Source organism: Eublepharis macularius, chromosome 16 (genome assembly GCF_028583425.1).
Source record: "Eublepharis macularius isolate TG4126 chromosome 16, MPM_Emac_v1.0, whole genome shotgun sequence".
NCBI lineage: Eukaryota > Metazoa > Chordata > Lepidosauria > Squamata > Eublepharidae > Eublepharis > Eublepharis macularius.
Window position 1 is genome coordinate 22,514,631 of NC_072805.1, and position 269,541 is coordinate 22,784,171.

At 43.5% G+C, this 269,541-nt stretch overlaps 1 protein-coding gene across 5 annotated transcripts; it reads right to left on the bottom strand.

Annotated features, from left to right (window-relative positions):
• Nucleotides 1-542: 542 nt before the first annotated feature.
• On the bottom strand, nucleotides 543-217,175 carry CMIP (c-Maf inducing protein). 5 transcript variants are annotated; one of them, XM_055000397.1, is made up of 21 exons: nucleotides 216,042-217,175; nucleotides 96,951-97,076; nucleotides 85,493-85,543; nucleotides 57,083-57,244; nucleotides 53,524-53,565; nucleotides 43,694-43,756; nucleotides 40,825-40,905; nucleotides 35,166-35,269; nucleotides 33,494-33,598; nucleotides 31,851-32,204; nucleotides 24,482-24,547; nucleotides 20,087-20,113; nucleotides 17,950-17,998; nucleotides 16,518-16,625; nucleotides 15,233-15,349; nucleotides 13,562-13,702; nucleotides 11,957-12,004; nucleotides 9,539-9,685; nucleotides 8,842-8,947; nucleotides 6,513-6,583; nucleotides 543-2,917 (listed from the first exon to the last, which is right to left on the bottom strand). In XM_055000397.1, exons 1-21 carry the CDS (start codon nucleotides 216,336-216,338, stop codon nucleotides 2,864-2,866), a joined length of 2,319 nt encoding a protein of 772 aa, XP_054856372.1. In that variant the 5' UTR covers nucleotides 216,339-217,175; the 3' UTR covers nucleotides 543-2,863. The 5 variants fall into 5 exon arrangements, with proteins under 5 accessions (XP_054856372.1, XP_054856375.1, XP_054856374.1 ...); XM_055000400.1 differs by lacking the exon at nucleotides 216,042-217,175 and adding an exon at nucleotides 179,273-179,291; XM_055000399.1 differs by lacking the exon at nucleotides 216,042-217,175 and adding an exon at nucleotides 164,392-164,528.
• Between the last annotated feature and the right edge of the window lie 52,366 nt (nucleotides 217,176-269,541).

Below are 269,541 nucleotides of genomic sequence, written 5' to 3' on the forward strand. Positions count from 1 at the left end.
TGCTTGACCTCTACCTCATTCTCAACGCAATTAATGAGCAGGGTGAAATTATAACTTGCTTCTTCATCCTTGACGAGACGATGCAATGCAGTGACTAAATTGCTGGACTAAGAAGACACGGGGCTAAAACTGAAGAATACTGGATAAATGTTGGCTGCTCATTTTCTCTCAGCCTAGTCTAACTGGTAGGTTCGTTATGAGGAAAAAATGGAGGAAGGAACCATATATGATACCTTGAGTTTCTTGAAGGAAAGGTGGGTTTATTGCATCATACGAACATTAAATAGGGGTTAAATCCACATTTGGCTTGGAGATACAAATGGCAGGAGGAAGGTTTGAAAACCAAGCTTAGCTTTGCTCACACAGGTTTAAATATGGCTTCCCAAATGGCCTTTCATCTGGACAGTTTACAGGGCTAGCCGGATCTACTTTACTTCAGAATGTGTTGAGAACCTTCAAGACCAATCTATTTCCCAAATACCTAGCAACGCAAAACAGCACAACAGCACTTTCAGAGAAAGAAATCACAATGCATGCCACTAAAAGGTATTCACTTACAGTTTATTTTTTTTTCTCGCCTGAAATTATTTCACATCTCTTTGTACACAGCTACAGAACAGTAGTAGTAAACCGTCGGTAAAAGCAACAGTGCTAAGGATAAAATGTTGGCATTAGTTTCTCTTCTTTTCTTTTCTCTCTTTTTTTCTTTTCTTCCCTCACTGAGTTTTATCGTACAGCTTGGGATGTAAGGCAGAAAAGCAAATGAACAACGACAAAAGAATAATCTGGCACGATTTATGAATTAAGACTTGAACCATTTTTGTTTCCATTTGGAAAAAAAAGGAAGGGAATCAAGAGATAGGGGAGACGCAAAATGTGAACAAGCTATCTAGTGACACTTTTTTTTGTTTTAAAAAAAGTCAACCAGCAAAAGCTTCGCTTCCCATTGTATACGATTAAATATATATTTATATATATATTTATATATATGTATAAAAATTACATTGCTTGGATGTTAAATCTCTGAGGTGTCAAAGAACTGGATAAAACATCTGCTAAACTCAAAAGAAAACACAAAATAAAATTTTTATTTAATTTTTTTTAAAAAAAGCTGCTGTGTTCAAAGAATGCTTATTGTGGGGGAGGATACCGAAAAGCATATTTATAAAAAGAAACCAAGTTTTAAAACCAGTTTCATCATTTTGCTGAGCAAGGGTGGAGGAAGGTAAGGAAAGGGTTAGTGACAGGGCTTTTTTTCAGCGGGAATGCGGTAAACGGAGTTCCGGCACCTCTTGAAAATGGTCACATGGCTGGTGGCCCTGCCCCCTGATCTCCAGACAGAGGGGAGTTGAGATTGCCCTCTCTCTGGAGATCAGGGGGCGGGGCCACCGGCCATGTGACCATTTTCACCAAGGGCAATTTAAACTTTAAATAACTCCCCCCTTGTTCCAGCTGACCCAAAGTGACGTCATTGTGCGGTCCTGAGTTCCACCACTGAGTTCCACCACCTCTTTTCCCCGAAAAAAAGCCCTGGTTAGTGGTCATATTTTCTGGTTGAGCTTAGCGAGATTGATCAGTAAAGAAAATGTGATTAGGCCTTCCAAAAAGAATGTGCCAAATGTATCTAAACTTGAGCAAAAGGCAGGGGAAGGAGGAGGAAAGGAGAGAACATTCACAATGCAGCATGGGAGGGCAAATTTGACTTTGAAATATTGGACATTAACAGAAAAACATCTGAAGAAATCTAACACAAAGTTGATAGCTCAATTTAAGATTCATGGTAAAATTAAGATTTTCACTTATTATATATTTTTAAACACTTAACCCTGAGGTGGTTTCTGTCCACCTCTAATTCTCTAACCCCCAGATAATTTGAGAATGATTGGAAGCGTGCATCTTGGGTAATTTATAATTCATATCCAACTGCCCACCCCCTTTTTCTCTTTTATCTAGACAGAATATATATGTATTTATATGCAAATTTTCTCCCTCTGAACAAAGTTTGAGGCCCTTGTAATTAAGAAATGTAGCAGGGACAGAAAATATGTACTACAGTCCACATTACTAAAAGAAAATTATTTAAGGAGGGCTTTCTGTTTAAAAAAAAACACAAACAATAAGACAGCAAACTAGTTTATACAGTACTATATGCAAAAAAAAATGAAAAAAGAAAAGAATTAACAATTCATAAATAAAAGACAGGTCCCAGACCTGTTATTCGTGAACCATTTTCTTAAATAGGTGCATTATGTAAATCTTATGTACAACAAAATTACTTTGCATAATGACTGCCAGGGACAGAGCAAGAGGTGCAGGTCACACAGGGTTCTTTTTCTTCTCCTGATTTCACTTCACTCCCCCCCCACCCGCCCTTTCTTAAGTGCAGGAAATGATGGAAAAGCACCTAAAGGCTGAGGTCCATCCACAGAAACTGAGAAAAACTGGTGTTTATATTCTTGTAATATTTTTCTTTCCAGATGGCATAAAAAAACACAAAAAGGCAAATGAAAATCCGCACAGGTTCTGTTGGCTCCCCCCGCCCCTCTTCTAATCTTCTCGCAGTTACAGAAGCTTGCTTTTCTGTCTCCCCCCTTTCCTTTCCATTAAAATTACATTGAATTTCATAGTACGAAGCTGAAAAAAGTAGACAGGATCCGGGCATCTTCAAGCCCCCCTCCCACACACAGAAGCCACTTTGCTACCTCACAAACACAGCTCCTAAAATTGAAGTCCTCAGAACTCACTGTTCTCTATAGGTAGAAGCTGAAAGTTTTATTTCTCTGCTTTTTTTTTTGTTTTTGTTTCAAAAATCTTCTTGTCTCATCTCCTTGTTGAAAATCAAAGATACAGCCAGAGGGAAATTTCACCACGCTTCTGTATAACGTACATCCACTTCCTTCAGGTTGGGCAATTTAGCCTGGACAAAAAAAAGAGAAGATACCCGAATAAATAAAAAAACAAACCTGTGAAACGGTGTAACCAGACAAAGGCAAGTCATAGCCAGTTTTTCTCTCAGGTCTTTATAATGCCATGACCTTATGAAAAACTGGTTACTTACAGCTTTGCATTTCAGTGGTGGTTTTATACGAGAAAGAAAGAAGCATACACCACATACCTGAAGAAAAGAATAACGTTTATTTATCTGAAGGCGATCATTAAAAATGTTCTGTTAGCAGCCGTAACGTACATGCTACTCATTAGATCTCTGGCTTTTTCATTTGTGGCTGTTTTTGTATGATGCCATCCAGGTCTCATATATTTTTTTTCAATTTATATATCTCTTTGTGAGTAGTCACTGACTTTATTTATAGTCTGCTGTATATTTGTACATATTTTCTAAACAGAGTACTCATTCATTTTTCATTATTTGTGGACGTTAGGGTTCACCCCCCATTTTTGTGCAGTTTTTCACAGGTTCAAAAAGAAGAAGTCATTTATTTTTAGATAACCACAAAGAACTTGTAGCTGGTGCTTAACCAACTCACATGGCAATTCCAAGTAGGTCTACTCAGAAGCAAGACCCATGCTATTTTATGGGGATTACTTCTTGGAAAATGTCCTTGGGATTTGCAGCCTCAGTGAGCTTACTCCAACACTAGTTTATAGATATAATACATATTCTTGGGTCTTCATTGTTGTTATTATTAGATTCCCCTTTTGTAGATGCATACACACACTCATTTAACACCTAGGGAAAGTCAAGGATGGATTAAGCTCTTTTACCATGCAGCCTGTTCAGACACAGTCCCAGATTAGTGGGACTGGCAAATCCATTAAAGGCTGTAAAGCAAAGGTGGGATGGGGAAAACTGGACCAGGTGATATAGGGATAAAGAATGATGGTACAAATCCCAAAATAGTGGAAAGCGATCAGGGAACCCTCCCAGTTCAGAGTATGCCCCGTCTTTGCATTGATCTTCAGGCTTCCACAATTCTTATCAATACTAAATCAGAAATAGTTTCAGGTGAATAGCCTGAGACTTACTAAAGAGGACATATAGGATTGGCTCCTGCCAGCTTTTTCACTTAATCTTGCCTAATTATGCTCCTTGCTACATACTTTGTAAACCGTTCTGAGTGGGCATTAAGTTGCCCTGAAGGGCGGTATATAAAATCAAATGTTGTTGTTGTTGTTATTACATCCTGGGATCCCCAGCATAGACAGATTTGGTGGACAAATGGGACCCTTTGTCCCTTTTTCACCAGCAGAAAAGCTGGTTGGATCCAACCTGCCCTAAGCGAGAAGCTGTTTTTGGTCTATCATACCTCTTTTGGGATAACAGTGGCAGGAGCTGAAATTGCAAATCTGTTGAAGAATTTGATTAGAAAACTACAGCATAAGGAACTGGATTTTCATCAAGACTTCTGCCCACAACAGATGTCAAACTGGTAACCTGGGAAAATGGAGTGTGTGTGTGTGTGGGGGGGGGGATGCAGTCTCTATGCCAATGCCCAGTTTTGACCAAAGGGGAGAACTGCTCTAGGGCAAGAGGAGCAACAGCCAGAGAACTCATCGCCTGGGAGTTGCAATAGTCAGCATGGTGGACTTGGACAGCCCAGATATGTTGGTATTTGTAATGTAAAATTATTTTGGGAGCCACTTTGGGTCCTCAGCCTTTCTGAACCTTAATTCTGACAACGGGGGTGGGCATAAACCACAAAATGGCGGCCTCAGGAGGCAGAGCCAACCACTAAATGTCAAGGAGTGAGGTTATAATAGCTGTAATAGTAACTCTTCAACATTTCAGGCAGAAGCTCTGCTTAACAGGATGTCTTTTAAAATGAACGTGTTGTTTAAAAACATTTTCTTGCATACACACAGCTTATCTTCAGTCACACAGAGGAGATCCTTGGGCTGCAGTGGCAGCTGTTGCAGAAGCAATGTTTTTAAAAAATCTGCACAGTCAATCAGATCTCTAACGGCCAGTCAGGAACTCTGCTGGAGAAAAGCCCCATCCGATTTCTATAAACACTTGGCAGGGGCCAGGAACGGTGTTGGTGGGTGCCGTGGCACCTATGAGCGTCATGTTGGGGACCCTTGCTCTAGTCTGGGGGCAGGGACACAGGAACCTTCATCTGAATGCTGCAAACTTCTAAAAGGACCGTATACAGAACCAGACCACTGGTTCATTGAGTCTTGTACTGTCAAGCTCTAGGTGGCAGCGGTTCTCCAAGGTCTCCAGTTTTCCCAGCCCTCCGATCCGAGATCCTTTTCCTGGAGGGGATTAAAACTGGGACCTTCTGCAAGCAAAGCCAGCACTCTACAACTTAACTCTGGCCTCACCCCAACTCAAAGGAGTGCGGGCTCAGAGAGAGGCATTAGGTCTGGAAAAGGCTGGCGCCTGCAATCAAGGGCAGACCTGGAAGGACAGGTGGAGCCTGCTGGTTAGTTGCAGGTTTGTGGTGCTTTTTCCTGCCATAGCCAGAGGCACAAAGGAAAAATCTGGCTCATGCTGCTGACCGTGATGGACTTTGGGGGAGTGGCAGAATTTGCATCATGTTGGTTATTTCATTTTAGGAACCAAAACAGGCATGAATTACCTTGCATAGATTAGCCACTGCTTACTACTTATGATATAATTTGTTAAATTTATATGTAGACTTATTTATTGCATTTGTACCCTGTTCTCCCCACACGTAGGCTCAGAGCAGCAGCAACAATCAAACACATTAAAATCCATTCTATACAAATTGCATTAAAACCGTATGTTATATTAGCACATAATATAAAAAATCATACAAATCAGTGCAAGGGGCAACAACTTTTCCTGCGACCCATATGCTGAATAAGTCATCCTTAAGTGGTGGAAGAGATTGCTCTTTCCTATTTTCCACATCTTCTAAGAAGGCGTGATTTAACTAGAAATCAGTTTGTACAGCCATACTGGTCCATGCAAAATCTAAAACAGAGAACGAAATCTTTACGATGCCTTTTATTAGACCCACCAGATAAGCACAAAACACTGTGCAAGTTTTTGAGCTCACCAGAGCTCTTCATCAGGCTAGATGTTATAAAATTTTAAAAGACAGAAGGTAGAATCCTCAGGCCATGATCTTAAGGTGTGACCCTTTGGCCGATGATTGCAAGAGATGAGCTTCTTCATTTTCTTGCTGAGGTATATAGAGAATAGTCTCTGAAATGCTGCATGCATGATTAGGTCATGTATCACACAGCCACTGACAGTGGAAGAATGACAACATGGCCGCTGTGGCATTTTGTAACTTCATTAGCAGAATGAAGCTGTCATCTGCAGAGCTTGGCTTACAAGAAAACAAAGGGACACCTGCACCCCCTACTTTTTATAACATCCCCTAAGATATTTTTTTGTTAAAGAAAAGTATAAGGATGCCCCTTTACTAGGCTCAGGAGATGGAGCTTATGGACTTCATAACAATACCCCCATAATTTGAACACTGGCCTGGGCTGAGGAACATATATGCCCTTGGCAGACAGGATGCTTTCCACGGGAAGGCCCCCCCCCCTCAGCTGTGCCTCCCACAACTGTGGCTTACCTTTAGATCCTCATATGTGTCTGCTGAAAGTTTGGTGCTATTCATATTTAGGCTGCACAGACTTTTCATAGCTGAGAAAAAACCCAAATATTACATTGTTACAGACAGATGCCTACAGTAAAGCTTCTATATAGAGTCAAGCATCCTAACCGTGAATCAGGGCCAATCCATTGTGGTGGCTGGTTTAAATGCCTCACTGATCTGGTCTTGGGAAGTCATTCACTACCCAAATGTTCTCTGCTACCATGAAACTTTTTTTAAAATTGCAATTTGAGATTCTGAGATCATACGGGAAAACAAAAACAAAAAAAAATGGTTGTTGTGGGTTTTCCGGGCTGTATTGCCGTGGTCTTGACATTGTAGTTCCTGATGTTTCGCCAGCAGCTGTGACTGGCATCTTCAGAGGTATAGCACCAAAAGACAGAGATCTCTCAGTGTCACAGTGTGGAAAAGATGTTGGCAGGTAATTTATATCTACTCAGGAAGGTGGGGTTGGGCTGAGTCATCCTGGAAGAGTTTCCCAGGGTATGGAATGTCTTTCGGTGCTACACCTCTGAAGATGCCAGTCACAGCTGCTGGCGAAATGTCAGGAACTACAATGCCAAGACCACAGCAATACAGCCCGGAAAATCCACAACAACCATCGGTCTCCGGCCGTGAAAGCCTCCGACAAAAAACAAAAAAGGTTTGTGTTAGAAATCTGTTGCACAGTGTGAGAACTCCTGGCCTTCAAGTCTTGCCTGCTGCTTTTTCTCTCTCCCTACCAATTACAATGGATGGAAGGCCTCCGTGTGAACCACATGACTGAGCCAACAGATTTGGGTCCCAGTAAGCAAGATTTTGGCCCTGACCCAGGCTAGCCCAATCTCAATGGTTCTTGGAAGCTAAGCAGGTTCAGCCCAGGTTAGTACTTGGATGGGGGACCACCAAGGAAGTCGAGGGTTGCTACACAGAGGCAAGCAACAGCAAACCACCTCTGTTCATCTCCTGCCTTGAAAATCCTACAAGATCGCCGTAAGTTGGCAGCAACTTGACTTTACACACACACACAAATGATTTTGAGACTGAGAATATGAAACCTTTCCGAAACCCCAAGTGTTAGGAATCTTGCCCTGCGTCCTATACTTTGCAAATGGATATTAGTGTAGTGATGATGGGAGACTTCTATCTAATTAACGATGCCATCCTAAGCAGAGGTTACACCCTTCTAAATCAACAGAAGTCACTGGGCTTCCAAGGCTAACTCAGTTCAACGTGGCTTTGTAAGGAAGCGCTGATATAGCACTCCAGATTTTCAGTTGGGTTTTTTTTGGTAAACACTCTTGGTTTTGTAAACCTTAGGGTTGCTGGCAGACACATGACGAAATCAGAAAATTCACGGCATGTTTGGGCCCTGACAGAAGACCAATCGCAGCTTCCAGCAGTTGTGATCCTCCTTCCTAGTCCTACCGATTCATTACAAAGCACGCAACAAACACACGGTGGCTTTGTTTATCCAGAACACGTTCAGGGACTCTGCGCATAAAACTATACATGACCCAAGACTGGATGCAGAAGTCTTTGGTCCTAAAGGCCAGAGGATTCATCTGAGCTGTCTCACATGTCTTTGGTAGTTAAGGGAGGCAATGATGTGAGGAGTTCGGGTGGAAGGGCCAATTGCAGATCACAGCCTTTTGCTCTGGGAGCAGTTCATTTGGAGCATGGACCCTTACGGCAGGTTCATCTCCACAGTCCGCCCCATGGCGTGCATCAAAACAGCTGGTAACCCCCCCCCCACACACACACACCATTTTGTCATTCTCGATTATCGACAGAAGAGCATTTTAAGGGCCAGTCATGGTGAGAATGAGCTGTCTAAAGGGAATGCAAAACAACCCTGAGATCGCCACCTTGTTTCCAACTATCTGTACACAGAATGCAAAGTTTTCCCACGGCTGCTGGAAAGATAATTCTCAGAGTTGTGGGACCGATTGCACAGGAACAGTTGTGTGGGTTGAGGGGCTGGAATGAGGTGGGAAAAGGGAAACAATCGCTTCGCTTCCCTCTTCTACGAGAGCAGGTCTGCTGAGGAGAGGGCAGACTGTGCCCTCTTTCCCTCCTCATTCCAGCCTCCTGACCCACAACGTTTGTTTGTCCACAGGGGTATCACAACCCCAGGAATTGTCTAGAGGGGGAGAAGGGAATGAAGACGAACCCAGGAAAGCTGTGTATCTTCTTTGTGCGGATGGTCGGATACAAGCCACCAAGCCCGAACCCTGGTTAGCTCATTTGCTTCTCCCCCACCCCAACCCCTGGCCCCGTATCAGACCCCCTTTATTTCTTCACTTACAGCTCAGCGCCAACAACCCGGCATCCGTGACGGGGGTTTCACACAAATTGAGCACCTGCAGCATCGTGAGGTGTTCAGAGAGAAGCCGCAACCCTGCATCTCCAAACTGCAAGGGGAGAAAAAATACAATCATTTTTTGATGTGGAACCAGACTGTCATAAAGCACATGAGGACTTGAGTCCAATGGCACCTTAGAGACCAACAAGGTCTCAACAAGATGTCTAAAGAAGGGAGCTCTGACTCTCGAAAGCTTACACTTTGAAAAACATGTTGGTCTCTAAGGGGCCACTGGATTCGAATCCTGCTGTTCTACTGCAGACCAACAGGGCTACCCACCTAAATTATCCTCATAATGCTTTGTATAGAGACGTTTCCTCTGAATACCTCATTTTGGAAATAAAATTACGGGGGAATGGAGCTTTGGCCCTAAAGCCCGGCTTGCCTGCTTCCCAGAGGCAGCTGATTGGCCATCTTTCAAGCAGAACTTTGGTCTGGTGCAACCCAACTTGTATCCTATTTTACAACAGAACACCTGAATTCTAAAAAGCTGAGTGGTGTGTCTGTGTGTCCGGGGAAATCTGTTTTCAACTGCATCTTGAGCAAGCTCCATCTGCTGTCACATTGACTCATCTGGTAATCTAAGAATGGGTTTAATGGGATCTCTTCCTTCTGGGGCTGCTGCTTGTGAGCCACGTACCTGAGTAGACCACAGGTTCAGCTGCCTGAGCGACGGGAGCTTGATGAGGTGCTCGGCACAGGCACTCGTGACGTTGGTGAAGGCCAAGCTGAGGTTCTCCAAGTTCCCAAAGGAGCCAGAGCTTAACAACCGAGCAAGGTCGGCATCCTGGGAGAGAAGGTAGCATGGATCAGGTGTGGAGAATGGCAAGCAAGACTCACGACTGGCAGGAGGCTTGGTCACCTGGTCAATCTTACTACACACACAGTTCCATTCCTACTTCACACTGATGGCTAAATCCTAGGGGGCAGAAAGGCTAGTGTCACATCCAGGGCTTTTTTCCAGCTGGAACACGGTGGAACGGAGTTCCGGAACCTCTTGAAAATGGTCACATGGCTGGTGGCCCCGCCCCCTGATCTCCAGACAGAGGGGAGTTTAGATTGCCCTCCACGCAATCTAAACTCCCCTCTGTCTGGAGATCAGGGGGTGGGGCCACCAGCCATGTGACCATTTTCTCTGAGGGAAACCCACTGAGTTCCACCACCTCTTTTCCCAGAAAAAAAGCCCTGGTCACATCTATCCCAGCATTCCAATGAGGATGGTTAAAAGGGAGGGGAGGAGAATGATGTAAGCCCCTTTGGGTTCCCACTGGGGGAAAGGTGGCATATAAATGAAGAAAGCAAGTATATAAATAAATGGATGTACACACAATCTATATTTTATACAATATATTAGAATATATGTGTATGTGAGGACGGGCCATGGCTCAATGGCAGAGCATCTGCTTGGCACGCAGAAGGTCACAACTGGCATCTCCAGTTAGAAAGGATCAGGTAGCAGGTGATATGGAAGATCCCTTCCTGACACCCTGGAGAGCCACTACCCATCTGAGTCAGCAACACTGACCCTGATGGAGTAAAGGTCTGATTTGCTATAAGGCTTCACGTCCCTCTCTCTGTGTGTGATTTTATTTTATTTACTTCATTGATAGTCCATCTTTCTTGCTGAGACTCAAGGAGGACTACACTATTTCAAACCAAGCAATAAGAACAGCAGAAAACATTTAACCAACAGTGAACAAAACTGGATTACAAAATTAGAAGAAGAGGGTGGTAAGGATACTTAAGAGGAATGTAAAAGAGCTGAAGTGCTAAAACCCACAAATAATGCAATGAACAGTGTAAGATATACAAGGAACAAAGCAATCTGCACAGACTAAATTACTCAGATGTTAAGCAGCCCTATTCTGTTCTAGACACACGCCCCCTTGAACAGTTCCGTTTTACACATTCTGCAGAATAGGAGCTTTCCTGACCTCCTCAGGCAGGCCACTCCACCATGGGGGAGCCATCACCGAGAATGCTTGGCACAGGCAGATGCTGATCTTATCAGCTCTAAGAATGAGTTATGCAAACTAAATTTGCCTGAATTGGCACCATGTATTTATTTTGATGGCACTATTTGGTTTTTTTTACATGGCAGAATGGAAGAAATGAAAAATGCATTGTATTTATTTACTTAGGAGTGTAGGACTTGTGTTTCTACAGAACAGTAAAGGCAACATAAAAATACTAAGAAAAAATACAAAGAAATGTGGTGGAGAATCAGTAGGGCAGTTGACAAACAAGGACAGAAGCCCTCATTCCTAATTACAGGTAGCCCTACATGCATGTTTTTGCAGTTTGCAGTAATTATGAGAACCAAACATTTGTTTATTGGGAAGTCTTACATCCCAGGTGCATTTTCATAGCCGTGGAGCCTTTGCCTTGTACACAATCCCATATGTAAATGAAAAATTATCAGGGCAAGCCAAGAAAATACTTTAACTCAGATCCCAGCCCTATTCAGGAATAATAATCATTTCCCCGTATGTGTGGACAGAAACGCAGTCTCCTCCTTTCTTGGCCGCTCTCTGTCTTCCCTTGCCTCCAGCAAGTATTGCTAGAGAACTCAAATGGGGGACTTTGGCAGCCAGACCCTGGTTGTTTTACACTGTGCTGCACTGAGACAGCTGACCCCGAAGAGGGAACTTCTGGCCCACTCTATTTTTTTGTTTTGTTTAAGTGATACATTGCAGATGACCAGAGGGTGGTACTGCTGCTTAGCAGAAGTTAAGTGACATAAGGGATCAGTCGGGTCAGACCTCTCAACCCGGACATCCTCCAAGTCTGGATCAGTATTTTCATTTTGCGCCTAACAATCCAGGTGTCATCAGGTTTGCTGTAATTGCCTCCTCCCCACTCCGCTGCTCATGAGGCCTGGCTATATTGCTTGTACATTTGCTTGCCAAGTGAACTTTGCCTGCCTCTCCTCGCCAGATTGCCAACCTTTCAGAAAAGTTCTCTGATGACCATTTAGAAGGGTGAGAAACAGTTTTTCCAACATACTTTTGTATCACATCACAATATTTTTTAAAAAAAAGACAGAAGGACAACTCACTGTGGATTTGGATGGCAGTGTTAACCTGGTAGGGCCTCCTTTCCTTTGCTGTAATAGAACACATTATTTAAATTTGTCTGTTAATTGTACTGATAACACCATTTTTTATCACCAGTGTTCTCAAATAGAGATGGGCACGAACTGGAAAAAAAACGAACCATGTAGTTCATGGTTCGTTAAATTTCACAAACCATGAACCACAAACTTTCACGAACCTGCCTTTGGTTCGCGAACTGGTTCATTTGGTTTGTGAAAACATCACACCCAGGTCAGAAAATCATCACTTCCGGGCCAGCAGAAGGTCACTTCCGGGCCAGCAGAAGGTCTGCAGGAAGTCCATCCCCTGTTGCTTAGGAAACTGATTGATTGGCACTAGGCTGTCTGCAGTGTTGAACCAAATGATCCAGCCTGAAGTTCGTGGCGGTTCGTCAGCAATTGGATCTGATGAACCGCTGGTTCGTGAACCACGAACCAGCCTGGTTTGTGCTTAATTTTGGTTCGTATTTCGGTTCATGCCCATCTCTATTCTCAAACTATGTTCAGCTAACATGCTTCAGGAGCAGCCTGCACAGCCGACCCTTACAAGCTTAGGGGTGCGCAACTGTTTGCAGCCATCAGAGCACTGAAGATGGCAAATATGTGAGCAGGAAACACTTGAACAATTTGCACCACTATAATCATGTTCTGCTAGGATAAAAAAGTCATGCCTCTTAATAAGTGTGTGTGTTATGTGCTGTCAAGTCGACTCCAATCTATGGTGATTCAATGAATGAAATACCTCCAAAATATCCTATAATTAACAGACTTGCTCAGGTCTTGCAAACTGGAGAACGTGGCTTCTTCTATTGAGTCAAGCCATCTTGTTTTAGGTCTTCCTCTTTTCCTTCTGCCTTCCACTTTTCCTAGCATTACTGACTTTTCCAGAGAGTCTTGTCTGGCCAAAGGACATTATCTTCAGTTTTGTCTTTTTAGCTTCTAGGGGGAATTCAGGCTTCATGTGATCTAGAATCCTTGTATTTGACTTTTCAAGAGAAACGCAACACACTGTTATGAGTTATGAGGGCGCTTCTGCATGGAGCTCAATTTGAGTTCCAGGGTGTTGAATTCATGCAAAATGCATGACACACATGCACTAGCCTACAATGATCCTCTGCCCATCCAAGGAGCAGGAACAGGAGGGATGGTGGTGACTGCTGTACATACACCCTTAGATGGACAGGATGAGTGATTATTTCCTTGTATCTTCATAATCATCTTTTGGATTTGATGGAGGGGTCACTGATCATAGCCAATCAGAAGCCACTTTGAGCACAGCCTCTGGAGAGGCGGCATAGAAATGTTTCAAATAAATAAATCATCCTTCTTTTGTTGGGGGACCCAGTGGGGCTTTGTCCGGACCTTGCAACAGCACTGAAAAACTGCCTTGTTCAGATGTTCCTAATCAATTGCACCCCAGAACTTTTAGATCTTTTCTTAAAAACTTCCACAGTGTCCCTAGGGTCTGTTTGAATTGCCTCTGACAATGATAATGCTGCCAGCGCACACACGCATACACACACACACACACACACACACACACACACACACATGTGAACAAAGACATACCAGTTCTTTTAACTCCCTCTGCCTGTCACAGAGCTGCTCGTACATTTTTTTCCCCACGTCGGTGCTCTCAAGAGTTGATATGATCTGAAGCTGGGTGTCTTTGTTGTCGATGATGTTGTATTCGAGCATCAGGCAAAGAATCTGTGGGTGGAAAAAGAAAGAGGTTCGCTGCGAGAAAGCTCCTCACGGGTTGTACACTGGGAGACAGACAAGCAATACCTTCGGCCAAGTTTTGGTTTGCTCAAAATATTTCCATTGTTTCATTTGCCAAGTTTTAACACATACCCCTGAGGAACTCAGACATTATCCAGGGGGTTGCCTTGTTTTATTTTTGCAACCTCTCAGCAAGACAGGCTGGGATGAGAGTAGCTGGTCCAAGGAGAACATGGTGGGGTGAGTATGTGAAACCAAGTCTCCCCAAACTGTAACACCTTTCTAGCTCTAAGAGTGTACTCTTAACTCAATCCTGCCTCTGGCTTCTTCAGCCACACTTTATTTACGTACTATGTTATCTGACACTGATAATCATGTGTCCTATAGAGTCTCTCAGTTTGCACTTGCAGCCAAAAAGATAAGATCTGTGGTACTGAATGAGGCTGTTTTGTGACTCCTGGGATAGTTTGGCATACTGTATTGTTTTAATTAATTTTAGTAACCTATACAAACTGTGATAAGGGATTTAATTGTTTATTAGTCAATGTTTGGTGAATTGTGACGGCCTATGGCTATAGACAATAAAGTCTTTTGGCTACTATGTTTATAGTGTGCCTTTCTCACTGAGACCCAGAGCAGATTACACAGCGCGAGTTGATGCAATCAACATGAAGAGCCAGTTTGGTGTAGTGGTTAAAAGTGGCAGGACTCTAATCTGGAGAGCCAGGCTGGAAAGCCAGCTGGGTGACCTTGGGTCAGTCACATCTTCTAGGAGCTCTCTCAGCCCCACCCACCACACAGAGTGTTTGTTGTGGGGATAATAATAGCATACTTTGTAAAATGCTCTGAGTGGGCGTTAAGTTGTCCTGAAGAGTGGGATATAAATCAAATGTTGTTGTTGTTGTTGTTGTTATCCAATAAGCAATGGAGTATGACTACAGAAATCTGAACAAGCATAGCAGCTTAGACATGGCTCTGTGCATTTAATTTTCTCCCTCTTCTCCTACTAGTTTGTTTCATTCAACCAAGCAGAGATAAAGAAGACTTAAAAATTAGACAACTGTCACTTAAAAACTCATTAAAAAGAGAAAGATTAATAATTTTTTTCACTCTACCTCTACAACTCTTAGTATCTTTTGACACTATGAATAGTTGATAGGGTCGGAAAGTTAGCTAGGAGGCCAAATACTATGGAACCTTGGTAATGGTAGCTTTCTGCCGATACTGAGAATTCTTTGTTGCAATACTTAATTTAGTGAGAGAATTAAAATTCTCAGGGTTTGTTTTGTCGGGAGGAAGCAGCCTTTAATGTTTAATTTCCCACTTGGTTGGGGAGAGCGGACTATAAATTTAAGTAAATAAATAAATAAATAATTTCAGGCATGCTTTTAAGGTTTTCATTTGACCTGTACCAAACTTCTGGTTCCTTGTTTTTGGGTGTAAAGGAGGAGGTTTGGTACCTTCCCAGTTGGCACCCTCCATCGTATAAGAAAGTATTAATATTACTTAAGCTATTACCTCAACCATAGTCTGGTTGCCTCTCAAAGCTAGCAGCATGCAAGGTCCCAGTTTGTTTTCCGCCAGAGAAAGCAGGAACTTTTTCGTCTTATAACAAGAGCCCATTAAAATATGGACCTGTAAGAAGGAAAGAGAGGTTCAAGTTAGAGAGGCAGGCTTTTTCAAAATGGTGATGCCCTTCTCTCTCTTTTTAAAATTTTTTTATTCGATTTATACCCCGCCCTCCCCACAGATGGGCTCAGGGCGGCTAACAACATTAAAAAATACATTAAAATCACAAAAACATAAAATCAATATTTTTTTAAAAATCATTAAAATAGTCCAGCAGCAGGCTATTTAAACAAATATTGGGAGTCTGTATACGAGCATTGCAGATGGCCGAGGACAGCCCCAGAAGAAGTGGTGGTCTTAGATGGAAGGAGGACACCCGCTGGCACTCAGCCAAAGGCCCGGCAGAACATCTCCGTTTTACAGGCTCTAAGAGATGCTCTAAGAGATGCTGATGCAGATTCATCAGGAAATCACTGCATCCCAACGAAAAAATCATTCCTGTGACAGAGTTTGATAAATCCAGTGAACAGCTGTTTTAAAAGGCATCCTTTTAACCGTGCCCAGGGACTGCTCCCAGAAAGAAAATCATGAGTGTATCTGGAACACGTGAAGTTCCATTGCCACCTCTGCCCTCAGAAGTTCAGTCTCCTAGGATTACACCTATTTGCTTAGTCCCTTTTCACCAGAGGAGGGAATGAGCCAGCCAGCACAAAACCCGTGGCCCACTCCCAATCTCTCCTTAGATGAACTGAAAGGAATGCATATTCATTTTGCACTCTCTCAAACATGCTCTCTCTTCCTCCTAGTTGCAAGCCCCTCCAAGACAGGACATTCCAATCAGAAGACATTCTCTGGAGCTTGCAGAGAAAAGGGTTAAGGCCATTTGCAAAGGACAAGCGATTGATTTGTTTCAAAAATGCCTGCCAGATGGCCTTGATTCAGACACCTCTAACAGAGATGTGAAACATTTGCTGCCTTCAGACCCTTTTGGGAAATCTGTGCATTACTCTCAGGCAGTCATTTCTTGAGAGGCTTTGAGTGATTCCGCACACGTTGGATAATGCACTTCCAATTCTCTTTATAGATCATTTGGAAGGGATTTTTTTGTGTGCGGAACAAAAAATCCACATCAAACGATTGATAAAGTGCACTGAAAGTGCATTATCCAACGTGTGCGGAATCAGCCTTTGTGGAGTTGAGCAATCACAAACCCTGTCCTATTCCAGGCACATACCATACTGGCAAACAGCTCTCCATCATCGTCGCAAGCCACACCGCCAGGGCTGTAGAGCTGAAACCAGCCATCCTTGCCAGCTCGAACACTCAACAAACATGAATGGACCTGCCAAGCAAAGCAAAGGTGAGGATTTCTTTCCAGAGCAGACCAATTCTCTACATTCTTCTATAGAGAAAAAAAGTCAGTAAACAAGACAGTGGGATAGATCTTGTGAACAAAGAACTTCTTCTACTGGGGGAAGGCTCCTTTCGGCAGAGGAAAGTGCCTCCACTAGTGGATTAAATCAGTTGGAGCCAGTCTGGTGGTTAAGAGCGGCAGGACTCTAATCTGGAGAACTGGGTTTGATTCCCCATTTCTCTGCTTGAAGCCAGCTGGATGACCTTGGGTCAGTCACAGCTCTCTCGGAGCTCTCTCAGCCCTGCCCACCTCACAGGGTGATTGTTGTGGGGATAATAACAACATACTTTGTAAACCGCTCTGAGTGGGTGTTAAGTTGTCCTGAAGGGCGGTATATAAATCAAATGTTATTATTATTATGTTACTATTGGCATCCAACCCAGTACTGTTTACATTGGAGGGGTGACCAATACATATATTTAAAAATGAAATCAGCACTAAAGGTGAATCCATACAGGAGCTTTCCCTTGCTCCCAATATGGTGCATCAAATGGACAAGCGGAAAGAATTCTCTAAATAGGGAGATTAATGTAGCATCAGAAGACACGTGCACTGGTGTGAAGTGGCTGCAATAAGGGTGCAAAACTGGACCTGTGCTCTAGACACTGGAATTTAGCTGAGCTGAGACAGGTCATACATTAGTGAAGGTCACCAACAGGGACCACAGGACAGGTGACAGTTAGAAAGCGGCCCCTGCTATTCAGGGACTCTCCTTCCACACATGCTCTCATCACAATGGTGAAATTTGCTAGGACTGCAGTCACACATTATTGGGTACTACACCATAGCCATCACTTGCACCTGAACTGTCTGACCTACACAGGTAAATCTAGTTTCAAACCATTGTAACAGGGCAACGACAGCGCACTTTTCAAGCACATGTGTGGATGCAGCCTTCGTTATAAGCAGAGCAAAAGCCTCAGTGTTTGTCTTGGCTATTGCAGAAGAGCAAGGGAAGGTGGGGGGAAAAAAAGCATTTGTTTCATACAGGAAATAAAGTCTTGCTGGTTGTGGGTCCTATACATCAACAACAGCTCTCAGACATTCAGCATGGGGTGCCTGCTTATATAGAAGGAATGAGGTCATCTGGAATAAGGTTGCCTAGTTCCCCATGGATTGAGACTGTTGAGGCCAAAATCAAGGTAGCCAAGCAGAGAGGCCTGGGCTGTGCACTGGAGCCACTTAAAGGCCGAGCATTTTGACAAACAACGGCTCTTTTCCTCTTTGATCATCAGGCTGGAAGGAGACTCACTTCTTGTCTTGGATCTTCTGCGAATCTTTGAATGACGTATTTCAGCTCCCTTCAAAGGGCAAAAAGATAAAACAAAAGCAGAGAGAGAGAGAGAAATGACTGAGTATGGGTCAGCTCCAACATTTATACAGCTGTCTCCTTTCATTTTGGTTACACTTAAGAGTGATTGATGACCCCCTTCTCTGGAGAGGCTATAGGGACATAGGGGAGAAAACATTTCTGAGGAAGGAATTGCGAAAGTTTCAAAGGGATGACCAAAGAGCGGGTTTATAGGTCAGGGAAGAGCTTTGGGAGTGCCTCAAACATTCAAGCATTGCAAAGTCACCCCCCTCCCCCAGCTGTTCTGCCAGACCTCCGGATCTTCCCATCTCCAGCGTCAACTCTTCCTAAGGCCAGGCAAGATATACTTCTTTCCTTAAAGCCAGCATAGACATTCACACTACTCACACAGGATAGTTCTGTTTGGGCATGCAGGTACAAGGCTAAATGTCTGAATGCTACCTCCTCCCGTGAGGTAAAAAACTAGGCCAGAACTTTCTCTCTCTCTCTCTTGTTCTCTGATCTGTTACTTTTCCAACAGATGGAGCTATTTAAGCTCAGAGGACCATTCACACATGCCATTTTCCCTCCCAGTCTTCACAAGCATGGTGTCATTCTGAACATGCGGATGACCCTCCATTTCTGTGTGAATTTTGGGTGGATTTAGAATAACTCCTGGCCACTTGTGGTCTCCAAGGCCCCAGGAATCCCGACTTTAAATTATTTGAGAAGATTTAACAACAGGTTTTACTTTTAGGATGACAGATGCATTTAAAGCCTAGCAGGAATTACCCCAATAACTGCCATGGCCCACCTTCTATCAAGACCTTCTGCTTCACCGGGCTTTCCCACAGGGCAACACTTTCCTTCAGAAGCCCCCTAGTTGCTGTCAATTACACCAAACTGGTAATTGACATGCCAATGTACCATTATATCGATACACCAAGTACTGATTTTTTTTAAAGGCTTCAAAAAGTGCCTCTATGACAGGGGGAGAAAATGACTACCACAATGGCAGGGCAAATGGGTACTGTGTGGGGTTGCCAGCCTCCAGGTGGCGGCTGGAGATCTCCTGGAATTAAAACTGATCTCCAGGTGACAGAGATTAGTTCCCCAGGAGAAAATGGTGGCTTTGGAGGCTGGACTATATGGCATTATACCATTCTGAGGTCCCCTCCCCTCCCCAAACCCCACCCACTCCAGGCTCCACCCCCAAAATCTCCAGGAACTTCCCAACCTGGACCTGGCAACCCTAGTACTGTGTGAATAGGAACAGGAAAATCCACAATTCTCTACCCACATGGCTGCCAGTCCAGCTTTGTTGTGATCTTTCCCAAAACATTGCAGTGAAGCAGGTTTGGGAAAGATCAATGAAAAATCGAGAGAAACCCAAGTGGAGCGCAAAAAACCCACAATGCTGAGGTGAAGTGGGGGGGAAACCCTTGAAAGCTACCGACCCAGAGCAAACAGGCACTGTCTGTAAGAAATCAAAATCATTTGATTCCTACAGTTCTGATTCTATTGGACACTGAGAAAAGGAGAGTATCACGGTACCGTACCCAACCAACAAAGAAACTAAGCCGTGATAAACTTACTAGAAAAATATTTAGTATTCCAGTTAAAGGTTTGTTTAACACTTTTCAAGGGGTCTCGAATATAGAAATACCATCAATATGGTTACATAGAGAAGGCAGAACATCTTATAAAAATTCAAAGTCACTTTAACAATGGCAAATACAAAGTGCCATGTGCAAAAGTAAACATCACAAATTTCCTATATAGATAACAAAGTGCTGTGCCTGAAACTGACAACAATATTGTCTAATAAGTAACCATAATACTGTACAAAATCAGTCTAATTATTGACGGTGCAGATAAATACAATGATTCAAATCTTCTGTATAATGATCCAAGGTAACAATTTTGAGTAACGATAACTCTGAATAATAACTGATTCTATAGGAAGCTTTCACAACCTCAGAACTGAGGAGGAGAAAGAACACCGACAGTGAAATGCTTTCATCGTAAGACCTGTTTCTTCATTAGGCCACTAAAATACTTTCAGTAATCATACAATCACAAACAAGTAAACACTTACTTTGTGAACTTCTCGTGTGCAAGAGCCCTGAAATGAAAGACACAAAGGCATTAGCTTTTTTCCGGTCCCCCTTTGTCTTCAAACAATTCTTTCCCAAAATAACAATGAGTATATAGATTCTGTAAACGTTCAGAACAAAAAGCATTGTATGAATCAGATTATATGAAAAGAGTAAAAAAATCCCACATGGTTTATTTACTATAAAGAAAGAGAGAGAGAAGGGGGAGTGCAGAATCATTTTCCAGTGAGTCAAATGAACAGACAAACAAAAAGATGAAAGAAAGAAATCAATTGAAGGGAACTCCCAACACTATCACTCTTTGTACAGAGAGAGAGAATGCTTTCTCTTAAATGTTTTTAGTGGGAAAATGTACTTTTAATCACAAAGGCGGTTATCAAAACTGAGTGTCCACTTGCCAGACATTGAGGCTGTTTCTCAATATTATGTACTGGCTTAAAACTGCACGTATTGGCTTTTAGCTGTTCGTCGGTGGGTTTTTAACTAGTTGGACAGCTCCCCAGGGTTTTGTCTTTGCAGCGTTTGCTGTTTTGTTAGCTGCCTTGAGTTAGCAGAGAGATAAGATGGAGGTACAAATATTTTAAATAAATAAAAAGCTGCCTTTGGGAAGGAATGAACTCTTCTCAATGAAATATCTACATGTACTGCCAATACAGGAATATTGAATGGGGTCCAGGTCTACCTTACATGTTTCTGGAGCCTGAATTATATTTGGGGGGAGGCTTTCCCACCCCCTCCCACTGCCTGCTTTTCAAAGCTGCAATCCTACACACAGTAGCCCAGGAAGAAGAAAGATACAGGCAGAGATGCAGCTGATGGAATGCCCTGGCAATGCTGGAATGTTGTTTGGGTGCTTCGGGGTGATAGAAAACGAGCATTCCTGGGCAGCTGAGAGAGTTGAGTCTACCTTACAAATGCAGATAGGTAATATCAGGTCAGAACTCTGAGGTTTGAGAATGGACTTCCCCTACCTCAGATGGCAGGTGGTGGATTCCAGTTTTGAATATTCCTTCCCGTAAAAAAAAAAATGCATGCAAGAAGAAAACTAGCACACTGCAGGAAGAAACAGTCTAGGCTTTCTCTTTCCTTGTTCTGCTGGTTTTCTACAGGGAGTTTTTTTAACATAGCGGAGGATCCTGAAATGGGATCTTCCACCTGCACTGTGAGGTGGTAGAGTCCAAGCAAGTATAAGGCAATTTTACAAGTTCATATAATGCCAAAGTAGCAACGGCTGGTTGGACAGGACCAGTGAATATCTGCACTATCTGTATGTTTTTGGGCAATAAAATTTCTCCTACCAAAGATGCTGGTTTCCTCCGGAAAACTGAACACATTGAATAATTGGTGTAGCTCTAGCTGAGGTATACTCTATGCTGTGCCAAGATGACAAAATAATATTCCTTAATTTAAGGCATATTCCATTTCCTAGAGGGTATTGCCTTATCAAGAGTTGGCATATAAATTTGCCATTTTCATACAAAATGGATTTTCACTTGGGTGGGTTTGCATCTAACCACAGCTGTAGAAGAAATTTATCATGTTATCAAGAGTGGGCTGTCCAAAGCAGGTCCATGTGACAGATGGAGGCTTGTGAAACAAGGGCTGGAACTGATACGGCTGGGTCATTCTGCGCTAAAAAAATTTAAGACCTTATTGCCAGCAAATGAACGAAAGCTGAAATTAATCTATGGGGAAATTTCTTTCAGCGACAGAAATTGCACACTTGTAAACAGGATTTTTTGGCTCCATCCAAATCCCAGGTGTGTTCATTAATTGCACTACAATTAAGGTACGGTCACATCTAATTCACACTGCACATTAGTACAACCATTAGCGGTCATTCTCGCAGAGGGCATTGCATCATGGTATCGATTTCAAATCTGCCCTGGGGGCCTTTTGCTAGAACAACTCACTCAGGTAAAACCATGCAGGGTGCAGCTCTGCCTCTCCAGCCTTCTTGAAGCTCACGCAGTGGTGAAGCTAGACCTTGCAAGGCACCAAGGGATGTGATAAGCTGACAAATTGGACAATTACAGACTGTAATGTTCACCCTCTGAGATCTGCATTTCATAAACATCGGCGTCATTAATGGGTTTCACAGGGAGGCTATCAACATCTCTTCTGCGGTATCCAAATAGTGCTTATGGAACAAAGCAAGTTTTTGTTATTTCAGTGATGCGCCTTTGCACTGATATACATGCCGGCACAATCACTCGTTCTGTTATGGTATCCTACAAGATAACTAACCCTGTTGACTACTTTCTTTCCTGGGAAGCAATCTCAGACCACTGGGCTAACAATGGTCTGAGATCCATCTCCCTACCTACCCTCTTCACCATGCACAGTAAGTAAGAGACGAAAGGGTGCATTCTGCAGTTAGGATGAAAAAAGAGCTAAGTAGGAAAGAGATCATCCTTCTAGAAGCGCTCTGAGTGCTGCCTTTGAACCAGTAAATCAAACAAAGGTCTTTGGTGAGTCGTGACCCTCCCATGTTATCTCTGTCATTGGTTACTGACGAAGTGCTCCCCAGAGCCAGAGGAGGGGGCAGCAGTGGCCAGGAAGGGGAGGCAAGAGCAGCAAGCTACAGGGCCAAAAGGAGGAGTCAGACTACAGGGCTTTGACCAGGATTGGCTGGTACATCTGACAGTTCACATTTGGAGGCGGGTTCAGGCTACATGTGAAGAATGCTCTCTGAGCTCTACTTATTTATTAAAATATTTATATCCCGCCTTCCCTTATGGCTCACGGCGGTTTCTCCAGCAGCTGAGAATTAATCCTGCCAATACAACCACATATCAGGTCCAGTTTCTTGGGTACACTGGAGTGACACAGAATGTTAAGAACATAACCGGAAAATTCAGTGACTGACGCGGCAGAGCAGCTACGAGAATAAGCAGAGATCCCAAGAGGCTGCCAGTTCGAATCTCGGCTTGGCCATAAACTTGCTAGATGCTTAAGGCTAGCTATTCTTTCGGTGTTTCAGACTCCCATGAGCAATGCTGAAGAAATTAATATTGGGCTACCTTACAAGACTGTGGTAAGGATGAAGAGTGATGAAATACATGACACATTTCCAACACTTAAAGCATTATACAAACTGCGATGACATTTGGACATGAAAATTTCATTTATTAGCCACCTCAAACAGGACTCGGGAGAGACCGATTAAAAATGCCTTAAACAAAGTAACAAATAAATAGATCAACTCCTTAAAGATTACAATAAACGTTTTTATTAAGCAGCATCCATAGGGAATGAGGGATGCTGGATAAACAAATGTGACCTTCCTGGTGCCTTCCGCTCTCTCCACGGTGACCTGCTCAGTGCTGCTGCTGCTTGCCAGCAGGCGTGGCCCAGCCACGGCACCAAGCCAGCTCCGCCCACTTGGCACTCTTGCCTGCTCAGTGCCAGCAGGCTGGGTGTTGTGGCCAGTCCCAAGATGGCGGCCACCATGCCTGGGTCCTGGAGCCTGTTCTACAACTGCATGCTCGGCACTACTGCTGCTGGCTGGTGGGCTCAGCCTGGTCCCGGGCACACTGGTTATCCCAGTTTTCTGGTTAACAGAAGCTTTTGCTGCATATGAAAGCATTTCTCATTAACCTGCACACTAGTTACATCAGCTTAGGTAACTAGATCATTTTGTTCAGAGAGTGAATACAAATATGATTAAAAACACCCTCCGCTCATATTAAAGTGGTCTTTTGTACACAGCCCTAAAGCTGTAGGATTAAGAAAATACAATAGGCACCGTGGTCCAGACATTATGAATTAATATCTAAAATTCTACTCAAGGACAGTCTGAATTGCATGAATTAAAGTGCCAAATGCACCTCTGAAAAATTAACTTGAAGTGGGACCTTAATGACACGTTCTGGATTTTATCGATCACTAGAGGATTGATCCTAAGCGCACTACCTCCCAAGCCAGCCTTATTTGTGGGCTAGTTGCCATGAAGAATAATAGGTGGTCCCAGATGGGTAAGATTATGCCCATCAAAAGACACACACGCCCTGTTCAATGGGACCCGGTGGGTATAGCTGCACCCGCATGGAATGTATGTGGAGGGCTGCTTGCTAGGATGGGGTAATTGTTTGGAAACACAATCCACTAAAATCAATGGCACTTTCTAAACACATTTTGGAGTGTGGTGTTATGTCCCAAGCAAATACAGCCCCTTAAGAAGGGGCTTTCTGTCTCGATGTTTCTGCAAAACCTTCACTGAAAATTCTCTTCCCATAACTGGGAAAAGCCCTTGCATGTTGATGCTGCAGCTTTAAACTGTCTTTAGAACTCTAAGATTAGACTGAGATTTAATGAAAAAAACCCTCTTTTTAAATAGAAAGAGCCCAAGAAACATCTTATAGTCACAAACTTACTCTTTGGGGAACGGGATGGGTTGAAGCAAACTAGCAAGAGCAGGTCTCCAGTCATCGTAGTTTGATCTAAAATGCAAAATAAAATAAAATAAAATAAAATAAAATAAAATAAAATATGCAATTAGTTTATGTATATGGTGCAGAATTCATAGGTTGCTTCTCTACTGTTAAAATTTGCCAGACTCAGACAATCCATTACATATGGTGGATGTAAGAGCATGAAAAGGGAGGGAAAGCAGTATGGAATAGCTGAATCTCATCAGTTCTTGGAAGCTAAGCAGGGTCTGTCCCAGTCAGTACTTGGACGGGAGACCACCGAGGAAGACTGGGGTTGCTCTGTAGAGGAAAGCAATGGCAAACCACCTCTGCTTCTCACTCGCCTTGAAAGCCCCATGATAATGTCATTGTAAGTTATTTGCAACTTAGAATCATAGAATTGGAAGGAACCTTTAGGCTCATCTAGTTCAACCGCCTGCACAGTGCAGGAAATTCAGTTACCTTCCCCGCCACACACACCCAGTGGCCCTTATTGCATGCCCAGACTTGACAGTACACAACAACTTAAGAGCAATAAGTGGCACCTTAACCAGCAAGAAACTCCATTGCTGGTTGCAGGTTTTGGGGACCCTGGGTACAGACTACCAAGGACCCCCCCATGCTCACTACCAGATCCCCCTTCTTGCCCACCCCCACCTGCATGCTGCTACCTGCCTGTGCATCCTACCCCCATCCACTCACAAGCTCCCCCACTGCCTACAGGCCCAGCTGTATACACCACCTGCACGTCCTTTCCCCGATGGTCTTGGGTGGTGGGTGCAGCTGGGAGTGCTGCTGCTGTGACCATCAAGAGCACCACAGCTGTGGGCTCCACCCACATACTCTTCCCCAGCAGTGCTAGCATAGGCAGCTGGGACCATGACGTGGCTCTCACAAGTGGGCAGGCAGACGTGCATGAGTGTGGAACCAGAGGAGATGCATGGGTGGGGAGTCAGCATTAGTGAGCCCCACCAGAAGCCCTGGGTCCCGACAGCTGCCCCACCCCAGCGTATGCTGATGCCAGCCCCATCCTCCTTCCCACCGCAGACCACTGATCTCCATGACAATGCTTCTCTTTTGGAACAGGGGGCCTTAAGGAATGACATGGGGGGGGGGGTGAGTTGAACAGTGGAAAGGAGGAAATCAATGGAAATTCTTGATTTGCTCTGGGTCCAGCCCAACATTTGTTTACGTCTCCGTGCTGACTTAAAAGAAAGAAATTAAACAAAACCCTAGACCAGAATGGAACCAGCAAAAGGAGCCATCAAGAAATCAAACTGTTGTAATATTGTAGCTCTGGCTTAAAATTGAGCCAACATCAGCTCGTTGCCTCTACAACTCAGTCTCTGAATTCCAAACAAACAGAAGAGAAACCATCACAGCATACAGTATACTGCAGATTTATATATATTTTTAAACTTTCTAAAAAGCATTGCTATGTCACTTTTTCACCCAACTCAAGGCTCCGCAAATCGGTCAACATTAAAACTTTTCAAACATTAAAGCAACTTTTGAAATACAAATGTATCTATAAAACATTTAAAATAATTAAATTAAATAGATGAAATACTAATAAGTTTGTCAGGCAGGCCAGTAGTCTAATTCCTGTGTGCAACTTATAACTTGGATCACACAACTAATGTCAACTAACAAAAACAAAGAAGCTACTGAGGCTGAATGATATTCTTCTGAAAGTTCTTAAAAGAACTCAGATATAAATGGGCCTTTAACTCAGCATTTTTTTTGAACCGATAGACTTCAAGTGTAACACCATTTTTTCCCCTCCAGGATCCAGGAAATTACAGACCCTGTCACTTAAACTTCTGCCTCTGGTCTGAATAATGGGCGGAAGTCGTCATTATTAAAGCCAGAATTGCTTCACACTTAGATGAACACGCATTTTCTGAGGAAGAATTTACATGGCTTCCACAGAATAAAGTCTTTGAGGGCCCCAACAAATATGCAGGTGGATGAAGACCCTCACCTAATACTCTTAAGCAAACCTTGATTTTATGTGAGAAGAAGACATATCCTCTGAAGGACCAGCTAGTGTACTAGATTTCAGACTTCCTACTTTCAGGAATCTCTTTTTTATTTTTTATTTTACTTCACATATACTCTGCCTGTCTCCTCAGTAGGGACCAGTGTTTTCCTCTACATTTGAGCCTAACAACCGTGAGAGACAGGTGAGGCTGTGTGAAGATCCCCCTGCAACCTTCCATGGCAGGGTAAGGATTTGAACGTGGGTCTCCCAGATTCTAGTCTGACACTCTTAACTACCACACAATGCTGGCTCTCTTTTTTCTCTTGAACATCACTTTTAGGGATATGCAACTGGGGAAAAAACGGTATGTTTTGGATTCCGAAAGGGCAAAAATATCAGTATTCAGTGTTACCATTTTGGGATTTCATTTTTTCCCGAGATTCTGGAATTATTTGGGTTCAAGAGAATTGGACTAAGGGTCCAATTTTAAAGGCCCCTGAAAAAAGATAACCTAAGGCTTCTACTTCGAGGAGTGTGGACTGAGAGAAAAAATGGCCCTGGAAAAGGGCCTGCCCATACAGAGGAGAGAGGAAAGAAGAAGGACCCAGCCAGATCCATAGCTCTGCTGGGTCCTGCTCCTGGCTCACACTGGCTGGTAATGGCCTTCCCCAGGCTGAGTAAGATTGGCACCAGCCAGGAGCCAACTTCCCTGGGCTGGCCAAGATGCCTCCTTTCCCCCTCCTCCAATTGCCTGGGAAACCTGTTAAAGGGGGGGGGGGGAGAGAAACAGTCCTGGGATCCTTAAAATGCCAGCCCCAAGTATTTCCGGAAATATACACGACTCAGATACCAGTATTCCCAAGAATCCTGAATACTGCTCCAGATATGAGAATATGTTTGGACCAGATCTATCCAAGCGCACATTCCTAATCACTTTGACTGAAAATATCTGTATACTAATCTCAAAAATGAAAGCAGATTGCAGAGGGTTCTGGGACACGTTTTAGTTTATTTTCCACTTTTGGAGGGTGCCAGCCAGGGCTCATTACTGTTCTACATGAACTGAGAGACTGCCACAGATTGCACCCAATACTCATGCTAGGCTGTTCATTGATGGGAAAGACCTTTGGCAACCTTAGTAACCTTAGCATTTGGCCAAGGCCAGTAACCTGTCCAGGAACTCCGCACAAGCTTCTGAAGAGACCCAGCCACTTCAGAACATAGTTTGCAAAAACAGCCATCAGAGAATACGGGGAAAACATGTGGCTCGAGTTTCAATACTTCAGAAACTAAACACAGCTTTCCATTTACACGTGAAACATCAATCAACCGCTAGAAGTGGTCCAATCAAGTTTGGTCTCTCCCCCTCCCCTCGCCACAACTAGTTGATTACGGCTGATAATCAGGGTCTTCTTAAAATCCCCAAGCATGCAAAACATTAATAGCAGCTGCACGTCTTTCGCGGTGCAGTCCCTATCTGTAGAGTTCACAGAATGCTCATGGCAGGCAGGGCACCATGGCTGCTAAACAGGCAAAGGGTATCACAGCTGCCACACACCGCCACCAGCCCCCATGGCAGATGAAGCCCTGAAGTATGTCAGCCTGCCACACTGGGTGACTGCAACAAATTAAATAAGCCCTTATATAAATTCCATTATTTTGCTTTGGACCAATGTCCTCATTGGTCTGTAGACACAAGAGGGACCTTTCCCCCCTTTCCCAAGTGTCATCTTTCGCTCAAGCAAAAAAGCTGCCCTTGGAGGTCACGTACAGCCAAAATAATCCCAAAACATATTAGCAGCCATGGGCAACCCTGATAAACATGACATCAGAGAATGCACTGGGGGGTATTCAGACTATGGGGCTGACCTAGCAGAGAATGCAGAGAAGGCAGGGCCAAGCTGGGGCGGGGACTAGTCAAACTGCAACCCTCCCCCCTAGATTTCTGACTGCTTCTCTCCAGTCCTAAGCAGAGTTACACCCTTTGAAGGCCATTGAAGTCAACGGGCTTAGAAGGGAGTAAAATGCTGCTTAGGATTGCACTGTTAGTGGCTTCGTTATGATTTTTTGTGCCACGCGTATTGATTTGCACACGGACTCAACAGCAGTGCCAGAAGCACAACTCACTAATGCACGTGGAGAACTAGTGGCCACTTCTTTCCAGGAAAGTTCATGGTGGGCTGTTGGGAGCCAGGAACAAAAAGAGCCAAGGTCCCAGCAGCCCCACCAGTGCTGCAAGAGTCGCTCAGCTCATGCCCTTTGAACAGCATCAAGGACCCATGTCTGCTCACCAGCTGGAAGTAACACATGAGCAGCCCAACGTCAGTGCTGGTCTGGGCTGAGTGGTGCTTGCACCACTGGCTCACGGCACTGCAGGGACTGCTCAGCTTGGGTTGAGACTGGGCCATTTCAAGCTTCCCAGTATGCCCTTGAAGAACCCAGTGTGGTTTTGGAGGAATAGGAAAGGTTACACGTTTAAGTACAGTTTCAGGTGGGTAGCCATGTTGGTCTGCTGTAGAAGAGCAAGATTTGAGTCCAGTAGCACCTTAAAGACCAACAAGGTTTCCAGGGTATGAGCTTTTGAGAGTCAAAGCTCCATTCAGAAGGGAGCTTTGACTCTCTCAAGAGCGAATGTGCCTGGAAATCTGGTTAGTCTTTAAGGTGCTACTGGACTCAAATCTTGCATTTAAATATAAAGTTGAGAAACTCCTCTCCCCTCTGGCAAGAAATCCACCCCCTTCCGGTTACAAGGGCTTTGGGCATGATGTGGAACCAAGAAGGGCACAGCTGGGGCCTGAATCCAGCCTCCAAAGCTGTTCTATCTGCCTCCCCTTTTGTTCCCACCATATTCTAACCAAGAGTATGAAAAAATGTTTGTCCATATATGTATTTTTTAAGCCCAAGGTGTGTGGGGGGAGAATGGTCTCAAGTCATAACTGAGAGAAGAAGCCCATAGTTTAATGTGATGCTTCCCTTTGGCTGCAGAAAAAGCACAAGGCCTATGTTTGAAAGTTGTAGAGACCCTCTAAAAACATTAACAGAGTCCTTTGCGTTGCCAATTCATCTCCTTCATTCGACATGGTCATTGATATCCATCATCTGCACAAGCTGTTATCTTAAATTTGGTAATATACCAAATTGTGACAAGGGCCTTACGTTTCCCTCCATGCTTCATTATCAGATCTTTGCTACCAGCAGATTTTCTGAGGAAGGGAATTTACTGAGTATTTTCCTCCAATGGTAAAGAATGCAAAATCTTATAGTATCTTTTAAAAACAAACACAGCTGAAGTTATCAATCCTGTAAGCGGCACATGGAAATCTTCCACGCACACAGGGGGCACAAGGAAGATATTAACCTCTCCTCTTTTCTCCCCAAAGAGGCCCAAAGCTATGTATACCCAACAGTCTCCCCCAACTTCATTTTTATCTTCATAACAACAACTTTGTGAGGAAGGTTACCTTAGGCTTAGAGAGAGAGAGTCTGACTGGCCCCCAGTCATCAAGTAAGCTTCTAACAAACACCACACCAGCATTCGCTCTGAAAGCACAACCATGCAGTAGTGTGCAATAAAGACCTCTGAGGTCAGTGGAGATAAAATAATGACACTAATCAACAACCGTGTTAACTGAAAGGTTAACTTTGCCTCCCCTTATCACTGATCTTTTAGGAGATCAAATCAGCACCCATAGTAAAAACGCCTTTTGACTTCTGTCTTGCAAACATAACCCAGAGAATCTCTTAAGCCCTGCCAAATGGGAAAGTTACTCTGTTTCTTCTCTACCATGTAAATTGTCTTGAGTTTGTCCTTTCCAGCCCAGGATCAAGAAAGGGCAGCTGAATTCAAGGCACTAAAGCCTCGTGTGCTAAATATCTGCATGCCAAGCTGTGGTTAAAGGCTCAGGAGTACAGCTCAGGAGTAAAGTTGGCAACTGTGGGCCAAGCTACAAGTGACGAATGACACTTGAACGGCAAGTGGATTGAGTGGAGAGCAAGTGAACAGGGAGAAATACACTTGCCGTTCAAGTGTCATTCGTCACTTGTAGCTTGGCCCTGAATTTCCACTTCGGAATGACTTCAATAAATGCACTGGGAAATAAGGGTCCTCTTACTGCGTTTTCATTGACTTTAATGGACTACCCAATGAAAAGGCATGGTCCAAGGTTCAATTCTCTTTGCCTTGTATGTAGGCAAAATGTAAACCCAACTGCTTGTGGTCCTGTACTCAGATTACTTCTGAGTAAGTTGAAATGACACACTTCCCAACCATGCTGCATGCTGGCAAGGTGTAATGAGTGAGTGGTGTAGACAGACGCAACAGAGATTCCCATTCAAATCTAGGAATCTAGAAGGTGATTATATTATCAGATATGAAATTCTTCAATGCATTCATAATTGCAGTCACAGTACATTTACCTCTAGTGACTGCCTCCAGAAAAGGGCTGTACGGGGGAACATATCACACAGTCCAAAGGACTGTTTGACAAATGCAGACTCCAAATCCTCCATTCCTGACAGCCACGTTCCCCATTAGGAAAATCAATACATGATCGGCACAGGGAACTGATAGACTTGTTCTGAATTAGCTTATATCACTCACCCTCGCTCACACAAACACAGCTTGCAATCTTAAGAACCCTCTCCTGGGAGTAAGCCTCACTGAATAAAATGGGCCTTACTTTTGAACAGGCTTATTCGTGATTGCTCCCAGAGACAGTGGCTGATTCCGCACATGTTGGATAATGCGCTTTCAATGCACTTTTTCAATTGTTTGAGGTGGATTTTTTGTCCCGCACACGAAAAAAATCCATTCCAAATGATCTACAAAGAGGATTGGAAGTGCATTATCCAACGTGTGCGGAATCACTGTGTGACACCTAACCTCTGCACCCAAGAACTCACGATGTATCCATGCCCCGTTCTCATACTTAAGGGGAGCCATTTCACATTTTCTTTTTGTGCAAGCCCTCCAGGAGCCAGAACACAGCTAAAAGCCCTCACAGTAGAGAATTCTCAATTGGAAGAAGCGGGAGGATGACTGGCAGGCAAGGAGCAGCCTAGAGCCACAGGCAGCGGACCCCCCCCCCCCGGTCTTGTAAAATAAGCTTGCGGGTCAGAAGGCAAACAAAGATGGCCCTTTTTCAGCAGCTGGATGCTATTTCTGGAGTCCCACCACCAGGGCCAGATGCCTGTTTCATACATCAGATGCAATTGTCAGCATGAGATTTATTACTCTGCTATTTGCACATCTTTGCTGGATGCCTGCAGATGTTGGGAGAGGACAAGCCAGACGGAAATTCCGCCCCCCCCCCTTTCCTTAGGCAGAGGCGAAGAAATAGCAACACTCACAGCATCTTGAGTATCTCCACGTAACAACCGAGGACACGATCCGCCTGTGGGCTGAGCTCGATGCTCATGGTACTGCAGGTGGGACTGACCATCAAGCAATCTATCAGGTTGGGCTCACTGTCATTGCCAACGTTGGCTGTCATCTTCTGGTTGGCTGTGTTGTTGCGCTCGACTTCCACATGGATCTCGTTGGATGTGACAATGACGGACTTGAGGCGAGACTCCGTCAAGGTAGCCTCTTGGGACACCAGGTCGGGGCTCGTGTGGAGTAGCCGGAGGGGCAAGTTTGGCTTGCGGTCACAGGGCTGCTGGCAGCCATTCCGAATTTCCTTCAGACTCGGCGAGTTGTCCCGGCTGGTTTTTAAGAAGGATAGCATAAATAATTTTGCTAGCCAGACATAACAGAAAGAGTGGGGAAGGAGGCCAGGTTGTGAAGTTTTACTGCGTTGCAGGGGCTGGGGTATTATCTCTGTTCTTGGGCCTGTTACAATCATATTGTCCTATTTATACAAGGAAAACAAACATATCCAGAAAGAATTTGCACGACAGGCTCCCTTTCATGAAAGACTGCAAATTCTGCAGTAATGAGGATGAATAAAGCTAAAGCTGTACAGCGATGCGCTGACTGTGATGCAATATCATAGAATCATAGAGTTGGAAGGGGCCATACAGACCATCTAGTCCAACCCCCTGCCCAGTGCAGGATCAGCCTAAAGCATCTCTGACAAGTATTTATCCAGCCTCTTCTTGAAAACTGCCAGTGAAGGGGAGCTCATCACCTCCCTGGGCAGCTGATTCCACTTTTGAACTACTCTGACTGTGAAAAAGTTTTTCCTAATAGCCAGCCGGTACCTTTGTGCATGTAATTTAAGCCCATTGCTTCGGGTCCTACCCTCTGCTGCCAAATGCAACAGCTCCTTGCCCTCCTCCAAATGACAGCCTTTCAAATATTTAGAGAGAGCAATCATGTCCCCCCTCAACCTCCTCTTCTCCAAACTAAACATTCCCAAGGCCCTCAGCCTTTCCTCGTAGGGCTCAGTCTCCAGACCCCTGATCATCCTCGTCGCTCTCCTCTGCACCCTCTTGATTTTGTCCACATCATTTTTGAAGTGAGGCCTCTAGTACGCGGCTGGCAATGGTTAACAAACTATTTTTGCTGAAGGAACAGAAGATGGAGGACCAGGGCATCTTCACCTAACTGCCTGCCAAGCTCCCCAGACTCTGTCCCCTATACACATTCTTCTTTCTGGGCTGGTAATGATAGGGGTGGGAAAAGGGATACCGTACATGCATGAGTATTTGGCCTGGGGGCTTCAGTTGTTTATTCCTACAGTAAACCATCCCGAGCTCAGTGCTAAAGTTCATGTATCAGAGGACAAAAATACATGCAAGTGAACGTCGCACACATTTAAAAGGTCACATTCCCCCCATAATATATAGAAGCAGAGTCTCAGCCCTTTTCAAATCGCCTGGGGATTTTTTCAGGGGAAACCAAAGCCATTTAAATGTGCAGTTCCCGCCATGTATATTTGGTTCTTGGGTATCCAAAGTCCCAGCACAACCAGGCACGAATCGATCACAAGCATCCATGCGATCTATTGCACTGTGAAGGGGGGGAGGCGTGTGATGTTCAGAGAACTGACCTGTTAATGAATTCTTCATAGCAAGAATAAATGGCTGCTAAGCAGACCGCAACGAGGTTTGGCAGGACCCTGGGATGCGGGCACTGCCCGGTAGGACCATGCATGCTGGAACGGAAACAAAATGGTAACAGTTTGAGAGTGCAAACAGAGCAAATATCATTGCCGGAAAAGAAAAAAAGAAGAAAAGGAAAACCCTCAGTATCTAGAGGATTCCAAATGCAGCACATAACTAGAGGGTGGTGAGAAGGCTGCAAAGAGGACGTACATTTCATGCATCTATGCAGAGGAAAGTGGTATATATGTTGCATAATAGTATTTTTTTAAAAAGTTAAATCTTAAATTGACCCCCCCCCCATCCTTGTTCTGTTCTAACTAGCTTTGTCTCATCCTTCTGAGATTTCTGGCTCTGCTTGTTCCTCACCAGCCTGGACCAGGCCTATCACCCTTGACGGCCTGTCTTTTGCTTCCTTGCTTCTAACGTACCTGGCCTGCCCTCAGTCTTAATGCCTGACAGATAACCCTATGAAGAAATCCCCCCCCCTCATTCACACATTACATTTTTTAGGTGGACGCCTAAAACAACAATAATGTATGATGTAGTCCTGTGTTGCAAGACATCCAACAGAGTTGCCAGCCAGTGGTTAAATTTACTGATCTAACCAGGAAAACCGCATTCCGGGCAAGCATCAAGAACTTGGGAATGAAAAAGAAAGGGCTTTGACTGCAGAGCTGGCTTAGCAAAGGATATTGCAATGGCTATGCATTTCACACTCTGCCCCCCTTCAGCTTCCAAGCATTATCTCCAGACTCTACCCAAGATGCAACCAGACTGGCCAATTCCTTCCCAGCTCGGCATCACGGCTCCCACACAAGAGGCCAGCATCCTTGAAATTAAAATTTGGCAACCGGAGGTGAAAGTAAGCCGGCACAGAGTACTGGTGAGAAAATGGCCAAAGTGGAACACCCCATCTTCTGCTTTGAGCCCCGCCGTAAATGACGCTACTGGTAAGAAATTCAACAGTGTCTAAGTAGAGTGGCTATCACATGGATGACCCAGGCTAGCCCAATCTTGGAAGCTAAACAAAGTCAGTCCTGTTTAGTGCTTGGATGAGAGACCACCAATGAAGTCCAGTGGTTGTTGTGGATTTTCCAGGCTGTATAGCCATGGTCTTGGCCCAGAAAATCCACAACAACCATCGTTCTCCGGCCGTGAAAGCCTTCGACAGTACATCGAACACCTCTACGGGGAGGAAACATTTCAACAGACCCGGAGATTGGAAACACTTCGGAACAAGAAAGCACATCTACTCTGTTCTTTAACCTTTCTCCTATGCTGCAGGGACACAAGAACCATTCCATCTGCCAAGACCACGGCTATACAGCCCGGAAAATCCACAACAACCATCGTTCTGCAGCAGTGAAAGCCTTCAATAATACAATGAAGTCCAGGGCCGCTAACATAAAGGCAGGCAATGGCAAACCCCCTCTGTTCATCTCTTGCCATGAAAACCCAGCAAGGGCTGCCATGTCAGCTGCAACTTGATGGAATTTCCACCACCGAGTAGAGTCACATCCTTCTTAGTCCAAGGAAATCAAGAGTCTGAGAAGGGTGTGATTTTGCTTAAGACGGCATTGCAGCAGAGACAACGATTGTAACTCAACAAGTACCGACCTGTGAATAAATTTCTTCACCACTTCCATGCCAGCGTTGAGCTCGTTCAAGGCCAGAATGTACTCCTGAGTGAAGAGCCGCAATCGAGGGCACTTTCCAAAATCCTGTCCATTAAAAGAGGAGAGAATTGATTAAAGGCTCAGAACACCAGCAAAACCTTCAGACCATGCAAGGAGGAAAAAAAATGCACCTGGACATATCTGAACCAGATTGGGCATATCTGAACAAGTGCAGTTCCTCTTGTTATCCCTCCCTCCTTCTGCAATGCCGTTCTAGTAATTAAAACAATACACTATCATTCAATTCTTTAGTCCAACAGCACATGTGGTCAAAACCATGTTTTGGACAATTTTTTCTATTTGTTCTCTTCCTTCATGTATGCTGTTCATTTTTAGGCATTTTTCTCTAGAACTGGAGGGGGGGTGCTAGATTTTATCCTCGTATATGTGTCCATTTAAATCCATTTAAGCAATGTTTTATTGATGTACTATGTTTTCATGATCTGTAATGATTAAATCTTCTTTTAAAACAGAAAAGCTACACAAATTAAAGGCCCACATAAATAAATACCCATGTATTATCTGTTAGTGTTTACAATCCACTCCCCATAAATGAAATTTTGATATTTTAAAAGCATGTATTGATATTAAGAATTTAAAAAAGTGGTTATACTATTGTTTTTTACCTCCTGACTGCTCTATGGTACACAACAATAAAATGTATAAATTTTGATAATAACTGAGATGACATTTTATAAATTTGATATGTTTCTGCTTTACAGTAATTATTGAGATATTACATCCATCAAACTGGTAATTGTGAGTATAAAGTACTGTAATCAGCTGTATCTGAATTTATAAATGCACTTATAATGATGTTGAAAAATTATTTTGTATATTTCATATTTGTATTTTACAGTGGTAACTGCTTTGAGAAAGGGGACTCCGGAACGGGAATTTTCTGCTGGCGACCTGTCAGCAGTTACGTTTATTACATTTATTGTATTGGAAATATTCAATTGCATTGCAATATGAAAAAAAAATTCTCTGTAATAATACATGTTAATTACCCAATATGAATGATATACTTGAGAGGTTGGATTGTTGAAATTATTTTCTACGTGTATGAAACAGTTTGGAATAATTATATGCTTTATTGAATAGTCTTTAGAGCCTTTTCATTGATTCTAAATAGCTAATACAGCACTTTTGCTGCATAGTAAGTCGGGCACGGTTATACATATATTGTTGTGGAGTTGTTCCGTGCCTCTCTCTGTTTGTATTTCTTGTTCTATGGTACAGGCATATTGCAAATCAACAAATATCGATTCCAGAACAGAAGGGTTCCAGAAGTTCTCTTTGAATGTGCATATTGCCCCCCTTCATCTTGGGTCTGGCCCGCACGCCAAGCATTTCAGCACACAGAGACTACCTTACACCAGTCTTGAAACTGCTTCTATTCATTCAGTTCCGAGATGAACTGCACATTTTCAGACAGCATCTAAGCACAACTTTTGGGGACTGCACTGGTCTGGGACATGGGCTGAGTGGGAAGCATTGGTGAGAACATCTTTAGAGGCAAAGACAGTAAGTGATGGAAACAGTTTGCTTGAAAAACTAGCTTCTCAATCCCTAAACAGTTTTCCTAGAAGTAAGTCTCTGAGTTTGACAGAATACATTCTAAAGCAACTGCAACTATAACGACAGCTTAAATGTTGTAGGTATTTCCAGGGGTCATTTCGTAGAAAAAGAGCTGGAGGGACTCATTAGCATAACTCATTAGCATATGCCACGCCCCTTGCCATCACCGGAAGTGTGTCATTAGTATAATTGATTTGCATATGCCACACCCCCTGACATCACCTATTCTGGAGGTTTTGGACCCAATCCTGGCCATTCAGGGCCGAAATTGGGCCCAAAATGGCATAAAGGGGCTGAAAATGGCTGAAAAGGGGCCCAAAATGGTCAGGATCAGGCCGCTGATGAGCGGGAGAGTGATCCACCACCCGTCAGAGGCCTGATCCGGGCCATTTCAGCCCCAATCCAGGCCAAAACTGGCCAAAACTGGCCAAGAGTCAGGTGGGTGGGGCCACCTGACATGTGACCTCTTTGGGGAACTGCCGGAACTGCGTTCCTGTGCGTTCCCCCTCGAAATGAGCCCTGGGTATTTCACACCAAATCACCGCATAGAAGACATCAGGGACCTAAAGGCTGATATTCTAAAAAATAACTTACTGATTGATTTTAGCAACTTTTCTGGGTGTTTTAAGACAAGAGACTATACAAATATAAGCCTTGAGAGGGAGGTATCCCAACTGCCGCAGTTCAGTTCTACAAAACATCCAGGCAACAACCCTTGCTTCTTTATGAAATTTCTCAGTCTGTTATCTTACAATTCCTATTTAAGCGCCTTTTGGTTCAACTGCACACAGAAGAAAACGAGATCAGAAAAGTAATCTCAATGTTTTGATTGATGGATGCCTCCACTTACAACAGCCATTAGAATAGCAACTATTTCTATGATATCACACTTGGCAGCAATCCAACCCCATCACAGCTGGCTCTGTTCACAGGCCGTTTCAAATAAAATTGTGATGGATCAAATGACTCCTCTTATGCTAAGCAAGATGGAAGCATCCTTCTTCTGACAGGGATGGAGGAAGACGCCTCATTTATTGGAAGCGAATCATCGTATCCAACCTCTGATTGCTGCAAACACATAATATCTGGCTTTTCATCGGATAACCTAACCATTTTATTCAAGTTTGTAACTAAAGAACAATCCTTTCTTCTAAGTATAATCTGTTTCCAATTTCCCAGTCCAAAACTGAATTATGGTTAACTAATTGGGAATATTCCAGTTGCTGTTCTCCCCCGCCCCCCTGGTTTTTTAGGGCAGTGTAATCTTTCATTCTTTTAAATGAATGAAAGGAATTATGCTTCACAACAGAGTCTTAACAAACACATTTCAGATTCTTGCAGCCGTGTGTGAAATCACGAAGAGCCGCACCAAAAATAGCCAGTGCTCTTGCAAGTTCTGGAATGAAACTAAACTGCACAGTGTGTTGTTTGTCTTGGGTTGTAACTAAAGATAAACTGGACATGTTTTCTATGCTTAGCTTTTACAGATGCAGGGAAAAATCAACATGTCTGCACAACTGTAAACTCATGAAGAATTTAAAGCACCAAATATAAAAATTAAATTGGAGTGGATTTGAGTATTTGACTGCTCCCCAGGGAATGGTTGACTAAATAGACTCTGGTATGTATTTAAAACAATACCTTAGATGTCTGCACTAGAGCCCCTCTCTTGCTGCTTGTTTCCCTTGTTATGCCCATGATTTATTATTTAGATAGTATTTTCAATGTACATGACACAGTACAGAGTAATGCGAACAAAAAAGTCACATAAAATCTAAATTATAACAGCGGAGGAAAATGAAAGAAGAGGCAAGCAAGCTTTAAAAAAATTAAACATAAGAAAATGAGTTCTTGATGGTGATGTCGTTTTTTCACAAAATCAGACCATGGGTCCATAAAGCTCAGTACTGCATATTCTGATCTGTGGCACTTTCCAAGATCTCAAGCAGAGAAAGTCCTTTCCTAACTATGGGCCAGAATACATGATACATGTGACACAAATCGGGTCATGGGCGTCCGACCTGACTTGTAGTTACAGGGATGATTGGGGGGACTTGCCTTTGAAGTGTTCCATTTTTCTGGCTCCAATAGGTTATCCAAGTGCTCTTAAGGTTGAGCTGAAAAGAGCAATGGAACACTTTGAAGGTGAATTCCAACAATCATACATGTGACTACAAGTCAGGCCCAGAACCCATGGCCTGACTCGTATCACATGTATTACGAATTTTGGCCCTAAGATCATTTTAACTGGAAGTGATAGAGTTGCCATGTGGGAGAGTGGGGGGTGGGGACATGCGGGGGTGTTATGAGTATGATGGCAGTAGCTCTAGGAATAACCAGAAACTCTATGGTTTTACCATAGTGTTTCTGGAAATTTGCAGCAGCAAGGGGCAAGGGGAGCTCAGGGCAGGGGATTGGCAGTCCTGAGAGATGCCAGGAATATGAAACTGGGACTTTCTGTACGCAAAGCAAATGCTTTGCCACTGAGCCACAGACATTCCTATACTATAACATATAAGACTACAATTCCATTGGAAGTGTGAACTTTAATCAAATTCTTCCAGGGGCGGTGGTGGGAGTGGGAGGTGGTATTCCTACACTGGTTTTTGCTCCTGTGCACATGTTAAGGAAACACCTCCCATGGTGGCCCAGATATTTCAAAATAACTGACACTGGAGGCGTACCCAGCAAGACCCTGCATGCCACCCATGTTAATATCAAGGAGTTGGTCAAAGCTGCAAAATACAACTGCTGTCTGGCTATGCTTCACAGTTTTCTTAGCCATTGAAAACATTCAAAGAACTTTGCAGTGCATTAGTTTTTTGTAATCCTTACAACAAACCTGTTAGGTCCAGTATTATCATCACCCTATTGCAGATGGGGACTCTCATGAGATCCAAATCAGGGACTTCCTTATCAAGAGCTCTTATTCTAAGAGTCTCTCTACACAAGACATCTTACACAGGGGCGCTCAAGTGACTTATTTTCTGTGTGCTTTTATATTCATTCATTCATTCATTCATTCATTCATTCATTCATTCATTCATTCATTCATTTATTTATTTATTTATTTATAGTCCGCCCTCCCCGTGGACGGGCTCAGGGCAGATTACAACATACAGATAAAAACACATTGATAAAACGGTACATTAAATAATGATAAAAGCCAGATTTAACAGCATAAAAACAAACTCTGCACTATGTTCTGACTCTGGACTATGTCCCAGGTTCACTTCACCCTTCCCTGCCAACTACAAGGGAAGTGAGGGGTGGGGACGTGAGTTGGTGCGAGCTTAGCCACCGTTCCTACATGGGGCAGATGAGTGTACTCTGTACACTAGTGTGCTCTGTCTCCCTAGCAGTGCATGCATATCCACAATGGGAGAACAAGTGTAGGATCTTTCACTTGAGCATCCCTGTGTAATGTGACTTGGGTAGAGAGACTCTAAGGTACCATAACTACATCAGCTCTCAGTGATCTTGGTTCACAAGCAGCTTTTAAAAATGTTTCCAAGGTTATTCTACAGCTTTTTGTTTAAAAAAAAACCCTGCCTCTCTGTGACATGCGCCTAAGGCAGCTTATACCAAATAAGAAGAACACAATTTACAACAAGGCAATCCAACGATCAGATTAAATTAACAACACCAAACACACCAGGTGAACAGAATCAACAGCAACAACAAACCATTTTCGGCTAAGAGGAAAGGCTGGGTATGGACATTTTCATAAACAAACAAACACCCAAGCAGGAAAAATAACCTGAGTTTTTCAATGCGCACTTGTCAACGATAACAGCATGGGAGCTAAGAGAACAGTTCCCAAAGAAGGTGTTCCAAAAAAGAGGGACTGCCACGGAAGGACTCTTGCTTTGTCTCCCATCCTCCTAACCGCTGAAGGTGCTCAGGACACATCTTCAGATGCTTCTCACCTTTCAAATCATCGTCTAGGCGATTTAGGAAAAGAACAATGCCAAAGAGCTCTCTCTATTAGACCTGCAAAGCATAACACTTGGACTCACCATGTTGTGTTTGAGGATTCTTTGCACAACCGGAGTAAAGACTTCTATGACCACCATGGACCGAGGCCGTTCTCTGCAATGCTGCATTCAGAAATCATAAAATGTTACAAAAAGCTTGGGAAGGCAAAGAGCTTGCAAAAAATGAAAAAGGGCCTCAAAAATGAATTTAACATGACATAGGTAAATGTGAGACCAGCAAGACTGGACAAAGGCCTTCCAAATAAATCCAGGGCCATTTCCACAAGGCTTACCTTGTTCCGAAATCATCCGAGAAGATGCTATCGCGCGAAATCACGCAAGAAGACGCTGTTATCGCATGAGAAGATGCAATAACAGCGTCTTCTCGTGAGATTTCGCGCGAGATTTCGCTGTTTTCTGGAACAAGGTAAGCTGTGTGGAAACGGCCCAGGTGTTTAAAAAAAATCAGACAAGTTGGAATATTATGCTTCCAATGTAATGTCAGGGACTGTCATGGTCAAAATCTACCAAAATTTATTATTTATTTACTTTATTTATAACCTGCTTTTCTTCAACCAATGGGGACCCACAGTGGCGTACATCATTCTCCTTTCCTTCATTTTATCCTCACAACAACCCTGTGAGGTAGGTTAGGCTAAGAAGGTGTGACTGGACAACGGTCACTACCCTGCACTTTCACCCTGGAACTGTTTTCACCCTGGCCATTATCCTACTGCTTGTTATGTTAAAGAGCTTTTCTTGGAATTATTTTTATTTAAGGTTATGATTATGTGCACATCTACTCATTCTGCAATTACCAAAATACACTAGTCAGGAAGGATCCAATCAAAAGTAAGCAGTTTTAAATCCTAATGATTTCAATGGCAATATTAACAGTGTGCATAAACTTTTGCTGTGGGAACCAATGGCATTCTAAAGTATTCAGCTTTGGGTAGACACAGCACCCCTTGTCTATAAAGAGTTTGTTTCTAGCATTATCCAATTAGCTTTGCAAACCCTCCCCTTCATTTTTATTCTGCCCTTCCTCCAAGGACTGACATACAAGTATGTATTAGGATAGGGGAAATTCAAGTTCAAATCCCTACTTTGCCATGCAACTTGCTGGGTGACTCCGGGTCAGTTTCTCTTTCCCAAACCTAACCTACCTCACAGGGTCATTGATAACATGAAAGAAGAAAGAAGAGAAAGAGCAAGATGAAAATGTTCTATACGGGAACACAGAGAGGCCAAGAGAATAAATGGCCCGAGATCACTCAGGAAGCTTTACGGCTGGCTGTTAGGGTTGCCAGCTCAAGGTTGGGAAATTCCTGGAGATTTGGAGATGGAGCCTGGAGAGAATGGAGTTTGGGGAGGGGAAGGACCTCAGTAGGATATAATGCCAGAGAGTCCACCTTCCAAAGGTGCCATTTTCTCCAGGGGATCTGAACTCTGTGGCTTGGAGAACACTCATAATTCTAGGAGATTCCTATCCACCACCTGGAGGTTGGCAACCCTACTGGCTGCGGGTTTGAACTGCAGTCTCCATAGTATGATCTGATATTGCTAAATGCTATAGCACACTAACTCTGAATTGTACACAGTCACCTTTGTGTATTTGCAAGGCTGGGTTGTTAGAAAAAAAGGCAAACAAGAATACGCCAGCTGAAGAAAAGTCAAAAGGATCACTGAAGGTAGATTAGCAAAGCAAAACCACAGTCAATATAAATATTTGCACAGCACAATTTCTCAATTTCATATTCTATCATTCGTGAATTGTCGAAAGTTCTATACCTGCCACAAATGTGAGGTTCCAGAAATATGAGGTGCAATAAAATTCTCCAAAAGAAAATAACCTAACTAAAGAAAGGTATGCCCCCCCTGCAAATCTCAGAGCTTCGCTCACCCGTTGTTCAATAATACAATAATAATGTGTTTACAAATGAACATTTCAAAAGCATTAAAAAGAGTAACACACCAATCTTTACATGCTAGTAAAATCTTCAGTAAAACAACTATTATAAAATTGTTCAACTGCAAAATCAATTCATGCACCAGGCTTGGTTTTGTGATTTACCACATTCATGATTTAATAAATGGTATATTGCAATTTTTTTCTGCTTTTGAAATGTGCGTATGTAATTAAATTAGCATAGTATGAGTAATTTGCGAGTCTAATTCTTGATTTATTTGTACAACAAAATCATACCAACAAAATTCTAGCAATGTTCAATTTGAGGCATCAAGGAAAAAAATAACACACTAACAGACTCTGCGTTTGAGAAAATGCAGGGGTGTATGGACTATTTGGTATTTATTTACAAAGTGGGTACAATGCTATGTGCATAACAATGAAAACGTTATTTTCTTTACTTAGAAACATGCAACCCCAATCGTATGCATGCGTACACAGAAGGAAGAGCACAGAGAGTTACAGCTTCAAGTCCTGTCTATATTATACAACTATAACCTAGTTTATAGTTATAGGCTCACATGCTTTTATTGCCACAGTTTCCTCTAAAGAACCTTTGGAATTATAGCCTGATGAAGAGCTCAGTTTGAAGTTCTACCTTCTCACATCTACCTTCTTGCATCTGACGAAGAGAACTGTGATTCCCGAAAGCTTATGCTACAGTAAAGTTGGTTAGTCTTAAAGGTGCTACTGGACTCTTTTCTATTTTTACCTTCTCACAGGAACTACAATACCCAGGTGTTCCCCTGGAAAACTGGCAGTTATCAGTACAATCCTAATCCTATATAGAGTTACATCCTTCCAAACCCACTGACTTCAAAGGATTTAGAAGGCGCAAGTCTTCTTATGATTGCACTGTAAATCAACTTGTACAGAGCGTAGATATGACCTGAGTATAACAAAGTCTTGATATTTTTAAAAAATAAGAACTTTCAGAAATACCTTGCAAAAAAATTCACATAAGTCTGGAGGTGGATGGTTATTTTCCAGCAAAGGAGCAATTGCCTGAAAACAACAAAGGAAAGAAAGTTTATACATTGTTATTTGCCTGTATTGGGACCAAGAAAGAGAACAAAACCAAATATTTTTCTAAGAGAACCCAGTCAGATAAGGTCAGCATCGTTTCTCTAGGCCCAGAACAAACATACAACTCACCCCAATCCCAACACATACATGCATTCTCATGAAGCATACAAGAAAAAATATTTTAATTTTGCAATAGCATGTGTCATGATAATAGGTTTGCCCCAGTAAAGCATACCCATCCCTCCCTCCCCACTGAAGGCTTGAGGATCTTGGTAAGGTGACTGCTCTGCTCCAGTGACGAAAGAAAAGTACGTTTGCTACAAAAAATCTTTTTTCAGCCTCCTGCCCTGTGCTCATTCCCTGGACAATTTCCTCTTCCAGGATCAATTCGGACACCACATTCTCTGTGTGGCACATTATCTGCTTCTTCCTCCAAGAAACTTGTTGGAGGGGGAAAACGTCCATGAAAGGTGGAAGAATAACAAGATGACAAGACAGAGGTAGGGAGTAGAGACGGGCACAAACCAGGAACATGGTGTTTCGTAGCGTTTCACGAACCATGAACTGGCATGAAATTGCACTTATCAGGGGTGTGCCGCTGGTTAGCATTCGCAAAGCGGCTACGTGGTCATCTGCTGATGTTGCTGTAGCCAAGGCTGTCCTCCACTCCTTGTTCTCATAATGGTACACTGGAATGCCTTACTCCAATGATGAGAATGCAACTTTGTATATAGATATATAGATATATATTTTATTGACCGGTTTGTGAATACGTCACTTCCGGGACAGCAGAAGGTCTGCAGAAAGCTCATCCCCCCTGATTGATCGGCGCCATGCTGTCTGCAGTGACAAACCAAAAAACGAACCAAACAAACCACCCTCAAAATCATCACAGATCATCAGAAATGCCCTCTGACGAACTGCTGGTTCACGAACCAAAAAATAGCCTGGTTCGTGATAAACTTTGATTCATATTTCGGTACATGGCCACCTCTAGTAGGGAGTGATTCTCATTTGGAGGACTGTCTAACGCAATCTGGAAGAGAATGCTTATTCAACTACATCATATTGGTAGACGATTGGTGCTCTAAGAATGTAACCTGCTTGCAGGATAAGATGAAAATCCATCTTGTTGAGCATTCTGTGTCCAACAGTGGACAGCCAGATGATGAACAAGACATGAACACGATGGTATTCCCCAATAGTTTGATCCCAGCATCTGGTTCTCAGAATTTATTTATTTATTAAATGTGTAGTCTGCTCTCCCCATGAGCAGGCTCAGAGAGGATCACATCAATTTAAAATACAAAATTCAAAAATAAGCAATTAAAACTTTATAGCATAGTTAAAACGGGTAGCATAGAAGAACAGTTGCAGTTTCACACCCCACACTCAGCATTGCATTTCCTCCTGAACCTAGAGGTTACAATTAACAATTATGGGTAACAGCGGTTGATTGACACAGTCATCTATCTTAAGGCCACCTGAGGGCATGTACTAGGGTCGGTAAACCTCTGCTCTCAGCATGCAGGAATGGGGAGCGGTAGTACCGATCGAAGTTGCAACATCACTTCCAGGTAAAACATTAATCTATCTCACCACCACCACCCAATTTCCGCATGCCACTCATTCAAGTGAGGAACAGGAGACAGTGGTGGGAGACTTCCCGCTATACCAGGTAAGCTGGCAACCCTAGTATGTACACACATATGTATTTTAGTGGTGAGCCTGCTGGGCAAAGACATCCACTATATTGAGGGGGAAGATTTTGTTTTTCCTCAAAAGGCAGGGCATAAATAGCTTAGATTTAAAAAAAAATACATGTCTTATTTTCTCCCCTGGACCAAGTTCATCAGAAGCTCAGATTTGCATAGCGCTGACTGGCGGGACCCTGCGTCAATCGTGAAGTCTCCCTTCCTCCACTGTGAGCAGTTTGACAAGAATTACAAAAGTGTTAATTTTTATTTTTTAACGCTGAGCAAAACATTTGAACACTTAACCTTGTAAGCTGGTGAACCCCCAAAGCAGACAGCCCTCCTAAAACACAAATGAAATGGCATTCAGGATTCCATTTGTGTGTTGGGGGAACAAAAGGCAGAGGGTTCACCCCACAGAGCCTTCCCTCTGTTTGCAAGTATGTCGGCAGAGGTCCAAAGTTAACACTCATCTCTATGGAAGTGAGCTCCAACCCCTTCAGACACATTTAACCTGCTTCTTCATTCTTGTGAATTTAGGGGTTGCCAGATCCAGACCAGGAAATTCCAGGAGATTTTGTGGATGGAGCCTGGAGAAGGTAGGATTTGAGGAGAGGAGGGACCTCAGCGAGGCATCAACTCTGCCTTCCAAAGCAGCCCTTTTTTTCAGGGGAACTGACCTCTGTGGCCTGGAGATCAGCTGTAATACCAGGAGATCTCTAACCACTACCTGGAGGCTAACACACAAAAAGGAGAGGTTCCTCCAAACTAAGCACCCTAACTAGATACGCTAGGGAAGAAAATTAAACAAGTAAAGAATCAGTATTAAATAAGGTCTAGTTCATATTTTGTTGGTGTTTGTATGGCTTATGGCTTCGGCTGGAAAAGCAGTAAACATATTATTATTATTAAATAAGGTCTGCTCGGATGTTTAGTGAAAAAGTGGTCCGTGCATATCAATACAAGCCGCCAAAGTTCTCGAATGAATACATATCTAGTCAATTTCAAAAGTCTAAGTTAATATAACAATCCAACAGGTGCAGACAAATCATTCGAGAACTTGGGCAGCTTGTATTGGTATGTATACATTTATTCATTAAATTTGGCTTATAAATTTTGCACAGAGCACTTTTTCACTAAACATCCGAGTAGATCTTATTTGATACTGTGTCTTTACTTGTTTAATTTACTACCTGGGGGCTGGCAACCCTCCACGAAAGACAGCGCTGGATGAAAGCCCCAGTCTACAGATGCTACAGTCTACACGTGGCCAGATCTACACACCAGGAACCCCAGAGCGCTTGCTCGTCCATGGGCAGACAAGATCTGAAAAATATGGCTAGTCTCAAGTAATTTATCAAATACCACAACATATATTTAGAACCAGACTTTTAAACAGCTATTGGCTCTGTTTTTTTTAATTAATCATCTTATTTTTTAAAATATAACTACAAAGATACCAACAACAATGCAATGGCCTACAGAAGCTGCTTCTCTCAGTCACCTCAGTTACATAATTCTTTCACAAGAATCAATGAACAAGCACCAATCTTGATTAAACATATTTATTATCTGCCTTCCCTTCACACACATGCGCATAGTTCGTTATTTTTGACATTTCTGCCTAGTCCTATGACTTAGCTATTCATCTTGATATTTTATCTTCTTTCCCATATTTTTTTAAAAATGTAATCATGTATTTTTAATCCAAGTAGTAATTACATATGAAGTAAGAACTGCTTCGAAGTAAACAAGTTCAATAAGGTTCCTCAGACTAGTAAGCAAATGACTACCGTAGGCATTAAGGGGGTGGAAAGCCTCGTCAAAATGTTTCTGGGCTAGAAACTTGGCAGACTTTTAAAATTTATATTCCACCTTAACTTCTTTGAGGAACCTCCCTAAATTGCCCAAGAGACTTCTCCTCCAGGCACTGAGCAAACTTGGACTTGCTTAGCTTTAACAAAGTTCAATTATTAAAATATTTATACCCCACTTTCCCCTCATGGCTCAAGATGGCTTACAATTGTAAGATTCAAAACATTTAAAAAACACAATAAAAGCCCATTAACTCCCCTCTCCAAGAAAATGCCTACAGCTAAAACCCCATTAAGAAGTCCTTGCAAATAAAATGGGCATACGGCACCTCCTAAAAACTAAAAGCCTAGGGCTGCCAGGTGTCTGGTTTTCCCCCAGACACTCCGTTTTTTTATTGGACTATCTGGGAGAAATGTGGTTAAAATACTAGACTTATAAACAGCCGGTATTTTTGTGCCTGGGGGAGGAGCAGCCTTCCTGTGCCGCCTCTGCTTCCTTCCCCCTGCTTGAAGCACTTCCAGGGGAGTAGCCAGTAGGCCTAGCCCGCTTCCTCTGCCCCTGCTTCCGCCTCCTCCCTCTGCTTCCAGCCTGCCTGGCTTCTTGCATGCCGGGGAAGCAGCTGGCTGGCCTACTCTTCCAGGCTCCACTGCACTAGAGAAGTGGCTTGCCAGCACGGCCAGCCACCGACGGCAGCGATGATGCCATTTGCGGAAGTGATGTTATTGCACTGGAGTTGGAAGCACATGGGTGAAGGAGAAAGTTGGGTGAGTAGGAATGCCAGGTCCCTCCCTATACCCTCCTGGTGAGAGGGCAGGGGGAACCTGGTACTTACCTCGTGCCAGGGGTGGGCTTTCCCTCTGCATGCATGCTTTGTGTGCGTGCCTTCCAGCGGCTGCATGATGACCTCATCGCACTGGCCATGGGAGTGCTCCCACGCTCTGAGCATGGGAGTGCTCCTGCGGCCTGCCTGAAGATGTCACTTCCTGGAGCTATGTCATTGCGGCCCTTGGGAGTGCGTACTGCGTGTGTTCCTGGGGTGCCTGCCAGTGGCAGGTGACCTCCGGGGACTTGCTACCTCCCACCAATCACTGGCAGATTGGCAAGCAAGGGTGCAAACCCCTGGGAGTTTGTCTGCCACCAGTGGGCACTTTGGAAGCCTATGGGTGAGTGCCGCGGGGAGGGCTTCCATTTTGCAGGGGAGGTCATCTGGCAACCCTAGCTGTGCTCCTCACTTCCTCAGGAGCCCTGTTCCAAAAGGTGGAGCCACTATAGAAAAGGATGCCCACTAAATGTCAAGCCAGCCACCATCGCTGGGAGAATAATAATAAGGAGGCAACCATAACAACACATTTGGCACACAGTCAGGAACGTATGGGGAAAGCTTGCCTTTGAGATATGCAAGTCCTAGGCCGTTCAGAGCTTTAAAGGTCATAACCAGCATCTCAAATTGAACTCAGGAACAAACTGGCAGCCAATGTAGCTGTTTTAAAAGAGACTAGACGCTTTCCTTTTGGCTAGCCCCTAACAAAAGTCGTGCTGCCTCATTTTGAACCTGTTGCCGTTTCTGGGTAATTTTCATGGCTACCCCAACACTGTGCATGTTACAGTATTTGTAAAGGGTGTGCCATGTTTGGGACTTTTTGCAGTAAAAAGACAGCTTGGCTTGTGAAACCATCTGGTCTTTCTGGGCTCTTTTGAGGTCCCCCCCCCCCACTCCAAACAAAACAAAACAAACCTTTTGCTTTCCAATTATTTGATTCATCTCTCTCTGTCCATCACTAGGCAACTCAATGCAGTTACATACCATAACTGCATTAGAGGTTATGGCTGATGCGGTGCATGTAATGAAATCATGTCACTGTGGTCTCCCATTGGAAATTACAATGTAATTCTAGAACAAAGGGTTCTCAGCACAGGGGGAAGGGCCCTGGGACTTTTCTGTCCCTCCGCAAAGGGATTCCTGGTATCTGGTTAAAAATTAGAACTCCTTATGCACAACAGAAGAGCAAGATTCATGTCCAGTAGCTCCTTAAAGATCAACAAGATTTCCACAATACTTTTGAGAGATCCCTGACGAAGGGAGCTTTGACTCAAAAGATTACACCTGGAAATCTTGTAGGTCTTTAAGGTGCTATTTTACTCGAATCTTGCTATTCGAATGCAGACCAACACGGCTACCAGAAATTATGCACAACCGTGGAGACAGTTTGAACTAAATCCTGCTAACACCCAAGTTCCCTCCCTCCAAGGCTCAACCCCTTCAAAGCCCCCCCCCCAATATGCGAGACGTCTTTCAGTTGGCCCAAAGCACAGAAGCTATCCACAATGCATGAAAGAAATTTCCTTCTACTAAGCCAGATGATTGCCCCATGAAGTCTGGAATAGCACTGGTAAGAGAAATTCTCATAATTCCTCTTTAACCAATTTCCCCCCGAAATCCAACCATCCTGGTCTTTCCCTCTTTTTAGGAATCTGGATTCTGTGTCAAATCAATTCTGTTTTGATTAAACAGAAATTCAAAGAGAGGAGGGGCAGGAAGGGAGACTGCAAAACTTCAAAATTTCACTCTGTAGATGCTCAAAGGCAGGCAATGTCTCCCTGAGTTTTCCTGTCCTCCTGCTAGAGCACCACCCTGTGGTCACATAAAACAACCGCAATGGCTGAAGTCACCAAAGGGAGCACTCATTTCTCTTCAAAGAGAAATGAAAGAGAAACTCCTCTTTACAAAAAGGGAAAAGAGAGTAAGAAGCAGCAATGGTTCTCTCTAAAAAAAGTGATGGGGGGGGGAAATCCCCTTCTCATGACAACACTAGCCCAGAGACACAAGGGCTATAACATGGAGCCTTGCACATCCAAAGCATGTTCTCCTCCACAATGCTACAGTCCCCCTTCAAGCGTGCAAAACTCAATGCAAGCTCTCCACCCCTTTCAATACTTCCAAGAGGTGGCTCTAGAACAAATCCTTCTGGACTTAGAATGACTCAGAGCCTAACTTTATGTTACCATTTTCTTGGGGTCGGTTCCAGAGACATGTTCTAGAGTTTCGTGCTTCCCAGGTGGGTTCAGGCTCAAGTCTGACTGGGGCTATGGTGCATGCCAAGCTGGAGCTTAAATCTTCCCTACCCCCAGGAAGAGTTCAACTTCCCTGGATTATCCCCCGTTTTCCAAACACTATTCCTTTCTAGGCAGACTCATCCCTACTTACTCCTATTGCTGAGATTGCTATTGCCATCTTTCCTTTGGTTAACCACTCACAGAAATCACAACCACCATTTCTTTAGAGAGCTTCTGTAGTTCAGCTGTGAATCAGCACTCTGCAGGTTCGAATCCCACTATTGCCATGAGTTCAGTAGGTGGCCTTGGGTAAGCCCCTCCTCTCAGTCCCAGCTCGCCAGCTGTATTGTGGGGATAATAATAAACCTAACTTGTTCACTACTCTGGGTGAAGCACCGATCTGTCTAGAAGAGCAGTATATAAGCACGATTATTATTATTTATTATTATTTCACCATCTTGCCTGCCTCCTCACTCACGTCTACTTTGTTTCAGGACCACAGCAGTTTGTACCTCAGGGTTTTCTGCAGCGAACTCCCAAATAGGGTAATCCTTGTACACTCGCTCTTATTTTTAAATAATATCTCCTCCTCCTCCAGCCCAGCACATTCTAGCTATTGATATTGGGTATTAACGGGGAGCACAAATTAGCAAAGGCATCATTTGGGATTGAAAGGAAATGCAACTGTTGCTTTGGAAATCGATTGCCATGACTACCAGCCCGGCTCTAGTGGACTCCTGAGTGGCAGTTAAGTGCAATTCACACCTGGCGAGAGCTATGCTTCGCTGCTGGGCACTTTTCGCTGGAAGATTCGCCGAGGCACGATATGATCAGGTGACAGCAACATCCTAGATTAGATTACTGAACAAGTCTCCTGGAAATCGCTCGCAGCTGAAATTAAATTAGAATGATGGAGAGGCAATTTTCACCTCTCTGATAAATTGCTGGCACCATTATGATTTTTATATTGGTTCGGAGGAGAGGAGGAATAGTGATTCCCCCCCCCCCTTCATTTAATGAGCTAACCGGAGATCATTAGCTTCTTAGATATGACTTGTACCCAGAGGTGGAGGAGGATGTGAATTCAGAACTGGTGAGTTTAGGTGAGATTCACATCCTCACTGTCTGTGGCCCCAGTCCTGATGACTAAACCCGATTTTGTGCCTGAACTAGTGCTCCCTGCTTCCATGGGGCTGCATGGATCTCCAACGCTACCACCATCTCTTAAGTTAGTATTCCCAGGAAGAAATGAACAAAAGGAGTAGCACTGACATGGTACATTAGGTCCAACCTCACCGTCAAAACCTTGATTTACAGCAAAATTTACAAACAAGACATCCAACTAGACATGGAACTCGTACACACACGTCAGTTTTCTCAATGATATCAGTGTGTGAAGCATGCCTGTCTTGCATAATTGGCAATTTGTCCATGAAGAAAAGTTTTTACAGCCCTAGGCTTTCCAAAGGCATTGTGCAGGGGGTTGGACTAGATGACCCTTGGGTCTCCTTCCAGCTCTATGATTCTATAATTTTGTGCCATTCATCTGTCTTGAGATAGGAACAAAAAAACAATGACAAATTTAGGTCTTAGGATTTGTGGCTGCGATACTATTGAAGGTATCGTTTTTCTGTTTTCTGCACCGCCTTTTACATACTGCACCTGAGAAAGACTCATTCAGTGGACCCAGCGCAAAGTTTCTGCTTGAGTTCTCGCACAAGTGGACATGCAAGAGAAAGACTGAAATAGCCACTTGCACTAAGTCAAATCCCCACTTGCATTTACACCTGCACAAGAATTTGTGCGAGCAATTTATGAGCACCATAATATACAGGGAAGAAAGAGTTAAGCGTTGCCCAAGATCTCATGCAAGCATTAAGTCCATTCACGCGTTAAGTCCATTCATGCTTCCGCTTGCAACATTTCTGAATTCAAGCCAGTGTCTTTGTAATTCATGTTCTCCTGTGTCTAAATCCAGTAAATACCTGCTGATGCGAGTAACTAGGTCATTCACAGCACTGAGTAAGTTCCAATACATGCTCAGAAATTAAGGTGCAAATTGTTGTATGTCAAGATGATACTGGAAGCAAAAATTGGATTGTTCTGGATAAGGATCTGACTATTTCCTTCAATCTTCTTTTTTATGCCTATTGTCTAATGAACGTTGTTAAAAAATGCTTTTGGATACTCTAAAGACTATATTGTTTGTGCTTTATGCTATTGCTTTGGGATAACATAGTTTTAAGCAAATGGAATGAAATGTATGACTTTCATCAAATGAAACAAATCAACCCCTCCAGCTCAATCTCTCCAAATCCTTCATGCACAGTTCACATGTCACAGTGAATGCATATACAGTGTACATTATATGTGCATCAAGTAATTCTCATGTTATGCTCAATGTTATAGCTTAAACCCCTTATTTATCCAGGTACTGGTCACTGGTTTCATTTATAAAGTGAATGCATGCTGGCTCTTTCTTATGAACAGATGTATGCACGTACATGCGCGATGTGAATAGGACTAGTGGTAAAACTAGTATGTGAATAGGACTAGTGGTTAAACTGCAAAAAAGGAAGTCTTTAATAAAAGGCAGTTTGTTATGATATCCAAATCAGGTGCTTTCAATTCCTGAGGTTGAAAGCAAGAAGGAAGCCACAATCGGTTAAAATGTCTTATTCAAATGTCTCAACAAGCTGCAGTTTAGATTCCCGGGTCTGCAATTCCAGTGCTGCACAGAAGGGGAGCGGCAATAGTATGTATAAGCTCCAAATCTTTGTTTCATCCACACTGTAAAAATGTAAGGTTTGTGTGGTATCCAAAGGTAACCATTATGTTAAATGTATGCTCGCAAAAAATCTTAGTGGACAGAGTAGGAGCCTGAGCTTACTACACTATAAAGAACTATCAGTGTTCCCTCCACTCCCAACCTATCAGGGGTTACTCCACCTCCATCTCTTGTACTAAGAAGCATGGGAACAGCATTTGTGTTGGGAAGTAAGAAGTACATCAACCTAGCCCTCAAAAATTACCACTCTTGGGGGGGAACCCTCAGAATTAAACCAATTAAAATATGTAGTACAGGGTAAGCAGAAGAGGAGATAAGCAAAGTAAATGGGAAGATCAAGAGAAAGAAACTGACATGAAGCTGGCTGGCAAAAAAAAATGTTTCTCTATACTTACCACAATAATGTTTTCATGCTCTTGAGTGGTTAAGTTGGTATTCTGGAAAAAAAAAACAAGCAAACAAAATTAGTGCAACAATCCGATTTTTTTAAAATCTAGATAAATGAGTGTTCTTTGCTCCTTTGCAATATGCATTTGTTTATTTATTTCCATCCTTTAGGCCTTGCCTTTCTCCCCAACAGGGACCCCAAGCAGCTTACATTATCCTCCTCGCCGCCACTTTATCTGAAGTAGGCTAGGTTGAGAGTACGTGACTGGCCCAAGGCAACCTGGCAAGTTTCCATGGCAGAGTGGGGATTTGAACCTGGGTCTCCTAGATGCTAGACCGATACTGTAGCCACTATACCACACTGTTTGTCTTACTTGCCTTGTAATTAAGGGCCAAATCAGACATGATGGGGACATATCTGCTAAAGAAGATTTTATGGCTCCCTTGAAAATAAGGGAGTAGGTGAAGTCCATTTTTCTTTCACTGGGGTGGATCGTTCCCCATCTAACCACTCTACCAAGCCATGTTTGAAGCCATCCTCAGAAAATTATGACACTATGATGATGAAATTGACAGCAGTAACTGCACTGGGCTGAAGTGAAGCCCCTGAGATGCTGGCAACAATGGTGTCCAAGTCTCTTCTTGCTCCTGGTTTGTCTGGCAGAGGATAGGCTCCCTCTCCTGTTTTATTTGCTGACACCCCAACACCTCTACAGGTAGATGCTGCAGGTTTTTTGGCACAAAGGTCAGACTGGTTGCCTATGTATGTGTGCCATCAAGTTGCAACCGACTTACGTGACGCCATCAAGGGGTTTTCGAAGCAAGTGAAGAGCAGAGGTAGTTTGCCATTCCCTTCCTCTGCAGACCAACCCCAGTCTTCCCCGGTGGCCTCCTATCCAAGTACCAACTGAAGAGGCATTGCTTAGCTTCTAAGTTCTGATGAGACTGGGCTATACCATGCCATCATCCCACAAATCAAACGTGCCCTCTCCTTAATCTTTAAATTCATTTATTATTTTTAATTTTTTATTACGCTAGAGGCATTGAAAGGACACTGACGTCCTCTCGACATTATTTACAGCACATCAACAGCCCCATGGTGGAAATAAAGAACGGACTCTATTAAATTTAGCTTTAGTCCCCTGCCTGGTCCCTTGCAGATGATTCTATCTAATGTAACCCTACCAGACTGCATGTTTCTACCAATGCGAATGCTTTAATCGTACTTGCCAATTTTGAACTATGCCATTTACTTGGTGGTGGAGACTGCCGTCAAGTCATAGCTAACTTATGGAGACCCTTGGTGGGGTTTTCATGGCAGGAGACTATCAAAAACGTGGTTTGCCATTGCCTGCTTCCACAACCATGGTCTTCACCGGAGGTCTCCCATCCAATTACTAACCTAAGCCAACTCTGTTTAGCTTCCAAGAGCTGACGAGATCAGGCATACCTGGGCTATCCAGGTCAGAGCATGTTATTTACTTAACAGAAAACTTTTCAGATAGAATCAGTTCAGTAATGCTTCCACTTTTCCTCACAGAGGAAGAATTCGATGAGAAGAATTTAAAAACAAAAAAAGTCTGCTGGTAAATGCGCTTTCCCCTGTGTTATTTTTTTTCCTGCATGATGGTTTGGGGCATATGAAATCAAAAGCTTCACCATCAGATGAGGCTACCTTCAGACAAATTGCTTCAAATCCTTTTAACTGGCTCTTGGGAATTGGTTCTGGAAAGTGTCACTCTATTTCATGTCTTTAAAACACTTTAAAACTGTTGTTAGGGTTTTTTTTTACAGCCTCCACATTAGCAGGGTTTATATCTCTGAGTTTCAATGTATGGAGAACATTTGGAGTAGAGAACATTTAAGCTTGGCAGAACCATATTTGGTTGCACCTAACAAATTCTGTGGATCCAAACCTTGGAATAGGTTGCCGATGCCCAAGTGGATTTTGCAACCTATTTCTGCCACGCACAAAAAGGTTCATGTCTCTTTCGCATGTGCTTAGTCCCCAGTTTGCCACACTGCAGACTATCAAGCATGTGACACAAGACAGCTTCCTAATGAGGAGATTTCTCTGGGCTGTACCAGACCCCAGTCTGAGGGTTTTAGAGCAAGGACTTTCCAGTGATGGGCCTACTTCTTGGGAACTACATGGTCCAGTGAGAACTGAAACTGCCCAACACTACACACGTACGATGTATTGTCGAAGGCTTTCACAGCCGGAGAACGATGGTTGTTGTGGGTTTTCCGGGCTGTATTGCCGTGGTCTTGACATTGTAGTTCCTGATGTTTCGCCAGCAGCTGTGGCTGGCATCTTCAGAGGTGTAGCACCAAAAGACAGAGATCTCTCAGTGTCATGTGGAAGCCCTCTTGCCACTGCATGGTACTGGCAACCAGGCAACACTGTGACACTGAGAAATCTCTGTCTTTTGGTGCCACACCTCTGAAGATGCCAGCCACAGCTGCTGGCGAAACGTCAGGAACTACAATGCCAAGACCACGGCAATACAGCCCGGAAAACCCACAACAACTACACACGTACGTTTAGAAGAAAGTGGAAGACTCACTTCTTTCTTACAGAGGCTATTAGCAATTACTGAGTTTTTATAAGTTTTGCCTTGTCGATTGATCTATCACAAAAGTATGTTCTCCGAAGTCCCACTTCAATTAATAAAGCAGGTCCTTAACTTCTTGCAAGGAAATCACCAGGACTTCAATGCACATAAATAGGGCTTGACCACACCATGTATATTTTAAGGTGCCAACTGAAAAAAAAATCCTTTAATGAATATACTTATTTTATAAGTTGCTTGGGAGTTTGTTTAGATATTTATACCTTGCTTTTCTCACCAGTGGGAACCTGGTCTCTTCCAGTTTGATTCTGACAACAAATACCCTGTGATGTAGGTTAGGCTGAAAAGTTCATTCTCAGCCCTCTGCCCCACCCTGACTCATTCATGAAAAGGGTGCAGAGCTTTTCAGAGTCTCCTTGACTGCATGTAACTTTGTGCAGATAATGGCTCACAAAGTCTCACAATCAGGGGCGGCGCTAGGGTTTGTCGCGCTCGCGGCTGGCCGGCCAAGCGCCCCCCCCACGTGCGCACGAGCACGCGCGCACCTGCCTGCGTGATGACGTCATGCGTGACGTCATCACGGGAGCGCACGCGCCACCGCCGGCCCGATCGCTGCGGCGGGCCACCTCTGAGCTCTCCCGCTTGGTTGCCTCCACCGCAGCAGATGCCTGCCCGCGGTGACTGCGCCCGGCCGGGGGCTTGTGCTGGCAGCGGCGGCGGCGCGGGGTGGGAGGAATAGGAGGCTTCTGCTTGGGGGGGGCGCTCTCGCCCCCCTGCGCCTCTTCCAGAGCTCCCTCCGGCACCCCGCGCCTGTGGCCACTGCCTACCTGGCCTCAATAGGCGCGCCGCCCCTGCTCACAATGTTAGTGACCAACAAACAAGGATTCTTGGGTTTGTAAAACAGCTCTAATGGGAATCTATTCCTCCCCAAACAGCAGTTGGCCCCATTGATTAAAGTTTTTAAAAGCAACAAAGAAAATCAAGAAGAACTTACTTCTGAGAGCAATCTGGAGACAATCTCCAGAGGAGCTTGATGGATGGATTCATCCTGTAGAGGAGACGTCAGCGCCATGTCCACCAAAGTTCGAATCTCTTTCAGCACAACCTCCAAGCGGCTTGGGTTACTCAGCACCTTCTTATATTTGTAGATCTTTTTCTAGAAAGAGTTCATAAACAGACACACGGAAGTGCAGATGTTAGATTAAGGAACTGTGAGGAAACTGCAAAAATAAGCAACATTCTACATACTATTAAGCAAAGGAGACTCTACATTTTGATCCTACCCACATCTTACAGCAGAGAGGGGGAAATCTGTTGTGTGTAAACATGAAGAAAATGTGACTTTAAAAAAATTACACTGGCGAAAAAATTACATGGCATCTTCTCTCTTAGACTTCTACGAATCTGTTAAGATATAAATTGATGAAATATGTTTTTAAACCGTTTATTTCCAACGTGTACATCTTGAAGAAATAAGTTGTGGGTTGAGTGGGTTAATAGGTCAAAATCTACAAAAAACAAAGGATTCTGAAATAAAGGGCAACTCCTTTCATAACCAGGCCATCGTCACACGGGCTTTTATTTAGCGCTAAAATGGCGCTATTTCCCGGCAAACACCCACCTTATTCCAACACTGTAGCGATTTTCTCGCTCCTGCTTTGTGCTTGATAGTCGCGCTATTTTGTGCCTCAGTGTGAATGCCTCACATCGATGTATTTCGCCTCGCAACGTCCTATGCCCTCCCTTCAATCCCAGAATCCATTTCTTCCTGCGACTCCCCCTTTTTTATTTTATTATGTCCTTATAACGCCATAACGCCATAACACAATGCAAACTTTCTGCTGAAGTAAAAATGACTCAGTCACCATGGCAGAGTCTTCAGCGAGGGGGATCACGTCAGACAGGGAGTTTTCTGCGGGCAAAGGGCTATTTATATAATTTCAAAGTTGGAAAGACAAAAGGGTCGTAATGTTTTGCTCTAACGGAATGTTTATATGCTGTTATTCCGTTACAGCGGAATTAAACGCCGGAATAATAAAAAAGGGGGGAGGAGCTGCTTCTGCGCGGTTAGAGAGAACAGAACAGAGTGCTTCGGTGTGGACAGCTGGTGGCGCGAAGAGCCGTTAGGTGACCCAAAGAAAGGTTACTGTGTCGATAACAGGTAGGACGCTATATGCTGTAAATTTAACGGAAGAGATGCCCGTGTGACGACGGCCCCAGTTTCAACTGACAAATCATTTAGTTAGCAACTCATCCCTGAAAGACTAGTGGAACACAGTAATGGCATGAACTGTGAGTAAGGACCTCCTATAGGGATACCTTCCATAGTAAAGAAAAAAAACCTCCCATTTTTTTTAAAAAAGAGTCTCAACTATAAATCTGATGGATGGTTTTATGTAAGCCATTATCTGCAGCTCTCCAGCTCACAATCTAAAGTATGGCATTGATACTAAATTGTTCCCCCCCCCTCTTTCAATTTAATATAATGCTACACAGTTCTACTAACGAAACTAATTTGCTTCAGAAACAGTTCTGTCTTTTCCAAAATAGTCTGGATGTTTATTCCAGTATTCAAGAAATAATGTCCATTTTGTTGAAAAAGTTAGCTAAAGGAAGCCTTTACCAGAATGAAGTTTATTCTGTGAGTTTATCCATCAACGCAATATCCAAAGCCTTATTAAGCCATTCTTGAAACTGAGGGTACAGATGAATCCTTCCAATATTTTGCCCAAACAATTTTGGCAGCTAACAACAGTTTTGTTGTTAACAGCCTGATATTAATCTGAATATTTTACATAGACATAACGCATTAAAATTAATTGTAGATCAAACAGCAACCTAACCACTAACTACAAAATTATTCCAGGTATCACTGAGACAATATATGTGACGTATCATTTCCCTTGCATTCTTCAGGAATAGACTGGTTATTGGCTGCCTCATTTTTAAAACAACTAAAATGAAAACTGTGCCAGTGGCTAATGTAATTACAGTTTCTCCTTCCCTACACATGAAGCTACCTGATACCAGTTCAGACCATTGGTCTACCAAGGTCAGCATTGTTTACTTTGGATCTATTCTCAATTATATTGGAGGAGAAATCATTTAAGAGACAGTAAGCCTTGTGAGAATCAGAAAAACCCAACATATTAGCTAAAATAGGGCTTAAACATTTAGATCGGATATTGGCATAAAAAGGACAATAGAAAAGAACATGCAGAATTGCTGTTGGACATTGTTAAGGAGTAGGTTTCGTATCCCAAGTTTCAACCAACATGACATTTAAGATTTTCAGACCATTCTAGAAATCAAGACATGTGTATCAAAATGCAACTTTGTATCTATCATGAAAGAACATGTTTGATGTCTCTGTCACCCATAGTGTTTCCCAACAAGGGTTTCATGGAACACTGATTTCCTCAGGACACAGTTAGAGGCTCAGCAAGAAATTGTGGAATGAATAAATATTTTTTTTGATATTTGGTAAAAAATTTCAAATATCCCTTGAAAATTTTTGAAATATTGCCAAAATCAAGGTTATATAAGCTGACACACATATATAGTGGCCATCGTCACACAGGCCCTTATTTCATTAGTTCTGCACTAGAAATAGTTTCTTCTGTTATTGTTATTAGAACAGACTCTCTCATCTTTTGACGACTGCTTGCGCTTCCAGTCAGTCACATTAAAAGGGAAAAGCGTAATTCGAAGGTCAGTCAAAGTGCCTCCAGAAACGGGGCCCTAAAAATACCGCCCTCTTTTAAAAAAAAGTTCACATATTTGTGCTATATCACTCTTCTATTATACCAATGTTGTGCTGGGCCAACCCAAAAGCCAACCGTGATAGGTAGCAGAGGTTTCCCACCCATGGCAGAAATAGCACTATAGCGCTATAAGGCTGTCGTTTAAAAAAAAATTACTTTGAGGCTTAATTGCGGGTCGCGCTGGGGCTTGTGGGAGTCTAGGGCAGGAGAATCAGTGTTAGGTGAGACAGATGATCGGGGAGAGCGAGCGTTTTGGTGTTGCAAAGCGTTCATAGTCGATCCAGGGCATTCACACGGAAGTGGATAAAGACAACATAAAGAGTCACAAAGCGTGAATTGAGGAGAATGGCAAAATCAAAAGAGAGCCGGAATAAGGTGAGCATTCATCGGGAGATGGCGCTAGTTTGGCGCTAAATTTATGGCCATGTGACGATGGCCACTGGCTCTTTAAAAATAAAAATTTTGACAGTAATTTGACAATAATTAAATTGTGCTGCTCTTCACCAACCTTTTCTGGCTTGTAAATGTTTTCATAGGTGGAGGTTCCTCAGGATTTGAAAAATGAATTTAGAGGTTCCTCCATGTTAAAAAGGTTGGGCTGGAAACACTGACATACATGAATGAGATAAATTTCAGGCTAAGCATAAACAAGTCTTCCTCCAAAACTCTCTTTCTGAAGTGTTCACTGTTTTTTATTTTATCATTTACAGAACAGAGGGCAATCAAGTCTTTATCATGTTCATCTTACATTCTGACAAGATCAGTTTTCCATTGGCTAACGCTCTGTGCTTTCGAGAACCCTCCATGCCTGATCTGTATTTATGTGTCCATTAATCAATTCCTTCTCTATGCAGCATCTTGTTTTATGCTTAATAATAATAATGGACTAAAAAGCACAACAATTTCTCCACCCCAAAAGGTAGCAGAAAGCAAAAGGGGGGGGAGGGCATGAAATTCTGTGCTCTTTAAGGCACAGGTTTTGGTTTTTACACTTGGCATTTTGCAAAACAACCAAGCCGAAAAAAACCCCTGACAGCTGATTTAATTACAGTCTGCCTGTAAATTAAAACTGTATGCCTAACCAGAGAGACAAAAGAGTAGTGTCTCACACATCAGGTGAAGAAGTCTGAATAGAGCATGTCATAAAATATAGTACATAAAGGCTTCCACACACACACACACCCCGCACTTTCAAATACAATTTTAAATTTTATGTTGATGAGGATTTCCAAGCTGATTTGGCTGTCATCGCTTTAGAGGGCATTGGCCAAACACGAGAACATCAAGTGAGCCCCTCCTGTGTCTTGGATAAGCCAGCAATGCATCCCACTATGCAATGTGCTCTGGCTGACCCCCAATCTCCTTCAATGCTACGTTAGTCTTCTGTTGCCTCCCTCACTTCCTGTATGCTTACTGGTGGCCACACCCACCCCATCTGTCAACCATCACTTACTCCTTGGTTCTTCCCATAATCTCTCACGCACCCCATTGGGGTGGGGGGGGATGGTGTCATGCTGGGTCATCTTGTCCAAAGAAACCATTAATCTCCCTGAGGCCACATTAAATCAGCAGCAGCGGACAAATGAAAAGTTACTTGTACATTAACACACCACACACAAATACATACAGCATCGGAATCACACACACACACACACACAAATTAAGCAGGCCTTGCTGCAGAGGCACATATAAGACAGCTCCCTACCCACACAGCTGGGAACAATCCAATATTTAAACACGCTTACATACCAAAGGTTTCAGTAGCCATTAAAGTGGCACCGACATCAAGCCCATTTAACTTTTAATGACCCCCAGATTGATTTGCACCCCAATCTGACCCAAGGGGTTGACCCCTTCTCCCATCATGGATGAAAAGAGGGTAGCCCTCTGTTCATCCAGAATTTCATAATGTCTTTGGAGCTCTGTGGAACTTTGGATAAGGGCAGATATAATAATGACGATGACATCATTAGCATTCGGCCCGTTTGTTTTTTTAAAACCAACCCCCTTAAATTGAGCTAAATTTCTATTGGCAAATCAGAGACTGGAAATGTTACAGTCATATTCGTTGCTGCATCTTGGTTATTTTATCCCTTAGCAAAAGACTAAGTATTTAAAAAAAAACATACATATATTAGTAAACAACAGGTATGTGTAAGGAGTTACTAATACCAGCACCCCATTTTTAGAGACGTTAAGAGCCTTAGTTGCGCTGTGTTTCTCATCCACCCCACAACAGATTCTGTTTGTTCATCTACCGTATGGTCCTCACCGGGTATCCAAGGTGCCTTCCACCCTCTTAGGACCACAGGTACTCCGTTTTGGGATGTCACTGTATATATTCTGTCAGTTGCCATCGCAAATGTATCGTATTACAAGTAGCACTTACAACAAATTCTTCTAACAAGAATTTCTAAAAGAAAAACAATTCTTTGAAAAATTCTAAGGTATAGCCCTTGCAATGAACTGCAACAAACATTAACATAACGCGCCCTTCTCACAAAACTCTTCTAGTATCTCCACAAATGAAAGGAAAGTGGAGGGGAAAGTACAACGCAAGCTGATTTCTCAGCTGTCCGACCGGATCATGAAATAAACAAGGCACCCTCAAAACAGAAACCCGGAGCAGATCACAACAAGCCAGACAAGCAAGCTCAGGCACCAAAACCCTCCCCCAGCATTCATTCTCCGCACCTCCGAATCCATTCGTGAAGCCGACCTCCAGCGCCGATGGTTCTAATCTGACAGCTTGGGAAGAACTGCTAGCACTGGGTGAAAGACGGCAGACCTTTGGAAGCGGCTGCCAAACTCTCCCTTGCAACTTTTCTTTTAAAACAAACAACTAAAAAAGAAAAAAAAGGTGGGGGCTTACTAAACCCACAGCAAATCCTTTTCAGTATTTTTTTCCCCCAGAGAAATGTAAAGCCTTCTATGTGCTGCTGTTCACAGGAGAAGAAACAACGGAAGGGTGGAGAGGAACAAACTCTGCCTGATAGTGAAGGAGGGGGAAAAAAGACCTGGAAGGGCTGGGGCAGATGCCTGGAAGATATTGTTTGAAATGGAAGGGTCAATCTGTCTCCAGGCTCCCACAGTGGAAAAGTCACAAGAAGAGAACGATCAATGTCTCTTTCTCGCTCAGTTTCAGCTCCCCGGGCCACAAGGTGTTTAAATATGCTTGCATAATGCACTGTTATCTTTACAGAATGTTTCAGTAACACAGAATAACGGAGGGAGGGAGGGTGGGATGAGAGAGAGAAGAGAATCTCCAACAGTCCCCCAGAGACTTAAACTCGGGTAATCTTGGATTTGATCCTGGATGCGATGCTGTTTTTCTCAGCGTAATACTTCAAATAGTCAGCAGAATGTAATCACCTTTTTGTGCTGCAGCGGGTAAGTACAGATGGTAACTTAGCAGCGCCAATGTGACCACTTGGGTAAGGTAGTGGTCTCTATTGCCCTGCCAAGGGGCAAGGAGGATTTTTAACACTCCCCTGACTCTATTATTAAAACAAAAAATTACTTCTCTTATTTATACAAATGCTACCAACATACAAGTTGCACACATGCCAAGTCAAGTCCCTACTCCAAGTAGGGCGCAAGCACTATTCTTCTGCACCCAGCAAGGCTTCTCACATGATCCCATCCCACAAATACATCTCACGAGTCACGACAGTATGTTTCTGATCCTTTGCCTGAAGTTTCCTATTGGCTTACAGGCCAAAGCAGGTTCTCCTGCAACCCCGTACCCTGTGAAATTTATACATCTCCCCTCCATAGACTGTAAAGGAATTAAAAAGAGTTGAGTTGGGGAGGAAAACAAGACTGTAGGGTGGGTAACAACGGAAGCAAGAACGCAAAGGCATTTTCCTTTGCAGGTCAATCTGGTGGACCAGCTCACTACATGATTCCATCTCTCCCTACCAGGGGAAGTTACCACTGGGTTGCTCAGCCATCTGTAGTCACACAATCGGAGCAACTGAAGAATGCGAAGAGTACATACTGACAGCAGTTCTATGTCATTTCATCTACAATTGCGAGTACAGAGCCAGGAATGATACTTACCCAAAACATGCTATTCGAAGGCGGGGCGGGAAATCAATGGCTTGCTCGCTTCCAGGAAAGGAACCTTGGTCCAAGCTATTCTAGCATCCTCAGAGGTTGGCTTTGCTGGTTTTACCTGACCCTTAAATCTAGGGACTCTAACTTCATGCTTTTCTGGCTCAAGGAGACAACGCTGGGGCCAGGTGGCATGGTTACGCCCAAAAGCAGAAAACACAGGGATCTCTCAGGATCAAGTCCTCATTTTGACTGTCTCAGAGCCGCCTTTGGATTTCTGGCTAGTTGCCACGTACTTTGCTTAGCAAGCCTCCGGGGAAATCCAAGTAAGCAAGCATTTCCTCTGAAGTACCTGCCTCTCGGTGGTAAGGTTGCTGCCTTAAGATCTACGGGCTGTTCTCGCTTGTCTGGCTTCCAAAGCCTACCTGTTCCCTGAGACCCCTGTTCCCTGAGACCCCTGTCTGTCTGACTCGTCACTTGGTTCAGAATCAGGTGGCTTCCTATGCTTCAGTGAATCAGATCATCCGTCCATCTAGCCTAGTTTGGTTGACTCTAACTGGCCACAGCTCTCAAAAGTTTCAGCCAGAGGTCTTTTCTAGTCATGCTTCTCAAGACCATTTTTAGTTAGAAGTGTCAAGGACTGAACCTGTGGCCATCTCCTTGGTGGGCATATCCTCAGTTCCTGAGGTACATTCCCCTTCCCGCCACAAAAACGGACACTCTGTGTAACCTGAAGTAAAGAACGCTATCATTTTAACAACCAACATTTAACACATGGCAATTGGTTCCAGTTTCCAGAAATCAGAAACTGTGCTTTAAATTAAAGATCATTCTGTAGTCAGCATCATCCCGCAGAAGTTGCTCTAGTCAGCTGATCAATTGTTGTTATGAATTCTATCCTGCCGTTAACTTAGACCTATGTCAGCTAGAAACAGAACTTTCTCTGTGGCTGCCTCTGAGCCTCTTTTTACCACAGGGAACATGGAATTTACTCCACTGGCCTGGGTCTCAAAACACTAAAGCTCAACGTCTCCAACTTTACTCTGCGTAGTTAGTGGCCACGGTGATGAAGTAGGATCTGGGTGACCCAAGTTTGATTCCTCACTCTTCCATGGAAGCTTCCTGGGTGACCTTAAGCTGGTCACATGCTCGCAGTCTATCCTACCTCACATGGTTGTTGTGAGGATAAAATGGAGGGGAGGAGAATTATGTAAGCCGTTTGGGGTCCCCAATGGGGAGAAAGGCGAGGTGTAAATGAAGTAAAATTAAATAAATACTCTCTCACTCCAGCACCCAAAGGATTCCTTTTCACTGTCGACAGAAGGTTGGGAATTAAAAGTTTACTTGATGTATGGTTTATAATCCAGACATGCTGTTTCTGTCCACATTAAGAATCTCCCTCCTACTCCTCAAAAATCTTAGGAATCCCAGTTGTTAAGAGTTATTTAGATTCAGTCAGGCTCTTGGTAAAGAACAAGTAAGGCTTTTATATGTGGATGGAGATACCGATCACATAACACCAAGTTCAGGAAAAAAGAAAATGTTATCTCTAGTTATACGAGCAGTCTTTAGTTACACAGAGAATAATAACTTCTGAGCAAAGGAAAATAAAATAAGCATTAAATAAAATCCTCTCTCCCTTGGTCTAAAACTTACCTCCAATGAAAGTAATTTAGGAAGTAGCCAGAAAAACCTTAGAAGCAGAGATGTACACTTGTACATCCCACTCCCTCCCTCCTTCCTTTCCCCTCTTGGAAAAAAAGCGGGGAAAGCCCAAGAAGGAGCCAGACAGAGGCTGAAGCCATGTTTCTCAGATTTATCCCAATTTTTCTGGGACTCTGGAGCTGAGTTCCCAGGACAGAGCCCAGATTCTCCAATTTGATTCGGGAAAGCTGGATTAGCTGGATGAACAAAAATCTGGCTTTCCCTCCTAATATCAGATAGCACACCCTTACTTAAAAGTTTCTAGCTTTCTCTGCCTTTCTCTGATACCTTGTTACCCTTCCTTCTTTTTGACCACATGTTCTCGTGTGTCATTGTGTGTGACAGGGTTCCCAACACGGCCTTGGCAAATGCTTGATTTGTGGGGCAGTACTTGGAGAGGGCAGAGTTTGGGGACAATGTGATGTCACTTCTGGGCAACAACCTAGGCTACCTCCCCTAGTCTCTATGGTCTTTATTCATAGAGGATCACTATGTGGAGGCCATTTTTTCACCCACTCCTCTGCAGGAAATTGGGTTTGAAGTCAGAAAAATCCCCACCCTGCGAGTAAATGAGAAAACCTCCTTGTAACAAATATTCTCCTATATAGCCAGCATCCTCTCTCCCATCTTTACCTAGTAGAGAATCACTTGGTTTAAAAAAACCTAGATGATTCTTGCTCCCTCCACTAAATACTTTGTATTGCTTTGCCCCTGGCCCCAAAAGCAGGCCTACTTTTTTCCTTTCTAGCTCTATTGGTATCCTGCCATCTTGGTAACCTGGCAGTGCCGTCCTAAACAGAGTTGAACTCTTCTAAGCCCTTTGACTTCAATGGACATAGAAGGGCGCCTAGGACGGCATAGTGAAAGGAAGAAGGAAACTCCTGTTTGGCAACCTTTTGACTAATTAATATTCACCTTTCGAAACTATACATTTTTACATAGATAACTGGGCAGAAGTGTCTTTTCATCCCAGCACCTATCTGGTGGAACAGGCTCCAATTTTGACGATATTTTCAGAGGTGATGTAAGACTGACTTAACCCAGCCTGCTTTTTTGCCGATCGGCAAATTAGGAGGGGTAGAGGCTCAGATGAGTTCCAAGAAGACTTGATATCAGTATTTAAATCATGCTGTTTTATTCTGTTTTCTATTGGTGTTTTTATTATCTTTTTATATAACATTACAACCCATCTTGAATTTTTTGTTAGAAAAAAAAGGGGGCAATTTTTTTTGACATAAATTAAAAGTTCAAAACGGTCAGATAAGTAAGACACGGGCTTTTCTTTTTTAATGATTCACATATCATCGAAACACAGCATACCACGCTTTCGTTGACTTCCAAGCCTATTTTGCCAACTCTGACTTCTGCAAAGACGCATGTCCAAAGCCCTAGAGTATTGAATGACATCAGCAAACCCCTATCATGATCTTTGTGCCGTCGGATGGGACACTGAATGCACACAGATGGAAAAGGAAACTGTTGTCTTGGGATTTTGTGATGTCCCTTGTGAAGTCACTAGACCCACTCCCTGAGGAAACCCAGCCTTGAGTCCTCATTTTTTTCTCCCTTGCTCTTCCTTACAACCATTCTTTCCATTCCTTGCTAGCGTGGCATCTCATGTTCTGCTTCTGCAACCTCAAACAAATTTCACCCATGAAAATCCAATTCGGATCTTGTTCCAGTCTGTAAAATCCGAACCCACCCTCAGTTCCAGTCACGACAGGATTCCTACAGGGACCATCTGTCCCTGTAATGAATCTCTCATTCCTTGCAGACATGCTAATGCTACAGCTGAAGTGTACGATTGGCTTCCCACGGGCTGGGTGTGCCGAAAACTATTGATTTACTTCTGAGTGCTGAGGAAGTCGGCTCCAGAAAAATGAGAAAATGACAAGATTTCAGTAGAGAATTCCTCCTTCGCCCTCTACAGGGCGGGCCTCAACCATGCAAAGTTCACATTCATTTCCTTTAATTTCTCTAGTGAGTGCTAGCAAGGTTCAACCTTCCTAAACCCACACATTCTGAATTTTGCTGCTAAGTCCAGATAGAAGTGTGTTGGTGGTATCTGCCTTGAGGATGTAGGAAAGACATACTACACATTCGTCAAATTTCAATTATTTTTCTTTATGACTTTGTGTTAGGGCTGAGCTGAAATGGGAGAGACCATGACAATTGGCACGTAATATAGAATTTTTCTCCCATTCTGAATGGAGGGCAGGAAGCTCTCACTCTCATTTAGCTGTACAGTGTTGTTATAATATAGCCAAATCTGATTGGCTTCAGTGACACAAGCACACTGGCTCATGGTCCCTGACTTGGCAGAAGGAGAAATTTTTTAAAAAATTGCATCAAAGCAGCTGCCTAAAAGGAATAAAACGTAAATGGTGAAAAAAAAGTGTTTCGGGTTTTTTTTGCAGGAGTCTTTCAGTAAACAATTTGGGTCTTTCAAGATCCCATTTCTGAATATGAAAACATGCTTGCCTATGAAATTTTGTCTATCTGAACGTTTAATGCTCCTGATCAAAATTAACAGGTTATGTGTGTGTGCACACACATGCTAAGACTGCTATCCCTGCTCTGGCAAACGCTGGGAGCTATTTTGGGTAGTGAGTGAGGAGGGTGGAGTTTGGGGGAGGTGATGTCACTTACTCCATGCCCCTCTAGGAATTCTCCCAATGTCTATGGTCTTTACTACAGAGATTAAAGACACAATGTCACTTCCGGGTACATGCTCCATGAATTCCTCCAATCTCTACAGAAAAATTGCGGGGGGGGGGGGGGGTTAGAGCGTCACCATTGATGCATCACCGTTAACACACATCCATTTTTCTCATGCTGCTAAATTAATGAGGGATTAACAGTGGAAGATTGCCCACTGCTGCCACCAAGCCAATGGCAGCCATAGGGCACGCACACACAAATACACAATATCTTACACACAATGGACTTCATCAGCTGACAACAGGGAATAGTGTGTGTGTGTGTGGGGGGGAACAGTGCCATTATTGCACAGGTGTCTACAAATACACCACTTAATTTTGCTTGCAGGGATGCACAAGTGTAAAAAAACCCTCTATGCTAGGGGTTGCCATAAGTCAGCTATGATTTGACAACACTCTCCACCACCAGGCAACATGAACCCCTTCACTCAGAAGTGCTTTTCCTTTGCCCCAGGGCTGTATTATTCATAAGGCTGAGTGGGCCGAAGCCTAGGGGCCCCACAGGGACTAGGGGCCCGTCAATTTTTTTTGATGAGGCACACCTCCACATAAATTACAATTAATTGATTCCCTTATATAACCTCTATTAATAAGATAATTAACTGCTTTTTAATTGAAGTGAAACAAATTGTCTCTTATATTAAAACAATTATCCATAAATTATTTATTTTCAATAAATAATAAAAAATTTATTCACTTCAAAATATTACAGTATGAAACAATTATACCCACAAAATGTGCTTTCCTGAAGAGTTCTACTCAAGCAATAAAAATATTTTAAAATGGTGAATAGAATTCTTCAGGAGACCCTCAAAATGGATACAGGGCTATGTACTGTGGTCTAGTACCTACCGTACCAGGGTCAGGATGTCAGCTGTAGTGGGGTGAAAGACTGAAGTGCCGGAGGGGGCCCCAAATACCTGAAAACCTAGGGGCCCGGCCATGGGTTAATATGGCCCTGCCCACACTTGACATAAAAAAGCTCTTGCTATGATGCTAGAGTCTAACAAAACCTTCAGAGGCTTGACAAAGAAAGGAAATGTATGGAACAGCTTGTTATCTACACTTACAAAAACTGGAGGGCCTGAGAGAAATCATAAGGGGAGAAGATCGATTCTTTGAAACATTCCTTTCCTGCCCAGCATCTGAGCCTGAGCAGGCTGTTTTTTGTACTGATCCCAGCATTTCATGTCTCTTGGAGGATGCTTAATACTCATCAGGGGTCTACCTCTTCCTTGCAGCAAATTTAAGTCATATTTTCCTGCTTATATGAGGAGTTCTTGTGGCTGATATGAGGAGTTCCTGTAGTGGTTAGAATAGCGGGCTAGGATCTGGCAGGTTTGGGAAAGCACATATGACATTGGCGGTTTACCATTTATATTAACAGCTTATATTGAAGGAAGCCATGTTTTTTATTATTTTTATTTTAACTATGAGATCAGACTGGAAGAGAGTCAACACCTTTCACCTCTTCATTCATCACAGAGAAGGGATTTTCTTGCTAATGCTTTGCTTGTAGTTTTTGGGCTGGAATGTGTCTTTTCAGTAGGCTCAGCCCCAAGACATATCTTGCAGTCTCTATACCGACCTTCATGGTTCTACATGCCTAAGGACCAAGCAACATTCTTCTGTCCTTAAGAGAGACTAACGGCGAGTTCAGCTGTACTTAATACCGAAAAACACAATTATACCAAGCCAGACTCATCCCACAAAGGAGACATTTGGATCACAAACCTTGATGCATTCCCTGAAACGTTCCACTCTTGCTTCCATTCCCTTTTGGCAAATATTCCTCTCCTTGGGCCCTGGCGCCAACCTTAACGCATCTGTCCTATGCTTCCTCACATCCCTGGCAGTTCCATATTTTGCTCATTACAGAAAAAAGATTTGATGGGGGTGTTAATTTATTTTTAATGGCACTCTATGTGGAATTCCTTTACTACTGCAGAAAACATCTCCGCCAAAGAACCCACAGAAAAACGATGATGACAAAAATTGCTCAAAGTTTCCTATTGGCAGAATCATAGAAATTTGTAGTAAATTTTTAAAAATTCAAATTACTGATTTTTTTTTTGCTTTGTCATTGATTCAAAATAACAGTATATGGAATAAACAATATAGGAGTGGTTTACGAGTTGCATTTCACTTTGGTAAGCTTAAAAAGTGCTCCGCAACAAATGATAAATAAAAGCAATACAAAGAAATCAATCATTTGTCAAAACCTAAAATCAATATTGATAATTATTTTGATTTGTTGTTCTACTGTGCACTGTGTTTTTTCTTGAGGATACAGCTCTGGCACCAATATTAAACTTTTTACAAATTAGTTCTTATGTTGTGAGCTTTGTTTTGCTTTACAGCAGTAGATATTTTCCCATCCCTTAGGGGAAACTAAGTTTCCATCATCCATTTTTCTGCTGAGAATGAAATGCATTGCAAAGGACTCAAAGCAGCACTGGTAGGAGCATTCACTGCTGGGGAGGGGGAGCTCAATAACCAAGCTTAAGGTTGTCAACTTCCAGGTGTTGGCTGGAGATTAGGGTTGCCAGCCTCCAGGTAGTGGCTGGAGATCTCCTGGGATTACAACTGGTCTCCAGGCCACAGAGATCAGTTCACCTGGAGAAAATGGCTACATTGGGGGATGGAATTTATGGAATTATGCCATGCCAAGGTCCTTTCGCTCCCCAAACCCCACTTTCTCTAGTTTCTCCAGGTTTCATCCCCCAGATCTCCAGGAATTTTCCAACTTGGAGCTGGCAACCCTACTGGAGCTCCATAGGAATCCCAACTGATCTCCAGACTACAAAGATCAGTTCCCCTGGATAAAGTGGCTGCCTTGGAAGGTGGACTGTATGGCATTGTACCTTGCTGAGCTCCCTCCTTTCCCCCAAATCCCACCCTCCAAAACCATCAGGAATTTCCCAACTTGGAAGGGGCAACCCTAAGTGGGCTCGCTGGGCCTACTAGTCACCTCATGCAAACTAAACTTTGTCCTAGCAGGCACACTCAAATGTCACCTGCGGCTGGGTGCTGAAGGCAAAGGCTAGCAGCAGTAGACAAGTTAACTTTTGGGCAGCTAGTCAACCATCTCCAACCATCAGAGTTCTGAGGAAAGCTGCTGGAAAATTACTGTCCTGTAATCAGGGTTCTCAAAACATGAAGCAGGCCTCAGTGCGGAGGTGTGCAATGAGGGGAAGAAGGAGCTCTCTTCCTCCCGAGTCAAATTGAGGTTACATTTTAGCCAGGTTGCCAGATCTTAACTATCAGCCTTTTACCCTCCTTATCAGAGACTGAAGTGGTCAACTTCAGACTGAAGGCTGCAGGGGTGGGTGCAGGGGTGAATGGTGGCACATTTTCTCCATTTAAAAAGTCCATGCCCACAGAAAACTAGCACGTGTGAGGAAGAGGTTGCCTAGCCGTCTCACTGTCATACTAGCTTTCCTTGTGAAGGGAGAGGGGGCCGTATAGAGGCCCTACCCACAGCGTGAAGTACTCCAACTGGTTTTGTGAGCCCTACTTCCGTAGGCATCCTCTATGTCTCCTTCTCACTGCCTTCATACTAGGTGTAATTCTGCCAGCTGAGCCTTGATTTCATTAAGACCCATTTCTTCCCAACACATCTCACCAGGTTTAAGAAGTCTTGCTCTGCTCTTAATAACATGATGTTATGAGGGATCAAAAAACAACAGAATAGGACATCTGCCCTGCACGGGGAGACAGAGCCAAGCTTCAAAAGCTATAGTGTGGTTGTTCTTGGACGTTCTACCCTTACCAATATTCCAAGATTTGGAGGAGGGATTGAGAAGAAATGGGGGAATAGGTTTTCAAGTTAGCTAGCATCCCCAGGCTGGAGGGAGGTCTCCTCATGAGCAATCGCCTGCTTATGAGAAACAGCTGAACTTATGAGCTGTGACAAGGAATGCTGCATATAGCCCTAGACAGAGAGCCATATCAAAAAGCCAATGAAGGTATATCATGGCCCTTTCTGATCAGAGAAAGAAATAGGTGCTTGTGAGGAGCAGCGCATGTGTGTTCTGCGTACCCACTTGACTTTTCCAGAATGAAGAAAAACTAGAGAAGTTTTTTTAAAAAACCAACATGTCCCTAAGGCTGAACTTGCTCTTTGTCTCCTAGAAGATACAGAAAGTATAACAAAGCTGAGCATCAGTGAAGAGGGGTGGTGAAGCAGGGGGAGGAAATATTGACCTTCTCAACCCTACTGCATCCTGGAGGAGGAAATTTGGGGTTGGGGAGTTCTCAATCACCCCCCCCCCCCAAGTCTAAATAAGATTCCAAACTGGTAACACTTGGTAATACTATTGCAGGGTAGAATGATTTACAATACTCTCTTCAGCCACCTCAAATGACAAAACTTATGTGAAAGGTCAAGATCCCGGGAAACGGGTTTGTGTATATACAGGTCAGATAAACAGTCCTGAAGAACTCATATCGTGAAGGAAATCATCACAGTCTGGGGTCTGCCACTAAATGCCATTGTTGGAAGCAGGGCTTTTTTTCTGGGAAAAGAGGTGGCGGAACTCAGTGGGTTGCCCTCGCCAAGGGCAATCTAAACTCCCCTCCGTCTGGAGATCAGGGGGCGGGGCCACCAGCCATGTGACCATTTTCAAGAGGTTCTGGAACTCCGTTCCACCGCGTTCCTGCTGAAAAAAAGCCCTGGTTGTAAGCAAGATCTATATGCTGCCAGGAAATCCATACGCTGTTGTTCAAGCTGTGTGGGATGAATAGCATTGTCCAATTTTAGCCTCACAACAACCTTCAAGGGCAGGCTAGGCTGAAGGACAGCCCAAAGCCACTCTTTAAGTTTCATGGTAGAGGAGGAATTTGAGGCCACCTCTGTTTCCATTACTGGCTATCTGCATGGCGGGAAGTGTAACAACAGGTTGCTTAGCAACTAGCTGTGAGCTCGCTTACTGTTTCCAGGTTATAAAGGGGTGCAAATGCATACACAGGATTCCATCCTAACCAGCCAATATTTTACTGTTCTGCCCAGTATGACCATTTCTAACCAATTAACCAGTGCAGTAGTCTGGAAAAGCCAGGAAACTTTGCCCCTGCTAAGCAAGATCCTTCACTTCCCTGTTTCCACCTGACCCTGATCCATAAACTTTTGAAATAAAAACCCCTCTGCATTCATGCCCTGCTCCCTAGAAACCCCCGGAGTATGAATGCGGCAGAATCTTTTCTTCTTCTTTTCTTTTTAGATTCTACTTCTTGGGCCACATCTGATTCTAATTTATAGGCTGTGGTTTTCAGAATGAGTCACTGATGTTTGTTAGCAGCTTGTTAGGCCTGAGTGCAAGCTCTTGCAAAGAGGGCCTTATCTCCTCGTACTTTGACCTGTTATTCAGAGGAAGGGAGAGCAGGCGGAGATTACACACTCACAAAACATCTCCTGTTGCAGGGGGAACCAGGCCCAATCTGCCTGTTGCCCAGGCAACCGGCCTCCAGCCTCAAGGCTGAAAAAAATATATTTGTCCATGTGTAATAAAAATCTGTAATCTCGCATACTCTGCCCAACCATCCCAACATAAGCAAAAGCTTAGGGTTGACAGCCTCCAGGTAGTGGCTGGAGATCTCCTGGTATTACAACTCGTCTCCAGGCTACAGAGATCAGTTCACCTGGAGAAAATGGCTACTTTGGGGGGTGGGCTCTATGGAATTATGCCATGCCAAGGTTCTTTCCCTCCCCAAACCCCACTTTCTCCAGGTTTCACCCCCCAGATCTCCAGGAATTTCCCAACTTGGAGCTGGCAACCCTACAAAAGCTTGTCCCCCCAAAACCCCAGAGATGTCTCAGACAGATCAGCTTTTTTATATTCCCTCCTAGCTATCTCAAAAACTCAGCACCTCATCAGTCAATTATGAACATTCATCTCCTAAGCGGGGAGGGGGGCACCTTCTCAGATCAGTTTCCAATTTAGCAAGACCGTTTTGCCACTGAGTCACATTCAAAGCAATTACAATGCCAAATCAGATTAAAAGGAATGGCTGTCACTCCTGATCTCTTGGCCTTTTTATTTCCTCCACCTTTCACAGCCACAACTGTTCCTTGTCCCCCCCCCCCCTACACACTTCCTCATCTACTACAGTCTTCCAGAGACGGGAGAAACAAATTAAAAAAAAATCTGTTTACCTACCTATTTTGCTCCCCCTTCTTTGGCAAAACGTGCTATTTTCCTGGGGTTTCAGCCCAGCATCACCATAAATGGCTGTGAAATAGCCTCCTCTCCCCAGCGTACCTGCATCATCAGTGTCGTCAGCAAAAAAAGAGATGTGCCCAGCCTGAGAAACGTGCTTGTTTCAGAAAAGCTGCTGCAAGACCCTCAGGGAGGCTCGGGTACCGAATGCAGATGCGACGCACACGCAGGCGGCTTTAAGAAAGCAAGATGGGGAGGAGGAGGAAGAGGGGAAACAGCTGGCTGCTGGATTACGAGAAACAGAACTTTACAGCGCCGATTCCCTTGTTTTCACAGGGAGGTGTTCCATTTCAGAGCAACAGTTTCTATCCAGAATGAATTCAAATCTCCGCACATCAAATGCAGCACAAAGCTCTCAAAGCAGATCCCTTTTACACAAGAATACCTTCACTTTGAAGTGGCTACAGACAATGAATCATCCTTCTCTTCCCACGATCCCACCCACCTGTCTCTACTATTCCGATTTCCAGAGAAGGATTGCAGATTTCACATCAGCAGTCTATTGTATTAGCATGTTCCCATCCTTCCGAAATGCTGGTAGCAGCATTTTTTAAAAAAGGTTAGGCTGAGAGAACGGTCTAAGGCTGGCCAGCGAGCTTTATAACGCTGTGACTAAGTTATAAACAGTGGGTTGGATTCAGCCTTCTATTCCGCTGGTAAAAAAGGAAGGGGTTCCTTTTAACCATCACATCTGTCTATTCTGGGGATCATCGGACCTAAACATGGGACTACAGTAAAGCAGAGAACTAGACAATGCTGAGTGTAAAAACTGTCTGGATCCAACCTGTCCATTACCTATGGAACTGTATAGTTGTAACCCCTCTGAACCCCTCCCCAGCCCACTCCACAAGCAGTATTTATTTTATTTATTTATATTTCATCCTGACAGTAGCATCCTGAGAGCAAACGGAAGGATTCTACCATTTCAGATTAAATATGAAGAATGCCATTTTAAAAAGCCTGACAAGTCTAAAACTGGCACATTAAGGAAAGAGGTTCTAGATCACACTGTTCCCTAACATATTTATTTTCTGCTTGCAGATCTCCCAGGTGAGCCTGATCTCATCAGATCTCAGAAGCTAAGCAGGGTTGGTCTAGGTTAGGAATTGGAAAGGAGACTTCCAGCAAAGACCAGCATTGCAGAAGCTAGTTTCTTGCCCTGCAAACCCCACCAGGGGTTGCCATAAGTCAGCTATGACTTGAGGGCACTCTCCACCAGTGAATTTGTTTACATCAGGTAACATTAAAAATGGTAGTCTGCTTCTGCAGTCTGAAGTAGTATGATTCTTTTTACCACTTCATTCCCATCTCCTTCTGCTGCATAGGTTATGGCAGGCCCCTTGCTGGAAACACACACAATGTTTTGGGGTGATAAACTGCATAAGCTAATTGTGCCTTGTAATGGAGAAGTCTTATATTGAGATGGGGCACGAACTGGGAAAATAGTGGTTTGTGGTGGTTCGGGGTTCATTGTGTTTCATGAACCACGAACCAGCATGAAATTGCCCAGTTTGTGAACCGGTTTGTTTGGTTCGTGAATATGTCACTTCCGGGGCAGCAAGTCTGCAGAAAGCCCCACCCCCATTGCCTAGGAAACTGACTGATTGGCACCTGGCTGTCTGCAGGGATGAACTGAAAAACGAACCAAACGAACTGCCCTAAAAATTGTCGCGGTTCGTCAGAAATTCTCTCCAACAAAACACCAGTTTGTGAACCAAAAAGCAGCCTGGTTCATGACAAACTTTGGTTCATATTTCAGTTCATGCCCACCTCTAGTCTTATATTATTCTAACAATATCTTATCACAATGTTTAATATTTATAAAGCTTCCCTCCATGTTTCACATATATAATCTGAGGCATTTTTAAAAAATTATTCATTTTAAATTTTTTATCCTATTTAGGGGCCCTCAAGGTGGTGAACAGTTAAAGAGGAATTTTAAAAATCAGCTTTTATAAACAATACATAGATATAAAACAGCAATTAAAATTAAATAAACAGAAAGGAGAGTGAAGAAGAGAAATTAACAAACCAAACCCAGAGTATTCATTGGCTGGCAAAAGACAATGGTTGAAGGGGACAGGCTACTTTTCCTGGGGAGCAAATTTCATAGTTTTGGTGCCATGACGTTATAAACTAGTTTGGCAGATAGAGGCTTAGATATATACCGGCTTGCCTAAGCAAATCTACCACAAAATAAAGTTTGAGGCAGGGATTCCTTTCACCAGGGCTTTTTTTCTGGGAAAAGAGGTAGTGGAACTCAGTGGGTTGCCCTCTTGAAAATGGTCACATGGCTGGTGGCCCTGCCCCCTGATCTCCAGACAGAGGGGAGTTTAGATTGCCCTCCGCGCTGCTGGAGTGGTGCAGAGGGCAATCTAAACTCCCCTCTGTCTGGAGATCAGGGGGCGGGACCACCAGCCATGTGACCATTTTCAAGAGGTTCCGGAACTCCATTCCACTGCGTTCCTGCTGAAAAAAAGCCCTGCCTTTCACTCACAATCCACACAGTTAACCTATAATTAATAGAAATAAAATCTTTGCACATCAGAGACATCCTTATATGCAGAACAAGGCAGGTCGAATTCGCAGTTCTTGAGAACTTACTAAAACAATCTTCCCAGAAGCACCTGTGAACGGGTCCCTAAGTAAAGGAACAGTCTTACAAAATTACAATAGACCTATAATGTGAGTGAGTCGTCACTGTGACCTAGAAACCTGTAACTTCTTAATATGTTATTCATATGTTATTCATCAGCTGATCACCAGAGCTATGCAGAACAACTGCTGCCTAACCGAATGTTGGGATATGGGGATATCTCAGCCAGCAATTCCAACAGAACTCACACGGTTAGTAGCAGCAGCTCTGTTTTCTCGGAACACAAGAAGGGCTTAAGGCATTCAGGACTCAGCTGCACAGCGCACGAACATGAAACGCATCATGCGATTGTGACATCAAATGTTGTAGATGATTGAAGAACCCACAGAAACCACACCCAGAGCTAGTAAAGCCCTAAACCATGCTCAAGGCTCTTTCAGCACTTGGGAGGCCATCAGAGTGCATGGACTGAAGAATACAGAGGGGGAAAACGAGCACACTGTTGCTGTAGGTTATGAAGACTGAACAAGTGTCTTGTTAACAGGCAGTGGCGGGGAATCAAACTTTGCTCTTATGCGGTCAAGATCAGAGTGAGCCATAAGCAGAGAAGGTCACAGACGTCAAGTCTACATTGGGAGATTACCACGAGCTCTAATTAAGACAAGTTTCTTGCCATCGAGCATAATCACAGCTTTTCTGTTATGCTTGTACATTCCCCTTTGGCCCTCCCACCTCCCTGTACACAAGTCTTCCAATTGGCTGTGATGTCTGATTGATGTAGGTGCTTCAGCAAATGGCAGCTGGATTCAACTGGTCAGTGGTCACTCAGTCTCTACCCAGTAGACAAGGAGGGACCTGTGAGGGAATTGCACAAGCACAGCAAACAAAAAACCCATGTTCATGCACAGGACCAACAACTTCTGCTTAATTTTGTCGTGACATATAAATGCAGTCCCACAATTAAGACCTTATAGCTGTTTAATAAAATGTAAGATTTTGCATGAGAAAACCACCAAGTGGGATGCTAGAAGTGATGGATCAGGGATGCGGGCTAAAATGGTCACTTTTTTGGCACTTGTCCTGTTCTTTTCCTTTAAACGACATTCAAATGTGGGAAAGAGGCAGGCAAAAAATATTTCCTGGCAATATTTCATGGAAAAACTTCAAACATATGCACATCAGACTGAAGTTAAAAGGAAAAGTTTACTTGACTTTGCACAAGAGCAAAGTAAAGTAAAATGTTAGCACCCTAGTACACCAAAGAGCAAACAGCCCCCAAACCAGCAGATCTTTTACCTTGCTGGCTTTAGCTCACCTGTTCTGCAAGATCACTAGAGCAGCAGCCTTCCAAAGAAGTACTGTTCCCCGCCCCCCTCGGTTTTGGTAGCGACTCAGTCCACTTATGTGTATGAAGGAACCCATTGGTTTTCCTGTATGCAATCCATAAAAGACTCAAAGGCTGGAAGACTTCACAGACTGGAAATAAATCTGCCAGCCAGAATATCTAACTTTTAGACTTTAAAGGGGCCAAAATTTTAGAAACTGCCAAGTCCATACTGGGTTTTGGAAAAACCATTCTTCAAAATAATTATACCTAGGTCACCCAGGTCCACAAATAGTTTTTTAATACCAATCTGTGGATAATGATGTCAGTGGGGTATGTAAGTGCACGCAGAAGAACAGCTGCACTGTAACAGGGAAGCAAAATTACTGGGTGCAAAAAAATGAATAAGCTCATTTGTAAATTTTCCAACGACTTTTGAATGCACATGTACCTCAGGGGGAACTACACAGTGTATAAATTGAAAAATCATTATTCTGTCCAGGCAAATAGGGGGGCAAGCAGCTTCTCCATGATCGGGAAACATAAATGGAAAGTATTCTTACACCTCCTGCAAGTCCATTAAGTCTGGTGCAAGTTGAAAGAAATTGAATTCAATCAAAATATTGATTTCTTAATTGAACTGTTGAGTGGCTAACCCTTAGGAAGAAACATTTTTTATGTTCAAATTATATTGGAAAATTTGGACACAGGTTTCATGAGTGAACCAAATTTGTCACACATTTGCCATGAAAGTTTATCCATCAACAGAATTAATACATCAATATTCATACTAAGTCTGATACCTTTTCAATGTCAAGCTAGAAATATATGGATAGTAAACATTGCTTCTGCCTTGCCATCATTTAGGGTTAGTACACCAAACTCATATAAGAACTTGTTTGAAGTCAAGAATCTCATGAAATAAGGGGTTAGATCCAACCCATTTTTATCCCTATTTAATCTTGCCCAATTCCCCTATCTTTTTTCCATGTTAGGACCCAAGATCCCCAAGCATGGCCTTTTCAGATGGACAGAAGGGATCTTTCCTTCCCTTTTCACCAACAGAAAAGCTAGTTGGACACAACCCAAAATCTGTAATATGAAAATATAATATAAGTGGGTTCTTTTCTAAGGAAATAAGTTTTCCGTGAAGTAGACCTTGTTTAAATTATCGGCAAGGTGGGAGCATCCGTTATAGGAAAATGGAACAATGTTATCACAACAAGCTTTAAAAATCAGAAAGTGCAGGAAAAAAACACTCCTTGAACATACCCTTCCAAATATGGAAAGCACCATGTTAACACATGGCACAACTCTAACCAGAAATTCAATTTTTCCCCACCCAGTCCAGCGCAGCTGACTCCCAAGTAAATATGCATAGCGCTGTACACTGTCCAAGCACTCAATGAATGCTCCCAACTAGTCCTCTTTAAAAAAGGGGGAGGGGTTGGCCATCTCCCTACTTTGACATACATTAATTATCCAAGATTATCCATCAACAGAGTTGATGCACCTATATTCATACTACGGCTGATAGCTTTTCAATGTTTAGCCAACAGTACCCAGACAGTAAAAAACATAAAATGGGAACATTACGTCCTAATGTACAATAAGAGGGTGAAAAAATTAACAAATACCCTGTTACGCCATTTTAAATACAGCTGAATCCAAAACAGTTTAGACAGTAACGCGATTACGCAGAAATCTGTTCTAGTCGCTACACATTGTAACCAGGATTTTGTTAGAACTTTCATAAACAAAGAGAGAAGAATGTATACCTCTTGGATCATGAGGCACAGTCAAACATCTAGAGAGGGCCCTACTGACCATATAAACAGGATCCAAACAAGACTCTGAGAGAGAGGGTGTGAAGTTCTGGGATGGTGATTTTCCCGATGAATACTGACAGGAAGCAAAAAGCTTCCGTGAAGCGAAGCTCCCTGGTGAAACTTCAGCAATGAGGTATTATTTCCACGACAGAAAGTCATGTCGGGCCAATTCTTTTGAGTCCAAAGATTTTGAAGACACATTTTTACTCGGATTTAAAGGCCACAAATGCCTTTGACATCATATGCGATTTCATTTAAAAAAAAAACAAAATACAAATTTCCATTCACTTCACATCCCTATTTATAACCATTACCATGGTGACAGTGTTGCAAGGTGCTTCACAGAAAGACTTTGCCACAGCCCCTACCAACTCATCCTTCCCTCTTTGCCAGTGAGAAAATAAACATGCTGAACCTCTATTGCTAAATCTACATGTCTGCATTCTCCAGACTGGGTTTTATGCTTTGACTTCCCTTCTGAACTCTGTCCAAAGAACTCATTTCAGCACAGCTAATGCTTGGGTGTATCCAGTGGGAGGGCCCTTTTATTTATTTATAACCCACTTTTGTCTCCACCTGGGGACCAAAGAGGCTTACAGTATCATTTCCCCTCTTCCATTTTATCCTCATAACAACTACTGTGAGGCTGACAGAGTGACTGGCCCATAGTTATCTAGTGAACTTCTGTGGCAGAATGAAGATTCAAACCTGGGTCTCTCAGATCCTAGTCTGAGATCTTTTTTTTTAACAGCAGGTCCTCCATGGTAGATCACAGACTTACTTTGAAACTCCTCCTCAGTTTCAAAAGCAATTTGCCAACTGGCACGGGAGAGAAATTGGGGGCTATAATGTCAGAAACACAATATGCCTGAAACTCACTGTGTGTTTCTTTAAGGCTTGGTCAATGGGAATAGTTTCTACCCACTTCCCCATTCCAAGTTATACTCACTCAGCTACAGCCCTTGACCCAGATATATGGCGCTTTGCCATTATAAAAATAGGCTCTAAATGAGCAGAATATGTGTATATTTTGCTTTTTGGATCAAAATTGGCATGTTCAATAGGGAAAGATTTTTTGATGCCAAAAAAGATGTGCTAAGTTCAAAACTGCTTAGGTAATTTGTCATCCAAATCCCCAAACAAAAAACAACATACAGGGAGTTTTAAAAAAAATGTTTTGAGAACGACTCCTGGGAGCTGTGCCTGGTCCATGAATTAATAAGTTCTCCAGCCAAGAATCTCCAATGTGCAAAAGGTTAGGTAGCCTTTCGTATGCCGCCCTCAGCTAATGTGACTGGTAAAAGTCAATCCTGGTCTTACTTATAGGGTTGCCAAGTCTCTAATGTGTCCCACTGGTGGTGGTGCGGGGGTGTTATTTACCAGGAGCAGCATCTTTGCACATGCACAAAAGTGTGCATGTGCTCTTGCCCCAATGTGATGATGTCACTTCCAGAAGTGATGTCATTGCAGTGGTGGTGGGAGCGCTGTTGTGCTTTACACAGGGCCACTTCAGCTTGTCTGGGGCCAAAATCATCCCCCGTGAAGCACAGGAGCACTCCTGCCACCAGTGTGATGACATCACTTTCGGAAATGAGATTGTCGTGCCCTGCTGACAGCACGCCTGCTGCACACTTGCCCCGGTTGCCTGCTGGTAGTGGGCAATCACAAGGTGGTTTGCCACCGATCTGTGGGCAATGAGTTTACCGGCCATTGGAGGGCAACTGGAAACCCAGCTATAATCACACAGTCTGCAGCTTATACAATTTATATAAAATACAAAGGTGCCTAAGCTTTTGCTCAGCCTATTTCTGAAAAGAATTTGTGTGTGTTTTATTTGAAAACAAAATGGCATACAGTTTTATGTAACCATTATGTTGGCTGGGTATGCCAGAGCCAAGATGCCTTCTTTGCTTCCTTCTGAATACATACCAATACAACCCTCACATTATTTGATGGTGGGGGATTATAAAGCCATTTCAATGGGGACTAGTAGCATGGCCTGTTGAAATGTTTTTGAAATACTGATGTCAATACATTTATGACTGGATTCAGTGAGTGTTTATTTGCTTCCTAACTAGGGTTGCCAAGTAGTGTCTGGCAACTGATGGGAGGATTGGGGGGGGCGGAATCCCAGGAGAAAAAAATAAAAATAAGGACTTCTCTGTTTACAGGAAGTTCTTATCGTAGAGTGCAGATGATTCCTAGAGCTACCTGGAAACTATGGTAAGAACGTCCAGTTTTACCACAGAGCATTTCCCAGTTTTGTCCTTTGTTACTTCTGAGTAGCTCTAGGAATTGCCTGAACTCAATGGTAAGAACTTGCCTTACCTCAATGGAAAGAACGTCTGTTCCTACCCAGGATCAGAAAAGTTGACTGCCTCCTCTATAGCTCCTTGACTCAGCCAGGAGAATAGCAGGCAGGCATGCCATCTTGAGGGTTGGAAAATTACTTTTGAACCCAAAATTCATTCCCCTGATTTGAAGCGGATGAGGCTTCCTATCTGCCAGTTTCTCTTAGAAGCAGCTAACCATTCAGTTAACCAAATGCGTCCAGAAATGAAATACTAAACCTCCAACATTCTCAGGGTTTCATGCTGTCTTAGAAACACACTCTGGAACCTCTCAACTTAATGTCCCATCTTTGACTTTGCATCTCCTATAAGTTCCCTGAAACCCTGCCAAATATACTCCAAGGAAAATAACTCAATGTTAAGCAGAAACTCTTACACAGAATTCAAACAGCCACAAAAGGTTAAAAGAAACAACTTGCTGGCCAAAAGATATCCTGATATAAGATATACTGGCTTTGATTTAAGTGTGTGGGGTGTGTGTGTGTGTGTGTGATATTTTCTGTTCCTTTTTTAAGGAAAAAAAATAAATGCAAGAAAAACAACCCTCTGCTCTTACGTTGTGAATATTTCACAAAGATAGGAGGAACATTTTCTCCCAAAATGCACGTCTCATTTGGATCGTTTTCAAATTATTTTTCTGCTTATCCATATAAATTTTTTCCCATGCTCCCCACATCACAGGGTGGTAGAAAATTTCTGAGATGGCAACTGCAGAGCAGGGGTGAGTTTGTGAGGATATGGTGTGGCGATTTGCAATATCTCCTTTATTTGCAGTTATAAATGCTGACTGCATACAGTCAGCCCTAATCTTTCAAGTGGCACCAGTTACCCCAAAGCAGTATCATATCTTGGGTCCTTCCAAGACTGTTGGGAAAGACCTTCCTCCACTATCGGAACAGACAAACCCATGCTAGATCCTAGATAGGTCAAAGGTTTGACATAAACCAGCTCCGTACATTCCCATGTTCCAAAGTTTGATTCTTGTCAACTCTGCAAGGTTGGGGAAAACCTCTCACGAGACCTCAAGAGAGATGCAGTCACCTACTATAGGCAGCAATAAGTTAAATGATTTAATGGCCTGATTCCATATTAGTCATTTGTTCACTAGGCAGTAGTGATAATACTGTAGTTGTAACAAAACTTTCTGCATCCCAAATAGCCCAGATTAGCCCAAGCTCATGAGAGCTTGGAAGCTAAGCAGGGTCAGCCCTGGTTAGTACATGGATGGGAGACTACCAAGAAAGACAGGTTTGCATGCAGAGGAAGGCAATGGCAAACCACTTCTGCTCATCTCTTGCCCTGAAAACCCCATGAGGGGTTCCTATAAGTAGACAGCAATTTGATGGCATGTTCGTATTATAACAAGATCTCTGGTTCCCCTTCTTATTTTGGGGGAAGCCTATGGCTCCGTGCTGGAGCATCAGGATTAACACCCAGTTAAAGGGATCTCAGGTAGGAAATGTCAGGACTATAGGGTTGCCACGTCCGTCTCACCTTGTGCTGTCCACAAGGATCCTCTTCACACATGCCCCCCGGGGCTGATGCTATGACGTCACTTCCGGAAGTGACATCACAGCACTGGCTGCGCAAGCGCTCCTGCACTCCACACGGGCTCGATTCGGCCCATTTGGGACCCAAATCAGCCCCAAATGAAGCACGAGAATGCTCCCATGACTGGCGCAACAATGTCACTTCCGGAAGTGATGCTGTCGTGCCTGTTGGGAGCATGCATTCCTGAGATGCCTGCCAGTGGTGGGCAACCTCTGGGAGCTTGCCACCTCCTGCCAATCACTGGACGGACAAGGGGGTAAATCCCCAGGAGTTTGCCCGCCACCGGTGGGCACCTGGGAACCCTATCTACCCGCGACCCTAGAGAGCTGTTCCCACTTAGAGGAACCAATACTGAGGTAGGTGAAAGGAGGATTTCACTCAAAATAAGGCTGCTTCATATGCTGTAAGTAGGTATGGATGAAGCGCGGCCTACCATTTCAAGCACAGTCCACCAGCCATGGATTGTGGCTAGCTGGGCGTGACCTGCAGACTGCAGCTGGGAAATCCAGTTTATTGAGTCCTGGGTGGGCTGTCATTTTTTGGCTGAGGAGCTACATTCAGCTAGATGGACCATGTTGTTCAGAACTGAGGCAACCTGAGGCAGTTGAAGGTGCCAGTGGAAGGAAAATGGCATTTTATATATTGATTTGCTTCAGTCGTATCCCATCTTTCTCCCCAATGGGGAGCTTATATTGTCCCCAATAAGCAGCTTATATTGTTTACCTCTCCTCCATTTTACCCTCGCCACAACCCTGTGAGGTAGGTTAGGCTGAGTGTGTGTGACAGGCCCAAGGTCACCCAGCAAAGTTCCATGGCAGAGTGGGGATTCAAACCTGGGTCTCCCAGATCTTTGTCTGATGCTCTAACCATTATGCAGTATTGACTCTCAATGCCAGATGTGCAATGCCCCTGTCTTGCAGAGAGAGGAGGTTCCAAAGCAGCCATGCAGGGCACGGCATTTTACTATTTAGGTTTGCTGTCCTGGGTGACAAAACATCTTGGGCTAGTCTGTAACTTTCACCTGGGCTAGTCTGTAACTTTCACCTGGGCTAGTCTGTAACTTTCACCTTTCACCAGTTTCCAAAAAGATGACAAGAATCCAGGGCCCAGTGAATAATCTGGAATCACCTGAAGCCAAAACACCAGCTTGGATAGTAGATCAACAACAGACCCAAATAAGAACAGAATGCAAGTACAATTAAAAACATTTAATTTTTTTTAAGACAGCTAGAATTGGTTCTGGGATTACTTCTGAACAATTATTACAGAAACACAGGACAAAAGAACCTACCTTCCACTGTAAGGAATGAAACCACTGGTCCCTCAGGTAACTGTTTGCAGCCTGCAATTTAAAAAGAGAGAGCAAAAAATAACATAAATGCAACCATTAGATTCTGCTAATGCTACATATCATTAAATCAAAAACACAAGCCACTCACATGGGCTTTAAAGTCTGGAATGCAGCCCAGGGTTTCATTTGTTTGAACCCATTAACTTTGCATGTCTACTACTGACTCGCTTCAAAGGCTGTCCTTTGACGAACGTGAAGGAGAATTCTCTCTAAAAGCTCTAAGAGGCAGAGAAATGGCTTTGCGACTGATTCACTTTCAAAAGCAGCAAATGAGCGGAGATGTCATTTGCACTACTTTTCATTTCTAAAAAAGAACAGCAGCAGCTATCTATTAGGCAATAGGAAAAGTATGCCGTTCATGCGACAGAATCCAAATATCAATTTCCTCAGCCCTTCGGGACTGGCTTTAGCCTCCTAGAAGGGATGGGTGCTCCCTTCCCCCACCCCATTTGCACCTATTGAACCCTTTGGTTTTTCACCACATTTGTTAATTGCACTTCCAAGTACAGAATTATTCTATTTATTTACTATATCTGTAGTCCACCTCTCTCACTGAGACTCAAGGCAGATTACACACTGTGAGTCGGTACAGTCAATTTCAAAGACATTTCAATAAACAACCGAATAGGGTTAGAAATGAAAACCTCCAGATTTAAAACCAACAGAAATCCAATACAGAACTGAGGAAATGCTGAAACAGAGCGTAAACAATTCTAAGACAAACATATTAAACAACATGTGGTGGTGGAGAGTGCCCTCAAGTCAGAGCTAACGTATGGCGACCCCTGGTGGGGTTTTCATGGCAAGAGACTAACAGAGGTGGTTTGCCATTGCCTGGCTCTGCAACCATGGTCTTTGTTGGAGGGCTCCCATCCAATTACTAAACAAGGCCAACTCTGCTTAGCTTTTGAAATCTGATGAGATCAGGCTTACCTGGGCTACCCGCTTTTACCCTGGGCTAAAAAACCCTCTTGAATACTTCAGTTTTGCATAGTTTCCGGTAAGGCAAGAAAGTGGGAGCTTTCCTGACCATGGACACATGAAGTTGATACTGAATCAGACCATTGGTCCATCAAGGTCTGCTTCCACATCGAGGATTTCCTACGTTTCAGCCACCAAATCTGTTTTATTTTAAACTTGTAAAAAACCCTCCAAAATCAATGTTTACGTTTCCTGGGCAAGGCACTATAGACAGGAGCAGACTCTTGTGTCTGAAGAGTAAATAGCATAATGGGCCAAAGTGCTGGTCAGTTATTCTTTCATGGGTGGAGGACGTCAAGGGGCCAGCCCCTAGCAGAAATTAACATAGTCAGAATGCCCTTGTGAGATAGGTTAGCCTGGGAGACTAACATGTCCCATGGCCTCCACAATGAAAATCAGAGGTTTCCTCAATTCCAAACACAGCTATGCTTTCAAAAGAGCTTCCAATGGTGCTTACTTCCTGAAATTAGCAATTGCAAAACTAAAATCTGGCTGTTACCCTGTAGCCATTTTTAGTCCTTGCCCATAGTACCAAATAATGCACAGAACCTGTCGGGGTTATACCGCAGTGAAGGAGAGACACTCCGAGCTTGGTTTCACCAGAAGATCTTGGCAGTTTGCCAGCTGGACTTGGCTTGGCGCATCTTGGAGCTAGGTCTGGTGTTGAGCAAAGGGGAACTCAGCAGTGTACAAGCCAGAACTGGCTAGAGCCAAAGCTTCTCATTCCAGGCAGGGAAACAGGATCGCTTCTCCAAAGTGGTGGATTGTGCACAGCTCCAAAACGTCTGATAGGTTTTTGGCGGTATAAGGAGAGACAACAGGGAGCCTCTTTGCTCTTTGTGAGGAGCCTCTTAAGACTGGCTGGTGGTATTCTTCAAGGTCCTTTTGTGAACCACTCTGCGCACAATGAGTACAAAAGGCAAGGTCGCCCAGATTCAGACATAAATGCAATCATGTACAAGACATGGATTCTTCTCAATTCCCAGACAAGCAGTCACCATTATGGACTCCCAGGATCAAGAGGATTTGCGGTCCATAGCATTTACATCCATGGGCTTTGGACTACCTGTAGTGGAGGAAGAAGGGGAATGGTGTCTAGCCTACAGGGTTACTGATTCCAGCGCTGCAGGAACAGCGCCCAAGTTCAGGACTGTTGGCAACTCACCAAGAGAATCCCGTAAGTTACAGGCTTTCCGGCAAACTTGCTGCGTTGCTAGAACCTAAGCCCCATCGTACTGCAGTGTCAGCTTTGCAGATGTTTGTATTACTCAAGAGCAGCATGACAACTAGCCTGGGCAGAGAATATACTGTTACAAAACAGAGAGCCACTGTTGCTACAGCACCTTTAGCATAAGCCATCTGAACAATCTCAGTCTTCAAGAGGGTGAATCAGCCGACACAAAGCAGATGTATATGGCCTGCGGATTGATTTTGCTCGGCCAGCAGTTGCTTTGTCACATTTGCTGCAGCAACACCAACCTGGCTGTTTATGCAAGAGGGTAGGTATGTGCTTTGGCAACACAGAGTGTGGTCGTTCTTTGGCAAATGGATATACCCTTAGGCCTAGTCCTGGTTTCTAGATTCCACCTTCTTTTGGGGTTACCATAGGCTTTGCAATATTTTTGGTATGCCTATTCTTATATTTGCTAAAACTGAGTAGAGAAGACTCCAACAGGTAGCTCAGGAGCTACTGATAACTCACTGGCTACAGCAGAGGAACTTGCACGTCTCCTAGAAGACCCAGGAAAAGACTGGGCTCTTTTTTTAAAAAAAAAAAAGAAGAAGAGAGGAAGCAGCAGCAGCAATCATTTTGTAGGATTTTTCTCTGGGCTGCTTAGCTGATATTGTCATTTCTGGCAGTCTTCCTAGCCCATATTCTATTTCTGGGACAAAAGAAAACTTGGACATGCTGGGGCATGGGTGGGGGGAGTAGCCAGGGTATTTTTCATTACTCAGAAGTAGCTTTCACTAAAGAAAAGGCTGGCAACCCTTGAACTGCAGTAAACGTGTTGTGCAATGTTTGTTTTGGGTGTCTTTGGGAGCCAGTTTGGTGTAGGGGTTAAGAGCGGCGGGACTCTAATCTGGAGAACCGGGTTTGATTCCCTACTTCTCCGCTTGAAGCCAGCTGGGTGACCTTGGGTCAGTTACAGCTCCTTGGAGCTCTCTCAGCCCCACCTACATCACAAGGTGATTGAGGATAATCTGAGGTAATTTCGTAGAAAAAGAGCTGGAGAAACTCATTAGCATATGCCACACCCCTTGCCATCGCCAGAAGTGTGTCATTAGCATAACTGATTTGCATATGCCACACCCCCTGACATCACCTATCCTGGCTCTTTTGGACCCAATCCTGGCCATTCAGGGCTGAAATTGGGCCCAAAATGGCAAAAAGGGGCTGAAAATGGCCGAAAAGGGGCCCAAAATGGTCAGGATCGGGCTGCTGCCGAGTGGGAGACCGATCCACCACCCATCAGAGGCCCGATCTGGGCCATTTCGGCCCAAATCCAGGCCAAAACGGGCCCAAAATGGCCAAGAGTCAGATGGGCGGGGCTACCTGACATGTGACGTCTTTGGAGAACTGCCGGAACTGCGTTCCTGTGCGTTCCCCCTTGAAATGAACCCTGAGGATAATAACACACTTTGTAAACCACTCTGGTTGAGCATTAAGAGTTGTCCTGAAGGGAGATATATAAATTGAACGTTGTATTTATTGTTATATGGCAGTGAACAAAGAAAGAGGAAGATGTTAGTGAGACTTCCCCAAAGTGATGCTAGACCAAGAATTCTGCCATTTGTTTCTATTTTTTTAAGACATTTTTATTATGAAACCTGCACTTTTCTTTACAATGAACAGCACTACTTTTCAGAGCAAGAAATAAATCCCTATATTTAGCAAGCTCCCCTCCCCCTGGCTCATTTGTTTGGGTGAGCCCTAGTGAATTTCTAGCTTATCTTGGAAAGGATATTTTTGATGCAAAGGAAGGAAATTCTGAAAGGTGGATATCAGAACTTTAGCCTAAAATAGACTCAGGTGCAAAAACAATGTTTTAAAGAAAGGGTGTACAAATGAAAGGGAAACAAAGTCGCCCACCATTGTGTTTCTAATCTCACCAAACCTTTACTCTAGATTTTCCTTGGAAGATCCCCTTGACAAAAAGAAATTGCCATGTTGTTTTTAAAACAGGCAACCTGCATATTATCTGCAGCCATTGTTATGCTTATCAGGAATTTCTGTCCTGTTTGTTTTTCCTCCTGGGTACACCTGATTGCCAGGAATAGGCTAAAAAAATAGCAACACCACAGGGCAGAACACGGCTGGCCAAATTTGGAACCCACTTTAAGTAAACATTGGACTGAAAACAGCATTTCTGATGGATCTGGCTCCTGAACAGCACGCAAGGAAAAAGAAATGCAGGTAGAACACAACCTGCAACTTGATTTTCTCTTGTCAGTGGATAATATTGTCATGGATGACAGCACAAGTGTGTGTGTATGTGTGTGTGTGGGGGGGGGTGATGTTCATGGAGATTAATCTGTGTTTGCAGGACACGAAGGCTGGGGAAAAGCTCATCCTGGCACATGGGCATAATTTCACAGCCAGGGGTGAAAACATGGGTTGTCTTTGGTATTTTGGTGTCTCATTATTGGCTGAGCTGATGCTGGTGGGCTGTTGCAGACAGAATCCAAGGCCCAGATTGGTTAAGACTAGAAGCGGGCACAAATCGGGAAAATGGCAGTCCATTGTGGTCTGTGGTTTGTCACGTTTAACGAACCGTCATCAACTTACCCGGTTCGTGAACCGGTTTATTTGGTTCATCACTCCCGGAGCTGCAGAAGGTCTGGAGAAAGCTCTCACCTCCATTGCCTAGGTAACAAATTGATCAGTGCCAGGCTGTCTACAGTGATGAACCAAAAAACTAACCATATGAACCGCTCTAAAAATCATAGTGGTTCGTTGCGGTTCATCAGAAATGAGCTCCAACGAACCACTGATTCGCGAACCAAAAAACAGTCCAGTTTGTGACGAACTTTGGTTTGTATTTCGGTTTGTGCCTGTTATGATCTTCACTTTCTTTAGGGTGGATTCTGCTTTAATCTTTCCCTTCACACTCTCTGGGTAGTTAGCTGCCACCAGGAATATTAAATTCCAATATATTTTATTTAAGTTTTCCCTTTTGTAACGTGTTTATGCGTCAGGCTGCTTCGTGGTTCTATGTGGCCCTGAGGATAGGAATGAGAGATAACAATGACTGCTACTCTGGGATATAACAAAACAAAATAAAAGTTTTTTTTTAGAAGCGTATTGGTTACATAAAAGTCGTTCTTAGTTCTAGTTGCTTCATCCAAACTCATTCACACAGATCTCTTGTAAGGCTTCACACACAGTTAGCCTCTTTCTCTAGGCTCTATATTTCTCTCACAGAGAACTCCTCAGACAGCACACAGCTAGCCTGTTTTCTTTTCACTCTCAATTCTTTCTCTCTCAGGCGCACACACAGTTTGCCGGCTTCAAACAGAATGAATATATAGTCTCACAGACACACTCAGTTCAGGCTTCCACTCAGGTTGCCTTTCCCTCACAAATACATGAACACACTCAGGCTGCACACAGCTCGCCTCTCTTGCCCTAACTGAATCTTTTTCTCTCCCTCAGTAACTGAAAACTGCCTTCACTCCGCCCACTCTCTGTCATCAACCAATCATATCACTCACTCATCTCTCTCTTTCACCCCCACTCTTCACCTATCTCACCAAACATTTAAAGACACATGCACCCATTTCTTGAAATCATTACAATGCCCATCTCTAGTTAAGACCTTCAAACACATATGGAGGGAGGACCTGAAAAGGAGCAGTCCCTTCTGTGCAAATGTGCAACCATGAATGAAGTGTGAACATGCAGAGGACAGCATCTTCTTTACACATATACCCATTTGAATCTCCCAATGGGAAGCGGAGATCGGATGCTCAGGATTTGTGAGTTTCAAGTAGGTTAGCAATCATACCATAGAATTTTACCATAGAGTTTCTGGCGACTCCCAGAGCTATCTGCTGTCATTTCCGGGTTGTACCCAGATCAGTGATCAGCAGGAGGCCTGACTGATCAGCAGGAGGCCTGACTTAGAGTTATAACTCTAACAAATTTTTATTAAGCACTTAACATATGCATGCCATATAAGTCAGTATGGGCTACTTCAAAATACAGTGGTCAACTACAGTTTGTTGTACAGAACATATTTCATAGACAGCTACGCATCTGCTTCCCATGTGTTTTCAAGGGCACTACAAAGTAACGGTTTTAATATACAAAGTTATAAGAAATCTGATGGGCTACCTGTTCCCAACCAAACCCGTGCTTTCACCGAGATCATAACCTAAGGCCTTGCTCTGAGCGCTGCTACTTTTGGATGTTAGATTGCATTTAACTATGGCAAAACCTTCCCTTTAACACCTGTCTGGTACTACACACCAAGTTACCACCATCTATTCTTTCACTTTTGATAAGTAATGACATTTTTGTGCATTACTTTGCTGCCTGTGTCTTTAGTTTGAAGGTTTTAACTGATACGGATTGTTTTAATTGCTTTATTTTAGATCGTAACCAGAGTTCAAGTCCCTGTGCTATACAGAAGTTGTTTAAATGAATAAAAAAACAACTGTATTTATTCATTTATCTGTTTCATTTATACCCCATCTTTCTCCTCAATGGGACCAAGGCAGCTTACACCGTTCTCTTATCCTCTATTTTATCCTCCCAACAACCCTGTGAGGTGGCCTATAGGAGTGTGCAATCTGGATTTGAGAAAAAAGCCAGATTTTTGCCCATCCAGCTTTCTCCAATTAAAGCAGAGAATCTGGGATCCGATCCAGGAAGCCAGATCCAGACCCCCAAATGAATCCAGTAAATCTGGGGAAATGTGTCTTCAGTCTCTCACTAGTTCTTTCCTTGGCTTTTCCTGCTTTTTTCCAAGAGGGGAGGGGAAGGAGAAAGGGGGGGAGTGAGTGGCCAATCTGTGCAGGAGCTCTCTTTGTCTGCCTGGTTTCTGTGAGTGACATGGGTTCAATTGGGCTAAGTTGCAACAGTGTCCCTTGCTTCAGTTTGGTTTGGGTGGAATTCTCTGTTTTGACATCATTCTCTGGTTTGATGTTGATCCTCTTGATTCACTATGGTTCTGGGGGAATTCCATTCATTCCCATGCCAACAGTTTGATTCTGTTGGGTTTCCTCTTGCATTTGAAAGTGTGTCTTTCAGCACTGGCAGCTTTGCCTCTGTGTGTTTCTCCCTGAGAGTCCCATAGGAAACAATGGATAATGGCTGGAGCCCATAGAATTGGACTCCAGGGTCGAATCTTCCTGAAACTTGGGTGGTCTTTATAAGACAGTCAGGGGTAGGTTCCCTGCAAATTTGGTGTTCCCAGATAGTTTTCCCCATAAGGAATAATGGTGGAATAAATCTGGGATTCTCTGATCTGTCTCAACTAGATCAGATAATCTTTCCTGGATTTCAGGTATTCTGGATTTTTGGAGGGATCCCTGGAATATAGATCTGAATTTTCCAGATTTTGGGGTGCACATCCCTAGTGTTTTCTACTGAGTTCATTTGCTTATCAAGTACTAAATCCACACCTCATTCTGTGCTATCATGGTGTGTTTGTATGTATTTATGTGCCATCAAGTTGCTTCTGACTTACTGCAACCCTATGAATTAACGGCCTCCAAAATGACCTATCATTAACAGATTTGCTAAGATCTTACAAGCTGGTGGTCATGGCTTCCTTTATTGAGTGATTTGGGGTTTTGCTCTTTTCCTACTGCCTTCCACCTTTCCTGGCATTATTGTCTTGCCCAATGAGTCTTGTCTTCTCATGATGTAACCAAAGTATGATACTTTCATTTTAGCTTCCAGTGCTGTTATTGCACTATAGCGACTATATTATGTTGTCTGCACAGAAAAATCCTTTTACGAAACAACCATTATAGCGCATCAATGAATGCATGGATGCAGCCCAAGCCAGTCCCATATGCACTGACTGGCAGCCGCTCTCTAGCATCTCCAGTAGAAGTCTTTCATATCACTTGCATATCGAGATTCTTTTAACTAGAGATGCCAGGAATTGAACCTGGGACCTTCTGCATACACGCCACTGAGCCACAGCCTCACCCTGATGTTATCATCTTTGGGTGTCGTTTCACTTGCAGTGCTTTACTATAAGGTCCGAAGCAGCCCTTCCAAGAGCAAAGGCTACTTCCACATACAGAAGGCAACCAACACTGTGCAATCTAAAAACAAAGATTTATAGGTCTCTTTATCAGCCTGCATGTTGCTAACTTTTTCTGTCCCAGTTTTCTTATGGAGAATTTAGAACTACAACTTATTTTTAAACAAAGTGTTAAAGGAAAGCATTAGACAAACACAAAATTCGGCTGCGAGCTTGCAGTTGGACATTCGCCCAACTTCACCTTTTTCTTTTGGCAGAAAAGCAGAATAAAACACTTTGCAACCTTTTCCTAACACAACTTTTGTCTAATTACCTTCTTTATTGTATCCTGACTTTAAATATAGCTTTTTCAACTGAAATCCCCAAATAATTGGTTTCTATTTTAGCGCACTACCTCTGGGCTTGTCAAACACTGGGACTGAATCCAACAGAACCCGCTTGCAAGGGAAATCCATTCTTCTGTTCCATCCATAGCCAGTCACGCATTATGAATCCAGACGCAACAGCTCCTACTGAAAACGTACAGGAGCAATTATGTGTGAGCTGGGATGCCCGGTATTTTGCATGACCGCAAGTGCAGCTTTACTTAGGCCCTTCTAGCAAGGTCCAACACAAACACATCATGGGAGCCCAGAGTCCATTCAATGCCATTATCAGTTCTGTTGAAACAACATTATGATTCCAGATCGTCAAGAGGAAAACAACATGCAAGCAAATCATACTCCATTTCCCACGAATGTTATTAATTTGCTTTGCAGAACCAAAAAAACAAAACAAAACAAAACAAAACATGGCAGGCCGGAGCAGATAAAAATCTGCATGGCCTGCCAAGCTCCCTTTATGTTTGCGGAGGAACTTTAGATTCAGGGTTGGGTTACCATTTTTAAATAGCTCTTTTTTTAAAAAAAATTGTTAGGACAGAAAACGAGAATTCAGTGGAATAAGAAATTCAAAAAGAAATCTAGTGGTACAGTACAATCTGAGTATTACATTATGTAATTTTTTTGAAACTATATCTACCTAAAATATATGCTACATATGATTAAGTAAGGGATGGTACTTTTGAAACTACTTTTATTGTCTGCTTTTAGCCTCAAAACCTTTTGATGAGACTCGTGAAAAAAATGTTTTGTGCTGTTTTTATGCTCTGGCTGGGTTTTTAAATAGTTTGTTCCTCTTTTAACAGTTTTATGGTGTTCTATGTTTTTATCGTGCTTTACGCTGCAAGTTCCCTCCAGCAGGTTCTCTGGAGAGGCAGCAAAGACATTTTTAAAACAACAGTAATTCTGGACGGAATTCTGCACAGGCTGAGAGTCTGAGAACTTGATTACGACCGACATTTTTAAAGGCATTAATGAGATTTTCAGAGTTACTGCTCTTTGTTTTAATGCAGTAGATTTCCATCCCTGTTTGGGGGTAGCCTGGTTTTCCTCAGAAGCATATCAGAGGTTCCACAAAAAGATAATCAGTGATGGGGGACAAAGTTCCCTGTAACGCAAGTGGTCCTCCATTATCAGTCTTCCCCTGCAATGTGCAATCATCATAGGGTAGTATCAGGAACCTCAGGTGGGTCGCAACCCTCTCTGCAGCTGGCACTGGTTTTTTTTGTTTTGTTTTGCTGCTGCTGCATGCATATACAGCATACATATACATCGTTCACATGCATATACAGCAACAGCAGCCTGGTTCCTGTTCATCTTAGCATGCCCTGGATGGTAAAAACAAGATCACTCGGTGATAGAGAGGATTTTTCCGTGATGCAGATCCTTGGCTTGTTCCTCATTATTGCATGCTTCCTGGTGCTCAGTCTCCATTTCCTGTCTTGGTCTCTCTTGGTTTGCTGCTGGCCTTCACGCTGATAAAAACATAATACAGCCCCCCCCACTTCCTGTCATGTGACTCTGATGCCTTGTATTTGCAGCTCAGAAGATCCCAGGCCTGAAAAGGCTGAAGACAACAGTTCTTGGGTCTCTCCACAGTAATACAGGGCAATGCTGAGGCTCAACAGGCCTGGGAACTGTCCCATGTGAAAGCAAGCACGCATCTAGGAACATTCCCAACAAGCTAGCACTCTTTAGTCGATAAGATGACATGGAATGAAATACAGGTATAGGTAGAATGCCTGCAAATCTCTACCTTAATACACGGCTTACATACATGGCGGGGTTTGCACCTGCATGTCACTTTGGATCATTTAAAACCAAAACAAAACATAGAAACAACTTACAGACAGATAGGTATACTAATCAGGGGACAGAAAATCTGATCTTGTGAAATCAACATGGGTAATAGAATAAGAGGGTTTGAGTCCAGCCAACAAGATTTTTAAGGTACAAGCTTTTCAGATACAGATGTATCTGAAGAAGGGAGCTTTGACTCTCTAAAGCTTGTACCCTGAAAATCTTGTTGGTCTCTAAGGTGCCATTGGACTCAGTTCTACTGCAGACCAACATGGCTAACTACCTGAAACTATCTGGAACACAGGAAATAAAACAATGTATGGATGCACCCTTCAATGCACACATCAGAGCTGTGACTTTAAAATTTTATAGTCAACATGTCTTATCCTTACCCAGGGCTTTTTTTTCAGCTGGAACATGGCGGAATGGAGTTCCGGCACATCTTGAAAATGGTCACATGGTCGGTGGCCCCACCCCCTGATCTCCAAACAGAGGGGAGATTGGTGATCAGGGGGCGGGGCCACCGGCCATGTGATCATTTTCGCCGAGGGCGATTTAAGCTTTTAAAAACTCCCCCCCCCATTCCAGCTGACCCAAAGTGACATCATTGCATGGTCCTGGGAACGTGTGCGCACTCTGTGCATGCGCATGTGGTAATAGGGGCACCACCTCCTGCCAGGAGTTGCCCCCTGTGCTAGCAACCCATTGAGTTCCACCACCTATTTTCCCAGAAAAAAGCCCTATCCTTACCACATATAATATTCTCTCCCACTATTCTCTGAGCTCTTGAAAGTTTACTGGAATGTCTGATAATCTGTTTCTGACTCCCAATAATAGTAGCAACCTCAACGATACCCAAAGCTTTTGAATGTTACCCTCCCTGCACAGCACAAATCGGTTACGAAGCTGATACTGTGACCATCTGTCTGTCTGCACACATGCTCGGATTCAGCAAACAGAGAACTAGAATGATTAATCAGCAGAGAGAACAGAATTGCTTTTTCATGTTTACCGTACCTGGAGCAAGACGGTACCCCCAGGGATCGTGAGCTGTAAACAATACTTAGGGGCGTTTTCCCAAGAGAGCAACTGCACATCTTCAATGGAGCTATAAGAAATCGAGTTTTCCATGTACCCAGTTGGCTGCAAAATAAAACAAAGAGAGAAATAAAAACAATTAGATGATTTATCGTAAAAATCCCAACAAGGATGATGCAACTATTCAGAACTAGTTCCTCAAACCCATGCAAATGAAACAGGAAAGTCTTTATGAAGTAATCCTACTATTTAATATTCCTGGGGAATAAACTGTATATACCCAACACTTCTTCAAAAATTCAAATTAAGGAAATCTGAATTCTGCATCTATATAATATGCCAGTTGAGCAAACATATACGATTCCCCTGATTTTGCATAACTTATGCCACATTTTGTGCTTTTTTTTTTTTGCATTATTATTGTTTTGCGAATAACAGAAAAAGGCAGAGACAGAAACTTGACTTTTTTTAAAATGAAAGTTGAAATTTCATGGAGCTAAATTTCTTCCCTGGCAGTGGCAGCAGACAGCTCAGACTGGGCTGCACAGCCCATGATACAAGATAACTGAGCCTTCCATCTTCCACTTTAGCATGCAAACACCAAACTAAAAAAGTACAGATAGCTGTCGTTCAAGAAGGGGCTTTAGGAAAGAAGAGAGCCATGAACAGGGAAGCCCTCAGATCAAACCTTCTCTCAGTCATCAATTCCTTAGATGGCCCGGAAAAGCTACAAGTACACTGGCCTACCTCATAAGGCTGTTGATAAGAGTTGCCAAACGAAGTGAAGCAATTCAAATACAAAACGAATATTATGCATACACGCGAAAAAAAGAAAGACTTATGTATACCACTAATATGTGCTAAGACGGATCGATTAAAACAGTGTGTGTGTGTGTGTTTGTGTCTGTACACATACATCGTAAAGTTACAACTGACTTATGGCAACCCCAGCAAGGGGCTTTCAAGGCAAGTGAGAAGGTGTTATGCCAGTGCCTTTTTCTGCAGTCTTTCCTTGGTGGTCACCTATCCAAGTCCCGACCCTGCTTAACTTCCCAGATCTGACAAGATCGGGCTATACCATGTTGCCTTCCCTCCTCAAACAGTACAACCAGGGCTTTTTTTCAGCGGGAACACGGTGGAATGGAGTTCTGGCACCTCTTGAAAGCGGGCACATGGCCGGTGGCCCCGCCCGCTGATCTCCAGACAGAGGGGAGTTTAGATCGCTCTCCGCACCACTCAGCATGGAGGGCATTCTAAACTCCCCTCTGTCTGGAGATCAGCGGGCGGGGCCACTGGCCATGTGACTTTTTGCCGAGGGCGATTTAAACTTTTAAAAACTCCTCCTTTGTTCCAGCTGACCCAAAGTGACATCATTGTGCGGTCCTGAGTTCCACCACTGAGTTCCACTACCTCTTTTCCCAGAAAAAAAACCCCTGAGTACAACATTTACCAAATCTATATGCCGTCCCTGCATAAGATGAGGGGGGGAAATAGTTTTTAGACTCATAAAGGAAACTTGCAGCTAACCGTGCCAGGTTTTTTGGGGTGGTGGTGGTGATGTTTATTTGGGAACAGTGACCCAGCCACACATGTGTCCCGTACATATTGCCCGCTGGATTCTTTCCCTCATGTTTTTGTTCCACTGTCACAAAGCAGCTGGGATCAAGCACTCCTCTGACATCTGAACATTAAACCTGTCAGCAACTCTTAGGCCTCCAAAGAGGAATCCTACCCATTTTGGCAGAGCTCAGTATTTGTGTACACACGCGCGCACACACACCAACGGCTTCAAGATTTATATTATAAAACTAAGGCAGAGAGCCAGCAGCAAGCTACAGATTTTCTACTTCCACCCAAACATCCACTTCTCCGAAGAGGTTTCTCTGATATCCTTCCAAGCAGGTGCAAGGATTAAAAAAAATGAAAAAATAAAAATCAGGTTAGAGTTGAACTTTGGTTTTCATAAGCAGGGGTCGGTGCTAGGATGTGTAAACCGTTGCTAAGAAATTCAGACGCCTTCCTGAGTCCCGCAAGCCAATGTACACGACAGGGTATTAACTGGTAAATTCTATGCAAACAGAGTCACACTGCTGCCAGTTGCTGGGAAATCTCTCCCCATCCCTGAAGGGTGAGCAAATCTCCCAGAGCCAACATCCAAACCAATACTGTAGCTTGGTTTGCTCTGACCTGGGAGGCTGGACTCTGTTTCAGAAGTGCAGGAGGATTAAGTGGTAGAAGAGACACCACTGCTAAAGACTGGAGGCAGTAGACTCCAACTTTAAATGTTGCCTCACATTAACTCCATGCAAAATAGAAGAATAAAAAGTTCTTAGGATGCTGTGCTGCCACGATGCTTGCAGGAAGCTTTTAAAGAAAGGTTCCAAAATGTGAACTTTTGGTATTGCCGTCCTTCAACATTCTAGCTGCCTCGTCCTCTTGCATGCATGTTTGAAACCGGGCCTTTCCCAGTATTCCAAGGGGTGACCCACACAACACGTTTTGTTCTAGTTGTTCCTCAATCCCTATCTTCCGGGCAGTTTCCTTATAGGACTGCATTTCTCAGCTAAAAAGACCGAAGGCATGTTAAAGCCTAATAACATCTATTTTAGTATGAATTTTGTGAGTCAACGTTCTGTCCCTTCAGATACATGGAAAAGAAATTATTTGACAAGGACAGAAGAATGGAACCCTTTGGGGCTGAATAGAGACATAGGAATCTTATCTCACTACACATGCTAATTTCTGCTCTTTACATCCCGACTCACTTCTTTGCTTTACCCTTCCCACCTCCTCACTGGGATATAAAGGCTCAGGGATCTTCTCCTTGTATCTGAAGAAGGGAGCTGAAAATCTTGTTGGTCTCTAAGGTGCCACTGGACTCAAATCCAAAAATCTCCAAATAATTTCCTCTTCACATATCAGAAGAAGTGAGACTTGACACATGAAAGCTCATATTGAAATAAAAGTGGTTAGTCTTTAAGGTGCCATTGGACATTTGTTTTATTTCGCCGCAACAGACTAATCAGAGCTACCGCTCTTCAGTTATGTACATAGCAGGTCACTGTTTTTCTGTTTCAGAAACAGACACCTGCCCCTTTAAGGCGGAAAATCAACACCTCAAGAGAACTTAACTGAGAGCAGAACCACAAGTGACAAAAGGCACAGACTGGACACTTGTCAGCTTCCCTCAAGTTTTGATGGGAAATGTAGGCAGCTCGGCGGAATGTTGGACAAGTGACAGTTGAAAAGTCCGTTGGACAGCAGGCGGAGAGCCAAGCTGCAAGACCAGGACGCCTACATTTCCCATCAAAACTTGAGGGAAGCTGACAAGTGTCCAATCTGTGCCTTTTGTCACTTGTGGTTCTGCTCATAGAATCTCAGGGCTGGAAGGCAGGAACCTTCGGCCGCCCACCTCATCTCAGTCTCACGGAGCAGTTCTGCTGCTCCAGTGATCCTGCAGACCAAACGGAGCAATAAATAAGTTTGCTTCTGGCTTCCCTTCAGCCTGTCCCGGAACAGAGAGAAGGTTTGAAACTGTGTTCTGCCCCCTCAATGCAGCCAAGGGGGCCATGAGGGGAAGATGCAGGTACAGTCCCTTTGCACTGTACTTTGGAAAGAGGGGGGGGAGACACATGGTGTTTGGGATACACAGAAGCTTCCTTCTGCTTCGTGGGTGGTCCCTGTTTGCTTGCTTCAGGACAGCAGCACAGGCCACCCACTTTATGAGAGGATGTGTTTTGTCACTTTTTCAGAAACTGCAAGTCATTGGGATGTCTTGTGATAAGTCATACCTTCCAACATTTTCCAGATAAGAAAACAGATACACCCCAACTCTCACATCAAGGATCGCTGTCTGAACTGCACCCCATTACAAATGGCTCATCTCTAGCAGTGGTAACTTAACCTAGATGTAGTATTTTCCTAACTTACACTGGATCTGGTTGTTCTTATTGCTGCATCTCAAACACATCCAAAAGCACTTACTATCTTGGTAGGCAATTGGGGAGGGGCAGCAATGGCTCGTCATTTTGTGCCTGCGTGGCAGTGGCATAGCAAGGGGGGGCAAGAGGGGCGGTCACTCTGGGCACATAATTTTGGGGAGGTGCCGTGGGGCACCACGCCAAGGACAGCCTGCGCTCTACGGGAGGCCACCCACAGTGCCCTGGCCACCTGCTGCACTGAATGGGTGGCCAGCTCGCTAGGTGCTGAGATGGCTGTCCTGCAGCTGAGGAGCATGCCAAGCAGGTGGCGGCACGGGCAGCTGCCGTGGAGGGCTGCCTGATGGGGGCAAGGAGGCGAGCGGCCCGAATCATGGGAGCACTCCCATGCCCTGTGTGATGACGTCACTTTCAGTCACGCAGTCTCAGGAGTGTGTGTGCGCTTTGTGCATGTGCGCTTGTAGAACCTGGGAATTGCCCTGGACACTCCAAACCCATGCTACGCCGCTGCCGCATGGTTGCAATTATGTACACGCACAGAATATGGGGAAACGGAATGGTTTCCAATTGGCAAAGGTGTCAGACAAGGATGCATATTATCTCCCTACCTGTTCAACCTCTATACAGAGAATATCATAAGGAAAGCTGGATTAGATCTAGAAGAAGGTGGAGTGAAAATTGGTGGAAGGAACATTAACAATTTGAGAGAGCAGATGACACCACATTACTGGCAGAAAATAGTGAAGACCTGAAACCACTGATGAAGGTTAAAGGAGAAAGCGCCAAAGCAGGATTACATCTGAACATCAAGAAGACAAAAGTAATGACTCCTGAGGAGTTACACAATTTTAAATTGACAATAAGGAAATTGAAATCGTCCAAGGTTTTCTATTCCTTGGCTTAATCATCAACCAACAGGGAGACTGCAACGAAGAAATCAGAAGGAGATTGAGGCTTTGAAGAGCAGTTGTGAGGAAGCTAGATAAGATTCTTAAAGATAAAGATGTCTCTCTGTGGACCAAGATCAAGATAATCCAAACAATGGTATTCCCCATTACGATGTATGGATGTGAAAGTTGAACAGTGAAGAAAGCTGATGGGAAGAAAATGGAGTCATTTGAAATGTGGTGCTGGAGGAGAGTTCTGCAGCTACCATGGACGGCCAAAAAGACAAATAAGTGGGTACTAGATCAAGTCAAGCCTGAATTCTCCCCAGAAGCTAAAATGACAAAACTGAAGCTATTGTACTTTCGTCACATTCTGAGAAGACAAGATTCTCTAGAAAAATCAATAATGCTAGGAAAAGGAGAAGTCAGTAGGAAAAGAGGAAGACCTAAATCTAGATGGCTTGACTCAATAAAAAAAGCCACAGGTCCTCCAGTTTGCAAGATCTGAGCAAGTCTGTTAATGATAGGGTATTTTGGAGATCTTTCATTCATAGGGTTGCCATAGGTCAGAGGTAACTTGATGGCACATAATACACACAATGCATTCCATCACCCAAATACTTAATTTGACATCTGGGAGACAGCTGAAAACTAAAGAATCCCAGGGACATGAATAGAAAACAAACAGGACCTTTTAAAAGCATCTTTCCCTCGCCTCCTTTCCAAAGGCTAAAACAGGGGGGCGGGGAATGGACAAGGTGCTTTATCTAGGTTTGGTGCTAGAAAACAAAGACATTAACTCTGTTATACAGAGGGAGTATACAGTTGTGTGTACACCAGATGTCAGCTTCCTGGCTACTGCAGAAGCAGCTTGCAATCTGAAATATATTTTACACTGCCCATTTCAAGGGGGAGATATAGAGAACGGTCAATAGACATAAACTTTTATAATACTCATCAAAATTGTTATGGAAAAGACCCAAACAAAGAAATGATGGTGGGCCCCTGGGAAATCAGAAACCCATAATGCAATGGAAAAAGGCAATGTTTCTGTCTCTCCAGGAAGACAGAGAGCAACCCTAAGCAGGTCTATGCAGAAGTAAGCCCCATTTTAGTCAACGGGGCTGACTTCCAGGAAAGCTTTCTCAGGATGGCAACCACAACCTTGGAACCCAGCATTCCAGTGGCTGGGAAGATTCTGGCATAGAAAGCTATAATGGACTCATTTTCCTTGGAATGCCAATACACTAACTGCCTTAAAATAATTAATGTTCAACCTTTACAGCTGTTGTAAATTGCACATATCTACATTTCCTACTGGACATATCCCCATTTCCTTTTGCTAACTAATTTGGGCTGGGGGTGCAAACCCAGTAGTGCAAACACTTCCTCTTAAATTGTACATCTTAAATAGCCCTTCTTTGTGTTAAAAATTCCACTTCCCAGGTTGCTAATCAAAAACTCCTTTTCCTTGCTCCCTTAAAACAAAGGCCTTGAGATGCAGGAAGCTTGATAACTTTTTGTGTCTTCGTTGAATCACAATATTATTCCCTGCTTGCCACTGGAGTCCCAGTGGTTTTGCCGGAGACCGTACGTCATAAGCTACTTAATAGAGAGCAATTATTGTGTTCTCACAGGAAAGCCAAAAGGCAAGATCCTTTGGTGATCAACATTATGCAAAACAGAAAGAACAGATGGAAACAGTGAGATTTGGGGTCTACTTTGCTCGGCAGAGAACTAAAAACATACTTTGAAAAAGTAGAAAGTATTCAGAAGTAGTAAATATAGTGCATAAGAGAGAACTCAAGATTCCTACCCCCTCCTTCTAGTGAATACCGTGAACTGTACACTCCTTATCTTCAAACACGAATGTAGTAATTGGAGACTACCAGCTGTTTGACATTGGTTTATACTCCCTCGTTTCACCTTCTGCCCTGGTTTTTCTACTTGCAAGGCACTTTTAACTTAGGGAAATAAACTTCGTCAGTAGTGTGAAGTGGTTGCAACTCACTTTATCTACCACTTCATTTTCCTGCACATGTGGACCAGGCCCCAGTGAGTAACTGGATAAGTGAGAATTGTGCCATCCCATGCTATTTTTATTGTATTTTTGCAAGTAAAAGCATTCGAGACTTTTTGTTTAAAAATACAAGGTGAAAATTCAGTAAGGGACCTACAATATGCAGGGGCAGGGGGAGGCACTCAAAGGGCACAGCACGGGGCTATGTAGTGCCCATTGGTACAGCACGGGGCTATGTAGTGCCCATGGGTACAGCACGGAGCTATGTAGTGCCTATTCGTCTGCTGTCCCACGTATGGGTTGCAGCACATTATCCGTCTCCTTCCCTCCCCCTGATGGGTAGGAATCTGGAATTGACCCCATCTTGGGACAGTTAGTATCTGTTGTTGATTTTATGATGAACTGTTGTTTTATGTGCAGAGGAATTAGCCGTGTTAGTCTGTGGTAGCAAAATCAAAAATTTATGAATTGTTTTAATATTTGTATTATATTTTTAGAACTGCTGTACCTTGCCCTGAGCCCGCTTCTGGGAAGGGTGAGTTAGAAATGTAACTGATGATGATGATGATGATGATGATGATGATGATGATGATGATGATGATGATGATGATGATGATGATGATGATGGGGTCACCCAATAACAACAGCGTTGAAAATGAGGAAGCAAAATTGCTGGGAACAGCAGGCAACGTCAGTGAAATGAGGCATGATAGTAAATTGTATTTGTTTGCTTAATTTATACACCTCCTTTCTTCCCAAAGGGGCTCAAAGTGGTTTACATTATTCTCTTCTCCACATGATCCTCACAACAGCCCTATAAGGTGGGTTAGGCTGAGAATGTGTGGCTGGCCAAGGTCACCCAGCGAGCTTCCATGGTAGCACAGGTATTCCAACCTGGGTCTCCCAGATCTTAGCCCAACACCTTAGCCACGACACCACACCATGATTGATGGCCCAACTGTTTCAGGTCAAAAGCTCTTGCTTCTCCCTTGTGCGAATGAATCTTCAAAAGTCTTTATTTATGTGCAAATGTCTCTTTCCTCATGCTGAATCCTTCCTGTTGAGCATTGACACTTTTAATACATTGTGTCAACCGCTTGCATATACACAGCATAAAATGGCTTTAACGTGGCATAAAAGAAATAAATTAATTGGGTATACCAGCAACAAAGTCCTATGAATGAAAATAGCTTTACGTGGGTAGCCATGTTGTTCTATAGTAGAAGAGTAATATTCGGGTCCAGTAGCATCTTAAAGACCAACAAGATTTTCAGGGCATGAGCTTTTGAGAGTGCTGTGACTCTCGAACGTTCATACCCTGGAAATCTAGTTGGTCTTTAAGGTGCTTCTGGACCTGAATCTTGCCCATAAAGGATCCCATAAATAAAAATCCATACAAATTCAAATAGCATATCTGCACACCCATAAATGAACTTGTGCAATGAATTCGAGAAGTTCTGTAAGGACTAAAACAAGCTGTCCTGGTGTTGTGCAATTTCATCCTCAAGGGAGGCTAGTATGGCCAGTGACATGACTACAATAATACAAAGCAAGAAATCTACCCACTGAGCCCATTCCTTGGTTTTCACTGAAAAAAATATTCCCTGGTCCCACTGAAAGAAAACGTAGAGAAAAAACTCTTGCCACAACTCTAACAAATACAAGGAGGACAACTACTTGGTGAAGTAATGGACTTCTACTGAAGGAGGAACCCTGAAAGATAATTGTAACGGCTCTACCACTCCTGTGTGTTTGCTCAGTAACAATGAGTTGTCTCCCCGTGCCAGGAAAACAGTTCAGGCTGAAGGAAAATCTGTGGCCTGAGTCACCGGTTCCTTTTAATGCACAAGCTACTTGTGGTGCTCAGGTACAGCGATGTCAGTCAGCATGAATCACCTGCTGCTTGATAAACAAGCAATCCGAGCACTGAAAAGTGATTGTGTTGTTCTTTTTAAGGAGGCGCAGCACATGGGGGAAAGCAGCTGTCGAGAGATCCAGCCTTCAGTCTCACATTAATTCATTCGCTATCAGCAATTTAAGCCTCAGGCTTCAGGAAAGGGGAAGCCCTGGGTGGTCTTCTTTTCCATGAGGATCGCCCCCACTGACATCCCTAGGGAGAGGAGGGGACTTATCAGGGGGGGGGGGGGTGATGCCCCAGAGTCCGTTAATCAAAGTTGCTGTTTCCTGCAGGGGAAGCAATCTTCAGAGTCTCTGGAGAACAGTTTCAATTCCAGAAGGTTGGCAACCCACCCCCCTCCCGCAAGGTATCTTTCGACATCCAGCAGAGTATGCATTTGGCAATTTGTGGCAAGACGGTGAAATCTATGCAGCAGCCAAAGCAGCGCATCCGTCACAAGCAGCTGTGCACGAAGGACTTAACTATGTGAAGCAACTGCCAAAGAGATGCAACTTGGGATAATGAATTTTGGAATTAAAAAAAAAACACAATAATGCTTCCACTGATAACTTCAGTTCGGGATTTTTTTTTGTCAAGCCCTTTAATTAAATATTTCCTGTCAGTTATTCGTTTTGTTAAAAGAAATGCTACCACATTCACCAGTGTCAAAAACATTTATAAATATCTGACATATAAATAATGGTTGCTTTCAGGCCAACCAGGTATCTTGGGGCCAGACAGCCGCATGCCAAAAGATTTCAAAAATTAGAGACTTGGAGGATCAAGTCCGTTCGAAAGGAAAGGAATGTTGAGAGACTCGAGCAGAACAGCCGATCTTGCTCCAGGGCTTCTGAGAAGTGGCAGCACAGAATCCTATCTGCCTGTTTCCATGGAAAATTGAATAAAGAGGACACAAGTCAACAGGACATCGGTTCTTAAATGAGTCCTCCAGCCCAGCAGCCACCAAATGTTCCAGTCGTAAGACCCACCTTTAATCCCACCATGCAATTAAAAAAAATTGTATTATTTTTAGTTTGTTTATATCCATCCATCAATTTCTCTCTCTCTCCCTCTCTCTCTCAGAGCCAAACTACAAGTGACGTCTTACACAGGTTGGACACTAGTCGGCTTCCCTCAAGTTTTGATGGGAAATGTAGGCATCCTGGTCTTGCAGCTGTAATGGAGAGCCAAGCTGTAAAACCAGGGCGCCTACATTTCCCATCAAAACTTGAGGGAAGCCGACTAGTGTCCAACCTGTGTAAGATGTCACTTGTAGTTTGGCTCTCAGTCTGTAGTTTGGCCCTCTCCTTTTTGTCTCACTGGAGGTGATTAAGTATTTCTAAGCCACTTTTTTGGGCTGCAAGGACCGCAAAGTGGGTTCCAATAAAATAAAATAAAACCGCCATCTTCCGTCACTTCAAACCTAACTGAGAAGGAGGAAGAGAAGATGACCACCCAAGACATATATCCAAAGAGTAATAAAAAACATGAAAAGACAGAGGGCAAACTGTCCGTTCAGTAGTGCATCATTTATTTTACAGCCAAACCCTTCCCAAACAAAAGCATTTTCACCAGACTTTTTAAAAGGGAAAGAGAAGAGCCCATGCAACTTTCAATGAGAAAATACATATAAAAAGGCCACACGAGTCCCTGCTATCCCCAACCCAGCTACCACGTAATATTTGACAGCTCCAAGAGCAACAAAAGGAAGCAGCAGCAGTGCTGGCTCTAGGCAGGCACAGCGTCCTGGGCAGCCTTCCACATTTGGGTGTGTATGTGTGGGGGGGGGAAAAACTCCTAAATCCGGACTGTTTTTCTCCGGGGCTAATGATGAGTTGTGATCAACCAGCTGAATGCCAGTGCTCAACACACCCTTGGTATGTGGTATGTACCACACAGGAAGTACATTTTCTAGACACCACTGTACAAATACATGACGGAAGCTTAAAAACCACCTTAAACAGAAAACCTACCCATTGGCAAATATATTTACATGCCTCTTCATCCTCCTAAACACACCAAATAATCATCATCCTAAACACACCAAATAATCCATCGTCTACAGCCAAATTGTATGTTACAGCTGCATCTGTTCCGATCTAAGGAAAAAAGGGGCAAATGGTGCAAAGGGAAGAGTCTTTAACAATGACATAACCCCTACGTGTTTTGCAGAATTTTGTCAGGGGGATCTTCCAAATTCCTTCTAGCAGGGGTTTTTTTCTGGGAAAAGATGTGGTGGAACGCTGGGTGGCCAGCACGGGGGCAACTCCTGGCAGGAGATGCTGCCCCCAGTACCAGATGTGTGCACACAAAGTGTGCGCACGCTCCCAGGACCGCACAATGATGTCACTTTGGGTCAGCTGGAACAAGGGGGGAGTTTTTTAAAGTTTAAATCACCCTTGGCGAAAATGGTCACTTGGTCAGTTAATTAAAAAATTAGACCAATACTCCTATGACCAAATTTTAATGACTGGAGACTTTAATGGATTTGTTAATCTGCAGTTAGACAGACAGTCAAAGTCAGCTCAAACGAAAACAGGGAAGTTACCAAAATCTTTTTTTGAGCTGACAGGGCAAGAAAATTTGGAAGATATATGGAGAAAATGGAATCCTAAAATAAAAGATTTTACGTTTTATTCTGCAAGCCATCAGTCCTTTTCAAGAATTGGTATGATTTGGGCAACCAAGGATATAAGTTTATTGACAAAGAAAATAGAGATGATGCCAAAGGTGAGTTCAGATCATAATCCAATAATGTGGAAAGCCTCGAAGGGACACAAAAAATTTAGGTGGAGACTAAATGAAGATCTTCAGAGTCAAGAGAACACAGGGGGCAACTCCTGGCAGGAGATGCTGCCCCCGGTACCAGATGTGTGCGCACAAAGTGTGCACACGCTCCCAGGACCGCACAATGATGTCACTTTGGGTCAGCTGGAACAAGGGGGGAGTTTTTTAAAGTTTAAATCACCCTTGGCGAAAATGGTCACATGGTCGGTGGCCCCGCCCCCTGATCTCCAGACAGAGGGGAGCTGAGATTGCCCTCCACACCACTCAGCATGGAGGGCAATCTCAACTCCCCTCTGTCTGGAGATCAGGGGGCGGGGCCACCGACCATGTGACCATTTTCAAGAGGTGCCAGAACTCCGTTCCACCGCGTTCCAGCTGAAAAAAAGCCCTGCCTTCTAGTATCATAACCATGTATGCACTTTAGCAAAGATTTTCACCTGCAGGATCTACTACAGATATTTCTGGAATTGCAATACCCACCTGATTAATAAGGAAACAGATTGACAAAGCCAGAATGATACCAAGGGATAACCTGCTATAAAATAGGCCCAAATGAAACAAAACAGAATGGCACTGGTGGTCACATATAGCTCTAAGCTCAAACAAGTTTAATACATTGTTAATCATTTGCAACCTATGCTGGACTATACTCTTCTCTCACAAGCATCGGGAGACAAACTTTTCTTGCCCACAGACATCTCCCTAACCTTAACTTCTCGTTTGCAATAATGTACTTCCTAACAAAACACCGACTCTGGGAACAGGGATTGCAATGAACCAAGATTCCAACTCTGTCCCCATATTCACTCCGACAACACAGTCACTGGACCTAACAACACCAGTTAAATCATCTCGCGTTCATTCCCTTCCTCATCTTCTAATGTTATATATGCCATCACGTGTCAGCGATGCCCTTCCATGCTCTGCATTGGACAAACAGGTCCATCCCTATGCAAAAGAATAAATGGACATAATGACATTAAAAATCACAACACTCAAAAACCAGTGGGAGAACCTTTTAATCTTCCAGGACATTCCATTGCTGACCTAAAAGTCAGTGTCCTCAAACAAAGAAGCTTCAAGGGCAAATTACTGCCCTTAGTAGAATAACAAGCAAACCCAACTCATTCTCTGTCCTCCTCAGCTGTCATCGTCTCATCAGGCAGCTCTTGGGTATGAAATCATGCAATTGTAAAATTAATTCCCGCTGTGCAGCCAACATCACCAAGGAGACAACCCCAAAGGAACTTCCCACAGCCACTTTTGTTGTTTGTTACCTATTCAATAAAATATGACCGTGCTTTCCAACATGGCGTCCACCGTATTTCCTGGTGCCTCCTCGTTTCTTCCACAAAGCAAAAAGGAAACCATGACTTTTCTCAACTTCTCTGGAATAGGAGATACGTCGGAAGGAGGCACCCTCTTCTGCTCTTTCAGAGCACAGCTCTTGCCTTAGAACTTCTCAACCTTGCCTTAGAACTTGCCAACCTTTTATAATCGGGCCTAGTCTGCATGGCAACCATTTTGTTACGGTGTCCACTACCTGTGCCTAAAATCTGCCGATACGTTCAACACAGTCAGGGACTCCTGAGCTAAGATTTCACAGGTGTTAGACAGTGGTGGATCGTACTGCCATATTTTTGTAAAATAATTGTATTCTCATGCACATAGCACAACAATGTGAGCCAGGATTACCCAGGGCCATACTCTGCTGACCCACAGGTAGCAATTTCTTTGCAGGAGACCTAACCTCTTCCATGTATGTGATACAAGAATGATTATTAATTACTTTATATTTTCAAGCTGTCATCAAGATGACCAAGATCATATAGGGGGGAAATGTTTCTGGGATATAGTGATATCACACTTCTCTATTTAATATTCATTCACTTACAAAAGGGATGAACTGTAAAAAGAGCCAATTCAACTTTAAAAAAATTCTCACAGCACAGTACAGACCGTGCTACCAACAAGATTTATGAATTTACAATCACTTTGAAGCCAAGAATCTCAATTAGTCAAAACATGGCAAGCGGAACAGAACTGTCCATCACTCAGATGACAGATTGGGGGGCAGTCTCCTCTTCAGGATGTAATAAACCTTTGTCACATGTTCACTGATATAGAAAACTGTGCCATGGACACGAGAGAGAGAGAGAGAGAGAGAGAGAGAGAGAGAGAGAGAGAGAGAGAGAGAGAGAGAGAGAGAGATTTTCTTAACAGAGCAAAGGAGAATCTCTCAAGATACTGCATATTCGATAGCATTCATTGATAACATTCATTGACTTAAATAAATGCATTAAGTGCCCTTAGCTGCAAATATATAAATACAAAATGTGTTTAACAGTATTTCAAAAAAGCTTTCCAGGCAGTTTACAACCATTAATAAGGCCAATTAACATCGGCCATAAAATTAGAACCAGATGAGCAGCACAAAAGATACGCTGTATCAAATGGTTTAGAACTTACCAACAGATATCAAGATGCTTGGTGGAAAAGCACACTTACTGGCTTCCAAGAGTAAGGCATGAAACAGCAGAGTATTTACCTAGTGCATCCACTAAATTTAACCCCAAGTATTTCCATCTTTTAAAGATGTTCTGTTTGGAGCAATACAGATAAGAGATCAATGGCTGGTAATCAGCGTTTTTTTTCTGGGAAAAGAGGTGGCAGAACTCTCAAGAGGAAAATGAGGAAGAAACACATGGGATTCTTTGAAATCATATTATTTTCAAGCACTATTGCTGAGTATTTTCAAGAGGTGCTGGAACTCCATTCCCCCACGTTCCCCCTGAAAAAAAGCCCTACTGGTAATGACGCTTCTTGCAGTGATTGGCTGAGCAGCCCTGATGTCACAGGGCTTCTGGTTGCCATTGGCTCAGCTGTCCTGATCTAGGAAATGGACAATGCAGGCCAATAGGCCTAGGAAAGCAGAGGGGCTAGAAAAAGAGAATTAGAGAGAAAGTGGTCCATCTGGGGAAGTGATGGAGAGTGTGGATTCCCCATGTTTAACAAAGGCTGGACTTTTAACTTAAAAAAACCTTTCCGATAACATTAAAAAAGGTCAAGCAGATTTAAAAGTAGTTTGTGGTAGAGTTGCAAGCTTCCAGTTTAAAAAAACCAAGCACACACCTGCTGAGTGAAGGCTGTGGTTGAAATTTGGTAGGTCAAGGATATTACCAAAAGATCCAGAGTTGAAATTAAAAAAAAATTAAAAGACTTTCAGATCAGTTCTGAAGTTTACGGGAGGTCCAGGCCTTGAAACAGGCAACATGCTAGAAGGCAGCTTGGTCTAGCCATTAAGAAGACTTGCTGCTTGGCCACCCTTACCAAGACACTTGTCCAAGAGAGACTTGCCTGTTTTTGTTTCCTGCAACGCCGTGTTAACACTGCCTCATCAGAGCGTTACAGCTCACCTCTCTTTTTGCACAAGGAAACAAAAGGTTATTACATACAAAGATGAGAAATTCAGAGACTGTGCCAGAATATATACACAGGGCAGAAATCTCCATGAGATAATTCACTGAAAAAGTACAAATATGGCTTATTTGTTGGTGTGTCGTTTCTCTCCAAAGGAAGAAGTGGCAAGAAACATATCACACTTCTTCTTCTTGGGGTAAAAAAATGCTTTTCTGGCTACAGTAGACAGAATCCATAATCACTGGGTTCTTTCACTGAATTGTCATAGCAACACTATGCATGGTGTTTTACACTTCTTTCTAACCTGGCCGTCAGAAGAAGTTGTCTTATACCAAGATGCCCATTGGTCCACCCAGACCAGTACTGTCTGCTCTGGTTGGCAGCATCTCTCCCTAGTTGCTGGCAAAGAAGATCCTTCAAGTGGAGTGTACTGGAAACCATACCTAGAACCTTACACAAAACAACTGTCCTGCCATAGATCTATGGCCCCTCCCTCCAAAGAAGGCAAGATTCTCCTATCTCATCTTCATGACGATCTGATGAGGAAGATTAGTTTTGAGATCAAGGATATTCAGAGAGCTAGGATTTGCATGTATGATTCATGGACCAAAGACCAATGTTTGCAAGCTACCAAAAATTGCTCTGAAGGTACAGTTGAAAAGAGTCCTGAAATAATACCTCCTTGCTGAGTTATCTTCCCCCTCTATTCAAAACCACCCTTTTCTTTAGTATGAAGCAGAGATCACTCTTGCTGGGTATTAATTCTCTGCTGTCTAACCAAGACATAAAACACTCATGCGAAAACAAACTTCTACAGCAATTTACGCAGGGCATGCTAGTTGTCGCTTGGCACCGAACAAACACACATCTGTCATCTGGCACTCCAATCTCTCTTCGGAATCTCTAAGAGGATTTCAACCCAGCTCTTCAAGGCTTGAGAGGAGACAAAATGGCAAACGCCACGAGCAAGCTCGGTTTTAATAATCTGCAGAGTACAGAGAGGCAAAACAACAGGATTCTAGGAAGGTTCCAAGGGCTACTTAAAACTGTGAAGAGGTCATCTGTCACCGTATGGTACATCTCAAGTTTGGAAGGGGGGGGGGTGAATTATGTTTTTTCCATCACAGAGCATGACTTGCACCTAAAAATTAGGCTTCTGGCAGCTACTGGGCATGTGGAAGAGATTTAAATCAAGTCAACTTACATCACCAAGGGGCAAAAAAAGCTGATTTAAGCCAATGCTTTAAATCAAAAGTTTCTATTATTATTTGCATATTTTTTAAACAAACATGCAATTTTTTGTTACAGCCATAAAAAAATAATGAATAGAGCCTTCATACAACTTTGAAGAGTGGACTATATGTTTTTAAAATACATAATATGATTATTGTTTTAGAAAATGTATACAACATATTATTTTAAAATAATTTACTTTATTACTATGGGTTACTATATACTATCAGTTGCTTGAAGTATGATTCTATTGGGTAGTTCTATGTTTGTTTAGTATGTTATTCTTAGAATTGCTTATGCTCTTTCAACATTTCCTCTACTCAGTATTGAATTTCTGCTGATTTTAAATTTTTGCAAATCTGCATTTATATACCCTATGTTTATTGAAATTCCCTTGAAACTGACTGTACTAACTCACACTGTGTAATCCCCTTTGAGTCTTAGTGTGAAAGGCAGACTACAAATAATGCAAATAGATAAATAAATTAGGATGAAATAGGTGTGAAAATTGGGCTGTGGTGCTGGGGTGGAGTGGGGGCGGTTTGAGTGAAATCACACTTTTAGCCTTGACACCAGCAATTTAACTTCAGATTGAATTTTAAACTTGATTATATTAAAGAGAGGAACTATAGCTAAAAAAATTAAAAATGTATTTAATTCTTTTTAAAAAATCTGACCTCAAGTTCAATCTACATTGATTCAAGAATAAAAACTGATCCTGTATACATTTTCATTGGAGTAACACAGTGTCAGACTAGAATCGGGGAGACAAAGGTTCAAACCCCCAGTCTGCCCTAGAAGCTTGTTGGGTATAAGCTGAACTATGCCTTTCTAAAGCACATTGCCTTCAGTGAACTCAGAAGAGTGTAACTCCACTCAAAATAGGCCAGAGAGTCTTATAAGAATGAATGAAGGATTATAATGGAAAGTATAGTAAAATACATCTAATTAATATTATACTTTCGTTTGATCATTGTCAGCACTGTTTCTTAAGTGAATGGGAAGCCAATTTTAAATGACTATCCGTAGGCTCAAGATTACATTTTTCCTTAACAGAAAGTACTTCAGTCAATGGAATGGGATTTTCTTCTCTTCTCCCCACCAACTGCAGTCTAGTGATTTCTGCAAAATGTACTGGTGCATGTGTGTGTGTGTGTGTGTGTAAATTCTAATATCATCCACTCAGCTTAGGGTGGGTTTCCACATATATGTAAATTAGTTCATTTCCAAATAAATAGAAAAAATTAACAGAAAATAAATTCCTGGATCCATCCCTGCGCCTTTATTTTTAAAAAAAAAAACAATCAGGAAGCCATATTAAATTGTGGTTTCTTAATTTGTTCTTCCACAGTCCTATTGCACCTTCCTTCCATCCTCCCATCTTGTTGATTTTATTCATAGTTTCATGATGGCCTGTTTAAAACGGAAAGAAGCAACGCTGTTTGTTCCGCCATCTATAGATTCACTGCAATGCAAAATGTTTGCCGGAAAAGGTGGATCAAAAGGGGGGGGGAGAATAAACACAAGTCATTTGTCCCAGAGATTTGTCGCATCAAGAATATGAGTAATACAAGATTTCAGCCCAATCTGCTGCGAGTTCAGAGAAGCTATTCATGGTTCCCCCCGCCCTAAAAATGCTGTGAGAGCATTTTTGAGAGAGAGAGAGAGAGAGAGAGAGAGAGAGAGAGAGAGAGAGAGAGAGAGAGAGAGAGAGAGAGAGAGAGAGAGATTTGCCTGACTCTCAGGGTGTACAGTAACAAGATGAACAAATACAGAGATGAATTTGATCCCCATGGTGACAACAGGCTATTTCATCCACTTCATTGGGGTAACAAATGCCAACCACTCAGCCCAGCTTGTGCTCGTAGAGCAGTCACCTGCCTCAATATTAGTCTGGGATTAAAACATGGAGTGGCTTTCTTCTTCCATGTCTTTCAAAGTTTACCAAAAGGCCTAACCTTGGTATAGCGGCGGGACTCTAATCTGGAGAACTGGGTTTGAATCCCTACTCCTCCATATGAAGACAGCTGGGTGACCTTGGGTCAGTCACAGCTTCTTGGAGATCTCTCAGACCCACCCACCTCACAGGGTGATTGTTGTTAAGATAATAATAATAACACACTTTGTAAACCACTCTGACTGAGCGTTAAGTTGTCCAGAAGGATGGTATATAAATCAAATGTAGTTGTTATTATTATATGGCAGTGATCAAAGAAAGAGGAAAATGTTAGACTGAGACATGTGAGGGGGGAAAATCCCTAGAGACAGGTTCTAGAACTATGCCAGCATGATTATTATACCAGAAAACAAGCAAGCTTTTGTTGTTGTTGTTGTTGTTGTTAATTCTTATGATTTTCAAAGTTCAATTTGGAATACTGACAGAAAGGGCTAGCAATGTTAGGAATCTCAGGGCCAAGCTAATGACACTTGAACGGCAAGTGAACAGACTCCCGTGTATTCCTCCCTGTTCACAAGTGGAGCACAAGTGAACAGGGAGGAATACATGAGAGGGCCAAGCTACACATGACGAATGACACTTGAACGGCATTGAGTGGATTGAGTGGAGGGCAAGTGAAGAGGGAGAAATACACTTGCCGTTCAAGTGTCATTCGTCATGTGTAGCTTGGCCCTGAGTGTGTTCACTTGCTGTTCAAGTGTCATTCGTCACTTGTAGCTTGGCCCTCAGATTGCAGTGCCTGATTTCTAGGAGAAAAAAAGATGTCATGCCCTGAAAGCCCTTTCCCTCATCTTCGATGAGAGCAGACTTCCTGATTTGGGAGAGGACACACTGTAGGTGCACAGAGATACGTTTGGATCTGTTATCGCTCCGTGCCACTCAGGGTGATGCCACAGTGCTGAACACACAATATAGCCACTTGTCTCAGCCTTGAAGTTAAACATGTATGGTGTGCATGCCAATGGGAGACCTTCTCAGAACTCAATGTATGCCCCCTTAGAAGTCTGGGATGGAAGAAAGGCAGGGTGTGCGTAATAAAAAATGCAGCAACTAGAATCCATATGGCCTTTGTTAGTAATTGGATGGGAGACCTCCAACAAAGACCAAGACGACCAGGATTGCAGAGGCACGCAATGGCAAACCACCTCTGTTAGCCTCTTGCCATGAAAACCCCGCCAGGGGTTGCCATAAGTCAACTATGACTTGAGGGCACTCTCCATCACCAGTGTCCATATGCATGTGGCTACATTCGGATGCGACAGTGGGTAAGGTTTATTTTGATTTATCAACAGAGCAGTTTTTGCTAGTAAATATGCTAAGAAAAGGAAGAAACACCCTCTTGACTTTTAAAGTCAAAGCGACTGCAGCATAAATTAATACAGTGGACAAAAAGCAGAGGAAAGGTTTCAAGCAGTGATCCTTAATTCAAACATTGGGGCGCAACAATGATGCCCCTACTTTCATTTGTGAAAGGTTGCAGGACAAGATGTTATGGTTTAGAAATTGGAAGAAATCGCTGAATAAGATAGGCTGGAACCAGGTTGTCATAACTTCATGAGACGGGAAATGCATGATGCGACTCATGCAACAGAGGACTCCGATCCAGAGAGTGGCATGGGAGGATAAAACTTCAGCCTTCCCTTCTGTGACATTTTCATGAGCAAAAATGGCTAGGTGCAGGGGGCTGTTAGCTCTGCTGTTGGGTCCACATGGGCTATTTTCACATGCACCCATAAGCCGCCGGAAGACTGCATGAAATTCACAGCACGAAGTGTCTTCCTAGTGTGGTTTCCCAGCACAATCTCCTTTAATGGCGCTATGACCTGGGCACATGGACGTGAACCCAGGGCAATCAAGACATGCCTCCCACCCCCGCAGCCATTTCTGCTTGTGAAAACAGCATGGGAGGGAATACTGAAGCCCCTCCCTACGTGCACTGCTCCAGAGCAGACACTGATTCCCCCAATCACCTGCGTCACAGGTTTAGCTACTCCGCATTGCAATTAAGATGCTTTCAGATCAATAAGGTACAAATGATCCATGAGCATTTATGGGATACACTAACTAGCAGAAGCCAGGCCAAAGGGGTAAACATCCCTTGGACTTCTACTACAGACTGTCTTCTTTTGAGTCACAAGATGACACACACACAAATACACACTTCCCAGTAATCTGAATTAGCTGCTCTAGGCTGGAGAGGAAGGAAAGATTTGTAGTTCAAAAAGCTATTTTATCACCCACTATGATCAATTAGTCACAAGGATCAAAGCAAAGTTGCAGTAATTTTAGGATGCAGAGATTAGGTCTGTGTTTTTTGAACCAGGCCAGTTCAATAGAGGTGAACCTGGTTGAGCTGCAGCCTATACTTTGAAAGCCTGGGTAAGGGGTTGGCAAGAGACGGCAAGAGAAAATGGTGGCACTTTTGTCTTGAAGTCTATACGGAAGCAGGGCCGGCACGCCAATTGAGGCCAGGTAGGCAGTGGCCTCAGGCGCGGGGTGCCGGAGGGAGCGCTGGAGGAGGCGCGGGGGGCAGGAGCGCGCGCCACAGAGCTCTCCTATCCCTCCTGCCCCGTGCCGCCCCCTTCCAACTCCGTCTCTCTTTTTTCCAGCCATGGTGGAGGTGGACGGAGCCCCGCTGAGGCTGCAGCTCTGCAACACCTCGGGGCAGGTAAAGGGGGGATGTGTGTGTGTTGGGGGGGGCGGCTGTCGGCTGCCCTTGCCCTTTGCTTCGCTCGCAGGAGGAGTTTGACAGGCTGCGCCGGTGGTGCTACCTGCGCGCCGCCGCCAGGCCACCCGCGCACCAAGCTGCCTGCCGCAGCGATTGGGGCTGCCGGCAGCGTGTGTACGCGCGCTCCGTGATGACGTCATGATGTCATCACATGCCTGGAGCGCATGCACGCTTGTGCGCACGCAGTGGGATGCCCAGCCGGCCGGCCACAAGCGCCGGAAACCCTTGCGTCGCCCCTGTACAGAAGTCCATGACAAATGTTCATAACATCAACTGGTTCCATTCCAAGCACCTGGCTACAGGATGCTTTGTTTAAACTGGCTACCAGAAGAAAAGGGGGTGAGGAGAGCAGCAAAAAACAGAGCAGGTGAGAAGGAGGAGTGCCAGGGCGGGGGGACAGCTGGAACCAGCATTTGATTTGCTGTCATGCACCTCTGTCAGTACAGCTGTGAAGCTAGGCCAAAGAAATCACTCAAGGCCTCTTTCCCTCAACTTTACATTATGTCTTTACCCCAAGAACTTCTACTTTGCTTTGGATTCTTCTCACACTACCGATGTTGATTTTTTGCTTTCACACCCCAACTTTAGCAAGCTAATTATAATATTATTATACCTTATGTCCTTACTTGAAGTACCCCTCCCACCCTCTGGCTGGATAAAATTCTCCATACATCCATTTCTAAATGTATATGAAGAAGGGAGCTTTGATTCTCAAAAGCTCATACCCTGGAAATCCAGTTGGTCTTTAAGATGCTACTGGTTCTCAATCTTGCTCTTCAACTGCAGACCAACATGGCTACCCATCCGAAACTGCTTTGCTTTGGTTCTTCATATCAACTATTATGTCTTTCTCACTAAGCTTACAAATATAAAGCAACAAGATTGACTACGCCAAGCAAATCTCTAGGGCAGGGCTACCAACCTCAAGGTGGGGTCTGAAGTTCTCCCGAAATTACAACTGATCTCCAGACTACGGCGATCAGTTCCCCAGGAATAAATGGCAACTCCAGAAGGTATCACCATTCCTTCTTAACTCCATATCCTCCCCAAACTGCCTTATACAGACCATTATGCCTACCGGTTCAACCAGTTCAGTATATTCTAACTGGCAGCAGCTCCTCAGGGTATCGGATACAAGGCCTTTCTTAACATCTGCTACCCAAGATATATTTTTTTTACTGGAGACATCAGGGATCAAACCTGGGACCTTTGGAACTCAAAGCAGGTGCTCCATCTCGGAGTCCCTGCCTCTCCAGGAAGTCCTTATAAAGCTGCCTTACACAGAGTCAGTCCACTAGCTGTAACCATTGAGCCGCAGCCTCTCCCCAACCAGACACTTCCTTTGATAGAATGAATTCAAGCAACTGTTGCTGAGTTTCACTCACTGTGCAAAACAAATCAGTCCGATCGTGAACCAAAAAATGTAAGAGTGTTTGTGTTTCTTCTCATACACTCAGTTCAAGACTGTAGCACCCTGTGCCATACACTAAACGAGAAAAGATGTCTATTGTACAGTGAGAGAACGGGACTTGACACAGCTCCCCAGAATGGAATCAGAATTCCTTTCCCCATGAATTGTGCCCTTTACATTACAGAGAAAACAAATAGGATCCAGCTTTGCAAACCTGAGTCCCCGAGTAAATTAACTCATTCATTCCCTTTCAACAAAGAAGGGCTGTTTTTCCTTTCTGAACAGCAGTATTTTCCAAAACAACTATACTTGGCACTTTTTATGTCACACCCTACCCCCCACACACATACATATACTGAAAGTTGACTTTCCTCAGTAGTTGCTAGCAATTGCAGTATTCTTTTGTGGCCGATGCTATTTTATTTATTATAATAATAATATCCTCCTTTCCCATTGGGAGGGGGCAGCTAACAAAATTAAATTAAAAACTAGGAAAACAAATTGAAAATATAACCATGAAAGAGAAACAGCAGCAAGTAATAACACCAGCAAACATCAACAACATCTGCAGGGGTAGCCAAGTAACAAGATGGTATCAGAGCGCCCCAAAAGCTTTCTGAACAAGTACTGCCTTAAACACCAGTAGGGAAAGAACTACCCTGAGCAGGGAATTTCACAATTTCAGCGCCACTGCAGAGAAGGCTCTGTTCTGATCAGTCAATTAGACAGTGCACAAAAACTAATCTTACAGGAGTAAGACTAGCAATATTTATTGCAGCAGCAGCTTTTGAGAATCAGTATTAACAACAACAGTGTACTTATATACCACCCTTCCAGACAGATTAGTGCCCACTCAGAGCAGTGAACGAAGTCAGTGGTAACATTCTCCCCCTGCAGGAGCAGCTAACCAAAGGCCAACTGCAGAGCTCATGGCAGTAGTGGGATTCAAACCAGCAGAGTGCAGATTTGCAGCTCAACCACTTAACCACTATGCTGCAGCGGAATTCCCTTTTTCAGAGGGACCACATTCTAATGCACCTAATGAAGTGAGTTTTGCCACTTGAATACAGATACCAATCTCCAAGGGGGACCTGGAGACAAGGCCGGATCAATGGGGGGGGCAGCGGGGTAGTTGCCCCCAGTGCCACCAAAGACCGTCCTGCGAGGCAGGTGAAAGGCAGCGTGGGTGGCTGGGAGACCGCCCGCGCCATTCGCCTGCCCTGCAGGACAGGGGATGCAGGGCAAGCCGGCCGCCCCCTGTCCTGCGGGGCAGGTGAATGGCACGGGTGGCCTCCCAGCCACTCGCACTGCCGCTGCCAGCTCTGTGGTGCACCAGGACAGCAGGTTTGCCACAGGACGGCACGCGCCACCCTGCATGACGACGTCACAGAAGTGATATCATCACGCAGCCCCAGGAGCACGCGCGTGAGTGGCCAGTCTTCAGTTACCCTGGGCACCAGTAACCGTAGATCCAGCCCTGCCTGAAGATTCCCCAGAATTAGAACTGATCTCCAGACTATAGAGATCAGTTCCCCTGGAGAAAATGGCTGCTTTGGAGAGTGGACTCTATGGCATTATACTCCACTGAGGCCACTGCCCTCCCCAAACCCTGTCTTCCCAGGCTCCACCCTCAAATCTCCAGAAATTTCTCAACCGGGAGCTGGCTACCTTACACTAGAAAGCTTCCGCTGCAATAAATTTCATTATTCTTTTAAAGTGCTGTTGGACTTCTGTTTTATTTTGCTTTGAAAGACTAGCACAGTGAATCCCGCACCCTCACCTGGAATTATTGATGGCTGGAGAGGTGCCTAGTGATGTGAGCAGGACCACAAGTGACGAATGACACAGGTTGGACACTTGCCAGCTTCCCTCAAGTTTTGATGGGAAATGTAGGCAGCTTGGCGGAATGTTGGACAAGTGACAGTTGAAAAGTCCATTGGACAGCAGTCGGAGAGTCAAGCTGCAAGACCAGGATGCCTACATTTCCCATCAAAATTTGAGGGAAGCTGACAAGTGTCCAACCTGTGTCAGGTGTCACTTGTGGTCCTGCTCATAGTAGATGCTAAGAATGAGTTATGAATCACAAAATCCTAGTGTTCAAATCTTGCCTCTATCATGGACTCACCATGTGGCTTTAGTGAAGCTTCTCGAAGATTTAAATCCCACTCCCACCCAGCTATACAGGAACAATACAGGATTGCTGTAAGGATATGTGTGTGTGAATTGCCATCAAGTCACAGCCGATGTTTGGCAACCCCATAGGGTTTTCAAGGCAAGAGGAACCACGGTTTATCATTGCCTGCCTCTGCATAGCAACCCTCGACTTCCTTAGTGGTCTCCCATCCATGTACTAACCAGGGCTGACTCCGCTTAGCTTCTAAGATCTGACAAGATCAGGCTATTCTGAGCAGTCTGAGAGCGGGACCACAAGTGACACCTGACACAGGTTGGACACTTGTCAGCTTCCCTCAAGTTTCGATGGGAAATGTAGGCAGCTTGGCGGAATGTTGGACAAGTGACAGTTGAAAAGTCCATTGGACAGCAGTCGGAGAGCCAAGCTGCAAGACCAGGATGCCTACATTTCCCATCAAAACTTGAGGGAAGCTGAGAAGTGTCCAACCTGTGTCAGGCGTCACTTGTGGTCCCGCTCTCTGAGTCAGGGTGCTGTTGTAAGGATATTGCTGTTGTAAGGATATTGGATCTTACAACTCTCTTACAGTAAGTCTGAAGTCTTGCTCTGTGTAGGAAAGCATTTCAAGTAGAAGGGAGTCATAAATTGAACATGGAGATCCTCCATCGTCTGTGTAAGATACTGGAATCCATGGTAAGCAGGGATGTTTTTTGTTTTTTTAAAACAGGAAGCACAATTTGAAAATGTTTATTTTTTCCCAGGCTTTGGAACCCGTTGCAACTGTGGACAAAATGAATCCATCTTGAGGTTGGTGAGCCAATAAACTTCCCAAGGCACAGTTAGCACCCGCAATTCCCAATGCCAGGAAAAGCAAAACAGAAAGAGCCAGAGAATTATTTTGGAAAACATCACCGTCTGCTTTTTGCTTGCCAGAACGTATTCCTGAAAACTCTGACCTAATACATCACGCTGTGGGAGCCAGCAGGGACTGCCTTCCGCTTTTTACAATCCCGCAAATGCAAAGGGGCCCACAGATTTCATGCCTTGTTCTCCATTTGCAAACTAAACACTTCAAACTGTAGTTTTATTGTTTGCTAAATGAAGCCAATTTTGCTGCTGAATACTTCCCATCGAGAGGACGGCTCAGCGAATATTAAAAAACTGCATTTCCCAAACAATATAACTTTTCCTCCCAAATGGATGTAATTACATTTCTTTATTGCGCAAAATATTGCAAGGCTGATCCTGTTTGAAATTATTTCAAAAGAAGTTTTACTGTGCTCGGGGGGGGGGGGGATGAGGCAGGATTACTGCTGTGTAAGTGCATAGGAATACATTTTTTTCCCTCTCAGTTGTTCTGTTGCATGATGGGATGGCTGAGCAGTCCAATGCAGATTAAAAGAAACGTCGTGCATATGGAGAATTCCCTTTGCCCTTGTGGAGCTCCCTGTTTTATTGAAGGCAAGCGTCAGCCTACTCACACAGGTGCCCTGTGCATGCTCAGAGGCTACAAAATCCACAAGGACCGTTATTGGTGTGTTGAACAGGGCTGTGCTGCTCCCACCGGCTTGTAACCTGTGGCCCCCTTCCAGTAGCATAAAAGTCACTGACAATGAAGAAATTGAAATTGTTCAAGATTTTCTATTCCTTGGCTCAGTCATCAACTAAAAGAGAGCCCACAACCAAGAAATATGGGGAGATTTGAGATTTGGAAAGGCAGCCATGAAGGAAGCAGAAAAGGTAAGGAAGGGTCACTGGGGAACAGGATCAAGATAATGCATACTACAGTATTTCCCATTGTTGTGCATGGATGTGAAAGCTGGACAATGAAGAAAGCTGATAAGAAGAATATCAATTCATTTGAAACATGGCGTTAGAGAAAGTTTTACGGATACCATGGACAGCCAAAAACGCAACTGAGCCGGTTCTAGATCAAATCAAGCCTGAATTCTCCCTAGAAGCTAAAATGACTAAACGGAGACTATCGTACTTTGGTCACATCATGAGAAGACAAGACGATGCTCGGAAAAGTCAAAGGCAGTAGGAAAAGAGGAAGACCCTAGAATGAAACGGCTTGACTCAGTAAAGGAAGCCACGGCCATCAGTTTGCAGCGCCTGAGCAAAGCTGTCAACAATAGCTGGGCCTGAGCAAAGCTGTCAACAATAGCTGGGCCTGAGCAAAGCTGTCAATATTTTGCAAGTTGTTCATTCATACAGTTCCCATAATAAGTCAGAAATGAAGGCACATAATACACACACACACACACACACAAGCCATATTGCAAATTGCACACAAGCCATTATATTTGCGGAAGTTTTTTTTTAAAAGTTGCAGTATACTGTTGCATGAATAAACCTTGTTGCATCCAAAGACGCATTTCCACATCCTCAAGCATCAGAACATAGGGCCGCTTTCACACGTGCGTGTAACCTCACGGCATGAAGTGTCTTCCTAGTGTGACTTCCTGGTAGGATCCCCTTTAATGGCGCAATGAAGTCAGAAAACGTGCCATTAAACAGGATCGTGCCGGGAAATCGCACTAGGAAGACGCTTCATGCCGTGAGTTTTGCGCGATTTTCCGGAGGGTTAGGGCATGTGAAAATGGCCTGGGTCAAAATGTTTGAAAGTCTAGTTCTAAATTTAATGGCATAGTATTTCAAAGCACTAACAACTGCTCAGAGGATGTGCCGTGTCTGGCGCTACCACTTGCCCAATGAACCTTGTTCCAGCTGAACCCTGCTTGGTTGGAGATGAACTCCACTGATGTTTTGTTGGATGTGGACATCGTTACTTGCTGGGGAGGTCAAATAACTTTTCACTCGTTGGCACTTGGATTGATTGTGGGCAGGGCTTTTTTTCTGGGAAAAGAGGTGGTGGAACGCAGGACTGCACAATGACATCACTTTGGGTCAGCTGGAACAAGGGGGGAGTTTTTTAAAGTTTAAATCGCCCTTGGTGAAAATGGTCACATGGCCGGTGGCCTTGCCCCCTGATCTCCAGACAGAGGGGAGCTTAGATTGCCCTCCATGCTGCTGCGGGGCCACCAGCCATGTGACCATTTTCAAGAGGTGCCGGAACTCCGTTCCACCACGTTCCCGCTGAAAAAAAGCCCTGATTGTGGGTAAACCTCTTCTCCCGCAATTGTCCTTTTCCTAACTGTGATTTTTCTGTTGCTGGGAAAATATAATAGGAACTTTCAGCGTTGTATGACTATTGTGCCAGTGTCACAGACAACTGTTGGCTACTAAACCATCGGCACACTTCCTGCAACCCTCACCGGTCAATTTCCCAAGTATTTTTTTTTAGCTTCTGACTTCAAAATTCACTTTTGGACTTTAGAAAAAAGGGCATTTTTCACACTAAAAAGCGTTCTCTCCACCATTCCTCCCCACCCCAGGATCTATACTTCTACCCCCAATGCAGCAATTTCACCTGTTGAATGAGCTGTCTGGGATTCCACTTTCCAGAATTAAACACTTTTAAAAGCGGGCTTCAGTATTAAGCCACAAAGGAACCATTAGAATGGGGAAAGCACTCCTGAAAGCTACCCCGTTTTTCCCACCCACCCCCCAATTGTTCACATTCCTGCGTTATCTGTGACATGCCTTGATAAGATGAAAGCAGGGGAGAAGGGGAGTATTGTGTTTACTCTTTCCAGTATCTGCTCTCTGGTGGGTAGTTTAGCTTTGAAGGCATCTCCATCGGCTGACGTGAGAAGACTGCCCACTCAAGACTCAGGGATCGCTTTCAACTTGAAACGGCTTGTCACCATTATCACCGCCTCCCCCTCGCCTCCACTGCTCCCCTGAGACCCAGAGGCTAAACAAGGGAGCAGAGGAGCTTTGCAGTTAACACTCCCTATTGACTTCAGCAGAAACCAAAAGACGTCAGACCTTTTATTATTATTTTTTCCATGGGAAGGCAGGGGAGGAAAAGAAAGCGGCAGCTTTTTTGTTTGTTCCAGCCAACGGCGTGAGATGAAATCAAAAGAGAGGGACGGGAAGGCTGCCCAGCAAGCAGTGGACACAAACTTATTTTTCTCTGCTGTCCATCAGCTTAAGTATTGAGTTTATAAAGTTAACTCCTGACTCATCCGAAAATGTAAGCAACGGCAAAGTTCATCAGGCACTAGGGTCTTATATACTGGTAGAGAAGGCACAGGGCATTAAATAACTTGGAGGCTTCTCTGAGCAATGAACTAGCCAGGTGGGTGGAGTGTAGCACGCCTTGGAGCTTCATAGCAGGCAGAGGTCAAGAGGTTAGCTTGCTTCACAAATCACTTGATTCCCGGGCCCAGAAGATCCTGGCTTGCGGCAATCCCAGCTGGAACTGCCTGTAGTTCCCTCCACCATGGCACAGGGAACAATCACCATACTCAGTATATTAGTACGGGAGCGTAGTGATTTTCAGTGTTTGACATCAGTTCTATCCAGGGCTTTTTTTCAGCAGGAACGCGGTGGAACGGAGTTCCGGCACCTCTTAAAATGGTCACATGGCTGGTGGCCCCGCCTCTTGATCTCCAGACGGTGAGCAGTGCGGGGGCATTCTAAACTCCCCTCTGGCTGGAGATCAGGGGGCGGGGCCACCGGCCATGTGACCATTTTCACCGAGGGCGATTTAAACCTTAAAAAACTCCCCCCTTGTTCCAGCTGACCCAAAGTGATGTCATTGTGCAGTCTTGAGTTCCACCACTGAGTTCCACCACCTCTTTTCCCAGAAAAAAAGCCCTGGTTCTATCTATTTATTTAAATATTTATATCCCACCTTTCTTTGGGGTGCGAGATGGCTTACAAGTCATAGTTAAAACAGCACAATTTAAAACCAATATAGAATAAAACACCAGATACACCCCCTCTCCCCCCTGAAAGCCCTGGAGAATAAAATATATCTTGCAGTACCTCCTGAAGATTTCTTATAATAGCCTTCCCATTTCACAAAGTGGAATTCCCTCTCTGGTGACGCTGGCAGTACCCAACTTTGTTAGCTGTTAGTAGCAAAGTCCGTTTCCTTCCCAATTCCAGATGGGTTGCCGCATTAGTGTGTTGCAGCTGACACAGGACCCTTCTGTCCCTTTAGAGACTGACCCTGTAGAGACTGATTCAGTGTGGCATATCTTTCATGTGGCCACAGCTTACTTTATCAAGCACATGAGGTATTACTGGACAGAAATACCTATTTTACAAGCAATGGGAAAGGACTGTTATGCCATTAGACGAATGATGCTGAAAAGATCAGCGACCTAAAGATACAGGCACGACAAGTAAGTCCACACAGCACAGATGAAGATTCAACCAAGGTTCAATTCGTGGCACTGTTAGTTAAACGCTTGCATAAGAGGTGGTGCAAAAGACCTCTGCTTGAACCCAGGACAGCTCCTGCCAGTCAGAAGTGACAACAATAGACCTATCTTAGAAAAAGACAGCTTCCTATGATCAGGTAAAATGAATAAAGGGACAATTGCTTTCTGCATTAAGCCAGCCACTTTCCATCTCTATTGAGCCTGAGGTGGACAGTATCAAATCTGCTTAAGAATTCCAGCTCAGCAACTTCAGGCTAGAGAATTCCTTTCAAACTTTCTACACCAGCTTTTCAAGTCTGTGATCGAATGTCCAAGGAGGGTGAAATAAAGTTTTAATTTGTCTTTAAATGCTGTGCTTTGGCTTTTTTTTTTTAAAGCTTTGGTTTAGATGTTTTGGGTTATGCTTCCTCTTGTTTCCAAGCTATAACCATTTTATAATATTATTGTTAACACCGCTTTGAATTTTTACAAGAAAAAGTTATTGCCGTTGGGAAGAGTTTCTGTGGAGAACGGAATCCTGGATTCTATATTTCTTAGAAATTAGGCAACTGGCTATTTTAGTCTAAAAGACCTTTGTTGAAAAAATTAAGCCAATTCAGCTGTCTAAACACTGCCTTGCTTAGTCTATAAAACTGATATACTACATGCCAGCTTTCCTCCCCCCCCCACCCCCAGCAACAGGTTGTCAGCTCTTACAAAGCAGCCCGGAAGGCCTTTTATTTGGGAACACAATCCCTTCGATGAAATGCAACCCATTCCAAAACAATGTTAACAGTGGATCTAACTCAATGGCAACTGGGCCATAAATTATACTGTTTCCAGCTTTGATTAAAGACAAGATACTGCACCCCCTGGGTTCGCAGGGCATAAGTGTTCTGAAAGGCACAATGCTGTTTCTCAAAAAGAAAGGAGGCAGACCATGGCCGTCTCCATAGGGCAGAGAATTTCAAAGTCTGTTTCTCCAGACTGAAATTCCTTGGGACTCATATCTGGGGTTCAATGGGAAGGTAGTGGACAATAAGTGTCTTCAGATAACCTGTGTGCTGAAATTGACATGCACACAAGGAGAGTGAGGGAAAGTACACTGGCTGGCCCCGACCTCAGCCTGTGCACAATCGCCAAAATCTGAGCATGGCATTGACACTTGAGGACCACATTCCTGTGACTGAGAATGTGTGAAACGTGTTTCTCCTTCCATGGAGATAGATCAAGATGGGTAGCCATGTTAGTCTGTCGGTAGCAGGACAAAAGAGCAGTAACACCTATAAGACTAACAAAATTGGTGGTAGAGAATGAGCTTTTGTGAGTCACAGCTCCCTAGAAGAAGAAGTGAGCTGCGACTCACAAATGCTCATACTCTACCACAAATTTTGTTAGTCTTATAGGTGCTACTGGACTCTTGCTCTTTTCTACTGAAAAAGCAGCATTCATGATCACAAGAACAGGTGGGTAGCCATGCTGGTTTGCAGGAAAGAGGAAGATCCAGGTCCAAGAGCACCGTAAAGACCAACTAGATTTCCAAAGTGTCAAAGCTCCATTAATCAGATATGAGGAATGGAATTTCCACTCCTTGTATCTCACGAAGGGAGCGTTGACTCTCGTAAGCACCTACCTCGGAAATCTAGTTGGTCTTTAAGGTGCCATTGCGCCGAGATCTTGCTCTTTGATCACAGGAATGGAATCTATGCACTTACATTCAAACTTTGGCATCCTCATGTAGGTGGTGGCAGGATCAGCAAGCCTGATCTCACTCTAAAAGCAGTGCTGTCAGTGTACACATGTACTCTGAAGAGGTTACTGGTAGGCAAGACATTTGGTGGGGGGAGGGATGAGAGCTACTATCGTAGAGCTGCCTCTGCAATCTGCAATTCAAAAGGAATGCAAGGTGCATGCTCTCACAGTAGACACATCTATCACATAGACTCAGTTGCTTAATTGCCACAAAACCATGGGTTTTGCACAACATCTGAACCTAAGCCACACTGTTTTCATGCTGTCTGCATTGGCTTTTATCTACTTACATTGCTATTAGTTGAGTCAGCTTCAGGAAGATGAAAACATACAAAGCTACCTTATACTGAATCAGACTATTGTTCCATTAAGGTCAGTCCTGTCTACTCAGATGGGCAGTGTCTCTCTAGGGTCTCAGGCCTAGAGGTCTCTAGAGGTCTTTTACATCACCTATTACCTAGCCTTTTGAACTGGAGATGCTAAAGACTAAACCTAGGACCTCTTGTATGCAAAGCAGATGCTGTACCACTGAGCCACGGACAGTCCCTTTGCAAGATATAAAAATGCTTTTATAACAGGAACAAGACTGTAGTTAATCCTACTGTTTGCAGTATGCTTTACCTGTTTATTGTATGTATTATCGTGCTCTCACTACATTGTTTTCTACTGTTGTAATTCCATCTTCTGCATTATTTGACACACCGTATCTGATAATTTTTTTTGCATTGTTTCTAAATTGTAACCTTAGCATGATTTCATTGTTATTAGATAGCTCATGCTATTGAATGACATTGTTTTACACTGTATAATCCTTATTGAGTCTAAGCAAAAAAGGAGGGCTATAAACAAATTAACAAACTAAATAAATACATGAAATCTACACAGCTATATTGTTTTTTAAGCTGGCTTTTGAAAACTACTAACACCCTGACTTGGACAGCCCAGGCAAGTGTAATCTCTTCACATCTTGGAAGCTAAGCACAGTCAGCCTTGGTTAGTAATTGGATGGGAAATCTCCAATGAAGACCAAGGTTGCAGAGGCAGGCAATGGCAAACCACCTGTTAGTCTTCTGCCATGAAAACCCCAGCAAGGGTTGCCATAAGTCAGCTATGACTTGATGGCACTCTCTACCACCAATTGACTATGAAGGAAATTGTGAATCATGTCCATATGTTCTTTTACTGCTGGGGTGGGTGAGTAATGTGGTGTGGGGCTTAGAATGTCAGAGTAGGATCTGGGAGACCTGGATTCAAATCCCCAAACCTGAACATAAATCTCTTGTTGGGTGACCTTGGGTTAGCCAATCTCTCTCCGCCTAACCTTTCTTACTGGGTTATTTATGAGGCTACAAGAAAGAGAAGAAAAAGAATCATACGTATCATCCAGAGCTCCTTGTAGGAAGGGGACAAGATAAAAATATATTAAACAGGCAGATATTCATTGCAGAGCGTGTGTATGGTTTCAGTGCTGTTAGCCAGCTTGAGAACCAGTAGATCGAGAGTGCGAGAGAAGTATTTTAAAACAAATAAATAAAACGTCTAAGGGCATGACGGCAGCTTGACTACTGTCTGCCTGTCTGTGACTAACTGGCCAAATGTGGTCAGGTCTGCCTGTAATGCAGTGACGCTCTTGAGCCTGGGAATGGGGGGGGGGGGGGGAAGCCTGCCATTACATGAAATATTCTCTAACTAGCATAATTGTTTCTTTTTTTCAAAAATACACCCTTTTCAGGTTACCTTCACCCTCATATGCCAGGCACTTACGTCTTTCCAAGTGAATGTTGCAATTTAATTTTTTTTTTAAAGGGAAGCAGGCAGAATGTGGAGAATAGCTTTCATCTATGTCATTTCCTGTAAGTTACTATTTGCTTTACCAAGAATTCACTTTTGTGCTGACACATGCTTCCTCCCACTTTAACCACCAAATGATCAAGCCTACACGCTCTTCAGCAGAGGAAGAAGTGTATTATTATCATTTTTAATTATGGATTCTTATTTTCCGGCTGCATATGATAAACCTTTTAGATGCAGACTCGACTAACGCGAAGTTATCTGCCCAGAGCACTGCTCCAAAAAGGTGATTTTCGGGGAAATGAGCTGGTGTTGCAACAGATACCATCGTAACCTGGAGTATTTTATTTCCACTTCCTTTCCGAAAAATTAAACCCTGTAGATCAGTGGTTGTCACGTTTTGAGGTGGGACTCGCTTCTACATTCACTTTACAAAGGGGCTCTTGAAAAGTATAACTTTTTTCAGGGCCGTTTTGCATCTTATGCAGAAGCAAACCCAAATTTGCTATCAAGCCTCCTCGTAGTTCTTACTCCTAAGCTCATCCTGTACCACCTCCTCCTTCTCTATGACCCTTCCTGTGAGAGACTTCCAGCCCACTTTTGGGTCCAGAGCCACAGTTTGAAAACCACTCCTGTAGGCAAAAACAAAAATCTCAAGAGCTTGTTCCAGCTGGTTTGGGTGGTCTTTAAAGAGTCTTTGACCCACCTCTACCTTTTCTCTCAAAACTGGAGTCAGAACTTAAAGTCAGAAATGCCTCATCCCTGGGAGGATTACAAAGAACCACAAAACCAGTCCCCCAAATTTTGCATTCATGGGAACAAAGGCAAACAGCATATGGTATTATGAAAGGGCTTATCTAGGAGTCAGGAACTAGCAGCCCCTGCCCTGAGACTAGCCCAGTCATTTTATTCTGGCAACAACCATCCTGTGAGCTTGGTGGAGAGTGGTCACCTGTTCACCCAGCCAGTTTCCGTGGCAGAGTAGGGATTGAAACCTGGGTCTCCCAGATCCTAGCCCTGCACTCGATTCACTACACAAAGCTGCTCTCTAATCACTCTGGAGATACAGAGAGGTTGATATTACAGCCTGCCATCTTCTACCCTTTCCTCAAACTTTCCTTCTGCAAAAAAAATGAATTGCTGACTGGGATTCTTGAGTAAATGGCCTTACTTCTGCTTTAAAGAAAGGAACATGTGTTCCCTACAAGCAGGACGCCGACGCCAAGAGTGTATATTACTGCATGCAAACTTGGAGAAAACTTGAGGACGAAGCAGTATTTTAAACATTAACTCATCCATGTGTAGCATCACCAAAGGCAAATAATATTCTGCAGCACTCCCTAGGGACCAATGGTATCACTTCTATCAGCCCACCAGGATTTCCCAGAGTTCTCCACTGCTGTGTCTGCTTTTGAAGATACGATCTCCCATCTCCCTGGTGTGCTGAGGCACCTTGAGAAAGGGTGAAGGGGACCCTGACAGACGTTTTGCACCAACTTTCCCATGTTCTAATCCACAGAATTACCATGACAAAGCTTAAGTAAACATTTGTTCCACATGGAAGCCAGACTTGACTCCCCTCCTGTTTACACAAAAGCTTGAATGGATTCCACACTGGAGCGACAAAGAGACCTCAAGAAAAACAAAGATGAGGAGAACACAAGCATGTGGATGATTAACCAATGGGAGCAAGCTAAGGGTGGGCAGCACAGGGAGATCAGGGAGAAGGAGGCCATTTTACCTCAGAGAAGAGGCAGGCAGTGTGGAGGAAGATTCAGACCAAAACAACAGGCTTGGGAAAGGGTGCTAGACGAAGTAGCCAAACAGCAGTGCTCCAAATATAAGAAGATTACTTCTTTGCTGGCAGCCCTCTTTCCTGTTTCCTTTTTAGTGGTTGCTGGGAGGTAGAAATGAAGAGCAGAACAAAGAAACTCACATGGCTTCTGGTAAAACTTGCATTCAAAAGGAGAGTGGAGCAAAAGAGCAATCTCTGATGGAGTGGTCTTATGCAGCGAGGGGGAAACTTGCCCCCCCAAACCACATTTTTTCAAGCAGCCCCATCAAACACTCAAAAATGTTCAAATGTAACTTGAGAGTGACTGGACACTTGTAAAATGTGTATTGCTTTATTTATTGACTGGCTTCTTTGATACCCCTCCTTTCTCCCCAACAGGAACCCAATATGGCTTACTTTGTTCTCCTCTCCTCCAGTTTATCCTCAAAACAACCCCGTGAGACAGGTTAGGCTGGGTGTGCGTGGCTACCCAAGCTCGCCCATAGCAGGGTGGGAATTCGAACCTGGGTCTCCCAGATTCTAGTCCAACACTCTAACAGCCATACCACTGACTCTAGTTCCCCTTTAATGTCACAAAACTTACCTTTTTGCGGAGGCAGTAATCTTTTGGGAATGTTTAATGACATAGCAGGCACTGATCAGGAGGACCAGTCATTCCTGTTAATTTAATATCCCCAAGCTTCCCCAGTATGATTTCTTGCCAAGGTTGATGGGAAGTGTAGAACCCAAAGGCCATAAAAACTACCACTCTCACAAACCCGGTAAGTACTGAGCATGCACAAACAGTTACCACCAGCTCAATGACAGACACCCATTAGGTATGCTGAACCACAAATCTCCTCAGAATTTTACAAAATATCCGTGAATGCAGAAAGAGTGCTTGATTCATGATAAAAATGAGCATCATGACTCACTAGGATAAATCTGATTTTGGTTTTTTAGTATCCACATTTTCCTTTCAAAAACAGAGCCTTACATTAGAGCAACCTTTTACATCCTGATACAGAACTTCCTATTTCTTGTTGTTGTTGTTGTTATACTACCAGCAAATATAAATGTAAGAGAACAATATATTGATCGGAAACCCTGTGAGCACAAGTATCATGAATCACTGTTAAATGTTCAGCGCTGAACATCATGGGATAAAATTATTTCCCTTTGAGTTTGTTATTCCATGCTGGAAAAGATCTAAATGTTTTAGGAAAACTTGGAATATGTTCAGGCATCGACTCGATTAGTAAAACACACTGAGTAAAACACTAAGTGAAATACTAAGTAAAACAGAATGGCTCTGAAAATACAAAAGAAACTTGAAACAATGATGGACAAGGAGACTGATATATTCAGGCATATAATCCAAATAGGGAGAGAAGAGCTCAAGAAGAGAACACATGGTGTGTATGTTTATAGAAAACGTTTGTGGCTCAATGGAAGAATGTCTGCTTAGAATGCATAAGGTTCTAGCTTCTATCCCTGGAATCTCCAGCTAAAAGGTGGTGGTGAAAATGACCTTTTCGCTTATTTGCTTCATTGATACTCCAATTATCTCCCCAATGAGGAGCCCAAGAAGCTTACAATATTCTCCCCTTCCCCATTTAATCCTCGCAACAACCCTGTTACGTCAGTTAGGATGAGTGGTCCAAGGTCACTCAGAAAGTTTTCAGAGGGACTGGAACCTGGGTCTCTCAGATTCTAGTCTTGACACTCTAGCCACTACCTCACACTACCTCTCTTTTTCTTATTCGAGGACAGCTGTTACAGCAGTCAATATTAATCTAAATGGATCAAACCGGCATAAACCATCTTGCTATTTAAGATTACAGTTCAGTTCTTGGAACCTCAGCAAGGCTGATAAAAACCTTTCATGAGCCTGCCCTCGGCCCTTATCCCCCACCTTCAGTAAATGGAGGAACAAGAGGGAAAATGGTCAGAAAACGGCTTCCATTTTGACACACACTAGTAATTTCTCCATATCTTTTACCACAAAGAACAAGGAAAATCCCTAGCACATCACCTGGAAATGAGATCTCTCGCCCCTAAACTTCACCCTGTTTAGACACCACCCTCAAAATCTCCTGGCATTTGCCAAGACAGCACTGGTAACCTTCATGGGACCCTGGAGAAATGTGGCAAAGAACTAAATGGAACAATGGTCTGATAGAATAGCAGCAAAACCAAAGTGGCAGCCAAAAGAAAGCTATTAACAGTAATACATTTTGAGCAGGAAAGCTATTCCTTGGAGACCCTTTAACAATACATTTCAAACCTAATTTTTAGACTATTCTCTTTCAAACAAGAGGCTCCATTTCCCTTATTTCTCTTCAGTTTAAGACTCCATCATCACATATTTTCTAGTTCTACTTTTTTTCCTTAAAGAACCCTCCATGTAAACCAAAGAAAGTATGAACAAACAGGGGCCAAGATTTCAGACTCTCTTTCCCAGCACAATTGTTGTTTTGAGAAATTTGTGTTTCATTCGGGGGTGAATTTTATATTAGCCCAGACATAATCAGGTCTATTCCAAGTGTGGCATTTTCCTTAAACAAAATCTTGAGGCAAACATTCACCTTAATCTTTAAGTAAGCTGATAAGGGGTAAAATCGAAAAGAGTCCAGTAGCACCTTTAAGACGAACCAACTTTACTGTAGCATAAGCTTTCGAGAATCACAGTTCTCTTTGTCAGATGAGTGATTCTCGAAAGCTTATGCTACAGTAAAGTTGGTTCGTCTTAAAGGTGCTACTGGAGTCTTTTCGATTTTGCTACTACAGACTAACATGGCTAACTCCTCTGATAGGGGGTGTGATAGTACAATCTACTGGTCAGAATATCAGGCTAGGTTCAGGATGATTTGGGATCAAATCCCTATTTTGCTATGGAGCTGCCTGGGTGACCTTGATCCAGTCACTCTTAGCCTAACCTACCTCACAAGGTTCTTGTGAGGATAAAATGAGGAAAGAAGAGCCACATATATTGCCTTCAGCTCCGTGGGAAATGAGTGGGGTAAAAATATACTATACAGACAGACAAGCTGCTTGAATTACAGAGGAACCAAAGGACCCCCCCCCCCCACCCATCCAAACCCCCTTTGAAATACTCCCCATAACTATTGCTTTTATAGGACTTTCCATGAGGACTTTCCATTTGTCCATTATTAAAGAGCCTCTTATCTCAACCCCACAAAGACCTTTAAAAGCACTGACAGAAGCACCATTTCCAGGATGTTCACTCCCCTGTCTGGTGCCACATTTCCACCTTCAGTCAAGCCAACCTTGCAAGTTTCTCAAGTGCTATAAACTCTCCACACTTTGTTTGCCAGTGACAACTCTTGGATAAATATATACACCACAAACAACATGGACTTTCCCTTACCATCTTCAATTCACTTGACAAAAAAAGCCTTTCAGCTGTCTCTGGAAACAGGTTTTTCTTACTGGTTTCTGTGTTATGGTGATATCTGCCATTTTTCATTACTGGCTAGTATTTAAGGGTGGGGGGGAAGACCCAAGAAGAATCTCTTATAGCTCTAGGTTTTCAGATTTAGAGCCAAGCTACAAGTGACGCCTTACACAGGCTGGACGCTTGTCAGCTTCCCTCAAGTTTTGATGGGAAATGTAGGCATCCTGGTCTTGCAGCTGTAATGGAGAGCTAAGCTGCAAAACCAGGATGCCTACATTTCCCACCAAAACTTGAGGTAAGCTGACAAGTGTCCAACCTGTGTAAGGTGTCACTTGTAGCTTGGCTCTTAGTGCATGAAGGTTTCAGTGCCCTGAGTAAGGGAGTCCTGGTTTGGCAGTCCTATCTGATTTTGGCAGGCTGGCCATGCTGGTTTGCTCGCTGGAGAGCAGGCAGCTTTTTCAAAATAACTGCACAAGAAGAGACAAACTTAAAAGAGAAAGGCCGAGATTACAGAGTTTGCATCAGAGACCATTTGACAGAGAGGGAGGAATTGGTACTGCAAAAAATCAGTGAATAAGTTAACAGGGCACAGTCGCCACCTCCTTCTGTGGAGGCTTAAGAGTCTCTGGACTGGTACCTATTTTCATATACTTTGGGGGAAGGGGCTTGTATTCTTGGGATCCTTGGGATCTTTCAAATTTTTGCAGTTTTCTCCTCACGGCACTTCTGCAAAATGCTGGAGATTGGCAGAGCATTAAAACCACCCCTCATTGGAGACAGCTAGTAGGGCAATAGTAGCTAGAACGTAAAAGCAAAGACCTGACAGGGTTTGTGGCAAATATAGGCATCGTTCCCCTAGAGGAAGCACAGGAGGAAGACAAGATAAAAAGCTCAAGTATTTATTGTAAGGTAGACGGACTCAAAGAGTGCCAGATCCAAAGCGTGTTCTCTTCCCTGTTCACACAGCATGTTGCTGCAACTACGGAGTTCCCCAAAGAGGTCACATGACAGGTGGCCCCACCCACCTGACTCTCGGTCATTTTGGGCCCGTTTTGGCCTGGATTGGGGCCGAAACAGCCCAGATCGGGCCTCTGATGGGTGGTGGATCACTCTCCCGCTCAGCAGTGGCCTGATCCTGACCATTTTGGGCCTCTTTTTGGCCATTTTCAGTCTCTTTTTGCCATTTTGGGCCCAATTTCGGTCCTGAATGGCCAGGATTGCCTCCGAAAAAGCCAGGATAGGTGATGTCAGGGGGTGCAGCATATGCAAATAGCTATGCTAACGACACATTTCCGGCGATGTCAAGGAGTGTGGCATATGCTAATGAGTTATGCTAATGAGTTCCTCCAGCTCTTTTTCTATGAAATGACCCCTGGGAGGAACATAGTAAGAGGGGAAAAGATCATTGGCAGGAATGCTGAATATTTTGACCTTGGCTTTCCTCCAAGCTACTCAAGGCAGCAGGTATGGCTCTCCCATCCTCATTCAATCCTCACAACAGCCCAGTGAGGTAGGATAGGCTAAGTGAATCGCTCCCAGTCACCCAGAGAGCTCCATCATAATGTGAGGCTTTGAACTCAGGCCTGCCCAATCCTTGCCATTCACTCTAACCACTACACCACACTGGCAGTCAGTACAGCCGATATTCAGTCCCACAATGGCTCTAAGGAGAGCCTCCCTCAAAGGATAAAATCTGCGATGGGGCCTCAGTGGCATATCTGAAGATCTTAGAGCAGATCATACTAGGAGAGAAAGTACCATAATTTCAGAAGTGCAATGCACCAGCAGCAATAAATGTGTTCAATACCTTTGAAGTTAGTGGGATAAAGTCCTAAGGAAGAGAAAATATGTCACTTGTTCACTTCCTAGGAGAACTGGTATGGAGTTGCTTAAGAAACTTGTCAAGCTCTGCCTTGCTATTCTCTTCCCCCAGTTCCTATGTATGAATTAGAAGAGCAGAGCAGAGGATTAGTTTTCCTGGGGAAATCTAAAGAGCCCTCACCATAGACTGCAAGAGACTAGAACATACTAAAGATGTGTGTCCCCCGCCCCACCAGATAAAAAAAGAGCCACAAAATATTTGGCAAGAGCTGTAATGATGTCTATGTTTTAGAATGCTCCTGAACCAACTGTGGAAGGAAACAAAGGGTGAGCTGAACTTGCATTTTATATTTGTTGTGGGAGGGGGAAGAAGGGACCAGGGGCATGAGAATCATTCATAAACATGGTGATTCCTGTCCAGGGCTTCAAAAGCAAAGCCACTGGATATTTACACAGGTATTATGATGTAGCCTGCCCAACAGAGACTGTTTGCTGTGCTTTGCACTGAAGAGAGTGCAAGTGCTAATAGTCAGGACAGAGATCTGGAGTTTCTGTGTTTTGAAAAAGAGAGAGAGACGTAGCAAGTATTTTCTAAAGAAGGCGGCCTTATGGCTAAAACTTTGCAAACAAACATTGAGGGAAAACTCTCAGAAGAGCAATCGTGCAATTTACAGAATCTTTTTTCAACTAATGGTGTGGAAAAGGTCAATTCTTGACTAGAAACAACCTTTGGACGCATTATTCCAGGGGATTTTCCAAGGCTACATTCCTCACACACTCTAGGGTTGTCAAACTCCAAATAGAGCTTAGAAACCTTCTGAAATTACAACTGCTGTCCAGACTACAGATCCCCTGCAGAAAATGGCTGCCTTGGAGGCTGGACTCCATGACATTATCCAGTGGAGGTCCCTCCTCTACCCTCCCTAGGTTCCACCTCCAAAACTCCAGGGATTTCCTAATCCAGAACTAGTAACCCTATGCAACCATACCAAAGATCTCTGCTTACATGAAACTGAAAAGTAGGAAAGCACAGGGGCAGTCTTCAAGTATAACCACACTATAGTGCTTATCCTTGGGAAATCTAAACACTCCCTCAAAGACCCTGCAGAGTATCAGACCTGCCCTTACGTGACTCCTCTTAAAGAATCTCACTCAATATACAGATTTTGATGCATGCATGGAGGGAAGGGAAGGGAAGAGGGACACCGTGGACCTAGAAAGCAGCCTGAGCCACACCATTCAGACAGATTGGTTAGACAGTCCAATCTGGCTGGCAACAGTTCTCCAGGGCCTATAGCAACACCTGTGGATCTCAAATTAATAACAACAACAACAACAACTGTGCTTATATACCGCTCCTCCAGACAGATTAGTGCCTCACCCAGAACGGTGAACAAATTAGTATTATTATTATCCCCACATTACAGCTGGGGAGCTGGGACTGCGAGGAGCAGCGTACCCAAGGCCACCTACTGAGCTCATGGCAACAGTGGGATTTGAACCAGTAGAATGCTGATTCGCAGCCGAACACTTAACAACTGTGCTACAGCAGATCTCTTTTGTCTTTTGTCCAGGATGCCGAGGATTGAACCTGGGCCCTTCTGCACATCAGACACATGTCCTATTAGCGAGGCACAACTTTAAGCCAGAAAAGCATTGGAGGAGTCCACAGAAACGCCCCATACCAACCCCAATCTCCTCCTTTGATAGTTTAGAACAGGCCCACACCAGTTGTGACCTACCGAAGACCAAACCACAGCCTGCAGGTCCTGCATTTTGGCTTGCCAAGTGAGTGACAATATACATGCGTGTGGACCTTTTTGTTTTTGCAATCTGAGGCATGCAGCAAAACCAGGTTTCTTGAGCACGAGTAAGTTGCTGAGCGGAGCTGGTAACCGGGTTGCTCCTAGGCCTTTTTGTTGGCAGAAACCAAGATCTCTTGCCACTCCTAGGTTGATGCTGTGCTTACATTTGAGAGATACCTGAAAGCCTCTGATATGCCAGGGACACAGGGAGCTTTATGCTTTTATATTACTCAATGTGAAACGCTGTCCTCTCCAGCATGGCAGTAAAAGGACTCATTGAAGGTCAGTATTGTTTGCTTACGAGCCAAGGGAGAACAAGATGTGAACACAGGTTCGCATTTACCAGCAGTTGTGCAGTGTGTACCGGGTCAGAGGGATTAGGGAAATGACTGCGTTTGATTGGAGGACGGGTTAATGTACAATTCTGGGATTGCACAGGAGTTAGTGGGTACCTTTCCCAGCTGCTACAAAAGCTCCACAGCTAGAGAGAAAAAAAAACACCCTCTTTCCCTCCCTCTAACTTTTATCACATTTCTCGACTCCAAAGATTTATTCTTTCAGCCCTGGCTAACAGCTTATCGATTTATAACTGAGGAAATACATTAATGTTTTGTGACAGGAAAAAAAAAAGGTACATAAATTCATACTCTGCTGGTGCAATTTCCCAACAGAAACTTCAATCCATGTACAGAAGTTAATGAAGAAGCTCAGAGTGTGTGCATGATGCAATACCATGGGAAAAAATAAACAGACCTTCTCTTGCTCTCTCCTAGTTGGGAGACCAGGCTAACGTCCGAGGAAAATATAGGTAAAGTCTACAGGAACCTCGGCACAGAGAGACCTCCCAGTGGATCATCTGCTCCAAGGAAGGAACTTACAGCATCTCAAATAAGGGTGGCAGGGAAGAAACAGTGACAGATTCAGCTCCTTGACGTATGGCTTAGGAGTTCCTATTAAACTCTAGGCGGGAATCAGCGTGCATGATTCTCGCCACAGCAACGAGGCCTAGAAACTTGGTTTGACTTCCCTTTTAAAAACATGAACTTCAAGTTCCACAATCCTGCTCCTTATCTTGTGCCTCAGAGGCCATATTCTGCGCCTGCTGGCAATATCGCTATCACTCATAAATCCTAGAAATTGCCTCAGAAAGGTAATAACAAGCACAGCTATTACCTGAGAAAAAGGTTTTCCATACTCTATGTACGTGCCTAGGATGTGCGGAGCTCCACAAAACATGCACACAGTTCACATCCTGAAAGAAGAACAGATCTTTTTGCAATTAGCCGAGGCGAGGAAAAGGCTGCCCGCAGAACGCTCCTAGTCAAACATTACCCCAAATGTCCACAGGGCCAAGTTCTGCTTTGGCTTACTGTTTATCCAGCAAATACATTTAAAGTTATGATGCCACCCCACCCAAAGCTGCTCTATCAATGTCAATAAAGGTAAGGTGGGTGAAGCCATAAACTCTGCCAGGCTGCTAAGCCAAGTCACTGCAAAATAGTCCTCCCCTGTCAATTGTTGCAGGTTCAGTTCACACAAACAAGTGGGCTGTGGGATGACGGATTAGAAGAATCAGTAACCTGGGTGTGTGCAACCACTCAACACAAGAATCAGTTGGTTACATTACCCGATGCCTGCACAAAACCAGTCCCCTTATCCTGAGAGAGTGGGGGTGCTACAACAATAAATTGATTGTCCAGCATCAAATATTTTTTAAGGTGTTGTAAAATATCATATGAAGCTGCCTTTTTCTGAGTCAGACCCTTGGTCTGTCCATATCAGGATGTTCTGCTCAGACTCTCAGAGTCTCTCTGCATGAGACATCTAACATGTGAAGAACACGTATCAGGAGGTTCAATGTTAGCCGGGAAGGGTAGTTTAAAAAGACCGAGCCAGCGGCAGGGCAAAGGTTTTGCTAGGCACTGGAGCTGGGTGAAGGGGCTGTGAAATGCCAGAAGGGAAACTTCAGCTCATTATAACCTCTCCAGGTCCAAGCCCGGCTCTGGAAGGCAGCTCCAGCCCATTTCCATTCCTCACTGCCCTCCAGTTTCAATCCCACACAGTTTTAGACTGGAGAGGTGAAACTGACATAGCCTTTGGGAAGGTGAAGATGAAGTTAATAAACCAGGGGTATGTTCTGTCCTGCGCGGGGAGAGCCCTTTATCCCACATGCGTGGTGTCGCTCCCGAAAATGATGTCATCACGCATCGTGCATGATGACGTCACTTCCGGGAGTGACGTCACACGCGTGGGAGAAAGGGCGCTTGTGTCTCCTTTCTCCCTGCCGCCACTGCTGCAGCCCACTTGTGGCAGCGGCAGCGGCAGCAGCTCTGTTGCCAGAGCAAGCGCCAGCGCCCCCCGCTGCTGCCGCCGCTTGCTCTCACGGCAGCAGCACAGGCAGCTTTTGCCAGCGCTGTGGGTTGCTCTCGGCGGCAGCAGCGAGAGCTGCCTGCTTTCACCACCACCACCTGCTCTCACAGTGCAGGAGCATGCACCCTGGGGAGGGGGCACCCCAGGGAGTGTGCCCCCGCCAAGTGGGTAAGTGGGAGCAGGAGGGGAGGGTGGGATTGAGGGATCTGCCTGATGCATTTGCCCGCAGTGCTGCCGTTTGCCCACAGCTCAGCTGCTTGTCTCTCTCCACGGGCCAGTCCATATGGCCCACGGGCCAGACGTTCCCCACCCCTGTAATAAACCCTCTGAGGAGTGATCTTTTTAAACTACACTTCCCGGCGTCTCCCTACACTTGATGAGTACGCGTCAAGGTGTCTCATGTAGAGAGACTCTCAGTGGCTATCCAGATTCTCAGATGGTGAATTTTCACATCACCTACTAAAAGATCCTTGGAAATGCCAGAGATGTTCTACCACTGATCCATGGCTCCTATGAAGCCAAGAATGCTATATGTAGATGGCAACTTTTAAAATGTCACTAAGATTTCACATATTATCAAGGGTCGATATGGGGCTGTTTGGTCCCTAAATCTGCAATAGTCAGGGTCCAATCTTGCTGGAAAGCAAAGTTTCTCCCACTATAACTGCAGATATTGCTAAAAAGGTAGGATACAACTGCTAACTACACAGCTACCTTTAAAAGTTGGATTTTTAATTATCTGCTACTTTGCTTTATTTCTATTTCTTTTCTTTTTAAAAATGTATAATTGTACATTGACCCTGAAGTTCCAGGATAAAAGCTGCAGAGACAGCTTAATACTTGTTAAAAGTTATAATAGTTTATTAGTATAAGAAGTCATTGTTTCATAATAATTTTGTTTGTATAATTGGTATAACTATGAAACCTATTGACTAAAGCCCCTTTTTGTTATTGCTGCAGCATAGTTAATTTTTTTAAAAAAATACTGAAAGCCAAGGTGGAATAATGGTTATAAGTGGGAGATCCAGCTCCCAATCCTACTATGCCATGGAAGATTGATGGGTAACTTTGGGCCATCACACTCGCTTAGCCTAATCTTCATGATAAGCAAAATTAGGGTCCAGTAGAATATTGGAGACTAAGCAGATTTCCACGGTGTAAACTTTCAAGAGTCAAAGCGCCCCTCATCAGACTCTTGTCAATCTACTTGGTCTCTTAGGTATTACTGTGCCTGAATGTTCCTCTTCTACTACAGACTAAGGGCCAAGCTACACATGACGAATGACACTTGAACGGCAAGTGTATTTCTCCCTGTTCACTTGCCCTCCACTCAATCCACTTGCCGTTCAAGTGTCATTCGTCACGTGTAGCTTGGCCCTAAAATGGCTGCCCACCGGAAACTATCTTCACGACAAAGATGTTCAGAAGATAAGCTGGAAGAGAGGTTTTTCATATCTAACCATCGACTTCCAAAATAATATTCTCAAACTTCCTTTTGCTTTGGAAGGTTTATCTGCAACTGCTGTTGCGGTTTTTTCCACTCGGAGTGGGAAATCATGAACATTCACACCTCACACCCACAGGTTTTATTCCAGTAGCCTTGATGGTATGACAAAAACAAAATCAGAAAACTGGAGCGGCAAACAACTAGAGTCAAACAGCCCAAAACGTGCAGAGGCCAGGCCAATTTACTGGTTTGAGTGTCGGACTACGAACATGGACAACCAGTTTCAAATACCCACTCTGGCATGCAATTGTGGGTAAATCGCACACACTCAGCCTAATCCACTTCACAGAGCTGTTGTGCAGATAAAATGGAAGAGAACGATGTAAGCTGCAAGTGACCTTTCTCCTCAACGGGAACCCAAAACGGCTTTTCAGAGATCTCCAGTAGGACTTACAAAATCAAAACCAAGCTGTGTTCTTCTAGGCTGAACAGCTTTTGCTGTTTTACTTCACTCTCCATGTTCTTCGTGGTACATGAAGGAGTTCCCAACATGGTGCCCCTGGGCACCATGGCACCTGCTCACACCTTTCCTGGCACCCACCAAATGTTTTTAGAAAGTGGGCATGCCCAGGTGAGGCTTCTGCTCATTAGAGATCCTATAGAGATCTCATTGGCTAGGCACATCTTTAAAAATTGCCTTTGGCAGCAGCTGCCACCACAGCACAAGGATTTTCACAGAGTGAAGACATTTTATGCTTGGCTCTGCCTCGTGTGGCAGCCATTTTGTAGTTGGCGCTCCTCACCCTGCGTCAGAATTCCAAAGGTGCCCAGAGGCTCATAAAGGTTGGCAGCCCTGTCCTAGAGCCACCTGACACAGCCCAGCATTCTTGCTCACACCAAGGAAGTCCCCACCCAACTAGACGTCACCCCCTGATCTACCACACGCCGCCCCTGAGCTCCCCGGCTCTACCCTCTGAGTCTTCAGAAGTTCTGACATACCTAATGATGTCATATTTTAAAACGTTCAAAAACACCCTCTGGCTACCAAAGAACCACAGGCTGGTGTGCATAAACAGGATTAAAGAGAGAGGTACGGATTGTTTTTAAAGAGAAGCAACCCCACCTTTTTGGATGGATTCCTTTCATGCTGAGTCATAAGGACTTCCAAGAGACCAGGTAGGTTTATTTGGGCCTCTGGAATGTATTGGTGGCCAAGGGAACAAGCAAAGAATCATGAATCACGCATTTGTCACGAACTCATGCATTTGCCATGAACGTGCCATGGCAAACTGCTGCCTCTCAGCCTCCTCATCTGCAATATGAGAATAGGAATATTGACCTACCTTACATGGTTGTTGTAGGGACTGCAACAACGTAATGTCTGTGAAGCACTTCAGATACCCTAACACACTTTAACAAATGCTATATTTATTATTATGACCCTTTGGTGGTGGTGGTGGTAACGGTGGTAGTAGTAGTAGTAGTAGTAGTAGTAGCAGCAGCAGCAGTAATAGTAACAACAACAACAACAACAACTGATGATGATGATGATGATGATGATGATGATGATGATTTGATGTAGTGATTAAGAGTGGCAGGACTCTAATCTGGAGAACAGGGTTTGATTCCCTACTCCTCCACCTGAAGCCAACTGGGTGGCCTTGGGTCAGTCACAGCTCTCTCAGCCCCACCCACCTCACAGGGTGATTGTTGTGGGGATGATAATAACATACTTTGAAAACTGCACCGAGTGGGCATTAAGTTGTCCTTAAGGGTGGTGTATAAATCAAATGTTGTTGTTGTTATAAAATAAGTTTGCACTCACAAGAGAGAATTGGCAACGGGAAAAAAACAAGACTAGAAAGAAAATGAAAAAGAATTTGAGAAGTCCTGAAGAGGAGAGATGAGTCCACTTCCTGGCGATTCCCTTTCCAGTTTCAAAGATGCTTTTTACTAGATTTCTTCATTTAATTCAGGGCAGCAACTGCTTCTCAAACGGGAAGTCTCTGAACCAAGAACCTTGTCCCTGTCAAGCTTTTAAACTGAGCAGCGAAAGAGGAAACAGTAGGATAGAATTAGTTTTTCACGCAGCAACCAGACAGCTTTCATCCATACCATCTGTACACTGCTTTAGCAAACACAGACATGCCTCATCATGAAACACAAGAAATGGAAAGCATTGACGCTTCCAAGAACACAGGCCACAGAAAAAGACCACAGCAGCTAGTGGAGACACCCTGTATCATTCCAAAGGGAAGGTTATATATAAAAACAGTCTTGTTAGGTCAGAACAATCATTCATGTAGATGAAACGTTGTGCTTCAGAGACTGGGCAGAGCTAGCTCTTCAGAAGATGTTAGCAAAACTAGAAATTCATGCACACATCCCAGCATTGACTTTAAAAAGTGCTGTGGCAGTGGGGGGAAGGCGTGCATCTCAGCCCAAAACATGGTGTTCCATTGTTCATTTCCATGATAAGCTACATTTAACATGGGTACTACAATCCATGCAAGGCAAAGGATGCATAGCAGCTTGGCTTAGCGGCTAACTATGTCTTCCGGCAGTGGAAAACACTTCCACCAATAGAAAAGATGGTTTAAAAAGGTAAAGGTAGTCCCCCTTTGCAAGCACCAAGTCATTACTGACCCATGGGGGGACGTCGCATCATGACGTTTTCTTGGCAGACTTTTGTTAAGGGGTGGTTTGCCATTGCCTTCCTCAGTCATCTACACTTTACCCCCAGGAAACTGGGTACTCATTTTACTGACCTCGGAAGGATGGAAGGCTGAGTCAACCTTGAGCTGGTTACTTGAACCTGGCTTCCGCCAGGATCGAACTCAGGTCATGAGCAGAGCTTGGGCTGCAGTACTCCAGCTTACCACTCTGAGCCACAGAGCTCTTAGAAAAGATGGAGGGGGAGATTTTTCTCCCAATATTACCTTCCCACTTTCCCCTGCATGGTTGGGTGGGGGCACCCACTTCCAAGAGTGCAATTGCCAAATTGCTGCAGGAGGGGAGGTTGGAAACTTTGCTTCCAAAAAGGACTGACCTGTTTGCACTAAACAAGATCCAAGCCATCGGGTCAGCTAGTGGCATCGATAGTACACGGCCACTCACTGCAAACTAGTCTCTTATTTGTTTCTTAAATACTATTCCTTAACTTTCTGTAACGTGCTGAATTTGTTTTGCAAAGCTAAAGCCAAATGTGCAACAATTAACGCACCCCTTCCTTAGGTTTCCTATAGTTCTTGGTTTACAGATTATCAGTATTCCGCACATGCAAAGCAGGCAAAAAGCGGGAAATAATGCCTGACCAGCACTGTTTCGAGTCAGGAAAAGGGCACGGAGGGGAATGCAAGAGCCCTTCTTCCCCTTATCACAGTTCCCATCTTAATGAAGCTCTCTTTTATTTTTAAACGGACAGTTCCCAAAGCTTTTGAATAGCCATGGCTGGCCAGGGGGAAGTTTCCCCCAGACTTCACTCTTTAAAAAATGTAACATCTAATTTGTCCCAGAGTGGGAATTTAAACGTAGGTTTCCCAGATTATAGTCTGAAACCCTAACCACTAGACTATAGTGGTGATAAAGCAGTGTGCAAGTTGAGAATGTTGCATAAATGATAAAACAGACCTAGTTTTTCAGGGACAGCTTGTTCTGATTCAGGTTTTGCACTGAAGAATGGAAAGTTCCTACAAAGATGCACTTTTGGGAAGGGTGCACAATGCTTTCTCTCTTTCACAGAATGAGAATTTTTAGACAGCATGGGATGGGGTAGAGACCCAGGTTCAAATCCCTGCTCTGTTACAAAATTTAGAGTGCTCTTGGGCCAATCATTCTCTCTCAGACTAAGCTACTTTTCCTAGAAGGGTTGTAAGGGCAAAAGCTAGGCCAGAACCCTGTTCGGTAGCCAGCTTCCACAGACATTCAGCATGAATTAACATTCAGTCATGGACTCTACCTCCCACCCCTTCCATACACACTATTTTTTATTCACTTATGCCCTGGCGCAGAGTGGTAAGCGGCAGTACTGCAGCCCAAACTCTGCTCACAACCTGAGTTCAATCCTGGTGGAAGCCGGGTTCAGGCAGCTGGCTCAAGGTTGACTCAGCCTTCCATTCTTCCGAGGTCGGTAAAATGAGTACCCAGTTTCCTGGGGGTATAGTGTAGAAGACTGGGGAAGGCAATGGCAAACCATCCCATAACAAAAGTCTCCCAAGAAAATGTTGTGATGTGACATCCCCCCATAGGTCAATAATGACTCGGTGCTTGTACAGGGGACTACCTTTACCTTTTACCTACCCTGTCATGCATCCCCAATGGCGACCCAAAGCAATTTTATCATTCTCCCCCCCTCCGTTTTATCTTCACAACAACCTTGTGAGGTAAGTCATGCTGAGAGTGTGTGATTGGCCCAAGCAAACTTCCATGGCAGAACAGAGATTCGCACCAGGGTCTCCTAGAACCTAGTCCAACATTCTAACCACTACACATTACTGAAGTGGTAAAATACTGAGAGGCTTGCACCATACATGTGTGGAGACACACAAGAGCCCCACAAGTGCTGTGTGTTTTTCAGAACCCTCAGATCAGAACCCTCCAATTTTGTTCTTGCCACATTATGTCTATATAACACCAAAGAACGCTTTCATGGAGCTGGTGGGGATACTCCTCATTTTTCTGGCCCAATTGTTCACCACTGTGTGCAGCAGCTGTTTCATGTTTGATCAAGTGACAACAGATATCGCAGACCTGCCCACACCCTCATGAGAGAATCATTTTGTGATTATTAAAATACTTCGCAGAGCACGACAGATTTTGTTCAGCATAGAAAGTAAATCAAAAAAGAAAAAAAAATGCCCCCTCCATCCAAACAGGACATTCAAGCTTAAACACAAAGAAAAGTAGAGGATAAAAAAATACATATAGAACAGCTGACTTCTTTGCCGTCTATGTCATTGTTTCTTGTAACCATAGAAACCACATCCTGCATTGCTGCTATGGTAACATTGCAGTATCTTTTTCTTCTTTCTCTCCTCCCTCCCTCTTTTCAAATAATGACCCAAAGAGAGAGATTATTTTTGGACAACACCTAGTCAGACAGCAAAAATGCCACAACTTTCCACCTGTGCATGCAATTAAGTGGTGACAACACCTCATGCTTGTTCTTTAAAAACTCTGGCGGATTTATCTCTGCTGCGTGCTACAAAACTTTCCTTGAAAGTTAAATATCTCAAAGATAAGCCCATTCATAAACCTGCTGCTTCCCTCTGTAAGAACTAGCTGCCGTAGCTGACTCACAGACTCCAAGGATCATGCCCTTTGGTTGATCAGTAGTTTTCAGTATGAGTGACCCTGAAGTTACTTCATGCTTTTTATAATGAGAAAAGCAATAATGGCAGACAAGATTCCCAAGAATAAACTTAAATGGGCACCACCGGTTACATAAGCCAAGAACTACAAAAAACTCCGGTGTACAGGAACTACAAGGTTCCACAATCTCTCAAAAAATAATTTTTGTATATTTATATTTTTTAAGTGCAAAATGTGAATATCGTGCAAACAATAATCAGTATCTATAACAGCAAGGTCAGTCAATATTCATCCCAATCCAAGTTGTACTGATTATTGTTTGCACAATATTAGCATTTTGCACTTAAAAAATATAAATATACAAAAATTATTTTTGAGAGATTGTGGAATCTTGTACTTCCTGTATACCTAGGGTTGCCAGCTCCAAGTTGGGAAATTCCTGGAGATCTGGGGGGGGGGTGAAACCAGGAGAAACCTGGAGAAAGTGGGGTTTGGAGAGGGAAAGGACCTTGGCATGGCATAATTCCATAGAGTCCACCCCCCAAAGTAGCCATTTTCTCCAGTTGAACTGATCTCTGTGGCAGGGAGACCAGTTGTAATTCCGGGAGATCTCCAGCCACTACCTGGAGGCTGGCAACCCTATGTACACCGGAGTTTTTTGTAGTTCTGAGATTCCCAAGAAGGCAGGTTATTTCGATATATGTCCCCCACTTTTCTTGGGACCCAAAGCATCTTACAATAACATTCTTGTCTCTTTGGTTTTACCTTCGTAATCCCAACCCTGTGAAAGAGATTAAGCTAAGAAAGAACAACTGGACAAAAGCCACCCACTGAGCTTCCACGGCATAGTGGAGACTCGAACCTGAGGTCTCCCAGAATCTAATGGGACACTATAACCACTACACCATGCTGGCTTCCAGTTTTTGCTTGCCACTACTGACTCCTGACCTGGATAGCCCAGGCAAGCCTGATCTTTTCCAATCTTAGAAGCTAAGCAGGGTTGACCTTGGTTAGTCATTGGTTGGGAGACCTCCAATGAAGACCAGGGTTGCAGAGGCAGGCAATGGCAAAACACTTCTGTTAGTCTCTTGCCTTGAAAACCCCAACATGGATCACCATAAGTCAACTATGACTTGATGGCACTTTCCACCTCCACCACTTCCCTCCACCCCCTGCATTCACAGGAGACTGTGAGGCATGTACCAACATGTGCTGTCACTTCACACAGGTTGATGCTAAGGCCCAGGGCTTCATGGGAACTGCCTGTGCCCTAAAAATCTGCTCCATGGTTCTCTACTACACAAACATGTTTTCAACCAGAAAAGTACTAAGGATTATTATAAGGCAATGAAACATATAAAACATTGTAGATTCTCTGCACACTGGCTGTCAGGAGAAAGATCTGGCTTTCTCCATTGCCATGCTTGTTTTCTATGGGATTCAAGCATGCAATTTCTCTGAAAGATTACAATACATACTAGAATACATGAACTCAAGATTGCGGCTCAACTTCCTACCGCTTTACCAAAATGACTGGCCACCCACCCATGAATCTGACTGCCAATCCAGTTCAACTTGGCTTTAAATGGACACAGTACCTCCTTCCTTATATATTCAATGTCTACATAACTTTTCAGAATGCACATACAAAGAAAGATGATGCATGGAAGGAAATGGCTTGTCTCAGAGAGGAACTACAAGTGACAAAAGGCACAGGTTGGACACTTGTCAGCTTCCCTCAAGTTTTGATGGGAAATGTAGGTGTCCTGGTCTTGCAGCTTGGCTCTCTGACTGCTGTCCAAGGGACTTTTCAACTGTCACTTGTCCAACATTCCGCCAAGCTGCCTACATTTCCCATCAAAACTTGAGGGAAGCTGACAGGTGTCCAACCTGTGCCTTTTGTCACTTGTAGTTCCGCTCTCAGTATCCCAGAGAGATGGTTCTGTGCTGAAGTAAGAAGAGATCTAAGCACATAGGTCCAGGATGGGAAATTCCTGGAGATTTGGGGGGTGGAGTCTGGAGAGGGTGGGGTTTGAGGAGGGGAAGGGCCTCAAAATGGTATAATGCCATAAAGTCTACCCTCCAAAGCTGCCATTTTCTCCAGGGTAACTGATCTCCGTCATCTGGAGATCAGTTGTAATTCTGGGAGATCTCTGTCTACCACCTGGAGGCTGGCAACCTTATCAACTAATCCTCTTCCTTCCTCACAGTAACTATGAACCAGACTGCTAGTCCAAGAACCACAGGGTTTATTATGGCAACTACAACAGTGTTATCCTCTCTGTAGACAATGATTCTCCGCTATGTTGGTGACTGGCCTGGATGTTCTTCCAACCTTGCCAGGTAGGCCAAAATTTGCACACAAAGGCATCTGAATGAATGAAACATGCCAGCAGAAGGGAAGTGACAATTTGGCATGATTCACTGCAAACGCTGAGCCGAAGCTTTCAGTCAGGAAAAAGAAATAAAACTGTCTTCACCCAAATGTAACGAAAACCCAACAGATTCTGTCTCTGCCATTAACAGCTCACTTTTTCAATGCCTAATTGTTTTAAATGCATTCTCCATGGCACACCAAGTTCAAACGCTGGTCATTACGCTTTGCTAAAGACTCATAAATTCCTAGCTCATGTTGTTCTCCCCGTGCACTTTTGCATAATTACCTCTTTTCCTGAGAGGGCACCCTTTCTGCATGCAGCCTTCTGGGCACATGAAGAATGCTGCCTCAGCATTTTCCCATTCCAGGATGCAGAATCTAGATTTGGTTTTCTGGTGTTGGGTTTCCCATGCACAAGAGGCTTTTTTAACATACACTGTGAAAAACAGGGCTACTGGGTCCTCACTGGGCACATCTTTCCACACGAAAGCCGCATTAAGGCAGTAAAAGCATGCTGCACAGGGTATAAACAATGACAAATCTATTGCAGCCGTGATTGAGAATAAGGCCAGAAGTGCTTGCAGGAGAACATTTCCAAGGCTGCTGCTACCTTCCGGAGAGATCATTTTAGCATGGCGTCCTCACTACAACGGAGCCGAATGTTTGTTTTCATTTCCCTCATGCCCCTTCTATGCAACAGAGTAGAGCTGTGTCAATAACAACGGCAGATAAGATGACAGATCTGTGCTAGATTTGGGTGTCGACTAGAATCAGCAATTCTGGAGAAGCACAAACAGTGATGGGGCTGTTCTTGCAATGGAGCTCTTCTTGAAAGTCTGATTCTCCTGGATATTAGAGAAAAGAGGTGATACAAAAGACACAAATGTGATGCCTATCTTTTGTAGTCCAAAAGAACGTTAGAATTATTATTCAAATAATCTGACTTAAAAAAACTTTCTGTATCTGCTCAGACATTGTGCTAATTGTTTGGTAAACTCATACCCTGATTTTTATACTTATTAACTGCCACAAGTTGATTTATCCTATTGATTATATATTATATCAAATATATATTTTATTCTCGATATGTTCGCTTGCTGGCTGCAATTCCCTGCCCTCTTTTAGAGAAGGCTTCTTGTTCTAAAACTCTTCTCCTGGAATATTTTATTCCGCTTTTCTTAAATGGTTTTATTTGTTTAAGACACTTTATAGTGGTACTCTTTTGAGGGGGGTTAGTTTGATTTATTTTGACTTTGATATTTGTGAACTTCTTCAAGCCTTCAGAGAATGCGGCTAATAAGTCCTAACACTGTGAAATAATAATGTCCACAGTCTGAACTGAGTCATGATCAGGGCTTTTTTTCAGCGGGAACGCAGTGGAACGGAGTTCCAGAACCTCTTGAAAATGGTCACATGGCTGGTGGCCCCGCCCCCTGATCTCCAGACAGAGGGGAGTTTAGATTGACCTCCGTACTGCTGGAGCGGCATGGAGGGCAATCTAAATTCCTTCAGACCCGCTTTCTAATCCAAGCCACCTCGAAATGCATAGCCCATCAAGCTGAATTCATGCTGTTATTTGCTGCCAGGTGTTGAGAATCCCACTATTTATTGCTGTTCCAGGCAGGCATAAAACACAAGAAGTTCATCTAGCTATTAAAGTCTATAGCACTTAAGTTGTCCAAACTTGTCCTAAAACTATCTCAGAGTGAAACAAATGGCTTTCTGCTGCCACAACTTGGAAACTGAACTAATGATAAAGGAAAAGCTAATGAAAGTATATCTTGCCAAACCTGAGCAACTGGAAGGACCAGTCTATAGAACTGGCAATATTTCAAGCAGCACCATAGCATCTTCAACAGCAAGAAAAGGAGAAGATACTTAGATCAAAACTGACAAACTAAAAACTGAAATGAGCCATTTTGAGTAGAACAGCTTTCAAAGCATGCGGGAAGATGGCTGTGTAACCTTGGGATTAGTCACACACTTGTAGCAAGAACTACCTTAAAGGGTTGTTGTGAAGATAAAATAGAGGAGACCAATATAAGCCACTTGGGGTCCCCTTTGGGTAGAAAGGTGGGGTGTACATGAAATTTAAAAAAAAATTAAACAGAACAGCCAATATGTGGAATAGCTGATTATAATTTTAATGGGTATTTGGCAATATTAACCAATCATATTAATACTACTCAGCATTCATATTGTTCCTTCATTGTTTATAAATACATTTTATTGTAATCTTTACAACAATAATAAAAAGTTGGCCAATACTATTACTGCCATTTGACAGACGTGCAAAAAGAGACAGTTCGACCCTTTCTTAAGTCAATCAGCTTAGAAGGGTGTAACTCTGCTTAAGATCTTACTGTTATATAGTTTGATAACTTATTATTGTTTTACAGCATTTATTTTGTTTTGTTATATTTTTAGCCAATAGATGGCAATTTGCTCTAGGCTTCTTAGTGAGTTCAGGTCAGATCTAGCGAGGGGGACTCCCAGTTTGCTACACTGATTTCTAATTCTTACAATGACCCATTTCTATTACAGGTGTTGTGTAGCTCTTGAATTTAACTGCACTTTGGATTACAAAACAGAAAATCAATAAAATGTTAAGAAAAAAAAATGACCTATAAGCTTAGAAAAATTGCTTTCATAGCTCGTCCGAATACTACCGTGTCCTGTTCAGCTTCTTGTCAACTTATCTTTGCTGGTGCTCTCAAACCCCTGGTGGGATCTAAGGACAAAAGCATCCTTAGCACCACGTAGGATCTTGCACAATTGAGTCTTTCCCCCCACCCCAAAATAGACAAGCGGGCAGCATTTCCGACATAAACCTGTCTGTCAATGAAGCTGTTCAGTTGTTTTCCGCCGGGTAATGGCCTCATGCTTTATTCTTGTGCCAAAAGCTAAGCATGGGTATTTGCAGGATTGCGTGATCATATTACATGAGGGCCTTACGGGACAGGAATATATTGGATGCAGCTGATTTCTCGATCTGAGCTTTTTGGCACAGGCACACAACCTAGACCATGTTCCATGTTCCAATCCTCAAATGCAACATTCGTGGGTCTCGACGTTAATCAAAAAAGCTGCTGCTCTACACTAACCATGAAGAATGAAGTTCATGTGTATGCCTCTTCTGGAACAAGCCTGTCGTATGTCAATGGCTAATTAGCTCAATTTCGTTTGATGAAATGACTAATTTCTGTTTTTTGAGCTGCAGGAGAAAAAAAGAAGTAACACCAAGTGGTCCCAGGGTTTCTTCTAAAAGACTCTCCAGAATAATTTGATCTAATTAAGCTATCTGTCGTTGGCTGAATTGTCTGCCTTGGACCGTGGGGGAGGAGCAAACACAGGTACCTTTGCATGTGTTAATTAATGTAAATTACACACGTGTAAAACTTGACACTGTCCATTAACCTGCTCTGAAGGCCTGGATCCCAGTGGTATAGCATAAGCTTTGCAGGAAGAGAAGCTCAGGTTCAGTCTTTAACATCAGGGCTGCCAGCTCTGGGTTGGGAAATTCCTGGAGATTTGGGGGGAGGTGAAGCCTGGAATGGGTGGGGTTTGGGGGAGGGAACAGCGCTCAGCAGAGAATAATATCATAGAGTTCGTAATCCAAAGCAGCCATTTTCTCCAAGGAAACTGATCTCTGTTGTCTGAAGATCAGTTGTAATTTGGGGAGACCTCCAGCCACCACTTGGAGGCTATAGGAAAAGAGCCAGCCATGGTAGCCAGATCAAAACAAGAACAGAAACAAGAATCTCCTGTTAAAGAATATCCAACAGCTGGGCTAGGAAAGCCTCCATGCCAGAGTGAAATTCTAACGCATGACAAAGGTATGCTCTCATAGAGAAGATGAGAGCATCACTTTCAGTATACCATAACCCCAGCCAGGAAAATGGGCCACATCCACAAAATAAGAGCTATACACTCACAGCAATAAATCTAGTCTATGTATACGTACAATTTATATAATATCAAATAACACTTAGTTTTCTAAACATTTCTATTGTTTTCTGTTACCCTAACACAAGCAAAAATTTTAAATAAGGCCCACCTCAGCAGTAACTAGATCGGCTGGCCCACCCTGAATCCCAGCCCTACTCTACACTTTTGAAAGCTGCTGCCAATCAGAGACGAAAACACTGAACTAGAAGGGTCAGTAAGCTAGCTTGGCATAAACCAGCTTCATACGTAGTTGAAACACAGCCCACAGATGGTCGTAACTGCCCCGAGCTAGAGGGAGCATGTGTTTATTCCTTCTCTCCCCGTCATCTCCACTCAGCCAGCCCCCAAGCTTTCAAAATCCCAGCTGCTTAGCATTCAGCACTGGTGCTGGCTTTTGGCTTCTTCTCCACCCAGCTGCCTCACCGACCTATCTAGCTGCCCTCCTCTTGGGCCCTCTCGTATTTCCTGGGGATGTCGTCCCTCAATCCCAAACAATGTTTTCAAAATGGCAGGGCACATAGAGAATGTGTTCTGCATAAAAGAGGTAAAGTTAGTCTCCTGTGCAAGCACCGAGTCATGCTGACCTATGGGGGATGTCGCATTACGACATTTTCTTGGCAGACTTTTTATAGGGTGGTTTGCCATTGCCTTTACCACCAGGAAACTGGGTAGCCATTTTACTGACCTCAGAAGGATGGAAGGCTGAGAGCCAAGCTACAAGTGACCTCTGCTGGGCATCACATTGGCGATCACCAATTGACAAGTTTGAATGGTACAGAGCCATTCAAACATGGTGGTTCTTTGGATTTAAACACACATTTATTCGTTGCTATCCATTATGTCACGACGTGTACACAGCAACAGTCCTTCTGAGGACTGGTGATTGGTGAACAAGCCAGGAAATCAGGACTGGCTGAAGCTTCGTCAGTCTTTATTGTATCAGCAATTGGTGGTGGAGAGTGCCCTCAGGTCATAGCTGATTTATGGCGACCCCTGGTGGGATTTCCATGGCAAGAAACTAACAGAGATGGTTTGCCACTGCCTATCACTGCATAGCTACTCTGGCCTTCGTTGGAGGTCTCCCTTGCCATTACTAACGAAGGCCAACCCTGCTTAGTTTCTGAGATCTGATGAGACTGGACTTGCCTGGGCTCACTTGAAATTAAAATACATAATAATCACTTGAAATACCTCCAAATAAACCATGATATTAGACCTTGCAATCTAATGGCTAGTGATCCAGATTGAAGCAACTGGTGTGCAGGTAAACCGAGCTTATACTAGCATGCCTCATTGTCATCTTTACCTTTATGACGGCAGCAACAAATCTTGCCATTTGGAAAGTAATGAATTTATTCCTCCCTGCCAACAGTGATACCAGTTTATCGCTTCTCGGCCTTTTGGCTAAGATCAAGTGTGTGCGTGTGTGTGTGTGTGTGTGTGTGTACTAGTTTACCCTGATCTGACTTTCTCAGGAAATGAGATATAATGGTCCTCAGAAATCTTTTGAGCTCAGCCTCGGATCTTGGACACCAGAATGTGACATGGGACAAATTCTCACCGGACCTATAGTCAGAAGAGTAAAATCTTCCATTGAATGGGATTCCACTGAAGCAACCTTCCAAAATTGCAAGCGGCAGAATATCTATACAAGTGCCTTAGTGAAAGCCTTCCTGTGATACTAAGTCATTATATCAGTAAAGTCTGCTGCAAGTCAGGGGAGAAAGAGGTAACGGCCTGTAAAGGAGAGTTGTTCTCGAGCAGCCTACTAATCCAACATCACTGCTGGCTGAGCAATCTTTGTTTTACTAAAAGTTTGGCTGTGTGAAAGCCAAGGCTCCGTAAGTATTCTTCTGAGAATTCAAGGCTAGCCATTAATCCTAACACAAAACCAAGCCATGTTGCATAACTGAAGTGGCCCAGAGAATAATATAAGCTATGAAATGAAGGGGGGTGCATTTTTAGATACCCCCACTTTTCTCCTCATTGGAATACAAATGACTTACAACATCATTCTCTATTCTTCCACTGGATCTTCACAACTGCCCTATGAAGTAGGTTGGGCTGAGAGAGACAGGGCTGCCAGCCCTGCACTGAGGGGCAAGGATCCCTGGCTCCCAGCGGCCCCTGGCCCCCACCGCCGCTCAGCTGGCTGGCAAAGGGATAAAATGGGGGACTTACTGGTTCTTCCGTGCGATGCCATGACATCACCAGCAACACAACATCACTTCCTTTATGCCTGGAAGTGACATTGCCAGATGAAGCTCTGATATTTGGGCAAAAACCATAGAGTTTTTGCCCAAATATCAGAGTGGTTTTGGCATGATGACATCATTACTGGAAATGTAATACAAGCATCCACCCACTGTCTTGGCCCACCTGGTTGCCAAGGAAACCTGGCAGCCCTGGCACAGAGAAAGCAACTGGTTCAAGGTCACCTAGCAGATTGGGGAGGGAACTTGAACCTGGGTCTAATGTGACCCTAATGTAACACTCTAACCACTACACCACACTGGCTGTCTCTTTTTTTTAAAAAAATCCAGTTTTGTAGAGTATGTTGCACAATGGCCTTTGCAGTCTGCAAATTTTTTTTGACAAAGAAGTGCAGACAAAACAGAAGAAAGCCTTTGCTGATAGTTTTCCAAACACCTTCAGAATTAAGCAGGCACTGCAGCCTTATAAAAAGCAAATCCTTCAAGCTGTAACAGGGCGATAAAAAACAGGCCCCTGCGCTTGTGCCTCCACAAACACTCTTTGTAATTCGCTCACCCTCTGGTCTCTCTCCCTCCGATGGTTCTACTAACCAAGACAAGAGGTATTTTCTTCCCCAGTTTGTGTTGCCTGCAATGATGTACAAGCAGGAAAAATTAAGAGGAGATCTCTCCATTTAAAAAAAAAAAAGAATGGTGCAATCTAAGCAAAGCAATCTGGACTGGAACAGAGAGAATGGGAGTTTTCTTTTACCACAGGTATCACATCACAGTGTAGAAAGAACCAAAAAAGAGAGGGGGAGGGGGGGACAAAGGCCTTGAAGCCAAGCCAAACACAAAAACGGAGGATCACATTTCATTTTGCCGGTGGGAAATTGCACCCGCTTGACCCACAGTGTCAGATTCCAAATTCAGCTGCTGCACTGGTGTTCGAAGGGGTCACAAATCCTCCTCCCTCCCCATTGCCATTAATCAGAGAATTCATTTGGCTTGAGCAGGCCCCCTTCTGAAAAACCCAAAGGCCTAGCTAGGAACTTTAGCCATGTCAACCTGATCTGCTCTGTGCTGTGCCTCTCCTCCTCCTATTGTTTTTAATCAGGCACTGAAAAATCTGCCCAGGTGAAACTCCCACAGACAGATAAGAAGCCTGATTCACCTCTGGCTTGGTACCTGGACCACATTTACGTCACTGTGTCTTATATCCCTTTACAATTACTGCATATAGAACCTTATAGGAACAAACACAGAGAGGATAAAGGTTAATAAAGTTTGCGGATCCAAAGCCAGCCGTAGAACCTGCAACCCTCACCTACTTTAACTCTTGCTATACAATACATATGTAACTGTGACTATAATTTTTCAGTCTGCTCGAGATTAAGAAAGTTACTACCTGTATATGCTCATGCCCAAAGCTTCCAAGTAGAGCACAAAAGCCACATCGGCTGCAGAATCCAGCTTCTTAAGAATCTCAGGTTATCTTTTTAAAAAAATGTCTCTGGTCCTTTTGGATGCAAAAATATGCCTCAAAGGCAATACCTCAGAAACCATGGTTGAGGAGGAAGCTTCCTTGCCCCCTTCCTCCAAAGCTAGCAAACCCACAATTCTGTGGAAATAGTACTCTGCAGAACAAACGTACACAAAGATGTCAGGCAAACTTACTCAAACTTACTGGTGGCGAACATGCAATGCATGGCTGGGAAACTTCAACGGGTTTCCATAAAGTGGGCACCCATCCATTTTCATTAACAAATATGACATCTTCTTCTATACGTGCTCCACCGCATTCCTGCTGGGCTCTCTCCTCTTCCCAAACTCCAGCCTTTCCAGATGCTGCCCCCAAATCTCCAGGAATTTCTCAAGCCAGCACTGGCAACCTTATCAACTGAATCAAAGATCTGTCTAGTCCAGCAGTTCTTAACGGGCACCATATATACACACACTCCTCCCTGATAGAGCAATCAACAAATTTTGGATAGCATTCAGCAAACGGGGAGGTATTTGGGATTTTAGGCACCCCCTTTTGCTCACTTGTAATGGTTTCTGACTCCCAGTGGAAGAGAGTCCAGTAGCACCTTTAAGACTAACCAATTTTATTGTAGCATAAGCTTTCGAGAATCAAGTTCTCTTCGTCAGATGCATGGTACAGTTTCTGTACCATGCATGTGACGAAGAGAACTTGATTCTCGAAAGCTTATGCTACAATAAAATTGGTTAGTTTTAAAGGTGCTACTGGACTCTTTTTGATTTTGCTACCACAGACTAACACAGCTAACTCCTCTGCATCTATGACCAGTGGAAGAGAATTGTTTCACAGCTGCTCACCTATCTCTAAGGATAAAATCCCAGATTTCCACCGCAAACTTTTAAAACGATGGCCCTTAGCTAGTGGGATTCAAGTCTAAGAGCCAAGCCACAAGTGACACCTGACACAGGTTGGACACTTGTCAGCTTCCCTCAAGTTTTGATGGGAAATGTAGGCATCCTGGTCTTGCAGCTGTAATGGAGAGCCAAGCTGTAAAACCAGGACGCCTACATTTCCCATCAAAACTTGAGGGAAGCTGGTAAGTGTCCAACCTGTGTAAGGCGTCACTTGTAGCTTGGCTCTGAGCTGAAGATGTAAACAAACAACCATCAGGCACAAAGGACTTGGCAGATGTATGTCCACGATCTCTGTCTCTTACATGTATATCTTAAATATACCTATGGTACGTAACAAAGGCCCTGACCTGGATAGCCCAGGCATCAGCTCTCATAAGCTAAGCAGGGTCAGCCTTGGTTAGTAATTGGATGGGATACCTCCAAGGAAGACCAGGGTTGCTATGCAGAGGCAGGCAATGGCAAACCACCTCCATGAGTATCTTCCCTTGAAAACCCCAGCAGGGGTCTCCTTAAGTCAACTATGACTTGATGCCACTTTCTACCATCTGACAAAGGAAGCTTTGACTCTTGAAATCTCATACCCTGAAAATCTTGTTAGTCTTTAAGGTGCTACTGGACTAGAACCTTGCACTATAAATGAAGTTATCTTATATGAGGTGCTGTTTTTATGTCCTCATTGTTTTTGCATGTGGCTTTGGGGGAGGGAGCATTCAATGATAATGTTGCAGACTTGGTGGCCAGTAAGTGAAAGCCAGCATGGTGCGTATGTTAAAGTGCTAGGCTAGAATCTTCAACATGCAGGTTTGAATCCTCACTCCAGTGTGCAGCTTGCCACCTTGAGCCACTTATGCCCTCTCTCACAGGGTTGTTGTGAGGATCAAAGAGAGGAAGAGAAATCCATGTACGCCCTTCGCTCCTTGGAAGAAGGGTTGGGTAAAAATGTGCTAAAGAAATAGATTAAAAGTACTCCAATATCTTGTTTCTTAAAGATGCTTGAGCAAATCTAGATCTGGAGGAGTCAGCCTCCTCTGGATACAACTTTTAAAATACAACTTTAGTGTAGCATAAGCTTTCGAGAACCACAGCTCTCTTTGTCAGATGCATCTGACGAAGAGAGCTGTGGTTCTCAAAAGCTTATGCTACAATAAAGTTGGTTAGTCTTAAAGGTGCTACTGGACTCTTTACTATTGAGTAAATCTAGTTCGCTTCCAATGCTGGGATTGGGGGGCGGAATATGGGAAACCAAGATGGGAGTGTTCCATCTGACTCACCTGTATGCCCTTTTTGATGTACAAAAAAAGCATATGAACAGGGCAGACAAGTCATTAAACTAACACAGACATTTCTATTCACTTCATATCTCAGCACAGATTTGAACATGGATCAAGGCAGACGCTGACTCAACATTATTAGCTGCACTGGTGGATCTTACCAAAAGCGCATGGTATTATCATTATAAGAAGAAGCTTATTGGGTTAACTTTAAAAAAAAAAAAACACTGATGCATGTGATCCCTCGCTAGCCCACTGAAGTGGGTCCTCCTTTAAAAACCCCTTTCCTCTCTCACATCCCATCAAACCCAATTAGATTAGAGAAATTCCACTGGGATGGGGGGGGGTACAGGACGGATTTGATGACAGTAATTCAGCTCTTTTTAGTTAGAGAATGTCCCCATGAGTTGGAAGGGGAGGCTCAACAGAGTGCAAGTTCAAGCGATTTGATAACAAAAGGGGAAAGAGGAACCCGCCAGAGATGACGCACATTACAGTAATTCTTCCCATTCCTGGTGTGCTCTGACTGGGCTTTTTAAAAATACTGTGAAGAGCTTTTAGTGAATAGAATGCCTCTATTTTTAATAAACTGAAACAGCCTAAGAGTGTGCCTTGCACACCTAGGTCCCATCCCAAGATTATGAAGCGCAAATTAGCTGGAATATTCCCAACTGTCTTCGACCCTGAAGGTTGCAAACTACTGGCTAAAATGGTCACTTCTCACCCCTTATTGTATTACAGCACTATTCTGAAAGATGGGATAAAGAAGGGATAGTTCTGAAAGTTTATTTTGTTCCTTGAATTTTTACGGCCAACGTGTTTTTCGGCAAACGTGACCTCAAACAAAACAACGATTGACAGGAACTACAGTCCGCAAAATAATTTCTTAAAAACTGTTTCTGAAACCGATTTGGGAGCTTATGCTGAACACACCATGCTTTCTTATACTGAGTCTATCAAAGTCAGTATTGTCTACTCTGACTGGCAGCGACTCTCCAGGGTCTTGGGTTGAGGTCTATCACATCACCTATGACCTGGTCCTTGCGACTGGAAACCTTAGGGATCGAACTTGGGACTTTCTGGAATACGTAGCAGATGTTCAGCCAATGAACCACTGCGCCTACCCTAACCTGCAGATAATTCCTCCTCAGACAACTTGTGGTTTCTGAAATGACTTATTTGCCAGGCATTTTCAGTCCTCTTGGGAGCCAAAAGGACTAAATACACATTTGTTTGTTCATTTTTAAAGAAGGAATTCCCAGGAGATTCATGTTCAGGGTGTTTATTTGTCAAATCCTGTGGAGGGGTGGGGTTAGCTGCAGAATATACACACAGGTCTTCCTGAGCTTCAAAAAACTGACTGGAAACAAGACGGCAGTCATACACTCCCTCCTTTATTTTGCAGGGTATGTTTTCTTTCTTGCCCTGGTTTCTTTATTTATTTTAAAAAATTATACCTTGCCTTTCTCCCTCATTAGGGACACCAAGGTGGCTCACGGATAAAAACATAATAAACACACACCTTAAAAACAAATCAAAAACACATCATCAAAACAATTAAAACCAAAGCATACAACAACATAAAAATAACAATTGAAAAATAGGGTAGAGAGGCTGCAACAGGCTAGTCATGAAACAGTTTTGATCAGGACTACAAATCATGAATTTTACAATGTACTTTGCCGGGACCTCAGAGAGCTACTGCCCAATGGAACTGACAATATAGAGCTAGAGGGGGCATGGCTCAGTGGTAGAAAATCTGCTCAGCATGCAGAAGGTCCCAGGTTCAATCCCCAGCATCTCCAGTTTTAAAAGCTAGGCAACAGGTGATATGAAAGACTTACACACAAGACCCTGGAGGGTCATTGCCAGTCTGAGTAGACTATATTGACCCTGAAGGACCAAGCTTCAATCCTTGGCATATCCAGTTAAAAGCAACAGGTTTCTCTGCCAAAGAACTTGGAAAAGTACTCTCAGCACAATCAATACTGAACCACTGTTTCTTTGGTAAAAGACAACGTTAATATACTCCTACAATGAAAATGTTAGACTTTTTAAAAATAAAGCATCTGCCAACACTTTGTGACTGCTACAGGGATTTTGTCAAAGTGGCTGAGTTCTGACATAAAAGCTACCCATTAGGATCCAAAGAACTGTGAGCTTGGATAGGTGATAATCCTTTAAAAAGGATCCTTTAAATGGACACCAGGGACCATGAGTTTTAAACGGGCAGCTTTAAGAGATTTCACAGTCCCCTTCTCCCTCTCCCTTTCAGATCTTTGCTACTCACATCATGCCTTGCGGCCAGCCCACACAGATGTGAAAAGGAAGCTGATTATATAGGAATGCAGAACGAGAAGGTTTCGTGTGCAGTGCAACAGGGAGAGAAAAATGTCATGAATCATTCTGTTTGCAACAGGTTTCAGCATTATTTCCAGCAACCGGAAACAAACTATAGACTGAACACAGAGGGTGAAGTTGGTAATGTAGTTAGAAAGTATTTCAAGGGTTGGGCTTGGGGTGGGGACTCCTCTGGCATTTTCCCAACTATAGGTAAGGTTTTGAATGAATGAACAAAAAACTCACTGAGTTATTTGTGCAGCCTCTCTCTAAGGGTTATTCACACATTACTCAGCAGCCAACTAGGGTTTGCCACAAATGTACACTTGATGTCTATCCCAGCTCACAAGCAAGTACAGCTATAAGCAAATACGGTTTGTTACATTCACACTTGCAGTTTTTAACTACATGCTTCAATCTTTAGGTGTACATTTGAAATGCAAAACAGGTGAAGTACGTGCAAGGAGTTTAGCATCAACATCTGGAAGCACGGCTTGAACACAACATCGCAAGTAAAAAAAAGACCACTTTTCTAGAAATCATTGATCTATATGATTTTAGAAATTGGGGCTTAAGCTCTGTTTGTTTATTGATTTACTAGTGATAGAATGTTCAATCTTGCTTAAGCTTTTATTAATCATTAAAAGAAAGCACATCGCTAGCCCTTATAGTTTTGAAGGCAAGTCGCACATGTGGCCGAGGTCTTGTGAAATCTCAGAACGAAAGAAGAGCCCTGCTGGATCAGGGTCTATCTAATCCAGTAGTATCCTACTGTGAACAATTATGATGATGCTTCTGGGAAACCCATAAGCAGAGCAAGGAAGGAATACCAATTTTCTGCCATTTGCCTGTCAGGAAGCGGTATTCAAAAGTACACTTCTTCTGAGCCTGAAAATTCTATATAGTTATTGCAGCTCATACATATTGATAGACCTCTCGTACATGAAGTCGCCTAGTCCCCTTTTCAAAGCATCTAAGCTAAAAGCCACTGCCGCATCTTATACCAGGAAGTTCAATAAAAGAAGCCAGATGGGACCTGAGAATACCCTCAAACAGAGAGCTGTAGTAGTATGAATTTGCTACATAAGCATCTTTCATCCAATTTCTGGAAAGAAGTGCCTTCAGCAACTTGCTTAATAGCTAAAAGGGCAATGCCTCTCCTTCGCTTAGCTGTTGCCCCACCTCTTAATCATTGCCAAATACAGCTGGGTTTGGCCCCTGTAATAAAATAACATATTGCATTACTTCTCGATAGATGGATTTCCATAACTGAAACCAGCATGCGCACAGGAACTGAGGCGAGAAAGCAGTATAATTTAGTAAGGGTGTAGAGTGAAACTGGGTGTTGCAATAGTAAATCTTCACTGATACTGACCTATATTCCTACTGCCTCTATTCTGTAATAATAACCATGGTGAAGAAAACAGTTTTTATAGGAACACGCACTCTCTGAAGCAGACGTTGAAGACCCACCAAGAAACTCTGACTGAACTCTGGCTACATCCCAGCAATACTCTACTCTTAAAGAGATTTGGGTTTTTTAAAAAAAATATTAAGGAAACACCATGAAAACTTCCAATCAAATATCACAGTTAGGGCTGCCAACATTAAAAATGGTCCCTCTAGACGTCTCTTTAATAGCCGTTTGATCTGCAGCAATCATTTCGCTCCATGCTGTGAAAAGCCTCTACTGCTGCATATCATTAAAGGGACACTTACCATCCCCTTCTTTTCACAACCCAGTAGGCAACCTTAACCCCAAGGGTCAGCCCCTCATCTTAAAAGCAGCTGTCAAGAAACATGCCTCTTGAAATTTAGTTTCTGGAGAGGTTTCTTTTCCACAGCACCCGTGCAGACTGTCTGCTTCGCCTGGTGCGCACACCTGAAACTAGACATGGTGAGTCAGAGACCAGATGACTCCAGGGCACCAATAGCAGCCTCCAGCTACTTATATAAGCTCCTTTGGACTCTGGCCTGTGTGTCAGAGGCCTAGAACAAACTTGCCTCAAACCTCCCACATTCCTCAAGCTGTCAGCCACTCCCATCAACCTTCTGCCTAAACCCAAAACTCCCCAAAGGCCAAGATTGCCCTGAACACCTGGACTGAAACCCCATTCCCCATTTAAGCTTTAGTTAAAAAACTCAGAAACAGATGTACTTAAACCTCTCACTCTGTTGCAGGTTCTAAGCCTACAACAAAAGAAAGCTGGTCACTTTTGGTAACACACTGCAACTGAGGGCCAAGCTACAAGTGACGAATGACACTGGAACAGCAAGTGTATTTCTCCCTGTTCACTTGCCCTCCACTCAATCCACTTGCCGTTCAAGTGTCATTTGTCACTTGCAGCTTGGCCCTGAGTGAAGAGAAGTGAAGACCTGGGGAAACTGGGGTGTGTGTTTGTGGTGTGTGTGTGTGTGTGTGTGTTTGTGGTGTGTGTGTGTGTGTGTGTGTGTGTGTGTGTGGCTTTTCCTGTTTTTTTCAACTTGTGTTTCCATTTTTCTGACAAAAACGGGGGGGGGGGGGCATTTGGAGAAGCACTGAAACAGAACTCTCATGAAAAATGTTCTCTTTTTGAGTAAAATACTTCTTAAGGGCAGTTGGTTTTTCACAGACAAATTGAATAGCATGAAAAAGTCTAAGGATTTTCTCAATTTTGGGGAAATTCGGGGAAGAACTTGAAAATAAACTTTTAAACTGTTGACATATACATTTTAAAGAATTTTTGTTTAAATGTAAATAATTTGGCCATAATTAATATGCTATAACGTGTTTAATGATAAAACATTATTAAAGAGTTCAGTGTTTTCAGTGTTACAATGTTTAGCTTAACATCCAAACACCATGACCTACCTATTGTGACTCTATGAGGGGGTTTATGTCCAAATAATATATTTTACTTAATTTACTACATACTGTTTTCTATCTCCAACCTTTCTTTTTCCTACCTCTCAGATGGCAAAAAGTAAAGATGGAATTTTATATGCTAACCAAGTTAAAATGATGCATTCCATGTTATTCAATCAGTAAAAGACATTTACATTAGATAGGAAAATAAATATTATGCACATTTCAATTTTCCTCAAAAAATCCATTCCCCACCCACCCCCAAAATACCCAGTAAAAATGGCTTCTTCTGTGCCTTCAAAATTTTCAGAAATTGTACATCTTTAGCATTTCCTCATGTTTGTACTGCCTGGTTGTACTTTTAAGGGTTTGAAAGAAAAATATATGTATATGTATGATTATTCCATGCAAGCCAAGCATAAACAGGCTTCTGAACATATTCTTCATTCAGAACTAACTAAATTAAAATAATAGTGAGAGAGTTCACCCTTGTATATGACCACTGAACAAAACAGGCTTAGAAGAGTATAATTCTACTTAAGAAAGCACTGTAGAAGTACACCAAAAATGACCACATAGAATATTCTTTTGATATACAGGCTAATCTTTCAGGAATTATTTCTCACTATTATAACTTCTAAATTTGGAGAAATTTTATTTGTATGCACAAGGGCAGGATTACACTCAAGCAAATCAAATTTATTTTTATCCATATATCATACCTTTTAATCTGTTTCATATTTCTTCTTGTATACATAACAGAATCTGGTTACATAAAATCTGATAGATAAAAAATATTTCATTTCAGCTCCTTTTTTATCGTGAACAGAAATAAAAGGCACGACAGGTCCTGCCCACAAAAATATCGTCTAAAAATATAGCAAGGAATATTAAAGTACATAAACAGTTTTACCTGGGTTTTTTTTCTATTCGTTTCTTCCTTCAGCTGTGATCTCACAGAAAAATGAAATGGCCCAAAGTTCATAAAAGTTTGATAAAACTGTAAATGCATTTACCATACTTTTTTGCACGCTTTCTCAGGAGTCCAACAAAGGCTGGGGTGGTAAACGTACATTGGCTAGGGAATAGATGGCCCTGAACTCAGAGGTTTACTTCTAAGCAAGTAATTCTTTGCACATTGCACTTCTGAAAATACATTCCTTCATTCTGCATCCTTTTTCCTTTAGTAATACTTCTTTATTTTTATGCAAGTTTATGTTGAATAAATTAATTGCTATTATCAACTCAAAGTCATAATGTTAATCAGCTAAGATTTCTTTAATTGAGTGCCAGTTCTAATTGTTATACTTAAACCAATTTAGGGCTCAGAGGTTACAGTTGGTTAACTGTAGTTTAGTTGATTAATTAGGGTTGTTCCAGCTTTTTAAAAATTTGTGCTGGTATTTAAAAAGATATATTTTTTTAAAGGATGTTTTGATTTGGGTGTGTTATTGCAATGAAAAACGGGGACGCAAAATACTAAAATGATTTTTTTTTGCTCTCACAAGTGCAACAACTTTTGTTTGTGAAACTGTAAGTTTCCTTATGATTTCCACAAGTATCTCAAAAAGGCACTTGAGGTTTTATGGAACTTCATGTGCAGTGCAGCAGAGTTACTCCAGTCTAAGCCCAAAGAAATCAATGGGTTTAGAACGGAATAACTGTTAGGATTGCACTGTTAATTTGATTAATCACTTAATTAAGTTGATTTGAAGATTCTGCATTAGGTCAAGAGTTCAAACTGCAACACCTCTTTTTCACTGCATAAAGAAACAAAATAAAAATTACAATGCTTCGGGGAGTTCCTCCTTTTTCTGAGGCTGAGACTTCAGCAGTAGAAGAGCAAGCTCACAAAACCTTTGCTCATCAGTAGCATGACAGATTTATTTGAGGTTTAATTTTCTTCACCTTGCAGCCATCTGTAGGAAGCTTTACTCACGCTGGCAGCTGGGTTTTTCACTGTGGGAAAACTGACAGTGCGTATCCTTCGTGCCAGTTGCTGCCCCTTGCTCTTCCGCAAGTAGTAGCAAGAGATGGAAGGAATATATTTCTTGACCCTCCTATTAACTATTTGCACATGAAAACATAATGATAATTCTGTACTTCATTCAGAGGGTGGGAAGGCAGCATAGTATAGGCCGATCTTGTCAGATCTTGGAAGCTAAGCAGGGTCAGCCTTAGTTGGTACTTGGCCGGGAGACCACCAAGGATGACTGGGGTGGCTCTGCAGAGGAAGGCAATGGCAAACCACCTCTGCTCCTCACTTTGAAAACACCTTGATGGGTTCACCTTAGATCAGTTGTGACTTAATGGCACATGCATACACATAATTTATCCAGAAACAAACAGTTAAGTTCCTTTTATGCCCATATATCTCATGAAAAGGCTTTGGAGCAGCAAGCAGTCAGCATACCATGCTATGCCAGCAATCTCCCACATTCCGCCCAAAGGCACTATGGCACCTGCTGATCAGTTTCCGGGTGCATAACCGCTTCTTCCCCAAAACATTTATTTCATGAAGCAAAGACACTACCCCTGGTTCTCTTCCATATCACTGTATCAGGGGGTGCTTCAGAAGAACCCAGGAGGCATCACCTTTGCCAGTTTGGTGTAGTGGTTAAGAACGTGGGACTCTAATCTGGAGAGCTGGGTTTGATTCCCCACTCCTCCCCTTGAAGCCAGCAGGGTGACCTTGGGTCAGTCACAGCTTCTAGGAGCTCTCTCAGCCCCACCCACCTCACAGAGTGTTTGTTATTGTGGGGATAATAATGACATACTTTGTAAACCGCTCTGAGTGGGCATTACGTTGTCCAGAAGGGCGGTATATAAATTGAATGTTGTTGTTGTTGTTGTTTGAGTCCACAAAGACCACTCACACAGAAAACCCCACTTAAGTCATAGGAGAATGTTCGGGTTGCAAATTTCCACTCTTTTGGAACATGGGAGGTCCCAGCACCCCATGGCAGCCATTTTGTGATGCCAATTAACCTTCTTGTGACTGTGTCCACTACTCATCCTCAAAAATTTCTAAAGTTCCCAGAAGGTCAACTAGATCGGCGACTTTTACTAGAGTCACACATGTTTCCTTAACATCTCTGTGTGGAAATTCAATTAACTCCCATGAACAAAAACGGACTCTCTCTATGCAAGAGAATAAGCTGACACAAACCTGACACATGCAGAAGCTCAGTGAGGGAGCATTTCAACATCCCTGGACATTCATTAACAGATTGAATGGTTGTATTACTTCGGGGATACAACAAGGAAGAGAAGAAGTGGAAGAAGCACAATCGTAATCACAAAATACAAATATATTCCACAAAATTACAATTGCAAACTCCACAATCCTAATACCATAAACGTCCAGAATCACAATCAAAGTAAATCTTTCGCTACAGTAGGTAAATATAATGCAAAAAGTTCAAGCCGTAATACATATAGGGCACTTCAAAGCAGTTGGCTGTGTAGAGGTACCAGTCAAGAGTCCAATTAAAGACCAATCATGGTCGTATCAAGTAACAGTGTGAATGCGTATACAAAAGGCAGTGCTGCAAGCAGATAATTGGTGAAGTAAGTGGATGGCAACGAGTATGAGCCGGCAGTCTTTCTTCGCTCGTTTCAGACTGCAATGTCTTTCTTCAGGCCACCATATATCAAGGAAAAATTTCCAATCAATTCAATTCCACCAAGGTACCGCATCCATAATTCCATAAGTTATCCAGTGTTTTGAAACGAGCGAAGAAAGACTGCCGGCTCATACTCGTTGCCATCCACTTACTTCACCAATTATCTGCTTGCAGCACTGCCTTTTGTATACGCATTCACACTGTTACTTGATACGACCATGATTGGTCTTTAATTGGACTCTTGACTGGTACCTCTACACAGCCAACTGCTTTGAAGTGCCCTATATGTATTACGGCTTGAACTTTTTGCATTATATTTACCTACTGTAGCGAAAGATTTACTTTGATTGTGATTCTGGACGTTTATGGTATTAGGATTGTGGAGTTTGCAATTGTAATTTTGTGGAATATATTTGTATTTTGTGATTACGATTGTGCTTCTTCCACTTCTTCTCTTCCTTGTTGTATCCTTGAATTGGAAGTGGAACTCCCCCTCCCGTTTTGCCTTGGTTGTATTACTTCAGCAGAAGAGTTGAAAAAGCAAGAAGCTTTTCCCGGTAGAATTCCTATGGAGATCTGACATTACCTCCACCTCAGTTAAAACTGGGATTGGCTAGCTCCCTACAGACAATCAAGGAACACCCCTCTTTACAAATTCACGCACATTATTCAGCTTACTAACTATACAGGTGCATCAGCATTTGGGAACAGCCACACCCACTATTTGGACTGTTTACACTTCGGACTGGATCAGGTTTTCATCTGAGTTTTGCAATACACCTGTCTCTTGGCAGGCACAGCTGTCTAGCCTCTTACCCCTCCACCACTCTGTTTGTAACTTTGTGTGTATATAATTATCTTGCAGCACCCTCAAGACTAATAAGCTTCACTTCATCAGATACATGAAGTATCACATCCAGTTGGCCTGGCCAAGAGATACAAACAAGGTGGGGCACAGCGACATAGATCTTACAGATAGTGAAGACCTGGTTTCCCAGGACAAGACACATTGCATTACGGGGCAGAGCTGAGATGACTGAAAAGACCCAGTCAGGGGCAAATAAGTCCATTCATGGACAGGCCAGTCTCAATGAGATTTGACTTTGCACTCTGCCACAGAAGATTGCCTGGGTGACCTTGGGCCAGTCACACACTCTCAAGCTAACCTACCTCACAGGGTTGTTGTTGAGAATAAAATGGAGAGGAAAATGGTGTAAGCCACTTTGGGTCACCATTGGGGAAAGAGGCAGGGTGTAAATGAAGTAAATAAATGAATTAGCAAAGTAGGACGAATATGAATACCGTACTTAAGCCTGTAAGGCGGACCAGGTTTGGGTTTGCAGGGAGCTAACCATCCCAAGTCCCTATTAAGCCTGGATAGTATCAAAATTGCAGACAATTCAGCGAGTTCTTGTTGGAATGTCCCTTTTAAAGGTTGTACAACTTCAGCAGAAAAGAAAATGTTTCTGTCCATTACAGAACATACAGGGAGATTTAAATGTTCTCCACTGCTTGTTGTGTGTTTCCATTTTTAATATCCCATTGGGTCCATTTGTTCTGTTGTACAGAGACTGTCTAGGCTGGTCAATCGAAGTAGCAGAAGGGCACTGTTGGCACATGATTACAGGAGAAGGAGCCCTTTACGGTATGGCTAAAAGAGCTGTGATAATATGAGGACAGAATTACCACGAGGGTTGGATGGCAGGGCTTGCCCATGGCTTTCGTATTTCCGGTGGATGGACTCAGCTACCCCTCTGCAACTTTTATACATCTCTGGCCGTTGAGTCTACTACCGTAAAGCACTCAACAACTGTGCTTTGGCTCACAGCAGCTTGCCAAATGAATCTTGTTCAAGGGCCGTTTCCACACACGTTGAATAATCCACTTTCAATACGCTTTAGTGCACATTTGTAACTGATTTTCCATGTGTGGAACAAAAAATCCACTTCTAAAGGATAACTAAAGTGCATTGAAAGTGCATTATTCAACGTGTGTGGAAACGGCCAAGATGTCACAAGATTTTTCGCTGTTTTGGCTGCAACAAACTGACAATAATTGCCTGCAGGACCAACAGAACTACAATATTGTAAGAGGTTTTTTGCTTCCCGGAATTGTGGCCTGCTTGATTAATCCCACAAGTTGTAGAGCGTTTCCTGGCCTGCCTCAAGGTTGAAGGTGCCTAGTTGCACACACACACACCCGCCCCCCCCCCCACCTATTAAGAACTCCCTGAATGTGCAGAACTGAACGGTTAAGACTAGACATTTCCTTTGCATGTTATCTTTCTGTGTGCACAGTGGTTTTACTGGGAGCAGTGGAAGGAGACAACGAATCATGCAATTCCCTTCCACCGCATCCCCTGAAATACTCCAATACAGAAAAGACATGATCATTTGATTCTGCGGAATGTATAAAAGCGGGCCTAAAAAAGCCCACTCGGACCTAACTTCTTTTCTTATGAATATCCAGATATCAATCTCTGCCAAAGCATTTTGAGGAAATAAAATTCTTAGGAAACAAAAACATGCTAACAGAATTTTTTTTTAAAGTTGTGAAAGAGTTACAGGAAGGGGCTTCGTCTTACAGATTGTTCCCTTTCCAAAGCATTTTTATGTGTTTCTTTGTAAATGATTTCATTTATTGCCATCCGAGGTATTTGATGTTGCTTAATGGTTCTATGGCCCTGCCTCAAATCATTGACACGAGGCAAGAAAGAAAGAAGGAAAACCTGCTGGAGATGTGGAAGATTGTTTTCTTATACGTAAAACGAGTAACTTCACTACCTAACAGGCAGTGATCGTGGAAACTTTTAAATATTATTTTAATCTAACAGGCTGACCCCCTCCCCCCACCCCGTGCAAATAATCCAAAAACCTTCACAGACTGAGGACTCAAGGCAAGTTAATATATCTCACATCAGTTTATTTTTATTTATTTAGAACAGTTATTAGCTGCCTTTCTACCTGCAGGAACTCAAAGCAGCTTACAACCAGACTTTAAAAAGTGCTTCTTTACTCAAGGAGAAATTAAACTGTAGAATTCACTTTCAGTGAAGGTAGTGATGGCCACAAACATGGATGGCTTTAAAAACAGATTAGACAGATTCATGGAGGAGAGGTACCCCTACGGTTGCCAGGTCCCCCTACCTCCCCAGCGGGAGACTGGAAGCCTGGCACCTACCTTGCCTTCTCCAAGGTCCACTTGCACTCTGCCAGGGGCGGGGGACTGATCCGGGCTGAATTGGGCCTGAAACAGCCTAGATCGGGCCCAAAACGGCCTGAAACATGCTGCTACTGCATGAGGGAACACTCCCTGACCCGGCAGCAGCCAAATCCTGGCCGTTTCAGGCCCATTTCAGCCCACAGGAGTGCGCAGTGCCAGATTCTGGCCATTTCAAGCCCGAATTGGACCGAAATGGGCCACAAATGGCCATAAGGGGCCCAAAACGGCCAGGATTGGGCCCAAATTGGCCTGGAATGGGCTGCTGTCATGCGGGGAAACAGTCCCCCGTGCTGCAGCAGCCCAATCCTGGCTGTTTTGGGCCCGTTTCAGACCATGGGAGTGCGCAGGGCCACCCGGGAGTGCACCGGGCCTCCCAGGAGCATGCCCGTGAGGCCCGTACCTCCCCGCCAGCCAGGTTAGCAGGGGCGAGGGTTGGAGGATGGGAGCGGTGGATCCTCCACCCCCAGTGGGGGACTGGCAATCCTTGGTCCACCCACCTGTGGCTACTAACCATGGTAACTAAGACACAAAACCTCTGAATACCCGGAAGCAACAGCTGAAATACTAAGAACAATTGCTTGAATGTAAGCTCCAATAAACAAAGCAGAATTTGCTTTCGAGTAGACCTAGTCGGGACCATTTTGAACATCATAGGAAGGCCTCTATGTCCTGTTTATTGAACCTCCAGGGGGACTTGTTGGTGACTGTGTGATACAGGATACTAAACTAGATAACCCTCTAGTTGGATCCAACAGGGCTCGTCTTATAACTAAACAGTTTTTGCTTGAAATGTTTTAGGGCATGCCTTTCTTTCTTCCTCCCTCCTCCTCATTCTTTTAAGAACAGAGAGAGCATCATCTTGCTCAGGTTGTCTTGGATACAGCGCAGGGCCTTGTTGTGATGTCTCGTGAACTCGCTCACAAGAAAGCCTCCATTAAGAAACAAGTGTTTGATAAAAAGTTACATTCAACTCTGTACAGTTGTCAGGCTTAGACCCAAACATCTATTAAATGGGCCTTCGGTATTCAGCCGTTTCCACACATCCTTATAGGCACAGCCCACCCACAACACTCTGGCAGCTTTTCCTCAGGCTTCCTCATGTCTACATTTACAAAACATATCTACATTCTCTGTTTCATTACCAGAGAAGATACTGGAGACTGAAGAATGGATTCAAAAACTGTTATACATGGCGGAGATGGACAAAATGACGAGAAAACGGAGAGAACAAAACTCAAAAGAATTTCAAGAAGACTGGCAGAAAAAATGAATGGGATGTAAAAGGGAAATTAGTAATCTCTGATAACTACTGAAAGATAGATATTAAGTGACTTTACCTGTAATCAAAAAGATTAGATGTAAATTAGATGTAATGATCAGGGATAGAACGGTTCTAGCGCTGTTGGAAGTCAAAATAAAAGGGGGGAGGGAGGGGTGGGGGCATACACAAGTTAAGGGAAGAATAATTAATATTTTTATATTGGATGTATATGCTAACCTACCAAAATAAATACAAAAATTTATTTTAAAAAATAGACTGTTTCATTACCTAATACATAGATCCCTCTTCTCAAAACATGAACCAGTCAACAATTCAGCAAGTAAATGTATTAAGCTGTAAATCAATTTCATGCAAAGTGCAAAGTGCTAACATACTAAGTAGCAATAAATATATTTTCTCAAATTACATACAAATAATACAAAGCATTAGTATATACACATACTCCCATCGGCTGTTAGAGTAAAGAATTGCACATAACCAGTATCATCTAATCATAACACGCCCGGAAGGATAAGGCTGTGTGAATCTCTGCAGAATGCAAGTCCCTTTCCAAGGTCCATGGTGTTCACAGTAAGACAAGTGATATGTTTTCCAAGTCTCAAAGAATGTAATCCTCAATTCAACGGTGCTATATAAGGTCGGTGTTGAAAATATCCTACTTTATATCTTATCCAGGACGTTTAATTAGCCTAACAAAATGCCAGCAGGAATTGTTTCGCTTATTCCAAGCTTTCTCAGGGGCTGTAATTAATCCAGTTCACACATCTAGGTTTCGGACGTGCATGGAAGGAACGTGACGGCTATAATGTCCGTACTTTGGCATACAAACACTTAAAGCACTCTGAAGAATCTGCCCATCTTCACCCACTTCCTCCCCCAAAGTGCTTTCCGTTCAGCTGCAGAAGCCTCCTTGCAAAACGAACTGAATGCAATCGCACATGTGCCAAGTTTTTTTAAAAAAAATTGAAAGGGAGGCGGGCGATTTCAGGCTACGATGAGGAAAGAGACCGACCTCCCCTCCAAAACTATTTTTGTTAGGGACTGTTTGGAGGCTGTCCTGCGACCTCACAGTGCAAGGTAAGCACTTGTGGGGAGTGTGTGTGGAGGACGAGTTGTTGGAGTGACTCAGCAAAACACACTCCAAGAGTGGGAAAAGGGCAGGAACGACGAGTGGTGTGGAAATAGCCTTAGTAAGGCATGTCAAAAGCTTCACAGAGGATCTTGCTTTGAAAAAGGACTGCCTTGTGCCTTTAATCTCACTATGGGGATTAGGACATTTACAAGAGAAAAGCATCATAGTACATGTACTCAGAGCACAGTACCTCTTTGCAACCTTGACTCTACAGCGGGCCTTTGGACCTTCTGGAAGCTCCCCCTTTCCTGAAATATGAAATAGCACATAGGGAAAACCAGGCATTGGCACACTGAGTCTTGGCACCAGCGATCAACAGTCAGAAGATTTAGAACTGTGGTTACGTTTGATGCCAAGGATCTCAAGCAGCAGTACTCAACCGCAGTAGTAAAAGTTCCAGAGGAATTAGCCATGTTCGTCCGTAGTTGCAAAATAGTAAAGAGTCCAGTAGCACCTTTAAAACTTTCGAGAACCACAGCTCATGCATCTGACGAAGAGAACTGTGGTTCTCGAAAGCTTCTGCTACAATAAAGCTGGTTAATAGTAAAAGTATTTCACTTTGGCATTGTCTGTACTGCTAATTCCAATTACCCTACACTGGCCACCAAAGATATTCCAGATATAACTTCTGCAGAACCCATTTCAGCTTGGCAATGCCCGTATCAAGGCTCCTCAATGTGGCACCATTGTGCCCACCAAGTGGTATTATAGAAAGGGGGGGGGGCGAGCAAGTGAGGGTCTTGCCCAGCAGGGTTTCTGACTAGCCACCAAAGATTTGAGCAAATTAAAGTAACATTCTTTCAGTGGCAGATGCCACAACAGCGTTTGTATTATTCTCTCTCCCCTGTCTTTCCCAGTGTATTTTTTTAATTGCCCATCTTCTCTCCTTGGTCACAGATGCAGAGGAGTTAGCCGTGTTAGTCTGTAGCAGCAAAATCAAAAAGAGTCCAGTAGCACCTTTAAGACTTAACCAACTTTACTGTAGCATCTGACGAAGAGAACTGTGATTCTCGAAAGCTTATGCTACAATAAAGTTGGTTAGTCTTAAAGGTGCTACTGGACTCTTTTTGATTTCATCTTCTCTCCTGTACTCGAGATTCCTCTGTGCGTGGCTCTACCTCCTGTATCAGAATTCCAAAAGTATCCACAGGCTCAAAAAAGCTGGGGACCCCAAGGTTATGTGAACACCCCCTGATACACAAGGTTCCCGGGCCCAGTCAAGAAGACAAGCATCCAGGAATCTAGAGATTCTTGTGGACCCCCCCCTTCTCCACGTCTTTCTAGGACCAGGACCTGTCTGCATACTTTAAACTGAAGTCCCAAGCAATTTAACTGCATGGGCCATATGGAGGTTGCATAAGCTTGTCTGTTTAAACACAGCGAAGCAGCCGTCTCGTTCGCTACTTCCGAGACAGAGAAGTTGGCAAAGGAAACTATTTGGACATGCAGGCCTGAGGTTAGACCTAAAGTTTCATTTGGGTCGGTTTGGATTAGAGAAAGCCATCCAAGAACAACTTGCTGATTTACTTTATTTTGAGATTTGGCAATCCAGAGTGGACAGAGTTCAAAACCAAATTATGCTTTGGCCAGAGGAAGATCAACCATCTGGATGGCGTTTGGAAGTCAAAACTGGACAGTCCTTGAAAAAAATATGTGTGCTTCAAGTTCAGGCTTCTTCTTATTTTTATTTCAAAACACTTTGCCATCCAAGATAGATTTCAAATTGAAGTTTTCGAATTCTAGCTCTAGCTCTAGCACACACACACACACAACTCACCCACCCACACACACACAAAACACAACTCACTCACCCACGTGAAAACACTCTCGCAGTTTACAAGCCAAGAACTCCATACTATACTGTAAGCTGACGGTCTTATATCTCTGCTCTTTGTTTCAAATAGCTTTCAAAGACATATTTCTCCAAGAATGCAAATCACTCAAGGATGTAACACGCGTTGTACAATGTTTCATACTCATTACCTGTTCCATCATGGGGCGGAAACGTCAATTGATTTAACTAATGATTTCTGGATTGGTCAAGTTTCAAGCAGGGCTTGCTACTATCATTACGAAGAATGAAATAACTAACTTGGGCACTTAAATTTTAAGCACCATTCAACAGCAGCCACCTGCCAATTGTTTAACAGGTTATTATTTACCTGATCTGTTTGCAAAGGAAATGGCACAATTTCTTTATTATTTTCCATCTCAGGTGAATCTGGGTTTCATCCAAAGCCATTACAGAAAGATGAATGAATGTGTGATGAAAGAGGCCTTTTACTGAGTCAAATAAATTAGTTTAATACTGCCAGCCCTGAGTCGCAGGCAGAGAAGAGTCTTCCTCAACACTATCTACCCATGATCTTGTTTTACTTGTTTCTTATTTGTGTTATTTACTTCATTTCTATGCCTGCTTTTTCCCCAATGGGGACCTAAAACAGTTTACATCATCTCCTCCATTTTATCCTCACAACAACCCTGTGAAGTAGGTTATTATACCCTGCCTTTCTCTCCAATGGGGGCTCAAAGTGGCTTAAATTGTTCTCCTCTCCTCTATTTTACCCTCACAACAACCCTGTGAGGTAAGTTTGGCTGAGATTGTGTGACTGGTCCAAGGTCACCCAGCAAGCTTTCATGTCTGAATAAGAATTCGAACCTGGGTCTCCCAGATTCTAGTCCGGCACTTTATCCACTACACAACACTGACTCTCATTTGAAAATGCCAGGGACCAAACAATCCCTCCTGATTCAGACCATAACCCAAAACACACTGCACAGTTTAGAAACTCTTTACTGCTCACTTCTATCCAGTGATCAAATGATAAAAAAAACAACTGGCTTTTAAAAATGTTGATGTGCAGACTGGTTTCCGCACATGAAACATGCACTCTGTGGCTAAAAGAATGGGCTTCAGATCAAACTCCTGCTTTGAAAAAGAAAAAGTCAGAGAAGGATACTAACCCAGACAAACACCGAAAGAGGAACCTTTAGACTGAGCAAGACATGTGACAGACTTAAGCCTCCTGAAAAACCACGTCATATATATAAAAATCCCAAACACTTATCTGGGTTAGAAACAAGTTCTCCTTCCCTAAACAAAGATTTAAAAAAAAATAAAATAAAAACACTGCACTCAGGAGAATGCAACTGCATGCATATTTGTTTTTTGTGGGGGGCGGGGGTTTGCAAGACACACTGAAAAAGAAGCAAAGGAATGCAGGGGCATACATACAAAGGAATCACCACACTCCACAGAAGACATCAAGGAGATGGACAAAAACTAGGAAAATGAAACAAGCTCCGTCTGCCCCTTTCACTGTCTGTGGACCCCATAAGAGTCTGATGCTCACGTGGAGCTCCACGTATACGAGAGCCTGGAGAAATCTCTTACTTTTGAGAACATTTCACCCTGGCAGTGGACATTCCGTATCACATCAGCATTTGTCCAATTCTTCTACCCTTTTTAAAGAAGGGTCTTAGCCCAATAGCACAGTGAATGCTTTGCACACAGATGGCCTACAGGTACAATCCCGGGCATCTTCAGTCAAAAGATCTCGTGTAGAAAGAAAAGACCTCAGGCTTAAGTTGCTCTCTTGCTTCTGCAGATGGGCAATTCCCCATTTTGGTCTCATTGGCACTGCAGACACAAATCAATTAAAGGCATCCAGGGTAGAAATGGATCCTATGCAGAGGGCGATTCCCCACGCTTCCTCCTTGCGTCTTTTAGCCCCTTGCCCCATCTCCAGTGGACTTTTTGCCAACTTTAAAAAAAACAATAGTTTGTATATTGCTGTAGCACTAGAGATCCATACAACTACCAACAATATTTTCTCCAAAAACAGCAAAAAACCTGCCAATGGTGGAGGAAAAAAGGCAGGCATAAGGGGGGCTGCCACTGGATATGAGCAGAGGGATGTGGAAATTCACACCTTCCTGTCCACCCTTTCCCTGACTCTGTTTTCTGTATGAATTTTGTACTGAAGCTCACAGCTGAACTAGGAAATACCTAGAAGGGGGACAAATGCACAACGAAGGCATGCAGAAGTCCCCCCCCCCTCAAAGAATCACTGCCATGGGAAGGGGCATGGAACAAAGCTCCCATGCGGAATCAAACTACACATTATTCCCCCCCCCTTAAAAATTTTCAGAGGAAGAACGAAAGAAGGGCAATCTGCTCAAAAGCTCATGCCCTGAAACTCTTGTTGGTTTCTGAGGTTGCCACTGGACTCAAATCCTACTGCTGTGTTCACTTTAAAAGGCCTTTTCTCTTCTCTTCCAAATTCAGGCACCAGAACTTGGAGGGGAAGTGCATGCCTCAGTTTGAGAGTTTGGAGACAACGGCAAAACCACAGTTTGGCCACCAAATCAGAAGTCACAAATTGACTTGGATGGTGCAAAGGGAGCAGCAATCTTCAAGCACACGTGGACTAATTTATACAATATCACACTACCCAAGCTAATAAGTATCGCTCTCCCAGTTATTTTCTTACCAAAGCAATTAAATGAGGAAGCCTCAGTAGATCCTGAACTCATATTCCCGCATCCCCCATCAGGCTATGAGGAAATTGCTCTTCCTTCCTTTGAAACAGGCCAAAGCATTTTCAAAACATTTCCCTAAAGCATTTTCAGAACAAAAACAGAGAAGTAGAAACAAAAAAAAATGACAAAAGCCCTTCTTCCTTGCTATGTAACCCCCACCCTCAATATTTTTCATTAAATACAGCGACGCATTCTCAGTAAAAGTTCCGTTTCTAATGAAATTTCAAAACAGGGGCACTTGAGGCAAACCAAATAAAAAAAACCAGGATCAAGAGCAAAGCCAGCACAGCTGTGTTTAGTGCCAGAGTGAACCCAGAGGCTTAGCTACATTCAAAACAGACAGAGGTGGAAGTCTTTAAAGTGGGTTTCATCAGCAAAAACCTCTGGCGAGCCGTGTTTCCGGTGGCCTCAGCTGCCACAGGCCCAGACAGGTCTCTTAAGGTCTCCCCATACACACACACTTCTCCAAGTTCAGTCCTTAGAATACTATACTAATCCCAAGCATTTTGTGCTGCAAACCCAACTGCTCTCCCTTGACACAGCAACTGGGGAAGTTTAAAAGGCAGGTATTTTTTTCTCCACCTTTTCCAAGCTAAGGCGGAGATTCTGATTTAGAGTTATAGCTGCCCTGCCTGGAAGGGTCAGGGTTACAAAAGACAAGTACTGAAAGTAACAAAGGAAAGCAAGAACCTCACAAAGTAACAGCACAGAATATAAGCAATACAAACTGTCAATAGCGAGAGAGAATTAACCAACGATGAGCATAAGGATCCAATTTTGTGCATGTGTTGCTGCACTTAGCTGGATGCACTTTTATGCTCTCTAGGCAGCAATAACTTTTTACAAAAGTCCAAAGCCTGCAGTTTAAAGGTTATTTCCTCCAGTGGCAACTGTATAACAAGATAAGACAAGGTGGGTAGAGGATATGGTGTGTGTGTGTGGGGGGGGGGGTGTCTGTGACAATCCACACTCCTTTTTTTATTGCTCTTTAAATATGGTGCAGAAAGCCATTCATCTGCCACAGGGGTTTCTCAGACCCTTGTGAGAGTTCAGGAAGCCCTACCAGGCATGCGCAGTTTGCCACACAAGATGTCTGGTGGAGAACAATGAAGGAAAGCAAATAAACTGCTCCGGGTGGTCAGAAGTGTGCAGCGATAGCTTCCAGCTGAGCTGCTGCTGACTTCCCCATAGCAAAGTGAACTATCGTGAGAACAGAACCTGAAGATATCAAATACCACCACCAAGTAAAGAAAAGCCTATCACAGTGAGATTGTCAACTGGAAATGGAGAATCTGTAATGCAAACAGCCGTATACTATAATTATTTCTGGCTTTAAACAAATGGAGGTAGACAATTCTCTACAAGCTTTCGCAAACAAAGTTTAATGCTATCAAAGTTCAATGCTAGTTGTATACTAGAATGGAGCCCCTCACTTGTAGCGTCTTCCAACAGTGATCAACCACTGGAAGTTTAGCAGTCAATAGCTACTGGACACTCCAGGAGTTCAAAATAACCAGTTGAGCCTTGTCGCATTTCAAACAGGACTAACTGGGGGAAATGGAAGGTAATCCCAAGGCATTTAGCTGTAAAACCAAAAATTATTTTAAAAAAACAAAAACAAAGTGAAACTGTCTGATGACCAGGTTGGCGTGGGAAAAGCTGGCACCACACCAGATCAAATTGTTGTTGGTGGTTCTTAGTTCATACGCATCCCCGAGTCGCAGAGGCCTTGAATCCTCAGTTCTGTTTGAGCATAAAAACACTGCCTGTGAAACAAGACCCATTCTCGCCCAGCCATCCTTTGTATTGAACTCATCGGTGAAAGACACAGACTGGCACGTTTCTATGGCAACCGAAGAAGAGGAGGGGGGACTTGGCTCACGGTCAGGACAACTTCTGAAACTCTGCCCTGCCGTCCCCGAGTCCACTTCCTTTTCAACACTAGGCTTTCAAACACATTTTCCCCTTCAAAAAGGCACCGTTTTCTAGGCAAAACAAAATGGATTCGTTAGATCTGATGTCAGGGCTTTTTTTCTGGGAAAAGAGGTGGTGGAACTCAGTGGGTTCCCAGCACAGGACCATACAATGACGTTACTTTGGGTCAACTGGAACAAGGGGAGAGTTTTTTAAAGTTTAAATCGCCCTTAGTGAAAATGGTCACATGGCTGGTGGCCCCGCCCGCTGAGCTCCAGACAGAGGGGAGTTTAGATTGCCCTCCGTGCCGCTACAGCAGCGTGGAGGGCAATCTCAACTCCCCTCTGTCTGGAGATCAGGGGGCGGGGCCACTAGCCATGTGACCATTTTCAAGAGGTGCCGGAACTCCGTTCCACCGCATTCCAGCTGAAAAGAAGCCCTGTCTGATGTTATGGAGAAGGGAAGCTAAAACACTATATCCAAAGACCAGGATGTATTTTAAATTATGTAACATGAAGGGAACCAGTGTGATGTAGGCACTAGAATATCAGGCTAAGATCTGGAAGGCCCATGTTCAAATTCCTGGAAGTTGACTGGGTGATCTTGGGCCAGTCACTCTGTCTCAGAGCCAAACTACAAGTGACGCCTGACACAGGTTGGACACTTGTCAGCTTCCCTCAAGTTTTGATGGGAAATGTAGGCAGCTTGGCAGAATGTTGGACAAGTGACAGTTGAAAAGTCCATTGGACAGCAATCGGAGAGCCAAGCTGCAAGACCAGGATGCCTACATTTCCCATCAAAACTTGAGGGAAGCTGACAAGTGTCCAACCTGTGTCAGGCATCACTTGTAGCTTGGCTCTCAGCCTCAAAGGGCTGTTGTTGTGGAAGATAAAATGGAAGAGGGGAGAAAAAAGTTGTAAGCTGCTTTGGGTCCCCCTTGGGGAAAAAGCAGGGTATAAACAAACAAATGAAGAATCAGTGCTATTTGCACCCAGCAGGTACAGTCTGACAAATCTCAGGGTTTGAAGAAGCAGTTCAAGACCATTGTCTCCTTCTCAGCCTCTCCAGAGAAAGGAGAAAAATCCTAAGGTGAAGGACCAAAATTTATTTATTTACTTACTTTCTACCTTTCTCCCCCAGGTGACCCAAAGCAGTTCACATCATTCTCCTCTCCTCTATTTTATCCTCATAAGGACCCTGTGAGGTAGGTTAGGTTGAGAGGGTGTTACTGACCTAAGGGCAAGCTATATTCTGCTCAGCATTAGAGTTTTTTGAGTTCAGGAAGCCCCAATGGGCCCATGTAGTTTGCCACACTTAACGTCCAGGGAACAAGGAGGGACACAGCTTAAATCAAGGCTGCCAAAAACCACTAGGGACTCTGGACAAAGATTCCATATGCCCCCAAATACCATTATCTTTTTTAAAAATAATAATCAGATGACAATGAACCAAGCAAATGTATTTCCAGCTTTGATAGTTAAGGATAACCACTATGCCATTTTTCTTTAGTTTCTAATCTGTCACTCCCATCCAAACCCAGCATCATTAAGCTCCACTCATAACTTAACAGGCTCCTCCTTCTAATATTGTAGGTACCACCCCTTAGACTCCTAAACTCCGCCCCCAGGAGTATCATGTTCCAAAGTTTGGAAGAATAAGCAACCCAAACTGCTGGGTGTGTTCACAGGGCTGAACACCACTAGTAGTTATTGGAAGCTGCCATCTTATCTTTCAGGCTCCTCTACACCACAGACTAAAATGTAACAGCTGACTGCAGTCTTCTTACAGCATGGAGGGGCAACAACAGCAAGGTGTGCGTCAATTGCATTTGGAATCACACAGCTGTTTAGAGGCACAGAGGACCTTCCAGAAAACTGACATCTGGCTGACTACTGTTAGGAAAAGGACTATACCTTTCATCTGATCCAACAGTGCTCTTCTTAGGTGAACAGTCAGAAAAGTTTTGTGCATTGCACTACATTTTTAAAGAACTTTGTGCAGCAGTTAAATTGCCAAGTGAAGTTACCATATGCAATGGCCTTTTCAATCATGATAAACTGTATAACCAAAGAGTAACTGAAGAGCCTATCACTTCCATTCTCTACACATCAGTACTTCATAAGAGAATGGCACCTAAATGCTCATAGCCTGATTATCCATCAGTTCAGGAAGTTGAATTTGTTATTTTGATATGCTCCAAAAGCATTGTCTTTGACTTAACATCAGGTGCTACAACAATTGTACACACTCCGTTACACCCATAACAATTCGGTCACTCACACAAGCTGTTATTTAAAGCTGCAAATCCTGTGAAAATAATCCTAAACATTTCACACGGGTCAATCAAATTTGCACAAATTCCTTGACTTGTTTTTATTACCTCTGACTACATGTTTCCTTGACTCGTTTTTATTTACTTGTTGGTACTGTTTTAGTTGTGAGCTGCCTCAAACAGGTTCCGTAGAGGTGGGACACAAACCTACACTAGTTTGGTGTAGTGGCTAAGAGCAGCAGGACTCTAATCTGGAAAACCGGGTTTGATCCCCCACTCCTCTGCTTGAAGCCAGCTGGGTGACCTTGGGTCAGTCACAGCTCTCTCAGAGCTCTCTCAGCCCCACTCACCTCACAGGGTAATTGTTATGAGGGTGATAATAACACACTTCGTAAACCACTCTGAGTGGGTGTTAAGTTGTCCTGAAGGGCAGTATATGAATTTAATGTTGTTGTTGTTGTTGTTGTTGTTGTTGTTGTTGTTGTTGTTATTCTAAACAAGTAAACAAATTCAAGATTGCAGAATTTAATAGTGACTTAGTTCATACACAGGCTTGCAAATCCCTAACATTCACTGGCCCATACGGAAGAGGATTCTGTCTTTTGCATTCACAAAGACTGTCCTCTCATGCAAAACCTGTGTTTTTTTCAGTTGGTTATCCCATTCTCTCAGGTCAACAACTGTCAGTCTAACCTTCTTCACAGGGTTGTTGTAAAGATAAAACGGAGGAAGAAAATGTAAGCCACATTGGGTGCCCACTGAGGAGAAGAGTGGGCTAGCAATGAAGTAAATAAACTGCTAAGATCATGATCACAGACACAACTCAATTCACCTCAGAGGAGGCAAATATGCATTAGGATTGGAAGGGAGAGTGGGAAACAGTAGGTTTAAAAACCCTCAGAAAAATCCAGAGAGATCTAAATCTCTGGTTTGCGTTTGTTTTTCTTCCTCTCCTCAGGCTCTCCAATCTTACACAGGCTGTACTCATCAGCTCAAAAGGATTTTCTCATCCTGACAGTGTTTTGACTTGATTCTTTTCACTCACAAGTTTTTTTCTTTTGTACATAATCTGCTTTAGACTGTTTTTTCCATGCACCACTCGGAACACTGGAACTACCAGACCAGAGCTTGATGGTCCCCCAAAGGCACAGAAAAAGAAAGCCAAAATATGCAAGCGCAACAGGTTCCAGAAATTTAAAAGATGTTTTAAACAGAAACACCAGCAGTACGTGGAAGGGGGAAATAAATTACATTATCTGGAAACAGCATGGAAGCGATGGATGCAGAGGATTTTGTTTTGCAGAAAAGAGAGCACACGCAGTAGGAGATGCTGATCCGATCCCAGGAAAAAGTCTTAAGTTTCCCACACACAAAACCAAAAAATGAAGCCTGTATAATGTTTAAAAGCAAAAAAAAGTCTTTAACTGGCTTAATTTATGCAGGTTGCAGAAATGGGCTTTCGCGGGGGGGTGGGGGAGTGCACCATCCGAGTTACTTTAATGAAGAAAGGTGGTTAGTGGGAATTATTATTAATAACACATACAACTCTGATCTGAAGAGACACGATGCTAAGGGACACGGTGCAGAAATCTAGATGATGCTAAGAAGATCAGGGTCTAGTCTGCCTAGATATGTAACCACCAGACCCCTATGTACACAGCTTCAGTTAACATGGAGGAAAGGAGGCATTTTGGACAGGGCCACAAGGTTTTAAGGGGTAGATGTTTAAAGATAGTTCTTTACCTGCAGTACAGAACAATGCATTGTAAAAAAAAAATCGAGTTGTGCAGACCTGTTAGTCTGTAGCAGAAGAATCAAACAGGCATTCAGGGCACCTTTTAAAAAAATCTAATACAATTTATTCCAGTGTTAATTTTTTTTAAAAGTCAGAGCTCACTTCATCAGATGCAGTGAAGCATAAATCTATCAGACCAATTTATATAAACACACACACAACAGAGAAGGCTTGCGGGGAGGAGAAGAGATGTTACAGAGACCAAATCAAAACAAAATCCATTCCAAAGAGTCATCACACAGAGTTTAACAATGCTGTAACAAGGAGCAACCCTCAATAGATCAAAACCACAAAGCAAAAAAGCAGAGGGAACCTACAATAAAGAAACTATGCAAATATCTTACAAAAGGTATATAAAGGAACAGTTCTAAAAGTGCAAAGTACTACACAGTTTTTTAAGAACAACCTCATGTACAATATATGTATATCAAATTATCAAATATAGAAACAATCCAATATAAATCAGTCAACAGTTAATATAACAACAGTTATTCTTTAAGTTAATGTTGACACCGCTTTCCTTTCTTTTCTTTTTGTAATTAACATAGAGAGGTTTAAAGTCTGGTGTAAACTTAAAGAATAATTGTTGTTAACTTAAAGAATAACTGTTGTTATTACTGTTTATTAACTGTTTATTAACTGCTGACTTATTTATATTGGATTGTTTCTATATTTGATCATTTGATATACATATATTGTACATGAGGTTGTTCTTAAAAAACTGTGTAGCACTTTGCACTTTTAGAACTGTTTCTTAATACACTTTTTGTAAGATATTTGCATGGTTTCTTTATTGTAGATTCCCTCTGCTTTTTTGCTTTGTGGCTTAGAGCTTTAACAATGGCAAGAGTTTGCTGCATGTATGAAAGGGTCCCAGCACCGAAGAAGAGAAAAATAAATACAGAGCAATCACCAGAATCAGAAAAAGATGGTGCAGAAAGGGAACCACTCTCATCATTAAAGCAGTTTCAAACTCCAACGCTGAAGGCTCAGGTATTGCTCCATTTCTTCTCAACAATGCTACCGGACATGCCTGCACAAGTGAAAACATATTCCACAGAAATGAAAAACCTCCCCTTTTCTGCCCAAGATGGATTTCCTCATTTGAGCAAGGCCTGCATTCTGCTCTAGCAAGCTGCTAAGAGATGAAGCAAAGAGATCTCTAAGCAAAGAACTCCGAGCTGCATTTTCCTTCCTCCCCTACCCCCCCCCCCCACAACGCCCTACCCTCTTCCCCAACATTCTCATCCTTGACTTGAGAATTAGGCATCTCCTTCCATGCCAGGACTGCCCACAAACCATTTGGGATAGGAGGAAGAGGACCGGGTTCCTGGAAATGCAAGCTCTCAGTTAGGTGCCAATGGATGGCTCTGTTTTAGCAAGAGCGGGCAGGAAATTGCAACCACGTTCACTAGTGGCCTGGGGGAACAAGTAGGAGGAAAAGTAAACACAGATGCTGTCTCTCTTTCTCTCTCTCTCAAACACACACCAGTTCTTGTCAGGCTCCAGGGTGAACTGCAGTCACAGAGCTGCCATGACCCATAACCAAGAGCATCCCTTAGCCTCTACTTGAAAAATTATTGGCTGTTCCCCCGTTCTCCATTCAGATTAGCAGCTCAGCTCCTTTTATGAAGTTCTGTGCTTACATCAGGAGCTGTTTCATTCTACATGTCACAGCACTATTACCACAATCAGTGTGCGGACAGGGGGTGGGTGGGTTATACTTATGACACCAGAGCCATGTAAAAACATAGGAAGCTCGCTTAGATTGAGACAGACCATTCAGCTGTCTACTACAGTTCTGTCAACTCCAGAAGTTCTCCAGGATCTCAAGCAGAGGCATCTCCTACTTGAGGAACTTCTAAACCAACAAGTGCCAAATGCTTGAACCTGGGCATCCTGCATGTACTCCATCACAGAACCAAAGCCTCTCCACAGGCCCAAGGCATCATCTGTTAAGTAAGCCACACCTTTAAAAGAATCCTTTTTAAAAAATTCCCGTCCTCCGTCACAATCGGACACCCTCCACAAAAGATGTCACATTTATTATTTCTAGCACACTTTTGTAATGTTTGCAACTCCATTGATTACTACGTAAAACCTCAGATCTAGCAATGGACAAGCAGTAACAGAGTTGGTGCAATTCTGCTTACGCAAAATCTTATGCAACACCTAATGCTTTACTCCCTATATATTACAGTGCCCAGAAATTAATTTCACAATGTCTTGCGCAAATGGAAATGCAAGTGAGGACATAATAAGTTTGGCTTAGAGCAAGTGGCTATTGTGGACTTTTTCTTGTGTTTCTGCTCATGCACAAGTGGACATTTTGCACTGGATTCAACCTAACCTTTTATTGTTGTGCTATCAGTGTGAACTATTAGTGCTCCACAAGAACCTTCATATCATATGTGCAAAGAAATCAAACAAATCTCATAACCTACAGACGTGGGAAGGGTCATTGGCAAAGCACAAGGCTTGGCAGGCTGTGAACTCCTACTACCAGTTGAAGTATACAATAGTGGATAAAATAGTAAAGAGTCCAGTAGCACCTTTAAGACTAACCAACTTTATTGTCGCGTAAGCTTTCGAGAACCACTGCTCTCTTCGTCAGATACATCTGACGAAGAGAGCTGTGGTTCTCGAAAGCGTATGCGACAATAAAGTTGGTTAGTCTTAAAGGTGCCACTGGACTCTTTACTATTTTGCGACTACAGACTAACACGGCTAACTCCTCTGAATAGTGGATAAAGGCATAGATTAATAATGTGACGTGGTGCAATATTCATTTAAACAAATACAGATTCGTATGCCCTGATAATAGAAAATCAAGTAAAAACCATCATCTTTCTGGCCTTCTATAGAACTGTTGTGTATTGGCCCTAGCGTCAATAAAAGTTAGGCTCCTCTGGCTTCGATTCTTATTGGTTGTTACAGTTGGCAGCAGCCAATCGGCCATCTCTGAATAAAGACCAATCACTATTGTGTAAATATGTTATATTGTATATAGTTTATGCAAATGACGGCATTCTAGGGTACATGTTCCTATTGGCTGGTGGTTAATACAGGGGCGGGGTTGGTGTGTATATATTGAGCTCTGGTTGCACTGAAGTAGTCTGTCAGTTCTGGCTTGCAATAAAGCATGTTGTGTTGAGCTGAAATCACTCTGGGCTGAAATCATTCTGAGCACCAAGCTCAGTATTTAATAAGAACAACATTCTTTACAGCATGCTCAGGGAGGGTGTGTTTGTGTAGATACTCTTACATTAAAAAGAGAAAGACAGGTGAAGAGGGATGAGGGAAGTAGAGAAACAAAGAGATACAGAAAATAACAAGGAAATGAGTGCATGAGAAAGGGGTACTGGAAATTAAGGAATGGTACCAACTGGAACCAAGTAAACAACATAGAGAATGGCTAAGCTGCAGAAGCAGTTTCTTCTTTCTTCTTGTTGTTAAGGGCTACAACATTTAATCAGCAAATCAATAAAATATTGAAACGACTAAAAACGTTCTTGTTCATTTATGCACCAGACTTTTTAAAAATTATGTTAATTAAAATACTCATACAAAATGCAGATAGCAAGTGCCATCTTAGAAGAGGCATTTCCTGCTTTGTGAGAGTGGCACAGGAATGCCTCTTCTAAAAGGATGCCTGCTGAGCCATATGGGTGAATCATCATCGTAAAAAAATAGTTCTAAATAAAGCACACTTCCCAATAAGCAAACTTGCTTTAATTAATTAATTCAGCGACCAAAGCTCACTGAATTAATCAACTAGGATTTTTTAATCAGATGACAGCCCTACATTTTCCCCACCTCTGTTAATCTCTCTGGACTAAAATTATCATACCCTTGCAATTCTCCACCCCCGCCCACACATGGATTGGGACCAGCATACCTGAGGGACCGTCTCTCCCTGTATGTGCCCTGGAGAGCGCTTCGCTCAGCGGGTAAGAACTTACTGGTGATCCCTAGCTCTAGGGAGGCTCGTTTGGCCTCTACCAGGGCCAGGGCCTTTTTGGTCCTGGCCCCAACCTGGTGGAACTCTCTGTCTGAGGCCACTCGAGCCCGCCAGGATGTTGTATGATTTCGGCGGGCCTGCAAGACGGAGATGTTCCACCTGGCTTACGGTTGAGGCCAGCATCAGAACCATCATTGAGCCTCCCACCGGTCTCCGGTCTTCGAGTACAGCTCGTGTGTCCATCTACCTCCTCTTTGTATGCTGGGGGCAGGAATATGTAGCCAACTGTATCAGGTTTGTGTATATTTACAATTTTAATTGCTGAATCTTATTGTAGAATCTGCTATGTAATTGTATTTTATGACTGTTGTACCCCGTCCTGAGCCCACTTGTGGGGAGGGCGGGTGAAACACCGAATAAACTAAACTAAACACATACTCCCTTTCAATTATTGTTAAGTCTCACATCTATCCCCTTTGGTTTACCTCGGGTTCCTGGCATTCATCCATTCAGGTTCTTAAACATGAGGCATACCTACAACTCAGAAGTTAAAGTGGTCTACCAGTCGTCTCTTTCTAGAAAACCCTGGAAACTTTGGGTTTTTTGGACAAGGGATGAGGGCCTAGAGTAATGGTTCCCAAACTGTGGGCAAGGTCCCAAAATGGGTCACGATTCACTCACAGTTGGGTAGCAATGCTAAGAGGGAGGAGGAAGAGGAACAAGGAGAGCTGGGAGATGATGCTCAAACGCAAATGTGGGCTTCCCTTGGCAAAAGATGCAAAGAGTCCTTGAACCGTATTGCTGTAAGTTTAGAGGTACTAATTGTGAAAAACAGACTATAACTGTGTGCCCGTGTTGTGAATGTCCTGTGTTTTATGCTGAAAAGGGAGAAAGTAGCATGGAGTAACTTTGCAAGTAGGCCCCCTAAAAACCAATCAGTTTAGAAATGGGCTCTACTTCAAAAACAGTTTGCAAACAAAAAGCTTTTTGCCTGTTTGTTTATTCATTTCAGATATTTTTATGCCGCTCCTCCCAGACTCCAAATGACAATTTCTGGGATGGATGCTTTGTTTGGAGGGAAGCCACAACAGTTAGGCCATTGTGAAAACAAGAGAAGTTTGTAGCATGGATATGACCTTGCTTAACTAACAACGTAACAGCATCACGCCCCAAAGCCATTCTCTGAGCCACTGAGTGACTCCTCAATCGAAGGATCCCACACACTGCAATGGGAGAAGGTCTGCCACGCACCCTTACACAGTTGCTTATTTTTATTTAAGGTTTACTGTGAAGCTGATGATGCAGCTACTTATGTGGGAGTCCTTGGTCACAGAGTAAGCGAATCATAGTCCACACATCTGGTTAGAATGTAGAAAAGCTACCTTATGACGTCTGTGACTGCCCGCCCTTGCAAATGCTTCGAATATGTGAAGCATTCAAAGAAACAATGAGAATAGAGAGCCAATTGAGTCAGACCGGTGACACATCGAGGGCATTACTTGCTGTCCATGACAATGTTACATCTCAAAATACAGCCCTCAACTCAGGCCTGTGCATGCTTAACAAAAAGTAATCGCTTTGGGAATGCTGGAAAAAGATCAGAGAATCTACACAGACATACACCAAATGCTCTACCACTGAAACTACCCAAAAAAAACCTGCTCTAAGACTTTATGTTGTAGGAGAGAAAAAAACTGGGCAACTCAAACTTGTTACTGACTTGACTGTATAAGGCTGGGATTTCAACAGGTTATAAATCATATGTTTAATGGTCTATTTTCTAAGCAAGCAAAATCACCAGAATGTGAATAGTACCAGATCCTTACCAGTAAGGTTTGTCGTAGTTATTGGGCTAAATTCTCATTTTTGAAGGGTATAAATAATAGCCAAAGAGAAAGCAAAGACACCAGAAAAAGTTCAGTGACGTTGGTTGTTGTTGCAGAGACTGTCGACTTGGGGCAGGGAGATCCCAGGCAAATCCTACTTTGCAAAGCTCTTGCGTGTGGATATAAATAGAATTTAGAGTTGTAAAGCAATTTGTATGGCAGAAGGACAAACAAAAACTATGAATACATCCACAAGCCTGAACTGAAGCAACTGGTAGGTTCAGGGATGCCAGGCAGACCCTAGAAACCAGCATGCGGGTTGGGGGGGCCAAGTAATGTCACTGACATCTCTGTGTCACTACCAGGAAAAAAACAGGAAGTGAAGTAGGATAACTCTAGGAATCATCAGGAACACTACGGTAAAACCATAAAGTTTCCAGTGATTCCTAGGGCTACCCTACCTCACTTTTGAGTTTTCCCCGGAAGTGACACCGTTACATCAATAATGTCACTGGTTTTCTTTCAGAAAGTAGGCAAAGGGGGCTGCCAGCAGAAGACCTCCCACCATAGCAGGAGGCCCGGCAGCCCTAGGTAGGTTACTCAAATAAAATTTTAATCAACTGATCAGTGAGAGCAAATTTTAGATCCGGAGACTGCAAATTAAGGTCACGTGTCTTGCTTTAGGCCATTTGGGCTCTGGCATGTAACAGAAATGAAGAATGGAAAAAAATAAAATAGACAAAGCAGCATTTCTTCTGACATGTGAATGGGAGCTTAAAAATCTAACATCCTTATGAGTCCTTAAATATGTCAAAAAAGGCAACCACAACGATGTTTTAGAATTATGCAAATGTAGTTGTACCAGCATTGCAGAGGTTAGAGCACCAGACAAGGATTATGAAAATACAAGTTCAAATCTTTTCTCAGCCATGAAGCTTACCAGGCGACCTTACGTCACACACTTTTCTTCAACCTAACCTACCTCACGTACGTTCGACAGACAGATATTTCTTAACCAATTGAGCACCTTCAAGACCATCAAAATTTTCCAGAGTATTATTTTATGTGAGTCAAAGCTTAGTACATCATCCTAATTAGGACGGCACTGTGACAGTCCTAAAAATAAAGAATACATACACAGATTTTACATAGCAAACCCGGGGAGAGATTATGGCACATTTCTCATGATTAGCTTGGGAGCTACCCAGAATGATCCAGTTTTGTTCTCCTCTCAATTCCAAGAATATCTGCCAAATAGTTTTTTTAAAAAAATCATTTGGAGAAACCCAATTGAGTAGATTCAGAGCCCAGACTTTTTTTTTTACAGAACAAAATAACTGGAAAATTACAACACACTTCCTACCATATACATTAGCAAAGAACATAGTCTTCTCTGATCTCTACTTCCTTTAGGCTGTTTATTATTGCCTCATGTGTGACGTGCTAGTATACCAAGTTTTAAAAATCCTAATTCCTAGAGGAACAGTTTAAGGGTGGGTCTTTCCATTTGAGAAACCATTTTGATTTATTCTATTCTGTTATATACCATCGTAAAACTCTTGGGCCATCCTGAATGCTTGGTGTCTGGTGGATGCATAAAGTAGAAAAGTAAACGATATCATTTTGTTCCGTAACCCTGAAAGAACACACAGCCAATATTTCATTAGCGAATTGCACCCGTTTTTATGATAGAACGTAATGGGGAAGAAGAGAAGAACATTGCCCAAGTTCCACTCTTGGCAAGTACAAAAGCAAAATAGTAAGGGGGTTTCTAGTCATCCAGCCACAGCAACTAGTCCCCAAATAGAACTAACTTTTGCTGGAAGAGGAGAACTGGATGTGTCCCACTGCAGACTTTTCTACAATATTCTGCACTCCAAAAATTGAAGGTGTGTATTCAATGGCAATAACCCTACAAAATTTACTAGGCCAGTAACATTCTTCTGCCAGCTTATCTACTTAGCAATTTGTGATGCACCCGTGGCCAACAACTCTCTTCAGGGTATTCGCTTATAATTCTGCTTTATCCAGCAAGGGAGTTATCATTTTAGCTGCCCTTGCTGGGTCAGAACAGTGGTCCATCCAGTCCAACAACATGTTTCACACAGTGGCCAAACCAGTTCCCCTGGAGAACCAGAAACCTAGCGAAGAGGTCAAGGCCTGATGTCGCCTCCTAGTATTTTAACACATACATGAGAAACCCTACCAGGGTAAATGCTATCAGAATGCCTGGCTATCAAAACATGGGAGTACGCTCCATCTCAAGACCACCTTGCAGCGGCAAGAGTTGGCAGCCTCACGAATCAGCAGAACCTATAACTCCATCAGTCAGAAAAGCTGATGCTGACTTCCGGTTTGGGATTCATGGAGGTCTAACGCAGCTCCATTTGCGGAGCTGACCGGACTGCCGTTTTAACCGGCCGGAGGGGTGAAAATAACCCGCGGCCGACTGCTCTCAGGCGGGGAGCAGGCAAAGAACGCTCAAGACCCTAGGGTGAGCTAGATCTCGGATGAGGGGGGGCTCTACTCAAGGAGTCTCCCCCCCAATCCTTGAGGTCCCACCTTGCGACGGGTCGGCTATAATCTCTGCGGCAGTTCTGGGGCCAATTCGGCTGGCATAAGACCTACATACCCAAGCTTCGATCGGGGAGGGAAGTCGAGAGGAGAATTTAAGATCGAAACAGCGATTACAACCCGAGAAAGTTGAAGAGAAGGTAAAGATCGCTATCTCTTGAAACGGGACAGATTGATAAAAACAGAGAGGAAAGAAAGTAGATTTTTAAACTGCAACAGACTAGTGAAAAGGAGGTGAAGACTCGGCAGGAGTTGTATTTTAAAAGAGACTAAATTTAAAGAAGTTATTGCAAAAATCGGACTATTGTTTTGAATACCTGTGGTTTTGGAGCTGTGGGAAAAAGACACCATCGCGAGACCTGCTGTGGGAAGACGGGAGACAGGAAGTGCGTAACAACAATAGAGTGGCTGGAGGGAAGCGGCCCTTGCCGACGGACAGGAAGTAGGGAATCGCCATTTTTGAAAAGGGAAGGGTCGCGGCTTCAGCGGAAGAGGAAGTAGGCCATCTTGGATTACAATAACATAGAGAAACCATAGAGAAAAGACGCCCGACATTTTGGATACAAAAAATTAATTTTGGCAAAGATTGGGACATTTGAAAAAAAGGAAAACGTTTAAACATACGCCACGGAGCTAAGGAAGAGAGCAGATTCGTGGGAGCGAGCTAAAGCAAGCCCCACGATGTCGAAAAAAGAGTGGCAATCGGCAATAGAAAATTTGGACAAAAAGCTTATAGACATGATGAAAGAACTTAAGGACACGAAATTGGAGCTTATTAAAGAGGTCAAAGAAGTTACACAGACAGTAAAGTCGGAGCTGTCAGAAGTGAAAAAAGGCGTGGAAACGATTAGTAGTGAATTACAAGGAACGCAGCAGAGAGTTAAAACAGTAGAAGACGCGATGGAGAATTTAATAGAAACGCAACAAACAGAGATGAGACTGGTGAAGGGGAGGATGTCAGTTGCAGAAACTAAACACATGGAGAAGCAGCTTCGTTTTCGTGGTCTGCCAGAAGTGGAAGGGAAGTCAGCGCAAGAACAGATGACTGAGGTGTTGGCTGATTACCTGGGGAAGGAGGAGGAGGAAATTGTGGCTATCCTAGATGTGGCGTACCGTGTGAACTCGAGAATTGCAACCCAGAGGAAACTACCAAGGGATGTGATTGTGCAGTTTACAACTAGAAACATGAAAGAGAGGATTGTGACAAAACAATTTCAAGATCCATTGGAGATTGATGGCAAGACGATTATCATAATGAAGGAACTGCCCAGATCAGTGTTACTGGACAGGAAAAAATATAGAGTGCTAATTCAAACTTTGAAGGACATGAATATCAGATACAGATGGGAGTTACCGGAAGGAGTGTCCTTTGAGTTTGGAGGGGCAAAAAAACGCATCAGATCTGAGCGGGAGATGGAGAGATTTATCAAGGACAATGAAAAAGACTTACCAACAAAACCATGAATATGGAGTGTAATGTATTATCTTGGAATGTAAATGGACTAAACTCACCGAATAAGAGGAAAAATATTTTTCATTGGCTACTAAAACAAAAATGTGATATTGTTTGTTTGCAGGAGACCCATATTAGAAAACAGGATGTAAAATATTTAAAATCTGGAAAATTGGGCAAAGAATTTGTAGCGGCCTCTAACAAGAAAAAAAGAGGAGTGGTGTTGTACATAAAAGAGGAGCTGCAGCCAAAATTTGTTATGAGAGATGTGGAAGCTAGATTTGTAGCGGTGGAATGTAATTGGAATTTAAAGAGAGTGTTGGTAGTCGGACTTTATGCACCTAACGGTGCAAAGGAAAGCTTCTTTGAGGATTTAAGGAAGCATTTAGACGATCTTGTATATGACCAGATAATTCTTGCTGGAGATTTTAATGGAGTGACAGATTTGGAACTAGATAAAAAGACTACAACAGCACAAAAGAAAAGAGGACTATTGCCAAAGCTTTTTTTTGAGTTGATTCAACAAGAGACTCTCGAAGATGTATGGAGGAGAGAATATCCTAAAACCAAACAGTTTACTTTTTATTCTGCAAGGCATCTTACATTATCAAGAATTGATATGATCTGGGCCTCAAAGGACTTAGCGTTATGGACTAAGGAGGTAGAAATAATGCCGATGGTAGGCTCAGATCACAATCCAATTATGTGGAAATTTGGAAAAAGGAGAAAAAGGAAAGCCTGGAGAATAAATGAGGACTTGCTACAGGAAAGTGAAAATATGGAAATATTGAGAAGAGAGACAAAGTTTTTTATACAATATAACGTGAATAAAGAAGTACCAACCAGTAAAGTTTGGGACGCGTACAAGGCGGTTGTAAGGGGCATACTAATGGACTTAAATGGCAGAGCAAGGAAAAAGAAAGAGGAGAAAAGACAAGAGATTGAGGAGAAAATAAAGGCCAAAGAAATACAGTTAAAAAAGAGACCAGGGAAAAAGAAAATACATCAGGAAATTAAAATTCTTCAAGAACAGTTAACAGCAATGAGTAATAAAGAATTGGAGTGGAACCTTAAAAGACTGAATCAAAAAGCTTTTGAGGGTGCTAATAAACCTGGGAAATATTTGGCATGGCAATTGAAGAAGAAAAGGGAAAAGAAAATAATAAATAAAATCTGTGAAGAAAATAAAACGTACCTGGAGCAGACTACCATTAGTAGAGCCTTTTATAAATTTTATGCTAAGCTGTATAATAAAAAAGAAGTAACCAAAGAATCAATAGCATCATATTTGGAGAAAACCAAACTTCCAGAGATCTCGGAAGCTTGGAGAAATAAGTTGAATAGTGAAGTAACTGATGAGGAAATAAGTAAGGCAATACAATCTGCAAATCTAGGAAAGGCGCCAGGGCCAGATGGACTTACGGCTAAATTTTATAAGACAATGGCCAACGAACTGGCACCATTCCTAAAAGAGGTGATGAACGGAGTTTTTAGGGATCAAAGAATTCCAGACACTTGGAGCGAAGCGAATATATCATTGATCCCAAAAGAGGGCCAAGATTTGACTAACGTGAAAAATTACAGACCTATATCACTACTTAACAATGATTATAAAATTTTTACGAAGATATTGGCGGAGAGACTGAAGGGGTGGCTCTCGGAAGTCATAGAGGAGGAACAAGCAGGCTTTTTGCCAGACAGACAAATAAGAGACAATTTAAGGACAGTGATCAATGCTATTGAATATTATGATAAGCGTTGTGACAAAGAGGTTGGTTTCTTCTTTGTAGACGCTGAAAAAGCGTTTGACAATTTAAACTGGGATTTTTTGTTTGCCACTATGGAAAAGCTACAATTGGGAGAAAGATTCATCAGAGCAATTAAAGAAATTTATAGAGACCAGACTGCAGCAATTGTAGTGAATGATGAACTGACCAAGAAATTGACGATTAGTAAAGGAACAAGACAAGGTTGCCCGTTATCTCCATTGTTGTTCATTTTAGTATTGGAGATTCTGATGATACAAATACGACAAGACGAGGAAATACGAGGAATAAAAATAAAGGACTATTCATACAAGGTTAGAGCATTTGCAGATGACATAATGTTAATTGTAGAAGATCCATTGGAGAACATGCCAAAAGTGATAGACAAGATCAAGGAGTTTGGTGACTTGGCAGGTTTCTTCATTAACAAAAAGAAGTTAAAGATATTATGTAAAAACATGACTAAGCAGAAACAACAATTGTTAATGGAAACAACGGACTGTGAAGTAACTAGTAAGGTGAAATATTTGGGAGTTGAGCTGACTGCAAAAAATATAGATTTGTTCAAGAATAATTATGAAAAATTATGGACTCAGATAGAGAGAGACTTGATCAAATGGAATAGACTGAATTTGTCATGGTTGGGCAGGATTGCAGCAGTTAAGATGAATGTGTTACCAAGAGTAATGTTTTTGCTACAGACAATACCAATCATCAGAGACTCTAAACAATTTGAAAAATGGCAGAGGAAAACATCAGATTTTGTTTGGGCAGGCAAGAAGCCTCGAGTGAAAGTAAAAGTTCTACAAGATGCAAAGGAAAGAGGCGGAATGCAACTGCCCAACCTGAGACTTTACCATGATGCAATCTGCCTAGTTTGGTTAAAAGAGTGGATGACATTAAAGAATAAGAAACTATTAGCCCTAGAGGGATATAAAAAAATTTTTGGATGGCACGCATACCTATGGCATGACAAAGTAAAGGTCAACTCGATGTTCCTGCATCATTTTGTAAGGAGAAGTTTATATACAATCTGGAAGAAGTACAGAATTTACCTACAAGAAGGAACCCCTTTGTGGGTGGTTCCATACGAGGTGATAGATCCGAGAGCTGTTGATAATGAACAACAATGTTTAACGTACAAAGAAATAACTAAAACTGAAGTGTCTAAACTTAGAATAAAGACGCAAGAGGAACTATCACCGAACTACGATTGGTTCCAGTATAGACAGATCAGAGATTTGTATAACTCGGACTCTGTAAAGGGAGGTATACGAACAGAGAATTCGGAACTAGAGCAGACCCTTTTTAAAGAGGACAAGAAAAGAATATCCAAGGTATACCAAGTACTGTTGAAATGGTATACCGAGGATGAGACAGTTAAAACACAAATGGTGAAATGGGCTATAAATTTTAATAAAGAAATAACAATGGAGGCATGGGAATACTTGTGGAAAACTACAATGAAGACAACGACATGTATTAATATTAAAGAGAACATTTTCAAAATGATCTATCGTTGGTACATGACACCAAAGAAGATTGCGCTAGGAAACTTGAACACTTCTAATAAATGCTGGAAATGTAGAAAGCATGAGGGCTCCCTCTATCATATGTGGTGGTCGTGTGAGGTAGCTAGGCAGTTCTGGGGGGAAATAATAAGAGAAATGAGTGAAATTTTACAGTTTCAAATAAATAAGAACCCAGAACTCCTGCTGCTAAACTTGGGAATGGAGGGAATCCCAGCCCACCATAGGACGTTGATATTTTATATGACTGCAGCAGCTAGACTTTTGTATGCGCAGAAATGGAAAGTACAAGAAGTGCCAACTATTGAAGATTGGATCTACAAATTGCTGTATATGGCTGAAATGGACAAGATGACAAGAAAACTGAGAGATCTGGACTCAGGGCAGTTTAACACAGACTGGGAGAAGCTGAAACAATATCTGGAGAAGAAGTGGGAGGTGGGAGGAAAACTGTGGCAGTTTGAGAACTACTGAAGTACAATAAAAGTATAAAAGAGAGGGGTGACTTTACCGGGGGAGGAAGAGAAATGTGAATTTATAAGCAGTTAGATTAATTAATTGATTGAGATATATATAGATATGTAAAGGTTAATTGATAGAATATTGATAGAGAATAATTAACGGTTTAAACATGAGGATTGAGTAATTAACAATATTTTTTTTTACTTGATAAGACTTATATGCACCAAACTGAATGTATAGAAGAGTTAAAATGACTGACTATGTGATGAGTTATATAGAAATACTATAAAAAGAAGAAATGATTAATATAGAGAGAACAAATCAAATTGTTTGATTTAAATGTGGGAAATTTTTATGGTTTATGACATACAGAAATATTCAAAACTGGAAAATGGGATAAATTGTTTATCTAAAGAAGTATAGTTTGGATGTTTAGTAAGTAAAAGAGTTAAAGATGTACTGCTTAATATAATGGAGAATATATATTTGTTTTAGATAGAGGAAATTAATAGAAGTAAGGGAAAAGGGACAGAGGGTGGGAAAGCTGTTGGAAGTCAACAAAAGGGGGGGAAAGGGAGGGGGTTAGAAACGAAAAATTAGGGGATAATTGAATGCAATGTAATGTAAAAATATTAATGTTCTAACCCAATAAAAATTTTACAAAAAAAAAAAAAAAAGAAAAGCTGATGCTACCAGGGCTGGAAGAGAATCAGCTATCTGGCCCGGAAGTTGGCAGAAAAGCAAACGGGCAACTCGAACCAGATCTTTTTAGTGTTCACAAAGAACGGCAAAGATGTTGATAGGAAGTGGATAGCACGTAAAAAGGTAAAGGTGTGCAATTACTGACCCATGGGGGAACATCACATCACGATGTTTTCTTGGCAGACTTTTTACAGGGTGGTTTGCCATTGCCTTCCCCAGTCATCTACACTTTACCCCCAGGAAACTGGGTAGTCATTTTACCGACCTCGGAAGGATGGAAGGCTGAGTCAACCTTGAGCTGGCTACCTGAACCCAGCTTCCGCTGGGATCGAACTCAGGTCATGAGCAGAGCTTGGGCTGCAGTACTGCAGCTTACCACTTTCCGACAAAGGGCAGGTAATTAGCCACAGACGGGAGGCTTCAAAGCACAGACTGTTTGGGAACCAGGAAAGTGCTTCAGTCTCTGAATATCTTTGGAAAGGCGTAGGCCACCTTGGACCTGAAGAGCTTTCCCAAGCTCTTTTCCTTGCTTCTTCCTTCCCCCTGTGGCTGATACCTGCTCTTCCTTACTGCTCTCCTCATATAGCAGATCTTGCTTGGGCAACAGAGCACCTCTGTGCACAGCTCACAGACTTCTGCCCCTGCCACAGTTTCTTGACTCGGCATGCCTTTTTCACCATTCCCTGGGCAGTCAAAATCCCGTTTCCTGCTCCACTCAGCACACCAGTCTTTCTTGTCTGGGCTGCCTTTGGGGAACTGACCTCAACCAGACCAAAATATAATTCTGCCTTCAGCAAGGTGCATCAACCCTACCCTAAAGGAGAAACATGAGATTCACCCCAGAAATGTGGTCACAGTGAGCTAGAGGCGTAAGCTTCAGGAGTCATCTTTTTAAACACGAGCTTGGAACCAGGGGCCAGGCTGCAGAGTTTGTATTCACATGTGAGCCAGTAACACAGAGTGTTAGCAGAAGTGCAGGGGTGGGCAGACTGCTGACCATCACCAGTAAATGTGATACCCTCCCGAGGTGCCACATGAGCTGTGAACCTTTGGCTCTGTGCCCTGCATAGTATCTCATTTTCAGGAAACAATTCCTGGCTCGCCATGAAATGCAAGGGCGGGGGAGACATCCTCTTTTACAGCTGAGTATTCCAGCCAGCTGAAGTGACCAAGTGCCCCTGCTAACCCTGAAAAGGCAAGATGGTCAGATCAGCTTCGAAAATATTTTGGTTGCGTGTGTGCATTTAATGCATTCTGAAATGGTTTTCCCAGGGGTTATTCCGTAGAAAAAGAGCTGGAGGAACTCATTAGCATAACTCATTTGCATATCTATCTGCATATGCCATGCCCCTTGCCATCACCGGAAGTGCGTCCTTAGCATGGCTGATTTGCATATGCCATGCCCCCTGACATCACCTATTCTGGCTGTTTTGGACCCAATCCTGGCCATTCAGGGACGAAATTGGGCCCAAAATGGCAAAAAAGGGCTGAAAATGGCCAAAAGGGGCCCAAAATGGTCAGGATCGGGCCGCTGCTGAGTGGGAGAGTGATCCGCCACCTGTCAGAAGCCCAATCTGGGCCATTTTGGCCCCAATTCAGGCTGAAATGGGCCCCAAATTGCCAAGAGTTAGGTGGGCGGGTCCACCTGACATGTGACCTCTTTGGGGAACTGCCGGAAGTGCGTTCCCCCTTGAAATGAGCTCTGGGTTTTCCAAAGATTATCTTTCCTGGTGGGGGGGGGGAAGGAATAATAAAAAAAAAGAACAAACCAACCATCTGTCCACAGAAAAAGGCAGAAAAGGATCCAAGAATCATCACAGGTCACACACAGCAACCCTGGTAGAAGGCACCCCTTCCCCTTTACATGTTACCACAGTATCATAAAGGGCCGTTTTCAGCAGATACTTTTCTTGGCCCTGAGGGATCCGGTGGCACTGGACGGCCACAGGAAAGGGCAGCTGTAGAAATGGTGAGATCAGGTGGGGCACTGGGGCTGAGACAGGAGAAGGTGTTAGTTAACCCCTGGTACCCTGCTGGAGGTAGGGCCTGGGGCTCCCAAGTCCCTTAGACCTCAGACATGAAGGGGAGGAAATGTGGATCCTCCAGATCCTCCTCCTCCCGCCTCCTGTCTTTATGCTATCCATTAAGCTTGGGATTCTTATTCTATTCTTTGTATCTGACACGGACTTGAAAGAGAACTACAACGCACCATAAAGATTCTAAAATATCATCCGCTGATCTTGAGAAGAACCAGCTGTTGAAATTCTCTAAGCATTTTGCCTCCTTGAGCCATCGTGGAACATTCTGTGAATCCAGTCACATTTGTCATACCCGCATACTAATACATTTAAGTCAGTGACACTCCATCACTGAGTAGAGGGGCCGTGGCTCAGTGGCAGAGCATCTGCTTGGCACACAGAAGGTCTGAGGCTCAATTGCCAACATCTAAAGTTAAAAGCATCTCTGTGCATAATGAGTTGCATCCAGACTAAATTGGCAATTTCCATTAATTCCCCTTTCTTGCTACATAGACGCTGCTCATGTATCCCCCAGGAGCAGCAGGTAATGAAGATCAGTAGGCTGCGGTGGGCAGAGGATGGCAAGAAAGTTCCATTTCAATGCGAGAAAATTTAGCCTGTGGCGCCAACCCAACGGGGGAATGAAAAGGGCAGGTCCCAGGTAGACCCACACGGCTGGCACATGCTTTTCTGTTAAGAGTCACCTTAATATTCCAGAGTTGTTTAGTTTTGCAAGCCAGCTTGGTTGGATCCAGCCAGTTTTTTTCACTCTATCTCATCCAATTCCCTCCTTACTACAGCCCCCATCCAGCATGGCTTTTGTCCATGCAGGACCCACAATTCCCAGCATAGCCTTTTGGGGAAATTCCCTCCTTCCTTGTGCACCAAAGGAAAAGCTGGCCACCATATTTGTATAACAACAACATTTGATGTATATATCGCCCTTCAGGACAACTTAACGCCCACTCACAGCGGTTTACAAAGTGTGTTATAATTATGCTCATGGCAATCACCCTGTGAGGTAGGTCGGTCTGAGAGAACTCTGAGAGAGCTGTGACTGAGCCGAGGTCACCAAGCTGGCTTCAAGCGGAGGATTGAAGAATCAAACACGACTCTCCAGATTAGAGTTCTGCCATCCTTAACCACTACACTAAACTGTAGTATCACTTCCCTACACTAAGCATTTAGGATAAGAATTTTTTAATAAGGCGAACAGAAAAACGGTTACTAGCTTTCATTCAACATCAAGAGTATCCCACAACAAGATCTTATTCTTATTTCTCCACTGGGTTTATGGATTACAAAATGGTCCCACAGCAGCTTTTGAAGTTTCTGCTGTGAGATAAGTTTTTCCACATTGTCCGCCCTACCTAGGGTTGCCAGCCTCCAGGTAGTGGCTGGAGATCTCCCGGAATTACAACAGGTCTCCAGGCCACAGAGATCAGTTCACTTGGAGAAAATGGCTACTTTGAGGGGTGGACTCTATGGAATTAGGCCATGCCAAGGTCCTTTCCCTCCCCAAACCCCACTTTCTCTAGTTTCTCCAGGTTTCACCCCCTAGATCTCTAGGAATTTCCCAACTTGGAGCTGGCAATCCTAGCCCAATAACCAGAGCTAGCAGCCATTGATGGACCTTTCCTCTTTACCAAATGCTTGACAAAGGTGCTTCCAATGTGCTGTGCTGGTACAAAAACAGTGACCCCTGATTCCTGGAACAGCAATGGAATTGCAGAGGCCTGAGCAAAAATACTGAGGGAAAGTCTGGGGAGCTTCCATGGAAATTAGTCTAGCTCAGTCTCTAGATTAATTAAGAGGAATTAAAAAGCAAAGAGGAAGACGTGTGGTCCAAATCAGATGGTGAAAGAAAGATTTCCACATATATTTCTATATATGCCTGCTGGGTGACCTTGGGCCAGCCACACAGCCTCAGCCTAACCTACCTCATAGGGCTGCTGTGAGAACAAAACAACATAAGTTACTTTGAGTGCTCACTGAGAAAGTCAGAGTATAAGTAAATAAATAAATTTGCCCCTAAAGTGGGGAGACACCTATTTATTTTTAATAAAAATGGGACAGATGGGCAAGGGAAGCCAAACCTTACCTTTTCAACTTGCCGTACATTGCTGTGTTCTGTCGCTTTTCGTACATACCTTGCAGCCTGGCTCTCTTTTACTGGAGCCAGGCTGGAAGAAAAAAAATACTTCAAGAGCTGGAGTGCAGTGATGTAAGGGATAAGGCTCCTTACATGTTAGCACTGGGAATTGTTTTAATAGATTGCAACCCTATTCCACTTTAGGGTGTTCTGTCTAGAATCATAGAATTGGAAGGGACCTAAGAAAGCTTATTCTACACAAAATTATATTTTTTCCCCCTTTTTAAACTGCAAACACAATCCTCCATACTGCCCACAACATGTAAAGGAAAGAATACTTTAGGGCACCAATATCCAAGATGCCCAAGGGCTGTCGAACAGTTAAAATATATCACTCGTGAGCCTGGTTTTTATTTATGATATGAAGTTTGCATCCTGTTCTCCTTCTGAGAAGCTTTTATTAGAACCCATATAGGTCCACAAAGCAGCATATAACATTAAAGGGAACAATTATCAAATATTTTTTTAAAATACCAGCACCACCACAAAAAACTGGTAAGTCAGTTAGGAGAGCCCTAGACCAAGCTAGAAGAACAAGAACAAAGATGTCCAAGCAGAATATAGAATCTTATCCATCAACCACAAATAATTTCTAAAGCAAAACCAGCCAACCATTTTTTAAAAACGTGCAAGTGGCAAAGCACAGCTGGCCTTTCTGTAACTGAACCAACTTCAAATATGCCTAAATTTCAGGGGTTTGGCAGCAAGTGAATTAAATTAGCACATCAGCTTCCATTCTTAACTTTTAGCGGTTGACTCATCAACAATTTCCTAGGCTCCTATGAGAGGCCCAGGCCTGAATTACGCCGAATTCTTGTCTGCAATATCTCTGACTTTGCTTCCCAGAAGGGTAGAAGTGAAACTAAAAACAATGAATCAATGTCCACTTTTCGCTTCCTTGGGAGAGGTTAATGGATAACTTTGTTGTTACAACACAACCAGGCCTGTCCTTAGTAATCAGAGTCCACCAGAGTCCACCAGATTCTTGCTGGTACAAAATATACTTTCTCCGGCTTCAGATTCTCAGGCCTGCAAGGTATAATTTGGAACTTCAAAAAGTCATGAGAAATTCTGTGCGAGCCACACCACCCAGTAAGTGCGGCATCTGGATAAGTCTGCACTGCAACACAGAATAGCATTCGTTTTTTTACGTCTCACTATTGAGAAACGACTTGTTATGGTTGCCAAACTCCAGGTGGAGCCTGGAGCTCTCCTGGAATTGCAATGGACTTCCAGATGATAGAGATCAGTTCCTCTGAAGGAAATGGCTGCTTTGAAGGGTGGACTCTATCGTATTATACCTCACTGAGGTCCCTCCTCTTCTGAAACCCCACCCTCCCTAGGCTCCACCCCCAAATCTCTAGGAATTTCCCAACTCAGAGTTGGCAACCCTATGGCTTCTGAAATTTGACAAATGTTCTTAGGATTGTACCGTGAATGCCCTAAAGCTACCTCAACAAAATGAGACTTACCAATTTTATTAATTTAGTAAACTTAAACCCTCACCTCTTCTCATAAAGATACCAACAAAAGCTTTCAACAAGAAAAACTCAGGAGAAATAAAGAGAATCAAAACACACACAAACAGAGAGATTTCTCATCACCATATTTGCATATTGCTTTATAGCAACACTTCATGAGATGGTTGAATAAAACAAAACTCAAATATAAAGCGAGAACAAAAAATAAAAAACTATCCACAATCCAGAAGCACTTAAAATCCAGCAGTAGGAAAAACCAACACATTTCAGTTGACACACAATTACAGGGAACAAAAAGTCTCCTCTTGCCTTCAAAAACAAGCAGGTGATGAAAACAAACATTTTTTAAAAAAATCAACCATTTAGAAAAACCCAATCAAGGACAGACTTTCAACTTCATGAACCAAGTCTACATTTCTAAAGTAAAACAAACTCCAGTAGCACCTTAAAGACTAACAACATTTATTTCAATATGATTCTTCGTGAATCCAAGCTCATTTCTTCATATATGTGGAAAGCTGATCATTTTGGTGCCGTGAGAATTTTATTTTGCTACAACAGAGTAACAGGTCTACCCCTCCACACATTCCCAAAGGCCAGCCCAGACAAACTAGGTTTTCACTTGCTTCCTAGAGGAGACAAGCAATGAAGCTAGGCAGCCCTCTAGGGGACCGTATCCCACAGCCCTGGGGAAACCACTGAAAAGACCATGCTCCTAGGAGATGTTAATGTGCTGCTCACAAAAAAGTACCCTAAACAGAAATGGACAAATTGACTTCAATATTGAAAGGACAAATGGAAGAGGACTTTGCTGGGCCCTGGACTCTGTTCTATGACTGGGCTAAAAATAAGTATAAAGACTTGAGTGTATTAAGGATATAAAGGTTTTAATGTAATTTGTTTCAACTATCACAGTCTATCTGTTTGTAGTACTAAATGATATGTAACGTTGCAAGCAAACTATACAGCATGTTTCCTGTTTTTTCTTTTCCTACCCCCCCCCTTTCTATCCCCATTCCCCCCTGCTTTGATTTTCTGAAAAGTTAATAAAAGATATATATTTTTTAAAAGTACCCTAAACAGGGCTTCCTTGGTAGATCTTAAACAGCAGTATAACTTACATTGGAGATGCTCCACAAGGTATTTGCCTTCAACATTGACATAAATCCAGGGTGACCAGGTCTCCTGCTGTAGCATGAGACACCAGTGGTGGGGGGAATAGGCATTGGGCCAATGCTATGACATCACTTCTGGTTTGAACCTGGAAGTGAGGTCATCACATTGGCATGATGCTCTATGATCCCCCCAAATGTCTTTGATAAGGGTTCACCCTGAAAGGGATACCACAGAGTTGACACAGGGCCTATTTGCACGCCCTCCCCAAACCTCCTATAGGGTGCCAGCACTCAGCTGGCAACCCTACACAACCCACTGGGTGTGGGGTGATCTGAAAGCTGCCTATGTTTTGGGGCAGCAACAACTCCTTCACAGATGAAAATCCACTATCTGCTGCAGTCAGGAGCATGCCGGTATGAACCAGGCTTTTTGTTACCAAGCTCTCAACTGATGCCCATTTTAATAATGAGGGTCCAATAAATGACATAGAAAATCTGTGGCCAAAGCTAAAGATACAAAGCATTTCAACAGAAAATGCTCAAAGTGTTATGCAAAACTCCGGGGGGGGTGTTATTTGGTAATTTAGTGGACACATTTTATGTCTCCTTCGTACGAAACACAGAACAACCATTATCTCCAAACATTTGGTTGCTGGTTTGAGAGCGGGATCTGTTATTAATTATCACTGTAGTACTAGTTTAAGTCTACTGTTGTGCTGAATACCAGAAGACAGAAATTATGTTTGCTAAGTAAAGGGGAGAACAAAAAACCAAATAAGGAACGAGGAGAGGTGGAAAAATGTAACGGATGTATTTATTCCTAATGAGGCTAGCACTCATCCAATTACAGGAATCAAACCAAGGCAATTTCCAAAATAAGTGTTAAAAGGCCAGCTAACAGTCAAATTGCTCCTGCTCAATGCAAGGGAGGAAATCCCCAGATAAAATCAGCAAGAGCATGTGTATCTGACGTCTTTGCCTGGGGTTTCTTCTACCCATTTAAGTTGGGAAACAAGAATTCTGCCATGTCAATGAATTCCATGGAAAAGACCAAGTGAGTAAAGGCAATGCTGAGCATACTTTTTCGAATCTGCACCACATTGGCCATTTCAAATGTGCTAGGCTTTGTGTGACAATTAGCATGTGTATTCGGAGAGCCTGGGTTAGTTTACCAGTACATGCAGAACTTGCTAATAGAGATGGGCATGAACCATAAAAAAATCAAACCATGTAGTTTGTGGTTCATCACGTTTCACGAACCACAAACCACGAACTTTCACGAACCTGCCCCAGTTCACGAACCAGTTCATTTTGGTTTGTGAAAACATCACTTCCGGGGCCAGCAAATAACCACTTCTGGATCAGCAGAAGGTCTGCAGAAAGCCCAACCCCTGTTGCCTAGGAAACTGATTGATTGCCACCAGGCTGTCTGTACTGACAAACCAAAAAACAAACCAAACGAACCGCCCTAAAGTTTGTGGTGGTTCATCAGAAATGGCCTTTAACAAACCGCTGGTTTGCGAACCACAATCCAGACTAGTTCATGATGAACTTTGATTCGTGTTTCGGTTCGTGCCCATCTCTACTTGCTAATAGGCCAAATGAAAAAGTCTTCCCATTTCTGATTCCTTGGGACATTCCCCCCCTTGACTTTTTTATATATATATATATATATATCTTCATAATCATGAGGGCTAGCAACGCATTTCAAAAATCAGAAGTGGGATTTCTAATTGCCATCTTTAGTGAATTCAGGGAGGGGATTTCACTCTCTCCTAATGAAGACATGCACATTAATTTTAGAAATGCCTTTGTTAAGGAACATTACTCCAAAAGGGCAAGCATAGCAAGACAAAGATTCAATAACTGTGCATGACAGCAGAATATTTTATGAACATCATTGGATTTTGCTGTTTGGTATGTCGCTCTGGATGCTACCACTGCAGATAGCTCAACTAATAATACGTGGTTGATTTAATTATGTTAATACGGAGGTCTTTTGGTTCTATGAACATTTTATTAGCAGTCTTGAAAGTTATTTCACAAAATGGCAGAACACTAAATAAATAATTTCTGCAAATAAATAGAAATAAATACATATTTAGGAGCTGTTTGCTTAATAAGCTTCACATAGCCCGGAGGAAAAATATGTCCCTGAGCAAGCAGTTATCTGGCAAACAAAAGTTTGCAAATATTAAAATTGTTCTACTGGGACATTAAGCACTGAAACAAACAGACCAAAAAAATGACACAGGTTTCCATTTGCTCACCAGCAGAAAATAATACTGTTGTTGAAAACAATAATCCTGTACAGCAGCCCACACAGGAATTGATCACTGACAAAAAAAAAGCACCTTGTTTAAAGTGTCCTGTGCTATGAGAAAGAACAGGCACAATAATAAAACTTGTTCGGTGTGGGGGTGGGGGTTAACAAGTTTATACTTGTTAACAAGTATAAAATAGACAAAATCCTTATTCCCCTAAACCAGTAGCAAAATTCCCTGATGATTCTAACAGAGCTAAACACAACTTTCTGCGTCAGGTATCATCAGCCAATCACAATTATATATTTTTAATCTCTGCAAGTTTTAAATTAATATTAATAAAGATGACCAACAAGCCACACAATGTACTGTCCTATTACAAGCAAACAAAAATAGTTTCTGTGGATGTGGTTTAGTGGCAAAGACCCGCGTTACCCGCAGAAAGTCCCAAATTCAATCCCTGGCATCCAGGGGTCATTTCGTAGAAAAAGAGCTGGAGGAACTCATTAGCATAACTCGTTAGCATATGTCACGCCCCTTGACATCACCAGAAGTGTGTCATTAGCATAACTGATTTGCATATGCCACACCCCATGACATCACCTATCCTGGCAGTTTTGGACCCAATCCTGGACATTCAGGGCCGAACTTGGGCCCAAAATGGCAAAAAGGGGCTAAAAATAGCTGAAAAGGGCCCCAAAAAGGTCAGGATCAGGCTGCTGATGAGCGGGAGAGTGATCCACCACCTGTCAGAGGCCCGATCTGGGCCGTTTTGGCCCCAATCCAGGCTGAAATGGGTCCAAAATGGCCGAGAGTCAGGTGGGCGGGGCCACCTGACATGTGACCTCTTTGGGGAACTGCTGGAACTGCGTTCCTGCGCATTACCCCTCGAAATGAGCCCTGCTGGCATCTATAATGAAAAGAATCAGGTAGCAGGTAATGGGAAAGACCTCTGCCTGAGACCTCAGAGAGTTGCTGCCAGTCAGAGCAAACAACCCAACCTCAATGGACCAATGACCCAACTCAGTAAAAAGCAGCTTCATGTGAATATTTTTACAGTCTGATCAAATTAGAATGTCAATTCCAGTACAAAGCAAATGAGTTCTATTTTTTTCCTAAATAAATCAAGGATTAGAGTCCTTTGGGGAGGGACCTGATTTTAGCTGTTCATTTCCCCTCCTCTGCACACCTCAGACTTCGAACGACCCCTCTTTAATTGTGGATATTTCAGCCACTTACCAATGCCAAGCAAGTGATGAATAACTTGAATGGGAAATAGCCATCCAAAATACACTAAAACTCTCAACCCTCCCCGGCTATAGGATACAATACCTTCGGCGATGAATTAAGCAAGGAAGAAGAGGAAGGAGAACCAAGGAGGAATAGAAGAAGGAGAGGACTCAGAGACTAACTCCTTCTATCCGGATGTGAAGAAACAAGATAAATAGAAGAATGATTCTTACAAGGCATTTCTGCCGAAGATATAGAAACTGTATATGAACTTATGGAGAGGGGTGGGAGGGCAATGGGTATACATGTATGGGAATAAGGATGTTTTGAAGGAATGGAAATAAAAAATAAATTAATTTAAAAAAAAAACCAATGCCAAGCAAGAACCATTGGAGCTGCCAGTAAAAGATTATTATACTAGTAGTCTAGTAGTGCTTCGAGAAGAGTCATTCAGGTAATCCAAAAGAACAACTAATGTTCGGGTCTCAGGCTTATTCCAGAAATCTGGTTAATCATCCCTAATAATTGAGATCAAGTCAAAATGAATCACATTCCATTCTTAAAAGAAAAAGAAAATCAACCCGTTAAAGAGTATTTAGATCTATCTGTAGGTAAGAGTTCTTTTCCAACTCTCCATTTTAACCATGGGACAAAAAAAATCTGGCATGCTACATCGCTGTGTTCAAACATAGATTTTCCATGAAAAAGTTGTTCATTCTCTTCCCCAAGACTTCATTGTCACTCAAAACAAGTGTGTGTAAAGATAGACTTTTGCGGGCTTATAAAAGTCTACTAGATAAAAATCACACAACATTGTACAGACCCAGGAAAGGAGGGACACACCTAGAAATCAGCATCTCTGTGCCCCTCAATTGATTTAGATACCCGGTAGCAGCACATTTAAAACAGTCTGCTTTTGTTTTTTATCAATCAAAAACCTGACAGACATTTAGAGCTATCCTTCCGGTTTTCATATGTGCAGAACCAAAGAGAAAAATGTTTTAAGTGGAACATGTGAATTCAGGCTCTGGAAGGACACAAGGGACAGTGGAGGAAGACTTTTGCCCACTAAGCTAGCTTCCCCCCAGCAAGATTTACATTTAGTACTCTCAAGGGCTCTTTTAAATTGCAGACTTCCTGAGGCAGGGATCTTCTTTCTATGTGTATGTGACATACCTAAAAGCAAACGTACACTACAGATGTATTTGCTCAAACAAAATGTATTTCAGCCTTCCCTTTTTCAGTTATTTCCCATGCATCATGCGCACAAAGAAGATTCTAACCGGCGGATCATGGTTCAGGGAATAACAATGCAATCCAAAAAACATTGATTTTTGGACGGAGACTGGAAGTAGGACTGTTTAGGATTGCTCTCGAAAACAACCATCATCCCAAAATCTTTTTGAAAACTGCATGAACCTTAGATACAGCTATATATTTACCACTAAGAGCAAGTTATTTAGTTAAGTGTGATTTCCTTCCAAGTAAACACACTCATGATCCAGATTCCGCTCCAAAAGTGAAGGCTTATGTGCCTTAATCAAAGCCAGCCCTTAATTCGTTTCTTTCCCCAAACAGTCCAATATGTATTTACCTGCAAGAAAGCCCCAAAGTCAGAGGAACTTACAGTTCTCAGTAAGCATGCTTAGGATTGCACTGGATGCCATATTGTTACATTTTTGATAGAACTGATTATATAGTTCTGCTTTTTATTTTTTTTTATAATGAAACTTCTAAGCCAGGCTAGTACATTAAATCCACTAAGTTTTTTTTAAAAAACAGCAACACTACTTAAGATTAACCACCCGTCTGCAAAAGACTACCAGAGTGGCAGGCTTTAATATCCTGCATTTACTTATCTTGCATGATGAAATGGAAATTAATAGGAGCAGGAGGCAATGCAAAAACAACAGTGCTCGATAAAATGGAGGATAGGTAGAGAGCAACTGGAGGTAGGTGGGCTTGGATACAGGAAAAGATTCCTATTTCCACAGGCAACCAAAAACAAGGTTTTAATCAGAGAACTGGAAGAAGCCACATGGATATGAGCAAAACAACTGCCAACCTGGGTCACAATGATAGGGCACCCACCCCAGTATCTTGTCTTCGTTAGTGGACAGTCAGGTATCAGTTGGTCGAGGCTGCAGCAGCCACCTTCTGTTCTTAGTACCTAGCACCAAATAACTAAGATGCAGGTGCTAATACAGAACCAACCATCCATGAATTATCCAGTCCTTTTTATTAGAGCAGGCATTGTTAACATCCTGTAGCAATGAATTCCATAGGTTACCGCTGCCCGTCAGATAGGCAACTTCTGGCTATAAGATAACTGCAGCTGCAATCCTAAGAACACTTTCCAGAAAACAAGATCCACTGAATAACATAGGTTTACTTCAGAGTAAACCTGCGTAGGATTGCTCCCTATGTATCTCACAGAAAAGGAAGTGCTTCGAATCTAATTTCTCCCTCTCCAGCTATAGGACAATCTATATTGGACACTCATCTGCCATCTTTAAAAAAACCTCCAAGGATTCACATCCACGGCACTCCCAAGCAACACGCTCTGAAAAAGTATCCAACGCTTTGTACAGCCTGCTGTGGACACTTCCAGCGTCTCCAAATTAAGATCCCAGTATCTTTTGGAGTTCCATCCTTGATTCCCAGCTTTGCATCCCAAGGAAAAGGAGTTCAAAAATTTGACTGACACTTCATCTCTTTTGGAAGATGCTTTTGGTAAGTCCTCTGCACTAGGCCAGAGATTCTAGAGGCCTTGGATCTGCTTCACAAATGTAGAATGAGCTACATACCACTTTGGACCATGGAAGGAAGCATTGTTGAGAGGGGCCAGTGGCTCAGTGATAGAGCATCTGCTTGGCGGGCAGAAGGTCCCAGGTTCAATCCCCATCATCTCTACTTAGAAAGATCAGGTAGCAGGTGATATGAAAGACCTCCACCGGAGACCCTGGAGAGATGTGCCAGTCTGACCTTGATGAACCAATGGTCTGATTCAAAAGGAAGCAGCTTCCAGTGTGCCTCCCAGTGTTCAAAAGTAGCACACCGGGGCAACACAAGCCAAGAGTCAGGGCAGAATTTTTCTCTCTCTCTCAGCTCTGTGCTGGCTTTCTGTCTGCATAGAGGGTTTTAAGCGGGGAATCTACCATCTGTGGTCTGAGGTGGTACAATCCCTCTACCGCTTCAGTCTCCAACCATCCTACTTTCTTCCAGATTTGAAACAGTTCTCGGGCTCAAATGACATGGAGCAACAGAAGATCCAGGTGTCCAAACACCATCACATAGAGGTAGCAGAGGGATATGCACCAGAGGAACCCATCCTCCCGCCTGTGGCTTATCTCTCCACAGGTGATTTCCCTCCCCTAGCTAGGCTCCAATACTGGGAGTAAGCATTTAGGGAAGAGGGCGTGTAAAAAAGAGACACAACGGATGCAGGAAGAAGATGCTGGCATCCCTTACACTTTTCAAATTAGATGCCCGCTTTACGTGATTGAGGTAGATTTGGTAAAATGCATAGACCTGCCGCAGTCACATCCTAATACATTTGAGCCTCGGTACAGCAGGTAACTCTGCCCACTCAGGCCCCAGGAGTCAAAGAAGGGAATAAGACTGTTCAACACTGGATCCTGTGATTGGCTGGCAGTACGAAGCCTCTGGATTGGTTGGCAGTATGAGACCTTTGGATTGGTGCCTGGCCTTCTTCTCTTACCAGAGGAATACAATCTGCCTGACATATACCAAGCCACAGGAACTGTGGGGAGATAAGCAGGCTTCCGGTCAAAGCAGCATAAAAATTCTCTAAATAAGTAATAAATAAACTGCAGATATCCTGGACTGGAGAACTGTTCCAGACCTAGGCCCGCTTTTCTGATACCAGTGTGGCCCTAACATACCATTTTTTTCTCCCAGAATCAATAGATCAGAATATCTTATGGGCATGTGATAGCCCCAGTGGACCAGCTCAACAAAATGGCACTAAATGTCATGGTTCACGGCAGCTTTTTAGGTGTGAAAACGAACCAAGGAAGCATTTCATAGCCAGTTCATCTCTGCAGGTACTTTGTGAAAGATCACTACTGTAATAAAACATCATATATCTATAGTTGAGTCATCTCCTTATTTACATATACCCACATTTGAATAGCAATTGATGAGAAGACTTCGAATTATACCTTTGAAGAAAATCTACCCAATGCCTACTCCACTTCTACGTTAAGTGCAAATCAAGGCCTGCATAGGTTTTTGAGTGTAAGCAGGATTAAGGACCAGTGTGTGGGGGGAGGAACAATCAAATTATTACAGCATAAATTCACAACAGTGAATTCACAACCATTCCAGCAAGCTGGAATACATGTCTCAGGTTGATGGCGATTTGACTGGTTTAGGCCCCGGCTAGGGTTGCCAGCTTCAAGTTGGGAAATTCCTGGAGATCTAGAGGGTGAAACCTGGAGAAACCTGGAGAAAGAGGGGTTTGGGGAGGGGAAAGGACCTTGGCATGGCATAATTCCATAGAGTCCACCCCAAAAGTAGCCATTTTCTCCTGGTGAACTGATCCCTGTGGCCTGGAGATCAGTTGTAATTCCGGGAGATCTCCAGCCACTACCTGGAGGCTGGTAACCCTAGCCCCGGCTGTTATTGAAAAGCGAATACTGTTCTGCAACTGGTAGTGTGGCTTCCACCCCAATTGCATGGCAACTTGACCCCATTCTGGCAATGCCTCTAGCAATGTTTGGAGATTGTGGAGTATGATATGGAAAGTGAAAGACAGAAGGGGGAGGGGAGAACAAGAGAGTACTGGCAAAATCTATATAAGAAAAACTAAAAAGTGGGATTGGTAATGCAGTCTGGGAAGGTTGAAGGTCACTGTTTTGAAGATACTGGACTTACGGCGTCAGGTACATGCACCAAAATGCTGCATTGCACTAGAACTGAAATAAATACAATAACATATTCACCAAAACGGGGCACAAGAAGTTTGAACATGTCATCTTGGATAGTAGAGATTACAACTGAGATTACAACTGAGTCTCTACTACTCATCTCAGTGGTGGATGGGCTGAGGAAGCGCTCTGCCTATACACCTTTGTGTTGCCAATTTCTCTTCCTTCACAGGTCAATTTCATCGGCTTATACGCAATGAAAAAAGAAAGGATATCCATAGAGATGAAACTTATTTTCCTATCCTGCCCAAAGTTATTGGGGGACAATCGCCTCCCTTCCAAAATATCAGAAGCAAACCAAGGCCCTAAAACATTTTTTTTTTACTACTCACAGCAAAAGTATTTGACTTCCACAAACCCCTCATCAATCCATTCAAAGTGTAGGTTTCTTTTTCACCTCAATGCATTCATTTTAGGGTGTTCCCCCCACTCCAAATTATCTTAATTCCACAACAGTTCTAATCCAAGAAATACTTGATTATCTCAAAAAAAGAGAGGAAATTTTTAAAAGGAAGGAGGAAAAAATGTAGCTTTTAATTAGTATTTTTTGGGGGGGGGAGCATAAAACAGACTTTCCATCATTACAAACTACGGTGGATTGGTTTTCATCAACCAATTAATTTCACACACACAAATGTACATTTAAAGGGCCTCCCAAGTCAAAGGGTGTTTTACGAATACTATTTTTATAACCTCAGACATTCCAAACTAAAGAGAACGAAAGCGATACTTAAAAAAACATCCTTTGGTACAGTGTGTTTTGCTTCAAACTGGGCCTTTAGTTGTAATGATCTGTAAGCTGTACGGTTTCAGTCTTCTGGTATACAGGTAACAGCATGCATCCGACAGGTCCACCTATGTGTACCCATCCAACCCCCCCTTTTTCAAGTTCTCTACGAATCTCCCCCCATTTCGTTAGTTCTGTTTTTCAGGTCGAGGCATCCAAACGCTCTAACAGTGCTATCCTTAGCAGAGTTGCTCTAATCTAAGCCCATTGATTCCGACAGGCTTTGACTGGGGTAACTCTTTTTAGGATTGCACTGTGCCACCCTACCCAGGTTTTGTCTCCAGAAAAAGGTTTTCCCCTCCCCACCATTCAGACGATAGACCCCAGAGAAGCCAAGGCTCCAACCCCACCGTTGCCAAGAGACCCGTGCGCACGCCTTCAAACCAGAGACTCGCCATCCTTCGCGGGCTCAAGGCAGAGGGAATCCTGCCGTCGGGGAAGCTCTCCGGAGGCGGGGGGCGACTTACCGTGGCAGAGGCCAGGCTGTTGTCCGCCAGGGTGAGATGGTGGGGCTCCCACCGCCTCAGGAACTTCGAGGTGAGGATCTTGCTGAGGAAGGTGCGGGGGTGCCGCACGACGCACACCTGGATGTCCCCTTCCTGCAGCAGCTTGTAGCGCATGCCGTGGCAGTGGCCTCCGCGGCGGCACAGCGCGGCGCCCGTCTTCGCCGGCCCTTCCGGAGCGGACATGTCGCCCAGCAGCGGCTTGCTCTCCTCGATCTGCCGCCGCTCGCCTCCCCCGCCGCAGCTGCCGTTCAGATCCATGGCAGCCCCGCGCCAGGTCCGCCCGTCGAGGCTCGCCTCCTGCCTCCCCGCGACTCTGCGTTCGCCCCACCACCTGGGAGGGTGCTTCGGCTTCCTCCCCTCCCCAAGTCACCTTTCCAATAAAAAAGGGGTATAAAAAGACACGCGCGTACAAAACCAGGCAGAGGGGAGGGGGGAAATGGTTTTAAAAAGGAGATTTTGTTGGTGGGTTGGTTTAAAAAAATTGCAAAGGCGCGCGCACACTCATGCACAAAGAGGAAGCGATTCTTTTTCTTTTTAAAGAAAAGAAAATCCTTGTTTGAAACTTAAACGCGGTTATTTTTTCCCCTTCTCGCGTCCTCTTTTTGGATTTCTTTCTGAACTGTCTGGGGCGTTGGGGGAAGCTTGCTTGCTTTTTTTTTTCTTTCCCCCCTTCAGAGTACCAAATCCATGTTGGAAGGAAAGGCAGATCCACCCGCAGGAAGCAGGAGACAAAGAGAGCAATCCTAAACAGGTCTCCTCGGAATTAAGTCCAATGCATGTTACTCTCAGGATTGCAGCCAAAAGGTAGCCTTCGTTGTTTTAAAAAAGGAGGTGAGGGAATCCTCTTTGGAGCAGCACCAAAAAAGAAGAGGGGGGGGGAACCCACACCACCCCCTTTCCCCCAGCTTGCCTCTTCTTCTCTCTTGCTGGTTGCGGTGCACGTCTGGATGGGGGGCTGCGGATGCGTGTACGAGGGAGGGAGCCTGGGGGAGGTGGATGTGTGAGCAGAGTGGTGTGGGAAAAGGGGGGAAGGGAGAGAAGGAAGAAAGAGAGAGAGAAAGGCGTGTGTCAGCCGCTTCCTCTGCTGGCTGTTGCTGCTGGTAGGCAGGAGCAGAGAAGAGAAAAAAAAAAAAAGCTCCGCGGAAAGATTGTTGCGGGAGCAGCTCCAGGACGCGCCTGATTGGTCCCCTCAGTCATGTGCGGCCCGCTCTGACGTCAATGGGAGCCGGAGTAGCAGATTGCAGCTCTCTTAAGGCAGACTGGGGGGTCGGGGGGGGGGTGCCGAGCGGGTTGCAGAAGCGCGCGCGGAGGTGCCGGCCCTGGCGCGCGCCCTCTCCGGCAGAGCCCCGGGGAAGGGGAAGGCGCGTCGCGAGCGGGCGGAGGCGCGGGATTCAAGCGCTCCGAGCCTGACCCTTGCGCGGTGACGGCGCTGGCGAGCTACCCCCCGCCCCGGGCAGAGCAACGGGGAAGGGGACGTGTCATCAATCTAGACGCTCGGCATGCTGAGCCCCTTTTGGAGCTTGCAAAGCAGGCGGAGTAATTTGCTGGCAGGCTCCCCCCGCTATCCCACCCCCTTTTTTTTTTAGACCTGTCGGGATGGAAGTTTCATTTTTTCATTAATCTGCTGCGGAGGCACGTCAGAGGGGATGAGCCATAGATGACTAGCAGGGAAATCCTAAACAGATTTACACCAGGCTAAGCCTATTGGCTTAGACTGGAGTAACTCTGTTTAGGATTTCACTGTAGGAGAGGGACACCGTGAAGGAAGTATATGCAGCAAGGTGGCCCGCCATAGGTTTCAGTGGGTTTAGACTGGAGTAACTTCGCAGAAGGTTGCAGGGTGAAAAGTACAATGGGGGTGGGTTCGAAAGGCTTTGGGTTTAATTTTTTTTGTTCCAGCAATCCTTTTTGTCCGTTTGTATGGAAGTTTGGACATCAATAATAAAAATACAGTTTTTAAAAAAAGCATTTTGCGTGTTTTGTGCCACTAAGCATTACAAGAACAGCAGAAGGAAAATTATCGTCATCGTTCGTCACTATTATCATTATTATCTCTAATTTCCACAGTCCACCAGATGTTGGGGTTGGAACTTTTGGTCTTTCACTGACTCAGATTTATTCAAGAATGTAGGAGTCATCAAGGTATCATCCTAGTGTGTAGCGTGTTCCAGCTAGTGCGGCTGTTTGCAACTAGCAGGTTGTTATCCTGTCTGTACAGACATTACTTAGGTGTTTATTTTATCATCTTCATTTATAGCCCACCTTTCTCACTGAGACTCAAGGCAGATTTCAAAAATGTGAAAAGCAGTTCAGTTGGACCCCCAATAAACAATGCAGTAGGATTAGGCTTGCATAGACTACAAAACAAGTAACAAGAATTGTCTAAGGCATAAGGTTACCAGATCCCTATACCCTCCCAGTTGGAGGGGGGGACCCGGCATTCACCCTGATGACGGTCTTTGCACACGGTCCTAGCACCAATGCAATGACATCACTTCCAGAAGTGACATCGTACCAGAGGCAGGCATTCTCCTGTGCTTTGCATGGGGCCAGTTCAGCCTGTTGGGGGTCAAAAGGGGCCTCTGAAAAGTGAAGGAGCACCTTCCTCCCACTGTGCACTTGTGCATGATGCCTGCCAGTGGTGGAGCAAACCGCCATGAGATTGCCCGCCTGTGCCTGCATAAGGTATGACTAGACATGGGCATGAACCAAAAAAATTAAATGAACCAGCGGTTTGTGATTTGGTGCTGCTGATGAACCCAAACGAACAAACTGAAACGAACATTTCACGCTGACAAACCAGTTCGTGGTTTGTGCGCGTCAGAAGGGCCCTCGTTGGAATTAGAGAGCCCATATTCCCAGGGAGTGTTTAGCAGGCTCTCCTCCAGCCAGCACTCAAGTTTGGTCAAGATTGCAATAGGGATCTTGGAGTTATACCCTCTCCAATCCGAAGCCCCCAGGAAACTCCCATTCAATACAATTAGAGCCACCAGTTGACATTGGCCCAGTGTACAAGGGGTTGGCCGTCAGAACTGCCTATCAGGGTTTGCAGGGATGAGATTGGAGTGCCCATGGCTACAGAACACCCCCCTTCCCCCTCCCTCCCCCTGGGTTTCTTCTACCTTGTAACCAATTGGCAGCTTCATGGTTGGAAGGAAGACCTGCCAATCAAGGTAAGCTGGGCTTCAATTCAGGTTTTTAGGATGACAGAAGGAGTGCCGACAGAGTTCAGGCATTCCCCCAGCTCTGTTTCCAAGGGAATTGATTGATGGTGCCTGACTGTCTGGCTTCACAAACCGCGGGCAAACGCAATGAACCGGGCTTCCAACAAACGCTGGTTCATTGGCCATGGACCTTCACGAACCACCAGTTCGCAAACAGATGATCAGGTGGTTCGTGGGTTTTCTTGGTTCGTAATGCGGTTCGTGCCCTTGTCTAGATATGACATCCTAAAACAAAGAAAGGGAGTTTAAAAGATAGAGAACATTGCAGTAAAGAAAGGGAAGTGATACATACAATAAACACTGCAATAGACAACAATATTATCCCATACAGAAGTGACCTCATGAGCTGCTCCCATTGTAATCTCTCTGTAAAAATGTCTCACTGCAATAAAGGAGGCTTAATTAGGAGCAGGCTAGTTTATGGACTGCATACTTGAGTCACCAGCTCTCTCGGATGTAAGGATTTCTGTGTGGAATCAGAAGAAGGACCATTCTAGCACAGCGTTCTGCTTCCAAGCACAGCCAGTTCAGGCCCACTGTGAGGCTGTAGCTTAAAGGCAGAAGTTCCCCTGGTTCAGACCCTGGCATTTAAAGAATACCATGGAGGAAAAACTGGGATAGACCTTTCTCTGTCCAAGAGCAGCTGTCACTCAGAGCAGACAGTATGAATGTTAACAGGCCAGAGGTTTGATTCCATCGATGGTAAATTCATATATATCCATGCTGGTTGTTTGTTCTTAGGTGATCCCTGTTTACCAGAGGCCATCTCTCTCTTCTGTTCTGTGTCCCAGATGGGTCATTTCGTAGAAAAAAGAGCTGGAGGAACTCATTAGCATAACTTATTAGCATAACATATTAGCATATGCCACACCCCTTGACATCACCAGAAGTGTGTCATTAGCATAACTGATCTGCATATGTCACACCCCCTGACATTACCTATCCTGGCTGCTTTGGACCCAATCCTGGCCATTTAGGGCCAAAATTGGGCCCAAAATGGCAAAAAAGGGGCTGAAAATGGCTGAAAATGGGCCCAAAATGGTCAGGACCGGACCGCTGCTGAGTGGGAGAGTGATCCACCACCCGTCAGAGGCCTGATCTGGGCCATTTTGGCCCCAATCCAGGCTGAAACAGGCCCAAAATGGCGAAGAGTGAGGTGGGCAGGGCCAGCTGATATGTGACCTCTTTGGGGAACTGCCAGAACTGCATTTCTGCGCGTTCCTCCTTGAAATGAGCCCTGGTCCCAGATAATAAAACAGGAGCCCAGAAGGTTTCATGAGTCAGAGCTCACTTCATCAGATGCATGGGAGTGAACTCTGAGTCATGAAAGCTTCTTCCGGAATACATTTTGTTAGTCTTTAAGGTGCCACCAGACGCCTGTGTTATATTCTGTGGGTACGGACTAACACGGTTACCCCATCTGGAACAGTTCCAAAGGCATCTTGCTGTAGTTGTTGTTGTTGTTTGAGGATATTTTAAGATTGCCTTTCTGTGTGATGTAATGGTTAGAACATTGGACTAGGATCTAGGAGACCAAAGTTCAAATCCCCACTCTGCCATAGAAGTTGGCTGAGTGACCTCAGACCAGTTGCACATTCTCAGCCTAACCTACCTCACAGGGTTGTTGTGAGAAAAAATGGAGGCGAGAAAAATAATGTAAGCCATTTTGGGTCTCGGTTATGTAGAAAGGTGGGGTATAAGGAAAGTAAGTAAATAAATAAATACAGTCATGCTGTTGCTTTTAAATCGGTGAAGGAAAAGCTATTGTAAAGTGAATTAATGCAAAATTCAACAGACTGCCTGTATCGCATGCAATAGCAGGAGGGCAGAGACACAGAGAGTCATTGAACATAAGAGTCTCTCTGCATGCTTAAAGGCGGTTAGAAATAAGTTACAGAATATGAGTTTTTCTCCTCATCCTGTGTTGGAGTTGGGATACGAACAGGCAAAAAAACCCCTAAAACAAAGGATGTTGGATATTGAGCAGCAGATTGACTTAGAAAGGTCACTGACCTTCTTATCTGCGGATAGCTCTAGATATGCAGTTTCTCCAGCAGCCTATTTATCTCAGCTGAAGATATGCAGTCATAGGAGGGCATTTTCACTGGCAAGAAATGAAGCCCTCCCCTCAGCAGTTCTAAAAGGTTGTTACAAAAAGGTTCGGATGGAAGATAGGATATGTCCCTGTGGTACCGGGGAGATTGAATCTATAGAACATGTTTTATTATATTGCCCCTTTTACCAAGAAACTTGTAACAAGTTTATCTTCCCTATAATTAGAAAGCGCCCTGGTTGTTCGGAATTAGTGTATACCAGAATGTTGTTAATGGATGAAAATCCAATGGTTACAGCATGAAGTGCAAAGTTTTTTGCTGCAGCTTATAAAATTCACCAGTTAAGAACGGTATAAAAATACATGATGAAAAGCTGACATTGTATTTCTTAGTTTTGTGTACTATAATAATTTTACCTTTGAGCTCCTGAATATATGAAGGCTGTTTACATTTTATGCTGGTCTGGGACTGTTTTAATAAAGATTGATTGATTGATTGATCAATCGATTGTATATGACAGCATAAGAGGTATACTGTAGGTGCCTCACACTTACCAGAGGGGAAAGGTACCCTCACAGTGACAACTGGGACAAGCGCATTTGAGGGGTCCTGTGTCTGAAGCGCTTTGAAATCTCTCCGGAGCATTTAAGTCATTTGCACCTTAGACTCTTCGGTGTAACTCCTAGTGGTTTCCAAACAACTAATGAAAAAAAATCATTAAAATAGTCAATATCACATAAAAGCAGCCAGAAAACAACTATAAAACGGACAAGATTAAAACATTCTCTCTCTCTCTCTCTCTCTCTCTCTCTCTCTCTCTCTCTCTCTCTCTCTCTCTCTCTATTTTTTTAAAGCCAAATCTTGAAACTGGACTAGAAGGTCAAGAGAACAGAAACATAAACCACAAAATAAATTAACTAAAAGCTTAAAATTCGACAGGTTCAGTGCCTAGTGGGGGAGAATTGTATAATAAAGATGCCATAACAGAAAACGCCCTAAAAAACTACTACTACTGAAACGTTTATATGCTACCTTTCCACTCAAGGCCGCAAACAACATATAATTAAAACAGATAATTTAAATGCACATATAAATAGATAATTTGAAATAAATACAATAAAAACATATAGACTTAAAAAGAAACACAGACATACACAACCAGGGAGTTAGGCCAATAAGAGTTTTATGTGGCAAGGGGTATATGAATGTGAACCCCAGTCAGAAAAGCTCTAGGACCTCCCATCTAAGCCTTGACCCTATTATTTCCTTATCAAAATGATGAAAGGTCCAGAAATTGGTCTTTCCAAGTCTGTCCTCTCGGGAGTATAATGAGAATCTTTTCTCATGGTTCCTACTGTTCTCTCATAAGGAATAATTTTCATGGACCTGTTTCAGTGAAGGAAAAAACCTCAGTATATTTTTCTCTTCATTTTTGTTTTTATTTATTTTAGATATTTAGACCCATTTTTTCTTCCCAGTGGAGCAACCTGCTTTTATCCTCAGAACATCAACCCTATGAGGTAAATCAGGCCTAGAGAGAGTGTCCAGCCCAAGATGGTCCCGTGAACCATCTGGCTTTCTCCCTCAAGCAGCTCTGACAGAGCTTTGGGGAAGCAGAACTACACTTATTTCTCCTTTTGAAGAAAATTGTGGGCTCATACAGACAAACATTTTCCTCACGTTTTACACATTTCATGACACATCTGTCCCCAGTTGTATGAAATCCTCCTCAGTTGGCAAAATGAGGCAGACAGCTGAGCTTGCCTAGCCTAGCCTGAGAGAACTCACTTGGGGCACCGGTCATCAGTATTGTGTAGAAATACAATAAAAGGATACAACAGCCGCACATGCTGGTTTTCTTCCTTTTTTGGGCCACAATGTGTCATAACTGCTATACAACATGGCATCAAAAGCTAGGAATGGAATAACTGGCTGTAGTAAAGTGACTCTTTTGATAATTGTTCTTCCTGTAAATATTTACCTCTGAGAAATACTGGAAGCTGAAATATCATCCAAATACATTTCCAGCAAAGCTTCTTGCCTTTATGTTTATCATTTATATTTGAGCAGACGTAGCTTACGCATGGGACTGTCAACTTTGAATGACCTGGCGTAGGAATAACGAAGAGAGGTACATAATGAACACAGTAACCTGGCAGAATCAGTCTGTTGATTTTTACTTGTTTATTTACTACATTTTTCTTCCACCAAGGAGCTCAGAGCAGTAAACATTATTTTCCCTCCCTCCTTTTGATCATTTCAACAATAGCCATGTGCGGAAGGTTAGGCTGAGAGAGGAAGATTGGTCTAATGGAGATTCAAACATGGGTCCTAGTCTGACACTCTTAACTAATACACCATACTGGATCAGTACCATTTATCCCCAACTTAATAGCGTGTTTTTTAAAGATCAGGCACAGATTTATATGTCTATCCATCCAGTTCTTTCTACAAAAAGCTACAAGTGGTATACACAGTTCTTCCCTTCTCCAACAACCCTGCAAAGTAGGATAGGCTGAGAGAGAGAGTGATCATCCCAAGATAACTTAGCAAACTTCATGGAGCAGGGGAAATTTTAACTCAAGTCTCCTAACTCCTAGTTCAACATTAACCACTACACAATAGTTCCTCTGTAAATGAGAGGAAAGAAATAAAACCTGGGACCTCTTGCATGCAAGAGGTGTGGCAATGGATGTACTCCACTGAGGATGTGGCTAGCTGAAAAAAATAATGAAAGTCAATGTGATCAACATGGCGCAAGAGGTCACAAAGAGAAGTGGAACTACAGTCAAGCCATTCCTGACCTCCACTGTATATTTATTTTTTTTGTTTTATACCACTTTTCAAATTTCAGATTCCAAAGCAGCATTAAATAAAAGCAAGTAAATGTAGCTGCAAAAAAGGCCTCCTCCCAACTCAGACTAGCCTGGAAGATGATCCCCTAGAGCCAAACTACAAGGGACGCCTGACAGTAGTTGGACACTTGGCAGCTTCCCTCAAGTTTTGATGGGAAATGTAGGCATCCTAGTCTTGCAGCTTGGCTCTCCGACTGCTGTCCAATGGACTTTTCAACTGTCACTTGTCCAACATTCCGCCAAGCTGCCTACATTTCCCATCAAAACTTGAGGGAAGCTGACAAGTGTCCAACTACTGTCAGGTGTCACTTGTAGTTTGGCTCCTAGATTCATGCCATGGTAACATTGAGACTAGACGACTGCAATGCATTCTACATAGGTCTCCCCTTAAAGTCAACTTGAAGACTCCAGTTGGTCAGAAAACCTCAGCTCAATTATTATCAGGTACTAGGAAGAACATATTACTACTGTTCTTCAGTCATTCCATTGGCTACCCATGTTACCTAGCTCAATTCAAGATTTTGACTATCACATAGAAAGGCCTTCATGGTCTTGGCCCCTCCTATCTGCAGGGCCTCTTCCTTCCTTATATTCCTTCATGGCAGCTTCGCTTATCTGAACAGGGCTTTCTGCAGGTGCCAACCCTGCAAATAGGCAAAATCAACAGCTGCCTCTATATGTGCATTCCTGTGATGGCCCCCACCTCTTCTGATGGCCTGCCGGAGAAGGTCAAGATTGCTCCCACTCTCCTGGTTTTCTGCAAATTGTGCAAAACTTAATTATTTCGGAGGGCTTTTTACTCAGGTAATAGGGCTGTCTTGTAAGGAAATAGCTCAAAGATAAGCTTTGGTAAAGGGAGGGGGACTGTAGACTATACTGTTGTGTACTGTCTGTTGCTGTAATATTGCCTTACATGTTATCTTCTGCTTTAAATGTGTACTGCTATGTACCACCAGTGCTTCATATTGTCTAATGTTAGTCCTAGAATTGATTATGTTCTGCTTCAGTATTTTTTCTACTCTGTATTGGATTCTTGTCTGGGCACATTTCGGGGGAGAACGTGCAGGAACGCAGTTCTGGCAGTTCCCCAAAGAGGTCACATGTCAGGTGGCCCTGCCCACCTGACTCTTGGCCATTTTGGGCCCGTTTTGTCCTGGATTGGGGCCAAAACAGCCCAGATCAGACCTCTGATGGGTGGTGGATCACTCTCCTGCTCAGCAGCTACCCAATCCTGACCATTTTGGCCCCTTTTCGACCATTTTCAGCCCCGTTTTGTCATTTTGGGCCATGAATGGCCAGGATTGGGTCCAAAACAGCCAGGATACGTGATGTCAGGGAGATGCGGCATACGCAAATCAGTTGTGCTAATGAAACGTTTCTGGTGATGTCAAGGGGCGTGGCATATGCTAATGAGTTATGCTAATGAGTTCCTCCAGCTCTTTTTCTATGAAATGACACCTTATTCTTGCTAATACTATGTCTTTTAAACTTGTATCTATTTACCCTATGGTATTGCTTATGGAAATATCCTTGATACTGTATGGAAATGTACTTGATACTGATTGTACTAATCTCAAACTGTGTAATCTGCCTTGAATCTCAATCAGAGAGGCGGACTATAAATGACATAAATAAATTAAAAATAAATAAATAAATAAATAATGGGTAGTTTCTACATCTTTTATGATGTCATGATAAATTGCTTATGTGATTTTCCAGCAGTGTTTCCTCTTGGTTTTACACTTGTTTTCAAATTTCTGCTATCCCTATCGTATTGTTTATTGAATGCCCACGCCGTTGATCTTATTAACTTACACTGTGTAGCCATTCTTATACTTTGTATTGATTTGCTAGCCATTTTCCCTCAGCCTACCTACCTCACAGGGATGTTGTAAGAATAAAAATGCAAGGGAAGGATCATGTCGTAAGCTGCTTTGAGTCTCCACTGGGAAGAAAAGTGGGGTATAAATATATAAATAAATAATTATTTGAACACAGACAGCTGCTGTTGACACATCTAGTGTGGTCCCTAAATGTGTCCCATTTTGCCTCTACTTTAAAAAAATATCTTCTGTTCAATGTCTTAGTTGTGACTCGCCTTATAAAGGAGATGGGAATCATTTGGGGCCATATTGTGCAAAAAAAAAAATCAACAATCCCCCAAAAGTTGCCATTCATACAGTTCCTCTCTTAAGAAATGTTCTATGTAGTTCTTGTGTAGAAATACCTGGCTGATTATAGGAATTCCCAGTGTTTCCTTCTGCCCAGAAAGCTAGAGGCACTGGCATCTTTCCACATTTTTATGCTCAGACCCACTACTGATCACAAATGGCAGCGAAATCCAAATAAATTCTGGAAGATGGAAGACAAGGCATTTCTGAGAGGTTTGGCATCTAGTGGCGCAGGTTGGAAACCAGTGCGGGCTCCACAAAAAGAACCATGAAAAAACATCTGAGGTGACAAAAGTACATATCAGAAGAGTACTGCCAACTGGCACCTTATGTGGAAGCCAAACCAGAAGGAGGAACCCCAGAGAACAAGAACAGAATAAAGAAGGAATGTTAGGATTAAAAAAAAAAAAGTAAGGCGTTGGATCCAGCCAGTTTTTTGACTTAGTCGTGCCCAGTTCTGCTTCTTACTACAGGCTCCAGTGATCTGCAGGTCCAGTGATCTTCAGCATAGCTTTTTGGGGTGGTCAAAGGGGATCCCCTCCTTCCTTTTTCATGCACACTGGTTGGATCCAACCCCAAAATCCCAGGGAACGAGAAGCCTTTCGGAAGACTTGAATGAAGTTGTCTTCCCAATAAAAACAAATTTGTTGGATGGAAAGGGAGGAAGTGGCTGAGATGGCTGGTTTATTTTACTTGTCAGAGCTAACAAACTCTTAGCCCAAAATGTGAAGGCAAATAAAGTTCTTCACACTCTAGTAAGGTCTCTTGGCTAAGGAGACTTCTGTGTTTGCTATTGAAAGTGTTTGTGGTCAAACCTTTCCATGCCATGTGTTTGGGGTAGCTCCCTCCATCATTTTTCTAACAGGAGAAAAACCTGATGGATTCAACTCATTAATTTAATACCAAACCACACAACATGTTTTTTAACAAGTTGGGTCTGGATTTCCCAGTTCAGGTTCCCAGCTGGGGAACGTTCTTTGAAAAGCCTGCAGAGGCTGGATTTGGCTCAGGACCACGGTATGGGGCGGGGGAGAGAGGCTCCTATCTCCTCCTGTACATTTTCCCAAGCCAAAATGACTAGGCCAGCTGATGTAAATTGCAAAACTTAGGAGCTTCAGGGCCATTTCAGCTTAGTACGGGGAGCAAATGAAAAACTCTTCCTCCTTTTGTGCCATGGCCCTGAGTTGAATTGGGCCCCGCAGATTTTAAAAATAGCACTGCCTGCAGCTGCTGTGGAAATTTGTGTGTGGGGGACTTGGACCTAAAGAGTTGAAAAACATATTGGATAGTTTGGTTCTTACATGGGTATAGTTAAGAATTAAGGGCTATCTCTTTGCTTGTCACTAGAGCGTGGTATGGTTCTTTTTTGCACTGCCCCCAGGTAATCCCCTGTTGCTGTAGCACTTTGAAGGATAACCAATTTATGCCACACTAAACCAGTTATGCCCCATATCTCCAGCCATACCGTGCAAAAGCAATAAAATGCAGGAGGAGAGACTGTATTGCCTGAAGTGAGAGGCTGTTTGCCATCGCGCTATCTGGACTGCAAAGATAAGTAAGTTTAGGGCTATTAGCACAGCGAAAACGTAGGTCACCGTGAACCTAAAACAAGGTCTGTAAAAGCAAGCATTAAGAAGACACAGCATTCAACCAGACCACAGGTGCTGAGCAGGAATCAGGAAAAGGCAATGTTCGAACTGATATCGAACTATCCAAAAGATTTCCTAGAAGCAAAAATGAATCATCCAGGAAGGGGCACAATGTAGCGATCCATCTATAACTGGAATTTGTTTAAGGTTCTGCTCTCAGCTTCTGGACTGCATGATTTTTTTTAAAAAAAATGTTTATTTTTAAATTGTTTTTACTCTTTTAATTATGAGCTGCTTCGAGCCAGTCTGGAGTGGAGGCATACAGATTTTTCAAATTAAATAAACAATATAGACATGTAAGCAGGCTTGCAGTGTCATCCTAAATAGAATTACACTATTTTAAGACTGTTGACTTTAGGGGAATTAGAAGAGCGTAACTCTGCTTAGGACTGCATGATAGTTCACTAAAAAACAAATAAAGCTGCCTTATGCATCGGTCCATCTAATTCTAGATTGTATCTTGTGGGCTGGTAGAAGTTCTCAGGCTGAGAAAAGGCCTTTCCTTGCGCCTCGTTTCCCTCAACTGGAGATGCCAGTTGTACTGAGGTTGTACCAGGAACGTTCTGCAGGTACTGTACTACAAACCAGTGGTGGACATTCTACAGCTCCCTGTATTCATTCATACTTATTATCTGCATGACAGCCTAATTCTAGGGTTGGCATCTGCCAAATCCTTGTAGGGGGTGGAGCTTGTAGGGGCAGAGCTCATAGGGGTGGGGCCTGGGGAGCACTGGGGAGCATCGACGCTATTGCCCCCTGCCGTCCTCTCCGAGCCCGCAAATGGGTAGCTCCTTGGTTTACCGAGGAGCTTCACCAGATGAAGCGGTCTCTGAGACGACTAGAGCGAGTGTGGAGGTGGGGGCGAGACGAAGAGGCAAGAATATCTTATAGGACGTTTATGAAAGCCTATGAGGTGGCAGTGAAAGCAGCAAAGAGGGATTGCTTTGCTGCTTCCATTGCGTCCGCTAGCTCACGCCCGGCTCAATTATTTCGAACAGTTCGGTCCTTGGTCTCCCTCTCTCAGGGAGACCACCAAATTCTTAATTCAACTATAGGCTGCAAGGCTTTTGCGAGCTATTTTGCGGGCAAAATCTTGTCCCTTCGCCGTGGCCTGCCATCCACTGTTGATATAGTAAGGGGACTGGAGACCCCTTGGCCGTCTTCTGGGTCCGTATTAGACCATTTCAGGCTGCTCTCTCAGGACGATGTTGACAGGATCCTGCAGGGGATGAGGCCAACCATCTGTCCTCTGGACCCCTGCCCATCCTGGCTGGTGAAGGCCAGCTCGGAGGGGCTACGGGACCATTTGGAGGCCATTGTTAACATCTCCCTGAGCTCTGAGGTTTTTCCAGGAGTGTTAAAGGAGGTGGTAGTGCAGCCTCTCCTGAAAAAAACATCTTTGGACCCCACCAACCCGTCCAGTTACCGCCCAGTGTCGAACCTCCCGTTCCTGGGCAAGGTGATTGAGCGGGCGGTGGTGGTACAACTGCAGGAATTCCTGAATGATGCTCTAGTCCTGGACCCATTCCAGTCTGGCTTCTGTCCTGGCCATGGGACGGAGACAGCCTTGGTTGCCCTCACAGATGACCTTCGCAGGCATCTGGATCGAGGCGGGTCAGCGCTGCTTGTGTTACTTGATCTCACAGCAGCGTTTGACACGGTTGACTATGATTTGTTGGCCAGCCGCCTTGCCGACGTGGGGATTAGGGGGACAGCCTTACAGTGGCTGGTCTCCTTTCTCCAGAGTCGGGGACAGAGGGTGGTGCTCGGGGGAGATCTATCGCCCCGTCACCCTTTGGTGTGCGGGGTTCCCCAAGGGGCGATACTCTCCCCGATGTTATTTAACATCTATATGTGCCCCCTCACCCAGTTGGTGCGGAGGTTTGGGCTGGGTTGTCATCAATACGTGGATGACACCCAACTTTTTCTGTTGATGGACGGCCGGCCAGACACGGCCCCAGACAATCTGGCCAGAGCTTTGGAGGCTGTGACGGCTTGGTTGAAACAGAGCAGGCTGAAATTGAACCCAGTGAAGACGGAGGTCCTGCAGCTGGGACGGGGGCTGCCAGATGTTGGGATCCAGCTCCCTGCCCTGGGCAATTTTGCCAGTGGTAAAGAGTCTGGGTGTGCTCCTGGATGCCTCTCTATCGATGGAGGCCCAGGTCACGGTGGTTGCCAAGTCTGCATTTTCCCATCTTCGTCAGATCAGGCAACTTGCCCCCTACCTGACGCCCCAGGACCTGACTACAGTGATCCATGCAGCGGTCACCTCCAGGCTAGATTACTGTAACTCACTCTACGCAGGGTAGCCACCCCTGGGCCTGATCCGGAAACTACAACTGGTCCAGAATGCGGCGGCACGGGTCCTGACTGGTATACCTTACCAGTCACACATCACATCTGTCCTGCGCCAGCTGCACTGGCTTCCGGTTGAATTCCGAATCAGGTTCAAAGTGTTGGTTCTTACCCTTAAAGCCCTGAGCGGGTTGGGACTGGCATATCTTCGGGACCGCCTCTCCCTGTACATTCCCCGGAGATCGCTTCGATCAGTGAATAAATATTTACTTGTGGTCCCCGGCCCTAAGGAAGCCCACTTCGCTTCAACCAGGGCCAGGGCCTTTTCAGTCCTGGCCCCAGCCTGGTGGAACGCTCTGTCAATGGAAACCCGGGCCCAGCGGGACATATTATCGTTCTGCCAGGCCTGTAAGACAGAGCTGTTCCACCAGGCATTCGGTGATTGAAGGGGGCGGTGCCATGTCGGCCTCCCACCTTTGGGATGGGGGAGGGTTTTCCCCCCAATGCACTTTGGTTAATTTGTTTTATTGTTTGTATATTGATTTTAGTTCTTGTTTTTATCGATTTTAACTGTTCACCGCCCAGAGCCCCTGGGGATGGGCGGTATACAAATTGAAATATAAATAAATAAAAAATAAAATTGTGGACGCAGTGACTTCACCATCACCACCCCATTACACTCTAGGAAATTCCCTGATTACTATAGTAAAGATCATAGAGAATAGGGGAAATTTCTAGAGCGTGACATTCTACCTCCTCCCTCAATTTTGTCTCCTCTCCCTCAATTTTGTCTCCTACTGTTCAGTTGATTGGGTGACTGAGGTGGAGTGGGAGTTTTTCCACCTTGGGCCAGCAAATGGTAAGCCTTACCTTGATTCGAATCAGGGCCATGTCACAAAGATAGGAGGGGTGTAGGATGGCCTTGCACCTATTATGCGTGCATATCGAGTCTTTAAGACAGAGCATGCAAAAAAGAAGTAATGCCTTGAATCTCTTAACAAAACAGTCAGTGCAATCATAGGTATGTCTACTCAGAAGTAAGTCTCATTATGCTCCGTGGTGCTTACTGTGCCGTAAGTGCAAATAGGATTGCATCCTGTGAGCTTCTTAAGGCTTAAATGATAAAAAAAAATGTGTAACAGGTTAATGGCTTGCTTTTTTAAAACAAAATTTCCATTGCTAGCAGCATTTCTAGGATTCTGTGCCAGAGAACCAAACTGGATGCGATGACATCCTTTGTTTATGTTGCCACCACTTAAAGCAATTCAAAAATGCCATGGTCAGGTCCACAGCACAGCACGCTGAGGCATTCTTGCCCATGTCTTTTCAAGCAGGGCTTTTTTTCAGCAGGAACGCGGTGGAACAGAGTTCCAGCACCTCTTGAAAACAGTCACGTGTCCTCCTGTGGACCCGCCTCCCGATCTCCAGACAGAGATCAGTTCCCCTGGAGGAAATGGCCATTTTGGAAGGGGGATTTGAAAGGGGGTGTGCAAGTTTAAAAGTTAAAGTGCCCCTTTCTGTGTGGCTTGGAAGCCGCGCAGAAAGGATTGTATTAAACCCTCATGGCTTGCTTCAGCTGACAGGAGGCTCCTCGCCGGTCAGCTGAGGCAAATGTCGGGGTTTAAAAGTTAAAGTGCCCCTTTCCCCGTGGCTTACAAGCCACGCAGAAAAGGGCGCTTTAACTTTTAAACTTGCACACCCCCTTCCAAAATGGCCATTTCCTTCAGGGGAACTGATCTCTGCAAGATGTATCGGGTGGAGTCGGCAGTGGGGCATTTGAAACTGAAAGTGCCCCTTCTTCTGCCATTTATGAGCGGCAGAAGAAGGGGGGGCCTTTCAAACGCCCGCCTGCACCAGCGTCTGCCGATGCATCAGATGTGTTTCTCCTTCATTTTCCACTTGAGAGTTCCACCACCTCTTTTCCCAGAAAAAAGGCCCTGTTTTCAAGTATTAGCCACAGGTATGTGTGTGGCCATGCTGGCGTTTGAAAAAGCACCTCAGCACACTGCACTTTGGGGCTGACCTTTGCGGCCATTTTAAATTGCTTTAAAACAGTGGGGGCATCCACAAGTCAGATCTGTGGACGCCGCCACATCTAATTTGGCCCTGTGGTGAGATGATGTTGATAATAATCTGGGCACAATACTCACATTCTTTTCAACGAGAGCTTGTACAGGAAAAATTCTGTGTGGATTATGCCCCTTAATAATTTTCTTTTTCATAGGACTCGAGTCAGAGATCTTGTGAGGGAAGTTAGACAAATGTTTCCATTCTCCAAAAACATGAGAAGTTGATAAACAAGCAATTATGTATTGCTGAACCGATTTGAAAAACTATGACTAACCAAAGGCCACAAAAACCGGTCAAGGGAGGGGCATTAATAGGGAAGCATCTGAAAGAAAATGCTCAAAATGTTATTGAAGGGACTGGGCCAGATATGAACTGGCATCGAAAAACAAAACTTCAAGCAGGCAAGGGAAAGAGGATGGCTTTTTCAAGATGCCTCTAAGAGCAGTTTAAACAGGGGAGTCTAATTACAGATTAAAACAAAAGTGACAGCTAATTAATATCATCTGGTAATATACGCTGTTTCAGGAAGATTCTGGAAAGCACAGGATCTCTTTAAATAAATGTAAATCAATAGTGGTTGCTGTGTTTCTCCCAAAATGGTGACTGGTATCTTTTAACAACAACAACAACATTCAATTTATATACCGCCCTTCAGGACTAGTTAATGCTCAGAGACCTTTATAAATCGGATTGTGCCAAGGGAGGGATAAGAATGGAGAACTCGGACTTGGAGGAAGTAATTTTACAAGAAGACAAAAAGGAAATTTCAAAGGTCTATAAAGTGTTGTTAAAATGGTATACTGAAGAAGAGGTAGTTAAGGTGCAAATGGTGAAGTGGGCTATAAATCTTAATAAAGAAATAACAATGGAGGCATGGGAATATTTGTGGAAAAATACTTTGAAGATTACGACATGCACTAACATTAAAGAGAATGTCTATAAAATGATCTATCGCTGGTACCTGACACCAAAGAAAATTGCGCTAGGGAATGTGAACACGTCTAATAAATGCTGGAAATGTAAAAAGCATGAAGGATCTTTGTACCATATGTGGTGGACTTGTGAGGTAGTCAGGCAGTACTAGGGGGAAATAATAAGAGTAATAAGTGAGATTTTACAGTTTCAAGTTAATAAGAACCCAGAACTCCTGCTACTGAACTTGGGAATGGAAGATATTCCAGCACAACATAGGACATTGCTTTTTTACATGACAGCAGCGGCTAGACTTTTGTATGCGCAAAAGTGGAAAGTACAAGAAGTGCCAACTATCGAGGACTGGATTCACAAATTGCTGTACATGGCGGAGATGGATAAACTGACAAGAAAACTAAGAGACCTTGATCCAGGACAGTTTAACACAGATTGGGAGAAGCTGAAACAATATTTGGTGAAAAAATGGGAGGTGGGAGGAGAACTGTGGCAGTTTGAAAATTATTGAAGAAAAACAAAAGAAGAGAGAAGTGACTATACCGGGGGGAGGAGAGTTAAAGAAGAATTACTAAGCAATTATTCTATTTGATTATTCTATACAGTATTAAGTAATAGTTATTATGTGATATATAAGAATAGAAATTAATTAATTAATTATGTTGCTGGCAGATAGGGGTGTAATTGAGAATTAACAGAATTAAAATTCATGAATACAAGAAGGGGGGGAATGAGAAGTAGCATATAGAATATAGGTTAAATTGATTGACTTATGCTGAAGGTATTTTTGGTTATAGCGATATTTAGAAATGTGCAGAACATGGGTCAAATTGATTGACTTATGTCGAATGTATATTGTGTTTATAGGTATATTTAGAAATGTGTAGAATACGAGTCAAATTGATTGACTTTATGTTACAAAGATAAGAGATATAAGAGGAAGTAAAGAGTAACATATAGAGTATAAGTTAAATTGGTTGACTTATAAATGTATTCATCACTTATGAGTACTCAAGTTATGTATAGGGAGGGATAAATTGTTTGTCCCATATTGATGACATTAGAATGAATAAGTTAGAGTACAGGATATTGAGAATATTACCAGTATTATTACTATTGAATAACATGCCAGGAATGTATTAGTTAGTTGATAAGTGAAGGGAAATTGACTTAGCACTGTGTTATAATAGACTAGCTTAGAAGAGCGTGAAAGTATATGTTTAATTGACAAAATAAGTTGAAATGAGTAGGGGAAGAATAGACAAAGGGTTGGAAAACTGTTGGAAGTCAACAAACGGGGGGGGAAGGGAGGGGGTTAGAACTGGAATATTAAAGTAATTTGATTGTTATAAATGACAAAATATTTCTAATTCCAATAAAAAAATTTTTAAAAAAGGACTAGTTAATGCCCACTCTGAGCGGTTTACAAAGTACGTTATTATTATCCCCACAACAAAACACCCTGTGAGGTGGGTGGGGCTGAGAGAGCTCCGAGAAGCTGTGACTGACCCAAGGTCACCCAGCTGGCTTCAAGCGGAGGAGTGGGGAATCAAACCCGGTTCTCCAGATTAGAGTCCCACTGCTCTTAACCACTACACCAAACTGGCTCTCACAATTTTGGTTTTCACATCCAAAATGTGTTGCTTAAGAGTAGTTAAGTTTTTAATGTCAGACCAGTCTACAGCGGGTTTCTTCAGTTCCCCAGGCAGGATGTGATACCACACATAATAAGGTTGCCAATTCTGGGTTGGGAAGTTCCTAGAGATTTAGGGGGTGAAGTATGGAGAGGACAGACTTTGGGGAGGGGAGGGACCTCAGCAGGGTATAATATCACAGAGCCCTCCCTCCAAGCAGCCATTTTCCTCCAGGGGAAGTGATCTCGTCTGGAGATCACTTTTAATTCTGGGAGATCTCCAGGTGCCACCTGGAGGTTGACAACTCTACACACACAAGAAGCATCCTGTTTCAGACATGGCCATGCCTGACAAGATTAGTCCCAGAACGAACTGCAGGTGTATATGGGGTGCACAGTCTCCTCAAGGGGCAGGGGTTTGTCCAGGTTGCCCTAGTTGGGAAGTGGCTCAGTAGCAAAGCATCTGTTTTGCATGCAGATAGTCCCAAGTTCAATCCCCAGTGCCAGCAGGATCAGGTTGTAGTTGTTGGAAAAGACCCCCCCACCTGACACCCTGGAATACCACTGCCGGTCAGAGTAGACAGAACTGACCTTCATAAACGAATGGCGTGAAGGTGGCTTCATATGTTCATGTGACCTCACATGAAATAAGAGTGAAGCATCTTCCTATCTACAGGAGACTCAAGGGGATGTCCTCTGAGCCTTTAAGCTCCTCTGGGCTTCAAGTAGCGTTGCCAGGTCCTCCTGGCAGGAGGTGGAGGATGCAGCACCTACGTGCACGCTCCCGGACCTGCATGATGACATCAGTTCTGGGAAGTGACATCACTGTGTGGGCCACGGCCACCCTGGGAGCGCTTCCACACTCCACGGGAGGCTGAATCAGGCCCAATTCAGCCCAAATAGGGCTGCTGTGGAGCCTCCCCCAATCTGGCATGTTCCTCCACCGCTAACCAGGTAAGCGGGGAGTGGAAGCAGGGGTCCCCCACCCCCAGCAGGGGGCTGGCAACCCTAGCTTCAGGTCTAGTAAACAAGAAAGACCAAATATACAATAATTCTACTGGAAAGAGGGCCCACTTCTGCAATGTATTTGACATAACTGCTAATTGGAGCTACAATACAGGGTTGCCTGACAATCGGCAGGAAGGTGGGAAATGAAATAGCAATGTGTGATGTCAGCTACATCACTCTGTCACTTCTGGGGGAAACCCAGAAGTGACATAGTGATGTAGCTGACATCACACATTCTGGGGGAAACCCAGAAGTGACATAGTGATGTAGCTGACATCACACATTCTGGGGGAAACCCAGAAGTGACATAGTGATGTAGCTGACATCACACATTCTGGGGGAAACCCAGAAGTGACATAGTGATGTAGCTGACATCACACATTCTGGGGGAAACCCAGAAGTGGTATAGGGAAGCTCTAGGGATAGCCAGGCACTCTGGTTTTACCATAGATTCCTAGGCAATTCCTAGCACTACCCAGAAGTATGGACCAGTTGACACTGCTGGGGGCAAAGCAAACTGACAAGCTACAAGCTTGAACTGGTTTAAGTGGCTCTCGTGGATTGATGTGGGGGAGCACTACTTATCAATACGGACACATTTTTATGGGAGTTAAGGCAACACTTGTTTAATTTCTGAGGCTGTTTTGACCCGATTGAGTTGCTGTAACAGGAAATGAAAAGTAAAATCTCAGGCATCAGGATAGCATGTTTTTCTTCTATCAAAGAGAGATGACTTTTGTTTATTAAATGGTAAATTCTCTTGTTTATTTATGTTATTTATAGTCTGCCTTTCTCACTGAGACTCAAGATGGATTACATAGTGTGAGATTAGTACAGACAATATCAAGGACATTTCAACACAGTATATAAATGCAAATTTACGAAGACATAACATCAGCAAAACCGCAATACAGAGTTGAAAAAATGCTAAAACAGAGCACAAGCAAATCTAAGACTGACATTAAACAACCTAGAACTACCCCGTAAGATCATACTTAAAGCAGCAGATAGTACATCATAGCACATAGTTTCTGAAAGACTGAGGATCCTAAAATGCAAGTTTGTGGCCATCGTTTTGCTTAGCTAACCTCTTAAAAGGCAGGTGAGTAATCACATTAAAATTAGCCCTATTGACTATCAAACCCTATTATTTATAGTCCTCTTTCTCACTGTATCTCAAGGTGGAATACACAGTGTAATCCAATACAGTCAACAGCTGGGACATTCAATAAACACTGCAAATGAAAATTTACACAGATTTGAAAACTAGCAGGAATACGATCCTGAGCTGAAACAGAGTATAAGTTAAATAATGCAAAAATTACCCAGTAGGAACTTACTGACTGCAACAGACTGTAAACAATAGTATAGGCTACAGTTCCTTCCCCTTTACCAATGTATCTCTTTGAACCATTTCCTTACCGTACAGCCCTCCTACCTGTGTAAGGAAGCCCTCCTGAATAATTCAGTTTTGCACAGTTTGAGGAGAGCCAAGAGAGTGTGAGCAGTCCTAACTTCATCATTCCATAAGGTGGGTTGTATTTATGTATATAAAAATCTATTTATGGACACTGAAATGATTAACAACTGCAATCATTATTATACGTGGACAACTCTGTTCTCTAACCTGTAGAGCAAGGGTGCCCAAACATGTCAAGCGTATGTGGACTCTTTTGAAATTCTGAGAACAGGGCATCGCACCGCCAGAACATGGCTGCTGCTATGGCATGCACAGCCCGTGGCACAATGGCTGACATAGGTCCAATTGAAAAATGCGAAAAGGCTGCGAGCCAAGCATTTTTCTGCAGTTGAGGCAGCTGTTTCACAAATGCGTGCTTCCTGCGTACACAAAGGCGATGCCTCCTGGATCCTTCCGAAGCATGATGTGCTCCAGTGAGGTGGAAGAAACCCAGTATGGGCTCTTTGTTTTAGGGGAAAAGATGCTTTGTATAAAAAGCAAATGAGTGCCAGCAAATCCATTTAGCAGGCACCATGTTGAGAAATACTGGCACAGACCCAGGGCGAGTTACAAATCCCTAGACAATGACAATATCAGGAAAATACAATAATGACAAATGTATTTATTTTACTTATTTATTTAGGCATATTTGCCCCTGCTTTTCCTCCCCATGGGATCCAAAGCAGCTTACAAATATGTTTTAAAAAATTAGCAACACAGCAAAATATTAAAAATGACAGCAATATGTCCTTTTGACAAGGCCTGATTTAAGGATGATGTTCAATGTGCCCTTTCACATGCTCATTATCTAACTGAAAGCTTCCCGAACCCTATGCAGTATTACACACCAGAGATCCATAGCTGGAGTGCATGTTGTGCTGGCAAGCTAATGCCGAGCATGTGATATGACATGTGATATGACATGTGATATGACAGGTTACGCAAGATCCTGGGTGTGTGCAATGTTGGGCATCTAAGTGCCGGCTTGCTAACATCACCTGTGAATCAGGCCTCCCGCGATAGTGGCACAAAGAGCACCAGCTCCCCCCAACCCCACAGCTGTAGCCGTGGGTGGGGGGGGAGAGGCAGAAAATATATGTCCTCCTGCTGAGAGGAGGACTTGCATCGTCCTGTGAAAATTCCCAGCCCCAGCCTGTGCAGAAGACCTAAGAGCAGAACTTGCTGTGAAATCAGGTGTCTCTTGCTGGCATAATGGAGAAACAAAGTGAACCATCTATTTAAGAGTAGCAGCAGGGTTAATTTTAAGCAAAGTAAAACATTGCTTTAATATGTAAGCGACTGCTCTTAATTGTATTGTTTGCCGTACACAATTAACAAGCGATGGGAACACATTGGGTTCTGCTGGGAAGACTTGTGTTCCCAATGGAGGACTGGCTGTGGCCAAGTATTGAAACAGCACGCGCGTTTTCTGTGGCAGCCCGCTTCAACAAAGAAACTAGCACTTTCTATTCAATCATTCCCAGCTCGGGCTGGCTGATCTCTTTCAACGTGCCAGCCTGAACTGGAAACAGCTTCCAAGTTATATTGTTTGTAAAGACAGGATGCCACAGAGAATTATGGAACTCTTGAAGAGAGTTCTTGGATCACAAATTAAAGTGGATTGCATGTTTAGTTGAACACAACATGACAGAAAGCGGCAGAAAAATGCCATGAAATGACTGGGGGACGCTTGAGCTCAAAGATGTGTGGGGCTGGGACATGTCTTCTGAAAATTTGTGATATCTGTCAGTCTCCTTCATTTGTCTGCTGTCCACTATTTTCAGCACTTTTGCAGCTTGATCTTCCAAGAGATCCATGCTCCACTATCTGGGCAGGGGAGAAAGCTGTATTTCCTCTAAGGATGTACAATTGTTTTGTTTTCATTTGTTAGTTCTTTGCATTTTTGTGCATGGTCAGGAACAATGTTTCGGGCCTACCTGACTGGCAAATTTCCCATTTTTGGTTTGCTCATTTTGTGGCATTTTTCTGCCACTTTTCTCCATTTTTCCATTCCTATGCCCTTTTTTATGCCAGTTATTATAAGAAAAACAGACATCTCTTTGAACAGCAATATTTATGTCAAATTCCGCTAACAGAATCAGGACAAAGGTGGATCACAGTTTTGGCCTGAGTGGAGAGAAACCACGAAAGATACTTAAGCCGGAGCCATCATGAAATTCAGTAACCACCTTAGTTTCACTCTACAATTTTGTTTTGAAACTTTCAAATTTGTCTCTCTCTCTGCTGAACATTCCGCTAAGAATGAAGGCTCAAAGGCTCTGGTGCACAGCCAAGCTGAAGCTGACTCTCAGTGCTGGAGAAGAAGTTGGAGTGGAACTCATCCTAAGTATCACAAACACCCATGAAGCTGCTTCATACTGAATCAGATCGTTCATCCGTCAAGGCCAGTATTGTCTACTCTGGCCGGCAGCAGCTCTCCGGGGTCTCAGGTTGAGGTCCTTCACATTGCCGGCGACCTGATCCTTTTAACTGGAGATGCAGGGATAGAACTGTTACTTTCTGCATGCAATTTAGATGCTGCATCGCTAAGCCATATTCCCTGTCCATTATGTGACTCTCAGACAGGACCTGTGACATTGGCAGATCTCTCATGTGCATGGTTTTACTGTCCCTATTTTCTGGAACTCTTTGCTGTGAATTTCTATTCCCACCTCCCAATTTGCCTTTTGGAGATGCCTTGTTAAAATTTCTTTACTACAGTTTGAGGTATGACCCTTTTAACCTATCTTTCTCCCGAAAGACTCAAATGTTGCTAGTGCAAATCGCTTGAGGTATTGTCCTTGTTCAGGGTTCTGCTGCCTCTTTCAGTCTGTAGCCTAGAAGTTAAATCCCTGGCTGGCAAGTAGATGTGAATAGATGGCTCTGGTGTGCATGTACATATATGCAAGTGCATGAATGCTAAGGCCTATGCAATGCTACTTCTATCTGTGTAGCTGTTATGCTGCCTTGATCTGGATAGCCCAGGTGAGACAGATCTCATCAGACCTCAGAAACTAAGCAGAGTCAGTCTTGGTTAATAATTGGATGGGAGACCTCCAGTGAAGACCAGGGTTGTAGAGGTAGGCAATGGCAAACCACTTGTGTTAGTCTCTTGCCAGGAAATCCCCACCGGGGTCGCCATAAGTCGTCTGTGACTTGAGGGTACTGTTCACCAACTGTTGAGATATATGTGTCTTGAAGATCTTATAGGACCATAATGTTTTGTGAGAAACAAATGCTTAGTTTTTAAATCAACTGAGGGCAGCAAATAGTAGAGAGAATAGAGACTCCCACATGGGAGTGAGGGAGAGTTTGGGTAGTGACCTTTTGATGGAGAACACAGGTGTTACAAGCATTATCGTCTGTGAAATATTGGAGAGTTTTATTTATTTAACAAAATTTGTATACCGCCATTCTGCCCAGTCAGAGCCACCAAGACAGCTAATAGTTAAAACAAGGCTTAATAAAAACACATCTTAAAAACAATTAAAACCAAAACTAAAAGCACATAAAACAGTAATTAAATAACAGGGCAGTGTGCGCCAGATTTTTTAAAAAATGTCACTCGCTGTCAAGTTTCCTTGGGGAGGTAGTTCCATAGTTCTGATACCATAGCCAAGAAGTCCGTCTCTCGGGTTGCGACCTGCCTAATCTCAGAAGGTGGGGGCACCCGCAGGAGAGTTTGGGAAGATGATCTTAGGGGTTACACCCATTACACTGTTACACTCTCAGCGGCAGAGGGCACCTTCATGGGCTGCTTTTAGGAAGGCCGGCAAGACAGTTCTACTCCAGAAGGTATTTGATGGAAGATGAACTGCTTTGGCAGACTTGGCTGTGGTTTTAACGGTCAAGCTATGGATGACAGGCCATGGCAGACAGACCCCTGTACCATTACCGCAAGAATTCAGACTCTTGGTTAAAAGGTTTTATTCAGGATTCAGATAATTTCCACAGATATGTCCATAGGGTTACTCAGAAGCAAGGTAAGCATCTAAGCAGTAAGAACAGGTTGATGGGAATGGTAACATGTGGGGAAACCCTTCCTCTTAACACCCTCGTTTACTCCTTCCCCCTCCCAACAGTAAAACAGGACTTTTGGTGCGAACTTGTCCTGAGACCATCTCACATATTTGTACTATCAGGCTGAGACACTGAGAAAGCAAGAGATCAAAGTTGAGACATAGCAGTGCATGGGAGTAAGCAGTGTCCAAGGTCAGAAGCACTGAGAGTTTCTACAGTATGTTAGATAAGGCACCAGCAGCTTCAATAAGTCTGTGAAAGCAAGACAGTTATGGCATTGGCAATATGACATCAAGTTATAGCATGAAACATTGGTTCAGAACAATAGGTCAGCATTAAGTAGTGGCATGGATGGGGCACAGACATGACATTAACGTATGTGTTGGTTTTAATCAGCGCTGCTGTTATTAATCTGTGTGGTTTTGATCTTTGTTTTTAATTTGTATTTAGAGCCGCCAATCTCCAAGTGGGGTCTGGAGATCTCTCAGAATGACAAATGAACTCCAAACTACAGAGATCAGTTCCCCTGAGGGAAATGGCCGCTTTGGAGGATAGGTGCTACGGCATTATACCGCACTGAGGTCCTTTCACTCCCCAAACCCCGTCTTCCCCAGAATCCAGAGTTGTCAACCCTACTTGTATTGGTTTTTAATTTTTGTTTTTAAGATCTTATTTGTTTGATCTTCGAATCATAGAATCAATCCCCTCCACAATGCACGAAATTCACAACTACCTACCCCCCCTCCCACACACACACTGACCTCTGTTCCATGCCCAGAAAATGGCAAAACACCATCAGGATCCCTAGCCGAGCTCATCTAGGGAAAATTGCAACCTGACCTCAAGGTGGTGATTGTCATTCGCCTGGGCATGCAAGAAAGGGCCACGAGAACTAAGCAGTGATGTACCCTTTCCTGTCCTCCCTCTCATGATCTGCCTAAGTTCACAGAATTGGCATTGCTGTCAGACGGGCTTCTAACCTCTGCTTTAAAAAAAAGGAGAGCCCCCCACCACCCAAGGAAGCCTGTTCCACTGTCAGGAAGTTCTTCCTAATGTTTAGCCGAAAATTCTTTTGACTTAATTTCAAACCGTTGGTTCTGGTCTGACCTTCTGGGGCAACGGAAAGCTATTCGTGTTTGTGGAATTATGCTTGTATCTCCTTGTGATTGTATTAGCCACCTTAAGTCTCAGGACAAGGGTTGGGATATAAATGTTTTAATAAATAAATACCCGCAAACTTCTCTGATGCCCTATTGTACCCTTGAATCTTGGAGGATCCCTGGTCCTTTGGAGTATTCCTGCTTATGAAAATCCTCAGGTTTCTATGCTTCATAGGCTCTCAGGAAAACGGACAACAGTAAGTCATGTAGCCGGGTTGATAACTGTGATCAAGGGTTGAGAGAAAGCAAACTTGTTTTGGCTTGTCAGGGGAGTAAACATGTCAAAGGGAGTGATGGAAGGCAGACAGGCTTGCAAGTCTCTGCAGTTCCAGACAGCAGGAGGGCACAACGGCAGGGACTAATCATTCAATTGGAACTAAAACCGGTTCCCTTAGATCAACACAACTACCTTTTAAAGATGGGTGTCCAAAGGAACCAAGGGCAGGGAAAGAGGAGGCACAATTCTGTGCTGCATTTCTAGAAGTGGTAAGAACGTAAGGGGCAAATTAGGACAGGCCTGGTTTGAAATTCATGCATCTCTGCTACAGAGCCCAATGGTGCAGAGTGGTAAGCTGCAGTACTGCAGCCCGAGCTCTGCTCACGACCTGAGTTCGATGCCGGTGGAAGCCGGGTTCAGGTAGCCGGCTCAAGGTTGACTCGGCCTTCCATCCTTTTCAGGTTGGTAAAATGAGTACCCGGTTTCCTGGGGGTAAAATGTAGATGACTGGGGAAGGCAATGGCAAACCACCCCATAAAAAGTCTGCCAAGAAAACGTTGTGATGTGACGTCCCCCCCATGGGTCAGTATTGACTCGGTGCTTGCACTGGGGACTACCTTTACCTTTACCTACTTGTTTACTAATAGCCAAATTATACATGATGCTGGGGATCCGTGACTGGGAAAGGATTTAACTTTACCCCCACCTCTGGTTCTGCCTCCTCTGTGTCACTCAAAAAATGCTCCCCCCAAACCCACAGTGCAGGTACATCAAGTGGTCCATCTAGTCTGACATCCTGTTTCACACTATGGCCAGTCAGTTACTCCGGAGGGCCAACGAAAAACCACAGCAGCCAAGCACTTCCCCGGATGCTGTCCCCTGGCAGAGATATTTTAGAGATTTTTTGCCTCTGAAGGTAGAGGTTCCCCTTAGTTACTATGGCTAGTATCCACAGATGGACCTCTCCTACATGAATTTATCTAACCCCCTTTTAAAACTACCTTGGTTCATGGCCAACACTACATCTTCTGGCAGCGAATTCCACTTTTTAATTACTTGTTGAGGAAAGAAGTACTTCCTTTTGTCCATCCTGAATCTATTGCCCCCCAGATATTTTAAGATAGGCGCAGCCTCTTGCATCCCCCTTTTCTCCGGCACCGTGGTCTGGAGCCATAGCCCTCCCTTCGGTGGTTCCTTTTTCGCAGGTGAACTAATGTTGTGTGCGCCATTCGTGGACTCGTGCCCAGCTTCTAAGTAATTCAATGAAGGTTGCCAGCCAAGGGGAGACTGGGTGGGCTGTGGACATGGGAGGCAGAATTATGGTGACATTGTGTGACATCAATTCCAGGCAAACCTGGAAGTGACGTCATCATGTCAATTCACTGGAAACCCTTATGATAGAACTGACACATTATGGCAGTGTGGCTGAGCGAATTTCCTCACCACAACTGCCAATGCCCCCGCAACCACCACCCCAAGCTGCCATGGAGCAAGTTGGGGGTGGCTGCAGGTGGTCTCCTAGCAGCTTCTAATCTTCATAATTGTCTTTGAATGTCTAATAGTTTGTGAAGTATAAACTTTTACATGAGAAAAAAACCTTAGCTCATCCTCACTATGCCCCTGAATCATAAAATTTTGAAGTTACAGTAACTCAGTATGTTAGTTCTAGTTGGTGTAGTGGTTAACAGCGGCAGGACTCTAATCTGGAGAACCAAGTTTGATTCCCCGCTCCTCCGCTTGAAGCCAGCTGGGTGACCTTGGGTCAGTCACAGCTCTTTCAGAGCTCTCTCAGCCCCACCCACCTCACAGGGTGATTGCTGTGGGGATAATAATAACACACTTTGTAAACCACTCTGAGTGGGTGTTAAGTTGTCCTGAAGGGCAGTATATAAATCGATGGTTGTTGTTATTATTATAACAGATGGCCCCAGCCAGTCATTCTCTCAACTGTAGCACTGATATAACAGAGGCCTTCCATACAGGCTGTTATAGATGTGGAAAGTTTTGAACAATTTGGGAAGCATTTGCTCCCTTCACCCTTAAATGTGAAAATTTTCAGGCTGTACCGAGTCCCTTATCTGTATAACTATCCATGAACTGATGTTGGTAAGCACTTGGGAAGGCTTGAATGGAACTCCTGAGAGGTCATCACCACGACTAAGGAAAACCAGCTCTGTTTATATATAGAGGCAGGGCTTTTTTTCAGCAGGAACGCAGTGGAACGGAGTTCCGGCACCTCTTAAAAATGGTCACATGGCCAGTGGCTCCGCCCCCTGATCTCAAGACAGAGGGGAGTTTAGATTGTCCTCTGCGCAGCGGCGTGGAGGGCAATCTAAGCTCCCCTCTGTCTGGAGATCAGGGGGCGGGGCCACTGGCCATGTGACCATTTTTAAGAGGTGCCGGAAAATAGAACTTTGTATTCTGGACTTTCCTGAATGCGCCTAGCCCCTTTAAGCCTTGATGTATAAAGACAGACACAGACAATTCAAAAGAAATACATTCTTCCTGTGCCTTGAAAGTACCTTCTGCCTTATCAATGTACAGAAAAAGCAGGTCTCTGCCTCAAGTCATCTCAGGGCTTCCCGAAAGATGCCACAGTGGGTTTGGTTCTGGGCTCGTTTGAAATAATAAGGTTAACGTATGCAGGGGTCATTTCGTAGAAAAAGAGCTGCAGGAATTCATTAGCATAACTCATTAGCATATGCCACACCCCTTGCCATCACCAGCAGTGTGTCATTAGCCACACCCCCTGACCTTGCCTATCCTGGCTGTTTTGGACCCAATCTTGGCCGTTCAGGGCCGAAATTGAGCCCAAAATGGCAAAAAGGGGCGGAAAATGGCTGAAAAGGGGCCCAAAATGGTCAGAATTGGGCTGCTGCTGAGTGGGAGAGTGATCCACCACCCATAAGAGCCCCGATCCTGGCTGTTTTGGGACCAATCCTGGCTCAAATGGGCCCAAAATGGCCTAAAATCAGGTAGGCAGGGCCACTTGACATGTGACCTCTTTGGAGAACTACCGGAACTGCGTTCCTGCGCGTTCCCCCTCATAATGAGCCCTGAACGTATGTGTGGTTTTACAAGACAGTTGCGCCCAGGAAAGCATGCCAAAGGATTCTTCATCACTGATCAAAGATTACCAGGCTAATTGACTCTTCCTTTCCATGGACAGAATAAATTGCAGAAGTCATAAAGATACGGTGAGATTACAGCCTGCTAGAATAATACACCGGGAGAATATTGGGGCTTGGGTCTGAAACTGGCATTGCATTGCGGGGGGGGGGGGGGGATGCAAGAGAATTGAGGTCTCCGAGACACTCACACTCCTGATTCATAAATAGCTCTGCCTCTGATGCAGTGTTACGACTCGTGCCTGCACGTAGCGGGAACATTTCTCTGAATGAGAACTGTTTGCTTTTAGTCAATGACCTACACCTGAAGGGAGTACTTTAGAATATTCCCTTGTTCCTCTCATTCCTTAACATAGGCAGTTATGCAACATACCCAAAAGCAACCCAGCCTTTTCTTTTGCTTTTGTTTAACTTACCAACTCATCTTGCTGTTTAAAAAAAAAAACGCCTAGGGACAAGCTGACTGTTTTATGCTATGGATAACTTCATCTCTCTCCCCCCCCCCCCAATTCTTCCCTTGGTTTCTCTTTTTGATCTGATCAAACATGAAAACAAGACACAAACCCCAGAAAATACATCACAATCCAGTTTTTAATTTTTTAAAAAAATGTAATTTAAGGCTTGGTGAAGACACAGCGTGGGAGTAAGAACCATCAGCCAAGCGTTGAATCAGTTTCCACAGAAATAACCTAATATCCTTGCTAGCTATTTTGCTGCTGGAGGTTCCTGTAAATTTCCTGTGGTTTTGGCAATTCCTGCCCTAGAGCTGCCATGGCATATTTCTCAGGGCAGGCCCAAGCATGAAGCAAAATGAAGCTGTTGACAAAATGGTGCCATTTGCTTACCTCAATCTTTCTGTGCCAGGGGAAGGGCTCCAGTTTGGGGTCCTTGGCCCAGAAAGTTTGAAGTAGGCAAATGGCACCATTTTGTCAGCAGCCCAAACTGGAACAGCGGTCCAAACTGGAACAGGTTTTTTAAGCGCATCCAACAGCGTCCCCCAATTGACCACTTTCCAGTCATTCCTCCCCCCCCCCCCCGTTTTGCTCTAAATGCTCCCAAACCTGGCTTCGTGCGATCTTTTTGGAAAGATTCAAAAGTATATTCATGTACCATGTGAATGGAAAAATTATGTATTTTTGCAGACTGCCCATATTGCTACCTTTTCTCCTGTTCCATAGGAGGATTCTCTCTAGTTTAAAAAAACGTATTGATAAAGTAATACAATAATTGCTGGTTTTTTAAATGCTGAAAAAGCCCTCCAGTGGTGTGTGGGGGTTGCCAGGTCCAGGTTGGGAAATTCCTGGAGATTTTGGGGGTGGAGTCTGGAAAGAGTGAAGTTGGGGGAGGGGAGGGGCCTCAGCTGGGTATAATGCCACAGAGTGTGCCCTCCACAGCAGCCATTTTCTCCAGGGGAACTCATCTCTGTGGCCTGGAGATGAGTTGTAATTCCAGGAGATCTCCAGCCGCCACCTGGAGGCTGGCAACCTGTGTGCATGCAGGTGGGGGGAGTGGAGGAATGGCAGCCATGGGGAGGCCGAGTCAAGGAAGGGTGTGGGGAAAGTGCCATCTGGAGGTTCTACAAACTCCATGTTCATGTGCATTTGCAGTGGGAGGGACTCAGAAAATCACCATGTGGAAGTGACACAGGAGCTGAAAAATTCCCCCTTCGAAATCTCATCTCGGCCACTACTCAATTAGGCAGCCTTAGGCCAGCTTCTTTTCCCCTTCACCTACCTATTGCAAAATGGAATGAATAATTCTGGCCTGCTTGACCAAAAATAAAAAAGGTGTCCTAAACATTACTGAGGTACTGTGTGCAGTGCAAAATGAAAAGACGGCCCAGAGATATGCACCACTGGGGTGTGGTTTCCCTGCATTATAGGAACAGCATCTGTTTGGACAGAAATGGCAATTTGCACACTTGGGCGGGGTGGGGGTGGGGAGCTTGGCCCAGGGGACTTTAACAGAAGCCAGATGTGATCTCTGCTTTATTCAGTGAAGCAGCAGCCATGCTGGAGGTAGTAAGATTCATCAAAGGCAGGGCTTTTTTTCAGCTGGAACGCGGTGGAACAGAGTTCCGGAACCTCTTGAAAACAGTCACATGGCTGGTAGCCCCGCCCCCTGATCTCCAGACAGAGATCAGAGAGATCAGAGGGCGGGGCCACCAGCCATGTGACCGTTTTCTCCGAGGGGAACCCACTGAGTTCCACCACCTTTTTCCCCAGAAAAAAAGCCCTGATCAAAGGCATGTGTTTATTGCCACTTTTAAAAGGGCACCTGTTTTGTCAGTGAGAACTATTTGTGAATGAGCCATTTGTTAAGTGGGACATCTGCTTGCAAGAGAATCCCCTTGGTGAGAAAAATGTAGAAGCTAGCGGTTTCTGACACTCTCCAAGGAATTTCACAGGCATGCTCTGAAACCAAGCAGACAAAGATCCACCCTCCCCCGCCTTGATTTTCTTAGCCACAACCCTGGCTCCAAAGATGTGGAAAGCAGAACAGAAATTTCAAAATAGTCCCACTCTGCTATAGGCCAGTGGAACAGAGAGAAAATAGGCTTTTCTTGCCGTGCAACCCTGATCAAGAATACCAAGTAAGAGGCGCTTCTGCAGCTTCTATAAATAGCCGGGAAGCTATTTTTAAGCCTGTGGCGGGACTCACAGAGCAAAACTGTGCCTTGAAATGCCTCATCCTGTCAGGATGAGGACGGAGGCTAGAGGGAGCACACTTCTGGAACTACACTGTTCTCCACGTGCTGAAGGCTTGGGCTGACTTTCCTCACGTGGTGAAGGAGACCCAGACACGTCCTGCCTGTCCTCAGACAACTCCAGCGCTTTTCCTCATTCATGTTGAAAGCCGCTGGCCTCATTTCTTCCCATTCACTGCTCTCCATTTACATTCTCCTCTTCCAGTGAAGAGGCAGGGCAAGGAGAGAGAGAGAGAGAGAGAGAGAGAGAGAGGGACCATTACACTAGGATTACCTGAGGGCCAATTGGAGGCCTCGTGAAGCCAGGATTTCTAATACCTACTGCAGTTCATAAATTGGGAACAAAGAGGCTGCTTGGAGTAGAACATTAAAATTGTTGCTTTACATCAGTTTAACAACAACAACATTTGATTTATATGCTGCCCTTCAGGACAATTTAACACCTATTCAGAGTGGTTTACAAAGTATATTATTACTAGCAGCAGAGTCCGTCCACTGAAGGAATACAACGGGCCCCGAGGCGGCTGTGGAGGTGGTGGAGAGCCTACCCCCACCCCTGTACAGCCTTCCTGCTGCCTCTGCGGAGCATTGGGAGGGGATGCGCCACAGGGGCTGTGGAGGCAGCAGAGAACCTCGCCTTTCCACCTCCTCTGTGGTGCATTGGGAGGGGATGTGCCACAGCAGCTGTAGAGACGGCTGCGAACCTTGCCCCCTGCTGCAGTGGCGAGCTTCGCCCCCCACCCCATGGGGGTGGCCTGCCTTGGCGTCCCTTGCTGCAGCAGCAGCAGCCTTCCCACCAGCTCTGTGCCCAGTCAGAGGCTTTCCACAAGCAGCACAGAAGCCCAGTGCAAACTTCCAAAGAGCCACACGGACAACTAGCTTTTATCCTGGCCCAGGTGCACCTGCAAGCCCCTCAGTGCACCTGTGTCAGGATAAAAAGTGAGTTGCTACCAATACCAATTATCCCCACAACAATCACCCTGTGAGGTGGGTGGGGCTGAGAGAGCTCCGAGAGAGCTGTGACCGACCCAAGGTCTTCCAGCTGGCTTCAAACAGAGGAGTGGGGAATCAAACCTAGTCCTCCAGATTAGAGTCCCGTTGCTCTTAACCACTACACCAAACTGGTGTATGGCTGGTGATCTGGGCTGACGACAGATTTCTGTTTTCACAGCAGTGAACTTTGCTCACTTTAGACTCTGGACTTCATAGCCTTGTGGGGGTTAAGTGTATTATTTCAACTACACAGCACAAAACGGACATTCAAAGTCAGCATGGCACAAGGGTTACCATGTCAGGATACAATCCAGGTTTGGCTCCCCACTCTGCCAGGGAAGCTCACCGGGCAACCTTGGGCCACTCACTCTCCTCTCAGCATCCCTCACAAGATTGTTGTATGAGGGTAAAATAAAAAAAAAGACTGAGGTATGCAGTGCCCTAAGCTCTTTGAAAGAAGGGCTGGATAAAAGTGTACTAAAGAACCAGGTCCAACTTGTCTCAATCCACCCCACAGCTGCTACACGGTATAACTTGATCCTCTTCATATTTACTCAGAGGTAAGTCCTGCTGTGTTCAGTCAGGATTATTCCAAAGCAAGAGCATGCACAAGATTACAAAAAGCCAAGAACCACCCCCCACCTTCAAGATATGAGAAACCAGAGAAGCACAAACAGCAAAAATAGGAGGAGAAACCCCTCTGTTTCCACCGGTGGCCAGCAGCAAAAGCTGCCCTCTCCTTTCCTCTACCATGAAAGCGCTGGCATGCGCTTCTCCAAAACAGATACAGCATTCACTCATATTCTCTCTCACACAGAAGGCTGACCCACTTGGTCTCTTCTCTCCGTCGCAACTCCTCCCCTTCCTGAGAACCTCTCTGAGATGTGCCCCTTGCCTCTGCTGCCCAGAGCAGGCCTTCAAGGAGATTTCTGTTTGGGGGAGCTGCACTCACCTTGCCAAACAAAACTGCACCCAGTTGGGCTCCTGAGAAAGCACGTAGTTGCTTTAGATGCGTTTCCATTTTGGTCTGCAGTAGAAGAGCAAGATTTGGTTCCTGTAGCAACTTAAAGACCAATGAGTTGTGATACTGCATTCTCCCCACCCACCCAAGTCTGTCAGCTGGGGCCGTGAACGGGCTTCCAACCCAAAGCCTGGCTCCTGTGGCCCCTCTCTGTCATCCCATCCCATAAATACCAGAAGAGAGGGGCATCCAATGAAGATGATGGGAAGAAGACTCAGAACAGAAATACAGAAGTAATTGTTCATGCAATGCGTAGGGTTGGCCTGGACTAAGCTGTCTGCTAATAGAAGGACTGAGGTAATTTCTACAAATGATGCCAAACCAAATTATTCAAAAAGGCTTTTTACTCAAATGAGAGGACTGTATTGTAGGGAGGGGGGTCTCAGATGTTCACTAATGAGTTAGGGACCATAGACTCCACCACTCAAAGATATACTTTGGTAAAGGGATGCAAACTGTAGACTATACTGTTGTTTACTGTCTGTTGCTGTAAATATGCTTTAAATATGTACTATCTGTGCTTCATGTTGTCTAATGTTAGTTCTAGAACTGATTATGTTCTGTTTCAGTATTTCTTCTACGCTGTATTGGATTCTTGCTAATGCTACATCTTTTAAAACTTGTATGTTTACCGTATGGCATTGTTTATGGAAATGTCCTTGATACTGTATGGAAATGTACTTGATATGGATTGTACTAATCTCATACTGTGTAATCCTCCATGAGTTTCAGTGAGAAAGGCGGACTATAAATGACATAAATTTCCAGCCATTCCCTTCTCCTGCTGCAGATCCTGAATTTACCTCAACTGTCCTGAAGAAGCAGCTTTTTGGGGAGATCAGTGGGAAAAGAAAAGGGGCATTTCTGGATCTAAGGAAACTTAGTCTGGTTCTGGCCCGTAATCAAATTCTAGAATTCACTACTGCAGGGTGTCATGAGGACCACTAGCATCAAAACCTTTAAATTAATAGAGAATATGTTTGTTAACAGCTATTGTTCCCCAGAGTAAAAGCTACCGGAACAGCTTTGACTCCAGGCCTCTTGTTGGCCTTCCTATTAGGTTCAGCTTAATTTATACCACACCTTTCTCCCCAATGGGAAACAAAACGGCTTACAACATTCTCCATTCCTTCATTTCCTCACCTCACAACAACCCTATGAGGTAGATTAAGCTAAGAGTGTGTGATGGGCCCAAGGTCACCCATTGAGCATCTATGGCAGAGTGGGGAATTGAACCTGTTGCCCAGATCCTAGCCTCTCACGGTCGCCGTGATACTACACTGGTTCCTATATTGTTGACTTGGTAGCCCCCCTAAAAAAAGATGCTGGACCCCGGACCCCAATAACTCTGGTCTGATCCAGCCTGGCTGATCTTATGCTCTTACACTTTGAAATAGTTTGAACACATATTCGTGTGCATCCCCCAATATTTGCTTATAGGGCAGGGAATGTGTGTTAAAAGTCACTTCCTCCTCACTCCGAAAGAATACATATCCACCTTTGCTCTTTGTTATGATTCAACTTTATATTGTTTAGATTACATGGCTTTTAGGCTTTTTTCAATTGTCCACGAGAGCAGCAGGTTTGAAACATTTTAAAATAAGCGTGTGCATATCACAGCGTTGCACCCATCATTTCACAGATCCTGTTCTCCCACCAGGAGCCTTAAATGACTTCCCTGCCTGGAGGGACAACCACTCCTTCCAGCCTAAAACCTCGCCTTTGGAGACTAGATGGATGGTGTGTGGTACTGGTGGGTGATGGAGAAGCGCGCTCTCCAGAGAACTCTTCCCCAGTTAGTAGTCTTTGTATTGAAGTGCTTATCCTGAGATCAATTATTGTGATGCCTTCTCCCACAAGTTTGGTGTAGTGGTGAAGAGCAATGGGACTCTAATCTGGAGAACTGGGTTCAATTCCCCATTCCTCCACTTGAAGCCAGCTGGGTCACCTTGGGTCAGTCACAGCTTCTAGGAGCTCTCTCAGCCCCACCCACCCTCAGGATGATTGCTGTGAGGATAACAACATAGTTTGTAAACTGCTCTGAGAGGGCATTGTTGTCCTGAAGGGCGGTATATAAATCGAATGTTATTATTATTATTAACTACATTATTCTTTAATGAAAAGTATACGTTTTAAGACTGCCTGAGCATTATGCCCTTTTTGCTCTACACCCAGATTTTGGGAGAAGTAAAAACAGACATATATTTTTCTTCAGACAGTCAACCAGCTGACTAGCAATGAATGATTAGAGCTATATGCTAGTCTGAGTGAGGATTTGGGCATGTCCCCTTTTAAACTATAGGACTCAAAGTGAAGCCCACATTTGTCAAGGGGCTTCTGCACAGGCCTGAAGATGAACTTTTGGTGCACTTCTGCCTCAAGACACATTGACAAAAATGTAAAACGGCAAACTCCTGTTTCATCGATCAGCTTTGTTTTCAAATTTTGTCTTCTTTCAACACCCAGGGTTAGACCAGCTGTATTCTGACCCAAGAAAGGCATTCAGGAAGCATTCTGCAATGTGAGGGACACATCCCAGAACTCCTTGCAGCGTCCAAGAAGATGAAGACATGTACCCCCTCAGATTTGTGTACCAATGCTGAGACCATTGCATCTGACCTCTAGATGGCTCAGCAAACTTTAAATCAAGGTATGTTAAAACATTGTCCATTTGGAGGAAAAGAGTCTTTCATTTGGAGGGAAAGAGGGGGCTCAGGTCAGGGAGAGAGCTTTTTTGAGATAGTTGCGCCTATTCCCCCCCACCCCCCTGCAAGATTACAAAAAAAATGCTAAGAGGGTTGTAGGTCTCAGAGTGGTTAGTAGTGGTGGCAAGTGAAGCATTACCCCTTACAATGTCATTGTAGTAAAGAGTGCCCTCAAGTCCTAGCTGACTTATGGTGACCCCTGGCAGGGGTTTCGTGGCAAGAGACCAACAGAGTGATGGTTGTTGTGGATTTTCCGGTCTGTATCACCATGGCCTTGGCATTGTAGTTCCTGACGTTTCGCCAGCAGCTGTGACTGGCATCTTCAGAGGTGTAGCACCAAAAGACAGAGATCTCTCAGTGTCACAGTGTGGAAAAGATGTTGGAGAAACATCAGGAACTACAATGCCAAGACCACGGCTATACAGACCGGAAAATCCACAACAACCATCGTTCTCTGGACGTGAAAGCCTTCGACAATACACCAACAGAAGTGGTTTGCCATTGTCTGCCTCTCCAACCTTGGTCTCCCATCCAATTTCTAACCAAGACTGATCCTGCTTAGCTTCTGAGAGCCAACAAAACCAGACTCACCTAAGCTATCCAGGCCACAGTTACAGTGTTAGAGATCTCTATAAGCATGTGTTCTGCAGTGGCAATCTGCAACAAACTGCAGCAGCAGCAGCAAACATCCAGCCTAAAAACAAGGGTAACAGGATGCATAAGCACAAAAGGCTCTGGACGCAATAGAAAAAGTCATTAGCTCTTCAATAATGCCATGTTTGTTTTTTGCTGTAGACCGCTGCTGCAGTATCAGTTGCAAACCATTCAATCCCTAGGGTTTTGTAAACTTCAGTGTCAAGACCTGTGTGTGCTTGTTCTCTCCTCTCCCTCGCCCCCCCCCCCAACCATACACCCACTCCACTTACCTGATAGAGCCATTACAGTACATTTTGGCTTATTTTTGCAAAACAGAAAGTTGCACTGGCAGGAACTTCAGGTTTTGGAAAGGGTTGTTCCCCTTCCTCTGAACTCAGAGTTCATCAGAATCTTGTTCTTTTCCCATGCGATAGGCAGGCTATTCGGTCTTTCCTTTCCTTCTGATAAAGCATATCCTGATGGATAAAAAAATGTGTCTGCCCTACATCAACAATGAAGGTTTCTGTATCTTTACACGCAAAGGAAATCTTGCTTCACATTGAATTCAGGGCTCTCAACAGACTGGTTTTAAAAAAATTTTATATTCGTCAACAGGTTTTGTTTATAATGGGAGCTCATGTGCTCCATACCTTACAGCGTATTGGAGGACATTTGCAGTAAGAACTTTTTAGAGTTATGATGAGACTCTCAGACCACCTCCTGCAGCACACAGCTGGTGCCAAGAACAACAGAAATATCCAACTCTGATAACAAGCCACAGGCTTACCACGTTCGCAAATACCATTTTCATTACCCTTGACAGCTTTCAAAACAACCACTTAAAAAAAAAAGAAACAAAACAAAAAATATATTATGCAAGAAACAGTTAAGTGTACGCAAACCATAAAATGTTTATTTGGTTAGTTCATTAAACATCTTTTAAGACAAATTAAATTTTGGTCTGCACACCCTTCTATAAAATGTTCAAGTTTTCAACGAACCTCCAATACATAAAGCAAAGTGACTTTACCGTACACAAATCTCGGATCAAAATACAACACTCTTTTTTTTTCTTACATGTTATAAAACCCGGTCAATACAAACTACATTAAAAAAGATAAAACACTTCCACTGATCCTTAGTACAATATTACGCCACAATTTGCACAGTGGCTAGAAAGCCCCCAGAGCACAATCCCTGTGCTTTAAATAAAAAAAAACACAAAAACACAAAAACAAGAAACCCTCAAGTTGCCCAACATGATACTGAACATGTAAACAAAGTGCTACTTAATCCAAGAACCCTTTTTTAAATATGCATTTTTCATCTTTAGATTATGTAAACCTTAAATATTACCAATGAGAATAAATGAATTCTAATTTTTGACTGGTGGTTAAGCTCAATGATTTATGAAAACATATTGCTGGAGGGGAAACATGGGGCGCATGAAATGATCCTTAAGTAAATGAACTCAATACACAGGTCGCAATCCAAACACCCTCTTACAACTCCAATATGCAGAGAGAGTTCCTTTTTTTTCTTCTAGACAGGAAGACAGATTCAACATTTGTAGGGAGTTCAGTAGCACCTTTAACACTCACCAACTTTATTGTAGCATAAGCTTTCGAGAATCACAGCTCTCTTCGTCAGATGCACCTGACGAAGAGAATTGTGGTTCTCAAAAGCTTATGCTACAGTAAAGTTGGTTAGTCTTAAAGGTGCTACTGGACTCTTTACTGTTTTGCGACTACAGACTAACACGGCTAACTCCTCTGGATCTATGAACATTTGTAGAATGTATGTGTAGGGATGAATGTTTGGAAGCACTCGCCCTGCATTCAGTCCAAACAACCCATTTTCTCTCCCAGGGTAAACACTGAAAAAAACCCATCTTCTGCTTTTTTTTGGAATGTTACCATTTGAATGACAGGGGAAGGACAACGGTGCCCAGTGACCACTGCCTGTGACATCACCAACACTACTGATAACTCCCTTCCAACTGCAGAACAGTTTTGTAACCGGTCTTAAAGTATTTGCAGGGTTGTTTTTTTTTAAATACTATGGCCCATTCTGCATGGCACACTTTAAGCCAGCACTTCTGGGTATTCATGCTGATTGGTGCTGAATCGGCTTGGGGTCCCCTCATTCTGCACTGCACGACGCCAAAGCGATTTGGTGTCTGCAGACATGTTCAGATATGTCTGTTTGGAGCTGCATTTTGGGGAGGCTGTAGCCAATATCAAGATTTTTTTTAAAATTCAGCGTCCTCTTCCTGTATTTCCTGATAAAAATAAAGAGGGAGGGTGCTGAGAGCTAGGGAGGGAGGGAGGGAGGGAGGGAGGGGTTTCCAATGAGTGGCCAACTAATCAGTGCCCAGGAAAAGGAAAGGAAGGATGAAGAGAAGCAGTTAAGAGACTATAATTTCTGCATGCAAAAAAGACATCAGCGGCGACTCAACAGCCGCTTAAAAAAAAATAGGTTGCCTTATGTGCTCATGGACAAAAGTCAGGGAAAAGCCAGAGAAAGGTCGATTCTGCATCTCACGCCTCTTTTCCTTGTGTGGAAATCTGGAGATCAAGATAAGCAGAATGGAATCTGAATCACCCTAAAAACTCACCATGCAGAATGAGCCTTTAATTAGGGTTGCCAACAGCCCTGGTGAAAAATGTCCCTTTAATGGGATGTTATTTACCTCTCATGCCATGAAAAAGTTCGAGTGCCCATTTCCCCAAATTAAGCCTCTGTTAAAGGGACAGAACATTTTTTTCCAGGCCTGTTGGCAACCCTGACTATAATGCTTTAGGAAAACAGATGGCCCATGAGAAGCACGGGAAAGGGGCATGATTTTCAGCTTGGTTTAGTCGTATGCGGCATGGTATGTTTCTGCAAGGTAAATATGAAGCTGGGACTCATACTATGCATGAAGAGCCCACTGCAAGCACTGCTAAAAATGTTATGTTTATCTCCACTTCGTGAAGAGAAATGCAAGTGTACAAGGCAATTTCCCCACTGCTAGAGGAGAGCATTCCCTGGTCCCTGCACATGCAGCGTACTAGGTGGGCACTGGACCCAGCAGATCAAGATTTTTGTTTCTCTAGATGAATAACGAAGATTTAAAAAAAACAAGCCATGGGTCCAAAACATGTGAAAAACATATACAAGTAACACAGACAACACTACTTAGTCATTACTCGTTAAGACAATGTTTCATTGCAAAGCCCAGCTTTCACTAACCGATCACAAAGTGCCATTCAAATTGCACAATTTTTTCTTCAAATATAAAAGAGTACAAGTTAGCATGCACAACATTCAAACTAGCCCACCTTAGCTGTTCTAACATGTGTGATTTTTGTTTAAAAGTCCAAGCTAGTACATGATACAGGTTGAAAAAACAAAACCTGAAAAATAAACTCCACGCTCATACTTAACTATGGGATTGTTCAGATGCCATAAATACACACTGATGGAGGCCTCCCCTCTCCTTGGCAGAAAATGCAAGCTGGAAATCACTTGTGTGTGTATGGGGTGGGGTGGGGAGAGCACCTGTGGAAAGGGTGGTTTTCCCCACAACTGAAAATAAAAATAGGACAGAAGTATAAAAACAGAGCAGTCAGCACTAGTTAACAGTTATAGGTATCCAGTTCAAGTAGGAAAGTGGAAAGAAACCATACCCACCAGCTTGCTTGGATATGGGGGACCCCTGGGAAAGGGTTCTCTCTCAGTGACGGATCAGATGTTTCATGTGCAGAAGGTCTCACAGCCACTGCTTGGCATCCCCAATTCAGGGATGTCTAGGAGCAGGGCTCTGGATGATTTTTGCCTGTGACTTTGAGATCTGTTGCCAGTCAGTGGCCATGGACCATGAGCCAAGGGTCTGACTCAGTACATGGCAGTATCCATGTTTGCTTTCATAAGTCCCAACCACGCACATGCATTTTAGTTTTGCCTTCTTGGTCATCCATTTTGCAGTACAGCAAGTGTGGGAGGGGTCCCTTGGGGGAAAATTATGACATCTGAACAAGCTCCATTGACCGAGTTGCGAAAACAAAAACAAGCAATCTTGGAGGTCCACTAGTTAAGACATTTCTCTTGTGTTTTTGCAGAAGACTGTATGTTATTATCAACAATATCAAGGAGATTATTATCATTAAATCTGGTGGTCTCTACAGGTTTTAGAGTTGCAAATGCTCTCTTGATTCTGCGAAAGCAACAAAGGTATATCTGCCACCAATCTTAAAAAACAATCGACCCTGAAACATATCCCTGCACTGTGTTCCAGTTGGCCTGTATGCAATTTAACTAGGCGTTTCTTCAACAATACCTAGAGAAATTTGTATACTAAGGTTAAACTCTGCTCAAATGAATGGAAGATACGCATATGTGGGACTTCTGTCTCTAACATCTCAACTGATTCCAATTCCCACAGGAATTTGTTCACCAGGTCCTTTCAAGTTAATCTCCAAGACAATGACTATGGCAAAAAAATACATATATAGTTCAATAGTTTTGACGGTAAACATCAGCAGAAAGAACAAGACCTCATGAATATGAGTCATATACAGTGGTAAGTTGGGCTTTTTCTAAATTGCTTGGATCAGATCTCTTTCTTTCCTCCAACAGAGACACGCTAAACTTCTGCAATGGTTCCTTATAGCTAATCTGTAAAGCCATGATTCATTTCTACAATGCACTATGCTGCCACTGTGACTATGCCTCCCCCCTCCCCACGAATTTAATGGAATTAACAGCATAAGAGCTGGTGAGCAAAAGCCCTGCTCCAAACCTCTTCGAAGCCCCAATTGCATGCAAACCTCTACATGGACCAGGACTCGTGCATCCTCGTTGCTATTAGGAGTATTCTTTGTGTATAGTTTCTGGAACTGAAAAGCATTCGCTGCCCCTTAGCAGCCCAGATGCAGGCAGTGTATGAAGATGGAAAAGTGTGACTTCTTTTTCGTCATGTCTGAAAACTCCCAGCACGAGAGAGCTGATCATTTTGAAAAAAGTCCATACAAATTCAACCAGTATTTAAAAAAAAAATCATTTCAAAATTATAACTGCAATGTTAATCCAGATACTGTGTGCTTTTCCTAGAAAAGGCCACTTTGACAGAGTTTAAAGAAATGGTACATTTCCTTAAATAACTTGCACATCTATTAAGAAAGACTGTAGATGTGTCGGAAGCACAAGGACTATCTAAATAAGCTTTAGGCTCGGCTATATGTAAGCAAAGTCACACAATGCCCTAGAACTCAATACATTATCCATTAAGAAAAAGAAGCAACGCATTTACACTGATGTTCTCTTTGAGTCTATATCTATAAAGAAGGCTATGACTGAGAGGACACACCAGAGAAAATCAGGACACTGTTAATACCAATAGGAGCCTTGTGTCCTTAAAGACTAACAATTTTAGCATATGCTTTCCAAGACTACAGTAGCAGTCTTTAAAGGTGCGTCACACACCTGGACAGGTTAAAGGTGGCAAGCTGAACGGCAAAGATACAACAGGAAGTCACCTCACTCAAGTCATGTGACAAGGAGAAGGCAGAGTTATGATCTCACTCGTGGCGGTGGGGAGTTCTGCGCCGCAGGCACACACAGAGCACTGAAGGACCAACTGATTGGGTGGGGAATAGCCAAGCCAAGAGAGAAGGCGAGGGAAAATTTTTGTGTGGGTGCAGGGCGCGTTTCTGGATCCATCTGCGCTATATATAAAGGAACCTTCACCACCACTGAGTAACTTCACCTTAAAGTCCTGCTTTTCCTCTCAGTGTGTATAACAATGAGAGGTGGGACGTGTGCTGGCCTTGTTCTTTGCGCATGGGCAGTGGGCTCCAGGTCCCTCCACAAAGCAGCAAAAACCGGATCAGCAAATAAAAGGGGCTCATGTCCCTGCCGGTGAAGCTCTGTAAGCCACTGGTCGAAGACCTCCGGACTACAGCACGTTTCATTAGGTACATGGAGTGGCTCCTCCACAGGCAAACATATGGGGGAAAGGGTGGGAAGCAGGAGGGTCAAAGGGCCATGAAATTCAAGAACAGAACACAAAGTTGCTACTCTTGTAGGTGGCCCTCACTGTTCCCCCTCAGCCAATCAAAATAGCTACCCCTATGCAGTTAAAATTCATGTTAAATGCTTAGCTGAAGTTTGGATTTTATTTCAACAGGACGTAACTTTGTATGGATTGTGCTTTTTAGCTTACCACAAGAAGTAACCTTACGAATAGCATGAATTTCATTCATGCTAAGAGAACAAGTATGTGAAAAGGACTTGACTTAGTTAACTTTATGGTAGTACTCTGAAACGGAAACCTAAATGCTAGAATAATAGCCAAAACTTAAGAAAGCAGTTCAAAAGCAACAAGCATCAGCAAAAAGCAAGATTGGCTGAAAGTTACTAGGGTAAAGTCTCAGCTACCCCAAATTAGCCACAAGAGGCATGCAGGCAAGTAGTCAAGGGATATTTCCATTAGCTGTTTTACCTTAAACAAAACAACTTCCTTTCAGTTTACAAGAAACGGCCCTTCCTGGTCGCCTGGAAATTACTGTTAGTCACCACAGGCAAGTCACTGTTTACAAGACTAGACCAATAATTCAGAATGGAAATGCTGGACACCCACACAAGGTAAACTAAATGAAGCAATGAAGAAGGTAGCATCTAGGGTCATAATATAAATTACAACCTGATGGTTAGCTCCCGGGTGATTGCTCTTGCAATTAAGCACAAGTATTTAAACAGATTTCAGAGTCTTATCTATAGCCCTTTCCAATATGCATGCCAAAAATTGCATAGTTCAGAGGGGAGAGAGACAGAGAAAGAGTCAAGGGTTTACTAAACTCTTCTCCAGAGAACTACATCACCTTTATAGTGGCTTTTCATGGGTTTGTTTGAATGATGGCCGAAGGGGATGACTTCTGGTATTGGTGCTGGGCTCCGTAAAGCTACCAAACACAGTGAGTCTTTAAAAGTAAAGACTTCAAAAAAGTAAACAATGTGAATGGATCGTGTCTAATTTACCTCCAAGATGACAGCCTGAAGACTAGATAAGCCTGAAGACAGGTCTTTTTTACTACTAATCGTTAGAATTTTAGACACACAGCATAGTGCAGAACAGCAGGGAGCCCTTAGGTTCAGCTCAAGACAAAGTTTACATGGGTGGAATACAGATCGGCTAGATTTTATCCATCCTAAAAAGGAGCCAACTTCTGACTGGTGGGGTTTTCAGCTGTAATCAAGAATTATCCGTGAAAGACAAGCTGTATTTATTGGTGCTGAAATTCAACATAGTTTAACACAGTCACTCTTCAGCACAGAAAAAAAAACAAATCACAGTATTAAAAAAAAAAACCCACTCTGGAAAAGCCAAAAGGCTTCAACAGACGGGGAATGGAACTCAGTATGCTAGAGCAAAATGTTGGCTATGGATCCACGTTGTTTTTCTTTTTCTTTAATCTGGTGAAGGTAAGACTGATACTAAAAATGGAAGATTTGCGTATTGGAAACTCAGCAAAACTGCAAAAAACCTCAAAAACTAAAAAAAAAAAAAAGTGAACCAAGCAAGTATACAATTTGACCAAGTTCTTCCTGCTTTTCACACCGATAGTTATAAAGCTTGGGTTTTAAATGATAAAAATGTGATTGACGGCATGTAGCTCCCACAACCTCCAGTCTATCAGGGGAGCTAATAAACGGGATAGAAAAATGGCATGCATACTTTCAGTGCCACCAGAACGAGATTAGGAGCCAGTATGCATCAACTGGATTTCACTATCCCACTATGAAAAAGGCATCCCTCTTTCTCCCTGGAGTTGTGAACAGCAGTCTAATTTCTACCCAAATTTGAGAGAAATAAGTCCCTTCTTCATTAGAAGAGTCTTGGGCAAATGTGATAATTTTTCATGTATGCTCTTTGTGGGCATCCTGCCTTCACCAGTGAAATACTTGGGGCAAGCAGTTTGCCTTTAACTGTTTAACAGCTAGAGAAATTATAGGCTCCCGAGAGATGCCCTGTTAAGACGTGAGGAACTTAGCACATAAAACTGAAACGAAATTAGGTGACTACCTTTTACGTATTACTCCCCAACAACTCTTGGACTGGAAGCAACTTTAGAAACATCTACTCAACTCTGATTTCAATAGAGATGACTTTACAGAAAGCTCCCTTGTGCAAATGAAATATTTTAACAATTCAATAGCAACACAGAGATTGCAAAAGATTTATTGGTCAAAGAAGGGTAGGTAGCTTCTGTATTAAATGAAAGGTGTTAAGAAGGAATGGTGGGGGAAAGACAATTCACAAGGTAAATCTGAAAATTAAACACGGAAAATACCACAAAAGGAACAAACAAGTAACATTCAAGTAACGGATGGATTAAAACTTTTCAAACAAGCACTAAAGGATTTAGAAGTATGGCAAAATAGCACCCTTATGTACTCTTAAAGAACAAGGCTCTGGGTATCAAAGCAGAATAAAACACCAACAATCGTACCAAAGAGAGTGAGCAAAGGTTATCTTTGCACATGTGTAAGCAATTCTTCTGCTTTTCCTGAGAAGCGAAAGCTGGAAATTCCTGATTGTTTAATGCTGCTATCGCTAAGTGTCAAAACTCAAGTGAAAACACACTTATGAGATTTTTCTTCAGCACAGCTGAGAACATGGTGCAGGATGTTGAAGGTCACTCGTACTTCGCTCTCTAGTTAGTATTTCAAGGCTACCCAACTCTATCCAGTAAAGAACACAGGTCGGAGTTGAATAGCTAAGTTCAAATAAAGGCTGCAAGTTCCAGTTCATACGTAGTGGGGAGAATGTTGAGGCATATGCCAGACCCCAAAACTAAGCTTGAGAATTCATCTCATAAAGCAGTGCTTGGAAAGAGCGATCCATGTTTTCTCCAACAAGTAATTTTAGAAACTTTATATTCAGTGCGTCAAGGAGCAAAGACAAACAGGATTTTAATTGAAGTAAAATGCACGTTTTACAAACAAGGCGGCAGGAGAACTGGAAATTTCTCTCCTTGAAGGAAAAAGTTCAACGCAGCCATGGGGGTAGGGAGACAAAAGGGGAGATGTAAATTGGAGAGGAGCCATAGCGCAAAGGGAGCGCTATAGCAAATGCCTCTATATTTTTCATACAGGGACAGATCAGGGAAACAGTTCGAAGAGAAAGGGTCCCTCCTTCCCCAGCCTCCTGGCCCCCATCCATTTCTCCTTCTCTCTTCCTCACATACCCACAGCTGACAGCCACGTTTGTGTAGTGGTTAAGAGCAGCAGGACTCTAATCTGGAGAACTGGGTTTGATTTTGTATTCCTCTGCTTGAAGCCAGCTGGGTGACTTTGGGTCAGTCACAGCTCTCAACCTCACCCACCTCATAGGGTGATTGTTGCGAGGATAATAATAATATAATTTGTAAACCACTCTGAGTGGGCAATAAGTTGTCCTGAAGGGTGGAATATAAATCTGTTATGTTGTTATTAGTAGCGCCAGAGTGCCGTTGTGTCATAATACAACAGGCTCTAGTACTGGGAGCTGGCCAGCCGGCCCGCACCGCAGAGAGCTGCTGGGCGCTGTCTAATAGCTGGCCATGCCGCAATGGGATGGGATGCCCAGTGTGGCAGCGGGCCACCGGCGGACTCCACTGCCCCTTGCCCGTGGATCAGCTGGGCAGGGAGAAAAGCAGGCAGGCCTCTGATAGTCGAAGAGCCAGCGGGGAGGTGCAGCACCCCCGCATCCGCCTCCCTTCCAGCTCCTCAGGCCCTCAAAGGCCTGGCCAATGACGACTTTTTATCCTGGCACAAGTGAACTTCACAGACCCCTCTGTGCACCCGCGCCAGGATAAAAAGTGAGTCATTGGCAACATGGTCAGCCTTTTATATATTAGAAATTATTATTACTACATTTAAAACAAAACAAAACCCCTTAAGACCGTTTTAAGAAATAGGAATGTATTCACTGGTGGGGAAATTTGAGGTACATTAACCGAGGATTCAGAATGGATATCTAATTAATAGATTTCATATCAAAGCACTCATGAGAGTATCATTTCACTTCACCCAAAAGTTTTCAGTAGGCTCTTGTAAATGAAAGCCAGAGGCACCACAGCAGAACCAACTTCCAGTTGGATTCAAGGGTCAAATGTAAAATAATCTGAATGAATCTGGATTGGTCCTGCAGCTAGTTAGGTTACTCTGAGCAACCTAATTCAACAGTCCAATACTACGCATGTTTATTCAGAAGTGACTCCCATTGTGTCCAAGGAGGCTTATTCCGAGACAAGTGTGCATTATGAATTTGATGTCTGCTACTTCTACAATAGCTGTTTTTTGCCAGCTCTTTTGCCCTAATTACTAAAGCTCTTGACAAAAAAGAAGCAATGAAAAATTCCTGCCTCCCTATTTTTAAGGCTTCATTAGAATATTAACAATATTAGAATGATCGTGAAATTTTAACTTCTTGACAGTCTGTACAGTCAGACTCTTAAAAAATACACTCATTTAGCATTACAAAAAAAATTAATATGCGTAGAAAATAATCAGTTGACCACAGCAGGGCTCCCCAAGGTTTTTGAGGCTGTGAACATCTTTGGAATTTTCAGGGTGTGGTGAGCACCATCTCAAAATGGCGGCCACACAAGCCAAACCCAAAATGGCTGCCTCCAGTGGTGGAGCCAAATGGAATACCTCCCTCCTCTCACCGGCAGGAAAGAAGGAAATTCTGAAGGGGGAATGGAATCACACACTAAGGAAAGCCCAGCTGCTTATCTGCTTATGTAGCAGAAAACCCTTTCATTTGAATGAGGGAAGTCAATACCAGCCCTGCTTTGCAGTGGCCCCACCCACTTTCTGAAAAGCTTGGCAGACAACAAAGAAAATAGTGGGCACCATGCGGAGGAACCCTGGACTATAGTCTTTTTAGGCACTTGGCGATGTTTGCCCACACTATTTTTATTTCACAATGTTGTTAATAGATGGTTATGCGAGTTCAATAGCCAGACTTGAGAGAATTTTTTAACAATTCTCCATCCGTTTCAGACACACTGTTAAAGACTCATGCTAAACCAAGTGAGCTTCGACAAAACTCACACAGGGTTTATAATTCTTACACTGTGAATCTGGAGTAAACAGCAAGCAGTTTTTGGAGGGTACCATCCAATAATGTGGAATGGGGTGGGGAAATGGACATGATGTCATAGCACAGCTAAATATTTCTGTTACCTTGCAGGGAGTGAGAGAAAAAGGAGAATTTGTCATGGGAATGTGGGCCCAACGTCTAGGCCTGTCTGAGAGCACCCAGTTAAGTACTTCACCAGTTGAAGCCCCAAGTTTGAGTTACTAAAAAGGCAGACTTCATATCAATCACCTTTAATTTGGCCAGTGCAAGAAGCAGCTCATTCTGGGAGAATAGGTTGTTGGGTTTACCCTTCAAGCCATGCTGTTGCAAAGAGATACTTGAGTGTAGGCAGGCCAGTGCAATGGACATACTAAACAGAGTAATATACTCAGGAATGTCTACGCTTTCCTATTAAACTCAGCATGCTGCAGAAACCCATACCTTTTTAGGCAAGAGGAAGACACACCTACTACTAAGACAGCTGTTCTCACAGATCTTAGTTGAGTTTTGAATCCAAGCCTTAGTTCACAACTAAACACACATTGCCTGAAAAACCAAAACCTAGGACGTCTAGAACCAGTCCTTCCTATTTTCAGCGGATCATCCCGCTATTTGCACATAAGAACGGAAATACATCCAGAATAATTTACAGCCTTATAGTTTTGAAAACATTTTTGAAACTCGAAGGATAGTAAGCCTTACAAAGGGCAAGATGTAGACTGGCGGTGGCGTCAGGCTCTTTGAGCCAGCAAGTGTGCCTTTTGCACATATAATTTTTATATTTCACCTGAGATGTACACCCTTTCTGTTAATTACTTAATGTTACTTTCATCCATTCCCCATCAGGAGTGCATGCAAGAGAGAAGTGGAACCAGACATGGAGCATTGTTTGCTCCGGGCTGCGCATGAGCAACAGTTGGTGGCTGTTACTTGCCGTGGGGCCTCCTCTCAAATCTAGCCACTCTGCCTTCTCCTTTCAAACCTAGCCACTCTCCCTTCTCCAGCTTCTTACTTGCTGTGAGTAAAGCCCTACCCCATGAGATTAACTGCTTGCATGCCGCAATGAGACCCTAGCACCTCCCCCCACAAACAAGGGATGGAAGAGGGCACTGCTGAGCCCGACAAGTGCAGCTACGCCCACACAGGAATGGATCAGGCTCATGGTTTTAAATATTTATATAGGTTAAATGAAATAAAATGGTCAGCTACCATTTACTATTTACAAGCATGGCACTACAAAAGTAATAGGACACTCGAATGTCCATACGCACCCCAGGTAATGATGTTTTCCAAGGCAGCTTTGGAGTATAAATTAAAAAGATATGTGCGTGTGTGAGTGTGCACACGCACACGCGCACACACACACAAAACCCTGGTAGAACCTTAGTTTAAGAAGTTCAAGCATGTGTTATGTTTAATTTTTTTTAAAAAAACATGTCTTTTCATAGCTAAATGTTTCAAACACCCTGGCACTCATAACAGAGGAAAACTGTAGTACCTGCATAGAGGGGAAATGGAACTCTTGGCACTTAGAGTAGGTTTTTGTTTGTGATTGCATACTGCATTGTGTATGTGTGTATGACAGATAGAGGTTCAGTGCTTTTGGAAACTGTATATTGACACAATGACTGAGCAGAGAAACTGCACCTAGAACATTTTTATTTGCACAGTGAGATGCTGCTTAACGGCAAAGGTGCAAGGAATATTGTCAAAAGATGGATGTATTTCTCCCCACCAGTTTCCTTAATGCTGTCTAGGGTTTTTGTGGAAAGAGAACCTGCCCCTCCATTTTTAAAAGATAAAAAAATGAATTACGGCTAAACTAGCTTAAACTACGACACATCTTCAGTGTGTCCCATTCTAATCAACAAGTTTTGATTGTTGCACTCCCCCCCCCCACAAAAAGTACAACAGACAAAGCACAAGATAGACCAAACCATTCGTTTCGATGTATACCCCAAAGCACATTAACCGAGGCTTGCTTCAGCCTCACAGTAAAGCATAAAATGGCATCGTGCTAACAAGAGCCAGGAGTCACCAGAGATAAATGCCATTCTTGAGAATCAGGCAAATATGTTAAGCACAAATGCTCCCCTACTAGGCATTATTACAGGCAAGGCGCACCGAAATAAGTCCTGCCTGCATTCAACACTTTAAGCAGCATGATCCAATACAGGTAAGTCCTATGACTTAAGGTGGGATAGTAAATGAATACTTCTTTCCAAAATCAGTTGGCCCTGACCTGTTTCTCTCGGTATGGGGTCTGTGATACTCACAACACAGATGGATGAGGTTAAGGAGTTGGGGGAGGAGGGAGAAAAAGCTTTGCTTACATTAAGTCTCCCCATTCCCGTTCCACTGTTTTGTAAGTCTGCAGCAGTGATGCAACGCAGACACGCGGGTCTACTGCCATAACCTTTCACCTGGGCCCGAGATCATAGTGGCTCTACATACTGGTGTAGCTGTGATACAGCACAGAGAACAGCCACCCTAACACTGCACCTGCTCTGCACGCAGAAGGCCCCAGGTTCCATAGCTGGCATTGCCAGGTAAACAGATCAGGGAGGAGGTAATGTAAAAGACAAGCTGCTACCTGAGATCTTGGGAAACTGCTTCTAGTCAGAGTAGACATTCCTGATCTTAACAGACCAACGGTCTGACTGATTAAAAAGGCGGCTTCATGTATTCATGCGCCGGCCCACGGAGACAGACTGGGCCTGATGCACAATTTGATACTCGCAAGTTCCACTGGATAAAGCTCACAAGCAAATGTTAATCACACCAAGCTTTGCTGGCAACTCATCCTCAATCCAATCTCAATAGCAGCTTTTCCCCACACTGGTGTGCTGCATTTCATCAACGTGCATCTTGACGGTGTGGCAGTACTAAGCTGCTCCACAGCTAGCATAACTATCCCCAAATACTCTCTTTGCAGCAGCTTAAAGGATGGAGCTGCATGTTTATAAAGAAGCAACTTGAACTAAGCTACCAGATTCTGCAGAGAAAAAGCATCCCATTTTCTGGCCGGTATTTTCCATTCTACTTATTTTTTTTTTCAACAATGGCCTTGTTTTAATATTCTAAAAAAACAACAACCCCAAAGCATGCTGAAATGTCAGTGAAATGAAAGCAAAATTCTTCCTAGCATTATCATCAGGCTCACAGTATGAAGAGCTTTCTCTTTGCTTCAATAAAAATAAAATTCTTAATGAAAAGGTATACTAACTTTTTACTGGGGGTGGGGTGGGAATAAACATGATCAGTGCAAAATGCAGCTTTCATAACCGCAAGCACACGCAGCCTATACCGTCATCTGACCATAGAATAAATATGATGGTCTCAACGCCCTATGAGCCAAAGGGCACAGCAAGGTTTTCAAAACATATTCACAGATGTGTCATTAAAAAGAAATTGGCAAAAAACTTCTAAATAAGCAGACACTTCAGACTTTTCATAAGACTTCTGGAGATGGGAGACAATAGCTTACAGTATTATAATAATGCATAGAGGAGCCCATTATGCAGACGTAGTACTGAGTTTATTCGCTTTTAATGTGCTATGCCAAAGGATGCAAATCCGGTTGCATTAAAATCTGCAACAGCTGGCCTCATTTTGAAGGGGATTTTTAGTTGTGTTTGGTGTTATATAAATTGTAAAAAACTGTGCCAACCAATAAGCCCCTTCAGGCACACACAAGGGTTTCCACCTTCTATTATGTACATCCGCTCCTCTTCCCCCATTCCGGTACTCTGAACAGCAGTTCCTATTCGTGGCTTGTAGTGCGTGCGGGGATTGGGCGGCAGAGAAGCCCCATTGCTCATGCAAGCTTAGCCGTATGTTGTTCAAGAATATAGCCAGCGAGCAGAAATCTGCCCAAACTCTCATACATTAAACTAAGCTAATGCAGGCATCCCTAGTGGACACAAATTAACGTCGTAATAACTTTTGTTTACTTAAGAGTTATTCACTTTAGTCATCTTACCAAAAAAAGAAAAAGATCCAGCCAAAGTTAACCCTTTCTAAGCTTCTTCAATATTAGCAGGCAAGAGACCATGTGTTTAAATTTCTCTTGCCAATATCAAGTGGACTCAGAAGGGTTTTTATCAGAGGCTGGACTGGACCCAAAGTTGAACTGCCTCCATTAATGGAGTTCAAGAATGGTCATATCGACGGTTGGTTGTAACTCTTTAACGTGTTGTCCTTTTAAGTCAAAGACCGAGTCCCTCTGGATTCAGGATGGTATATACAAGAGCAACAGCAAGCCCAACGAAGAGCATTTACTGAGGACCCACAACTTTGGGAATTGGGAAAGTCCACCTTGCAACAGTACTGATTCTAAAAACCTACAGTGCAAGAATACGGTTTGAGACAAAATAGAGCATTTCAGATGCCTTTCCCCGTTTTCTTTTTGATTGTTAT

Excerpts from the sequence above, each read along its gene's own strand:
- CMIP (XM_055000397.1), bottom strand. The coding sequence starts at position 216,338 with ATGGATCTGAACGGCAGCTGCGGCGGGGGAGGCGAGCGGCGGCAGATC. Across the intron at positions 15,350-16,517 it reads GAGAGCTGTTTGCCAGTATG|GTCCATATTTTAATGGGCTC; the intron begins GTATGTGCCTGG and ends TCCTTCTTACAG. Across the intron at positions 8,948-9,538 it reads TGAACCTGTGGTCTACTCAG|TTTGGAGATGCAGGGTTGCG; the intron begins GTACGTGGCTCA and ends CTCCCCTTGCAG.